The following is a 288,358-nucleotide window of genomic DNA, read 5'->3' on the forward strand; positions in this document are numbered from 1 at the left end:
TACATAGAGGAAAGAGTAAAAAGATGATAAAGGTAGAAAGGCAACAACTGTTTTAAAAGTCATAGAGATGATTTTATATTTGGTCCTTGTAACAAGGAAGCACTGGATTATATTGAGTAGGGGAATCAGACTTAGGTTTAGGAAGATCAGTTTGGGAAGTCCACCAGAAAGCTAATGAAATTCATGGGACAGGCAGTTCAAGGGGATCTTGAGACAGTTCATGATGTGAGACCAGAATACAAGAGAGAAGTAGGACTGCTGGGCTAAAGGTTATAAACAGTTTGGTAACCTCAACACTCTCCTCTCATTCTCCCCTCTGGCCCCCTTCATACTGGTACTTACTTCATAGGACTAAGTGGGAGTGCTGGGCCTGGAGTCAGAAAGACTTATCTTTCTGAGTTTAAATCTGTTCAGAGACACTGAGTAGCTATGTGACACTAGGGAAAGTCACTTAATCCTGTTTGCCTCAATTCCTCATCTGTAAAATAAGTTGGAGAAGGAAACGGCAAACTGTTCCAGGACCTTTTTGCTAAGAAAATCCTATGTGGGGTCATGAAGTATTGGACACAGCTGAACAGCTCCTGTATAGAAAAGTAACTTTCCTTAAAAGCTTTTTTTTTTTTGGAATGATTATTTTTCAAAGTAATACCTGTTCAAGAACTAGAAAACTTGGCTTGAAGAACTATAATTGAGTAATATCCATTTAAAATCATGTTTATTCTCTTCCTACCTAAAATAAACTGAAGAGAGTTACTGTTAATACTAAACATAATATTAAAAGCAGAACAGATCTTAAGTACAAAGCAAGCATAAAAAAAAAATAATGGTAGGCAGCCCAAAAAGTAAAAACTGATAGTTTTAACAGTGGAGCCCTAATACAGTAGTTCCCCATTTAAAGTACAGGAAGTTTAAAAGTTTCATGACTTGAATCATCATTATAATAATAGTTCACATTTAAATAGGGTAAAGTTCTTTCCTCATAATAACTTCATGAAGTAGTTAGAGCAAGTATTATCACTACTTTAAGGACAAAAAAGCTGAGGCTCAGATGGATTGACTTTCTCATAATCTCATAGTTAAGAAGCTTCAGATTTTAGTCTTTTGCTTTTTTTCCCCCCACTGCTATGCGGGCTCTTATAGAATTATAGCCCGTAAAACCTCAGAGGTCATTTGTCCCACTCCCTCTTATTATAGAAGAAGAAACTAGGCCCAGAGTGATTAATTGAATTTGCAACTTGTTAGCATCCAATGGGGACAGGTAGACTTTTAGTCTAGCTCTTAAAAGGAGAAATTTTATCTTAAAAGAAGAAATTGTATCTTTTAGGTGCTAGCAAAGGCCATACAGTGGACAAGTAATAAATATTTTTTATTGTTTTCCTGCTTAGGCTAGCAAGTGGTGTGGCCAAAATTTTAGTAAAGAAAGATGAATGAATATAAATGAAATTTTGAGTTCTGCATTGTATTTTTGTAACTATTCAGCTCTAAGAGGAATAATTAACCTTTACCAAAAGTTTGTCAGTGAACACGAATTTTAAAACCTTTTTACAATTGTGGGAAAAGGACTCTAGAGATTAGAATAAACATTATCCAGGAAAAAAAAGGGAGTTAAGTTTGGTTATATGGAATGATTTTGTAAAATTCAGCTTCAAGGAGATTGTATGCTAGTAACGTATGTAGCTAAAAGGCCCAATGCTGAGCTGGCTTGCATAGGAGTATGTGGTGAGGAGGTACAGACGTTATACTATTTTTTAAATGCTCTTGGGTTTTCTGTTACAACAGATGGGCCAGGTCCCAAGTTTCATCTCTTTATTTGGTGACCCCTGGTGCTCTGAGTTGGTATAACTTCAAGTAAGAGCATGGACCAATGGGGCCCGGAGACTCCAGAGGATGCTCGCAAGTTAAAACGTTTCCTGTTTCAACTTTGTCAGTAACTAGTATTAGAAAAGAGAACAACATCCAAAACCAACAACCCCACCAAAAGAAACAATCAAAAACACAAAGTAAAACATATGACTCTTAAGTCATATGCACCCATGGAAAGAAAGAAGAGCAATGAAGGCCAAGGTAGATCCAAAGATTCCGTATTAGTGAAAACAGTTTTCTCTCTCCTTCCCTAACAATCCTCCTTCTCTGCCCCCAATGTCAGGTTTCAATGCGCTTAATTTGTTTTACTCTTTAATTAGGGGAAACTTAGATAGTCTCACCCCAGGCTCTCAGAAAGTTGTTTTTTTTTTGTATCTGAGATCTAGAGAAAAAGCTGAGAAAATGGCCTTACACTGGAACTGGGAGGGAGGGGGATAGGTTCTTCCCTTAATCCTTTCTTAGCACTCATGGGCGACCTTCCCGGCCTCCTCACTTGTGGTCCCGCTGGCGTTTGTGCCCTCACGCCCCTACAGTCACTGCTCTCTCCGTCGAGGCTGAACAACAGACCGTTTTCCATTGCACGGCAGCCCCAAGAGGGCTCTAGGCTCGGCGGAGCATGATGGGAGTCTCCCGGCTCTCACTCCTTCCTTTCTCCCTGCCCTCATTTTCCCCCCTTTCCTTCCTCCAGACGTAGCTCCTTGGCAGCGCGGCGTTCTGGACCGAGAGGAGAATCCACGGAGTCCAGCCAGCCCTCCCGAAGCATAAAGCGGGGCGACTTCTGGGCCGAACTACAACTCCTAGGAGACACCGGGTTTCGGGGCGCCGCGGAGCGCTTCGGGCATCGTAGGCCGCTGGCCCCAGTTCCCTCCGGGGCGCGGGCGGCGGCCAACTACGATTCCCAGGAAGGCGCGGGGCGTGCGCGCCTGCGCAGGGGCCGGAGGGAGGGAGGGGCAGTCAGGGGGCGGGGCGGGGCCGCCCCGGGTGGGGGGCGGGGCCGCGGGGCTGAGTGGAGGCTTCTGGCTCCCGGCGCCATTTAGCGCGGAGTTTCTCGGGCGGACGGGCCGCTTCTCTTCCCTCCGCCCAGCCCCACCTTTCCCCGTGACTGAAGGCGCCAGGTGGGGGGGTGACGACGCCCTCCCCCCCCCCCCCGCGCCCCTTCGCCCGATCCTCCTCGCCTCCCCTGCAGCCCGAGCCCGGGGAGCGGCGGCGCGGGAAGACCCTCCCCCCCCTGCCCCCGAGGCGCCCGGCAGCGGCCCGGGCAGCCAGGGCGCTTCTGCTGGGCCGCAGGCCGGCGGGCCCGATGGACGCCCAGTGAGCCCCCACCCCCCCGGCGGGGGCGCGTGTGGCCGCCGCCAGCCTCGCCGGGCCCCTCCCCGCGCCTTGGGGCGAGCCGCCCCCGGGGGGGGCCGCCGCATCCGCTTCCCTCGGAGCCGCCGGCCCGCCGCGTCCGATGACTGCGCCGCCTCGGCCCCTGCTTCCCGCCCGCTCGCCCCCAGCCGCAGGATGGATGCGGAGCGTGAGGCGCTGACGCCCTCGGACCAGCGCCCGGAGCCCCCAGCGACGAGCCCAGCCCCGCCGCGGCCGCCGCGCCGCCGCGCCCCCCAGCCGGGCCCCGCGGCCCGCGCCGCCGCCGGCCAGGCTCGGTGCTGAGCCGCAGCGGCCTCGCTCCCATCTTGCGTCCGCCTCCCGCGGCCGCGCCGCCCCTCCCCCACCCCGCGCCACTCTCCGCGCCGGCCCGCCCGCCTCCCGCCCGCGGTTCGGCCATGTCCGGCGGCCCGGCGGACAAGCACAGCGGCCCTGCGGGGCCCCGCTTCCTCTCGCCGCCGGCCGCGCCCCCGAAAAACGGCTCGAGCTCGGACACTTCCGTCGGGGAGAAGCTGGGGGCGGCCGCGGCCGAGCCCGGCGCCGGCCGGACGGAGGAGTACCGGCGGCGCCGCCACACGATGGACAAGGACAGCCGGGGGGCGGCCGCGACCACCACCACCACGGAGCACCGCTTCTTCCGGCGGAGCGTCATCTGCGACTCCAACGCCACGGCGCTGGAGCTGCCCGGCCTGCCCCAGCCGCTGCCCGGGGCCGCCGCCGCCGCCGCCGGCGCCGCCGTCTCCGGGGCCGCCGCCGCCGCCGCCGCTGCCCCGCCCGGCCCGGCCCCGCCGCCTCGGCGGGACGAGCACGCGGCCCCCGCCGCCCCGCCGGCCCCCCGGGCCCCGGCCCCCGCCGCCCCGGCGGAGCCTCCCAACGGCGGCCCGGCCGCCGCCGCCAGCGCCGGCCGCGACCCCGCCGGCAAGCCCGCCCCTCCCACCGCCGCCTCCGACCATGTGGGCAGCCGGGAGGAGCCCGCGGCCGCGGGCAGCGGCGGCGCCCGGGAGCCGGAGGAGCGCGGCCAGCCGCAGGACGACAACGAGGAGCTGGAGACCAAGGCCGTGGCCTTCTCCAACGACGGCCGCTTCCTCAAGTTCGACATCGAGATCGGCCGAGGGTCCTTCAAGACGGTCTACAAAGGCCTGGACACGGAAACCACCGTGGAGGTGGCCTGGTGCGAACTGCAGGTAAGGGCCGGGGGCTGGGCCCGGGGCGGGCCGGGGCGGGAGGCGCGGGCCCAGCCCGGCTGGCCGCGGCGGGGTGGGGGGGGGCTGGGCAGCTGCGGAGGGGGCGGCGCCTCCCCGCCGACTTCGGGCTCTGGCCTTGAGGGCCCGGGGCTTGCTTTCCGAGTCAGCGCCGCGGCCCAGGTTTTGAGGAAGAAAAGGATGCACCGACTGGAAGGGACAGGCAGGCTCTTCCTTCAAAACCTTATACTTCCCTCAGAGGTGTGCCAGGCGGATCTTCCCATCCCCGAGAGAAAAGTCTAAATTCCAAAGGCGTAAAACTCACCGCGCCTTTCTGTGTGGATTTGCACGCCGCGTCCTGGACGTGAATGTCACTTAATGGCTGCACACGTCCTTCCTTACGGCCCCTTATTACAAAAGTAGTCATTAGATTGAAAAATTTCCTCCTTTATCTATCGCTCCCCTCTCCCAGTTGAGGACCCTCAATCAGCATGAGGCACAAGAATGTGCATTTAATAAGTTTAAACCATATAGTTGCTAGCATTAATCTGATGCTATTATTTAAAAAGGTAAGCATTCAGTACACATTGTCAGGTGTACAGCTGCCCCCCCCCCCCCAAAAAAGTGCTTTTAGAATTGAAGAGTTTTGATTAGAAAAGTTCATTGGGCCACACTCCCCTAGAATCTAAAACATCATTATTAAACCCTTTTAAAAGCTCTTCTGAGATGATCACCATCATAGACAAAACTGTCTGTTCACACCTTCGTTGGCTACTACTGTCTTTTCCCGGTAAAAAAATGCTAGAAGTTTTGAGGCTTTATTGGATCATATTATCCAGACTATTTTTGAAAGGGCCCTATAAGGCCTTCAAATCTTAATGAAGTAGTAAAGAAATGGGCCAAATAACATTAGAATATGGAAACAGCTTAAATAGCTTTTAGTTAATAGCAGTTTGTGGATGAAATTCTTCTAATTAAAAGTTTAAACACTACTCTTGGCAAATGTTAAACTTTAAGCTGCAAAATAAAATTGTAAGTGAAAAATTGACATATAGTAGTTCAAAATAAATTCCTAACTGTAGAAACCCTTACCAGTTTCTGAAACTAATATTTCAACAGGATAAACTTAAGACCTAAATTGAATTTATTATAAATGATCAACTATCCAATAAATCAGTGCAGATTGAATGAACCCTGTCTGTAATTTATAGACAGTTGCTTGAAGCTCAGGTGATATCAAAACTTACTCCTGTATGTATACATATTTATGTATGTCTCAGAGTTGGAATTTTCAGCTACTCTCTGATGCTGGGCCCAGCATTCTATCAGTTATCCTGCACTAGGAAAAAAAAATTCTCCTTCTATAAACTGACAAATTGCTATCTGTTTTCTGCTTGAAGATCTAGTGAGAGAATAGCCAATAATTCCATTGGCAGCTCATTCTATTTTTTTTTTATTCTCAAAATATTCCATAATTTTCCCTAAATTAAGCCTGAATTTCTCTCTGCAACTTTGATCTGTTGCTGGTTGTATACAGAAGAAATACAAACCCTTTTCTACCTGAGAGCTCTTTAAATACACAATTGTTATAGTGTTCCATCCCTTAACCCAACATCTTTTTGTTCCATAGGCTTTTTCCCCAGTTCTTTAAACTGATATTCATATGGCATGCTCTCAGTTGAGGTCCTTAACTTCAACTACTCTCTCCAACTTATCAGTGTCCTTTGTAAAAATGTACATAGAAGTGAACATAGTCCTTCAGAGACAGTAATGACTACACACAGTAGGACTATCACCTTCCTAGCACTGGATTCTATGCCTCTCTTGAAAATTTAGTTTGCTTTTAACTCCTTCTTTTGATTGTCATACAACACACTTGACTTATTGAGCTTCCCCCCCCCCACTACTGCCTATTCCAAGTAGTACATCTATGAAGTTCAGATTTTTTCTTTTTAACTCGAGTGGGATCTTACATACACTTTGGATCTTCAATCTGATAGATGAGAAAGATTCTCAAAGCTTGGGAAATTTTATCATTTTTATCCCTATTCATTTTTTGATCTTAGATTCTGAGCACAAGATCTTTTTATATTCTTACTCTCGCCCAGTATATTAACTATCCCTCTGACCTTTATATTATCTTCATAGTTTGATAAACATGCCATCATTGTCTTTGTCCAAGACATTGCTTAAAATGTTAAACCATATAAGGCCAAACCCAGATCCCTGGGGTACTCAGCTAGAGACCTAATTTCAAAAGGGCATCAATAAATCTTTTAAGCACTTATGAAGAACTATGTGTTTGATGTCTTATCATTACTGATGACCATTTCTCTGTTGCTTAAAGCAGATCTTTAATTCGTCTCACCATGATATCTAGCTACATAGGAATAATATGAGAGACTGTTACTTAAATCTGTGTAAGCTGTCTCATTAGCATTCCTTTGATTTACTAATTAATCTTGTCAGAAAAAGATGTGAATTTAGTTTATTGATCTGTTTTTGATGAAGCAGTACTCACTCTTTGTGATTGTTCTTTGCTTTCCTAGATGTTCCCTAATCATCCCTTTTGGTAATGTTTTAAACTATTCTCCCAGAAATTAAAGTTCAGTTCTCTGAATTTTCAGGCTCTATTTTTTAAAATTATTTTTCACTGTAATACTTGCCCTGCATTAGTCTTTCTGTGACCCTTTAGGGCTTCTGCTCAGAAATGGTCAGTTCTTAGAGCAGAACATTTATGTTTGATTCAACTACAATCTAATAAACTCTAAATATTTTACTGTATGTCAGATATTGTGCTGAAGATTATGAAAGTGAAATAAGTTTCTGCCTCGTAGGAGTTTCTTTTCTAGTTGGGGGAAATCAATGTGTTCATAAATAAATATTGGAGATACATGTAGTGATTTTATTTTATTTTATTTTATTTTTTTAGGTTTTTTGCAAGGCAAATGGGGTTAAGTGGCTTGCCCAGAGCCACACAGCTAGGTAATTATTAAGTGTCTGAGACTGGATTTGAACCCAGGTACTCCTGACTCCAGGGCCGGTACTTTATCCACTGCGCCACCTAGCTGCCCCTACATGTAGTGATTTGATGGGAGAGGGCAGTAATGACAGTACAGTCAGGAAAGATTGTCTGAAGGAGATGGGACTTGAGCTAAGCTTTGATAGACTCTTGGCATTCATTCCTAGAGGTCAAGGTGCTTGTACAAAGGCTATATGCAGGAAATAGCAGGTAGGACAGTTTGGGGTGAATAGGGGGAGTAATGATAATATTCAGCCTGCTAGGATAGGTTGGAATTATTTGGTAATGAATTTTAATTTTATTTTGTTCTAAAGACTATAGATAGTCACTAAAACCCCTTCAGCAAAAGAGTGGCATTGTCAGACTTGTGCTTTAGGACTGTCAATTTGACAGGTATGTGTAAAGGATTAATTGTAGACAGCCATTGACTGGAGTTAGAAAGAGACCTTTTAGGGGTTGTCCATGAAGGCTGGACTTAATGATAATTAAGGAAGATGTGAATAAATATGAAAATTCAGAAATGAAAATGAATAGGAGATGTTGAAGAGGTGTAATCCGAAATAATGATTGGATGGAAATCAGTAGGAAGTAACTGTAAAGGAGAATGAAGAATGGAGGATTCCTGGGTCTGCAAACTTGAGTGAATGAAGTCATGAAATTAGGAGGAAGGGTGGGTTTATAGGGAAAGTTTTTAATTTTAAATGATTTAAATTTTAAATGATTTTAATTGATTTTGAGATATAGATGTAGTGTCTTTGTGAACAGTTGTAGTTTTTAATAGTATTGGTGCTCCCCAGACAAAGACAGGCCTCATTTTATGAGAGTTTCATTGATAGGTGCTTTCTTTATTTAACTTCTCCCTTATCTAGGATTTCAACTGCCTTGTTAGCCTTTTTTTGTTTTATCTTTGCATTTGGAAAATGAATTACTGGTTAAGAAAGCAAAATAAAATTAAGTAGTTCTACCTTCACTGCTGTCTGTGATTCTTGTCTCACTTATTCCTAGCAACAGAGCTATACTTTTGGGTTTGTTTTTAGAATTCCATGTAAAGCCCATCTCATTCCGAGCGGTATTGCAAGTGATCTTTTAGGGCAGTTCTGTGCTTTTACATTCTTCCTCTGTTACCTACTCTTGCTTTCATCTCTTTGCACATTTATTATTACAATTTTAAATTAGTTTTTGTGTGGCCACATTAGTCTCTTTAAATAGCTTTTCTTTATTGGAATTATTTTTATCTTCAGAATTTCACTCTTGAATTTTCCATTCCTTCTCAGCTGATTCCCAATTTATAATTTATGAACTTGGGCTCCTGATTATCCTTTCTCTTTGAAATGTTTCTCCACACTGCAGCCCACTTCACTCAGTTGCCAAATTGATCTTCCTAACGGGTAGGTAAACTCTTTCCCACCTTCCAATTTAGTTAACTCTGGTGGATATAGGTTAGAGAACATTGACCCCCAATATGAAATCCTCTGTTGGATATTCAAAGCCTGTCATAACCTGACCCCCTGCCTACCTTTTTAGTTTTTCTTTACCTATTCAGTGACCCATTGACATTGGCCTCCTCAGTCTTTTAAACAAGATATACATGTCCTGACTTATTTTACTGGTATTTTTACTAGCCATCTGGAAGTCTTAGATGACAAGTCTCAGTTAAAGTCCCTTTCCTTATCTCCCTTTAATTCTAGTGCTTTTCTACAGATTATCTCTAATTTATCATATGTATGTGATATATGTTTGGACATGTTTGTCTATTTTCTCCTTCAGTAGACTGAGCTCTTTTAACCCAGGAACCATTTTTCTTTTTCTTTGTAACCCTGAGAGCTTAGCTTATTACTTGGCACTTTAGGAGCTTCATAAATGCTGCTGTTGTTCTTTTTTTTTTTTGTTTGTTTATTATCTCTTCCTTATTTATTTGTTTGTTTCCCAACTACATGAAACTTTGATCTTTTTTCAAGCTTTTGAGTTCCACATTTTTCCATCACTCTCTTGACACCCACCTCCATTTCTTTGTGGCAGAAAACATTCTGATATAGGTAGTACATGTATAAAATCTGCATTTTAACATATTTCTATATTGGTCAAGCTGTGACTAGAACTAAGAACTAGAACTACGGAGGGGAAAACATGATAAAAAACAAAAGAAATTTTAAAAAGTGAACATGTTATGTTTTGCTTTGCATTCAAAAAAATGGATGTAGATGGTTTAATAAATCGTGACTTAACTCAAATCTAGGGTATATAAGACTGTGCTCAGCATATATTGTTTATCACAATTTACAAGTTGGAATGGTTACTTCCATCCCAACAACACCCACCTACATTTGTACTCAAGAACAAGTTTTTCCTTGTTTATGAGAACTGAGTCTAGTATAGCATTTCTCCCAGTGCTTCCTCCAGGTTTTGAAGGATGCTGCTTTTGACAGCAGCAACAGACAGCTAGAGTCTCCCATCACTACTATTTATTTATTTTATTTTTTTGTACTAAACTTGTGATCTGTTTCTTTAAATTCTTCATCTCCTTCCTCTTTTTGTTCAGGTGGTCTCTAGCATATATTCCCTTGACAATCTAGCTTGTTTCAGGCTTATTTCTTAGAAGAAAAAGTTGCTTCTTTTTCTTTATTTCTTTTAATCACAGCTATACTATTCATTTTTATAAAAACTTGAGGTTATCAGATAGTCTTATTGATGACTACCTTAGATTTTCATCTCGAGAATTTCTGCTCATCACTATTGCAGTTTTTCTTCCCACATTTTAACTATTCTTTGTCATCTGGCTGGAAAGGGCATACAGGTAGGCATTTTTCTCCCTCCCTGCTTTTCATTTAAAATACTTTCACCCAAAGTCTAGAAATCTAATCAAATAAATTTTTATTAACCAGTCCTAGCCAGGGACTCATTAATCCTATCATTTAAGTTGTGATGTGGAATTTCAAACAGACAAAATCTTTTTAACAATTTATTCACGACTAATTCATTCATTTACTAATTTTTCCTTTTCTCGTATGAAAGAGACTTTTGACTGACAGGACTTCAGGTTCTTGCCCTAATTCCTGGAGTCTTTTTTTAAAAAGTATCTTTTGTGGCATTAAAATACCAGGAGTGTAGTATAGGAATCTTTAGATTTGGCAAGTACTGAAAGGGTCTCAGATGTGATTCAGTTCTGTTTTTATAGTGTCAAGTAGTATTAGCTGGGTATCACCAATCAACACTACTTGTCTCTTCCTTCCTGGCTATTTTTTTCACCTATTGCTACCTGTGGATTCAAAATTATTGAAGGTGTTTTATGTCCTCTTGTGGTAGTACCTTATAAGGCATAATGATATTGTTGTTAAAGATACAGTTGGAAGGGACCTTAAAAGCCATTTTAATCCAACCTCCCCCCTCCCCTCTCATTTTACAAGTAAGCAAAGGGGAAGTTAAGAAACTCCTCAAAAGTCCTAAGAGGAGTTTCCAGCATTTTAACTTTTCCCAACAAAATTTTGTCAAGGTGGCCCTTGACTAAAAGGGTGGGACACTCCTGGAGGGTATTGTGAGAAGTAGTAAAATCTAGATTGTCTTGATTCCAGAGTTGGGTGTTCTTTCCACTCTACCATGCTGCTTCCATGCTTTTTGACTCATGGTAATATTATCTTAATTAAGTCTTCCAGTAGAGATTTCTTTTTTGGAGAAGACCAAAGTTATTTGCTATATTTCTTGGGGCTGTATTTTGCCCCTGATTAATACTGTCATTTATTTTATCAGTAATGTTTCCAGTTTGGGAAGGCTTGGTTATTTTATTTGATTTTTACATTAAGATTGTAGCTTGAAGGCAAGATGTAGAACTCTTAGGAATTATGAATAATTTAAATTTTTTTTTTTTTGCAAGGCAAACGGGGTTAAGTGGCTTGCCCAAGGCCACATAGCTAGGTAATTATTAAGTGTCTGAAACCGGATTTGAACCTAGGTACTCCTGACTCCAGGGCTGGTGCTTTATCCACTACCTCACCTAGCCACCCCTTTCTTTTATTTTTTTGAATAATTTTTTCTAAATGATTAGAGATTAGGAAGAAGGGAATCATCTCAAATTTTTTTAACAAAGTTTGAAGTGAGGTCCTGTGCTAAGGAGGAGGGTGGAGAAAGGAATTGTGAGTACCTTAAGGAAAGATAAGGTTGGAAATAAGTCTCTGGACCATGGGACAACCAGGCTATTAGATAGGAATGGAATGTTTAGTAGGAAAACCCAGGTCATTTTATACTATATCAGTGTATGAAATTATAAGCTGTGTTTGAAAATTCAAGTTTACATCAAAGAAATACTTATTCATTTATTTTATTTTTGGGGGGGTAAGGTTATGGGGTTAAGTGGCTTACCCAAGGTCACACAGCTAGGTGATTATTAAGTGTCTGAATGCAGATTTGAACTCAGATCCTCCTGACTCCAGGGCTGGTGCTCTATCCACTGTACCATCTAGCTGCCCCTAGTTTTAACTTTTTACCCTTATACTTCCTTGTACAGAAAGGTTGCTGTGTCGAAAATTTTGCTGTATGTTTATTCAGATGCAAAGATGCAGAATCCTACCTAACAAAACACTTAGTTGAGCTCTTTCAGCAAAAGACTATTTATTAAAAAAATAAGTTCATAAATCAAAATAATTCTGAAGTTTCACCTCATATCCAACAACAACCTGGAAAATATGGAAGAAGACAGGAATATCAATTGTAGGGATGCAACAGGCCAAATGACTGTTGAGTCGACCATTCTGGAAAGCAATTTGGAATTATGCTTTAAAAAAAAATGACTAATGGCCATACCCTTTGACCAAATGGTCTCACTGCTTTGCGTGTATATATATATATATATATATATATATATATATATATATATATACATACATATATATATCTTAATACAATTAGAAATAGAAATAGAGTCCTTTATAAATAAATCGAAGCATTTTTTTTCCTGGTAGTAAAGTACTATTGGAAAAAAAAATATATGTTCATTAATTAGAGAATGGACCCCCCCCCTCCAAAAAGGCACTCTTATTTTACCAAAAGAACTGACTAAAATGAAGAATTCCGAGAATTAATGAAAGACTTAGGTGAACTGACAATGTACTCAGTTAAATTTTAATTTAAAACAATTTTTTAAAAACTCAAGTAAACTGAATGCTATGTAATAATAATAATAACTACACTTAACCCTGGGAAAAAGATGGAAAATTCTAAAATTTCTTCTTTCAGAGATTGGAGATTATGGGGGTACAAAACTATATACATTGCTTCCAAAAATGTTTTTAAAAGATTAAGTAATTTTTAGAGGTCAAATTGAAGTTAATGAAAAATAATTACATTTTTTAAAAAAGACCTAAACAAAGGCCAGAATAACAGGCTTCAGTAGTTTTGTCAACCTCCCTCTGCCCACCCCACCCTTAAAATTTGTTGTTGTGAAGAGTCTGGACATGACGAGCCATTAGCAGTATCTACTAAATTGGTTCATCACCTGGTGCCTTTGATGGGCATTTAACTTACATTTCAGTTGCTTGAAAAAAAAAGCTGGGTAGTAGGGAAAACATAGTCCAATTTCATCTATTACAAAGACCTGGACAAAGCTTTCAAGTTTGCTTGATATTAAATCTCTTCTCTTTCTACTCTGTACCATGTTAGCAAGCAAACAGAACTTGACATGACTGAATCTTGGTGATACTATTAGAGGAGTCTTAGTTGGAATCCATTAGTAAATGTATTTATTGATTTAAACTGTATGACAATGCATAGGCACTTAATATCTCATTCTGTTTTCTCTGTCAAATTAAGTTTCTGTATATGAACAAAATTATAAGGACAGACAAGTGGAATAATAAGCGGAAATTAAAACGAGGAAAGACAAGACTGTCCTTTGTGTGCTTTGACTTGACCTGTTGGTGAAAAATCTTTGCTTCCTTTTTTTTTTTTCCTTTTTCAAGGTGTGAAAGGAAAGGATAAGTAGAAATAGTTATGGTAAGAATTGGAATCAGCTTTCTGGAGAAATGTTTATCTGGCAGTTTGACAACTGGAAATCTTAGATTTTGTTTTGTAATAAGAATCTCCCCAAATTTCAATGCAAGTGAATGCATTATTCTCCTTTTTAATAATCCTCTTTTCTTCCATATTTTCTGCAATATGTATGTCTTCCTCATCTTTAAAAAAAACTCACCTAAATTATCTGCTGGTTTTCATCCTAAAATTCTCTTCTCCTTTGACTAAATTCCTAGATAAAACTCACTCACTTTCTTTTTAAACCCTATGCAGTTAAGAGTTTTGACCTTATCTTTCAGCTAAAACTTCTTCAGCGTTACCAATGGCCTCTTAATTGAATCTTTGCTCAATTTTGATCTGTCTTGACTTTGCAGCATTTGACAATTATCTCTAGTATTCAGTCTATTTTTTTCTCTAAACTTTTTCTCTTTTCATTCTCTTCTCAATTTCACTGTTACTTTTCAGTTTCCTTTGTTGGTTCATCATCATTGTTATATTTCTAATTGTGGATGTCTCCAAGACACTGTCCTGGGTCCTCATCTTTCTATGTAGTATTCCTAGAGATAGATTTTGTATTCTGTATTGTCTCCTTGAACTCCAGTCCTTCACCAATCCAAGTTGAATGTGATGAGAGAGAAACCATAGATATCTCAAACTGGTTATCTCATCTCAAATTCAGCATATCTAAAGCAGAAGTCATCATTGACCTGAATTTTCCCACTACAATTTTTTTTTGGTGAGGCATTGCGGTTAAGTGACTTGCCCAAGGTCATATAGGTAGGTAATTATTAACTGTCTGAGACTAGATTTGAACTCAGGTCTTTTTTTTTTTGCAGGGCAAATGGGGTTAAGTGGCTTGCCCAAGGCCACACAGCTAGGTAATTACTAAGTGTCTGAGACCGGATTTGAACCCAGGTACTCCTGACTTCAAGGCCGGTGCTTTATCCACTATGCCGCCTAGCTGCCCCAGACTCAGGTCTTTCTTACTCCAGGGTCAGTGCTTTATCCATCTAGCTGTTGTTATCTTCTACTTTTCACTGTTACCCCACATATATAGCAAAATCTTATCTTTTCTACCACTACAATCTCTGTCATATATGAGATGTATTCTCTTCACCTTACAGACAGCTAGGTAATACATTGAATAGAGTTCCGGGCCTACTATTTGCCATCACCCCTGTAATAAAGTAGGTTTGACAGTAGATTTCTATGGAGATAGAGCTTTAATTGAAGCATTTAAATCTTTCCCTTCTAGTCAACTTATACTGTTCCATAAATGTTTCTTCAGACTGCCCCTTTTAAAATAGGTTTTTTTTGTGCACAGTACATATTTGCAAATAAGGAAATCAGTCACAAGAGCTAAACTATAGTCTTGTTTTAAGGAGTTTAAAAATCTTGAAATTTGAGACCATTTTTTTGTCTTAGTGCACTGGACATATAGAAAACAGATTTTAAAAGAGTTCATTCTGTTTACACCTGCCAAATTTTCATAGGAATTTTCTCTGTCATTAATGTAGCATTTGGGGAGACTTCTGTTAACTAAATGCTGTTAAAAGGAGTTGATATTGTAATAAACTTGATTTCCTTATTTCTTATTATTTAATCAATTTAGCCTTTTGACTTTTGAAGCTTGAAATTGCCTTTTGTCCTTTTTTTTATTATTTATAAAATTTGTTATTGTATGATAAAACCCACTAGGTTTCTTTTCATCTCTGACAATTTTATTTGAGAAAATATCCTTTCTTGTTTTAATCAAGATGAATATGTCATTCCTTCTAAATTTAAATAAAATTTTTATTTTTAATTTTTTACAATTTTTCCCCTAATCCTAATCCCCCCCCCCCCCAGAAGGCAGTCTGCTAGTCCCCACATTGTTTCCCTGGTATACATTGATCCAAGTTGAATGTGATAAGAGAGAAACCATATCATTAAGGAAGAAAAATAAAGTATTTGTGCCTGATTGTTGCACTAATAGAATGAGCAAGTCCATCAAGATTGATCATCACCCCCATGTTGCTGCACAGTGTTCCTCTGGTCCTGCTCAGCATCAGTCCATGCAAATTTCTCCAGGCTTCCCTGAACTACTATATCTCCTGGCCTTCAATAGAACAACAGTGTTCCATCACATACATATACCACACTTCTCTGAGCCATTCCCCATTTGAAGGACATCTACTTAACTTCCAATTCTTTGCCACCATGAACAGTGCTGCTATAAATATTTTTGTACAAGTGATGTTTTTTTTTAATACATTACTAGAATATTCCTTTTTAAGAGCAAACACAATACCCCCTCCCCACCCAAAATATAGAACCACATGAAAAATAAAGTAAAAGAAAGAGGAAAAAAAAACGTGTTTCAGTATCATCAACTCTGTCTCGGGTGGATCACATTCTTTATCATAACTCTATCATAGAAATTACTTACATATTTTTTCCACACTTGCTGTTGCTGATTGTAATTCCCTCTCCATCCATTCTTCTCCATTATCATATATTATATTTTCTCTCTCCTTTCACTCTGTCCCTCTTCTAAAATGTGCTGCAGGGGTAGCTGAGTGGCTCAGCAGACTGATCACCAGCCCCGGGGCCAAGAGGCCCCAAGTCCACATACCATCCCTGAGGCCCAGCAACCACCTGGCCCCATGGTCCTGGACAGGTCACTGGGATTCAGCCCCTTGCCAAAAGTAAAAAAGAAAGTATTTTATATCTGACTATTCTTTCCTATGATCTATCCTCTCCTCTATCACCCACATCCCCCCCAATTCCCCCTTGCCCATCTCTCTTTTTTACTTTAGATGTCTATAACCTATTGAGTGCATATGCTGTTTCCTCTCATTTCTGATGAGAGTGAAGGTTCCCTTGTTCCCCCTTGCCTTCCCCCCCATATCATTGCAAAAGCTCATTGCAAAAAAAAATAATATATCTTTATATGAATTATCTTAGCCTGTTCCTCCTCTCCTTTCTTACTCCCAGTACATTTCCCTTTTAGCCATTGACTCTAATACCTTCTCTCCTGTGCTTCATCTATAAAAGCTCCTTCTATCTGCTGTATTAAATGAGAAGTTTCCTGAGTATTATCAATATCATTTTTCTATGCAGGAATACATGCAGTTCATCATCATTAAGTCCCACATATTTCACCCTTCTCCTTAGCTCTCTAGGCTTCACCTGAGTCCTGTATTTGAAGGTCAAACTTTCTGTTCAGCTCTGGTCGTTTCAACAGGAACATTTGAAATTGCCGTTTCATTGAAAGTCCCATCTTTTCCCCTGGAAGAGGATGTTCAGTTTTGCTGGGTAGTGGATTCTTGGTTGCATTCCAAGCTCTTTTGCCTTCTGCGGAATATTATATTCCAAGCCCTATGAGCCCTTAATGTAGTTGCTGTTAAGTCCTGTGTGATCCTGACTGCAGCTCCACGATAATTTGAATTGTGTCCTTCTGGGGAAGCCTTAATTCTTAAATTTTACATGGTCTTTATTAAAATTCTAGGGTAGGTGTATACCTCATAGTTCTGTTAATAAAGCTATTTAAAGCTGTTGATGTAATACACATTTTAGAAGAATTCTAGTGAAGATACACTTTTTATCTTGAAATATGAATTGTTTTCTTCATTCTAGATGTAATTATACCTATTAAAGATAAAAATTTAATTTTTCCCCTTTTAACTTAAGAGTTCTTTTTTTTAACCTGCCAAATTATTTGGTAGTCATAATTGTGACTAGTGATAGGTTATGAGGGAAGTAAATAACAAAATAAATTCTTTTATTTAGGTGACTTTTTATACAAAATGCTTTTTGCAAGTCTATCTTTTGCTGTGTCAACTACCAAAATAATTGTTTTTATGATAAATACAATATTATACAAAATTTTTTAGTGATATTGTACAATATTTTAGTAATAGAATAGTGCTTGATCTGAATATAGAAAAAATTTTAAGATTACTGTTTTAATTTAGACAGGATACCAAGTTGATATTTCAGCTCCATGTACTAATTGTAATTATAAATTCTTTAAAATCTCTTTTTTTTCATGTAAAAAGACCTTTGACAACAGAATTGCTTTTACCAGTACTTACTTAAGATAGAAGAATGTTATCTGAGTCATGAACTTTATAGTTATGTACCACACCTTATTTATTCCTCTAGGTTCTCAGGCAATTCTAACTGTTCTTAGGTTGAGATTCCTATAGATCATGAGAAAAAAATCTATTGTTCTCACCTTACTACTTTTAGTGTAGCCTGTTCCTGCAAATGAGATAGAATATCATTAGTTTTAGTAACATTTATTTGAGAATGAAAAGGAATGTCCAGTAATAGTTAATTCGCTGACCATCTACAAATTTAAAAAAGAGAACACAAAGTACAATTTTATGTAGGAATAACCTTTGAATTTTGCTTATTTTTAAACTTGTAAAAGTTAGGGGTTAAATATTATAGAAAATCTTTAGAATTTTTTTTTGTTTGTTTTTCTGCAAGGCAGTGGGGTTAGGTGATTTGCCCTGGGTCACACAGCTAAACAAGTATTAAGTATTGGAGGTCAAATTTGAACTCAGGTACTCCCTGACTCCAGGGCTGGTACTCTATTCACTGTTCTACCCCCAAAATTTTTAAAATTTGACAGTCAGGCCAAATGAAATAAAAAAGCCAAAAAAATGTTTTTGTTCTATGTCCTCTTTCAAACTTCTCCGAAGTTCTACTTTTTTAGTTTTGCTCTGTCTATACAATTTTAATCAATATGTACACTTGTGTTTTTTTTTTTTATTTTGTTCATTTTGTATTACTTTGCATAGGTCTTTGCTTGCATGCTTTATCTTGCCTTTTTAAAGGCATAAAATTACATTTGTCAGTTCTTGAAGACATTAAATATTATAGTTAACTAGTATTAGCTTCTTTTCTTGCTTATAGATATTAGGATTAGTTATGTCAGCTCTTAGTCTGTATTTCTATTGCATTCTGAAAACCTAAAGATCTTCTCTTCTAGGAAGGTTGCAGAGTGTTTTAACTCCATATAGTTTCAGATGTTTGTAATAGCTGTCAGAAAACATATTAGCAGCATAATATGTGTGCATGCATATGTATGCATAGATGTAAGAGCTCTGAATTTGTAGTCAAAGGCTTTTCTGAACTTAACATTTCTGAACCATGTCTTTTTCATGTGTAAAATAGGAAACAATCAGTAATTTATTAAGTGTTTAGAGTGTGCAGAGCTTTGGGAATTCCAGGACAAAAATAAGTCTTTGCCTTCCTTATATTCTGTAGGGGGATGACAAGAGGAATTATATTCATATACTACCTACCTCTTAAGATTTGTTGTAAAGAAAGTGTTGGATGTTCCACATGTTGCACATTCACCCCTACAATAAATATTAAGTGCATATTAAACACTGTGAATCACGTAGATATTAAGAGAGATGTGGATAGAGCACTGTTCTTAGAGAACATTCAACCTAATTCAGACAAGAAATTATTTTCTAATAATTAATAGAGGAGAGAATTGTGCAAAAACATAAGCAAAATGCCACATGTTAAATGAATACAACAACATTCTGTCTCGATTAGATGAAATATAATAGCTAACTCAATTTGTTCTATTTTTGTATTCCCCACAGCAAATGCTGAACACATAGGTGTTCGACAAATAGTTATTGATTGATAAATTTGACTGACGATATGCTTCTGATCACTTCTTGAGTTGATTTTTAGAGGGATTTAAGGAAGCAAAATATTCAGATTCTTCTGTTCTCTTGTGGAATCATGGTAATGCTGACTTGGTTCCTAGGCCTGGAATTTCAGTCAGATTATATGTCACATACCTAGTCCAAAAGGCCCTGAGAAGGGTAGATTGATCTTGACCTGGATTGTTTTGAACTGGAGTTTCAAGCTCCCACTTTGGTGGAAAGTACTGAACAATTTTCAGTAACCTTGGAAATCATATCCACCTTGTTCCTTTTGATTGATCTTGGTATTGTCCTGAACTTTGACTATAATTCCCTAATGGCAAAGATTGCATTTGTGTATTGTAATTTCCTTAGTTATAATGTCATTGTTTCAAAATACTTGGTATATAGTAAGTACCTAATATATTATCACATAAGTGATTGAATAAGCACTTGCATGCTCTTTGCCAATCATGGTGATGGTTTGGTGCTTCTCATCAAATTCATGGTCTTATATTGAGAGGTTAAAAAACACTATGTGCTAGTTGATATGCAGATTAAGCTGAAGGGGCATAGTGAGAAGGTCATTTGGATTAAGTTTGTATGTTTAGCCCAGAGAAGAACTGATTGCTTGAGGATGGGAGAGGACCATCATGTGAAAACTTAATTGTTTAACCTTAGAAGGTAGATAAAACAGAAAAATGACAAATATATCTACTTGATTTGAAGGAGGGGAAAAAACCTACTTCTAACAGTTAAGATCTGTTCTAAAGCGAATTGAGCTACTTTGGGAGGTGATAAGACTCGTAGGAGGTTTTTTTAATTTAAGTTTTTTTTTTGAGGCAGTCAGGATTAGGTAATTTGCCCAGGTTCACACAACTTGCTAGCCAGGTGTCTTTGAGTATAGATTTGAACTCAGATCCTTCTGACTCTTAATACTGGTGCTCTATCCACTGTGCCACTTGATTCTCCCACAGGAGGATTTTTAAAGTAGATGGCTGGATTTCCACTTGTTGGTGATTTAGGACCAAGTTAGATTAGTGTACCTCATGTGTGTGTCAATTTCATGATTCTATTGTTTGGTTATTGAAAGGATTAGTTTAATTGATCTGAGGGCCAGTATGCCATAGTGAATATCCTAGATTCAAAACCTGCCTCTGACACATTGAGTGATTGAGGTCACATCACCTCACCTCTCAAGAGATGTAGACAACTCTTAAGACTTGTAGAGTAAGTACCAACCTGAACAGGTAAAAGGAAGTTGAGACTGCGACAAAGTTAGAAATACTGGGGAGGGGGCAGTATACTTTTTCAGACACTTATACTAATTTAAAGAAAATCTAGACTATATCAAAAACATGCTGAAATATAATTACATTTAGAGCAAAATTTTCCTAATTTTGATCTTAAGATCTTTAAAAAAATGAATTTTTTTTTTAAAAATCATGGTCATCTATGCTGCATTAAATGTAAATTTTAACTTCTCATATTTGGTAGGTCTCAATGATTTCACATCTACTTGTAGAGGCTCCTTTTTTAGTTCATGGGACAAGAATTTTTCAAAAATGGTGTGATACAGCAGAAGACTTAAGAATTGAAGGTCATGGTTTGCTTAAATAAAATTTTAGTTGTTAATATGCCATTTACTTTAGGGGATTCTTGCAGGGGATTCTTTTGACATTGAAAAGACTGTTCAAGATACTTGATTTTAAGAATGAAAGTTTAAAATTTTTTTTTAAATGTATATTCAAATCAGAAGTTGTTCTATTTTGATCATAGTTTTTTACTTTCACCCATAGTAAGCTAGATTTTTTTATCTTTTTCAGAGCCCCCTCAGTAATGCAAATAAGCAGTTATTCTATAACTTAGAGGAATGGTTCTTAATATTTTTTATCATTATTTTAGTGAAGCCTCTATATTTTATTTTGTGCTTTTAGAGGCTGATTAGAGGCTCATAAACTTCATCAAATTGCTCAAAGGGGTCCTTGACACAGAACTGGTTAAAAACCTCTGTCTTACAGGATCCACTAGGGTTCTGAGTGGTTATGTTAGCTAGAATGTGTCAGAGGTTAAACCAAACTTGAACCTAGGTATGACTTCTGAGGCTGAGATCAGCTTGCTTTCTACTGTGCCCAATGCTCCCTCTCTACTAAGTTGATGAAGCAACAAGCATTTAAGTGGTTATTATGTACCAGACACTATCCTGACTCTAGATAAAATGCTATAAAACTTTTTCTATTTTTCAGCTTCATTTAATTTTACTCAAGTCATTTCAGAGCCTAGGATTTGAAGAGATAAATGTTATTTTATGTGGAACTAAGAAGTTTTCTGCCTGAAAGATATTATGTTTTCTAGGGACTAAGAGGTAGGGAAGAAGGCAGTGAAAACCTGGGGTGGAGGGGAGAGAAGAAATTGATTTCAGATAAATAATATCAACTTGTAGAGTAGAATTTTGTCTTAACCTACAGGCAGAGAACCGAGCATAAGATTTTTTTGTTGTAGCACTGTTACATGTGACAGTCTTCGTATTAAAAGTATTGCTTGAGGAGTGTTTTGAAGTCAAGAATGTGAGAGCTGGAGGTAGTTGGGAATGCTTGGAAGGCATTGGGGAGAGTCATATAAAAGTTGTGGAGTCAATGAAACCAATTTAACCCAAAGCACAAAGTCAAAGTCTCAGAAGGGGGAATGACGAATAATGTTGGAGGGATAGTTTGAAGTTTGGTTGTAAGAAACTGAACCAATGGAGCTTACCCTCGATCGCAGAGACAAAGGAACCACTGGAATTTAATAAATAGCAGATGAGTAGCATGGTCAGACCTGCATTTTAGGAAAATCACTTTGACAGCTGTGTGAAGGATGGAATAGAGAAAACTATAAGGCAGGAATGAATTACATTATTGTAGTAGTCTTTGGGAGAAATGATGAGTAACAGGATAATGTTTATGTACATAGAAAGTAATAGATGCAAGAGGTACTGTGTAAGGTAGACACTAAGATTTGTCATCTGATTCAATATGTGAGGTAAAGGAGAATAAGAAGTTAAAAATGAAACTGATCTTACAAATCTGACTGATTGATAGTGGTGCCCCCTTAGAGAAAGAGAGAAGTTTTTGAAATTGTGAGGGTTTGGGGAGAAAGATAATTAGTTCAGTTTTGGATAAAATATTAAAAGTTGTTGAATAGTTTTGATTTGGTTCCTAAGAGAAACCATTTTTTAGGATTTAAAAAGAACTCACTTTAAAATGTTGAAAGGTTTCTTGTGTAGATACAATATAGTGAAGACATGTCAACTTCATATCTAAGAGAAAATAGAGCTCTTGTTTGGACATCAGACTTATTATACCCTAGAGAATAGTCAATTTTTTTTCTTTTTGTTTTCCCCTTTTCTGCAAGGCAGTCCTTGTTAAGTGACTTGCCCAGGGTCACGAAGGCAATAAAATACTTGACACTGTAGCTGATTCAAACTCAGGATCTCCTGACTCCAGGTCCAGTGCTGTATCCATCACCACTCAGGTGTTCCAAGAATAGTCATTCTTAGAGATAACTGTCATTCTTAATAATAATTGAATCTTAAAAAAGTTATAAATTGGGGGTGGCTAGGTGGTGCAGTGGATAAAGAACTGGCCCTGGAGTCAGGAGTACCTGGGTTCAAATCTGGTCTCAGACACTTAATAATTACCTAGCTGTGTGGCCTTTGGGCAAGCCACTTAACCCCATTCGCCTTGCAAAAAAACCAAAAAAAAGGTATAAATTGTGTTAAATTTCAAGTTCTAGTAATAGGTGAACTTAATCTTGGTAATCTTTGTGTTATATATTCCATACAAATTTCCAATTTTTAAAAAAAGTTTTTAATAATAATCTTTATAAAATTAAGTACATTTTTGTTTGCCACCTTAAGCAGAGAATTCATTTTAAGTTTTTTCCCCTTTTTTCTTTTATTAAAGATTTTATTTGAGTTTTACAATTTTTCCTCCAATGTTACCCCCCCCCACAGAAAGCAATCTGTCAGTCTTTACTTTGTTTCCATGTTATACATTGATCCAAATTGAGTGTGATGAGATAAATCATATCCTTAAGGAAGAAATAAAAAGTATTAAGAGATAACAAGATCAGAGAATAAAATATCTGTTTTTTTCCTAAAATAAAGGGAATAGTCCTTGAACTTTGTTCAAACTCCATGGCTCTTTATCTGGATACAGATGGCATTCTCCATTGCGGACAGCCCAAAATTGTTCCTGATTGTTGCACTGCTCCTTTGCAGACAGCCCAAAATTGTTCCTGATTGTTGCACTGATGGAATGAGCAAGTCCATCAAGGTTGATCATTGTCCCCCATGTTGCTGTTAGGGTGTACAGTGTTTTTCTGGTTCTGCTCATCTCACTCAGCATCAGTTCATGCAAATCCCTCCAGGCCTCCCTGAATTCCCTGGTTTCTAATAGAACAGTAGGGCTCCATGACATACACATACCACAGTTTGCTAAGCCATTCCCCAATTGAAGGACATTACTTGATTTCCAGTTCTTTGCCACCACAAACAGGGCTACTATGAATATCTTTGTACATGTGATGTTTTTACCCTTTTTCATCATCTCTTCAGGGTATAGACCTAGTAGTGGTATTGCTGGATCAGAGGGTAATGCATGTTTTTGTTACCTTTTGGGGGTAGATCCAAATTTCTCTCCAGAAAGGATGGATGAGTTCACAGCTCCACCAACAGTGTAATAGTGTCCCAGATTTCCCATAACCTTTCCAACAATGATCATTATCCTTTCTGGTCATATTGGCCAGTCTGAGAGGTGTGAGGTGTTACCTCAGAGAAGCTTTAATTTGCATTTGTCTAATAAGTCATGATTTAGAGCAGTTTTTCATATGACTGTGGATTGCTTTATCTCCTCATCTGTAAATTGCTTTTGCATACCCTTTGACCATTTGTCAATTGGGGAATGGCTTTTTATTTTTAAAATCATGACTCAGTTCTCTGTATATTTTAGAAATGAGTCCTTTGTCAGAAACATTAGTTGTAAAGATTGTTTCTTGGTTTACTACATTTCTTTTGACCTTGGTTACAGTGGTTTTTATCTGTGCAAAAGCTTTTTAATTTAATGTAATTGAAAATATCTAATTGGTTTTTGGTGGTGTTCTCCAACTCTTCCTTCGTCATAAACTGCTCCCCTTTCCATACATCTGACAGGGTAAACTAGTCCTTGATCTTCTAATTTGCTTATAGTATTGTTTTTTATGTCTGAATCCTGTATCCATTTGGATCTTATTTTGGTAAAGGGTGTGAGGTGTTGGTCTTAATCTAAGTTTTTTCCACACTAACTTCCAATTTTCCCAGCAGTTTTTATCAGAGAGTTTTTATCCCACTAGTTGGACTCTTTGGGTTTATCAAACAGCAGATTACTATAACTGTTTCCTGCTATTACACCTAGTCTATTCCAGTGGTCCACCACTCTGTTTTATAGCCAATACCAAACAGTTTTGATCATTTTAACTTTTTTCTGGTCTTTGTTGTATAATCTGTTTAAATAACTTTTGAAATATGTTGAAGAATTGAATTTATTTTCTTTATTTAAAATTTTTTGAACCTATTTTTATTTTACATAAAAAATGTGCCTACCAAAAAAATGAGAATTTATAATATAAAACAAATTTTGATTTCAAGAATGCAATAAATATTATACATTGTGCTCAAAACTATCTCTATTCTTTGCTTTCTTGTAGGTTTTCTTCTGTTCTCTGCTGTGCACTTTTTATTTTTTCCTTCCACCTTCCCTCAGGAGAGCTATAATTAAGCATTGCATATACATAAATTATATTTTCATAGACCTATGCACTTATATACATATTCTCATAAACATATATACCCATATATACGTAGACATTTTCATAAATTATGTATACATATACATATATCCACATACATTTACCTAGACATACAGATACACATGCATATTCATAGATACTTGTTTTGTGTATAGCTCTCATTTTTATAATATTTCTTGGAAGCACCAACACCTCCTCATTCTTCTTCTCTTACTACTTTCTACTTGCTACTTTGCCCTCCTATTCCTTGAAAGGTGGTTACCGTTCAAAGAGTCCTTTCTTCACACTTCTGAACTGTTGATTAAGCGACACACCCTTGTGTATATTCTCTTATCTTAATCCCTTACCTTCTAACTCCATTTCTCTCTATCCCTTCCTCTTATTTCTGTCTGAATTTAGAAGACAGTCATATACATACATGCACACACATGTATTTATATGTATATATGCATATATGTCTTTAATCCATTCCTGATGTAAGTAGGTTTCCAGAGCCACCAGCAATCCTCCATCTAATTTCTCTGCATTAATTCTTCTTACACCTCATTTGTATAGATGGTAACTTTTTTTTATATATTTTCTTAGACCGTCTTACTTTTAAGAATTCTATTCTACTCAGTTATACCCCTCCATTTTTCCTTTTAACTACCCAGTTACTAATAGCAGTCTTGGACATGGTTTACATTTCTATGTATAGGTAGAAAACAATTTGTCTTCATTGAGTCCTTTAGTCTTTGATATTTACCTTATATTTCCTTTAGTTCTTGTATGTCAAATTTTCTATTAAATTCCTGAAAAAATCTGGCAGTTCATTGAATGTCCATTTTTTTTCCCATTCAGGATTATGATGTTTAACTTTGCTAGGTATGATATTTTTGCTGCAAACCCAGTCATTTTCTCTTTGTGTTGTGTTCCAAGACTTGTGGTCTTTTAAAGTGGCTACAGCTAGGTTGTACCTTGTTTGAATTGCTTTTTCTTGTTGCTCTTAATATTTTCTCCTTAATCAGGGGTTTTGGAATTTAGTTATGATATTTCTGTCAGTTTTCCTGCTAGGATCCCATTCAGGTAGTGGTCAGTGAATTTTTTCTGTTTCTACTTTCCCCTCTTGTTTTAATATTTTAGGACAATTTAATACTTTGAAGCTTTCAGTTAGTTCAATTATTATGTTTTCTCTTCTTGATCTGTTCTCTAAATCATTTTTTTTTGTGAGGTGTTTTTGTTTTATCATTTCTTTGTTTCTTTTAACTTCATTGATTTCCACTTGTTCAATTTTGATTTTTCAAAGTCATTTTCTTTATTAAGATTCTATATCTTCCTTTCTAGTTGGTTACTTTCTTTTCATAATTTTCTTTTTTCCTCAATCTCTTTTATTTGATTTTAAAAATCTTTTCCTGAGTTCCTTTTTATGAATTCTTTTTGAGCAGAGAACTAGTCATTTTGATACTACTCCTTAGAGTAGAAAAGACTTTTTTTTTTTTTTTGCTTTAGTGTCTTCCTCTGAAGATGAATCTGATCTTCTCTATTCCCATAGTAATTGTCTATGGTTGGGTTCTTTCTCCTTAGCAGCTTATTGTTGACTTCTACTCCTGCTAGGTGGGGGGTGGTGCCTCTGGTCTCAGGAACTTTGTCCAAGGTCCAGTCTATGCATTCTTTTCCCCCTCTCAAATCACAACTGGGGCCTCTCAGCACACTGCTGGAAATGGTCTTACTGCCTGAGAACCCTCCAGTAGCTATAGACATCTGGCCTGGAACCCACACCAAGAACTCTGTTCTCCTCTAAGTGTTAAAAAGCCAGTAGTATCCCATGTCCTTCTTGTCCTTGTGTCTCACCTGCACAGCTGGTCCTATTTGTTACCAAACAGAGGTTCCCCTACTCAGATGCCTGACTCCTCATGCTATTCAGAGATGAAAATTCCTGTGGCTGTGGCAGAGGCTGCCTCTTGGGCTCACCCCTTGCTGTGTCAGGGAGCTATCCTGGAGGTGTTTACATTTTACTCAGCTAGCAGGATCATGATCTTTCTTTGCATCTTCTCCCATCTACCCAGAAGGAGCACTGTCCTGCTAAAAAAAAAAAAAGCCTCTCTACTTTTACTTTGAGGTATTTTTTTGACTTGTTATTGGAGGTAATTTGAAGAGCTTGGAATTTTCTGACCTACTCTACCATCTTTCCAGACTCTCCCTAACAATTGAATTATGAGTATTATGATGTGTTTTGACAGCATCAGAAAAAATGGCATTGTCAGTACAGAAATTCTTGTGGATATGTTATTTCATTGATTTGGGAATTCCTTCTGTTTATGAAGATTGCAATTCATCAGTGCCTGGTTCTCTTCTGACTTTTGTCCTTCCATAAAGTTGTTAAAAGAGTTTGTTTAACTTGCTGGAGATTTTCCTCAATTACTTCTGAGATTTTTGAGGGTACTGGTAGAAAACTCTTAACTCTCCATCTGACATCTCTCACCAAGGACCAGCCTATCTATTATTTATATTATTGTTTTCTTGATGGCATTTTTTCCAGTTTTTGTTCAGGGATCCTCATTGTTGTATTCCATATATCACAGTCATATAGAAAACTTGTAGAATAATAGTAGTAAAAAGATGGGGCCTTTTCATGGGGTCTTTAAAGAAGCCCTGTAATTTCCTAATGGCAGTCAAGACTAGTCATTTCCTTTTTAACTTGGGGTCCAATTTGTTCACTTATTGTCAGCTCAGATATAAATTCTGATTGACTAATATATAAGCTCTGTAGATTTCCATCCAAATTCTTGTTGTAATCTGTGCGATAGCCTATTTTTACTGACTTGACCAAAAATTGATGCTTTCTGCCACATTTTTTTTAATCCCTGTCCCACTCTTACCATCCCAGGCAGCACTCTGAAATCTGAGGTCTGGAGCACTCTGCCTTGTCTCCCTCAAGCCCACCTTTGTCCCTTCCCCCTGAGACCACCTGTTTCTCCCTACTTGTCTAACTGGTGACCAAACTCAAAATTTCTGATATTTTGGAGCTGAAGCCCAGATGTCTTCCTCTTCTCAAAAATCTTTAGCAAAGGCTCATTTTTGGTCAGAAAAGTGTTGGATTTGGAATCAGGAGAACTTTGTCCAAATTACACCCCATCACCTAGTAATTGTATGTGTTTTTCAGTAGCTGTGTGTGTGGTGTATTTTAGTTCTTCGACTGAGAAGACAGTGATGTTATAATTAAGATTTTTTTATTTTTTCTTCTTAAAATCAAACAAGCAAGTTATTGAGTTTAGCAGAAATTGATTAAGCAACTCCTAAGTGGAAAAATCCTGTCATATATGTTAAGTATATGAAGATTGAACCCAGACCTTGTTCTCAAGGAGTTTATCTTCAAATTGAGTTTACATGCAGTTTTATTACAGCCTTAAGTAACCATTCAACCCCTTTTGAAATATGGATATGGTAACTTATTTAAATAAAGGGAAAATTGCATAGAAATGTTGTAGCATTTTAATGTTAATTTTGTAAAAATGATTAACAAGGACAATTTGTATTTGACAAGGTGAAATAAGACTACAGATATCTCAGTCTTTTTTGAAGTCTTACAACATGTACAAATTGATATAATAGGGTAGTAGAAGAGGCATAATTTCATGAAATCTTAAGTCATTTTTATGTCTCCATTATGTATTCTGTACTTTTTTTTTAAGGTTTTTGTAAGGCAAATGGGGTTAAGTGACTTGCCCAAGGCCACACAACTAGGTAATTATTAAGTGTTTGAGGCAGGATTTGAACTCTGGTACTCCTGACTCCAGGGCTGGTGCTCTATCCATTGTGCCACCTAGCTGCCCCTATTCTGTACTTTTAACCAGAGGGAACAACAAAAAATACCTGCTTCCATTATTAGTCAGTACTCTTTAGTTCAGGGAAGCTTAAAAAAAAATTTTTTTTTAATTAAAGATTTTATTTGAGTTTCACAATTTCCCTTCCAATCTTACTCCCCTTCCCCACCACGGAAAGCAATCTGTTAGTCTTTACCTTGTTTCCATGTTGTACATTGATCCAAATTGAGTGCGCTTATCCATACTCTTAAACCCTCTTTTAAATAAGATTGAGATTATCTTGCACAAATTTCCATTTTTTTGCGTCTCAAAATTTTTCAATCTTTTCTGTCTTTCCTTTTTTCTGTTTATAGGCAGGTGAGGTTGCATTCCTTACATAGACACACACACAAACACACAAACACACACACCCCAACATACCCATATGCCCACCCCCACTCCACTCCCACTTACAAAGTTATGAAGTAGCTGTATCTATTTTGATTGAATGAACAACAACAAAAATTTTTTTTTAACTTTTGCTATATTCCAGGCACTCTGCTATGCACTGAGGGTACAGGCAAAAAGGAAGCTTGATAATTTCTTTATTCTAGTTGCTTACATTCTAACAGGAAGGTCACATAAAGGAGGGACAAAATTGTAAAATAGGTGCAAATCATGATCTGGACATGACCTTGAAGTGGAGTGGTAGCCTGATTCTAGGAAGACTAGCTAAAAGCTCACCTATCAGACCTCAAGGTCCCAGGGCCAGAACCTACTTTCTTTTTAGAGAGTAATAAAAGGATTGGGGTCTAGGCAGCTTTTGAAAATTACTGGGAAGAATCATTATTTTGTATCTTAGTCTTTTGCTTATTTTTCTACTTATTTTCTCTCTTCACCAGGAGAGGCTTGCCCAAGGCCACCCGGCTAAGCAATTATTAAGTGTCTGAGGTTGGATTTGAACCCAGGTATCCCTGACTCCAAGTCTGGTGCTCTATCCACTGCGCCACCTAGCTGCCCCTAGATGTCACTTTTCAAATACTGTGTAATATAGCTCATCCTACTGCCTAAGTTCTTGGAGACAGCTGACTTGGTCACTAGAGATTGTCCTGGGGCGCAAGAGATGGGATGCTTTTCCTAAAGGTGAATTTAACTTCTTTAGAGTACATATGAGTTTTATAATAATTATTTGCCAGGGGTCCTTTTAATTTCTACTTTCTACATGGTGTTAGAACTAGTTAGAATTTATGGAAGACTATCCTCAAGTAGTGGTTCATTTTGTATATGTCTGTGTTATATGTTGACAATTGCTTTAGAGTTAGATACCAAGTACATGAAAATAACATCAATGAATTTTTAAATTTTGAGAATGTAATATGTGTTAGAATTGATCCAGTTGTTCTGGGTGATATTTTAATAAAACTTTTGTGGGACATGAGACTTGTATGCATGAAACAACTAGAAAACAAGAGAGTCTAAAGTAGTACTAGAGTGTCTGATAGACACTGAATGTAATAAAGTTAGAGGGAAAAGAGGTGGGTGGAAAAGGGAACAAGTGTTTACTATATGCCTGGAACTGCACTAATACGGGCTTTACATATATTTTATTTGATCCTCATCACAGCCTTCTGAGGTGGGTGAGGAAAAATGTGTACAGGAATCATAAAAAATTTTCAAATATAAAGGCATTGAACTCTACCTTGAAGGCTTGGAGAGGTAGAGTGGAATAGTTGAGTTGCCTTTTTCCTTTATCAACTGTTGCCAGATGTTGCTTTGACCAGAATATCTCTCCTTCCTTAGTCAACTGGGAAGCAAACTTAGTCTCGGACCTTTTTTTCCCCTATTAGATCCATATACTTAGAACTAGAAGAGATCTTGGAGGCCATCATTTAATTCAATTTTTTTTGTTTACAGACAAGGAAACATAAACCTAAGAAGCCAAATGATTTGTTCCGTTTTAGACTGGTAGGTAGTAAGTGGCAGAGTTGGGGCTAGGAACCCATGTCCTGTGAATCCAGACTGTCTCTTACGTATCTGAACTGGTTATTGCATGAGTATCTCAATCTAAATGTGTTTAAAACAAAACTCATACTCTTTACCCTCAAATTCACCCCTATTTTCAAATTCCCTATACTGTTGAGGATTATACCATCCTCTTAGTCATGGCTTACAACATAATTTTATCTTTAATTTCTCACTCTCAGCCCATATATTCAATCCAGTTGACAAATCCTTTTTTCCTTAACATTTCTTTTTTATACAATCTTTACAATCTTAAATACCTCTTACCCCCCCCCCCCCCATCCTTCCCCATTCCAATCCATCTTTACTCAACTGCCAAAATGATTTTTTTGTAGAAATAAGTGCAGGTCTGACCCTGTTACTATCTTCTTGCTCAGTAAATTCTAGTGTCTCCTAGTTTACATCCAGGATCAAATGTAAAGTCATTTAAACTCGCTTTCCAGTCTTAGAAATTTACTCCCCTCCAAAGTATCTATGATGTAGCTACACTGATGGAGTTGCTGTTTTGGTCACATACAAAATTCTTTTCTCCAATGATTTTGCCTTTGTACTGGCTTCCCATACCTCACCCCTCTTAGATTCCCTGACTTTTTTCAAGACCTAGATTCTCAGTTTCTGTAAGGGACCTTTCATCCACTTGCAGGAAGGTCATCTACCCTCAGCTGCTACTGCTTTGCTCTCTAAAATTATCTTCCATCTGATCTCTGTATCCTCTCGGTGTATCTACTTTACCTGTTTGGAGACACGAATACATGGATAGAGTGCCAGCCCTTGAATGAGGAAGATTGATCTTTTTGAGTTCAAAGCTGACCTCAGACACTTACTAGTTATGTGACCCTGGCAAGTCACTTAAGTCCATTTCCTTCAGTTTCCATGACTATAAAATAATCTGGAGAAGGAAATGGCAAGCCACTCTTTGCCAAGAAAACCCCAAATGGAGTTAGGAAGAGCCAGACATTCGACTGGCCAAATTCCTCACTTTTTTCCTCCTGTTTCTGAAACCAGGGTAATAATCCTTTTGGCCTTCTAAGAATTTTTAAAATTCGGTCTAGGGAATATTTTATTTTTTATTTTTTTATTCTTTTTTCATTTGGACCAAAGAAGGGAATAGAAGCCTGCAAGTGAGAATAGATCTAGTAGTAGAAAGCTAGAATAAGATTTATCTGTATCTCAGAGGCTTATATAAGTTTATTGTATTTTATAACATTATCTCTTTAGAGCTGGCTAGAGGTTTGTAGTTGGGGAAGAGAGATTAAGTGTCAGTAGGGTTGGTATTTTTTTTTTTCCTGAAACTTTCCCAGAGGTATCAAATATGGACCCCTCAACTCTTGAATGTGATCCAGATATTGGAAATTATTTAATAAAATAAATAAAAACCAACAAAACAGATGATACTAATGTAGTTTTCTAAGTCAATATGTGACTCACAGAAATCCTTGTATATAATTCAGTGCTCCCCCATTTCTCCTAGTGTGTGACACAAAACCAATATTTAGGCCCCGTCCTATAATGGTACTGGAATGAAAGCAGAAACTGGGACTAGAGTGTGGTGTCAGTAGTAAAAGAGTTTTTAGTTTACTTTATTGGACAACTGGAAATTGGGTAATTAAGTCAGTCTGTCTATAATCAAATTTATGTAGTTGTGAATCCCCCCCCCAAGTTTATTCTCATTGAATTTACTAGAAATAAAAACTGACCACTGGGTAGAAATATTTCATATTGTCATATTTATAAGTAAGAAAGAACTGTGAGAAATTTCCCTTCATTTGTATAATTATGTATAAATATACTCTTTGGCAGGATCCTTTTCCTCTCCTTTGGGTTTTTTCTGAACGTGACATTTTATTTTACTAAGGGCAAAAGTGGTGAAACCTGCAATTTTACTTTTCTCATTGCTTTTTATTTCCAAATTTTGTTTTCAAATATTAAAAGCAACATTTTAATGTAAATAATCACCATGTTTACTAGAAAATGATTTGAAGAAACTTATAGTTTGAAATCTTAACAAATTATACTAGAGTAATTCCTAATGATTAAATCTGAACTTTTTTAAAAGATGAGATTTTTTTTTAAAATCTTAATTTTCATTTTAAAGCCTGAAAATGTTCTCCTCAGTTACTTTTGGATTTAAGAATCCAAATATTAAACCATTTTTGCATGCCTGGTCACTTCGATTTTTAAATCTTAGAGTGCTTATTGTTAATTTTGTGACTTGAACTTAGTTTTTTGCTATAGGGAGCAAAATTTAGTAAATTAATGCAGAATATATTTATGAAGCTAATTTCCTTTTTAAAAAGTTAATAACATATTTAAATCCAGACAAATAGTTATAAAAAGCCTAATCAGAATGTGACCTAATCAGAATGTTCATTCCCTAATGCAGTGTTGCATGCACTGCTGAGCATAATGTGAAAAAAAAAGTGCCATAAAAAGTTAAGTACCAAGTAACTAGCTGGAAAAAGACCTTAATGGGAGAGCAGCCATAGTCATTAATCTGGCAGAATAGTTCTTGTGGAGATATTTATGTGTGTTAAGCCATACCAGCCCTTTGGTAAGTGAAATAGGCCACTCAGAATTAAATAATTTATGAATGATAAAATATCAGATTTCTTACGGTAGCTCTTAAATACGTAGTGTTCCATTTTTTTCAAAGTATACTACTATTTACTTCTGTTTTAGAACTCTTGACAACACAAATCACATTTTGGTCTTCTTATCATTACTGTGATGGCTGATTATTAGATTGGATAGTTTTGTAATTATGAATGTCCCTACAAATGTTCTATATGAAAGTAAGTAAATTACAAATTCTTTGCTAATGCTAGCAATATCTTTTTGTTTTAGGTTTTTGCAAGGTAATGGGGTTAAGTGGCTTGCCCAAGGCCACACAGCTGGGTAATCATTGTCTGAGGCTGGACTTGAACTCAGGTACTCCTGACTCCAAGGCAGGTGCTCTATCCACTGCGCCACCTAGCTGCCCCATAGCAGTATCTTTTGTATTTTATTTTGTTATTTAATATAAATAGTATTTTTTCCAGGTACATATATATTTTTTTTCTTTTGCAAGGCAAACTGGGTTAAGTGGCTTGCCCAAGGCCAAATAGCTAGGTAATTATTAAGTGTCTGAGACCGGATTTGAACCCAGGTACTCCTGACTCCAGGGCCGATGCTGTATACACTGTGCCACCTAGCTGCCCCCCATATAATATTTTTAACATGAATTTTCTAAATAAAATTTTTAAATTCCAAATTTTCTCCCTCCTTAAAATGACAAGCAGTCTTATGTAGGTTTTTCTACACACACACGCGCGCGCACACACACACACACACACACACACAATCATATTTAAACATTTTCGTCTTTGACAGTCATGTGGAAAAAAAGTAAACAGTTGAAGTCTGAATGCAAATGAAAGTTATTTGGAAGTGGATAACATTTTTTATCATGAGTCTTTTGAAATTGTCTTGGATTATTGTAATGCTGAGAAGAGAAAGTCTATTATAATCAATTATCACATAATGTTGCTGTGAACAATGTTTTCCTGATACTGCTCACTTTACTCAGAATTAGTTCAGGCAAATCTTGTCAGGTTTTTCTGAAATCTGCCTGTTCATCATTTCATCAATAGTTTTCTATTAAATGCATATATCACTCCCCAATTGATGGCCATCCCCTTGAGATTTCTAGTTCTTTGCCACCATAGAAAGCTGCATTTTTTGTTTTGCATTTTTGTACCTGTAGGTCCTTTTTTCCCCCTTTGTTTAGATCTCTTTGGGATATGGACATGGAGAGCAGTATTTCTGGGTCAAAATATATGTTCAGGTTGATTGATCTTTGGGCAGTTTCGGTTGTTTTTTTTTTTTTTTTTTTGCAAGGCAATGGGGTTTAAGTGGCTTGTCCAAGGCCACACAGCTAGGTAATTATTAAGTGCCTGAGGCCAGATTTGTACTCCTGACTCCAAGGCTAGTGCTCTGTCCACTGTGCCACTTAGCATCCCCATCTTTGGGCAGTTTCAAATTGCTCTTTGGGGGGGGCAAGGTAGTGGGGTTAAGTGACTTATCCAAGGTCACACAGCTGAGTCAGAAGTAAGTGTCTGAGACTACATTTGAACTCAGGTCCTCCTGACTCCAGGTCCAGTCCTCTATCTACTGTGCCAGCTAACTGCCTCCAGAGCAGATAATCTTAATGTTAAAATATTTGAGAAATATTCGGATTTTTGGGTGGCTCACATTTATATAACACATTATATATAGAATAAGTTCCCTTGCATGTTGTGTGGTTCCTCTGAGAAATCCATAAGACAGGAATAGGATGAAAAAACATAGATGGTGTTGTATGCCTGCTGTTATAATAATTATGCATCCTTTGAAATACTAGATTAGCATACTAAAAGTATACTGATAAGCTGAAATTTATTATTATAATACAATGCTTGTATTATAAAAATTTTAATATTCTACTGTAGTATAGTACATGAATTTTAAAAGAGAATTTAAAAGTTATTAAAGTTTTCATTGAGACTTAATATTCATTTTAAAAATTCACTCAGTTCATACAAGTCTTACCAGGTTTTTCTGAAACTATCTTGCTCCTCATTTCATGAACAAGTTATGTATATAATTGTGATGGAATACTATTGTGCCATAACTTGTTCGGTCATTTGCCAGTTGATCATCACCTCAATTTCCACTTCATTGCCATCACAAAAAAATGGTGCTTTAAATTTTTTTGTATTCATAGGCCCTTTCCCCTTTTCTTTGATCTATTTGGAATAGAGACAGAAAGCATATACAGATTTATGGCCTTTTGACTATAGTTCCAAATTCTTCAGAAGTATTGGACCATTTCACAACTCCACCAGTAGTGCAGAATGAGTCATCCTTTTTCTGTGATGTTAGACATCTGATGGGTGGTACTTTAGGGTTTTAATTTGCATTTCTCTCAATTGCATTTCCTTTTCTTCTTCTGAAAGCTCTTTTGGAAACTAGGATTTTCCCAAAACAGTTTGTGCCTGAAGTAGGTGGGACACCGTGTTGTGTAGGATTGGGTAGGAGAGAATATGTAATTTTTAAATGCCATGTACTTGTTTTTTTTTTTGGCTAAAATGTATATTCTGCTACTTGCTGTAAATTCTTCATCTCCCCCCCTTCATTTGGGCTGCATTGGTTTTGTTTATGGGAAACTTTAATTTTGTGTGATTAAAATTATACATTTTATTTCCTGTGATCCTCTCTATTTCTTGTTTGGTTATAAACTCTTCCCTTACTCTTAGATCTTACAACTATATGTTTTCCATTCTTTTTTATTTAAGGTATCATTCTTTATGTCTAAATTATATACCTGTTTTGACCATATCTTGGTATATGGTGTGAGATAATTGACCCTTGCCTAGTTTCTGCTGAACTGCTTTACAGTTTTCTCAATGATTTTTACAAAATGGTAAATTTTTATTCCAAAAACTTGATCTTTGCATTTATCAAACACTATATTAGTATGGTCATTTACTATGCTGTATTGTTTACCTGATCTATTCCAGTGATTTATTGCTCTATTTCTTAGCCATTTCTAGATTGTTTGATCATTACTGCTTTGTAATATAATTTGAAATTTGATAGCACTAGCACTCCTTCCTTCTTCATGTTTTTTATTGATCCCCTCGAATATTCTAATGATCTTTTACCAAAATAAATGTTGGTATTTTTTTTTCTAATTTCATAAAATTATTCTTTGATAGTTTGGCATAGCACTGAATAAGTAAATTATTTGGTAAAATTGTAATTTTTGTTATATTGGCGTAGCCTACTTATGAGCACTCAATATTTTATTTTATTTTTTATTTTTTTATTTTTGCAAGGCAAATGGGATTAAGTGGCTTGCCCAAGGCCACACAGCTAGGTAATTAGTAAGTGTCTGAGACCGGATTTGAACCCAGGTACTCCTGACTCCAGGGCCGGTGCTCTATCCATTGCGCCACCTAGCCACCCCCACTCAATATCTTTCTAATCTGTATTTGTGTGAAAAATGTTTTGTATTTGTGCTTATATATTCTGGATTTTTTTCTCAGGTATTTTGTCTACAATTATTTTTACATGAAATTTATCTGTTCCTTTTGGATTTTGTTAGTAGTCTATAGTATGTTGATGATCTATGAGTTTATTTTATATCTTGCAACTTTACTAAAATTGTTAATTGTGGGGGCGGCTAGGTGGCGCAGTGAATAGAGCACCGGCCATGCAGTCAGGAGTACCTGAGTTCAATTTTGACCTCAGACACTTAATAATTATCTAGCTGTGTGGCCTTGGGCAAGCCACTTAACCCCATTGCCTTGCTAAAACCTAAAATTGTTAATTGTGTCAACTATCTTTTTTTAGTTGATTCTCTTGAATTCTCTAAGTATACTTTCATAACTTCTACAGAAAGTGAGTTTTTTTCTCATTGCGTATTCTAATTCCTTAAATTTTCTTGTCTTTTGTTGCTACAACTAACATATCTAGTACTACAACTGAATAATAGTGACGATAATGGTTATTCTTGTTCAATCTTCCTGGGATGACTTCTATCTTATTCCTGTTACAGGTAATATTGACAATTTTAGAGATATTATTTATTTTAATAAAGTGTTTATTCCTATGATTTTTTAGTATTTTAATAGGGATGAATGTTGAATAATTTGTAATAATGTTTCAATTTTGAAAACTTGTAATTATTACTTTCTTGTAAACATGTAAAATTAGACTAAAGCTTACCTAGAGCATTTACATAGCTCAAAGAATATTCATCACTGAATTACTTGATTAGTGACAATATAATCAAAATAAAAGTACTGTCAAAATTAATTTACACATTAAGTGTTCAAAACCAAACTATGAAAAAGACACAACCAAATTCTTTTGGAAGAACAAAAAAAAGTCTAGATTTTCCTGGGAAATAATTTGAAAAGGCAGAAATGTAGGAGGAATAGTATTTCTAGTCCTCCAATTATATTTTAAAGTGGTTATTGTCAAAAACATTTGTTATGCTGTTTAAAAAAAATTGATAAGTATAGACCAGTGGAATATAGAAGTTAACTGGAGTTCAGTTAGTATTAGGGAAGATATTTGAATATTTGTCAAGAAGTTTTGAGAAAGCTAGGAAATAGTCCACTATAAATTGAGACCAACAAGTTATGCCATATACTACAATATTTTCAAAATGGATATGTGAGGTGAATACAATTTTAAAAAAATCAGGAGAGAAGTACATGATATACAGTTCACAATTATGACTTTTTTAACCAAAGAAAGATAATTACAAAAAATATGATTTTAGTTAAGAATTAAAAGGTGTTTTTTTTTTTTTGTGAACAAAATTAACTCAACTAGGAGAAGATAGGAAGTAATCAAATTGGGAGGAAAGTTTTCTTCAAGTTATCTCTGATATGCATATCCATGACATAGTTCTTTCTCTGAATGTGGAGGGTTTTTTTCCATTCCAAGTCTTGGAATTGTCTTGGATCACTTAGAAGAGCTAAGTTTGTCTTAGTTGGCATCACAGAGTGTTGCTGTTACTGCATACAATATTCTCCTGGTTCTGTTCTACTTTATTCATTATCAGTTTCTTTCCAGATTTTTTTGAAATCTACCTGTTCATTAGTTCTTATAACACAGTAATATTCCATTTCATTCGTATACCACAACTCATTCAGCCACTCCCTAATTGATGAGCATCCTCTCACTTTCCAATTCTTTGCCACCCTGAATATTTTTATGCTTGTAGATTCTGTTCTCTATTTTGAGATCCAGACCCAGGAGTGTGATACTGCTGGATCAAAGTATGTGCACAGTTTGATTGCCCTTTGGGCATAGTTCCAAATTGCTCTCCAGAATGATTGGATTGGTTCATAACTACACCATAGTCATTAGTGTTTCAGTTTTCCCACATTCCCTCCAGTATGTCATTTTCCTTTCTTTTCATCTGATAGAGGTGTGAGGTGGTATTTCAGAGTTGTTCTAATTTGCTTTTCTTTAATCAGTATTGATTTAGAGCATTTTTTTTATGTGACTAGATAGCTTTACTTTTCTTTTGATCATTTATCAATTAGAGAGTGACTGGTATTATAAATTTGACTTGGTTTTCTGTATGTTTTAGCAATGAGGCCCTTATCAGAAACACTGACTGTAAAAATTATTTCCCAGCTTTCTGCTTTCTTTCTAATCTTGGTTGCATTGGTTTTGTTTGTGCAAAACCTTTTTGATTTAATTGTAATCGAAATGATCTATTTTATATTTTATAATGTTCTCTTTCTCTTGTGTGATCATTACCCTCTCCATAGATCTTACAGAAAAAACCTATTTCTTACTCTCTTAATTGGCATGTGGTATATCCCTTTATATCTAAATCATGTATCTATTTTGACTTTATCTTGGTTAGGGTGTGAGCTGTTACCTCTTGTTTTAACTGAGTTCTATGTGATCTCATTCCTTTGACACTGTTTCCATATTCTTAGAATTTCTGTCATAATGGTTCTTAACTTGGGGCCTGAAACTTAATTTTAAATATTTTGATGACTATATTTCAATATATTTTACGCATTTAAAAATGGAATTCTGAGAATGGATTCTTATGCCTTCACCAGAGTGCCAAAGGGGTGACACAAGACACCAAAAAAACCTTTTCAACTTTTGAGATAGCTAACTGGGTTTCTCTGGCAATGACTTATTTTTTCAGAGAACTATATACCTTAATTCACTCTCAGAGAAGTGTTCTTGAAGCGTAACAAAGGTGATTACTTTTAAGTAGGGTAGGATAAATCTTTGTAGCCATATCCTTTAATATTGACATAATCATCATTCTTATCACCTAGGCATAAGTTATTTTCAACTTTTTCCTCCAGAATCAAAAGAGAAACTGTGCCAGATAGAAAAACGCTAGGAATAGTGTGATCTGTTTTGGATAACTACATCTAGCATTTAGTTTTTATTTAAGGCAGTGGGGTTAAGTGACTTGCCCAAGGTCACACAGCTAGGTGTCTAAGTGTCTGAGGCCCCATTTGAACTTCCGGTCCTTCTGATTCCAGAGTTGGTGCTCTACCCACTGCGCTACCTAGCTACCCCATATTCAGTTTTATTATAGACATTGGTAACTTGAAGAACATTCAGAGCCCAGAGTGACTAAGATGATGAATAACTTCTAGGTTATTTCCCTAACTCTATAACCTTTTTTTTTTTTTAGAGAGTCACTTCATACCACTTTACCTACTATTGGATTGGGTCTCAACTCCCCAGTCCTAAAAATTATGGATCTCAAGGTTTTAACACAATAGGTCCACGATACTGTTTTGCTTTTTAGTCTTTCTATACCTTATTGATCCCCATACACTCTAGTAAAATGACCTTGTTCTCCTTGCTGGCTGCATACATTTTCACTGACTCTTTATCCCACCTCCTCTGTTTCAGCCTGACTTCTCTCAAATCCCAGCTAAAATCCCACCTTTCTTTATTGATAGTGCTTTCCCTCTGTTAATTGACACTTAGCACAATGCCTGGTACAAAAGTAGGTACTTAATATATGTTTATTAATTCAGTTGTGTGGGTGCTGTCTCTCCTTTGACTGTGAGCTCCTTTAGCACAGGGTCTATCTTTTGTCTGTCTTTGTCTGCCTAGCACTTAGCACAGTGACTGGCATGTAGGCACTTAATAAATGTTTACAGTCAGAAGTGGTCATTTTAGGCTGAAATTGTCATAAGATTTTAATGAAGTCTGGGGCAATGGGCCTAGAGACAGAAGGACCTGAGTTCAAATCTGCCCTTAGATACTTAATAATTACCTAGATGTATGACCTTGGGCAAGTCACTTAACCCCATTGCTTTGCAAAAATTAAAAAAGAATTTGGCAAATGATAGAAAAAGACATTCCAGTCAGGTGAGAGAGATTATGAGGAAAGGCAAGGGGATCTGAATGCCAAATATGTCTTATACATGGGTCATTCAATTACTTGGGACAGAGAAGTATGTGGAGGCATTAGAGTTAGACCTGATTTGACCAGGTTTGATTAATGATACAAGTGACATACTGAAATGCAACAAAAACTATAAATACAAATTTAACAATTGAAATATTATATATATATTATGTGAGCTTATTTTTCTGACCTCTTCTCCAGTTTCACTAGGTTGAGTTTCACAGAGATTCAGACTTTCTACTATAAAAATAGTGATAGATGTTTTCTCAATTCATATCTTAGTGAAGAGAGAAAATTTAAGGCTCAACTCAAACATTGTCTCTCTTGAACCTTTCATGGGTTCTTCTTATTTCCATAAATCTATTAAGTGAAAAGGAGAGATTCCTCTGTGTGTGTGTGTGTGTGTGTGTGTGTGTGTGTGTGTGGTGTTCGTTCCAACACCACCAGTTCTGTCGCAGGTGGATCACATTCTTTATTATATGTTCATCACAGAAGTTACTTCCATATTTTTCACTGTTGCCATTGCTGATTGCAGCTCCCTCCATTTGTACTTCTCTACTACCATGAACTATATTTTCTCTCAAAAGGAGAGATTCCATTCAGAATTCCTGTATGTAATACTTTGTTTCTATTTAAATAGTGATACTTAATCACATTCTAGTTTGTATTAGTTGCCTGTGTTGTATGTGTCTCTCTTTAGTACTACTTACCACCCCCACCCCCACCACTGCCACTATCACCACTATCCCCAGCCTACAAACTTATGGCTGTTCTTCACACATGACATTCATATCTCCCATCTCCATGTTTTTGTAATGACTATTCCCATATCAAGAATGTACCTGCTTACCTCAGCTTCATAGAATTCTCTTGATCCTTAAGACCCAGCTCATGTACTCACATTTTCAGCATGAAACTTTTACCTAACTTTCTAACTGCCAATGCCTACTTTGTATTTAATTACTTGGTAATAATAATAGTGATGATAACAGAATTACCATGCATATTAAGCTTTGAGGTTTGCAAAGTATTACACATGCTATCTCATTTGATCCTCCATCTTTTGGTTGATTTTAAACTCAGCACATGCCAGCATATTAAAAATTATAACACATACTTATAATAAGTGGAGTAAAGTTACAAACTAACTAAATACAGTGTAAAAGCTAAAAAAGAAAATTGAGTATTTTGTTTAATTGAACATCCTGATGAAACTTGAATAAAGGTGACTGCTCAAAAAGGTTGTATAACTGCCCAAAAAGGTGGTATAATTTTGTCATAATTAAAAGAAGTTTGCTTCAGACCTTGAAAATAATACTCACTGATGATCTTGAGTATTCAAGTCCAGACCCTTATTTTATAGATGAGGATACTGAGGATCTAGAGGGTAAAGTGTTTTATTCAGTGACATATAAGTAGTAAGTTGTTAAGCTGAGTTTTGAATGCAGGTTATTTTATTCCAGATCCATTCGTTCCTTTTACTACTTCACAAAACATGGAGACGTGGTCTAAGAAAATAGTGGGTATTTAGTTTTCAGAAGAGATTTATAATGGACTATTATGGTAGGTGTCTTTAAATACTTTAATGACAGAAAATAGACTTTTCCCTGTCTTTTCCTCCCCACCCATAGGAAAAGTTTAACAAAGAAGGTAATTTATTACATATTAAAATAACTGTATGGAAACTTTGCTACAGAGTTCTCCCAGGGTTAAACTGAACAACTAGTTTTAAGGCATTTCTGTTTATTAAAAACAAATAAACAGATAAAAGAAAGCATGAATGATTGAAAATCTTTTTTGTTATTGTTAAGTCACTTCAATCAAGTCCAATTCTTTATGACCTCATGTCGGATTTCCTTGGCAGAAGTACTGGAGTGGTTTGCTATTTCTTCTCGAGCTCATTTTACAGATGAGGAACTGAGAGAAACTGACTTAACCAGCATCACTTAACAAATATGTGTCTGAAGGCAGATTTGAACTATTGAGGGATGAGTATTGCTTGTTCTGTTATGTCACGATGATGAGTTAAAGTCTGAACAATCCAGTAATTGATTTAGGATTTGCCTCAAAGTCATCTGTTTTAGTGTTCTTTCTGTTCCTTTAAGGACCTAAATATAAGAGTTCAAATTAAGATATCTTAGGAATCTAGTTCTTTCACATATACTCAAGCAACATGCAAGAGAATACCAGATTGAGCATGGAGTGAAAAAAGACTTGTAGAGGGGCAGCTAGGTGGTCCAGTGGATAGAGCACTGGCCCTGGAGTCAGGAGGACCTGAGTTCAAATGGCCGCCTCAGATAATTAGCTAACTGTGTGACCTTGGGCAAATCATTTAACCCTATTGCCTTGCAAAAAAGCCAAAAAATAAAAATAAAAAGACTTGTAGAAATAGTTCTTAATGCAGATAATGTAAAAAAATTCTTTATTGGTATATAATAAGACATTTAGGAAAATTAATCCCCAACAGTTGAGAGATTGACTTAAATCCTGACAAATAATAGAGTTTGCTAGTTAAACTAGCAGAAGTTGTTGGTTGTCTTGACAAACTGGGTTTTGCCAGGGTGGGAGTGGGATAAAGTGTAAATCTTTGGGAGAGAGAGAGAAAGAAGAGTGTGTGTGTGTTTGTGTGTGTGTTGTAAGCCATAAAGAAGTGATTAAACACCTAAAAGCCAGTTTAAACTGATGACTAATTTTGGTTTGTAGGCAAATGACTGGGGACAACCAGACAAATTTTTATGGTTTTGAGCTGGAAGAATCTCCTCCTGGTCTAACTATTTTAGTAGCAATACTTTATTATGCAGATTTTTACTCATTTGTTGACAGGTTTGGGGTTTAAAAATGTTTTTGTTGTATTTTAGTGACTTAAAAATCATGTGTTCTGCAAAATCTGGTACTGGTGTGAATGAAGAAATGATTGAAAATAATACATTTCTCTGAAATTGATACAAATATATAACAAAAAACAATTTCTCCAATAAGTAAGTGTTCAAAGATTTTGAAGTTTTCAAAAGAAATGCAAATAAAAGATTAATAAATAAACATGGAGGAAAAACACTCTGAGTAACTGATATTAAGAAAAATACACATCAAAACAACTGAGGTTTTACCTCACTATGCAAAGTGACAAAATGATAAAAGACAGAAATGATCAGTATTATTGTAACTGGTGATAGTGTTATTTACTTTCATTTAATGCCAACTATGATAAAAGTGGGGATTGAGGGAGGTACAAATCCAAAATGGTTTCTGTCCTGAAAGAATTTGCATTCTATACTGATTGAATACAGCATATAAACAGGTGAATAAAGTTGGGAAAGAATATCAGATTTCTACTTTTTTTTCATAAAAGAAAACTGAGCATTTTCAGATACCCATTTAGGTTAGTGGATTCTTTGTTCAAATCTAGTTTTCTCTAGCATATACCACATTTCCTTCTCTGTGGTGCTAGATTCTTACAAGATGAGAACACTGACTTATAAAGATTCACTGTCATTGACAAACTCCTTTTGAATTTTTGAACTCTGTCTTCTGGCCTCTCCCTTGGTGACCCCTCATTAACCCAGCTAGAAAAACCTTGGAAAGATTTTCTCTTATCTACTATATACAAGCACACACAGAGCAGCGATTGTCTGTCAGTAGTATAAAATTTCTTCTTTCAAATAACAGACAAGAGAATCCCTTACTTTCCCCTTCAATACCTACTAGTCTTTTGCTAGTCTTAGATGCCTTAGATTTTTTGTTTAAATTTTCTTAGACCCCATTACATTTATCTTCTTTGATGGCATTCTGATAAATCTTTTTTGCTTAAAACTTTTTATTATTAATTACCAAAGGACAATTTTTTTTGTTAATATGCTATTTTCACTTTTTTTTTAGTTTTTTTTGCAAGGCAAATAGGGTTAAGTGGCTTGCCCAAGGCCACACAGCTATGTAATTATTAAGTGTCTGAGGCAATATTTGAACTCAGGTACTCCTGACTTCAGGGCCGGTGCTCTATCCATTGTGCCACCTATCCGCCTCTTTTCACATGATTGTTCATTTCTTCTTTCCTCTTAAATAAAAACTTGAAAGTTTTGCAGAATTACTAATCCTCAGTTTTCTAACTGAAAGTAGAATTCTTTAGTGTTATACAATGGTCATTAAAATTTGAGCTTCACTGGGACCACTTATCTCTTTAGTTTAAGTAGTAAATTTGACTCCCACAAAAACAATTCCTCTAAATTTGAGGAATAAGAACTGACTAAAGAATGGGTAATTTAAGTTGACATCCAATGTAGTTCATAACAGATGTGGATTTCTCTTTCATCCTCAAAAGTTTCTCACTTCATCTTTTCATCTCCACTGACTCATTCTATATCTGTTTTTGTGCTTAAATTTCTTGAAAAGATGATCTACAACTTGTTAGTCCTCTATAATCCAACTTGTGATTCTTATCGTTCTACTGAAGCTGCTTTCTTCCACATTACTAATGATCACTTAGATACAAATCCAATGAATAGCCTTTTTCCTTAATCCTCATTCTGCCTGATCTTTCTGATCAACCTCTTCCTTGATTCTCATTCTCTCTCTCCCTCCCTCCCTCCCTCCCTCCTATCAAACCACTCCGTCTCAGTATCCTTTGCTGGATCCTCATCCACAATACACCATCTAATCATAGGTTTTCCTCATAACTTAGTCCTTAGGCCCTCTTCTTTTTTTCTTTCTCTGCTTCTTTACTTGGTGATCTTATTAGCTCTCATAGATCAGTTAATCATTTCTATGCTGATGATTTTCAATTTACCTTTCCTGCCTCAATCTCTCTGTTGACCTCTCTTTTTCATATCTCTTGACTCCTTGATATATCAATTTGCCCCAAAATGAATTCATTTTCTTTGCAAAGAGAGGGTTTTTTCCAAACTTTGTTGTTGCTATCAAGGTCATTTTCTCCATTCATTTTCCTAAGAAAGTGGGTCACTTTCCTCACTCATTCCCTACCCGCTCAATAAACTCCAGTGACTTTCTGTCATCTCCAGGATAAAATACATTTTTCTCTGGTTGTGCTTGTAATTCTTTCAATTCTCATCTTTATTTCTTAGCTTTCTTTATTGACTTTCTAAATTCCTTCTACAGGTAGCCTTTCTAGCTCATTATTTTCCCCACTTTCCATCTGTTAATCATTGCTTATTAGATTTGAAAGCTACTTGAATGCTTCTTTTGCTTCTCTTTCTATCCCCAGGGCTTATCACAGTGTCTGACCCATAGTAGATGCTCAATAATTGTTGTTGTTTGTCATTTGTTCTCAGAGAAGCCCATGATATCAGGAAGGTGACAACATTTGATAAGCATGTGAATTGGATTTGAGTGAGGGGGTACTGCTCACCAACCTCACTTTTCCTCTTGAGCCATCTGGGATGCTTTGGCAGTCAGGGTTAGGTGATTTGCTTAAGGTCACACAGGTAGTGTCTGAGGACAGATTTGAACTCAGTTCCTCCTGACTTCATTGTCAATACTCTACTGACTAGATTATTCTCTAGATTTTTATTTTGTCTTCTTACTGGTCAAATTTTTCCTTTATAGATTTATCTCCCCTTGATGTATTTTCCAGGTCAGTTTTTATTTTCTTATTAGATTTGACATCTTTTCTTGATGAATCATGAGGTCATTAGCTTCTGTTGGACCAATAAGTAATTTTTTTTAAGGTTTTTATTTTTACAAGGCAATGGGGTTACTTTAAGTGGCCTGCCCAAGGCCACACAGCTAGGTAATTATTAAGTGTCTGAGGTCTTATTTGAACTCAGGTACTCCTGATTCCAGGGCCGGTGCTCTATCCACTGCGCCACCTAGCTGCTCCAGCCAGTAGTAGTTTTGGAGGAGTATTTTCTTCAGTTTATACTTTTATAAATCTCCTAATTCTCTTTTTATAACTTTATTGCATAGCTCTCATTCTTTTTACTGTTTTTAAAATTTTTTTTTGCTTTAAAAATTGTCTTGGGCTTAAATATTTTCAAGTCATTTTCTTTTTTCTTTGCTTGTATTTTGAACTTTCTAGTCTGATTCTTTTTTGTTGTTTGATTGCTCATTCTTTCCAGAGTATTTTTTTTTTTAGGTTTTTGCAAGGCAAATGGGGTTAAGTGGCTTGCCCAAGGCCACACAGCTAGGTAATTATTAAGTGTCTGAGGTCGGATTTGAACTCAGGTACTCCTGACTCCTGGGCCGGTGCACACCGCACCACTTAGCTGCCCCAGAGTATTTCTTGACCATGAATTCTGTGTCAGTCTTGGACATGCTCACTTCTGAGAGGAAATTTTGAATCTTTTGCTAATTTGACAACTGTCTAAAAGTCAGTATGTTGTTTCTAAGGTGGTTTGTTCTATGACCTAGGTTTGAGTCTACTGGATTGCATAAGGTTGAATTTCATTAGGTTATTGCTGGACTCAGTAGCTCTTTGGGAGGTTCTGCAAGTTTAGAATGACTAAATCTCTAACTCACTTTGGTCTTACTCTCTTGCCTTGGTTATTCCACTGCAGGCTCTATGCAGGGTAAGAAGTTAGACGTCAGTCTCCCTTCTGCTCTTGAGATCAGCGCCTCATAGCTAAATTTTTGAAACTTTTTCCCTTACTCTCAGTGCTCAGTTAGGTCCTCTCGCTCATGACTGCAGCTGCTTCTCTCTGCACTGTTACTGTGACTCAAATTGGGTAATGGGTGACAGAGCTGCCAAGCTGGCAGCCATTTCTAATCTCAGTACTGTTTCAAGGGTGCTTTTGTTTCTGCTCTGGTGCTTCTAGCCCTGAATTCCTGGACTTTAGAATGCTCCTTATCTTTGCTGCTACTACCCTGTCTCCCCCAAATGTCCAGACTTCTCTATCTTTCTAAGCTGTCCTTATCTTGAAAAATGACTAATATTTTCTAGACTTTTTTGATCAGAATTTTCTAGAGCTGGTTTTGCAGATGGTTGTGGAGGAGTAATGCTGGGTGAGCAAAAATGCTGAGCCTTGCTCCATCACCTTGACTCTCTCTGATTAGATAATTCTCATTAAGAACTAGAACATAGAAGAATTGAACTTGTGAAAATTAGATGGAGCTAAGTTGGAAAGAAATGAGCAAGGTAACTGAGGACAGACAGTAGTGATCACGAAATTCTTTCATAATCTCTGCTTCTCTTTTTTATTGTTGGAATATTTCAGGGAGACTTGATGTGAGAGGAATGCCCCTAATAGTATATTAAATATTACCTAAATGCTGGAAGAATCCAGTTATATAACTTTTTTGTACGTAGACCTTTCTCCACTTGGTATATTACAACTTCTAGATCTTCTTTTGACTTTGCTATTTAAAGACCAGTTTGTTTTCTTTTGAGGTACTATTTAAATATTCAATTTTTAGTATAAAGAATAATTAATTTTTAGTATAAAGAGTAATCATAGAAACCTCGGCTTGGAGCTGGAAAGGTCCTTAGAGGCCAATGAGTTCAACTCCTTCATCCTCCATTTTGCAAATGAGAAAGCTGCAAAATAAAGAGGTTAAGTGACTTAACCTAACATTTCCCTACTGAAAATGTCTGATAATAGGATTCAAATTCATGTATTCTTAAGATTTGAAGCCCAGGGCCCTTGTGATTTCTGTTGTGGTGGACTGTTTAAATAGAACCTGAGTTCTCTCATTTCCTGCAATGCAGATGACAGGGTAACAACGCTGACTGGCCTTGAAACTTGATTGTTGTGCACCTTCCTGCACATCCTAGAAAATAAAAATCCTACTTATGTGGCATAAGGACCCATCCAGTTTTATTAATTTCTGAAAACCACACAATTCCTGTATCCTTTCATGATGACCAGATTCCATCTAGAGACAGGGTGGGTCTGAATCCAGAGTCGCTAAGGGCCACTAAATTCTTATCATATATCACATATCCTTGCTTTATTAGGGCAAATTAAGATCTTGTTTTGCTAGTACCTCATTTCATCCCAGTGTGAAATCTAAGGATGGTGTGAGTGGTAAACCCATTGCTAACAGATGTCATATACTCTTCTCTTGAATCAGTAAGGTTAGGAATTGTAAAAGTATAGATGCTCTGTTAGATTAAAAACTATGCCAATTCTTCATTGTTACTTGAAATTCCAGATACTGTACTTTGCCCAAATGCCTCCAATGTAAAGGTTCACTTAGGTCTTGAGTTTTAGCAGCAGAATTTAATATTACCAAAAATGAATGACTTCACCATAAAAATAACTGAAAGTACTTAAATTCTTGCTTTTTTTGCTTTTAGCCTTTTTTTTTTGCAAGCAATGGGTTAAATGACTTGCCCAAGGTCAAACAGCTAAGTTAAATATCTGAGGCCAGAATTTTACTCAGGTCCTCTTGACTTCAGGGCCAGTATTCTTATCCACTGCCCCTACCCACTTGCCCTGTACTTAAATTCTTTAAGTGAATCTTGTAACAGAAGGTAAAGGAAAGAATGATGTAAAGGAATGGGGCTATTTCTAGGACCATACCATAACATAATATGGGGGGAAGGGGAAAGAATGTAATGAAACAGTGTAAGTAAATCATGTTTGTAGTCTAGGAAATGACACCATAAAGCTTATGTTTCAAACCATAAACATTCTTGTTCCAACAGGAAGAAATCACACCATAAAAAATAGCTCAGTTATTTGGGTAATACTTATGTGAACAAATGTTTCAATTGTTTATTCAGACTCCTAAGTCTGTTAGTGTGTTAGTAATGGAAGCCATGTGTGGTAAGCCTACTTACTAGCTTGTTACTCTGACTTATCAAAGCAATGTAGGTAGGGGGAAAAAATCAGTGAAACGGGTAATGTTGCTACATCTTAAGTATATTTTAAAGGTAAATCAAATTGAAATGACAGCAATTCCTTTGGATTAGCCATCCTTTTTTATGGATTCAATAATAAAAAATGTGTGAATCATCTCACTGTTACAAACTCAGTTTCTTAAGGTACCCTTGGCATTTCTAATATATTGGAATTTAGGAAATTCCTTATTTTTCATACTAATATTACTAATAGATATGATGCTTACCTTGGAAAAACGTTTGAAGTTTGCTTGTGAAAGAGGGTATCAGAATGGTTTTGCTTATGAGTTACTTTGAAATGGTACAATTTTCTGTGTTCTTAATACTTCTTGTGGACTAAGTTGCAAATAATGATATAATCATGTTGGAACATTTTTGTTTTATAACAATTTGTAGAACTTATAACAGCTGCTTAGATATGATATAATTTTCTGGGAGAAAATTTTTAAAATTCATAAATTTTCTTTACCAACCTTTTATTATTGTAATCTTTTTTTATTGGTCTTTGTGCTTATGGTAATTTTAGTGATATTTTTTCCTTTGCCAGTTTAAGTAGTTTATCTGGTAGTTATTATTTAAGATTCTTCTTTGCTTTATAACCTTCTACATTCTCAAAAAATATTTCAAAACTAAAATTTTTACTTCAGATCTTTAATCCCAAGTTTTTCTTTCAGTTAATACTAATTAAACCTACTGTCATCTAGAAACAAGACTCAGTGTTAAATGTACAAGAATTTATAAGGAGCTGTGGAGTTTGAACAAAGTACAAGGACTATTCCCTTTAATTCGGGGAAAAAAAAAACCCAGATGTCTTATGGTTTGATCTGGTTACCTCTGAGAATTCTGTTCTCTTTAAGGATATGATTTCTCTCTCATCACACCCAATTTGGAAACAAAGTAAAGACTGACGGAGTGCTATCTGTGGGTGGGGTGGGGGGAGGGAAGCAAGATTGGGGGAAAACTGTAAAACTCAAATAATATCTTGAATAAAAATAAAAAATTAAAAAAATGTACAAGAATTTGTTAAGTGGCCATTATTATTGAAATACTAGGTCTCTACCAAATCAGGTGGTATTGGCTTGTATTGTAATGTCATTGTGAAACAAAGAAATCTAGGAGAGAGCATAATGCAGTAGTATGCAACTGAAAACTTCATAAAAAGTAAGGATTGGTTAGCAGACCAATTGGTCTGAGTTAGCAGACTTGTGTTTTTTTTCCTTCTACTGTTGACTACTCATAGGACCTCAGGCCATCCATTTTGTCTCTTTGGATACCTTCAATTTCATAATTTTGAATGCTTTTCAGATTCCTCCATTGTGAAATGCAATTTGAGTCAATATCCCCATCCAGCAAAATTGGCAATATGACAGAAGATAGAACTTTTAAATCCTAGATGGGCTATGAAAAGACTGATACATTACTATTGGAAATATGAATTGGTTCTGGAAAATAAATGAAAATTTTGCCAAGAAAGTTATCAAAACTGTCTATAACCTGTTGATTCAGGGGATCCCTCTGCTAGATCAAAAATAAAAAAGGTCCCTCACACCTCTCAGATTGGCCAATATGACCAGGACCGATAATGATCATTTTTGGAAGGGTTGTGGAAAATCTGGGACACTACTACACTGTTGGTGGAGCTTTGAACTCATCCAACCCTTCTGGAGAGCTATTTGGAACTATGCCCAAAGGGCAACAAAAAATGTGTATACCCTTTGACCCAGCAATACCACTACTGGGTCTATACCATGAAGAGATGAGGAAAAAGGGTAAAAACATTACTTGTACAAAAATATTTATAGCAGCCGTGTTTGTGGTGGCAAAGAATTGGAAATCCAGTAAATGTCCTTCAATTGGGGAATGGCTTAGCAAACTGTGGTACATATGTATGACATGGAACACTATTGTTCTATTAGAAAGCAGGAGGGATGGGATTTCAGGGAAGCCTGGAGGGATTTGCATGAACTCTGATGCTGAGTGAGATGAGCAGAACCAGAAAAACACTGTACAAACTAACAGCAACATGGGAATGATGTTCAACCTTGAAGGACTTGCTCATTCCATCAGTGCAATGATTGGGAACAATATTGGGCTGTCTTTAAAGGATAGTGCCATCCGTATCCAGATAAGGAGCTGTGGAATTTGAACAAAGATTAAGGACTATTCCCTTTAATTTAGGAAAAAACCCCAGATATTTTATTGTGTGATCTTGTTACCTCTGAGACTTCTCTTCTTAATTTCTCTCTCATCACACCCAATTTGAATCAAGGTACAACATGGAAACAAAGTAAAGACTGACAGATAGCTTTCCGTCAGGGGTGGTGTTGGGAGGGAAGAAAGATTGGGGGGAAAATTGTAAAACTCAAATAATACCATTTTTTTTTTTTTGCAAGGCAAATGGGGTTAAGCGGCTTGCCCAAGGCCACACAGCTAGATAATTACTGAGTGTTTGAGACCGGATTTGAACCCAGGTACTCCTGACTCCAGGGCTGGTGCTTATCCACTGTGCCACCTAGCTGCCCCAATAATGTCTTTAATAAAAATAAATTAAAAAAAATAAAAAAGGTTTAATATATATATATATATATATATATATATATATTTATATATACACACACACACACACACACACACACACACATACCAGAATAATTTACCCACCAGCACTTTTTTCTGGTGATTTAAGAAAATGAAACAAAGTAAATGCACATTGATTTGAGGAATGGCTAAAAATATTGTGGGATATTCATGTAATGGAAAAATTAATAACTGTCTTAAACATTTAATATAAAGAATACAGAGAAGCATTCAAAGAGATTCAATTGTTGAAAAGTGAAGTGGAATTAATAAAACATAATACACAGTGAAAACCATAAAGTAAGTGTAAAGAACAACTTTGAAAGAAAAACTATTTTTCCATTAATCATAATGACCAAACTAATCTCTAAGGAATCCACAGAAAAAATTATCTCCCTTTTTGCTGAAGTATGAGAGTAAAGGGTGTGCAAAATTGTAAATACTTGTACCCTGTTGATTTATTGGTTGAATCTTTCTGAAATCCTCTTCAAAAAAAATTCTGTTAAAGTATATGGCTTTCTGTGTAGGAGAATGTATATGAGGAAGTGAATGTGATGATAAAGTAAAAAATGAAAGTTACAGGTTGCATGAGAAACCCTACCAGTTCAAGGGTTTGTTGTTACTAAGTTAAATGTAAAATCATGAATTTTATAAAATTATCAATTGATGGTTGATAACTTTGTTTTTATTTCTACTTTTATCTTCTAGTATATATCCCCTGTCCTTCCCCAGTTACCCTTCTACAGCAAAAAAAGGGGGAAAAAAAGGAAAAAAAATTGGGGGAAGAGCTCCAGCAAAACAAATGACTGTTTAAAAAAGATATCTAATAGTGTTCTATACCCATAGCCTCCCACATGTGAAAAAAATGTGAGAAATATTTTTCTCATCAGTGCCACCTTTTGTCTGTTCTCTGCCACTCTTTGTCTCCAATACATGATAGAGCCTGGTATTCAAGAGGTAGTTTTCATGTTCTAAGTTTGGGAAATCATTGTATCTTACACTGTAGCCTAAAAAGTATAGAAACCTAACTAATGTCCTATTTTATTTAGATCCCTATGCCAAAATTAAATATCATGAGATAAGCCTATATTTTCTTTAACCTAATTATTTTTACCTGTTTCAGATTTGACCATGAATGGGGCTGAATTATGCAGATTGCTTAGCATTTTAAATACTATGAAAACAACTTTCTGCTTAGAATTTTTTTTTTTGCTTTGTTTTTTAGGTTTTTTGCAAGGCAAATGGGGTTAAGTGGATCGCCCAAGGTCACACAGCTAGGCAATTATTAAGTGTCTGAGACCGGATTTGAACCCAGGTACTCCTGACTCCAGGGCTGGTACTTTATCCACTGCGCCACCTAGCCACCCCCCGCTTAGAATTTTTCAAGAAATGCTGATCATATGTCAGACTATAGATTATTTTAGAAAAATTATTTCTTTCATCTAGTCTTCTTAGTCACAACTTTATTTTTTTCTGTTGGTGTTACCACTAACCTTTTCAATTACATTCATAACTTCTATGTTATTCTTGATATATTCTCTCATGTTTCCATTCCATTTGGTTGCTAAGTCTTGCCAACTTTTAAAATATACATACAACTCCTTATCTTTTCTTCTTTTTTTTTTTTTACTCATGCTAGCACTACCATAGTTTGGCATCTCATCATTTTTCACCTGAGCTATATTTTTATAGCATTCTGATTGGCCTTCCTACCCCAGGACCTCTTCTCCATATATGGGATGAATTTGAAATAATCCACAGAAGGTACTAGAATTAAGGAAGATTTTGCATAAGGTAGACTTTTAGGTGACTTAAAGATAAGCCAGGGAAGTTAGAAGATGTGGAAGGAGAGTATTCTGGGCATAGGGGAGGGCAAGTGTGAAAATGTCTGGAATTGGGAGATGGATTATCTAGTTAGAGGAAAAGGAAGGAGGCCATTGTCATTGTTGCAGAGTAGATGGGATGAAAGAGCAGTGTGAGGGAAAGGTAGGGAGTGGCCAGGTAATGGAGGACTTCAAAAGTTAAACCTGGGATTTTACATTTGAACCTGAAGGCAATAGGAAGCCAGTGAAATTGATTGAATAGAGGAGGTGACATGGGCAGACTTGTGCTTTATGAAGATCAGTTTGACAACTGAATGGAGAAGGGACTGTAGGGAAGAGTAACTCACAGCTTGTTATTGTTGTCTAGGCATGAGGTGATAAGGGCCTATTTCAAGTGTCAGAAGAGAGAAGGCAGTGCATGCAGGATATGTTAAAAGGTAAAATCGACAAGCCTTGCCATTGGATAGAGGAGTAAAAAGTAGTAAGGAGCTGTGAATGACACATAAGTTTCAAATCTGGGAGACCTGAGAAGATGTTAACAAGAAAGTTACAAAAGAAGAGAAGGTTTGGAGTAAGATTAAAGTCTGGATAAATAAGTCTGAGAATCATTTGTATAAAAATGATGCAGATATTGAACCTTTCAGTGGACAATTTTTTTATAATATAAATTTGACAGCAGACATGTCCTTATGAAGGGAAGGGGATCTGGAGCAGAGCTTGGAGTATAAGGGAAGGGACCAGGGCGCCAGCCAAGGGGGCCAGGGAGAGGCCTGTCGAGAAAAAGGGCATGAAGGGAGCCAGACTCAAACACAAATAGGAGAAGATGGGAGACAAATGAGGGTTTAGGGACAGCCTCTACCCAGGCATAGATGAATTTAAGACAGATACATGGGAGCTGGACATGTGGACATAGGGGCATGTGAGCAGAGTGGGGTAAAAGTTTCTTCTCCCTGTTGAAGAAGATTCAAGTAAGCCCCAGATCTTGCTGCCAAACTCAAGCTACCAGGTGGTGGCAGCAGCAGTATCTCCACAGATCTGTCCTTTTGCTTTAATTTGGAGGACTTCTGTTTGTTTTTTTAAGTTTCCCTAGGGAAAGGGGCCTTTAGTGTAAGAAGACACAGAGAGCTGACCTGAGGGATTGGAGAGGAAAGAAGAGAGGAAGCACGGTATTATACAGTAAATATAGGTGGTTTTTGTTTGTTTGTTTTTTAATATGGTTTTCTTTCAGAATTCACTACATAAAGTTGAATTTGCATAAAGCAAATTTATGTAAAGTGAGACCTGTTTATAGTTGGATCCATAGAAATGATGAGATCTTCAAGTGAAATTATATAAAAGGAGAAGAGGAGGATACAGGACAGAGCCTTGGTAGATTATACCACAGCTAACAAGTGTATTCTGTATGAAGAACCAGCAAAGGAGCCTCAGATTTTTGAAATGGTAAAAAAGTAGGAGAATCAGGAGAGAGTAGTTTGAGAGCCTAGAAAGAAGAGAGTAAAGACTGCAAATAGGTGAAGGGTTAGGAGTGAGAAAAGGTAATTACATTGATTTGATATAGAAACTGTTAGTAATTTTGGAGAGAACAGTTTCTAATTGAGTTAGAAGCCAGATTGTAGATATTTAAAAAGAGTTCAGTGGTGGTTCAGTGGATAGAGCACTGGCCCTGGAGTTAGGAGGACCTGAGTTCAAATCCAGCTTCAAACACTTAATAATTACCCAGCTGTATGACCTTGGGCAAGTCACTTAACCCCATTGCCTTAAATAAATGAAATTTTTTTAAAAATGTGAGAAAATGAAACGGGCTCACCTCAGAAGGTAGGAGAATTATTAGATGATAGCAGGGTTGGATCGATCAAGTGAGGATTTTTTTTAAAGTGTGGGTGTGTTTATCTGTCATTTTTAAGCACTTCATGTCAGGTACTTTGTGCTAAGTCCTGGGGATTCAAAAAGAGGTACCAACCTGTCCTGTCTGTCACAAGGTCTCGCTCTAATGGAGGGAGACAGTGAGCAAACAGATACACAAATAAGCTATATACAGGATTAATAGGAAATAATTAAAAGAGGAAAGGCATCAAAATTGAGGGTTTGAAAAAAACTAATAAAATGTGAGATTTTAGTTAGCGTTTAAACGATGCCAGAGAAGCCATGAAGGAGAACATTCCAGGAATGAGTGATAGCCAAAGAAAGTGCTTATAGCTAAAAGATAATATGTCTTGTTTAATGGGACAGCAAGTGGGCCAGTGTTATTGAATTGGAATATATGGTGTGGAATAAGCAGAAAGAAGACTGAAAATAGTCAAAGGGTGGGGGTAGGTTTTGGAAGGATTTTGAATGCCAATGTTACCTTGTAGGTGATAGAAAAATTGGAGGGTGACATGTTCAGACCTGCACTTTAGAAAAATTACTTTGGTGCTTTGCTGAAGGCTGGATTGGAGTGGGGAAGACTGAGGCAGGCAAAATCACCATTAGGTTAGATAAGATTGTTGAAATAGGTGATTAGGGCCTATTGGCCACCTCCAGGGTGATGGAAGTACTAGAGAAGCTATATTTGAGAGATGTTGCAAAAGTACAATTGACTGACTTTGGCAATAGCTTGAATGTGGGAAGGAGGAGTCAGATAATGAGATAACTGAGGATGGATTGATGTTGGTGGCAGTAATCATTAGACACGAAGAGAGTAATAATAAGTGAAAGAATAGAGATAATGGGGGAGGAGAAGAAAGGCTGAAATGAATTCATTTTTGTATGAAGAGGTATTTGGCCATGGCTAGAAGACCCACCTCATTATGTTAGATGATCATGAATGTGAAGAGTATGGGAGATGTGTGTTTAAAGGGATGGAAGAAGAGAAAGCACTTCGTCTCCATTTTTTTCAGTAAAGTATGGGGCCAGGTTTTCATCTGATTGGGTAAGTGACTTTTGAAACCGGGTGAAGTTGAAGGAGGGACATTTGGAAGAGATGCTGTGTTCTTTGGGACAAGTGAGTTATTTAGGGAATTGTAAAAGGCATATCTATCACCTTTGAACAGTGAGGACTCAGTTGTAATTATGTAAAATAAAATTGTAATGAATCCAGTGGACATCATAGTTTTTTTTCTTTTTAATTTCTAACTTTGTTTAGCAACACTAGTGTGTAAGAAGTAAAAGAAAATCCCTCAAGATATTCAGTCAGATAAAGGGTCACAGGTCTACAGAGAGGGTGATAGTAGAGTCTTAACTGGTTCACCAAGCTCTCTATGAACTTAGTCTTCATTGTCATTGTCTTTATCTAATATGTAATTATGTAATGTATAATTATATTATACATAATAATATAATAGCATTTTGTATAGCACTTGAAGGTTTGCAAAATACTGTACAAATATCCCATTTGATCTTCAAATCAACCCTGCAAAGTAGATGCTATTTTTATCTTGTTTTACAGATGAGGAAACTAAAGTTAAATGATTTGCCTGGAATAGAAGTGGTCTTTCTGGCTCCAGGCACAGCAGCCTCTCCACTCCTTAACACCTAGCCTTTCTCAATTGAACGGTGAAAACTCACAATGATACGAAGACTAGGTTTTGGCCCCAAATTGATAAATGGACAAAGTATATGATCAGGTAGTTTTGGAAGAAGAAATTGAAGCAAAATAAAGTAATATAAAAATACCTTTAATTATTATTGATTAGAGAAATCCAAATGAAAACAACTTTGCTATTTAATCTCACACCTGTGAGATAGGCATGTTTTTTGGAAAAAATTGGAATACTAATACAAAATAGGTGGAACTGTGAACTCATCCTGCCATTTTGGAGAACAATTTGGAATTATCCAAAGAGTTACAAAACTGAGTGTACTCTTTGATAATCACTATGGTCTGTTTCCAAAGGTAATTGGGGAAAAATGAAAGTTCTCTTTGTGGTGACAAAGAATTGGAAATTGAGAAGGGATGCCCATCAATTGGAGAATGACTGAAAATGTTGTGATTGAGATGGAGTTACTACTGTGTTATAAGAAATGATGAGGTGTGTATGAAATAATAAAAAAAAATGAAATAAGCAGAACAAAAGAACATTATATAGAATAATAGCCACATTTGGAGAAACAGGTGTGAATGACCAAGTTATTCTGAGTATTATAGAAAATTGGATCAGTTACAAAGTACATGAAGGTAGATACTATCTGCCTGCAGAGAAAGAACTGATAAATTGAAGAATGCCTAGTATGATTTAACATTTATAAACTTGCATCATAGTGACCAATTTCATTTTTGTGAAATTTTTATTTCAAATTTTTCTCCTTTCCCTCCTCTTTCCCCAAGTCAACAAGTAATCTGATATAAGTTATGCATACACAATCATGTTACACGTTTCCATATTAGTCATAAAAGAAGATTCAGAACCAAATGGAAAATGTGGGGAAAAACATTTTTTAAAAAAAGTGGGGGCGGCTAGGTGGCGTAGTAGATAAAGCACAGGCCCTGGAGTCAGGAGTACCTGGGTTCAAATCCAGTCTCAGACACTTAATAATTACCTAGCTGTGTGGCCTTGGGCAAGCCACTTAACCCCGTTTGCCTTGCAAAAACCTAAAAACAAAATTAAAAAAAAGTGAAAATAGTATGTTTCAATCTGCATTCAGACTCAGTAGTTCTTTCTCTGGATGTGGATAACATTTTCCATCTCAAGTCTTCTGGAATTGTTTTGGTTCATTGTATTGCTGAGAGGAGACATTTGATAGTTATACAATGTTGCTGTTAATGGTGTACAGTGTTCTCCAGGTTCTGTTTACTTCGCTCAACTTCAGTTCATGTAAATATTTCCAGGTTTTTCTGAAATGATTTTATTATCTTTCATAGCACAATATTTCTTTACATTCATATACCACAAAAAAGAGTTGCTATAATGGTTTTTGGACATATGAAAGAGGGAGACAGTTTGACATTTAAGGGAAATGGAAAAATAAAGAATAGTTTTGGATTTAGTATTACAAGACAGAAGATGGAAAAGACAACATTATCCATAAAAGGAGTTCATGATTGTTAAAGTGATGCATTTTCCGGTGTTCACAAGATCAAAGTATTACTATATATATAGGTGAGCTAGAATAAAGTAGTAGGATATGAGAATTGAAATTGTAAATTGAAGAACTGGAAAATGATAGAGGATCACTATATATGGTGAAATCCTCTGAGAAGAGGGCAAGAGTTGGTGAGGAGAGAATCTGTTAGCCAGGCATGAATTTATTGATGAAAGTGTCCTAGAGGTCAATTACTAATATAACTATTAGCATCTTAATTTTTGTATGTTTTTTCCCTGATATTGATATTCCCTTGTTTACTCTAGCATAAATCTTGCTTGTCATAATTAATAATTTTTAAAAATGTATTTACTGTATTCTTTTAGGCATCATACATTTGGCAGTTTATATTCCTTGAGGAAATTGATTTCAGAATTTTTTTCATATTCTTTTCTCTTTCATGTTTTCCAGGTTTTTTAAGAAAAGTCTTGCCTCCTACCCCCAAATTACATGTCAAAACAATTTTTAACAATTGGTTTTTGAAATTTTTTTCTAATTCTGATTTTTCTAATTTTTTTCTAATTTTTTCTAATTTAAATTTATTTTTATTAAAGATATTATTTGAGTTTTACATTTTTTCCCCCCAATCTTGCTTCCCTCCCCCCTCCCCCCCACAGAATTCATTCTGTCAGTCTTTACTTTGTTTCCATGTTGTACCTTGATCCAAATTGGGTGTGATGAGAGAGAAATCATATCCTTAAAGAGAAGTCTAAGAGGTAACAAGATCAGACAATAAGCTATCTGTTTTTTTTCCCCTAAATTAAAGGGAAAATAGTCCTTGCACTTTGTTCAAACTCCACAGCTCCTTATCTGGATACAGATGGCATTCTTCTTTGCAGACAGCCCAAAATTGGGAGAAGTGACAGATTCCAGACAAATCTCTGTACTAACACTGGGTTCTGGATTGAGAGAACCATTTGAGGGCGCACACGACGAATCTCTGTACTAACACTGGGTTCTGGATTGAGAGAACCATTTGAGGGCTCACTTGCCCAGTTTTGGTTGCAGTTCCAGAAGGGAAAGGAGTAGTTGGTGGGATCCTACCTGGGTAAGGACTGGAGTTCAGAGAGCCATAACAGACCACACCCAGATCATACTAATTTGGAAGCATCAAAAATTTACAGGCCCTCAGAAATCTAGCTTTGAAAGCAGTAGTATACACAAAGCTAAAGCTCAGGCTAGTCGTCCCTCTCCTTCTAGAGGTCAGCAGATTCTAATTCTAGCATAAAGTCAAGGATCAGTCTGGGAGAAAAAAATGAACAAACAACAAAAGGGAACCTGACCAACTATAATGAAAGGAAAACAACACATAATCTCTGAAGAAGGCCTTGACTTGAACATATTTATAAGCAGAGCCCCAAAGAAAAATGCAAATTGAACACATGTCCAACAAGAATTTCCAGAAGAACTAAAGAAGTATTTAAAAAAAAACATGAGAGAAACTTGAGAAATCAAATGAGATAGAGGAAACATTGGAAAAATGCAAGAAAATTATGAAAAGAGAATTAATAATAAAATAATAAAATTATAATAATAAAATAATAAAAGAGATATAGAGCATATTGAAGAAAATTGCCCAAATGACAAAAGAAGGTACTGTCTGAAGAAATAACTCCTTAAAAATTAGAATTTGAGAAGTGGAAGATGACTCCATGAGATATTAAGAAACCATAAAAACAAAGGCAAAAGAATGAAAAAAATGTGAAATAAATAAATAAAATGTGAAATAATCTCATTGGAAAATGAAATCAGGGAGATAATTTAAGAATCAATGGATTACTTGAAAGCCATGATCAAAAAAGAACTTAGGCACCATATGTCAAGAAATCATCAAAGAAAACTGCAGAGATATCTTAGAACCAGAAGACAAAGTAGAAATTGAAAAAAACTTACCTTTTACCTCTTGAGATTGAGAAATGAAAACTCCAAGTAATATTCAAATTATAGAGCTTTCAGTTCAAGGAGTAAATATGAAAGGATATAGAAAAAAGGAATTCATATACCATTAGAGCCACAAGATTTAGAATCACACCAGTTTTAGCAGCTGCTACTGTAAAGGAGCACAAGAATTGAAATATGATATTCAAAATGGCAAAGGGGCTAGGATTACAATCCAGAATAACCTATCCAGTAAAACAGCATAATCCTACAGAAGTTTTATCGACCATCAGGAAATGAAAAGCATACTTTTCCTTGGGTTTTCAGGTATTGTTGGTCAATTCTTAAGTCTTTCAAATTTGTTTTGTTTTACAATGTTATTAGTATTCCTAATTCTTCTCATTTTCTCTGTATCAGTTCATAAATGCCTATCCTTTCTCATTTCTCATATGTTTATTTACTGTAATTTGTTCAGCCATTCCTCAATTGATAAGCATTTTCTTGTTTCCAGTTTTTTGATAATATAAAAAGCGCTGCTATAAATATAAACAGTCTCATTGTGATCCTAGTCTACTAATTGTTGGATCCCTAGTTCCAAATCATTCAAGATCAATGATTCTTGGGAGACAAGTTTCTTTTTTACGTAGAGGGCAAAAAATATTACCTTAAAAATAGTTTCCAATACAAAAAGTGAGAGACATTTTCCAAAATCCAAGACTGTTATATTCCCCTTATGATTTTTCCCCTTCCTTAAGTACATCTTAATCTTCTGCCAGTTTTTCCCATCCACCCCCTCTCTGAAGATTAATCAGTTTTCTTCTGAGTACGGCATTTCTCAACTATCTACAGTGGATACGACCCCCTCCCATTGTCAGATTCTTGGAATTTTTGATTTTCCTCTCCCCAAGATCTCTAAGAATAAGATCACTCCACAAAAGCCATTGCTTTGGAGGGTTCCATGCCTTACCCACTTGTACCTGTAAGAAGCGAGAAACTATTTTTAATGTAAATCTTTTTGTATAGTATAACTTTTCTTTGCAGCTTCATGTATAGCAATGTAAACTAAGCCTGGTAGGTAGTATTACTTAAAAGAAGTGGATTCCTCAACATTACTAATGAAAAAATAACTTATTTTCTGCAGCCATCACTGGATAACATCCTGGCCTTGGGAAAATAACACAGACCATGAACCATCCCTTCCCAACCTTACCCTGGGGATGGAGTGGGGCTTTTTTGAATTGTCTCAATTTAAATGCTACCCTCTTTTTATGTGATTGTATTGCTTTGGGAAGTTGAATTTGACAATAAATGACCTTTTTTTTTTTCCTGATTGTACCCTTCCTACATTCTCTGTCTTACTGTTCTTTACTCTGGGGAGGCAGGGCAGCTTGTTCAGACTTTTGGAGTTTGTTCTTTTGAGTTATGTGAACTCCAGTTTTCTTTCCACTGAAAGTTGTTTTAGCCACAAACTGCTTTACTTCACTGTTTTCCATTTTAAAATAAAGAGAAACTTGCCCCGACAAAAAAAAATAATTATTAGTTCAGTTCATATCTTCATCCATAGTGTATTATCTTTCTTCCCTTCCTTTAAATTATGTTTTAATTGGCCCTTCAGTGCCCTCTGGATCAGTTGTCTCCATCACAGATTTCTTTTTTATGTACTTGTATTACTGATGACTTGTCCTATTTTTTTAATTTAATTTTTGCAAGGCAATCGGAGTTATTAAGTGACTTGCCCAAGGTGACACAGCTAGGTAAGTGTCTGAGGCCGGTTTTGAATTCAGATCCTCTTGACTCGAGGTTCAGCGTTATATTCACTCAGCCACCTAGCTTGCCCCTCTTAAAGTTTTACCTTTTTTCCTCTCTAGTGTCATTTCAACCTTCCCTGTAAGCATGAAGGGTGGATCCTAGTGTGATGATTCTGCTAACTTTAATGGAGAAAAAACTAGTTTGTGAAAACAATATTTGTAAGCCTTTTTCAATTTTCTTATGTTTGTGATTGTCTTTTTTTTTTCATCCTGGGATGAGTTTGTTAGCTTTATTTTTATTCTTTGCTATTTTTTTTTTTGCTTCATGATGATATTGTTCTATTATAATTCTTTAAAAGGTTTTTATAGAGGAGCGGCTGGGTGGTACAGTGGATAGAGCAACGGTCCTGGAGTCAGGAGTACCTGAGCTCAATTCTGACCTCAGACACTTAATAATTACCAAGTTACTTAACCCCATTGCCTTGCAAAAAGACCCCAAACAAACCTAAAAAAAAAGATTTTATAGATAAATTTTCCTTCTAACCTGGCTTTGCCTGTGGTAGTTATTTCTCTCTTTGCCAAGTAAGTCAAACATTTGCTGACTAAGGTCTTGGATTATTTGGTTTCCTTGTTTTAGGAAATAATTTACATTGATTTAATTTCTGAGGGAAATTATATAGAGTTTGTCATTTCTGTGGTTATTTTCCCATTTCAAAATTTTTTTAAATACAGATTTAAATCTTATGAAAGTTATAACTTTCTCATTACTATTTTATTATAAAATTTTAAATTAACAATCAATTATATAAGAAAGCATAGAGACATCACATTTAGGGATAACACCTACAATTAAATGAGCCTTTTATTTAATCTCTTTCAATGACTGAGGCATTATGTGGAACTTGCCATATCCAATGCATGCCTACCTTTCATTTTTCGAATATTCGTTCATGTTAGTGAGATAGGTATGAGGTTTCTATATAATCTGCAAATCTTTGATCCCTCCAGTTTCTTTTTTCCCCCATATATTTCACCCCATCCTTACCTTTTTCCATCGTGGCATAAAAGCTTGGCATAGGACTTACCAAGTTCTGTACTGAATTTCTTGATTACTTTGTTCTCAGCAACTAATATTGGTACATGAAGCATAATTATTTTGCTTGGTCCTTCTGCAAATTACTTTTATTACTATAATACATTACACTTAAGTGGTTGATGAAATAATTTTTGGGGGGTAACCCTCTCCACGAATTTTTTTTTTTAATCTCTTTAAGGAGAATCTCTGAACCTTCCTTTCTTTTAACTGCAACTTGCTTTTTTCTTCAGATTTCATTTATAGTAAGAATATTGAGATTGGTATGATTTAGTTCTTCCAGAAATTAGAATCTTTAGATCTTTAGTTGATTGTTGGACAAAAATTTCATATTTTATGTATCAATAGTCAAATATTTTAGTTTGATGGCACTGTAAAAACTCTTCTTGGAACCATCTTTCTTTTCCCTTTTGCTAAAGTGGAAAGGGATGTCAGAAGTCTGAGGAAAATAATTCACTTTTATTTATATTTTGACTTGGAGTAACTAAAAAATATTTATCACTAGATCGCAAGTCTGTTGGTGATAGGCCCTCTCCATAATTCACTGGACTCTTTTTTTTTTTTTTTGCAACTGGACTCTTTCTTGGAAAAGACTTGGTCTATTCCTCGGCCCATATCCTAAGTCTTTCCAGCCTGATAGAATCTGGTACAAAGATCTGTCCTGCTGCCACCTCATTTTCAGTCTTAGGTGAGAATTCTGTCACCTCAGATCATGTTTGTGGTAGTGCTCTGAGCCTTTCATCACTTGGCTGCAGTATGAGGAAAAGCTGTTGGGGGTCCAGCATCTTCCTTCCATCTTACCACCAACCATTTTCCATCTCCAGCACAAAGCATCTTTCATCTCCTTCTGCCAACTCAGTATCTAACATAGGATTAGGTTATCTATTATTATCTATTATTTTTCTTCCCCCCCCCCCCCCCCCCCCCCAGTGCATAGAACAGCTCTCCCTTGATTTCAGGCCTTCCATCTCTTGCTATACGCTATGCCTGTCCTTTGATGATAGAACAGTGGCACCCTCCACTCAGTGATGAACACTCATACCTAGTCATACCCTTCATGTAGCAGTGACTCAGAATTCCAATAGATTATCATCCAAATCTTATTCTACACCCAATTCCTCACTTCCATCCCCCTTACCCCCAATTTCTATTGCCCTCTGAAATGCCTATTTGTCTTAAATCTTACTTTCTTACATTCCTTCCATCTACTAGTTCTTACTGAACTAGCTTCCTCTGAGCGTTTTTTTCATATGGCTATAGATCCTTTGACCATTTATCAATCATGAGTGGGCGAACTTTAGGAAAACCTGAAAAAGACTTGTATGAACTAATGCTGATCAGCTATGGTTGGCACTCTTCTCAGCAGTTCAGAACAATTGTCAAGGACAATTCTGAGAGACCTGTTATGGAAAATACCATCCTCATTCAGAGAAAAAGTGGAGTTTGAATCACTGCCATAGGGAGGGAGAAGGGAAGAAGGAATCTTAGAAAAATGTGGAACTCCAAAGCTTGAAAAAGGATAAATATTGAAATTTTATAGATGCATGTAATTGGCAAAAAAGACAAATTTAAATTTAAAAATGCTTATTAATTGATTAATGTCTCATTATGGCATAGAGGTGACCCTGGATCCTTGAAGATTATGTCAGTGGCATATAAGTTCCATGCTATGTACTTTTTATAGAAAAGCTTTCTTTTGTGAATTTAACTGTTGAATTGTTTGGTGTGTGTACATCAAGTATCATTCGATATTTATTGTTCCTTATTCCTGTTAGGTAATGAGCTTCATTCATATCTCCATAAATATATTCTAATTTAAATTGTACTGAAAAGTTTCTGAATAACAAAATTAATACATCTAGGACAAGATGGGGGGGCGGAGAAGTACCAATCTCCAAAATACCAATCAAACAACCAAATAACTACCAAGCTAGAAAAAAAATAGTAACAATTCATCGGGAGCAACAAAAGGGCAAGAATAACAGGGGAACTGATAAAAAAAAAATGTAAAGGAAGGTGGCCTAGCTCTATCAGATCTCAAACTATACAATAAAGCAGCAGTCATCAAAACTGCCTGGTCCTGATTAAGGAAGAGAGTAGTGGATCAGTGGATTAGGATAGGTTCAAAAGAATGCAGTAAATGACTACAGCAATCTACTATTTGACAAACCCAAAGACTGATTATCAGCCTCTGGGATAAGAACTCGCTATTTCACAAAAATTTTTGGGAAAATTGGAAAATAGTATGGCAAACCTATACCAAAGTAAGGTCAAAATGGGTACAGGATTTAGATATAAAGAGCGATACCATAGTTAAATTAATAGACAAGAAATACTCAGACCAAAAAATAGTCTATCTGATCTATGGAAAAGGGATAAGTTTATGCCCAAACAAGAATTAGAGCACATTATAAATTGCAAAATGAATGATTTTGACTATATTAAATTAAGAAATTTTTGCACTAATAAAATCAATGCTGCCGAAATTAGGAGGAAAGCAAAAGTTTATAAAGTATGGAGAGAATTGCATCAAATTTATAAGATCACAAGTCATCCCATAATTGATAAATTATGGATGGATATGAATTTTCAAATGAAGAAATTAAAGCTATACATATGATTTGTAAAAATGCTCCAAATCTCTATTGATTAGAGAAATGCAAATTAAAACAACAATGAAGTATCATTTCATACCTATTAGATTAGCCAAGATGAGTAAAGTTTGAAGATGTTGTGGGAGAATTGGGACATTGATGCATTGCTGATGGAGTTGTGAATGGATGCAACCTTTCTGGAGAGCAATATGGAACTTTGCCCAAAGAACAATAATAAAGCTGTTCATACCCTTTGATCCAGCAATCCAATTCTAGATTTATGTCCGGAAGAAATTATTAAAAATGGGAAAAGTCCTACATGTTCCAAAATACTCATAGAAGCTCTTGTTGTAGTGGCAAAGTATTGGAAATTGAGGGGATGCCTATCAATTGTGGGATGACCAAACAAATTATAGTACATGAATACAATTGTTCTATAAGAAACCCTACATGGTCAGACTCTAGAGGATATAATGCTGAACAAAAGGAGTAGAGCCAAGGGAACAATATACATATCAACAACAGCATTGAACAACCTTGATCAAAACAGCTCCTCTTGTCTTTTTCCCCTTAATCCTAATTCTTCATTATTATTATTATTATTATTATTATTATTATTATTATTATTATTAATTTGTAAACATGTTTAACAAAATATGTATGTAAAATGCTAACCTGACTGTTACCTGCTGGGGGGGGGGAGTGGGAAGGAAGAATGGAGAGAAATTTTATAACTTGGAAATGCACATATACATACTGATGAAAAGAAATTAATTAAAAAAAGATACAGGGAAAAAATCTCTCAAGTTTCTTAGATTATGGTTTGGTTTTCGAAATATATACTTTTACTCAATAGATAGATGATAGAAAAGGCATGACAAAAAGTTTTCAAAAGATGGTGCAAGGTGTTAATAAGCATATGAAACATGCCACAAATCACTATTAAAAGATTTGCAAATCAATATACAACCCTTAATTTTCACATCAAACCTTGCAAATTGACAAAAACTAGTGTATTCACTGTTGAAAGAGTTATAGGAAGAAAAGTATTACTAGTGCATTGCTGGAGGAGCCACTGAATCAGTACAACTATTCTGAAAAAGTAATATAGAGTTAAATGAGTAAATAACCATATCCGTTGACTTATAGATATCATTTCTAGCTGGACATATACTTCAAGGAGTAAGGTAGGTAAAGAACTTCCTATCCCTATGTTTATAGCAGAAATTATAGAAATGGAAACATTTGGGAATGCTAAATAAATTGTGGTATATGTCATTTTTGCTGTGAGAAAAACACATTATAAACATAGAAAAGCCCAGAAAGATTAAAAATTTGAATAATTTAGAGGGAAGTAAGCAGAGTTAAGACTGACCACAATGTAACTATTTTCCCAATTCCTCAAAAATAGTGATGGTTACAAAATTATAAAGGAAAGGCATGGCTTTAAAAGAAGAGAGAATTGAATTCCTTGAATTTAGGACATTGCCTGGGACCTAGTAGATGCCTGAGAAAGGTTACCTGATTGATATTCATCTCTTTGCACCTTTGACTGTATTTGTATGTGCATGTTTATATAACTTTTGCCAAAAATAGCTTATCCTTTATTTTAATACTTGACTTATTTATCTTTGACAGTGAAGTATTTTTTCCATAATTATCAAATTGAACAATTTTTTGCCTTAAGAGCTTTTTAGATAATTTTTTTCCCTTAAAATTACCTGGAATTTTTCCTTTCTAGAGCTCTCTAACCACTCTTTCTTTTTATTATTGTTTTCTAAAGTAACTAAGATTTCTATTACTCACTGTAGTTTTCAAATCGATTACTGGGTCCTACATAATGTTTGAATTTTTTTTTTCAAGTTTTTGCATTTTTGTTTTATTTTTTCAGCTATCGATCTTTGTTCAACTGCAATTATTTTGTTATTACTTTTATTATTATCATCATTATTTCAATTATTAAGCATTATTTTCTATTTTCCTAATTATATTCCAAATTTTTTTTTTTGTGTTTGCTTGACCCCAAGGCTCTATCTTAAGTTCCTTTTTCTTCACCCTCTACTTTCTTTTCTTGGTGATCTTCTCAGTTCTTACAGGCTTAATTTTCATTTTAATTATTGCCAAATCTTTATATTCCACTCTACTTTTCTTGGATTCTAGTCATATTAGGTATTTCAAAATGAATATAGAAGGATCATCTCAAATTCAACCTGTATGAAGCAGGACTTTCCCCCAAAATCTTCTCTTTTGAATTTCTTTACTTCTCCCACAGACATTGTCCTTTTTCTATTTTCTTAAGAGTCACAATACTAGTGTTATTATGTTATATTCAAATCTTCTTCATTAGTGTGTCCCATCACTTGCCAAGTCATATCAATTCTGTCTTCACACAGTCTTTCATATCCATCTCTTTCTCTTTGTTCATATAGTCATTGTTCTAGTCTTTCTTAAAACTTCTAACCTGGACAGTAGCCTCATAATTGATTAACTTGCCTCCAGTCTCTCTCCACCCCCTCTACCCTCCCAATCCATCATTTATGCAAATTTTTGAAGTAACATTCCTAAAGAACGTCTCTAACTCTGGAACTCACTCTTCCCTGCTTAGAAAGCTCCAGTAATTCTCTGTTGCCTCTAGGATTAAATCTAGACTCTTCCTGATACATTTAAAAACCCTTATAATCTGACTTCAACCTGCACCTTCCTGTTTGAATATAATGTCTTCACACATTTTATTGCTCAGAAACTTATTATGTCTTATTATATTTCCCATCTTTGTGTACAGGCCCTCTCCTCATCACTGTAGTCCCCACTCTATGGCTCCTTAGAATCATGCTACTATTCCTGAAGTTTCCAGTTCATTCATATTTTATTATGTCCTTATTTTGTGCACATTTCTTCCCAATAGTATATAAATTTCTTGATCACAAGGACTGTTTTATTTTTAATCTTTGCTGTCTGGTTAAGGGTCTAGGTCTTATTGACTTGACAATGTAGGAAATAATACTATACTAGTATTGAATTATTTAGACATAGATCTTAAGAAAAACCTAAATTACCATTTAGTTGATTCTTTAAATATTTCTATGTAATAAACTAGGTGGATTTCCTAGATGAGGTTAATTTTTTTAATGTTATATGTATTTCACATATCGTTTGTATGTAACTACACTCTAGAAACTAAATGTTTGAATTGTAAACATTAAAAATAATCATGAGTTTATTTTACTTGGATGCTTTTGGCTTGTAGAGGGAAGAATAAATTGATTAAAGTATTTTGGGTGCTTAGGAAAAAGAAGTATCTGTGCTCTTTTTATTTTTTAAAATTTTATTAAAGACATTATTTGAGTTACAATTTTCCCCCAATCTTACTTCCCTCTTCTCCCCCCCCCCGCCCCCAGAAAGCAATTTGTCAGTCTTTACTTTGTTTCCATGTTGTACCTTGATCTAAATTGGGTGTGATGAGAGAGAAATCATATCCTTAAAGAAGAGAAGAGAAGTCTAAGAGGTAACAAGATCAGACAATAAGATACCTGTTTTTTCCCCTAAATTAAAGGGAATAGTCCTTGCACTTTGTTCAAACTCCACAGCTCCTTATCTGGATACAGATGGCACTCTCCTTTGCAGACAGCCCAAAATTGCTCCCAATTGTTGCACTGATGGAATGAGTGAGTCCTTCAAGGTTGATCATCACTCCCATGTTGCTGTTAGGGTATACAGTGTTTTTCTGGTTCTGCTCATCTCACTCAGCATCAGTTCATGCAAATCCCTCCAGGCTTCCCTGAAATCCCGTCCCTCCTGGTTTCTAATAGAACAGTAGTGTTCCATGACGTACATATACCACAGTTTGCTAAGCCATTCCCCAATTCCCAATTGAAGGACATTTACTTGATTTCTAATTCTTTGCCACCACAAACACGGCTGCTATAAATATTTTTGTACAAGTAATATTTTTACCCTTTTTCTTCTCTTCAGGATATAGACCCAAGTAGTGGTATTGCTGGGTCAAAAGATATGCACATTTTTGTTGCCCTTTGGGTGTAGTTCCAGATAGCTCTCCAGAATGGTTGGATGAGTTCACAGCTCCACCAACAGTGTAATATTGTTCCGGATTTCCCACAACCCTTCCAACAATAATCATTATCCTTTCTGGTCATATTGGCCAATCTGAGAGGTGTGAGGTGGTACCTCAGAGAAGCTTTAATTTGCATTTCTCTAATAATTAATGATTTAGAGCATTTTTTCATATGGCTATGGATTGCTTTGATATCCTCATCTGCAAATTGCCTTTGCGTATCCTTTGACCATTTGTCAATTGGGGAATGGCTTTTTGTTTTAAAAATATGACTCAGTTCTTTGTATATTTTAGAAATGAGTCCTTTGTCAGAATCATTAGTTGTAAAGATTGTTTCCCAATTTACTGAAGTATCTGTGCTCTTTTTGGGAAGTATTGGTCATGATCACTAAATGTGGGGTAAAAAATAAGCTATAAAACTTGATTTTGAAAACCTTAAAAGTTAATATAAAAATTTGAGTTGAATTGAAACTCAGTCTTTTTAGTGAAAAATGTCTTTTTAACAGACATAGAGTCTTTCGGGAAAAAATGTTCTGGATAAGGTCCATTGTTTTTTAACTGAAGTGGTTTTTCATTACTAAGATTCAACACCATGGTTTACATTTTATGCTTTGAAAGCATAATTCATTTTAATCTCATTTTATTTACTTACTTTTCAGGATAGAAAATTGACAAAGTCTGAACGGCAAAGATTTAAAGAGGAAGCTGAAATGTTGAAGGGCCTTCAACACCCAAATATTGTTCGTTTCTATGATTCTTGGGAGTCTACAGTAAAGGGAAAAAAATGTATTGTTCTGGTCACTGAACTAATGACATCTGGAACCCTTAAAACGTAAGTAGGAGAACATAAAGGAATAATGCAAATCATAATATTTTACTCATAAGAGTTCAAAAGTATTTGGATTTCATTGCCTACATCCATAACTCACATGGAATCCCCATTATAATATACTTGATATATGCTCATTCAGCTTCTGTTTGTAGGCCTGAGATGGCGAGGAATCCATCAAAATCAGTCAGTAAATAACTAAATACTAAGTAAACATCACTCACTGTGTGCCACTTAACTGTGGCAGATACAAAGACAAAAGTGAAACAGGCTAGGAGTTGGGAAGACTCATCTTCTTTCTTTCTTTCTTTTTTTTTTTTTGCAAGGGAAATGGGGTTAAGTGGCTTGCTCAAGGCCACACAGCTAGGTAATTATCAGGTGTCTGAGACCGGATTTGAAACCAGGTACTCCTGACTCCAGGGCCAGTGCTCTATCCACTGTGCCACCTAGCCGCCTCTTAAGACTCATTTTCTTGAATTAAAATCTAATCTTTAACATTTAATAACTTTGTGACATTGGGGCCAGTCATCTAATTTTGTTTGCCTTAGTTTCTTAATTATAAAATGAGCTGGAGAAGGAAAGGATAAGAACTCACTCCCACCATCTTATTTTTAGGCATTGTAATGAAGGATTGTAATTTTATATTTTTTTAGCTATTTTATAGTGAGTTTGCAATCCCCACTAGGTCTTTTTATACACACACACACACACACACACACACACACACACACACACAGAGTCTAACTAACTTTATTTCCCTATCTTGTACTGATCAAATAAGTTTTCTAGAACTCAAGCGTAGAACTAGTGTTTCTCTATTCAGTTTGAATAGATTCAGTTATCTTGGATTTTTACGTTTATCATTTAGCTATATCATCTGCTGACTTAATGAGCATGCTCGTTTTACCTTTATCCAAAAAATTAACACGTTAAATATTTCAGGTTCCACATTTTATTTGACCCTTGAACTTCTGCCAATTTGATGTTAGTCTTTAAATATTCAGTTTTAAATACATATAATGGGCTACATTTTTATCTCTTTTCCACTAAAATTATATTAGGTGCTTTCCTAAAATGTTAAGTAAACCATATTACATTCTCCCGATTTGTCATTTTAGTTTCACTCTCAAAAAGTGAAGTAAAATTAGTATGATTTTTCCTGTCCTTGATGACATTTGCCTCTTTGTCATCACTACTTTCTGTTAGAAATTCCCTAGGGATAAGGATAGGGCTGGGATTTCATTGCTATAAGGAAGTTTTGGGAAAGGGTGGGGGGACTTTTCTACCAATTCAGGTTATTACCCTTGTGTCTTATAGACTGAAAACTTCTTATAGCCCTAAGAAATTATGACTGACCCAGGATGCCACAACCAGTTTGTGTTAGAAGTAGGATTTGAACCTAGGTCTTCCTGGCTTCTAAGACCTGCTCCCTGTACACAATGCCACATGGCCTCTAACTAAGGATTAATAGTGTGCTAAGTATACAATGTGGATACAAATAGTGAAGCATGCCATTGATCTTAAATGCTCAGTAAACCTTCACTCTAGGGCATTCCTAGGAATCAAAAGTCATACTCATTGTCATAAAGTTTACCAGACTATCGATTTCTCTTTTGTTTTTGAAATTTATGACTGTTTTCTACCAATCCTGTGGTTCTTTCCTATTTTCTATGATTTTTTCCTTAAAAACAATTTCAAAATTTCTTTTTTTACCCACAAATTCTTTTATTTGTTTGTTTATTTATTTATTTATTAAAGGTTTTATTTGAATTTTACAATTTTTCCAAATCTTATTTCCCTCCCCCCACCCCCCATGGATAGTAATCTGTAAGTCTAATATCTATTCTTATTTTGTACAAATAATGGTTTTTTGTACATTACTAAAATATTCTTGTTCAAGAATAAACATAATACCCCCTCCCCCCAAGAAAATATAGACCCGCATATGCGATAAAGTAAAGGGGAGAGAAAAATTAAAATTTAAATTAAAAAAAATAATAATTGTAGGTATGGCCAGGTGGCTCGGTGGACGGAGCACCAGCCCTGGAGCCAGGAACACCCAAGCCCAAATCCAGCCCCAGACACCCAGCAATCACCCAGCTATGTGACCTCATGCAAGCCACCCCAACCCCATTGTCCTACAAAAAAAAAAGACCCAAAATAAAATATAATAATAATAGCAGGGGTCGCTACCCAGCCAGACAGATCACTGGCCCTTGAGCCAGGAGCACCGTGGTCCAAATCCAGCCTCAGACACCCAGCAATCACCCAGCTGTGCGGCCCCAGGCAGGTCACCCAGTCCCATTTGCCCTGCAACACCCCCTCAGAAAATAATAACAATAAAAAATGTGCTTCATTCTGTGTTCCAACACCACTAGCTCTGTGTCAGGTGGATCATGTTCTTTAGGATAAGTCCATCACAAAAGTTAACTTACATATTTTTTTCACAGTTGCCATTGCTGATCACAACTCCCTCCATTCATACTTCTCTACTACCATGATCTATATTTTCTCCTTTCACTCTGTCTCTGCAGTAGGGTAGTTGAGTGGCACAGCAGACAGATCCCCAGCCCTGGGGCCAAGGGGCCCTGAACTCACATACCACCCCTTACCCAGCATCCACTCAACCCTATGGTCCTGGACAGGCCATCCAATCCCAGCCCCTTGCAAGAAGTAAAAAGGAAAATGTTATATCTGACCACTCTTCCCCCATGGCCCATCCTCTCCTCCATCACTCACATTCCCCCCCTTCGCCCTGTCCCCCTTCTCTCCTTCTTACTCTAGATGTCTATACCCCATTGAGTATATATGCTGTTTTCTCTCCTAGCCACCTCTGATAAGAGCAAAGATTCCCTCATTCCTCCTCGCCTTCCCCCCTTCCATATCATTGCAGTAGCTCATTGTAATAAAGAAAAATCTCATTATATGAAATAGTTTAGCCTATTCCTCCTCTCCTTTTTCTTTCTCCCATTACATTTCCCTTTTATCTATTGACTCCATGTTTACACCACAATATATCAGCTCTCTCCTGTGCTTCATCCATAAAAGCTCCTTCTACCTGAGAAGGTTCATATGAGTATTTTCAGTATCATTTTTCTATGCAGGAATACATGTAGTTCATCATCATTAAGTCCCTCATATTTTTCTCTTCTCCTCCCTGTCTATGCTTCACCTGCGTCCTGTATTTGAAGATCAAACCTTCTGTTCAGCTCTGGCCATTTCAACAGAAACATTTTAAATTCCCCTGCTTCATTGAAGGTCCATCTTTTTCCCTGGAAGAGGACATTCAGTTTTGCTGGGTAGTTGATGCTCGGTTACATTCTAAGCTAGTTTGCTTTCTGGAATATTATTTTCCAAGCCCTATGAGCTTTTAATGTAGTTGCTGCTAAATCCTGTGTGATCCTGATTGCAGCTCCACGATATTTGAATTGTGTCCTTCTGGCTTCTTGTAATGTTTTCTCTTTGACTTGGGAGTTCTGGAACTTGGCTATAATATTCCTAGGGGTTGGTTTTTTGGGAATCTCTTGGGGACATCGGTGGATTCTCTCCATTTCTATCTTGCTCTTTGCTTCTAGGATATCAGGGCAATTTTCCTGTAGTAATTCTTTGAAAATGATGTCAAGGCTCTTTTCCTGATCATGACTTTCAGGTATTCCAATATTTTTTTTTTATTTTTTAATTTATTTTTTAATTTATTTTTTATTCTCATTTTGTACAAATGTTTTTCTTTACATTATAAAATATACTTGTTTACAAGTAAACAAAATACCCCTCCCCCCATGAATATAGATAGACTTGCTTGGGCAAAAAAGTAAAGGGGGAGAAAAAAAATTAAAATAAAAAAAATAATAGTAATAATTGTAGGTATGGCCAGGTGGTGCAATGGATGAAGCACCAGCCCTGGAGCCACGAGCACCCGAGCCCATATCCAGCATCGTAAAGCCAACCATCACCCAGCTGTGTGACATGCAAGCCACCCGATCCCCACTGCCCTGCAAAAACCAAAAAGAAGAAGAAAGAAAAAAAAGACCCAAAATAAAATAAAATAGTAATAATAGTAGGGGTGGCTGGGTGGCAGACAGAGCATTGGCCCTTGAGCCAATTGGTCCGAATCCGGCCCCAGACAGCCAATGATCACCCTGCTATGTGGCCCCAGGCAGGCCACCCAGCCCCATTTGCCCTGCACCTTCCCCCAAATAATAATAACAAAAAATGTGTTTCAGTCTTTGTTCCAACACCATCAACTCTGTCGTGAGTGGATCACATTCTTTATGATAAGTCCATCACAAAAGTTAATTCCATATTTTTCCAACATTGCCATTGCTGATCACAACTCCCTCCTTTTGTATTTCTCCACTACCATGTACTATATTTTCTCTCTCCTTTCACTCTGACTCTGCTGTAGGGTTGCTGAGTGGCACAGCAGACAGATCCCTGGTCTTGGGGCCAAGAGGCCCTGAGCCCCCATACCACCCCTTAGGCCCAGAATCCACCTGGCCCTATGGTCCTGGGCAGGCCATCCAATCCCAGCCCCTTGCAAGAAGTAAAAAAAGAAAATGTGTTATATCTGACCACTGTCCTCCCATGGTCCATCCTCTCCTCCTTTATTCACATCCCCACCCCTTCCCCCTGCTCCCCCCTCCTTCTTACTCCAGTTGTCTATACCCCATTGAGTATATTTGCTGTTTCCTCTCCTATCCATCTCTGATGAGAGCAAAAGTTCCCTCATTCCCCCCTTGCCTCCCCCCTTCCATATCATTGGCAATAGCTCATTGTAATAAAAAAAAAATCTCATTATGTGAAATAGCTTGGACTGTTCCCCCTCTCCTTTTTCTTTCTCCCATTCCATTTCCCTTTTTTTCTTATTGACTCTATTTTTACACCATATTTTATCTTCGAATTCAGCTTTCTCCTGTGCTTCAACTATAAAAGCTCCCTCTACCTGCTCTATTAACTGAGATGGTTCATATGAATATTATCAGTATCATTTTTCTATACATGCAGTTCATCCTCATTAAGTCCCTCATATTTCCCCCCTCTCCTCCAATCTCCATGCTTCACCTACATCCTGTATCTGAAGATCAAACCTTCTGTTCAGCTCTGCCCATTCCAAAAGGAACCTTTGAAATTCCCCTGGTTCATTGAAAGTCCATCTTTTTCCCCTGGAAGAGGACATTCAGCCTTGCTGGGTAGTTCATTCTTGGCTGCATTCTAAGCTCTTTTGCCTTCCAGTATATTGTATTCCAAGCCCTATGAGCTTCCAATGTAGCTGCTGCTAAGTCCTGTGTGATCCTGACTGCAGCTCCACGATATTTGAACTGTGTCCTTCTGGCTGCTTGTAATATTTTCTCTTTGACTTGGGAGTTCTGGAATTTGGCTATAATATTCCTGGGGGGTTGGTTTTTTTGGGATCTCTTTCTTGGGGGGGTTCAGTGGATTCTCTCCATTTCTATTTTGCCCTCTGCTTCTAGAATATCAGGGCAATTTTCCTGTAGTAATTCTTTGAAAATGATGTCAAGGCTCTTTTCCTGATCATTACTTTCAGGTATTCCAATAATTTTCAAATTATCTTTCCTAAGTCTGTTTTCCATGTCAGTTGTTTTTTCAATGAGATATTTCACATTTTCTTTTAAGTTTTCATTTTTTTGGTTTTGAAGTATTGATTCCTGATTTCTGGTAAATTCATCAATTTCCCTGAATTCTATTCTTTGTCTGAAGGATTTATTCTCCTCAGAGAGTTTTCTTAACTCTTTTTCCATCTGGCCAATTTTGCTTTTTAAAGCATTCTTCTCCTCAATAACTTTTTGAACTGTTTTATCCATTTGACCTAAGCTGGTTTTTAGCATGCTATTTTCTTCAGCATTTTTTTTTTGGATTTCCTTGACTAAGCTGCTGACTTCATTTTCATATTTTTCCTGCATCTCCTTTCTTTTCTCAGTTTTTCTTCTAACTCCCTCATTTGATCTTCAAAGTCTTTTTTGAGCTCTATCATAGCCTGAGCCTAATTTCTGTTTTTTCTTGGAGTCTTTAGATGCAGGAGCTTGTGCTTCCTCATCTTCAGACTGAGTATTTTGATCCTTCTTGGGCTCATTTGCAAAATATTTCCCAATGGTCTTCCTCTTGTTTCTTTGTTTCTTCATTTTCCCAGCCTAAGCCTGTTTTTGGGGGGTGCTTCCTGAGCTTTTGGGACACTCCCACAAGGGTCTCAGTGTGTGAGGTTCTGTCCTCCCTCCTGGTCTGTGAATGACCATAAGCGCCCCCCTCTGCCACACGGCTGAGGTGGGGGGGGCACTGCTGTTCTATGAGGGGGCCTAGACTGCGATCAGGATCTGAATGTGGTCAGAGCCCCAGAGTCCTGTTCCAGGGGCAGAGGACAGAGCTCTGCAGTCTCTCTTCACTCCCCTCCCTCAACTCAATGGGCTCATGCCCTGGGGCTCCTGCTTACAGGCTCCACCTGCTTCTGTTTCCTGGATCAGGGCTTCGGAAAGAAGATGCTACTTGCTGTGTTCCCTGAGGGCTGGGCTCCATGTGCTTTTTCTGGCAGAGGTCCCCCGCTGTTCCCCCACTTTTTGTGCTGGTGCTCCGCAGGGTGCAGCTCAGGAGACTCCCCTGCTGCTGTGAGCTCAGGCTCCCAGCGCCCTGATGCTGCCTCCGGGAGGCTGAAGTTCTTTGGCTCTGGCGGGCTACCCCTCTGGTGGGCCGCCCCTCTGCCCCGGGGAGCAGAGCCTTTCTGCTCTTTTCAAGGTTACCTTGAGTAGGAGAACTGCCTCACTGGGTCCATTTGTGGGTTCTGTCTCTCGAAAGTTTAGTTAGAGTCCTTAGTTCATGAGTTTTTATCAGAGCGCTCCTAAGACTCGATCCCTTCATGTCGTCTTCTTGGTTCCACCCCCCATTCCAATAATTTTTAAATTAGCTTTCCTAAATCTGTTTTCCATATCAGTTGTTTTTTCAATGAGATGTTTCACATTTTCTTCTAAGTTTTCATTTTTTTGTTTTTGAATTATTGAGTCCTGATTTCTTGTAAATTCATCAATCTCCCCGAGTTCTATTCTTTGTCTGAGGGATTTGTTGCCCACGACTGAATAAAGGACTCCACATAAGGATATCTGAAAAGGTCAGAGTACGTAGTATTATCACTTCTCTGTTCTTGAAAGTCAAGTCCATCACTGAAACCTAGGATCACATTAGTTATTTTGTCTTCCATATCAACATTATTCATGTTGAGCTTACAGTTCACCAAAACTTCTGGATTTTTTTTTTCAGAACCCCTTCTATGCATGTCTCTCACGTCAAATAAAGTCTGAAATTCCCTTATCTGGTCACACCTTTCCTCCTCTGTCTTTCCACTGCAGTGTCTCTTCTTCATGCACTATGACTTCCAGTCCCTTAGTCCTTTCTGAGATCATTCCCTTGCACAGACTACACCCTCCTCCCTTCTTCATATTTACTCCTTAACAAGACAGTTCAATGCTATATGCTCCTTTATTCTTGAGTCTCTTGCCCATTATTATACCACTGATATGAATTGAATCTATTCTACCCTATCTTCTCTAGGAAATTTCCCCCTTTCTCACTTTAATATCTCCAGCTCTACTGGTTACTTCCATGTTGTTACAAACATGTCCTTGTCTCCCTTATCCTCAAAGACTTTGTTGCCAACTAGCTATCATGCTGTTTCTTTCTCCCTTTTTTGGCAAACCTCCTTAAGAAGGTTTCTGTAATAGCTGTCTCCAGTTCCTTTCCTCTCCCTTTTAAGTGTCTGCTTCTAACTTCATTCCTTAAAGAAAGTGATTTCTTTTTCAAAGTTATTGACAAAATCTTAATTGGTAAATTGCTGCTTTTTTTAATTTTACAAGGAAGTGGAGTTAATGACTTGACCAAGGTAACACCGCTAGGTAATTATTAAGTGTCTGAGTGCAGATTTGAACTTGGGTCTTCCTGACTTGAGGGCCAGTGCTCTGTCCACTGTTCACCTATCCACTGTTCACCTATCCCCAATAATGATCTCATCCTTATTGCCTTCTCTGTAGATTTTTTCTTCTTTTGAAAGATTTTATATATTTTCAATTTTACAATTTTCCCCCCAATCTTGAGGCCCCCCCAGAAGGCAGATTGTTAGTCTTTACATTTTTCCATGCTATGCATTGATCCAAGTTGAATTGTGATTAGAGAGAAATCATATCCTTAAGGAAGAGACATGAAATATGAGATATAGCAGAACTACATAATAAGATAACTTTTTTTTTTTAAAAAAATTAAAGGTAATACTCTTTGGTCTCTGTTCAAACTCCACAATTCTTTATCAGGATACAGATGGCATTCTCTGTCACAGATATCCCAAAATTGTGCCTGATTGCTGCCCTGTTGTTATGAGCAAATCCATTAAGGTTGATCATCACTCCATGTTGCTGTTAGGGTGTATAATGTTCTTCTGGTTCTGCTCATCTCGCTCAGCATCACATCATGCAGATACTTCCAGGCTTCCTTGAATTCCCATCCCTTCTGGTTTCTAATTGAACAATATCACATACATATACCACAGTTTTCCATTTGACCAATTGAGGTTTTGAGAGAATTATTTTCTTTGCATTTGTCCAATTGTATTTTCCAAGGATTTGTTTTCTTGTTGCAAAGTGTTAACCTTCTCTTGGGTTTCTTTCCCCAAGTTTTTCAATTGATTTTTAAGCTCTTTACTGATTTCTTCAAGGAAGTCTTTCTGTGCTGGAGACCAAATAATTTTCTCTTCAGAGGTTCTATGTCTCTCTGGGTTAGGGTCTTTTTGGAATTTTTCTATGGACCTCTTTTCTGCTGGCCTTTCTTCATTTTCCTAAGATCCTGTGTTGCGGGAGGGGTTGGTTTACAGAGGTTTGGTACTGGGATCCCTAAAAGCTTTACTCACTGGGTTTAGTAACTCTATGGGGGCCTGCAAGTAGGGAGTTCTAGAGGCTTTGCTCACTGAATGTAATAACTCCACCTGATCAGTAGGTGGTACTTTGAGGCTGGAACTTACCCTTCAGCCCTTCTGCTAAGTCCCACAGGTCAGTCCCACAGCCAGTACCTCTGCTCCCTAGTTGTGGAGCTGATCTTAAGTTAGTCCAGTTCTTACCCTTTCCCCACTCGCTGTCCTCTGTTCCCGGGTTCACCCAGGATCCCTGAAGACAGAACTTGAGGTAGGTGTTTTTCTCTTAGATTCTCTTTTTGGGTTTTGTCAATCAGATTTCCATTAAGAAATTTGTTTCATATTATAAATCAGGGAAGATCAGGAGACCTTAGCACAGTGCCTGCCTTCTCGCCACCATCTGGGCTGGAAGTCTTCTCTGTAGATTTTGACACACTTGATTATCTTCTAGATATCTCTTCTCTCTAGTTTTCTGTGATACCTCTGAATCCTGGTTCTTCTCTTACCTATCTGATCCTTCCTCCTCAGTCTCCTTTGTTGGATTTTCACCTAGGTCATGCCCACTAACTGTGATGTCCTGGACCATCTTCTGCTTCTACAATTTCCTTTGGTGATCTCATCTGTTCCCATGATATCTTTATGTAAATAGTCTCAGATTTATTTGTCCAGCCCAAACCTCTCCTGACCTCCAGACATCTCAAACTGGATGTCCTGTAGATACTTTAAACTCTTCACAGTCAATACCGAACTCGTTATTTTTCCACTAAATCTTCCCCTCCTCTTCTCTCCAGATTTCCCCATTACTGTCATGGGCATCATGATCTTACTTCCTTGGTTCTCTGAGAAGTATAACCTGGGTGTCATTTCATTCTTTATATTCAATTCATTGAGAAAGCCTATCAATTTCACATTTATAACAGCTTTTGCATATACTTCCTTCTGTCTCTCGAGAATTCCAGCACTCTGTATACACTCTCATATCTTCTGATAGCTAGACTATTAGAATAGCTTAATAATTGGTCCCCCTGCCTTAAGTTTCTTCCCATTCCAGTCTATCTTCCATTCAAGTTATCAGTGTTTTTCCTAAAGCATGGGTATATCCTTATACTCAATAAACTTCATTGACTTTCTTATCTCTAGGATCAAATATAGTATTCTGTTTGACATTGAAAATTCTTCATAATTAATCCTCCACTCACTTTTCATCATTTTTTCACTATTACTTTTTCACCTTTCACCTTTCACCATCCCCATATCCTGTAGTCCAGTGATACTAGCCTTCCTGTGTTATTATTTAAATCAGACAATTCCCAACATTGCACATTTTCAGTCTGCCTCCCCCCATTCTTTGAATGCTCTCTTTTTTCATCTTTGCCATCTGGTTTTCCTGGTTTCCTTCAAATCCCAGCTAAAATTATACCTTCTGTAGGAAGCCTTTTCTACTTCCTGTACTTGATTATTTAATATTTTTCTTGTATGTAGTTAATTTGTACATAGTCCTCTACATTAGACTGTGGGCTTCTTGAGACCAGAGACAATCTTTTCTCTTCTTTTTTTGTAGCCCTACTGTGGCAAATGTATAATGTTGGGAATTGTCTGATTTAAATAAGGAAGGCTAGTATCACTGGACTATAGGATATGGGGGATGGTAGCATATTGTGCCTAACTCATATTAGGTACCTCAAAAATGTTCTTTGATATATCTCAATTGAATTTCAGCTTGTTAGATTCATCCCAATACTTTATCAGTATCCTTTTCAATTCTGGCTGACATTCACCACTGCCAAGCACTGTATTAAGTAATCTTCAGATATTATCTCATTTGATCCTTATGACAACCCTCATGAAGTAGATACTTTTATACATGAGTAAACTGAGGCAGACCAAGTTAAGTGACTTGCCCAGATTTACACAGGTACCTATTTTATGAGGCTTGATTTTTTTTTTTTTTCCACTCAGTTCTTCTTGATTCCAGACCTGGCAACCTATCCATTTTTACCACCCATAGTAATCACATTATAGAAATATATATAATATATTATATAAAGTATTATATAAATACTTTTGAAATACAAAAACTTGGATTTAGAGATTTGTTTGCTCTCAGTTGAATTTTAATTTCTTAGAATAGTAAGAAGAGAATTGGTGTAGTAATACCTCAGCTGCATTTGATTGTGAATTGAAAGAAAGTACAAGGCAACTAAAATTATATAGCAAGATGGCCCTCTAGTGGCTGGAACAAGTTCAACATTATTTAGCTGAGGCTAAATTTCATTTTTGTCCTTGTGCTCTCACACGTTTTCTCTAAATCTGTCTAGAAAACATCTTCCACGGGTATCTTCTTCAGTATTAGAGGCTAGGCTTAAAACAGAATTTGTACAGAGCCTTAAGGGTAGAAAACCATAGTTAAAGTAATCCCTTGATAGAAATTTCTCCTGAAATTGTCCTCTATCCAACTTGTGAGCCCTATACAGGAAATGGCAATGGGAACATCAAATATGCAAATAATAGTCGAGTTAAGGCTGAAAAATTGGTTGGAACCAGCTTATGTAAGGGTTCTTGAAAATTAGAGGTTATAGAAAGATTTGGTAAAAAACTGTACATTGAGCATCATTCTGTGGAGTGGATGGAAGAATAACATAATGCCAAAGACTACATCAAATAATATTTTAATGTTATGTGAAAATTGTAAATGATTTTATCAATGTCATGTTGGGATTTATTAGATTTGTTAGAAAAAAATTTAACTTTTATTTGAACAAAATAAAAAGAACAGTTATTGTGGCCCTGAATTAGAGTGGTCACAGTGGAAATAGTAAGGAGTGAGGAGAGGGTATAAATTGATGATAAAAGAATCAAAAAACAATTGGATTTGGACGTTTCACAGGAAAGAGTAAAACAGCGGCTCTGTTTATGAGCCTATTTATGTGGAACCTGGTTGTACTATTTATAGAAATTTGACAATTGGGATAATTTAGCAGAGAGATTTTTGTCTTAGACATGTGGAATATGAGGTACTGATAAAATATCCACATTCATATGATGTGTTTAGTTGATTTTTTTAAGTCTGTGGTAAAAATGGAGTTTTCAAGGACAAAATCCAAGTCATATGAAAAAATGCTTTAATAGAGAAAGACCAATTAAAAAAGAACTTTGAAGTTCCATCTCACATCATTAGAGTAACAAATTTTACAGAAGAAAATGACACGTGTTTTAAGTCATTGGTAATACTTATTGTTGGTAGAGCTGTGAATTATGCTAGTCATTTTGGAAAAAAATTGGAGTTATTTCCAAGATGATTAAACTGTATTTCCTTCTGACTTAATACCACAATAAACTCACAGAGATAAAAACAAAAGGATCCCAAATGTACAGAAGTATTTTTAGAAGTTCTTTTTGTATTGCGAAAGAATTGGACCTTAAAGGAGTAAACCATCAGTTGAGAAGTGTCTGAATAATTCTGTACTATGGTAATGGAATCGTATAATAAATGATGAAAGGAATAATTTCAGAGAAATCTGGTAATTTCTTATAAAGTGATGTAGATTTAAGGGAAAAGAAACAGGAAAGCATTATAGAATAATAACATCATAAACAACCTTGAGAATTCTAATCAATGCTATGACCATCTGTGATTCCATGATTAAACATGGTACCTACCACCTGAGGAAGAATTAACAGACCCATGTTGCACATGCATATGTATATACTTGCACACAGATGTCATAGCCAATGCAGGAATTAATTTTGCTTTATTATGTATATTTGTTATAAAAGTTTTGTTTGTCTTTCTCCTTTTACCCCCAACCCAGTCTTTCTGGCAGAGGAGGTTGGTAGGAGAGAAAGTAGACTTTCTTTCACTTGAAAAAAAATATTTTTTAATGAGTCTACCTAACCATCGTTGAAAGACTTTTCTTTGATCCTCTCTCTGACTTACCACAGTAAGGATAAAACACCTTCGAGTGCAATTGAAGCTTATTTTTCCCCCTTATTTGAGTGTGTTTGTGTGTGTGTGTGTGTGTGTGTGTGTGTGTGTAGGGGGGAGGAGATAAAACATGAGTAATAGGGAGTTTTGTTTTGTATAAGTTTACAGATTTGTAATAGGAAATGTATAAGGAAAGAGAGAACAATTAGAACTTTAATTCTGTGAGATCTTGTCAGGACCAAATGAGATTATGTTTGTAAAGTGTTTATCATATAGCCTGGAACATAGTAGGGACTCTCTCTATAAAGACTCTTACTGTTTTTGTTATTTTTTTTAAAGAGTCATGAACCAGTACATTAAATAAATCAATGTATTTCTTTACAGAGTCCACCTGTCTTTAGGATAATCCTTCCAGTATTTATTATGGTTATTTTTCATTATCTCTGCCAATTTGGATATGAAGTGACATCTCAGTCTCATTAGTTTTTGGAGGACCTTTTTTCACCTTTTGAAAATTGTTATTTGACTATGTTTTTGACTGTCTTATGTTTATGCCAAATAGGAGCTACTTGATGCTAACATAGCCCCGCCCCAAGCCTTAGCTTCATATCATATTTCATCTTCTTTGACTTTGTTCATGCAAAAGATTTTTTAAATGTATGTAATTGAAAATGTTGTTTATCTTTTGTGGTTACCTCTATTCTTTAAGAATTTTTTCCCCCAACCATAGTTCTGAAAGAATTTTCTTTCCTTAGCTATATGAAACACTAGGCTCAAAGATGTTTTCTTCTTTAATTTAGAATTGAAAGGGGCATTATACATCATCTCTACTCTCCTATCATTGTATTTTTTTAATTTTTGGAGGCAATCAGTGACTTTCCCAGGATTACACAGGTAAGTATCTCAGCTTGGATTTGAACTCCACTGCTCCACTTAGCCACCCTGATTTCAGTTAATCAAGTCTTTCTTTAATCTAAGAGGGTGAGTCTTGATAGTCCATTAGTCTCCTTCTGAGATGAGCAGTTGATGAGTTAAGTCTGTCTTGATAATTCACTTGTTGTTTGGGGCATAGTTTCTAAAAGGAAGTTTGTAGGAATAGAGAACATGACCTACTTTACATTTAAAGAATTGGAAATTTTTTAATTTAAAAAATTGGGGAAATATGAACATCAGAATTGTTCTATAAATTATTGAATAGATCTAATTTATGTGATTGGACAAAAGATGGAATTTGGTTGGTAACCATAAACAAAGATAAAGTCTTTGACATAAGACTAACTAAGAAGATTAGGAAGGAGATAAGAGATTGGTACTAAAAAGATTATGGCGCAAAGATGTTTCAGAGAGAATTGTAACTTGCTTGACCATTCAGAGTTTGAGTGCTCTCTGCTGCCACCTGCTGCTGAGGAAAAGAAAAGATACAAAGAATATATTCTGCTTTTGAGCTGCTGCTAAGGACAATCTAATAAGACATTTTTCTTAGACTTTATATTTCTTAACTTCTCCATAGTCTTTGCCATTGTGGTTTACATACAACCCTCTGAATATTCCATTTTAATTTTTTTGTGCCAGTGCTTTTATCATGTTGTTCTCACTAGACTTTTCTTGGGCCTTTTCTTTTTTCCCCTCTGATCACTTGTTTATCTTATCAGCATCCATGAATTTAGAAGGTCAACTTGTTCAGCTCTAGTTTTCATCTTATATCTTTTGGATATTTTAACTGGATATCCCATAATACTTTCAAACTCTGCCTTCCCAATTCTATTACTGTCATAGAAGCTACCATTCTCTGTCACTCAGGTTCTCAACTTCTCTTTTCTTTAACTCTTTTTTTTAATCACCTGTCAAGTCTAGTGGGTTTTTTTTTCTCTACAGCATATCTTCCATATTCTTACTTTCCAGTCAAATGTCCACAATCCAAAGGTCATATCCTTATCGCTTCATCTGGACTTCTGCAATAGTCTTTTAACTATAGCCTCCTTGACTCCAGTTTTTTCCCACACCACTCTATCCTCCACTTAGTTAAGTTTTTCAGAAATATGGGTCTAACCATGGTTCTCCCCACCCCCACTTAGAACTTCAGTGTTCCCTATTCTAGGATCAAGTGTGAAGTCTTTTGGCATTCCCTCAACCTCTTCAGCACATTGCTCCTACCACCTTTTATCTAGGACATCTAGTTGATGAGTTCTGGGCCTGAAGTCAGGAAAATCCAAGTATAAATCTGGCCTCAGACACTTAACTAGCTGTGTTACTCTGGGCAAGTCACTTCACAGTTTCTTCATTTTATTTATTTGTAAAATGATCTGAAGAAGAGAATGACAAACTGTTCTAGTATCTCTGCCAAGAATATCCCTCCAAAAGAAAGTTGGACACAACTGAAACAACAAAACAACAGCAACAACAACAACAAAAATCTTCATTCATTATTTTGACTTATTCCCTGATACCTCCAAACATTTCTGCATCTCCCCTACCTTTTTTTTTTTTTTAGGGTTTTGCAAAGCAAATGGGGTTAAGTGGCTTGCCCAAGGCCACACAGCTAGGTAATTAAGTGTCTGAGGCCAGATTTGAACTCAGGTACTCCTGACTCCAGGGCTGGTGCCCTATCCACTGTGCCACCTAGCCTCCCCTTATCTCCCCTATCCTTAAAATTTTTTTTATTTCTTCTGAGTTGCCTTGTATATCTAATCCCCTTCATGGCCTAACCTTAACAAAATCTAGATTCTGTATGAACAGAATTGTTTTTTTCCCTGTCACTCTTCTAAAGTTTGGTTTATGACCTCAGCATTCAACTGGAATTGCCATTTCAACAGGTAACAGTGTTACTGTTACTGTTAACTTCCAAATCTGTCTTGATTTCTCTTCAATATTTGATATTTTAGATCTGTTTCTTCCCTGAACATGTTCTCCTTTTGAGATTTTTGGTTTTTTTCCTGATTTTCCTGATGCAGAAACTATCATACTCTTAACCATTGTTATTCCCTTCTCATTTTTTCTTATTTAGTGATCTCCTCAGTTATCTCCAGATTTATATATGCAGCCCAAGCCTCTTTCTTGGTGTTCCAGTTCCACATTACCAACTGCTTATTAGACATCTTTATAAATTTTATTTATTTAAGGAAATGGAGTTAAATGACTTGCCCAAGGTCACACAACTAGGCAATTATTAAGTGTCTGAGGCTGACTCCAGTGTGCCACCTAACTGCCCCTTATTAGACATTTTCAACTGGGGGTCCTGTAGATGATTCAAATTCATCATATTTAAAAGAAGTCATTATCTTTCTTTTCCATCCTGCTTTTCTTTTTTACCTTTTCTTATTATGGGGAAGGGGGGAAGTTGGGGAATGGAGTTCCCATCTTCACTTGACTTTTTTCACTCAGCCCAGTATTGTATTTTTCCCCTGCAACTTCTCTCTCATATGTCCCCTTTTTTCTAGTCAGACAAGCCATGATTCTAATTCATTTTCTCAACATTTAGTACAATAGCCCTCCTTATTACAGTCCATCCTCAATTCAGCTGCCAAGGCAATTTTTCTTGAGTCTGACAATGTCAGTTCCCTGCTCAATAAGCTACAGTGGCCCCCTAGGAGTAATTTTTTTGGCCTCTTTCGATCTCTTCCTGCTTTAGCAGTCTTCTATGTACTCTGGGATCTAGCTACACCATCTTTCTTTTACTCCTTCTCCATCTGTGCCTGTGGAACACTGACTGTTCCCTATGTCTGGAATGCTCTGATCCTTACTTACAACTCATAGTTTCCTTATCATCCTTCAAGATTCAACTGACCTTTTGCCAGAGACCTTTCCTGATATCTCTAGATTCTGATGGACCATCCTCCCTTTTCTTTATATATTTTATATCTACTACCTAGTTATTTCCCCCATTAGAATATATGTCTTTTGAGAGATGAAATCACTTTTTGCCTTGCTTTGCAATCTAGCATCTTGTACAATTCCTGGCATATATTAAATCCTGATTTGAACATTTGTAATATAGTGGCGAGTTAGGATATCTCAATGAATGTTGCTCTTTCTACCTGACAAAGGTAGGTTGAGCCAACCAGGAAAGCCCCAACCAAGGCATTGGGGAGGGGTATGCTGTGGAGCAGCTCCAGGAACTGGAATGGGCAGCTGTGGGAGAGATGTAGCTGCCATAGAGGCAGCCACTGAGTACAACCAGCAGCTGTGGAAGCCAGAGACTGGTGAAGGGAGTCACCTGAAAGCCCCTTCATTATCTGAAGGATTCTTTGTAATCCACAACCCAAAGGAAAGGCTTCATTTGTTAAGTTGTTAGGCATAGCATTAATAAGATCTTGGTGTACTATCCAGGATCAATTTTTTTTTCTTTTGTGAAAGATTTTATTTAATTTGACTTTTACAATTTTCTCCCCAATCTTGCTTCTCTCCCCCCTAATCTTGCTTCTCCCACTCCCACATAAGGTGCTAGTTAGTCTTTACATTGTTTCCATGCTATTCATTGATCTAAATTGAATGTGTTGAGTGAGAAATCATTTCCTTAAGAAAAAAATATAAGAGCAAGATTATATAAGATAACTTTTTAAAAAAAATTCAAGGTAATAGTCTTTGGTCCTTTTTTGAACTCTACAATTCTTTCTCTAGATACAGATGGTATTCTCTATTGCAGATATCCCAAAATTGTCCCTGATTATTGCACTGACAGAATGAGTAAGTCCATTAAGGTTCATCATCACCCCCATGTACAGTGTTTTTCTGGTTCTGTTCATCTCACTCAGCATCAGTTCATGCAAATCCCTCCAGGCTTCCTTGAATTCCCATCCCTTCTGGTTTCTAATAGAACAATAGTGTTCCATGACATACCATATACCACAGTTTGCTAAGCCATTCCCCAGCTGAAGAACATTTGCTTGATTTCCAGTTTTTTGCTACCATCAACAGGGCTGCTATGAATATTTTTGTACAAGTGATGTTTTTACCCTTTTTCGTAATCTCTTCATTGTAAAGACCCAGTGGTGGCATTACTGGATCAAAGTGTATACACATTTTTGTTGCCCTTTGGGTGTAGTTCCAGACTGCTCTCCAGAAAGGTTGGATGAGTTCACAGCTCCACCAACAATGCATTAGCATCCCAGATTTCCCACATCCCTTCCATTCTCCTTCTGGTCATATTGGCCATCCTGAGAGGTGTGAGGCAGTACCTCAGAGATGCTTTAATTTGCATTTCTCTAATAAGTAATGATTTAGAGCAATTTTTCATATGACTGGATCGCTTTGATTTCCTCATCTGTAAATTGCCTTTGCATATCCTTTGACCTTTGTCAATTGGGGCAGGATCAACTTTTTTGGAGCACCAACAGAAAAGACTGTTTCCATCTTTAGGATTATATGGTAAAGGTTAAGGAGGAATAACTTTAAGGTGGCATTGTAGAATGATGATGACTAGAAAAGGGCAGTAGCTGTTTTGCAATATTTTGGTTAATTAATACTGTAAGACTTTAATTTAAAAACATTTTTCCTGTTTGCTTGTTCTAAAACTTGACAGAATTATATTGGCCAGAATACAGCATATATGTACTTGTTATCTTCTGAATCTGTTCCAAGAAGTCCTCTCCAGCTCAGGTGACTTGTTGAGACCTATTGACATACAATAAACCCATAAATGTTTCACTGCATGAGTAAACTCCAATGAGAATTACCACATAAACTTAAGGTTGTAACATGCACATTTAACAGCTATCTTAGTACAAAGAATACAGCGTATTGTTTAAAAATAAAAGTAATCTTAACTTTTTGCTCTCATTACAATAATGACTCAACATTCTTAACCAAAATGAATTTATTCCCCCCAAATATGCCATAGATTTTCCATTTCTTGATGTATTTATCTGACTCCCATTCCTTCCTTAAACCTTGAAATTCTAATTATCCTAAAAATTTCCCATTCTTCTTCTTACATAAATATTCCCTCTAACATAAAAATTCCTATCTAAACATGTAGCTGACAGTAAGTGTCAGAGATACACACCTAATCTAACTGCCTATTAAATCTAATTGACCTAAAACTTCTTACTATAAAGATCCAGGACATCAAAGGGAAATTCCTTTATTGATAGAATTTTTGAATGTCAGTGACCAAGCAGAGGTCATATGGGTAGCTAAACGTCTTAAGGCGAGATTTATTTTGCCAGGTGAGACATTATCCAAATGTCACTTTTGGGGAAATCAAATAAAAAGGGTCTAACCTTAGGCTGCACTGAAAATTCAGCCTCTTCAACTGTATCCCTGTCACCTGAAATCTTCAGTCTGTTGGCTTCCTTGGCTCCAAGAACACATTGACCCAGTCACACTTCCTTCTTGTTGGCCATTCTGGTATCAGACATAAAAAGAGAAAACTGAAGATCTAATGTAGTAATTCTAGATAATTAGAACTTTGGGGAAGTCCAATTCACTAAATTCCCCATTGTAGAATTTTTAAAAAATTATTTTACTTAAGGCAATGGGGTTAAATGAAATGCCCAAAGTCACACAGTTATTTAATTAGTTATTTAATTTAAATTAGTTATTTAATTAGTTATTTAATTCCTGACTCCAGGGCAAGTGCTCTATCCACTTCACCACCTAGCTGCCCCTAAATTCCATATTATAATCTTAATGGGGTCCCAATTTATGAATCCCCTTCCTAAAGCTCTGAGTGTCCTTCCTGAGTCCTTGCTCTATTTCTGGGCCTGTATGCCTCATCTCTTACCTTTTACTCAAGGTGTCTAATCTCCAGACCCACATCCCTATCTTCCCTATATGTATTTAAAGATAATGTATTAGATTCTCCTTGGCTAGAGACCCCTCCTTTTTAGCTTGTAGTATTATACAATAACTAAATACATCCTTTGGCTAGTAGATTGCCAAGGCAATCTATGCCTCACATAACAATCAGCTAAATCTCAAATTATCTTTCTTGTGTTTATCTTTCTCATATTACATAGGTGCTTTTACTCCAAAGCATGTTTTGGATCTATATCTATATCGATATATCTATATAGATATAGGTATAGATATAGATATATATCTCCAAAATAGTCACAATTTTCCTATGTGGCTTACAAACTTCCATAAAGAAAACTTCATATTAATCCTGTTCAACTACTAGCTCTATTCAAAATACAAATTACTAGTGTCAAAATTCTTTAAATTAGAACATCTTAGTGACAAAATTGCAGTAAGAATTACTAAATTTTACAAGACAATTTTTCCACTGTTCGATTGTACATGAACTGACAGATTCCCAGAAGGGATAATAATTTTTTATATTTCCCTTAATACCCCTTCAAAGAAATCACATATTAATTCCAGACTTTAATATAATAATAATAATAACATAATAATAATAGGCTTTAAGAGAGAACCAAATAATTATAAATTTACAAAATATATAAAATTACAAAATCACATAACTGATAAAGATTTTTCCATATCCTAGTTACAGACCCCCCACCCTACCCACTTCACCTGTCCGCAGTTATCATGAGAAAAGTCCATATTCTTGATTTATTTTAAATTAAACATTTTTTTTACCCAAATCCTCCAAGAGAGTCCAATCTCATATACATGATAAATTAAAAACCCCAATGTAATTCTTAGTTATGCCATGGTTAATCCAATGGCAAAGGACTGAATCATTAGATGAAACATCAGTTCATTGGGTTTGTTCTCAATTATATAATTTTCACTTCCCAACAGTTTAGTTTGGTAAAAGCTATCTCCCTGGGTAGCTCAATTTCATTTTTGTAAGAGCTATAGCAGTGTTATTGTTTTTTCCTTTTATCAAGACTAAATCTTCTTTTCTGAAACTATTACCTATCATTTCTACTGACTTCTCAGCACATTTTCCTCCTCTTTCCCCATAAATTTAACCCCTCTTTCACATAGAAGACCTTTACTTACTTGATGACAGCCATAGTGTTACACCCAAACTGAGTCATCTCTTCTTTTGTCTCCTTATTTCTTTCAACCAATCCTCATATAACATGAACTTAAGACCCTTCCCTATAGGGCTGATAACCAAAGACAGGGTTCTTCAACTGTGGTCTGACTAACACAAAGTTCAACCAGGAATTTTACCGCTCTTTTTCTGGATATTATATCTCTTTGCAAAAAAAGAAAATACAAAAAGTTTTGATGCTTTTATTGATGTCTTTTTTTATTGATGTCCTTTAAAAAGAACTTCAAGAAATATTAATTCCCTTTAAAATAATTGAACTTTATAACAAAAATATGTTTAAGTAAAACAAATTGAAATATTAGCCTTGTCTAAACATGTACCTCATTCTGCATCTTTAATATACCTCCTCTATTGAGAGCAGGGAAGTCTGTCTTAGTTCTTCTTAAACATGATTGATTATTTTCATCCATCAGCAAGCATTTATTAAATACCAGCCAGGTACTCTTGCTTAATTCTGGAGATACTAAGATAAAAGTAAGGTAGGCCCTGCTGTCAAGGAGCTTACTTGGGGAGGGGAGACTTAAAAAGCTCCACTGAGGAAAAAATACAGGAAATGTACAATTGATGTAAATTTGGAATGACTAGAAGAAAAGGAAGTGAGGAATAGGCATTAACAGTGAATTGTTTTTGTTTTTTATGGTGCAATGGGGTTATGTGACTTGTCCAAAGTCACACAACTAGTAATTATCAAGTATCTGAGGCTGGATTTGAATTCAAGTTCTCCTGACTTCAGTGCTGCTGTTCTATCCACTGACCTAGCTTCCCTCAATGGGTTGCTTTTTTATAGACAACTTAAATCTCCTTTGTGACCCCCTTCTTTCTGTTTATATCACTGATAAAAGTTCTCATTTGTAATTAGTCTCTCTGCATTCAACTCTTCCCTTTCCAGTACATTTTGAAATCTGACAATATTAGCTGCCCTAGTCAAGAAATTCTAGTCCTTATTGATTCTAAAATAAACCCTCTCTTATCCTTCCAGTTTGATTATACGTTATTTTTCTTTACTGACTCTTCACTTAAGACAAACTGGCTTACTTGCTTCTCTCCATTCTTGGCATTCTGTATGCCTTTGAAGTAGCATATCTGGAATATTCTCCCACTCTCTTATCTCTCTTTAATCCCTTTTAAGTCTCCTCTTAAATGGAGGTCTTCTTTCATTTCCTTAGTTGTCAGTTTCCTCCTCAATGAATTTGTATTAATTCTTTCTTGACTTTAAATTACTCAAGTGTGAGAATATTTTTGAGCTGACTGAATTAGCCATGGGTTCTGATTCTTGGCCTTTCATTTCTATGCAGAATTATATCAGATAGGCTAGGGCAACATTTCATAAAATTGTGGTCTGCAGATCCTAGGGAACCCCCCAAGATGTTTTATATAGGGGTCCATGAGTTATTATTTTTTTATTTTTGCCCAAGGTCACATATCTAAATATTAAGTATCTGAGGCTGAATTTGAACTAGTTCCTCCTGGCTCAAGGAATGATATTCTATCTACTTGGCAACTTAGCTGCCCCTAAAATTATTATTTTTTTTCTTTTTCTGTTGTCATGTTACAGTGGATAGCAGAATCCTGCTTAATTTATTGTCAGACATTAAAGAGATCTACCAAAAAAATACAAAATACAAAACAGCAGCAAAACAGAAAAACAAATACAGAATACAGTCAATCCCACTGAATACCGTTATATAATGATCAAATGCTATATTCATTTCTGAGAATCACAATTTAAGAACACAGACAAAATGTATTATGTCCACAAGGGACAGACTAAAGATATTCAAACCTAGATTCCTCTTGACTGCATATATGGCCTTCTTTTCAATAACCACATTGAGAAACTCAGTTGCTTCCTTTCACAGTAATAATTTTGATTTCTAAGCCATGGTTGCCTTTCATCATTACCTTGTTGTCACATAATGAAATTGTGCTTTCCTGAGCTGTGGGTTTATGGATTTTACCTTTTTATGTAATCCAGCTAAATATGATCTCATTAAAACCTTGTTGATGACTTTTTTTTTGTTTTTTAATTTAATTTATTTTCAGTTTATGGAACAAAGTAAGCAGTTCCATAACACATTACATGAAAATAGCTGATGAAACTGTAAATCCACTATGTTCAACTTGCTATTTATTATTCCCTCCAAATACACAAGTTCTCTTTTTCTTTTTTTAATAGTTGAATTTCTTATTAATACATACATTTATTTGTCTTCTAGCTTGTTGAAGCAGTGGGTTAGACAAAAGTTGCCACAAATTTAATGTCTGTCAAAATGGCTAGCCATAAAGACTCTAGCACCTCATTAATCAGAAGGGCATTCCTGTTGAAGGCGGGTAATCTTGCCATTCTCATAAACTATCAACTTCAGAATAGCAAGCTTCTTTCTCTTATATATGTTCTTTTTGGGATTGGTATAAGACTTGTTCTTTCTCTTCCTGGCTCTACCCCGAAGCCTCAGAACAAGATGAAGGGTAGATTCCTTCTGAATGTTGTAGTCATACAAAGTATGTCCATCTTCCAGTTGTTCGTCAACAAAAATCAATCTTTTTTGTTCAGGGGGAATACCTTTCTCATCTTATATCTTGGCCATGACATTTTCAGTAGTATTAGATGGTTTGATGTCAAGGGTGATGTACTTTACCCACCAAAGTTTTCGTAAAAATTTGCATCATGGTGCTGGGTCCAACCCATTGATGGGAGGATTCAAAAGAGAGACCCTAGACAACAGTTTTCAAGTAAATTATTCCCTTCTCCCAGATAGCTACCTGGCATGTGTGGAATACTTTATAAATTGGTTCAGAACCGAAGTTCTTGATTTATATGCAAATATAGATCTGTCACGTATATCTAGATATCTGTAGCCATTCATCTAAATTTCACGAATTCTGGAAGGCACCTTTATTTCTTTTATTTTTTTATTAAAGATTTTATTTCTTTTGGGTTTTAACAACCCCCCCCCCCCCACAGAAAGCAATTTGTCAGTCTTTACATTGTTTCCATGTTGTACATTGATCCAAATTGAGTGTCATGAGAGAGAAAAATCATATCCTTAAGGAAGAAACATAAAGTATAAGAGAGAACAAGATCAGACAATAACATATCAGTTTTTTTTTCCTAAGTAAAGGGAATAGTCCTTGAACTTTGTTCAAACTCCATAATTCTTTCTCTGGATACAGATGGTATTCTCCATTGTAGACAGCCCCAAATTATCCATGATTGTTGCACTGATAGAATGAGCAAGTCCATCAAGGTTGAACATCACCTCCATGTGGCTGTTAGTGTGTACAGTGTTTTTCTGGTTCTGCTCATCTCACTCAGCTTCAGTTCATGCATATCCCTTCAGGCTTCTCTGAATTCCCATCCCTCCTGGTTTCTAATAGAACAATAGTGTTCCATGAGGTACATATACCACAGTTTGCTAAGAAAGGTTGGATGAGTTCACAGCTCCATCAACAACAGATTTCCCACAACCCTTCCAACAATGATCATTATCCTTTCTGGTACTGGCCAGTCTGAGAGGTGTGAGGTGGCACCTCAGAGAAGCTTTAATTTGCATTTCTCTAATAAGTAATGATTTAGAGCAATTTTTCATATGACTATGGATTGCTTTGATCTCCTCATCTGTAAATTGCCTTTGTATATCCTTTGACTATTTGTCAACTGGGGAATGGCTTTTTTAAAAAAACAAAATAACTCGGTTCTCTGTATATTTTAAGAATGAGTCCTTTGTCAGAAATATTAGTTGTAAAGATTGTTTCTTGGTTTACTACATTTCTTTTGATCTTGGTTTCAGTGGTTTTATTTGTGCAAAAGCTTTTTAATTTAATGTAATCGAAATCATTTAGTTTGTTATTAGTAATATTCTCCATCTCTTCCTTAGTCATAAACTGCTGGAAGGCACCTTTCTAAGACTACTTCTCTGTTAATCTCATTTTCATGTTTTCTGTGACTGAGATCTGCTTTAGAAAAATGTTGGTTTTGATTTTTTTTTCCTCTTAGAAGAAAGAAAATAACATTTAGTATAGGGACAAATGAATTTAACTTTGTTTTTGATTCTATTATTGTGGATGAGTGAACTCATCCTATAACTGGTAAATTAATTGCAGCAGTACAGAATAATGAGTAATTATAAAGCATTTGTTAACTACTTAGGCATGCACTATGCTGTGTTCAAGGAATATTAAGAAAAAAGTAAGCCTGTACCATCTCTTAATGAATTCATTCTAAAGGAGGGAGACATCATGTATTGATTTCCACTTAAGGTTAGATAGAATAGAAGGCAGATAATAATATATCTTTTATGTCATGTCTAGTAATGATATCTTATTGGCTCCTAATGGTGAACCATTTGACAGTGCTCTAATAGTGAGAACTTTCTTTTGGAATCCTTTATTAAATACTGCTGCTGAGGAGGCAGACAGTGCATTTTTGCAGAGGATATTTCTCCTTCACAAAGATTGCTCCTTTGCCCTATTTCTTAAGAGTCTTGGCTAGAAGCAGGGGTCTATTCTTCCTTGGAGAGTTGGTCAGCTGACTTTTCACTGATAATTTTAAAAAATTGCTTTTTTAATTTTGCAAAATAAAAAACCTTTCCTATGTGCATGTCAAAACACAAGAGGAGGGGTCGGCTAGGAGGCTGGATAGATAGAGCACTGGCCCTGGAGTCAGGAGTACTTGAGTTAAAACCTGGCCTCAGACACTTAATAATTACCTAGCTATGTGGCCTTGGGCAAGCCACTTAACCCCATTTGCCTTGCAAAAACCTAAAAACAAAATGCAAAAGGATTTATTATTAATTATTAATATTAATATTTAATTTAATATTTAATTAAATATTCAAAATTATATTTTTGGGGTATTTTTTTTAAATTGCTTTCCCCCAATTACTTTATTATTTTTTTAAAAAAGATTTTTCTGCACCACTTCTTTGCAAGATTAGCTATTATCAGTGAGGGACACTTGTTCTTGAGACTCTTTTCTCAGTGTTCTGAACTGTTTCTCCTAAGGTCTAAGGTTTGGTTGAAACCAAGGTGGTTTCGCTGGCCTAGCATATGCTAACTCCTGTCATGTTCATGCCAGAGAATTCATTACATATGTGAATTGATAGCTTTGCAGTTGGGAATTGTTTCAGAACTATCATTAACTATTCATCCTTTTCATTTGAAATATTGTTGGTTTTTTGAAGTAGTTATCTACTGAGCATCTGATTCTTTTAAGAGTCTTTTGTCAACTTGATATTATACTTACTTGTAAGAGTAAAGAAATCAGACTTTTTCTTTACCTGTAGTGAAAATAAATTTTAAGCTATCAGTGTCTTATATTTTTCATTAAAGTCACAGTTTTAAAACCACTGTATCTTAGCAATATTATATTCAAAATATCTCTGTTATGTTAGAATTTAATGGAATACTTCAAAGCAACAAACTTTTATCTTGAACAACTCTTTGGTATATGCTTTTTCTTCCAGGTACCTGAAAAGGTTTAAGGTGATGAAGATCAAAGTTCTGAGAAGCTGGTGCCGTCAGATTCTGAAAGGGCTTCAGTTTCTTCATACCCGAACACCACCTATTATTCACCGGGACCTTAAATGTGACAACATCTTTATCACTGGCCCAACAGGATCAGTCAAGATTGGAGACCTGGGTCTGGCAACTCTGAAGCGGGCTTCTTTTGCCAAGAGTGTGATAGGTATGTTTCCTTTGTACCTTGGACCCTAGCTGGCCTGGCAGTCATTAATCTGGAGGCTTGGCGATTTTTCACTACATAAAGCCAATTTAAAAACAAATTGATTTGAGCATCAAAGTGATTATTTCTGCTTATGAGGAATGGATCTCTTGGTAATTGTGGCTTCTAGAAGCTTTTATATAATGATATAAAACATCTTGGATAATGTTGATATTTCAGAGATTTCTCTGGTGATGATGATGATGTACATTGAACTTTTTTGGCTCTTATTTTTGTCGAGCAGTACTTGTATTCTGAGAAAGTATAAAGTGGTATTAACAAAATGGAACTTGAATTCTGATCTTTTTGCTATGCATTGAAATAGCCCATTTTATATTGTTCAGCAATTGCTGTGACTGCAACTTGGTTGAAAAATATTAAAATCACTGACTTGTGGTTTTATTGATTAGTTTTACTCCTGATCTCCCAGAGTTAAGAGTCTGAAAAAGAAACTAAATTGTACTTTATCTTTTGGAGCAAGAAAAAGGAGAAAGCACTGTACTGGCTATTATCATTCTCTCCTAAAGGCAGAATCTCAGAGGTTGCCCTAGATTTTTGAAATGTCTTCAGACTAGACAACTGGTTCCTAAGTAGACCAAATTTGTATCTGTTCTTGGAAAAGGACAAGTAGATAATATTTTACAATTGTAGTTTGTCGTCATTGAAATCTTGGATTGTAGTTGTCATGCATTCATTTTATGGCTAATAATAGGAGAGTCTCAAACTGAATTTTTCTAAAATTGGCCAGAAGAAATATTTTCATTGACATCCTCAAATCTTTGTCTTGATTCATATAGTGTACAATTCCCTGTGGGAATTCACTATAAAGTCTAGGATTAACCTTCCTTAAACTCTTTGCTTGTAACTCAATCTTTCTGTATTTCTGAGTATTTTTTTTGCCTGTAGGATGCCCTTCACTATATTTCCTGTATCTGCAGTAGGCTTAAAATGTGTACTGCAGGTGTGATGGTAAGTATGAAGAAAAGGGCTCTGGTGAGTGGCCTTTGTGGACAAATACATTTTAATTTATTCCTTGCAAATCTTTACTGAACACTGGGCTTTTCATTGCAAGGCCTTTAAAAAGTGGAACTGAACAGATGGAATATATAAATTTTAGTTATAGGTTAGCTGGGAATTTTAAACAGTACTACTGCTTGGCAGTAGAGGGCAGTAGGTATTTAGGAATGTTCACTGCATCATCTTTCACTTACAGGTAGGTGTAATGCTTCTAGTCCCTGACTTTTTTCTTTCATTTGTTATTAATCTGAGTGATAGTAAATATTCATTTATAGCCATGGGGTGTATTTTGATTTTTTTTTTTGTTCAGTAAACTCTATTATGAGGCAGTAAATCAATAAATTTTTTTCCAATCTGTTCTTATTTCTCATAAAGGCCTTGCAGTAGAAGACACCTTTTAGTTACATTGATGCAGCAGACTTAAGTAGGGTTCCTCCCTCATTTTTTGCTTCTACTTTCTCTCTTCTCTCACAGGTGGCTCCCTCTGCTTCTCCCTGCGGTGAGTAACGCCTGCTGGCTCTGCTCGAATTGAGACTGAATCGTTCTTTTAATTTAAGGTACCCCAGAGTTCATGGCCCCTGAGATGTACGAGGAAAAATATGATGAATCCGTTGACGTGTATGCTTTTGGAATGTGCATGCTTGAGATGGCTACATCTGAATACCCTTATTCTGAATGCCAAAATGCTGCGCAGATCTACCGTCGAGTAACCAGTGTAAGTTTTCCCCTTTTGACAGATTCTTGAGCGATTGCTATGTGAAACCCAGAATATCATTATGGATAATATAGCTTAGTACAATAAGGAAAATAGTGAAAGGCATGCTGAAAAGTTTAGGGGAAAAATAAGCTTTTGTTTCTAGAATAGCATAAGTTACAGTGTGTGAATGATTTCCCTCTCACCAGTTCCCTATTCCCTCCCCCAAAAAAGCCCCAGCTTCTACTGAATTCTTACTTTGCCCCTTTTATGCTGAGCCTTGCTTGTATTCATTTGGAAAACAAAAAAAATTACAGAAATAGCACTTTTCAAATTGTTTAAAAATGTTCCTATGCAAATATCTTGAATCTTTTAAATCCCATTTCCACCATGAGAAATACATTTGGAGAATTTTTAAAAATCTATAAATCTTTTGAAAAAGAGCACATTTTTAAGTTTAAATTCAGGATGTTATACCCACGATTTGTTTGTCTGGTTTATCCTTAGGGATTTAATTCAGTCAACAAACATTATTGAGCTAGGTGCTAGTCTTAGTGATCATAAGTTAATAGCTGACTAGTGTTTAAATTACCCTTGACTATAATAGTCTGTTGGCAAAGCTTTCCAGTGCTGTCCAATTGAAACATTTAACAAAATCTTTAGGTAAATAATTACAAAACAAGTGACATAGTATTAAAAAGAAGTACCATAATAAATCCATGACTAAGTATCAAAATTAATCCAAGTGATTATATTAAATTTTTTAACATACTAAAAAATGATAACTGTGTGGTAATGATCAACATATATATTTTCTGGCTAGAGAGAGTGATATTCTTAAACATCTTAATGAGAAAGAAAAAAATTTGACATATATATGGGGTGCATTGTTAATTCTTGCCTAAATGGTTAACCACGAGGCTCAATATTAAAATATCTTCTCTTAATAGGGTAGGATATCTCCTCAGTTTGAACCCTGACATTCAGATCTTTATCCATAAGTTTTAATTTCTTATTTCTAAGTAAAATCAAATATATCATTAATAAATCTTTTTAAAAATGTCTCTTTTTCCAATGATAACACCATTCTCTTGGTCTTATAATCTAAGAAAGAAGTTTGAAATATAATACTCAAACATCTTTCTTATATTTAACATCTTTTATAGGTTTTTTAAAAAAATTTCTTCATTGGCTAATTCTGTTATTAATTCATAATATTAAATGAGCAGTTAGTTCCTCATTAAATGAGCAAATAGATTCAAATCTGAAAGAAGACAACTTGCTTTACATGTTTTCATGTAGAAATGTGGATAGAAATTTTCCAGGTTTATTAGAAAATGTTTTGCCATTAATAATCTTTCTGTGAATATGAGTATTAGTTCTGCAGGCATTTCCCTATTTCTTAGATGCATAGAAGCACAGAAGTTACAGAGACCTTAAAGGTCATCCAAACCAACCTGTACTTGAACAAGAAACTCCTCAAGAACCTCTCTGACAAGTGTTTATCCCCAGGCTTTGTTCAACTTTGTTCTAACTCATCAAGGGTTTTTTGGATCCTAACTGACAGCTACAGTTTCTAACTTGTGTCTAATCAAATTTGGTATGACATCTTTGCCTTCGTCTAAATCATTGTTGTTGTTTTTTTTTTTTTAAAAAAAGATTTTTAAACAACACAGGGCCAGAACAACACTGGAGACATCCTTTCCAAGTTTCCCTCAATGTTCTACTTCATTGTTTTTGCCCAGGTAATTCATTATGTCTAGAATTCTGACCTTTCAGAATCCTTGACAATCCTTCAAGGTTTAGTTCAAATGCTCTACTTTTTCATATTCTCTTGAAGGTATAAGATTTAGGTCTTTTTTTTTTTTTGTATTTGTGTCCCCAGTGTCTGTCATCATGCCTTGAACTTAGTTGTTTTTTTGATTCATAAGTGTAATTTCATTAATTTGAACTCAGTATAACATCTTCTCAACTGATTTTAGATCAGCAATATATACTTTGATTTTACAAAGTTGCTTATGGGATTACAACTAAGTGATTAGACTTTTCATACAGCTAGTATATGTCAAAGACAGAACTTGAATCTAGATATTCATAACTATAGGGTCAATTCCCTCTTCAATCAGTAGATGCTTAATTGAGTTAGAGGTACCTTAATATGGATCTTTTTTTCATGATTGTTGGTTTACAGGTGAAGGAGATGTCACTCTTTCAATCAGTAGCACAATAGTGATATAGAAGAAATAAAAGCAAATTTTAAATCATGTATTTAAACAACCTTTTTCAAAACTTTAATGAAGGGAAAAAAATACAGCTAGTTCAGTGTAAATACTACTATGAACTTAATGACCTACATTAGTTAGATATATAGATTTGCTATCAGGCAATCAGTCATCTGTTTCTTACATCTGAGTCTTTGTTAGCATTCATTCATTTTGCTATAAAGAATAGAAGCCTTCACTTTTTGTTTTTATAATAAGCAGAATTAAGGTATGATTTTAATGGATTGTTTTTGTTTTTAGCATAGTCATCTATTCATGCATTTAATAGAAATTACCTTTTTTCAAGCAAACTCAACTACACAGCATAAGACAAGGCCTATTTCAGTGGTTTCTGCTTAATAGAAAAGAGTTTGGGGGTGGCTAGGTGGCACAGTGGATAGAGCACCGGTCCTGGAAGTCAGGAGTACCTGAGTTCAAATCTAGCCTCAGACACTTAGTAATTACTTAGCCATGTGGCCTTGGGCAAGCCACTTAACCCCGTTGCCTTGAAAAATCTAAAAGAAAAAGAAAAAAAGAATAGAGTTTGTGAACCAGTATCTCTATTCATTTCTGATTTTGTTCCAGGGTGTTCAAATACCAAACAGACAGGGAAAATGGACTGTGCCTGTGGGAGCTATATACTGAGACATAGCGTGCTATCTCTTTTGATCGCTAACCACTTTTGATGTTGCAATATTCTTATTTTGAAACTGGTGTGGATTTCATTAAACATCACAGACAATAGTGCTGCTGTTTTTCAGACTGCTATTAGAGATTCTTTACCTGGACTATCTCTTTTAGTTCTAAATGTTTCCAGTTAATCTTAAGGAATCAAATTTCTGATTATTTTTCTTCCTAAATAACACCTGCCCCATAATATCTCAAAGAAACATGCAGTTGGTTTATTTTTATTAATATGAACTAAAAAAATAATTCTACTTAAATTCTTCTGAATTAAAGGTATATTTTAAAACTTCCTCTTTATAAATGAGATTTTCTTGGCCTGGTAGAATGCAGGATCGAGAATGTCCTTTGTAAAATTTATAAAAGAATAGTTATCCTTAACTATCGCACACAGCTTTGTTTTTATGTAAAGCTCTAACAGTATAACCTGCAGGGTCTTTGGTTTCCTCCTCTTTTAGTGTCATTAGTAAAGAGGGAAGGTGTGGTACACTTGTTAGTTGTGGAGTATCTCGATCCATTTGAACCTGAAAGCTATTGGTAGTTTCAAAGAAAATACAAAGCATGGAACTTTTTATTTTATAAAAATGGGTATTTCTGTAGATTTTGTAATTTTTTTTAATTTAGTCATTAGAAAAACATTTGAGGAATCTTGCCTCCCTTCCATTGTTAATCTTTTCATAAAGTGAATAATCATTGCTTTGTTTATTTTTATGTGTAAATATGATTTTCATACTAAAATCGATTTATAGTAGTTTATCACTGGTAGTTCACATTTACATATTGTTTTGCAAAGCACTTACATCCCTGTGAAATAGGTCTTGCAAACATGTTGCATCCTCACTTTACTAATAAAGAAACTGAAGATCACAAGGGTGAAATTACTTGTCTTTTGCTTACATAATCATTAGGACAGGCATCAAAACCTAGGTCTTTTTCTACTCACTTTACCCATTACTTATGATTGCTTCCTCTCCTTTCTAAATCTACATGTTTGTTAGCTGTGTTCAATGGTGAGTCATTTCATTTTTTTTTATTATTCTTGTTGATTGAAGTCATTTGTCACAAGATGACTGTTTTCCTCACTTGAAATATACTTTCCATTTTTCCAAGTCTGAGTTGTTCAGTTGATATTCTGAATTGTGTATAGTTCGGCTCAAGAAATGTTTATGTAACATCTGTTTTGCACTAGCCCTAAAGAAAAATAACCAGAGTGATTAGAACATCTCTGCCTTCAGAAGTTACAGTTCAACAGGAGAGATTGACATTTTCACAAATAAATAAAAAATTATAGAATCAAGTCTGACATATAATATAGAATGGGAGAACCCTTAGACACCTAATCCAACCTCCTCATTGTTTTATAGGTTGTAGCTGAAGGTCTTACCAATGCAGGTGCAGAATTCACACCTGGGTATGCTGAATTCAAAGCTGAAGCTTTTGTCTACCCTGCTTATTATATTAGAAAAGCAAATAACAGGCTATGAGAGCTCATAAAATTGTCATCATTGCTGTACTTGTATGAAATCTTGTCTTTACTCAAAAAAGACCCTGAAGCTCAGTGCCTACTTAGAATCACCTCTGTGTCCTTAGAAAGTCACTTAACCTCCTTACTTTTATCTATATATGTGTGTGTGTGTGTGTGTGTGTGTGTGTGTGTGTGTGTGTATATATATATATATATATATATATATATATGGAGAGAGTGCTGTCTTCGTCTATAAAAAGGGGGCTAGGTGGTGCAGTGGATAGAGCATGGCCCTGGAGTCAGGAATACCTGAGTTCAAATGTGATCTCAGACACTTAATAATTACCTAGCTGTGTGGCCTTGGGCAAGCCATTTTATCTCATTGCCTTGCAAAAAAAAAAAAACCCTAAAAAAAAGGAAAAAGGGGGAGTGGGTCCCCCCCATTCTACATATCTGTGATACTATTTTCCTTTTCAACTTCATAAATAAGTAAAGCAAATAAAATTTTGGGAAAAATTTTTTTTAAAGATTTTATTTAAGGCAATGGGGTTAAGTGATTTGCTCAAGTTCACACAGCTAGGTAATTATTTGAACTCAGGTCCTCTTGACTCCAGGGCCATGCTCTATCTACTGCACCATCTAGCTGCCCTGATTATTGAACACTAATCCAAAGGACATACATTGTTCTTTCTACTTATATTCTATCATAAAATGATCATGCCACTCTTATGTACAGCATATATGAAGTTATATTAGAGTACAGTTGAAATTATTAGAATTAGGATGACAACTGACTCATTCAAGTAATTCAAATTATTAAGCATCTGCTGTATATGAGGCAGTATGCTAAGTACCACAGCAAAGATGCAAAATAAAAATAGCCTCTAGGAACTTCTTTGGGGGATGGGGTTATAGATATAAATGTAAATTTACATGTTAATATAGAACTATTTGAGAGCTAAGGGGAATAAAAGACAAATTAATCTTACTTTAATCTGATTTTTTTTTTTTTTTTGTTAAGTCATTGGGGTTAAGTGACTTGCCCAAGTCACTTACCCAGCTGGGTAATTATTAAATGTTTGAGGCTGGATTTGAACTCAGGTCCTCCAGACTCCAGGACTAGTGCTCTATCTAGCTGCCCGATTATTTTCATTTATCCAGAAGTTCAAAAGAGAAAGAATATAAAAGAACTGATATTCATATGAATTAGTCTTGTACTTATTTTCAAATATAAAAATTATTTTTGGGGTAAAGGTAATGCATTTATTAATTCTAAAACTTCACTGAAATTAAAATGCCTTCTGTTTCTCAATTCTGTGAATAAAATATAAATCATTAAGCCAGAAGGAATCTAGTAAGGATCAGAAGGACCCTTCTGGAAGGTAAAGATCTCTATTAATTCAGGGAAAATGACCAGCTGTCAATTTTCTTCTTGAATAAACTAAAATGTAGAAATGCTGTAACCTTCCTCAAGAGGTATGCTGTATTTTATTAGTGATGGTGAAGTTATTTATACACAACAAAATTCACTTTCTCAACTGAATTCCACTTCTTGTTTGACTTTTTAAATAGCAACAATGAGTGACTCTTTCATGAAACTATAAATACTTTGCCCATACTGTTATGATACTAAATTTTGAATTACATTGAAAAATGTGAAACAGCTTCAATTTCAGTCCTGAGTCTTTAGCAAAAAACTAAAAATGATAATGTATGTTAAAAAACCCAGATTTGACAAATCATCACTACTACTACCTCATTTATTTAGTGTTTCAAGATTTTAAAATCATTTTCCTGACAACCATCCTATTAATCCTTATTTTACAAAATACAAGTTTTTTACAAATAATTTATTATTGCCAGGTACCAAAGGTACATTAGGTGGTGGAGTTTAAATCCAATCTCAGACATTTCTAATTGGGTGAGTCTGAATAAGTCATTCAACTTTGTTTCCTCACATTTTAAAAAAAAGCCTAATAATAGTACCCTCCTCCCAGGGTTGTTGTAAAGATAAAATTCTTGTAAAGTACTTTGCAAACCTTCAAGAGTCATATAAATGTTAGCTTCAGTTAATTCCATGCACATGCAGGACCTGACAAATGTGGGAGTTTGATTAAAAGAAAGACCCTCATCTCAGAAACTCCAGTTCCATAGATAATTCTCTAGTTGAGATCTGTGAGTTCATATTCAAGAATCATCCTAAAACAGGTACCTTCAGTCACTTGGGGAGCCACTAGTTCTGCTCTTCATATTCGTGTGAATATAGCTCTTTTGTGTCAGGGGTCCAAGAATTCTGACAGGCAAGTGGCTCTATTTAAAAGCTAGAGGCAGATCAATTAGGTAGCCCTTCCTTTTACAGCATGTATTATATATATAGAGGTTACTACATAGTGTACTTTTTTGGAGGGGCATAATTTACTTGTCCAACCTTGTTTTGTTCTCAGTGTAACCAGTTTTTACATAACTAAGTGTATAATTCACCTGTTCTTTTACAGAAACATTGAATCTGATCTCTGATTAGATAGGGTTTTAAAGAGTTTAGTGAAAATGTACATGTTTTTTTTAATAGCCTTGAATTATTTATACTGTCTAAGATTTAGCAAGCTGTTATTAAAAAATTACTGAAATCAGTTACTGAATACCGTAAGCAAGTAAAAAAAATAAGTTAAAAATGTTATTAATCTAATAGTGATAGGACAAAGCAAGGACTTGGGGTAGGAGAGACATTACCTTTTTTATTGCTATCTTTTGCATTTATTTCCAGATCTCATCTCATTTCTTCTGGTAATAAGACTCAGGCACCTGGCTCAGTTTTTGGCAGAAAAACTTTTAGCCCATAATAGTGACTTAAACTGAGTATAAGCCAATCAGTTTTGTACAAAGAAAAAATTATTTATAATTAATGTACTTTATTTTAGCTCTTGAGCTGCCTGCCTTACCAGCAATAACATTGCAGGACAATTCAGTAAGAGTTATAGGGAAATGTTTTCTGTGCAACCCAGTGTTGTTTCCATAAGAATCCCTTAAATACATTACAGTAATCAGTCACATTACTTTTATATATGGACAGCTTTTTTTTATGTCCAGAGAGTAATGAGCCTTGTACATTATGGGAATCATGAGACCAACTAATTTCCTCTAACAGTATTACTTAGCAGGGTTTGGTAAGGAAATTGGAGGAGGCTTGTTTTCCATCAGGATCATAGGATCTCTTCAAATTCCTGTAAACTAATGGTTCATACCAGTAAGTATCTGGCTGAATCCAGCTCCTTAACAACCAAGCAAGAAATGTAGAGATCTTAATTACTTTGTTTGTGTAATTTGACTTTGTTACTAATTCCATTAGTCCTTAGATTTCAAGGTCTGAATGTTCTCTCTGAGGGGGAAAAAAGATTAAAGCAGTTAGGGTAAAATTCCTTTTAGTTTTTACATAGCTAGGTGTATAATTCACCTGTTCTTTTGCAGAAACATTGAATCTGATCTCTGATTAGATAGGGCTTTTAAAGAGTAAGTGAAAATGTACCTGATTTTTTTAATAGCCTTAAATTATTCATACTGTTTCAGATCCATTGGAACAAGCTACAGTATTCACTTGATAAAGGAATAAACTATAAGTATGCCTGTCATAGATGATAGAGACTTAAAAACATTTATTCAGAAGAAATCATTCCATTTCTAATTTTTAACCTTTAATTTTTGTAATATGGGGTACCTTTTTCCCCCAAACCCTATATTGGTGAATTTGGATGCCAGCTTGCATAAGTCTTTGAAGATTCCCCTTGTCTGTATAATATGTATTCAGGTGTTTCCAGTAGTGATAATGACCTCTTTTGAATCATTATAACAATTTTACTCATTTTCCTATTGTTTAGATTGAACTTTTTAAGTAAAAGAAAATCATTATGGGTAGCCTACAAGCCTTTCTGAGAGGTATTTCATTGTGGGTTCCTTTTAAAGGTATTTATAGAACTCTATTAATTTAGTAAACATAAAATTATTAAAGTTAGAGTTGCTTCATAAAACTCATGGAATTGTGAATTATTTTTAGTAAGTCCAATTTTTAGAGATAACTCTAAGACATTAAATTGTGGAGTAAGTGATAATCTACATTGGTAGAGAAATCTCATTGAGTTTCTTATTCAGTGAAATAATTGCTTTGGTTAAAAACAAAAAATCCTTGATTTTACTTTGGGCTCATTCCATATTTCATTAAGTAACATTAAATAGGGATATAGACTTGGACCTGTGGTGTAGGGAACTTCTAGGTGAAGAAGCTCCCTTCTCTCTCTGGATGCAAATTATCATTTGCTCTTTATCATATAGTCTTATAAAGTTACTTAGAACACTGAAAGTGCCTTGCCTGAGTTGCAGGACTTGAAATTAGGTCTTTTTGTCCTCAAAGCCACTCAATGCCATTGCTCCTGCGTGCTCAATTGTCTGTTTCAGCAATAAAGGGAAGGAGGAAATTATAACAGATATGTGATACTCATTTCTTATGTCTGTCATAATTCTTTTAATTCACCATTGGGTAAGACTTTTCTACTGTACCAGGTTTACTAATACTGTTTTTTTAAAAAAAAGAGTAGCATTCTGAGTGTTGTGCAGTTGACATTGTCTTATCTTTTTCACAATATACATTTAATAATACCTGTGGGAGCATTCTAAATGCTGATGATAGGGAGAAACAAAAAGCATCATTCATGCTTGGGGGAATCTAGTTGGAGGAGATAATAAAGTAATTCATTGTAAATGCCAGAATGAGTTCTGTGAAATTGTAAATCAAATAGAAGTTCAAAGGAGTAAGCAGTCACTTAAAACTAGGGAAGTAGAAGGTGATCTCATAGTGTCTGTATGACTTGATTTAAGCCTTAAAGAAAACATGGGACCAGGATAAAAAAGGTAGAAAATGGGATATATGAATATTATGTTTGAAGTGAATTGAATAGTCTTGTTTATCTGAAATACTCTTGTTTAAGAATTCTTATTGCCAGACCCTAGAGAGTTAGGTAGGTATCAAATTGTAGAGGGTCTGAATTCAGGTAAGCAAATAAGATAACATGAAATGGACTACTTCACTGCTCATCCTCTGATAGGGTGCTCCCTTTTCCTGACTCTTAACATACTGACCCTGGCCACCTTTCTAGTCGCTCTTGGCTGCATTTCTTTTTCCTCTATCATCTCTACCTCCTAAAATTCCACAGTTTTTGAGAAAGCCTTTCTTGATTCCCCTTAGGGAGGCTAGTGCCATCCCTCTGTTGAATATCTCCAGTTTATATTATATGTAATCTTATTTGTACATAGCTGTTTGAATGTTTCTCCTTGGAGCCAAGGGTATTGTCTTTTAAATTTCTTCATAGAAATTAAGTTCACTTAATGCAGTATCTGGCACATCATAGACCTTTATTGACCTGACCAGTTTTTTTTTAATGCTTGTTTTTTGCTTCACTGAATGTTTTTAAAAACTAGTTTACTAAGTTTGTAGGGTTTGTAGTAGAAAAGGGATGGATACAATATGCAGAGGTCATTCCTAGTTCTGTTTGCCTTGGTTTTTTCATCTATAAAATTGGAGTTATAACACATTTACCTACCCAAGTTGTTGTCTGGATTATGCCTGGGACATAGTATGAGCTATATACTCTATAAAAATGTTAGCTGCTGTTATTATCATCATCATTGTTGTTATTGTTACTTTTTTACCACTAAATTCTGCCTTTTTTGTCTTTTCAGACTAAGTAGTTAAAGAATTTCTAATTTTATATACATACTAGCCTTTGAGGTAATTACTTTTGAGAAGAGGGTGCTGATCCCCATGGATTAGGGGGTGGAGCTTGAGTAAATAAAAATCTCATTTTACCTGCCCTTGGGAACTTTTGCTATTGGAGGAGGATCAGTGAAGCAGAGTAGTTTATTTGTTGCTTAGCATGTAATACTGTTCTTGGGGTTAAAAGAGAACAACCAGATTCCAAAGCAGAGCAAACTGTGATGCCTAAGAGTTGGGGAAGCATGGCTAATGTTAAACAGGAAACTATGCTTTATTCCAACTTGGAAATTTGCTTTCCTTATGCTGTGGGTTAATTTAGTCTTTTAATAAACCACTAGCCCACTCTTTATCCATTCTTCCCTACCCTATTCCTTTCTGTAAGGACAAGGTAGCTTACATACCTTGTCTTTTCTGATGGATTTTACAAAGAGAGATTTTTGCTCGGTGTTGGTCATCTTTAATTCCCATTGCTGCTGCTGCTCTCAAAAGGATTGTGCAAATGAGGTGGGTAAAGGCTAGTGTGCTTCCTCTTGGGCATAAAATACTGTTGAATTGGGTTTTGCATATTTATAAAATAAGCTAATCCAGTTTGGTTAAACTTTAGTTTAAACCACTTGATTCCTATTTAAAAATTTCTCATTGTTGTTTATAAATAGGAAAATTTCCTTGGGATAACTAGTTGACCAAAAAATCAAAACAAAACAAAGTTAAGCAAATATTTGAAGTAGTTGTATTTTTTGAGGGAGGAAGGGTTTCCTCTATTCTGAATGGTCAAGAAAAAGTGTTTGTTTTTTTCCCATCAAGATAAAAGTTAAAACTGTTGGGAAAACAGATTTGAGCTTGAAGCTTAACGTAAATGGGGCTGAAAATTCTAGGAATTAGTAGATTGAACCATTGGATATTATCCATTAGGAAGCACTTTTATTTTTCTACTTGATCATTTTGCAGCTGCTTGGGATGCTTTGGCCAAAGGGCCGTAAGTACTTGGGATGCAAAGCAAAGTGAGTCAATTTTTATCCAAATAAAGTTTTATTTTTGTATATATATTAAATATGTTTTATTCACATATCAACTCTTGATTTTATTTACTTGCAAACCCTTGAGCAGCTGAAATTGCTCAAATTTGTTCTGAATGATACTTAGTGTGTCATTTTTCTTGAGAGAATCCAGAATGCCTATATTAAAACAGTAACCTATTCATCTTAAAATGTGAGATTTAACTAAAATATATAAAATAGTGTGTGTGTGTGTATGTACATATATGTATAATATATATATATATATAATATAATAATATGATTAATGCAGAAAATTCTCAATTGTTACCTAAATTTTAATACAAAGGAATCTAGATAAGGTAAATTAGACCAAGAGTAAAAAGGATAAAAAAAAAGATTAGGACCCTTAGCAAAGATTCAAAGGTTGGGAGGTTTGTAACTAAGTGCAGGCCATTTTACGAAGTTTGGTAAAAGTGCTCTCTTAATCCAACTTGGATTCTATTCGCTTTTTATGAGAATGCTTGCATTTCTTTAAGAACAGATCTTCTTGTTGCCTATACTAGCCTCTGAATACAATAAAATTAGGGAGTTGGGGAAAGGGGTATGAAGCATTCTAGTTAAAGATAATTCTTAATTTGTCATTAAATTAGTTGATTGAAAACTGTTAGTCAGAGTCCTTTTTTTAGTTTTAGTGATTACTAGTAGATTGATGTAGACAATTTGCTTTTGAAAATGGGGTGAAAAAACCCTATTATTGTATGTCTAGAACTAGAATCCTGTGATTTTTGTGATTACTTCAGTAGAATTTATGTCAAATCACCTGACAACTTACTTTTTTTGTAACAATTTAGATATGTCACAACCAGAAAATGTCAGATATCAAATTTGCTGAAAAGGTCAGCTTACTTATAGTTGACATGAAATTCAGTGGGTTCTTTCCATATTGTCGTTGCTTTTTTTTTTTAGTATCATGATCTTCAATAAACAGACTGTATATTTTTGCTGCTCAATAAATGATTAGATCACTGTATTAAATATCCTAATATTGACTTGCCAGTAAATTTTCTTGTGATACCATTTATTTCAGTTATTAAATCCTTTAATTAAATCCATTCACTTTAAAGTGTATTGTTGTAAGTAGTCTTAATCTCTTCAGATTTGCTTATAATCATCTGACTATTTGGCTGGTAAGTTATGTCTTAAAAATTTGGCTTGATAGAATATCTTAAGTAGAACCATATGCTATGGGATTGTATGAATAAAATTTTTATTTCTAAAAGGAAAGTAGTACAGCATAAGTTGTAGTTTCTGATTCAGTCACCAAGTTCATATGTGACCCTGAATATATTACATTGTTTGCCTATTTTAAAAGTTGAGGTGTTCTTAACCTGATTTGAAAATAAAAGGATTGCTGGCAGCAGCTTGGCAGTGCAGTGGATAGAGCATTGGCCCTCAAGTGAGGAGGGCTGGAGTTCAAATCTGGTCTCACACACATTATAATTATCTAGCTGTGTGACCTTGCACAAGTCACTTAGTCCCATTGCCTTGCAAAAACTTAAAATAGGATTGAGTAAAGTTGTTTTATATTTGAATGGCACATGATTTTGTCAGTATGGGTGCTCTTCACCATTATAAACTGCATTCCCTCTCTGACTTGGTATATGATTGTCAGTAGTTGTTTTGGGTAGTAGTTGTCACACTAGGGACATACAGGTGACATCCCTAGGTGACAGTTATCAAGTTCTATTATTTTTTTTTTAAGGTTTTTGTAAGGCACTGGGATTAAGTGGCTTGCCCAGGGCCACACAGCTACGTAATTATTAAGTGTCTGAGGCCAGATTTGAACTCCGGTACTCCTGACTCCAGGGCTGGTGCTCTGTCTGCTGCGCCACCTACCCACCCCAAGTTCTATTATTTCCAAATGAGATTAAGACCACTTTAACTTGAATACATGAAAATTTTGGTGTAGATCCTTTAAGAGTTTGTGCTCTGATAGAAATTTTGAGAACTCATGATGTGCCTCCAAGCTGTCCCAAAGATAATAGCAATGTAGGTTGTTAATTATGACTGGGAGAACATAAATTCCCTTACTCATACAGTCTGTGTAGCTACTTTATTGGGTTTGCTATATTTGGTTTCACTTTTTGTATTGTCAGTTATGCTACCTTAATCTCTAGTTAAAGTTAATTTTTCTTTTGATTTGTCAGAAGTAGAAATGGTTAAGGGTCCTTTTGGCGTGCGATAACAATATTGTTAACAATATTAAAATGAAGCATTTTCTATTACTCAGATGTCAAGATAACAATTTTAGGTGGCCTTTGGCTTAGAGAGAGAGAGAGAGAGAGAGAGAGAGAGAGAGAGAGAGCTGATTTAGGCTATCTAGGAAAGCAGAATTTTCTGTGAGATTTAGATATAGTCACAACCAGAAAATGTCAGATGTCAAATTTGCTGAAAAATTGAGCCAGTGATTAATGAGAATCAATTTAATATGTATTTATCTGACTTTTATACCAGTTTTTTAAAGTGCTGTTTCAATATTAGTTATACATTATGTAAATAAGTAGTAATTATTCAGTTTTAAGTTTATTCTCATACAGAGACAAACTGAAGTCTAAATTCTTTTAAATTTTTTTTTATTTCTAAGCATGTTCTCATTTCACATTTAAGACATAATCATATAGCTGAGACATGATTTGGGCCATCATTCTAATTCAATTATTCGGCAAGATCATTTTATTGAAAAGCAGCTTGCTTAGAGTCAAGAACACTTAAATTCAAGTCCTATCTTTTTTTAAAATTTTATTTATTTAAGGCAGTGGGTTAAAGTGAGTCAGGCAATTATTAAGTGTCTGAGGCCGGATTTGAACTCAGGTTCTCCTGACTCCGGGGCAGTACTCTATCCACTCTGCCACCAAATTCTATTTTTTAACATATAATAGCTGTGTGACCATAGACAAGTCATTTAACCTCTCAGGTGACTTAGGTTTCTCTTAAGACCTTACAGATCCATTGCTGTTATTATTAATTTAGAGATTAACAGTTAATAACAGTTAATTACAGATCTGTGCTTCCAAATCAGATAACTTCAGTAAGAGGAAGTAGACAAACAGTAGATTTCCTAACTACCCTAACCCCCCCCCCCCAATTCCATAATATATACTACAATAACTTCCAAATGATACAGAACCTAGATAGAAAAGGTTACATTAAAAGCCAGTTTGAGAGGAGAGAACTCTTAGAAAAGTGGATAGGTGGGATGTGAAGGCAATCTGACTATGACATCTATATGTCACCCCATTCATTGCCAGGGTTGAATGGACTTATCTTTCTGGCTTAGATGACTGCCCCCTTCCTCACTACTCTATATGCATCCCTCCAGAAGCTGCACACTAGTTCGAAGAATACTACCTTCCCCAACAGAGGCATGTGCTGTTCTTTGTTCTCCATTCTGCAGTTCCCAAAAGTGGATAGGTGAAAAGTTCCTTAAGCCATAGGAGGTAAAAATGGTTAATCTTGATTAAATACTATTAGAATAAAGATTTTACCATAAGTTTCTTTATTAAAAGCCTAATTTGAATATTTAAAAATAAGAACAATTCTATAAATAATGAAAGAGATGAATATGTAAAAAAGAAAAAACTATCAAGAACCATATTAAAAAATTTCTCCAAATTATAAGACATTCAAGTTAAAACAAGTCATATGGTTTCCCTTATTCAGATTGTTAAAATTAAGGGAATAAAGGAAAATAACAGTTCTTGGAGGTGGCAAACAGGCATACCTGATGGGTAATGAAACTATGAATTTATCCAAAAGGAAAAAGTTTATTAGCATATACTCCTAAAGTCCTTAGCATATACTTTCAAGATACCCTATTTTAAAAAGGGGAAGTAGATGGTACAGAATAAAGAATGTCAGGCCTAAAATCGGGAAAACTCATCTTTGTGAGTTCAAATGTGATATCAGACACTTAATTTTGTGTGACCCTGAACAAGTCACTTCATTCTGTTTGCCTAAGGTTCCTGAGCAGGACCGGGCAATAGAAAATTATTTCTGTATCTTATCAAAGTAAACTCTAAATGAAGTTAAATGAAGAGTTAGGTACAGGGGCAGCTAGGTGGCATGGGGTGGCTAGACGGCACAGTGAATAGAGCACCATCCCTGGAGTCAGGAATACCTGAGTTCAAATCTGGCCTCAGACACTAGCTGTGTGACTTTGGACAAGTCACATAACCCCATTTGTCTTGCAGAAACCTTAAATAAAAAGTTAGGCACAACTGAACAACCACATTTCATATTACATGAAATGAAAAAGGCCTCATAGCATTGTAAACAACTAACAAATTTGAAGGATTAACAATCATGATTCCAGAAGACCAATAATGAAGAATGTTTCCCAATTTTAACAGAAGGAATGTCCAATGTGTTGATTTGTTTTGCTTGTCTATGCTTTCTTGTTATAAATTAGGATGTGTGTTTTGTTTTAAGTGAGGGAGAGATATGAGAAGAGAGAGGATGGGTAGTCATAGTGATGTCCAAAAAAGAAAAAATCAGTAGACTTAAATTCACAGAACTGAATGAAATTTAGAAGGGAACATAAGCAAGATACTTTTATAATAAACATGTAGAATTTAGTTTTCTTTATATATGGAAATGTTTATATTTATTTGTCAATTTCAGAATACTAAAAATTCTGAATATCAGAACTTTGCTGCATATGGTATATTGCAGAGATGATTCTTGTTCACGTATGGGTTGGATTAAATGACTTTTCCATTTCTACTCTTAAGTCTTAATTTTCTTTTCATTTTTGTTGCCCACTTGGTCACTTTTTGTGACCACATTTTGGGTTTTCTGTCACTTGCCCAGGTCCACCTAAATCTCTGAAGTCAAATTTAAATTCAAGATGAATCTTCTTGACTTTAGGCCTGCACCACCTAGTTCCCTTTAAAAACATTATTGAAAGACTTTCTGTGGAAATTGTACATTGCCACCACTGAATTATTCAAATAACTAGATGCTTTTTCTCTTAAAACAAGTTAAATAATTTACCACTTTTAGGTTTGTATTTTACCCACACTAAATTTTTTAAATTCTGCAATCATCAGCTTTAACCTAAACTATTTAGCCTGTTATGTGTTACTAAGTTTTATAATAGAATCCCCTTACTGTGTCTGCAAAATTGAACATGTAACTTCATGCTGATGAATGGGTTAGCTATTCAAAAGTAAATTCTCTGGTGACTAATGTACTAGTAAACAAGGGTTGTACAAAAGATGTTCCAGCCAATGAAATCTTTGTATTCTTCTTCCCAACCACTTCCTTTGTGGAAAGCACAAAAGATATTGTTATACAACTAGTCTTGACTTCTTCTATTGTCACATAGTGAGGATAGTGACAAGAGCCACATGGAGGTAGGTAACCCTATTATCTAATTCTTGAAGATTGTTCTTTAGGGAGGAGCTGGAGTTGGAGCTACCCAACTCTGACCCTGCATGGCTTAACCCCTGCAGGCATATCAGAAAAAAAGCCAGGAAGGTAGCTTGTATTTTCTTCTTGCAACACTGTAATTTGCTTCTGAAGTAGATTTTTCTAGAGAAGGCATGACAGGTTCTTAGGAGGAAACCAAAAACTGCTGTGTTTTTTTGCATGAAAAAAACCAAATTGATAATATCTGAAAAGTTTGTTTTGGTTTTCCACTTTGTTATCTGAATTTAAATCTATTCATATATTCTTATGAATTTCAGGGGGTGAAGCCAGCTAGTTTTGATAAAGTAGCAATTCCTGAAGTAAAAGAAATTATTGAAGGATGCATACGCCAAAACAAAGATGAAAGGTAAGTGATTTTCTTTGGGACCTAGTTGTTTGTATTATAGACCCTCTTCTCCCCCCCCCCCCCCCCCCCCAAATGTATTGAACATACTGTTGGGTGGGTGGGGGGGATACCACAGGCTAGATTATACCACCTGCTTTCCTCCACGCCATCTTCTCCCACTCTTTGATCCCCACATCCAACTATATGAAAAACTTTGGAGATAAAACAAAAATGGTTATCACTTTCCCAAATAAAATATGCAAGAGGTGCTTTATTTGTTAAATTTAAGACTGAATGCTTTACAACATTTTAAAAATTTCATTCAGATACTAAATTATGATGGCTTTTTAAACTGAAATTTACAAGTCTTGAATCATTATTGCCTTTGTGCCAGAACCTAAAGGAACAAAACATCCAGTTTCTTTTCATTTTAAAAAAAAGGGGGTGGGGGAAGGATTCCGCCTAAGGCTTAGGAGGAGATTTAGCTTAGTCACTTGTACTAAGGGAGGACTTTTCTCAGAGGAGTGGCAAATATCTACCATATGACTGACTCATCATCATTTGGACTCTGGCTAAGATCCAATATCTGTTTTTTGAGTCAGTTAAAATTATTTGTGCATTGGTCTTGATTGACCTAAGTCTACAGTGATCCCAGACACGACAAATTAAAGTTTTTATTTTTTCTTTAAAAAATACCTTTTTATTAATAACTTCTATTGCATCAGTAGTATCCTTCTCTCCCTCCCATTCTCATAAACTCTTATGTGTAGAAATTCTTTTTTAAAAAGTTAGTTTCCAATTTTTGAAAGAGCTTCTTATAGATAGAAGAGAGCTGCAAGAAGAATGAATTTTTAATTTAAGGATTTTTTTTATTCCAAACTGAAATGTTAATGTGATACTGTAATATAGGGCTGGAAAGTTATAGGACAGTTTGTTTGAAACCAGGGTTTACAGGTTTCATTCAACAGTGATATGAAATTGGACTAAACATATGTAGGAGGCAACTAGGTGGCACAAATGGACAGAGTTTTGGACCTGGAGTGAGGTAAAACTGAGTTCAAATCCAACCTGAGTCTTTATTGACTCTGTGATTTTAGACAAATCATTTAATGCTCTGTCTGCCTCTTAATTCCCTCATTTATGGAATGGGGATAATAACAGCAACTACTTTCTAGGTTTGTTATGAGGATTAATGGGATAAAATGTTAAATGCTTTGCAAATCTTGAAGCCCTTAAATTCTAACTATAAATATAGGTGTACATATATATTTAGTAATTGAAATTAAATTATAATTTCTATACAGTTTGAGAGTTACATTGCATTTTACTAGTCAAACTTCATATTAATAAATTGGTAAAATAATCTGTCTTATGTTTGGAGAAAATTCAAGGGAAACTATATTAATAAAATGTAGGATTCTTTGAAGGCAAATCCTGTCATTTTTATCTTGGTATTACCAGCTCCCTTGAACTAATAGGAACTTATTTGGAAATAAGATGAATTGCTATATTTAGTAGAAAGAATGAAGGATTCTGCCACGTTGAAAGATTGTTTTGCTTTTAATGCTATTATTTCCTTTCTTTTCTCTAGATATGCTATCAAAGACCTTTTGAACCATGCCTTCTTCCAGGAGGAAACAGGGGTACGAGTTGAACTAGCTGAAGAAGATGATGGTGAAAAAATAGCAATTAAGCTATGGTTACGAATTGAAGACATAAAGAAATTGAAGGGGAAATACAAGGACAATGAAGCTATTGAATTTTCCTTTGATTTGGAGAGAGATGTTCCAGAAGATGTAGCTCAAGAAATGGTAAATAGTGTTGTGTAAGATTGTGCAAATGACACAAAGGTGAGAGGTGTGACTAATATACTAAATTTCAAGTTTCAAAAAGATCCTGATAGGCAAGAAGCTTAGAGTAATGAAATTTATAAGAATAAAAGTAAAGTCAAGCACAATATGAAATCATGACTAAACAATAATTCATTTAAAAAGTTTTTGGCAGGTTAATTAGCTTGCAAGCTCAGTTTGAATCAGCAATGTGATAAAATAGTTAAGAAAGTTAATACAATTTTAGATTGCTTTGAGAGGCATATTCTCCAAATGAGGGAAGTGAAATTACTATTATACTCTGTCTTCATCAGACCTTGTCTGGAATGTTGGGTTCCAGTTCTGCGTGCCACATTTTAGAAGGATCTTTGATAAGTTCAAGTGTATTCAAAGCAGGGCAACCAGAATGGTACAAGGTCTCAACAACATGCCATATTAATGTCAGTTGAAGAAATTGGGTATATTTAATAAGGAAAAGTGAAGATTTACATGACCTGGGAGTAGTCCTTCAGTATATGGGAAACACTTAGCCTCAGGAAGTAGAAGTAGGGATAATTGTTGTAAGGTGCACAACCAGATTTAGACTTGACATAAGAAAAATCTTCCTAACAAATACAGTCAGCTAGAAATGAAATGAACTATCTCAGAATTTAGTTAATTCTTTCTCAAAAGAAGTCTTGGGCAAAGGCTCAATGGCTACATTTTCTAGAGTGTTAAAGGAATTTCCTTTTGAAAAGTTTTTTTTTTTCATTCAGTGAATAAATATGTAAAACTAAGAATAGAAATACTTAAGTACTCTTAAGGACTATCACAAATAAAGGAACACTAACCTTTGATCAGAAAGACTAGGGCCAATTTTATACATTCACACTTAAAATCATACATATCATTGCAATTATATGTATGATTTTAACATTTATTTAGAATCACAAGATTTTTGAGCTGAGAGAAACCTTGAGATTACTCAGTTAACTAAATAGATTTGAATGATACCAAAAAATCATTTGTTCAGAAAACACCTTACCAAGCAACAGTGCTTGGAATTCATGGTGCTTGAAATTGCCTCTTGAAATTGAAGTCCCCCTTTTAGACTAAGGACCCTAGTGAGATGAACATTGAAGCAATCACTCATTAGCCCTCCTAATAATACTTAGTATATTTCTCTTGGTTAGTAGTTTGTAAGTCAGATTGGTCTTGCCTCTGGACCTTATACAACTCTCCATTTCTAGTCATAATCTTGTATAAATTTTGTATAAGCAGGCTTACATATATGGGGTTTCCCCCTCAAAGAACGTAAGCCCCTTAATGTCAGGAATAGTTGGATCTTCAGTCATTGTTATCTTTAGCACCTAGCCTGGTGTCTGGCATGGAGTCAGCTGATTTAGTGCTTGCTTGCTTAATAAGTATTTTTCAAAGAGACCATTTCCAATGGCATGAGGCCCAGTGCAGGCTATTTTTAATAAGGGAGGAGTGTGAAGGAAAAATCTAAGGCACTATGTTCCTGAAGGGAAACTTTAGGTGTGGCAGTTCAAGGCCCTTGCAAGTATTTTGTATTTACTTCTGAAAAGTGAATTGAGGGAACCTTTAAGCTCTACTAAATTCACTGTGCTCCCTACAAACTAGTGTTTAGAACTGTTTCTTTCCAGGCCCAAATCTTGATACTTTATAATGTACTGTATTGTCCTGTAGGTAGAGTCAGGATATGTCTGTGAAGGAGATCATAAGACCATGGCCAAAGCCATCAAAGACAGAGTATCCCTGATAAAGAGAAAACGAGAGCAGCGGCAGTTGGTAAGGGAAGAACAGGAGAAGAGAAAACAAGAAGAGATCAGTCTAAAGGAACAAGTTGAACAACCAACAACCATTTCTCAGGCTGGGACCAAACCAATTCCTTCCACCACTGTCTCTACTACTTCAGCCTCAGTTTCCACCCAAGTGGAGCCAGAAGAACCAGAGGCAGATCAACATCAACAACTGCAATATCAACAACCTAGTATATCTGTCCTGTGTAAGTAATTCTGACAGTAACATAGTACAATACTATTTTTTTGTTCCTTCTTTAGTAATCTTTTAATTTCAAATGGATTTAAAAGAATCAGCTTCTAATTCTAAGTTAAAAGTTGAAATGAGTTAGATCTGGCTTCCCTTTCCTACATTTATGATCATGAAATTAAAACCATTAATCTGCTAATGTTCCATTTAATGACCTAGATAGACTCAATTTGTTTGCTGAATGTAATTGGTCATGAAGAAGTAACAGCACAAGTTTTTAATTGAGGTACTAGTAAACCATGTACTCCTTAACCATCAGTTCCTGGAAGATTTTGAAAATTATATAAGTTTGATAGCAGCATGGACTGATGGATTAAGAGCCAGTCCCAGAGTCACAGAGATTTGTGACTCTTACACATACTAACAGTATAAAACAATATCATTTAACTTAGTAGTATCCCAAATAGCTATAAGACTCAGTGTGGCAAAAAGGGTGCAGAGCTCAAGTAGTAGAAGAATGTTCTTTGCCAAGATTCAACCTAAATAAAATAAAAATAACCTAACAAATGCTATTTGTTCTTATTACCTAATAAACACACATACACAAGGTAATTGGAATGAAAATTTTGCTTTTTTTCCATATAGCTGACTTAAAGAGGATTAGTCATTATAGGAAATTTTTATTTAATTAAAGTCAGTGTTAATAACTCTTTGCTGATCATAATAATACATTTTTATGGTGCTTTGAGGTGTACTAAGTATTTTCCTCCCCGTTCTGTGAGGTCTATATAGATGCAGAAACTGAATCTGACATAGAAAGTAATTTTTCACTAGTTGTTCAGGTAGAAAGTGTGAGTGCCAGCCCTCAAGACTTCAAAATGATTTTTCACACTCTCGCCACGACGTCGTTTTTTTGAACACTTTTTTTTTTTTAGTTTTTTGTAAGGCAAACAGGGTTAAGTGGCTTGCCCAAGGCCACAGCTAGGTAATTATTAAGTGTCTGAGACTGGATTTGAACCCAGGTACTCCTGACTCCAGGGCCAGCGCTTTATCCACTACACCACCTAGCCGCCCCCAGCTAAAAACTAGCCACCCCTTTTTGAACACTCTTATTGGTATTTATAGCTTTCTAGATGAGGTTGGCTTTGAAAACCTTAATTTGCTAAGTAAATATGTGAGTTTTCATAATTAACACCTTTATAACATTCTTATAAATTCAGGAGTATAACATTGTACTTGGATTATAGACCAAAGAGCAGAAGTACAGAGGGTTTAAGTGACTTGTTTGGGCATAATTTGTTTTAGAACCAGTATTCATACCTGGGTTTTTTGACTCCAGTCAGTCCACTTTATTAAGTTGCCTCTTTTTGTGGTAAAAGCTGATTATTGACATAAAACAGGGTAAAATTAAATTAGTAATTTCAGAAATTTTCTGAACTTTTGTGAAATTTCTTGTTATTTCCCTTAAGCTGATGGAACAGTTGACAGTGGTCAGGGGTCTTCAGTCTTCACAGAATCTCGAGTGAGCAGCCAGCAGACTGTCTCATATGGATCTCAACATGAGCAGGCACTTTCAACAGGCACGATCCCAAGCTATACAGCTTCTGTTGTTCAAGCACAATCCCAGCCCCATGGTGTATATCCTTCCTCCACAGTGGTAAGTAACAGCATAAGAAGTTATATATTTACAGTGGAAAAAGTTTTCAGGGTCAATCTGCCCTATTGTCAAGATACCAACATCTATTAAGCAAGAAAAAAGGATATCAAGTTTTTTGGTGCTAATACTCTCCACTTATAGTGACATGCCTGAGAAAATATAAGCCTGAATTTTAATCACAGTAATATACTGCTTTTTACTGCTTTTATACAGTAATATACTGCTTTTGCTGGTAAGGAACAGTCAAATCAAAATGGTTTTAAGAATCAGGAACTGTGAAAACAGTTGATTTGAAAATAATAGATCTTTTTTCAGAAGTGTTATTTGTTAAGCATTTTTTTGGTAGATTTCTGATTGTGGAAGTCACAGGTAAGTGACTTATATAGAATGCTGCATGTGAGTACTCCAGAATGATCAGATCCCCTGTTTGCATTTCCATTTTATTTAGTGCTTGTATTTAGTTTATCATAAACTGCTGTGCATATACCTTCCTTGGAAAGTGTGTTGGGCACAAATTCCTTCCCTACTCTATATTTGCCTCCTCACCCCCTTTATTTGTTATTGTTTTTAATTACTTGTTTATTTTCAGAATTGATTTATGGGGGCTATTTTCTAAAATATTGTATGTATCTACATATATGCGCATTTATTTCTTGTAGATATTACTATCCTTGGGATCACTATTTAGTCTCTTCCTTTTAATATGGAGAACATTTTGAGATGTTTTTTACAGTAATAGCACATTTCATGAGTCTCTAAGGTTCTTAGGCTTTTTCTGTGGATCTTTGTAGTAGTATCTTATCATCTATCCTAAAAGAACTATTGATTACAAAATCTTTTATTTACATCTATAAGCAAATAGCCAGTCTTTCCAATTTTTTTCCAAAGGCTATTAATGTTGAAGTTTGTGGTATTCTTCACTTTTATTAAATGTTTTTTTATTAAGTTGTAGAAGTTCTTTTGTTTGCCATAGCTTATTGTTCCAAAGTGTGCGGGGTAGGGGGATGTAGCTTATATCATAATCTTTCCAAATAGTCTTGACTCAATTGATTTGCAGGTTTTATGACCACAATAATACAAAGCAAATACTTCTGGTTTTGAACTGTTCAATTTCACACATGGGGTGGAGTTGGAAAGAAAGTAAATTAATTGGAAGAGCTCCAGAAAAGCTGTTTCAAAATTGCTCTCATACCCTTGAAAACATTTCTAGTTTCCATAGTATGCATTTAACAGTTTTTGTCTGAACTTTTTTTGATGTTAAACATCTTATAGAATGTAAGCTCCTTGAGGGCAGGAACCATTTAATTTTTGTATTTGTATCCCAAGTATTTATCTCAGTAAATTGATATAGTTCTGTTGAGTAAGGGAGAGGTTAGTCTTCATAGAAAAAAGTAATTTGAAAACATCAAATGGCTTATTTATTTAAGGTTTCCAATTTTATTCTAATTCATTTTCCTAAAATAAGTTTCTAACCTACTGGCTTCATTTGCCACAGGGTTGTGAACATTGGGAATTGAGTTTATAATCTTAAACTAAACTTTTGATTCATAGATATAGCTGTGGTAGCTCTGATTATTAGGCAGGAATCTCTTTGCTATCTAACAGTTTATAGTAATATAGTAGGAACTCGATATCTCTTATTTTTAAAAAATGAGCTTCACAGTCTTTGACTCTTACTTTAGATTTATATAGTACCTTTTCTCCTAAAAAAGCTCAAATCATTTAAATTGTATTGTTTCTTACAACTTAACCTGGGTAGCTTGAAAAAAGACAAACATTATTTCAATTTGAAGATGAATAGAGTCCATTTTATTAAATCAATAAAACAATTATTTTGTTTTAGCTGTGTGTCACTTCCTAAAGCTAAAATTTTCCCTAGTATGAGATAGTTTTCTTTCTATTCCAACATATATATATAGTAAAAATAGTATATTTGTAAGTCTGATGCTTCCTGTTAAAGAAACATAAGCTTCTCCCAATGTATCCATCATCATTGGAGACTTGGTCCCTATGGAATATGAAGTGCAGGTGTCTTTTTCTTATATGCTCTTGAAACAAATTTGTGGACCTTTCAAATGCATACAAATACACTATATTCCCATCCTTCTGTCAGTTAAAATCATTCCTATGCATTCGCAAGCAATAGGATAGTAGAGGCTAATTGGGTTATATGCCTAGAAAACATATGAGGCAACAGACTTTATGGATCTACCTGGATGGAAAGGGAGCAGCAGTGAGTTGTTAGCCCAGTGACTTATTGTCAAGTGAATTTACCTAGGCTGCTTCATGAGTAGTTCAAGCAAAACTGACTTGATGGGAATTGTAACTGTTTCATCCCAACTATGCCACATTTCTGTTAAACAGCCCCCCCCCCCCCCCAGAGTATTATATTTATCTTCATTTTTTTTTTTCTATTTAGCCTCATCGTGATCGTAGCATGTTGGTTTGTGTTCCCCATCTTTCTGCTGTTCCTTTTATGTCCCGCATCTCTCCCAGTGTTCCTTCTACCCCACCACCAGTGCTGTCTGCACCTCTTTCTCCTTCCCACCTTCGGACTGCCCCTGAAGAAACATTTGCTGAAAAACTTTCTAAGGCATTGGAGGATATCCTACCTATGCACTCTGCTTCTCTACGCAAGCATCGACGCTCCAGTCTGCCCTCCCTTTTTGTCAGTCCTGAATATTTACTATACTTATTGGAAAAATGAAGATAAGTCACTATTAAATACATCCAGGCTTTTAGAATTTTAATAAAAATGGAACAGAGACTTGAGTAGACAGAAATATATCATTCTATTTCTGGAGTGTCTTTTGCTTTTATTTTGTTTATTTCTGGGGTCACAATATAGTTGCAGTGAAACTTTGAAGACTTAATAACTTGACTAAAGATGGAGATCATATTTATCTTCCATACTAAGTTAAAAGGGAAAAACAAATCTATTCAGTCTTAGAGATTTAAGATCCGCCAAAAAGGCTCACTTAACCAAAAGTATTCACCTTCTATCAGTTTAAGGCATGCTACAATGAATGAAATTGTCACTTTTGGGGTTCCTTCTTAAGAAGGTCTCTATTAAAATTCAAGTACTAACACAGGCTTCTTCATACCCGCACAGAAATTGATCAGTTTCACTTTTTTTAAGAGAAAATAGGATGTTCTCCCTAAGGACCATTCCCTTTTGGCTAAATAGGATCGTAAATAGGATAGTAGAATTATTTGGGTATTTCAGTAAAACAAAAATGCATATACTATTGTTTGCTTATAGAAATATCTCTCTTTGACTTGAAGAGGAATTGGAGTTTGATCCCCATGAAATTGGCTTCCAGAGTGCTTGACATTTGTGGCTCACTTCTATCTCTATGAAGGGGCTGCTACTTTTCTAGGGAGGGAATGAAAAGAGGCACCATAAGATTTTTCAGTCAGAACTATGACTGTATTTGTCTCATCATCTCTTTTTTTACAGTTAGCACCATACAGTAAATTATATAATTTCTAAAAGATGATCTCGACTTTTCAGAAGCTGACATTGTAGATGTTTCTACACTGCTTTTGAAGTGTTATTCCAATCAAGGAACATAGGATGACTTTTTTTTTGTATGGTATATAATATACAAATGACTTGCAGTTTGTTTTGATCATTTTGCTTGCTTGAGTTTAGTCACTGAACCTAGAGTTGGAAGTTATCTTAAAGATACTTGACCCAATTCCCTCATTTTATATAAAACGCAGAAGAGGGATGAAATTGTTAAGAATTGGACTCCAAATTCAATTATCTTTACAATTGGTTAGATCACACATTTTACATTTCTCAGAGCTGAAATGAAAGAATTCTTACTTCCTTATTAGAAGTTCTATTCAACTAGTATGTTATACCTTTCAGCTGTTATTGTATATGCCTATGATTGGGTACCAAATACTACAATCATAAAATTCTTAGATAATTTTGTTTTTGTTTAAGGTTTTAAAAGTACTCTAGTGTTTAGACATTAGTACTATTTCATTACAAATCTTCTGACTTGCACTTTGAGCAGTGTAATGAAAGGTACATCTTATCCAAATTTAGTATGCTAAGAATTTTGCTCCTTTAATGGATGTTAGAATTTGAATGCCTTGAGTAGGCGCTGCCTTGTCTATTTGTATCCTCAGCTCTTCGTGTAGTGCTTTACAATTAGTAAATGCTCAAAATGCTATTTTTCATTCATTCATTCATATATAATAATACAGACAGCAGACATAGGAAAACCAATTCATATGATATTTCAGTTATTTTCGGGAGATACAACTTTACCCTCACAGGTTTCCTTATAATCTATATCAGACTCCATTTCCTGCAAATCAATTAGTATATATTCCATTGATTTATGAGATAATAAATACAGTAACTAGAATTGAAGGATACTTTCCATTTTATTGAAATGATTTTTGAGCCTTTGTTCTGTAATTTCTTCTCCATTGGCAATATTCTTGCTCTAATTATTTTTAATTTAATTATTAAAGCATAGCTATCACTGAATAGTGAACAAAATAAGCATTTATTATAAAACTCTAAAGCTATGATCCAACAATCTCCATAATTGGACATGTTTTTGGGGGATATATTCTCTGTTGATAAGGAAAAGAGGTTGTAATTGAAAAAGCATTATCTTAGAAAAGCAAAGACATTTGTCCATTTTGCTCTGGATGTATTTAATAGATATTTACATCTTTTCTATAACTTTCAAAAATATATTATATGTATGTCTTGCTAATCTTAATTTGTAGTAGTGATCTCATAAGGTTATGCAAAATTTCTCTTAAGCAAGCTATTCATGTTTAATGTAATTTCACATCTAAATGTATGAATTACTTGTCTTATTCATGTTGATACAGCCTCAGTCCATCGTGCATCCGTGTGGGGGGACCCCAACATTCTCAGAACCACAGATATTTTTCCCATCTATTCATGAGCGTCCTGTCTCTTTTTCACCTCCTCCTACCTGCCCACCCAAGGTGGCCATTTCTCAGCGTCGCAAGAGCACTTCCTTCCTGGAATCCCAAACACGACAGTGCCAACCCCTGCTGAGGACTCTTGGCCAAAACCTTCGCTCTGCCAGTAATAGCCCAATTAATTGGACAACAGAGGCAGTGCTCATGTTGGGTACTACAACCACTAGGGTTACTGGAGAGCCACATGAAGTACAAGTTCATCCTGTATTTGAACCAACTCAAATTTATAGTGACTGTAGACCTGGACTAGCACCTCCAGAAGAAGCTCACTATTTGATGCCTCAGGAAACAATATATCTAGCAGGGATACCTTACCACCCCCAGGGAGTAGAACATCATGATGGCATAGTTTACAATTCCCCGGTGTTGTCAAATATTGCGCAGCAGATTCCTGAACAGAAGCTAATACAAAATGTTCCTCCCTCAAGCTCTGTCTTTGAATTCCCACCTGGTCAGGCTTTCCTGGTAGGACACCTTCAAAATCTGAGGCTAGATTCTGGAATAGGTACAGCTTCTACACTGTCAAGTGTCTCTGCTCCTATCAGTGCAGATGCTACATGTTTGAAATTTCACCCAGTTTTTGTTCCTCATTCTGCTCCTGCTGTGTTAACTCATAGCAATGAGGGCAGAACTGGCTGTGTATTTGAATTTCATGTACATACACCAAGCTCCTCTTCAGGAGAAGGAAAAGATGCTTTATCTCAGCGTTTTTATCGTGGTCTTCAGGGGACCATTGACTTAAATCAGGAAGTGTTGCCTCCTCAACCGACTGGATTGCATGGTCGCCTTCAGCCTGTAACTGAAGAACAGAGTAAATTCCATGGTCCAGAATTGACTGTTCCCACTATGGAGCCTAGCAGACAGAATTGGCCAATCGGAAGCCCAGAGTACTCCAGTGATTCATCACAATTTACATCTTCTGATACAGGAGATTTCCAGTCACCTCCCCCTATAGGGGGAACATCTGCATCTTTTGGCTCTGACTTCTCATTACCCTATATCCATTTGCCTCAGACAGTATTACAAGAGTCCCCACTTTTACTCTGCTTTCCCCAGGGTGCCACAACTCAGCAAGCCTTATCAGCTTCATTCTCTTCAGGAGGATCTACACTCTATGCTCAGGTTATAGGAGAAACTGTTGCAGAATATTTTTGTTAATAATGTTTTACTACTCTATTAGGTAGCACATTATCATTCTCAAAGTTTCTTTTGTTCAGGGAATGTTGAATCCTGGAGCTGAGAAAACTCACTTTTTTTGTATGTGTTGGAATAAATTCAGTAGGTTTTAAGGCAAAACCTTCACTCCCACACCACCCCATGTAAGAATGAAGCATAAAAAAACTGCTAAATATACCCCTAATACATAACCAATCTTTGGAGATGTAAATACATAAACTGAACAGTAGAGTTAACTTTTTTTCTAGTGATCCACTTAGTCAAAGCCATTATCTTATATCTGCCCACTGGAAAATCTTGTTTAGAGTGGACAAATGTAGGTTGCATTAATTAAGAATTGAAATACTGGGGCGGCTAGGTGGCACAGTGGATAGAGCACTGGCCCTGGAGTCAGGAGTACCTGAGTTCAAATCTGGCCTCAGACACTTAATAATTACCTAGTTGTGTGGCCTTGGGCAAACCACTTAACCCCATTGCCTTGCAAAAACCTTAAAAAAAAAACGAAAAAGAATTGAAATACCTCCTGGAAAAATTGGTTGGGAAGCATTAGACCTGTCTTATCATGAAATATTTCTTACAGTACCCCTATAATGGAGAATTTTGGATTAAGAAAAAACCCACACTAATTATTACTTTACACTTTCTGGTGCATATACTTTATTAGGCACCCCCCCCCCCCCCCCCCGAAGAGAGGTTAAGAAATAATCATTCTTTATGTGGTCTGAAAACCTTAATTGGATTAAAACTGCCTATAAAATGTGCAAGGCAAATATAGAAATTTTAAATGTTACAACAGACTGATAAACAAACATTTTTAAAATCATCTATGAAACAAGCCCCAGTATAATACATCTACAGGGATACTTCATAATTAAAGGGTGTTGTTAGCATTGATGCCTATGCCAGTACTTGGTACTGAGTTATGAAGAATTTGTGAGCTATAAATAGTATGATTGAACCCAGTTAAATGAGACAGATGAGGTTACATTTTTCATAAATTTAACAATTAAATTATGATTCATATGCAGTACTCTTCCATATAAGACCAAGGCAATTAAAATAAAGGGAAGCTTGTTAGTATTGAATAGTCCATAGATTTGATAAAACATATTACATCATATGACACCTCTTGGATTTTCTTTTAAATACTATCCTTTTAAAGAATCTAATCCATGGTTCTTTTATTTCTTTAAATTCCTTCAAATCTAGTAACATAGGGTGATTTCAGTGAGTTAATCCAAGGAAACTTCTGCAGCCATATGACCTAGAACTCTATTAAAAGGCAAAAAAAAATTAAGAAAATCTGAAAATGAGATTCCTAAAACAGTTTTTAGTTTATTTTGGCTTGGAAAATATGTACATGAAAAAACACATAAGAATGTCTTGGCATTTATGAAAACTCTACATGTGTCAGATGACTCAGGAGAGCTAATGTAAAAACTGATGTTTTCTGTTTCATCATTTTCTTATCAGTTCTCAATAATCTTCAGGATTACCATTTTGAAGTTAGAAGGGTTATAATATTTAGTACTTATATTGCAAAGAGTCATATAGTCAAGAGGAATACCAAAAAAAATGCAAATAGAATTGACATCCTAAAAGTGATGAATGTCATTACCTTTCCTTATTGCCTTTGTTTAGTCATGCATTCATCGCTTGCCTACTTATTCAAACTTCTCATCCTTATTTTAGCTTGAGACTTTTTCCATGTCAGCTGATTACATTGTTACTTAATGATATCTTTGATTTAATGCCTTTGCACTTATCATCCTAAATAGCAAAAAGAACAAGCTTAATGGTTCTACCCACTCTGTTTTTTCTTGATCTGGTTTCTGAAATATAGAAGTAATTCATGATATTAATCTTATCTTTCAGTTTTCTTGTTTTTTTTAAAGCTGTCCAATATTTTTTAATAGGAATTGTGTTTAATATTTCTATTGCTGTTACTTGATAGGAGTTTAAGGTAATAGAAAATATTGGTAGGTTAATTTTTCAACCATCGGTCACTTATATATTCCAAAATATATTCCAAAAGGTAATAAACCTCTATCTTCACACTTTCTTTACCCTACAAAAAATGATCCAGTCTCTGTATACCTTAAATAAGTCATTATAGAAATATTCCATTCTCTTTAGCTACCCCTACAAACTTAGATATTTGTTACAAAAGCAGTTTCTTATGGTTTTTCTCATTTCGGTTTTTATCCATTTTCTCTAGACACAGGCACAAAGTCAAAGTCAACTGGCTTCAAGTAACTTAACTGGGATTCCATCTTCCCAAGCAGCACAACATGCTCAGCAGGTACAAATTTTTTTTTTAATAAGTGATTTGTTCAAATCAAAAAGGTGGCTACCTGCAGCAGCACATTTAGGCCCTAAAAATTATCAAATAGGAGATTTTGGAGGATCAGCAGACCCAGGAATGGCAGACTTTGAGGGGTGAGTAAGACTCAGGCTCACAGGTTAAAGTCATCCACTTTGGAATCATTTTAGCGGAAGTACACAGGAAGAGCTTTTGGCAGTATTTTGCTTTAACTTTAAACAAGATGAATACATGCAGATATATTCAGGATAATATTCCAATACTAGTTTTCCAGGAGCTGAAGTCCTTTAGACCAACATTAGGAAATTAAGCCAGAGTCAGGGCTAGGGCTGTCTCTAAAGAAATTAATTCTGCCTCCTATAATAAATAACTCCTGGGTTGGTGTTGTTTTCTTTTTCAGTTTATTAGGACCCCATGCAATAATAACGGGAGTCAAAGAAGTTCTGTTGTCATATGCCAGTATATTTTTCAAGAAATGTTATTTTTTAAAATGCTATAATATTTAGTATGATTTTGAATGTTTAAGTTTTCTTGTCTCCTTTTCTTTGTTACCGCATAGGCTTCTTTCGACTACCTCCTCCCTCCTTTTTTTTCCTAATGATGATATAAAGTTAAATAAGGCCAATATCAGGGCTTTCCAATCTTATTTTAAAATGGTTTATTTTGGGGGGCAGCTAGGTGTCTCAGTGGATAGAGCCCCTGGCCCTGGAGTCAGGAGTACCTGAGTTCAAATCTGGCCTCAGACACTTAATAATTATCTAGCTGTGTGGCCTTGGGCAAGCCACTGAACCCCATTGCCTTGTATATAAAAAAAAGTTAAAAAAATAAAATAGTATATTTTGATTTGCTATTTTGGTGAGAGTTCTGAGGTAGATTGACTTTGTTTATTAATAAAGCATTTAGTAAACCCACAGAGGGTCACATAAAATCGCACTTACATGCCGTTTTTGAACAGAAAACTTCTGGTCATGTATTCATTTCCAAGTCATTCTTGATTTTTAAAGAGAATTGAAATTATCTTTTATGCATTAAACTTGTAAAGGCTTTAGTGAGCACATTTCTTTTAAAATAAATAAATAATGAATGGCTAGATGATGCTGTGGATAGAGCACTTGCCCTTGAGTCAAGACGACTTGAGTTCAAATTTGACTTCAGACACTTAAGAATTACCTAGCCGTATGACCTTGGGCAAGTAACTTAACCTCTTTGCCTTGCAAAAAGCCTAAATAAATAAATGTGAATGATGGCCTCGAATAAGGCTCTTTTATTAAACCTTTTCAACAATAGGGTATACAACAAGCAGCTCCTCCTCCACAGACTGGGCAGTATCTTCCTCAGTCAGCAGCATCTGGAGTGGTTACAACTGCACAGCCAGTTACTCAGCCTCAGCTTCCACAGGTCTTGCCAATGTCTCAAGTTTCAGTTGGGAAACAGGTAAGTCATTAAATTCTGATTTGTAAGTAGTTATCTGCATGTATCTTCTTTCTTCACAATGAAGTACCAGCCAAAGAAAGTGTTTTCAACCCAATGTGGAATTTGCTTCCTTTGTGCATCATTCATGTTGGTCAAAATGTGCTGATATTAAGAGCAAAGGAGACTTCTTGGACTTTTTGAAGTCTTCGTAAAATGAAGTGATATCCTGTTGGTAAAGAAGGAAATAGGATGGTGGAACTTCTATAAGATTGACAATATTTTTATTGATCTGAATCAAGAATTCATTTGTAATATTACATTTGGAGAAAATTTCTAGTACTCTAGTTTGTAGACTATTTGGAAATATTCCTATCTAGAAATTAATCTAATTCCTTTCTGATACTCCATTTCCAGGACCATAATCTGCATATACTGCATTTGTCTTGCTTTTTTCCTAATTGCTTCTGTGCATGCTATCTTAAGGATCACATTAAAGAAGCTGAAGTTAATGTTTGTTGCATGTTCTTTTTTTTTTCAAATTTCATTAATGTTTGCTCTGCTTTATGTGACAATTCCTTTTACTATATGTTGGCACAGTGGTTTGTCACTAGGTTTTGTCAGTCAGCAGATGTGCAAAAAACAGTGCAAGGCACTCACTATTCAGTATTAGTTCAGCAATCCCAAAAGCAATGTGAACTAATAAGTGAGTGATTCCTCACTAGAGACAAAAGAATATTTTGCTAAGAATATTTTGATTTGGAACATATATACATTTTTTCCATGATCAATCTGATTGTATTTACAAGTATGGTCAACTATTTGTGAAATAGTCCTATTTTTAGTGCTTATTAAGAAAACAATAATAAAATTCCCTGCATATTTGGAGCAATAGTCACTCTGCCAGCTATTTTTCTAACAGCACTCCCCATCCTGTTCTTGAGTGTCATTGGTGCTAGGGTTTTTTAAGTGATTTTCTTCTTTTGGCTTATAAGTAAATCTTGCTTTTGGCTACTTTGCTTCCTTTAAAAAAAGTTCTATCTATTTTTTCTTTACTTTCCCAGCTTCCTGTTTCCCAGCCAGTATCGACCATCCAAGGCGAACCTCAGATACCAGTTGCAGCACCTTCCCTTCCACAGCCCTCAGTTACCCCATCTCTCTCTGGTGCTCACTTTCTTCCCATGGGCCAGCCACTTCCAGCATCCTTACTCCCTCAGTTCTCAGTTTCTCAGATTCCCATATCAACTCCTCATGTCTCTGTGGCTCAGACAGGTTTTGCATCCCTGCCAAATTCTATGGTATCTGGCATTAACCAGCCTCTGCTCACCGTGGCCTCGTCTGCTGCAGTGACTGCTGTCCCTGTGGGAGCAACTGTGGTCCCTAGTCAGCTCCCCTCCCATTTGCAGCCTGTGACTCAGCTGCCAAGTCAGGTTCACCCACAGCTACTTCAGCCAGCAATTCAGTCCGTAGGAATACCAGCTGGACAAGCTGGACAAGCTGCTGAGGCTTCACTTCTCTCTGGAGATTCTCTATATCAGGTATTGTGCTAGACTAAGTAGAAATCCATGGTCAACTCTAATAAGAGCCCAGACCTGACCTCAGGATCATAGTTACATGTGGAGATCCACCAACAGGAAAAGATATTCGTGAATCCTTTAAAGAACTAAAAGCAGTGGTACGAGGGTTTGGCTGCAAAAATCAAAACACCAGAAAATTTTAACTATTGTTTCATGGAATGTAACAAGTCAGCAAACATTATTAAATTCCAATAGAAGAGTTCAGCAGTATTTAACAACATAGCCATTCTGTGCAGAAGAGAGAGCAATGAATATTTCTAGTAATGTATTTGAACTGCAGCTTTTAAAGAAAACAAAGCAATCACTTCAGTGTTCAGTTTAGATTGTTTATTTGGATAAATGAAGAAATGGATAAATTAGTATTCTGAATCTGAGAATACACTAGATTTTACTATCAGGTTTTATAACTATACTAAGTGGAATAGTCATCATGATAATAAGATAAAACATTTAATCTTGTGTCTACCTAGTGTATTAGCTAAAACTGAATTTGTTTTTTTAAATGAAATAGTATCTGAGTAGATAATGATTACCCTAATATAATAGCATATCGTAACTTAATACTGTATCCAAAGCCCATATCCAAAATTAATAAGAAAATTCCCAGGGATTGTAGGGAAGCTACCATGATAACCTGGATGATGTCCTATTTAAGATCAGCAAAAGATGAACCAATGTTGATTTTCTGTAAAGAATATGAAAAACTATTGTTTCTCTTTCAAAAATCCATGTTTGTCCAGTCACCTAACAGTCTCAAAAATGGTCTTTGGATGTGGTAAAAATAGAACCAAAAGATTGTGCTTTAACTCCTCCCTGCATTGTGTAATTGTTTTATGTCTGTTGCTGGTTTGCTTATTTGATGACCCAGGCTGCACTAACTCAGCTCCCTCATTTCTGTCGCAGGGGTTCCCACCTCGACTGCCACCTCCATACCCAGGAGACTCAAATATTATTCCCTCTTCCACCGTGGCTTCTGTTTGCGTCCCTTCTACAGTTCTGTCCCCTCCCTTACCCACGGAAGCATTGGCTCCACCAGGGTACCTTCCTGCAGTTGTGCACATGGAGCCAAGTGTTTTAGTTCCTGTGGGTGGTCTAGGCGGACAGGTTCAAGCATCCCATTCAGCAGTGAGCTTAGCACAGCAGGCCCCTTCTGCACCCTCCCAGCAAGCAGCTCTGGAGGTAAATGAAATCTCTGCATGTGTGTATGGGAACCATAAATCTGAAGGGATACAAATTATAGAAAAGAGTAAATTTGGGTTCCCCCTTTTCTTGTAATTTATTTGGACACCATTACCAACTAACTCCTGAATAACTTTCTCTTACAGCAGAATGACATACCAATGTGGGGGCCTTGTTGCCACTGGCTGTTCTGTTGGGAAGTGAGTGTGCCTCTGAGAGGCTTAGCCCTGTTAGCACTTCACTTCTGGCTAGTTCTATAGATCTTATTCTTGTCTTCTCACCAACTCTTGCCATTGGCAGTCCTGAGAGTATCTCATCCTGCTGTGCTCCCAGCAGCCCTTTTGCCCTGCTGGGAGAGAGATCTAAATCATCTTGGCACTTTGCTTTGCCTGCCCTGTTGTACGTTCTTCTGGTAAGATGCTGGCTGCATGGCAAGTTGTAGTGTCACACTGACTAGGACAAGAGGGCTGATCTCACTGGGTAGTCTATACCAGAGACTGGCCAATAGAATTCTTCTTTGGGGTTGTAAGACACTATCTAGATGCTGATTATCCCAGACTTGCCTAATAATGTGTTTCCAGGTCTTATGGGAAGAAGTCTTAAGGTTAGTTTAGTGGGTGATTAAAGAGAAACAAATCTTTGACTTGTGATGCTCTGATCAATTATTCTTTTCGCAGAGTACACAAGGTGTTTCCCAGTCCAGCCCTCCAGAGTCTGTGCCATCAGCACAGCCACAGACCACCACATTGGTCTCCTCTATAGATAGGTAAGTATAGGATTAGATACTTTCCTTTCTTGAACTATGGCTGGGAACATCTCAGACCTATGACACTATTTTTAATCTTAAAATTACATAATTGCGGGGTGGCTAGGTGGCTCAGTGGATGGAGCACCGGCCCTGGAGTCAGGAGTACCTGAGTTCAAATCCGGTCTCAGACATTTAATAATTACCTAGCTGTGTGGCCTTGGGCAAGCCACTTAACCCCATTGATTTGCAAAAAAATTACATCATTGGTACGACTTAAACATCTAAGCTAAATTTTTCATTCCTTTTTTAGTGCACATTCAGATGTTGCTTCAGGTATGAGTGATGGAAATGAGAATGTTCCATCATCCAGCGGGAGACATGAAGGGAGAACTACAAAACGACATTATCGAAAGTCTGTGCGGAGTCGTTCTCGTCATGAGAAGACTAATCGTCCCAAATTGAGGATTCTTAATGTAAGTGTGATTCTATCAGATATCATTTTACATTATGAAAGCTTAGGGCAGAAAAAAAGAAGAAATTTTGACTAGAAGGAACTTTACAGATTATCTAACACGATATTATAGTTGAGAAACTAGGCTCGGAGATATTAAATGGTTTGCCCTGAGGTCATATATGTATTTAAAAACAGAGGTCAAAGTAGAATCTTGATTCCTAGTACAACGTTCTTTTCACTATGCCATGCTACCTCTTGAATTTTTTAGAAATAATTTGTTTCCCCCCCTGCTCCTTGTCTATAGGCTGTCCTGAATTAGTGATATTTTTGAGCATGCTGAATTATATGACTGTGTAAGTTTCATGGGTTAAATTTATCCTTTTATTATAGCTATGCTTTTAGTATTATTTAAAGTATTTCAAAAATAGTACAATACCAATGATTCCTTCCTAGACTGTCTTTTTTGGTTTTTCATCTATAAAGAAAAGAATATACAATGAAGTACTGAGATCATTTACAGACAGAAAGTTAAAATGTATTTATGAAAAGTTCATCACCAAGTTAACCACAAAATTTTTTTGGACATAGTAACTGTTAGGAGCTAGGCAGTTAGTTGGTACAATGGATTGAGTGCTGGAGTCAAGACGACTTCACTTTTGTGAGTTCAAATGAGAGCTCAAACTTAAGCAGGATTACTACTAGTGTGACCTGGGCAATTCTTTTAACCCTATTTGTTCCAGCTCCTCATCTGGAACATGAGCTAGAGAAGCAAATGATAAAAACCACGTCAGTATCTTTGCCTAGAAAATCTCAAATTGGGGAAAAGTCAGACTGACACAAAAACTCTCACAAACTACCTGCTTAAGATGGAGAGGGTCTGTCATCTTCATCAGTGTGAATTAACCCACATTAGTGAAATTAGAGCTCTTTTAAATATCAGAATAAGAACTTAAAATCCCTTATTTTTGGCCAAATAATTTTTCTTTCAACCGCATTTCTAGAACAAAGTACTTTTTTTTAACAGTATGTACAGAAAAATAGCTCAAAGCATTCCTTTTTATTTTATTTTTTTCCATTTCATGTAAAGGTAGTTTTTAACATTCATTTATTATAAGTTTTTGTACTTCACATTTTTTTCTACTTCTCTTCCTTACTCTCTCCTCTTGACAGCAAGTAAAGTGATAGAGATCACATGTACCTTATCATCATTAGTCATGTTGTGAAAGAAAAGTCAGAACAAAGGAGAAAAAATTCCATGAATAAGAAAAAATATAAAACAAAATTTTGAACAGTGAAAATACTGTGCTTTGGTCTGTTTTCAGACTCCATTGTTCTCTTTTTGAATGTGGATGACATTTTCCATCCCAAGTCTATTAGAATTATCTTAGATCACTGTACTCTGAGAATAGTTCATCATCACATAATATTGTTGTTACTTTTTTTTTAAAGGTTTTTTGCAAGGCAAATGGGGTTAAGTGGCTTGCCCAAGGCCACACAGCTAGGTAATTATTAAGTGTCTGAGACTGGATTTGAACCTAAGTACTCCTGACTCCAAGGCCGGTGCTTTATCCACTATGCCACCTAGCCGCCCCTATTGTTGTTACTTTGAACAATGTTTTCCTGCTTCTATTCACTCATTCAGCATCATTCATGTTGGTGTTTCCAGATTTTTCTGAAATCTGCTCATGATTTCTTACAGAACAATAGTATTTCATTACATTCATACACTACAATTTGTTAAGCTACTCCCCAATTGATGAACATCTCCTCAGTTTTCAATTCTTTACCACTACAAAAAGAGTTGCTCTGAATATTTTTGTATAAGTGAGTCTTTTCTCCTTTCTTATCTCTTTGAGATACAGACCTAGTAGTGATTTTTCTGGAGCCATGGGTGTTTACAGTTTTATAACCCTTTGGACAATGTTCCAAATTGCTCTACAGAATAGTTGATGAATCAGTTCACAATAACACCATTAGTGTTCCAGTTTTCCCGCATTCCCTCCAAGATCAATCATTTTCCTTTTTTTGTCTTATTAACCAATCTGATAGTTTTCATTTCTCTAAAGCATTTATTTTAAAAAGAGCTATTGAAATCATTCAGCGGATTACTAGTGAGTAGTTTGAAGATCAGTATAATAATCATGAAGGAGGTCATACTGCTGCTCACTCCACAAATAAAGGAATATAAAAAGTATCTGCTTTTTGAATAGTGGCAGCACTATACTTGAATTTTGAAGTGGTAATCTGTATTATTTAACCCCATCTTACACATTAATATCAGAGCAATGTTCCGACTAAATTTTTCCTGCTTCGATCATCTATTATTTGACCACATATTCTTGCTTTAAAACTTCAGTTATTTCCTCTAGTTGGGATTACAAATTATTTGACCATATAAGCAGTGTCTCTCTGAAATCTCCCTCTTTTCCAGTCTATTTAACATTACTTCTTCTCACCAAATTGAAGCAATATTTATTCCCCTGAAAGCATTCTTTCCTCTACTGTCTAATACTTGTGTGATCTTAGGCAAAATGCCTCATTTTCTGTAACTGTAAAACATTGGTTTGGAGTTGATTACCTTAAAACCCCAAGTTCTGAAAACAATATAGTACATGATCCCATTAAATTGTTCTTGTTCTTTCAGGTGTCAAACAAAGGAGACAGAGTAGTGGAATGCCAGTTAGAGACTCATAACCGGAAAATGGTTACATTCAAATTTGACCTGGATGGTGACAATCCTGAGGAGATAGCATCAATTATGGTATAATGACACTGATTGATATTCATATCTTTATCTTGTTAGTTAAACCCTAATATAAACTCTCTCTGGAGAAAAAAACAAATAGAAATGAAATCAGTCACCAGTCAGAGATTTTTGTCTCTGCTTCAGTATCATGATTATCAAGAATGGAATTAAAGACCTTCCTCCATTTATGTGCTCTTTGCATTCTTTAGAACCTTAATTTGATCTTTTACATTGTCTTATGTAGACTTGTATGCTGCTAATTTGGAAATACTTTAACATTAAAATGGATTAAGCATTAATTTCTTTCGGGTGAGAGTGAAATTGTGATTTTTGTTTTCCTAGACAGAATTTGAAGTTCTTTGTTTTAACAAATTGGAATTTGTCTTCTTTCGAAATTCTTTGTTGTAACTTGTTCCAATGATTCAAACTTGGTAGTCAGGATTCTCACTTTTATACTTTCCTAAGCCTATAATTTTCATCTCAGTGGAAATGAAGAAAAGATAAAATTATAGTGTTACCTTAGTTGTCAGTTACTAACTTATTACCTGCTATTGTACCATTATGTCATAGTGAAATTCTGTGACACAATGAATTCAAAGACTCTATTAAAAACAAATTTTCATAGATAATAAATTAAGAATTTAAACCTTATTTCTTCCCCTTTCCCTGTCTCCCCCCATTGAAATTGGAATTTATATCTCACTTAAATGACTTGAAGCTGTGTTTGCTGTCTTTTTCACCTATTAATGATGAGTCTTCTTGCTCTCACTTCTTTACACTTATAGATGGGAAGTTCTTAAATCCATGAATTTAAAATGCATCTTTTTAAAGATAAGGTTTGTTTGGTTAGATTTACAAGAATCATTGGCCCCATTCACCAAGAAAATTCAGAAACTGTTTCTTTTATAGGTGAACAACGATTTTATTCTAGCAACAGAGAGAGACTCATTTGTGGACCAAGTTCGAGAAATCATAGAAAAGGCTGATGAAATGCTCAGCGAGGATGTTAGTGTGGAACCAGAAGGTGACCAAGGATCAGAGATCTTACAAGCAAAAGATGACTATGGCTTTTCTGGATCCCAGGTTAGGTCAATCTATGAGGGTTCTCAAAACTTTTTAAAATATTACAGGTATAGCTACTTGGTGTCATCAATAGTTAATCTTTGATAACCTAGGAATGGCAATATAAATCCAGGAATTGATCTTTTTGTTTCATACTGTGAGATTATTGCTTGTGTCAACTGGGCTAGCAAGGTAGTCCTTTTTTACCACAGCAACTTTTATTGACCTTTTTGTCCTTTCTGAAACCTGCTATGGCTCTTTTTCCCTTTTAACACCCCCTGTCTCTCCTGATGACCCTGTCTTATATTTCACTCAAAAAATGAGTAGCCTTTTGCTCTTTTTTTCTCTTTCACCTCTGTCTCACATGAAGAGGAACTTATTGCCAACATAGATTATTCTATATGCACAAAATGATCTCGTTGTATCCCATCTTCACTGTTCTCATCTCCATGAGCCCTCCCACAGCCCCCACTCTCTTTCTTCTTAATCTTTACTTGTCTAATGGCTATTTCCCTCTTGCCTATAAACATCCCTTCTCCCTCACAAGACCCACACTTGGTCTATTCTTCTTTTCTAGCTGCCATCCTATAGCTCTTCTCCCTTTTCCAGCCAAACTCCTGGAGAACGCCATTTACAATTTGATGTCTCCATTTCCTTTCTTCTTAACTCTGTATTCTGACTTTTGAGATCATCACCCCACCACAATTATTCTCTCCAAAATTACTAGATCTCTCTTTTGTTTTTGACAGTCAACAAATATTTCTTTCTAAGTGTCTGCCAGTGTGTAAGGTGCTGGGGATACAAAGAAGCACCAAAAAAACACTTGTTCTCAGTGAATCCTCATTCTAATCAGGGGTAGAAAACACGACTATAATTATAAGTGGATGCCTCTATTGGATGTAAAATGAGTGGGTTGGATTCATTGGCTTCTTTAACCCAGTCTTTTTTTTTTTAACCTAAATTGTAGGCTTTGCCCTCCCACTCCTTTAATGATTTCATCTTTGACTTGCTTTTACTTTTAACATGTTTTACTTTTGATATATTCAGCTACTCAATCTTTGTCTTCTTCAGACACCTAGACACTTCAGTTTGGACAGATGAATCTCTTAAGGCACTGAGCTCAGGTTACCATACTCTGCTGGCTCATCATTGTTCCTGTGGGCATCTCTTGCATGCCTACATATGTTACTTTCCAGTTAAATTGGATCACTTGCCATCCCACATTCATATAACTTCTTTTTCCACCTCCATAGCCTTTGACAGTTTCTAGTTCTGGAATGCCATTCATTCTCTAGCCCTATTAACCCAATCTCTGGCTCTCAAAATCCTCCTTGCCTTTTAAATGTCACCTTATCCCTGAAACCTTTTTTGATTTCTTCAGAAATGATCTTTCATGGGGCGGCTAGGTGCACAGTGGATAGAGCACCGCCCCTGGAGTCAGGAGTACCTGAGTTCAAATCTGGCCTAAGACATTTAATAATTACCTAGCTGTGCGGTCTTGGGCAAGCCACTTAACCCCATTGCCTTGCCAAAAAAAAAAAAAAAAAGAAATGATCTTTTTCTTCTATATTTTTATTTATTTGTTTTTCCAACTACATGCAGTGGTAGTTGTTACCATTCAACTTTTCTTCCTTCCTCCTCCTTCGCCCAACAGAAAGCAATTTAATGTAAGCTCTTTTAAAAGTCTACCAAATATAGATTGTTGTTGAATATGTTGTGAGAGTAGATCCAAACATTACAGAGAAAAAAAAATGACATAATACATTGGTATGGGTGGTATTTTCCAACACAAGTCTTTTAAAATTTTCTTTGATTATTGTACTGTTGAAATGAACAAGTCCCTCATGGTTAATGTTGTTAATGTTCTTCTGCTGTTCTTTCTCTTCTTTAATCTCACAAATTACCTGTGCCTTCTATGTCTTTTTTCACTTTATTATTTTGCAATTATATGTCGTTTTTACAATCATTATTCTGTTGTGCCTAAAATCTCATCTTCAAGAAACCTTTTCCTTTTGCTCCTGTAACTTGTATGTATTGATTGTTTCCATTTTATTCTGGGTGTATCTTCTGAGAGCAGGTTCTGGTCTTTGACTGTTTTTTTTCCCCCAGCATCTAGCAGAGCATCTGGCACCTATATGACCAGTTGAATCTCATGCTAGTTGTAGTTTTCTCTGCCAGATCTTGCTAAAGATCTAACTGGATTTAATGAATACAGTCATGAGGTTCGATTTGAGAGTGTGTTACACAGGAGATTACCAAATTGTTGTTTGTTGCAGAAATTGGAGGAGGAGTTCAAGCAACCAAATCCTGCATCTTCTATACCTCAGAGAGCAGGTAACCAATCTTCCTTTCAGTTTTCCACACTGTCTTGTCTTAGCATTTGATTTCCAGGAAAACAAATAGTAGTCAGTTTTTTATCTGTTCTTTCTGTATAATACAGTTTATAAACTTCTTTTGATCAGACCAAGCCAAATGAATAATAATGCACAATTTCTTTTCTAATTTAGGTGTTCCCTCCAGTTCCTTAACTCAAGTGGTACATTCAGCTGGACGTCGATTTATAGTGAGTCCTGTACCAGAAAGTCGGTTGCGAGAATCGATATTTTTCACTGCTACATCCAGTGAAATAACAGATACAGGTGAGTTTTTCCCAAAAAGCTTCTTCTTTCTTTTTTAGAATTTGGCTCAAATTCAGTAGATGGAAAACTCTAAGAATAGAAGATAAACATGAGGCAGAAGTAAAAAGGATAAGTATAGGAGGCTGAAACAGAACAAGGAAGAGTCTCTTTGATGAGAATTGGGAGTAGATCAAGTGTTTTCATATGGTGCTAGATGTTATAACCTGATCCTCTATCCTTATTTAGGCTTGTCTGCCCAGGTCACTCTCACTCTCAACTATTTAAAATGTCCCCTTAGCAGAGTGCTATTTTAATGTTTGTATTGGTGAACTTTTAATAAAGTTTTAGGCCATGTTGTATTGCTAACCTTTAGAAATAATGAACTAACTTCATTTTTTTGTTGTTGTTGTTGTTTTTCTTTGCAGCCACTGTTGCTCCATCCCATGGCCCTATGAATCTGTCTCATTCTGCTTCATCCCTTAGTTTGCAACAGGCATTCTCAGAACTCAGGCATGCTCAAATGGCAGAAGGACCCAGTACAGCTCCCCCAAACTTCAGCCATGCAGGACCAACCTTCCCATCTGTCCCTCCCACCATGACTAGCATGACTGTAGTTTTTCCTCCAACAGCAACAGCTGTGTCTTCAGTCTCAGTCCCTGCAACAAGTAGTCCTTTTAACAGCATATCTGCACCAGTCATTCAGTCTGTGGTCACCATGCCTACCGAAAAGATCATTGCCGGAGTGGCCTCCAGTGCAGGTGTACTAACTTCAAGCTCTTTTCTTGGACCACAAGTGTCTGGACCATCATTAATGACGAGTGTGGTTTCCAGCACGAATATTCCTCCAGCTGTGACATTGTCCACTTCAGCTGAATCAGCTCAGGTTCCACCGCTGGGGGGAGTAGTGTCTAATGCTGGCCCTTTTCCTCCTGCAGCAGTATCAGGAGTTCCTGTTCCTGGCCTAGGCAGTGCTGCTCCTCCAGGGGCTCTCCTCACTGCTGGGTCTTCTCAGCCTGCCCAGATGGCAGCAAGTACAGCCCTAGCAGCACCCCTGGCTACCACACCCACCACCACTCCATTCCCGAACATGGCTTCACAGCCACCTCTCCAGCTCAGTAGCAGCAGTTCAGCCCCTACTCTGGCTGACACAGTGGTGGTCAGTGCACTCCATCCCAAGCACAATGGCTCCCATTTACCAGATAAGCCATCCCTACCCCTCTCTGTAGCTGTGTCTTCCTCTGCAGCTGGGACATTGGATTCCACTAGTCAGCCTGGCGCAGTGCATCCTTTACAAGTCCCATCTGCTGTTGCTTCTCTTCCTGGCCTTTCACAGGCAGCAGGGGCCATCTCCACCCCAGTATTGTCCCAGGTACCTTTGCCGGGGGTCCTGCCCCTAGCACAGCCTGTCACCAATGTGCCTGCCGTACAGCAGACATTGATCCATAGTCAACCTCAACCAGCATCACTTCCCAACCAGCCCCACACCCACTGTTCAGAAATAGATACTGATACACAACCCAAAGCCCCTGGTATTGATGATATAAAGACTCTGGAAGAAAAATTGCGGTCTCTCTTCAGTGAACACAGTTCTGTTGGAGCCCAGCATGCCCCTGTCTCACTGGAGACATCATTGGTAGTGGAGACCACAGTCATGCCAGGCGTCCCAACCACTGCTGTCGCACAAAGCAAGCTTATGACTTCCACCACAAGTACTTGCTTACCACCGAGCAGTTTGCCTCTAGGAACAACTAGTGGTTTGTCAGTTGTTACACCAGTAGTCACACCTGGGCAAGCTTCCACCCCAGTCAGCTATGTTCCAGCCCCAGCCAACATTGCAGCAGGGGTGAAACCTGGAACCCCTCCCTCAAAGCCACCTCTTACCAGGGTACCGGTAAGATTCTTAGGGATTCTTTTTACATAGTTTTTTCTCTTATTCCACTGAAATAATGACTTGTTTTTCAAGTGTAGAGTTAAAAAATTTTACACATAATAACCCTAGATCTCAAGAAAGTAGAAATATGGTTATGAAAACAAATTCAGAGGCTAATGTAGACATTCTGTTAACAGACTGAACTTAGTTTATATGTTTGGATTTCATTAAAAGTGTGTGTCTATTTGTTTATACACACACATATTTCATTTGTTTGAAATTCTATAAAAAACTTCTAGGAATTCTACTTTTATGTTTTCTTACATTTAAATAAATAAACTTAGTTTATACAAAATATTAATGTTAGATACCATACAAATATTTTTTCCATTTTATTCAAATAAAAGTAAATTTACCCCACAAAAAAAAAAAGGAATTTTTCTCTTATTAGTCTATAGTATAGAGAAAGGGTACATCACTATTCTGGTGAAGCCAGCTTTTAAAGCAGCACATTATTTTACCTACAGAGTCAAGATTTAAGATTTAGAGTGTTAAAGTAAATGAGTGTTGATGATCAGATTTGTTTGAGTCAGATTCTCAAGTACCAGTGACAAAATTACTAACCGGAATATACTTTCTGATTCTGCTGTGATGGGTTTTCCTAATTCTGGCATTTACAATCTTTCATATATCTCCAATTTTTATAAAACTTGGCTGGACTTTTTCTAACATTGCATGTTCCAGTTATCTTTTTTGGTTAAAATGACAGGCAGAGACGACCCAGAATATCTTGTTCCTAATAGAAAAGAACTAATCTTCTCATTGTCAAATTAGGGTCTTTCACTAGTTTAGGACCAATCAGAGACAGTTTAGCTGTCTTAAAGGTCCTCTGTCTTAAAGTTGTCTAAGATTGCTGCCTCATCTCAGCACTCCTGGATTAGATCCTGGTCATTTGTTCTTTTCCAAAAGAGGAAATTACTGCATACCATGCTTTACTTTTTGTCAAAAGTCCTACCTGCCTTCAATCCTAACAAGAACTAATAGCATGAAGTCATTTACCAGATACACAAGAATAATCTTAATTCCCATGGATCTTTCCTTTGATAAATACTTTACAGCAAATTGTACAGTTTCTGGCAAGGCTCAAACTTTTTGTTTTGTTCTGTAACCTTGTGTCAAATTAGATTTGTTATTCCTTAATATGTAGTAGTTGCAACTTCTTCTGAGCCTTCTTCTATTCATGTCTGTAGGTACTGCCAGTAGGTACTGATCTTCCATCTGGTACCCCACCCAGTGAGCAGTTGCCACCTTTTCCAGGACCTTCACTAACACAGGTGCTATATAACTTGGCAGAATTCTTTCTGTTTCTTCTCTTTGTTTGGCTCTCAAAATGCATGGTTAAATTCTTCATTGCATGGTATTAGCTTTTCCAAGTTTCTTTCTCTCTCAATTGAGGTAAACCCCTACTGTAAATTTTTAGAATAGTGTTTGAACCCATCTAAACTGAGGATTCTATTTGGAATATTTGGATTCTAGATACAAAGAGAAATCTGAGGTATTTATTTCAAAGTAGTTTTGAGGCTCTTCTGAAAAACTGTTTCTCAAAGCCCCAAATTTTACCCGCAAGGTTATTATTCATTCTTTGAGAAGTTATTGATAATTTTGAAAACATGATTTCTTCAAAGTTTTATGATGTTCATTCAATATAATACAGGGATTAGCAAACTTAAACAGGGCAGATTCAGCCCTCCTCCTGGTTCTTATATGGCCTGAGAGCTAAAAACAACTTTTTATAATATACAATAAATATTTTAAAAATAATGATTAACTTCAAGATAGGAATTGGAACACCCTTGCAGTTTTGTAGCAATACTACAAAACTGTCATACAAAACTGTCAGGGCTGTCATATTAGAAAGAACCTTGAAACTATTGAATATTATTAAACGATGATTTAAATTCTAAAATGTATTTGGGATATTGCTGCATTTATCCCATGGATCATATAGAAAATTACGTGTATTTATGTAGTCTAGAATAACTTTTTTTAAATACCAATCTCACCTTTATCAGTACTTATGAATAAACAAGTTCATAAATATTTAAATCAGATTAAATTAGCACTTTACCTCTACAGTGAAGATATGTAAGCTTTATTTGATACATCGGTTATTTGTAGTTAAAGATCTTTTAAACTTAATAACCTTGTTGCTCTAATTCAGATTTTGAAATGAATATTATGAAATGTTGAACTACAAAACAAGAGAAAATCTACTAGTTGAGGATAGGAGAGGGATAATTAGGAACAAGATCTGGGGACTCTTGGAAGAACATAATGAGGCAGAAAGCTGAGGGCAATTAGGCATAAAGTTAAAGGGTCTGAGGCACCTTATGCTTAATGAAGGGATGCTTTAATGTAGGGACTGGATTAAGAGTGGGAAGAAAAAGTAGTGAGAAAAGACAAGGTTTGGGAGATTTTTCCCTTTGTTCCTTTTTTCCTTTTTTATTGATAGGATTGCATCAGAATTGAGACTTTCTTTTGAATTTTTTTTTTGTTTTGTTTTTCCAATTACATGCAACTGTAGGTTTTAGGTTTTTGCAAGGCAAATGGGGTTAAGTGGCTTGCCCAAGGCCACACAGCTAGCTAATTATTAAGTGTCTGAGACCAGATTTGAACTCAGAAACTCCTGACTCCAGGGCTGGTGCTCTATCCACTGTGCCACCTAGCCACCCCTCAACAGTAAGTTTTGAACCAGTTTTTTTTGCCCCACAAGGTTTTTACATTTTCCAATTTTTCCTCTTCCCTCCTTCCCCAACAGAAAGCAATCTGATATGGGCTCTATATTTACCACTGTGCTAAACATAGATGAACATGTTGTGAGAAAAGAATCAGGTCCAAACAAAAGAAAGAAACATTAGAAAAAAATGACATAATACATAAGACAGCTTTTAAAAGTTGAAGTTAATTAGCTTTGGTCTTCATTTAAACCCCACAATTCCTTCTCTGGATATGGATGGTATTTTCCATTTCAAGTCTAAAAATTGTCCCTGATTATTGTACTGCTGAAATAAACAAGTGCATCACGGTTCATCATCATCCCAAGTTGCTGTTCTTCTGGTTCTGCTCATCTCACTCAGCAGCAATTCATGCAAGTCTTTCTAGGCTTTTCTCAAATCCATTCCTCATGGTTTCTTATAGAATGAGTACTCCATAATAGTCATATAAATCATAACTTGTTCAATCACTCCCCTGGCTTCCCCTCAAATTTCCAATTTTTTGCCACTGCAAAAAACTGGTTTGAATATTTTGTACATGTATAAGGATTTTTACCCTTCTTCATGATCTCTTCAGGATTCAGACCCAGTAGTGGTATTGCTGGATCTAAGGATCATTTTTATTGTTCTTTGGGCATAGAATTGAAACTCTATTATTTGAAAGGTGATAGAACTGAGCAACTAGCTAAAAAAGAGCAGAGGAGTTCCAAGATGAATGGGTTTCTATTATCCAGGGGAAAGAAGAAAATTCCTTAAGTTTGACTTTTTTGTGGGGCTGGGGGTGTGAGGCAATTTCATATAGCAAGTGTCTGATTTCAACTTGGGTCCTCCTGACTCCAGGACTAGTGCTGTATCCACTTCCATCTAGCTGTCCCTTGGCATTCATTATTTGGTTACTGCCTAGTCTGTGATACATTTCTGGTTTCAGTTGCACTTATATCTAAGATTTCCCAACCTACTCCAGTCTTTTTGAAGCAAATCCTCTTTGGCGATGATAATAATGATAGTAGTTCACATTTCAATAGTGCTTTCCCCCAACAACATGAGTTAAGTAGCACAGGTGTTATCTTCGTTTAAAATGTGAGGAATTTATGTCTCAGAGTTTGTGATTCCATAGGTAATAAAAGTAAAAACTAGATTTTGAAGCTGCTTTCATGTTTGCAAGTATATAGCATTCCTATAAAAATGGTCTTTAAGTTAGCTTTCTTACACCAAATATTATACATCAAAGCTCCCCCTCTTGTTGGGGGAGAGAGAATGGTTTTTTTCCACCTTAAGTCATCGAGGATGACCTTCTGAATAATGTGTTACTCATATTCAACTTTAGAGGATTAATAAGACAAAAGTAATTCTCTCCTCAGAAGAGAAGTGGCCTACCACAGATATATGATAAAAGTATCAAAGAATCATTTTTCAGAGATGATGTGTAGCTGACAGTGCTTTCACCCTGGAGTTAGGGTTTTTATAAAACTGAAGAAAAAAGTAAATGAAAATAGATAAGATATAATAAAGATAGGCTAACTGCAGTTCTGTGTGCATTTCATTAAGTATCCTAGACAGGGGAAGAATATGAAATCCATCTTCTGGTTGCAGAAGAAAGAAGATGATAGAACAGAAAAAAAAATCAGGCACATAAGGTGATAACCTTACAATATGAAGATATAGGTTACTACAATATGAAGATATAGGTTACATCTCATTTCCAAAACCTGTATTAAATCTAGATTATAAAGTGCTTATGTTAGTCTTGCAAACTAAATACACCTTATAAATTGCCTTAAGACATTCTTATTAGTGGGTATTTTTGCTTCAGTCTCAGCAACCTCTAGAAGATCTTGATGCTCAGTTAAGAAGAGCCCTTAGTCCAGAGACTGTCCCAGTCACATCTTCAGTTGCTGTAAGTTGAAAGAGCTCCAAAATAAACCTGTCTCCTTCCTTTCCGGGATACTCTGCTCCCAGAAAATGTAACTCAGACAGGTAGAAATTCTCTTGAGAAGATTTTAGCTATATATAAGTGGTCATGCTGCTGTTGGGGCAAATGGGTGCTAATCTATGATGTTTACCACATTGTACTATTTATTCAGTTTACCTGTGTTTTCATTGGCTAGTTCCAAAAGAAGAACTCAGGTTTGAGAGTGATCTTTGGATCCATTTAATTTCTCTGATTTTATATTATTTGAATGTAAGGGACATTGTCATCTATTTTTTTTTAATACAAGATATCTTAATTTAAAGTTTTTGACTGCTATTTGCTTATATTTGAAGATTAAAAGGTTTTAAAAGAAAATAATTCCCTTTGAATTTCTGTGGTACTTTCTGAAACAGACTAAGGGTATCATAAAAAAAGTTTTAAAAGCTCACCTACAAGTTAAATTTAGATAATTTAATAGGAAAATATATTTGCCTTATAGGCTGAATTAATGTCAAGATCAGATTTTCTGTTACATTTGAATCTTTCGGCATGCATACCAGAATGACTGAATCTACTAGATCAAAAAAAATTTTTTTAAGTCATCTTGTCTTTTATAATGACAAAACTTAACTGTGCCGCATGGTCATATTATATACTTCTTTTAAGTTGAGATAAAAGTATTTAAAAAACTGAAGTTTTTTTTTTTTCTTTTAAATTTTGTCTTGCAGCCCACATCAGTTGTGACTCCAACATCAGTTGCTGGAGCAGTGCCAGTTATGGTGCCAGCTCAGAGAGGTAGAGTATGACACCTTGGGCACATTGCAGTTCAAAAGCAGTTTTTGATCCTTAACACTCCAGTGGGATTAGGTAGTAAATAAGGAATTCTTGAAAGAGTTGTGGAAATTGGAGTTAGCAAAACTACAAAAGGATCAGAGTAGTCTTATCTCCAACAAAATGATCTTTGTGATTGCTCCCCAGAAGTAATAAAATTCTTTGAATTCATCCAGTTTTAAGCCTATGCCATGTTTCATGTACTGTTGTGTTTGTTTTATAAACACCTTTGGGTTCCCAAAACTGGACTTAGTCAAATGACACAAGGAAATAAACTTCAAATCTTGTCTAGAAGAAAACTCTTGCTTCATGAATACTATACTTTTTCAAAACTCAGGGATAGAGCATTGCAAAAAAATTAAAATTAGACTATTTAAATTCATCCTCTTAGTTATGATTAGAGAAAAATATAATTTAAACTTCTTTGTCAGCTTCATTTCTCTACTTCTTTTAGCACCTCAAAGCCTAGAAGATAATACCATAATGACCAGTTCAGAAGCCAGTGTTCTTAAGATGGGCAGATTTCAGGTAAGATGTTCACTTCTCAAGAACTTAATCCTTTGTTTCTCAGGTTGTATATGATTGCCAGTTTATATTTGAATAAATTGATATGAAAGCTTCGCTGGTCTAATTTTCAAGAACACAGAGTTGACTCTGTACCATTTATCGGGAGTGTTCTTGAATCTTTACCAGTGGAATACAATGACTAACAAATTCCTAAAGAATCATTTCTCTAATTAGATACAGAACCAGGACTAGAAACATTTTGCCCTTCACAATCTGGCTTTTGAATGCCCTTCTAAACTTTTCATATCTCCTTTAGACACCCAATTTATTTTATCCAAGCTGGCCTTTTTGCTTTCTCCCAGTCTTTTATTCTGTCTCCCATCCTTGAACAGACTTCTGTGCTTGGAGTAAACTCTCTCTTCACCTTTGCCTCTGAAGGAGGCATCTTTGTCTTCCTTCAAGGCTCAACTCTCAGGCACCACTTCCTATGGGAATCATTTCTTCATCTGCCTGGTTATGATCCCTTTTGCCTAAAATTATCTTATACTTCTGAGCACATGTTATATTTCTCTATTTCAGCATTTCTTACTCAGTAGGCTCCAGTATCCAGTGGAGTGCATTATGCTAGCACATTGTTTAATAAATCATTTATGTATTTAGTTGAATTCCTAATAAGTACTGTCTTAAATCTTAACTTAAAATTTCCCTGCTGCACTGTCTATTTTTCCTTTTATAAAACCAAAACAAAACCATTTCACTTCAGATAGTAAGAGGAAGGATTAGGATGGAAATATGGGAGGAGGCAATTTGAATCCTTTCTTTTCCCAAAATGAAGGGATTGGATACAGTTGACAGGGAAATGGAATTTCCTATTATTTAGGAGTATGCAGCTTTAGTTTGTATTTTTTGTTTGTTTTAGTCTATCCTTAAGGTTAGTATTTTTTTTTAAACTACTAGGTATCAGTTGCACCAGATGATTCATTGAAGGAGAGCAGAATTAAGTCAGAAGAAGTAAAATCTGTCCATTTTGAGTCAAGCACTTCAGAGTCCTCAGTGTTGTCAAGCAGCAGCCCAGAGAACACTCTGGTGAAGCAGAAGCCTGGTGGAATTGCCCCAGCTCTATGTGGCAGCTCCTTGGATATGGTTGATGGTGTTCCTTCTCAGAAAACTTCTGCTACACAGACAAAGCCAGAAGTTGAGCAGCCCACAACAGTTGGCCGTTTTCAGGTGACAACTACAGCAGACAAAGTTGGCCGATTCTCTGTGTCAAGAACCGATGACAAGGTCACCACTGTGGTAGAGAAAGAGCCATCTGTGACCCAACCTTCAATAGATTCTGAACAGGCTATTCCTTCTGCTGCAGTACCAAAGAAAGAAATGCCTGAATTGTTACCAAGTCATCTTAATGGGCCATCTTGTGACCTGGAAGCTGCCTTCCTAAATCAGAATATGGATGATGGTTCAGGCAGCCCACATTCTACTCAACATTTGGGCTCAAAAGGCAGCCTTCCTATCCAGAGCCTTAGCCAGAGCCTTAGTAATTCATTCAACTCCTCTTACATGAGCAGTGACAATGAATCAGACATTGAAGATGAGGACTTGAAGTCTGAACTACGTCGGCTACGAGAAAAGTAAGACTATTTTCTTTCCTTATGAAAGAAAAGGGAAGAACTTTAGAAATACCCCAGGGAAGTTTAGTGATCTTGTCATCAGTTAACTATGAAGTAGTAAGATTAATATTTCAGATTACAGATCCATAGCTCTCTCTACTACATATATCATAAGTGTAGGGAATGTCTTTTCTATTAAAAGATATAGATTTTCTTTGCAAGTAGTTGGAAAAATAAATGAAGTTATAAAAAAGACTTATTTAAAGTTATTTATTTAAAGTTGTCTGAGGGTTTTTTCATTAAATTCTCTTTTTTTTAAGTAGCTATGCTGCTATGCCACTGTGCCACAATTGCTCACTTGTATGCCTTTTTGAGACTAAATACCGTTACTTTGGCCCCTAAATATATACTTAAACATGCACACAATAGAAGGAATGAGTACAAGTCATTTATTTAAACAGTTGCTTTGTAGCCAGACACTATGCTTAGTGTTTTACAATTCTTATCCATACCCAGGAAGGTAGTTCCTCATTTTACAGTTGGGGAAACCGAGGCAGACAGGTTGAATGACTTGTTCATTGCATGAAGCCAGGTTTGAACTCAGGTGAACTCCATGTTCCTGACTCCATCCTCTGAGCCACATAAGTGCCAGTATAATAATAGCTAGCCTCCCTTAAATTTACTTTAAGGTGACAAAATGCTTTACAAAATCTCTTTTCATTTGATCCTCACAGTAACCACAGGTGCCCTTATTAACACTATTTTTCAGTTGAGGAAACTGAGACAAGCAGAGGCTAACTAATAAAGGCCCAGGATCACATACCAGGATTTGAGTTCGGGTCTTCCTGATTCTAGCTTACATATTTTATCAAACATTCTAAAATTGCCTTCTATGGATAAATGTCTGCTGTGAGGTCTGTCTAGGTAATAATTGATCTATATTTGCCCTCATTGTTCTCAAGCTACAGAAAAAAACAAAAAAATTTCAAAGGGGTGGTGGAAGACAGGAAGAAAAATTGGAGTTTCATCATAGTGAAAATTATTTGGTTTTAGGGAAAGGGTGAGTAGTGTTTTATAAGTTTTGAGAACAAGTTAACTACATTCAGGATAATTGTATGGGTCTTGATTCATAACTATTAATGAAATTTTAAGGAAATAATGAAATTAATGAAATATTAATGACTTGTCAAATTGATGTTATATAGTAATGGGTTGGGATGGAGTACATTCTTAAGTCTGTCTTTCACCCTTAGGCACCTTAAAGAGATCCAGGACCTGCAGAGTCGCCAGAAACATGAAATTGAATGTTTATATACCAAATTGGGCAAAGTTCCCCCTGCGGTTATCATTCCCCCAGCTGCTCCACTCTCAGGGAGAAGAAGGAGACCCACTAAAAGCAAAGGCAGCAAGTCTAGCCGCAGTAGTTCTTTAGGAAATAAGAGCCCCCAACTTTCAGGTAAGGAGCTATGGACAGGGTAAAAAATGTCTTCTCCCTTATATTTTTCCTCTTTTTTTTCTAGTATGGAAGCTGTTTAACCTTTTTTTTCTAGTATGGAAGCTGTTTAACCTATCTAGCATTTCAAAACTTATGCTTAGTTTTCAGAGGCTGATTTTCTAAAATAATTTACACATCTTATTCTCAACTTTCCCTTTCCTGCCTTCATTTTACCCTCGGAAATGGTCTTAGTGAATGGTCTTTTTAGCGTAATTCACATGTGAAACCACTTCACAATCTCTAGTGAAAGGTATAATTGAGAGCAATTCTCAGCTTTGCCACCAACTGAAATGTTACTAGTGTTTACCCAATCCTTTCTTTCAAAGGGGTTTAAAAAAATTAAAAGGAAAAAAAAGCCTTTTTTGAGCAGTAATTCTAATATGATTCCATAAAAGGGAAACTTGATTGATGTGTTACAGAGGACTCCTTTGGGAGTCTTGTAAGTATCTTATTTGGGACATCTGAAGTGACCTTCTGATGACATTATTCAAAAGAAATATATCTTGAGAATGGGTTCTATTAATATTTAGATTTAGATATGTGTGTAGAAGATAACATATTAAAATACCACATAAATAATAAAATATATAACATAAAACAATGTATGTCAAGCCACTTAGTAGCATAGCTTTTTTTCCTTCTGAGTAGTTTTTGCTTTACACGGAGTGTGATGGTTAGTTGTACGTGCTCTGGAAATGGCCATTGGTGAAGAATTGGCCATTCTTTGTCTCATTAGTGTTGATGATGATCCCCGATAATGAGAATTCATCTTAGTAAAATTCTGAAAAGGATTATCTAATTTTAAAGGATTATTTTGGTAAAACAGTTCTGTTTCATTTCCACCTTTCTTATGGACATATTCTCCCTTAGAGAGAGCTACCCTTCAGGCCTAGTGTTTTGTGACCTTTAGCTCTAATTCCTTTCCTCAACATCACAGGGAGCGCTCATAGTACTTACTGATAGAAAAATGCTTAAGTGGTATCATCTGCTAACCTTACCTGCTCCAAAAAAACCAGCAAGGGGTTGACAAACTTGTTAAACAGGAGATATATATCCAGGAATGAGAAATCAGGATACTGGACTAAGATACTGTCACTGGTGTGACATTTACCAAGAAGTAGGGTGCAAAAACTCTCTTGGTGTTCAGTGGCCACTCACACCATTTACCAGTTTTACTGACTTGGCAAGTGCTTCCTTAGAAGGAAAGCTAGGTAGAGCTTGGAAAACTAATTGTATCATATTTCAATGTCTTTCTCAATAGGGAAATTGGAACATTCTTTTCAACCTGATCGGAGTCAGAATTATCAGTTAGAAAATTGCATGTTCCCCTTGTCCTGCAGCTACTTCTTACTTGACTCAGACTTAACTACTCTGGGCAATCTATCTTAAAAACCTTCTTAAGTAGTTTATAAAGGGAACCTCCTGATTTACTATCAGGTTTGAGGGGAGGGCATTGGCTTACTTTGCACTCCACTCCTATATTTCCAGTCTATAAAGTTCTTTCTTTTTCTACAATATCTCTCATCCCCATCTCTCCCTGATTCCCACCTCCATCCCTCCCCAGTCAAAATATAAGATTTCTTATTTTTTTTCTACTGCTTAGTTTACTATTTCATGCAATCCATTCAAATTTGCCTTTTTTTGTAGCCTTACCTATCACTATCTATGAAGTGCAGTGGGAAGACTGAACTACTAAGAAACTTCCCCTTGTTCCTGATGCCACTCTGTCTTTTCACAGGCAACCTGTCTGCTCAGAGTGCAACTTCAGTTTTGAACCCCCAGCAGACCCTCCATCCTCCTGGCAGTATCCCAGAGACTGGACAGAACCAGCTGTTACAGCCCCTTAAACCATCTCCCTCCAGTGAGAACCTCTATTCAGCTTTTACCAGTGATGGTGCCATTTCAGTACCAAGTCTTTCTGCTCCTGGCCAAGGTAAGAAATCTATTGGCAACCACCATCTTTTGATAGCACTAAGGTGGAAAAATTGCCAAAGCCTTGGTGATGGATCAAATGCTCCTGAAGACTTCAGGGTAACAGCTTGGACTGAGGAATCTGAAAGCAAAAGACTTACCAACCAATAGATAATATATACACAACCTGCTCAGAAGTCTTAATCTTAAGACAGTTGGAGGTGATCAGCAGATGATAAGGTGGGTTTATTACAGAGAGATCAGTCAGTATGGGAGTTGGGCTACTATCTGGTCAAAGAGCCTCTTCAGGGAAAGCCATGTAGCGACCAAAATGAAAATGTACATGTCTGAGACCTTTATGAGGAGGTATCACTGCAGTCACTGATGGACTGGGGGCCCTTGAAAACATATCAGAAAGAAGATTGGGAAAGTGATGATATTCCCCCCCCCAAAAAAAAAAAAAAATAAGGCAGTAGTCAATACTAGGGGATAGTGCACAGATTGCCAGGGCAGATTTTTTTTTTCCTTCTGCTGGGATAGGGTCATTCTGTTTTCATTTAAACTCACTTTGCCACTTGTTTTACTAAACAAAACATTCCCATCAAAATGTTCTCCATTAATAATAGAAATAAAAAAAAATAGGAAATTTAGTTGTGGGATATCCAAGGAGGAAGAAAGGGTCTAAAGATAGATAACAGACTTGCTTCCAAAGAACTCAGAAGCAAGTATCACCATACCCTTTCTCCTCTAAGAACATTTTCAGGAGAATTGAAAGAAATTTTTGAACGAGTACCAAATCTTAGCAAGATGAATGTACTCTGTTATGAAGGGGCAAAATAAACTAGCATTATTCCAGTGAAGAGCTTTGAATTTTTACAGGTGGAGAGAATGGAATGGAACTCCTGGTTCCTACTCTTATCTGGGTGCCCTTCTCCTGAAGCTTGTTCTTCTTTGTGTCATCTTAGTACATTTCACCTCTCCAACCTCAAGTTTCTAACATCTTGTAGTTGTGTTCTATGTTTCTCTTCCTTTCTCTGTTCTTCCCTCTTTTCCCCCCACCTTCTCACAGGCTGTGCGAAGTTTAACTGTGCATCTGAGCGGGTGACGTTCAAACCTGGTGGCAGGAGGACCCGATTTCTGAGTACGCCCTGCTTGGCTCTTTGTGTGTAACACCTTTACTCCTTCCTTGTTTTTGTTTTTCTGCTGCTTGGATTTGATATTTCATGCAGCCCATTCTCATTTGTCTCTTGTAGTCCATGTTCTTAAGTGGCTTGGCTGAACTATTATTACACTCAGAAGTTTGGGTCCATTTGGTCTTATAACATAAAACTCTAGAAATAGAGCATATTTCTTGAACTTGTAGATGATCTTAATGGGATGCTGAAGATTTCTTCACATTACATTTAGCCAGTATATAGAGGGTTGTTCCAGCAGAACACAAGAACACACAAGTGTCTAGAGATAATGAACCTTGGACTTTTAAAGGTTATAACTTTAGGGTCCATGGTCTTGGCATTAAAGGTGCCAGAAAGATAGAATGGTTCTAGCAGCACATGGAAATAAAATTAGGTTGAAATATGTTGTAGGAACATGATGAAGTTTTTCTTGTTTATTCTGACTTCTATTTCATGGTAATTGAAGTACTCATAACAAGCCTTAATTTCAGTCCAGATTAAATAACCACAGAGTACTAGAATCTCCAAAAAACATAAAAACCTTATTTGCATTGCACCTGGATCCCATTTAATTCTTCCAGTAGCTCTCTAGTTAACTACTTTACTTTTCACCCCCAAATACAATAATTCATAGATTTTCTAATTATAAAACTTTCTTTAAAGGAAAACTAAAATACACTTATCTTTGTTATAGCTCCTTTAGTAAAAGCATTTCATTAGTTGGAAACTTGATTGCCCAGCAAAGATAGGATCTCTTCATTCACAAATGGCAAGTGAACTACAATATTTAGAAATTGCCTTATTATAATAGGCTTTTAAAATATTATCTGACTGTTCCTTATAAGGAAACTCAAAAGATAGTCTTTTGCAGAGTTTAAGGAAAAATCTTGTCTCTGAAGACCTCAAACTTCTGATGTAGTTATTGAGGTGTTTTTAAATGCATGTACTAATTATAAGTAAGGCTGCCAATATAATGCTTCTGAGTGTGCTTCAAGGGTGGTCAGACTTTCCTTGATGGAAATATTTCTGCCCCTCTGTTCTCTGTATTGACAGGGTCTGTAAGGGATGTGCTTTGATTCATCTTCATGGATCACATTTAACTTCATTCCCCTGCATCCTTCCCCTTTACCCATTTAACTTCATCCCCTTGCATCTTGTAGCCTGTCTCCTCCTACTCTTCCCCCGCAGCCCCCCCCCCCCCCCCCATTTTCCTTTTACTTTAGCAATAGGATGATCAGTATGGTAGGGGGTTCTCTAGACTTCTGCAACAGAGGGTGATTCCAAAATTATTTGACTTCTGGGACAGAATATTGTAACTGTTCTTTTCTAAAAGGACTTTGATTTAGTTACAGTCTCAGCAGTAATTTCAATGGACAAGTTTAAATTAGTGTAGCACTTTAAGAGTTACAAAGCACTTTTTTTTAGGGTTTTTTGGCAAGGAAATGGGGTTAAGTAATTTGCTCAAGGCCACACAGCTAGGCAATTAGTAAATATCTGAGGTCAGATTTGAACTCAGGTACTCCTGACTCCAGGGCTGGTACTCTGTCCACTGCGCCACCTAGCAGCCCCTAAAAGCACTTTTTAAGTGTTTTAACTTGATCATCACAAAAGCTTTCTGAGCTTAGGTCTTATAGTATTATTTGTATTTTATTATTGATGGAAACTTGAGTATCTACTGAAGTTAAGTGATTTGATAGAATTTGAATGAGATTTCTCCTAGCTCCAAATCAAGCACTTTATTTTACATCACCTTTCATATCCAACAATACCCATATAACTTGTTTCTATCTATAGAGAGGTATAAAGACCTAAAGTCGTGGAATTTGGGGGGAAATAGAGAAAAGATTCACATATCCTAATATGTCAGAAGTCTGGGGAGAGGATCCATTTCTGTTATTTTGGGATCGTTTTTAATACATTTCATTCTTAGCACTTCCTATGGAAGATAAAGGAATGGGCCCTAAGATGCATCATTATGCATGAAATAACTGCTCATGAGCCAGTTTCCAAGGGGCAGGGAAGCTAAATTATAGGAAAGGTGAGGTGTAGCTACGGTAGTGCATGGGTTCTTTGCATCATTTTTATCCTGTAAGAATAGTTTATTGAAAGCACGGCTTGGCTTGGAACATAGATTGCTGGTCTGCCAGAATCCTCTAACCTTCCCTTACAGCATAATCTTAAAGATTGCAATAGTGAGGGTGGGAGGAAACAAGTGAAAGTGAATAAATTATGAAACTGGGACTGTAATGCTGCTATGAAAGGCTTTGCAGATTCTTGATTGCTAATACATTTAATTGCCTACATTTTAACTACTCAGCAGGAGAAACAGAGTGGGAAATGGATCAGTGGGGAAAACTCTCTGCTTTGGGTATTTGAACAACCTTAAGCAAATAGGGCTTTGATAAATTCCCATATCTTAATCCCCAAACAGTTTGTCTTCTCCTTAACCAAGGATTTCAAATCCATTTGATAGACACTCATGAGAAGCCTTTCTGGGGGTGGGTAACTCAGATTAATTTGATTGGGTACAATCAGCAATAAACAGGTTTTTTGATTTCCAGATGCTATAGTTTTACAACTTTTTAAGGTTTGCTCTATTCCCCTGTAAATATCAAGGATCACTGGGTTCTACTACCCCCCTTCTCTACTCATGATTTCTCTTGCTGGGCCTTTTAATGCTATGTGCAGATACTAAATATTTTGCACTGATGTTTCTTTTAACACATTGCTCTTTCTTTGTGCTTCAGGGAAGATGGTGAAAAAAGTCTGTCCTTGCAACCAGCTCTGTAGTAATTATCTCTTTTCTGCTATTTTTGGTCGTTGATTGTTATACTGTTATCCATTAATTTTCCAGACCCCAAAGTCTTTATCTCTCAATCTGACTTCAGTCTTGCATTTGTTTGTCTCTTTCTGTCTCCTCTTATGATGTTTATTAATATTCCTAAATGTTATCAGGTAAATTAATTTTTCAGACTGAAAACACCTCAAGCTAAACTGTCAAGACTTTTGTCAATCCCCTTCAGAGCCAATTCCAAGGCAAATGATGAATTGACAACAGTCAGGAAGTTGTACAGGAGGATAAGAGATATCTGATTGTTTGGGGAAAGATAACTGCCACACTGGGAAGGGTTTGATTCAGTAAGATTGTATGTGGATTTAATTATTCCACTGCTACTTCTATTTAGGTTTAAAGATCAGGAATGATATTCATTAAAATCATGGAACACATTATGGTTATTTGGATTTAGTAAGGAGGTACACAGAGAATGGATAGAAAGACTAATGAGATTAAGTGAACTCTATTCCCCTTTCCTCCTTCTCCCCTAGCCCTCCCTCCCCCCACCCCCCAGGGAATACCCACAAATAGTAAGTTATCTGTCTCCAACAAGAAATAGGCTGGAATTTGAATCATAATGGAAAAAAAAAATCTACATGGCCTACATGGTCCCCAGTGGTCAGAATTGGGACTGTAACAGCTGGTTCTTAGTAAAGGGAGTTACTGTGTCTGATTCTTCCCCATGTCACAAGCCAGTATTCTATATATCCCAACATAGATACAGAGTGAAAGAAGATGAAATTAACCTTCTGTAGAGATAACTTGTTTTTAAGGGTTATAGCCTCCAGAATAAATGAAGAGGTATCACACCTAGCATGTGTAAATAAGAAGTTTCTTAATGTGAATAAGATTCTTCTTTCTGTAATTGAGCTTCCCTGTTAAAATACTTTGGCTTTTGATAGTTCCCTTATGTCTAACTGAACTTTTATCTGTTTTGTGCTTGCCTTATTTAATGACCAGGACCAAACATTTTCCCTTTAAATATTTCAACCATCATGCATGTGACCTCTTGAATTTCCATATTACCATGTCCACTCATCCTCACTGCATATGACTCCCACTCTAGCCCTATCTTCCGTTTGCTTTTCTAAAGTTCCCTGAAATTCTACTCTTCCTGTTCAGGTGCTTTGCACTAAAAAACAAAAATACCACTTTTAGGGTATATAGTCTTTATGAGGGCAAAGAGTCCTCCATTATTCTCCCCAGGTTGCCACAGCACTAAGAAAAACATGATGCCTTCCTCAGGAGCTTCCCTGAAAGGCTAGTCTAATCCTCTCTCAGCAGTGCTTGTGGGTCTAATTTCCTGTATCAGTCTTAGATTTGGTTCATGGCCAGTCTCTGATTAGAAAGGCCCTTTTTCTGGAAAGCTCCAGATAGTGGCTTTCAGTGTTTGTTGTCATGCAGCAGTTGCATGTACTTACTGCTGCCCATGACAAGGAAGCAAAGGCTAGAAGACTGGCTCCTAGCAGTTGAGTATCTTGACAGCCTGCTGGCTTGGAATCACATCCCAGTATGTTACACAGCTTTTATTTATCCTGCAGTGCAAATGTGAGATCTGATGAGAGTGAGTATGAGACAGTGACTCTTCTTTCCCTTTTCCCTAATACTTGCCTCTTCGAATAATCTTCAGTGTGCCCTCCAGCAGAGCAGAAATCAGGCAGGACACAGACTCCTTCTTTTCTCATCAACCATATAAATGAAATTACCTTCTCCATAGCCTCAAAGCTTTCCTATCCCTTGTGCACCTCTACCCCAAGCTGAATGTTCCTGCTGCTTCTATGTTAAAGTGCTTGCTGCTCTGGTTTGGAGAAGAAGTAGAAGGCCTTTAACAACCTCAGAATAGTTCTTTCTTTATGAGCCAAATGACCCAAGTCCATGATACTTTCAAGTTGTAAATGAACCTGCCTTGGCTCATCACATCAGGAAAGACAAATGCTCATTCTCTTCCAACAGTGGTGTCTACAAATTCATTTTTAATGGACTCAAGTTGTATTTGATAATAAACCACTACTTAATTTAGCCTCTTAGTTCAACTCTGGGATGTTCCTATGAGCCTAATGTTGAAGAAGTGAATCAGTGTCTACATGGGATTGTAGATCCTCTTTGAGATCAAGTCATTTCCTCCTTCCTCCTCCAACTTTGCCCTTGACATGAAAAGTCCTCCTGCTCTCCCCACTTCAAGGTGATTTGGAAACCAGAGCAGCTGGCCCCATGGACTGTAGCATTCCTTTCTGTCTTCCACAGCATGGGGGCTAGGAGCAGAGTAGTCACTGGCCCTTGGATGATATGTAAAATGAAAACCTGTTCCATTTGCCTGTTGTGCCCTTTAATGCTCTGAGGCCTGGCCTAGGCAAACCCTCATCTAGAATCATTCCAGGTACCTTGATAGCTCCTGAGAAAATCCTTCCTCATAATTCTGTTTAGCTAAAGCATATGGCTTACATAAAACCCAGGAATCTTAACTATTTGCTTTTCTTTCTGCATGGCTTCTTCCTTTTCCTATGCCCTCCATTTCATCATTTTGTGATCTTTAATCATCTCCTGAAAGTGAAACCCCTCCAAAACTTTTGTAACGCCTGTATTCTTTCCCTTCTAACTCTAGGGACCAGCAGTACCAACACAGTTGGGGGAGCAGTCAATAGCCAAGCTCCACAGGCCCAGCCACCCAGCCGAAAGGGAACATTCACTGACGATCTGCACAAGTTGGTAGACAACTGGGCCCGAGATGCTATGAATCTCTCAGGCAGGAGAGGAAGCAAGGGGCACATGAACTATGAGGTGAGACTTTTCTCCTAAACTATCTCAATCATTGAGACCCTCCTTACTAAATATTCAACTTATACCTGAATTAGCAGCAGTTCTAACAAGGACATTTTTATCTTCCACTTAATCTTGCCACTTTTTTTAAAGGACCAGTAAAATAGCTCCCAATTTTTTTCCCCCTTGGTTTTTCTTCTTTATCCCTCCATTAGTCCAACCTAACTTTTGCCTGATAGATTCAAGTCTATAAATCCTGAAGCATTCACTACTTTAGAGAATAGTAAAAGAAAAATCTCTTATGATAAACAAAATCTCTTATTAATAAAATAACTTTCTAAATATTACCTCTTGGGCTTTATTTTAGGGCCCTGGAATGGCAAGGAAATTTTCAGCACCTGGACAGCTCTGCATCTCCATGACCTCTAACCTGGGTGGCTCTGCCCCCATATCTGCAGCATCAGCTACCTCTCTAGGTCACTTCACCAAGGCTATGTGTCCCCCACAGCAGTACAGTTTCCCAGCTGCCCCCTTCAGCACTCAGTGGAGTGGGACTAGTGGCCCAGCACCGCCACCCCTCAGCCAGTTTCAGCCTGTAGGGGCTACATCCTTACAGAGTTTCAACATCAGCAATTTGCAGAAATCCATCAGCAATCCCCCAGGTTCAAACCTGAGGACAACTTAGCCAGACTTATAGATAGGACTGGGTAGACTGTGGGGGGAGGGGAGATAGCCTATATACTAACTACTATGCTGCATATAACTGGTTGTTTCTTGCCAGAAGAATGTTTCTAACCACCATACTTAACCCTCAGGATGGAGGTCAGCTTCTTATTAAGTTTTCCTGCTTCTCTGTATCCAACAACTAGGGAAGTCACTGGGACAGCCACTGGAAATAATATTATCAAAACAAGCCCACCTGTGCTCTGAGGGTCAAAGTCCTAGCATGAGGCTTAATAGCACATTTGAGTCTTGCCCTAAATTCCTTGCCTACCACCCCCAAGAGTCCAGGCCACAGATTAAAAATTTGTTGGGATCTTTCTTTCCCATCTTTTCCCTTTCAACTCACTTTCCTTGGAGCCCTGGAAACCCACTGGGGAGCTCAAGCAGAATGGAGTTGCAGCTCTGTTGCTTTAAAATAGGTCATACTGCTTTTAAGTAAACAATATTGATAGCTTTTGGCTGCAGCATTAGCCATTTAAATTGTTTTTTTAAAGTTCCCTGCGGACATGTAACTTTACCATCAGTTTTGATGTGGAAACACTGTGATATATAAATGTTGTTGGACAACAGTAGTTAAGAGTGGAATATAGAGGGTTAAAAAAAGTTCAAAAAAAGCTAGCTATAACCATATACTTATTGGAGACACTTTAACTTTTCCTTTGTATTTCCATTGTAATTAGCTAAATAAATGTGAATGTAAAATTGTAAAATTACTGTACTTGAATACTTGTCTGTTCTCCCAGTATTGCTTGCTGGATATTTTAGTGCCTTGGACTTCTATTGCTTCTGCAGTTAGCATCATCTTCCCAGCAGACCCTAGCCAGAGGATAGTTTGAAAGAGCCTTTAAAGTCCATTAGGTATACTACAGGGCAAACCAATTCAAAGGATGCAATTAAATCATCTAGGAAACTTTGCCCAAAGCATGTCTTGAAAGAGGGTGGGAAGGGTTATGTTGGTTAAGTTGGTTGGAGGCAGAAGTTTTAGGGGGAAAAGTGATTTTTAACTGTATTGAGCAGTTAGGTTGAGGTCCTAGGGAATGATATTTATGTAGTAGAAGGAAAAGATTGAAGGATGAAGAGGAAGCTTGTTTACAGATAGTAACATCTGCTAGCTAAGCTCATTACTTCAGGGTGTCTTATTTATTATTCCAGAGAAGGCATCAGATGGAGTGTATTATCTGGAAAAAGCTGAACTTGAAGGTTGGCTTGGTTTTTAAACTATCAAGTGGTCCTGAGGCAGAGATGTTTACTTGGGGGATATCTGCTGGGGTTGTTTTCCTTTCCTGTATAACAGGGGCCTTTTCAACCTGGAACAATAACCATTGCTGCCATTGGAGGCCCTGAAACCACTGGCATCTAAGCCACCTCTACTTAGGAAAGAAAAGACTGATGTTTCCCTTTCTTCCTTTCTCTGAGATGCCCAAGTGCTATCAAAAACATAACTTATTGTGCCACCTTTTATATATTTCTACATATACTTGCAATTTCCTCTAATCTTTTCATTCAGAAATAAGAATTCCCTGAATACTGCAACCAACCAGTATTAATCAGTGCTGCATCCAGCTATGCTGGGGTTGAGTCACATGTCCTGATCTTTTGCAACTCCAGAACATTCAAGGCTCCAAGGAAAAAAAGACTTGCCTGAGTAGATATTTCTGCTGTTATAGAAATATGAAAGGTATCTGGACTTCTATTTCTATGGGGTGCTTCTCTTCCCATAATAAAGGGAAGAGAAATATTTCCAATCCCTGATCCAATTTTGATTTACAGCAGAGGACACATAAACAAAAAACTTGCTCAAAGGTATCTGGACTTCTATTTCTCTGGGGTGCTTCTCTTCCCATAATAAAGGGAAGAGAAATATTTCCAATCCCTGATCCAATTTTGATTTACAGCAGAGGACACAAAAACAAGAGAACTTGATCAAATATGATGGCAAGGGAAGCTATCCTTCATGTTCTTTGAATGGTCTATTTTCTGCGTTAAATGGTAGACGCTACAAATCTTCCAACAAAAGTGATTTAGAAAAACAGAAAAGGGGGGGGAAGGGATGGTGAACCTTGATAACCATATGTGAAAACCATTTTGCCTTTTTTTTCCTTCAAATTTTGACAAAAAGGCCTTGCTTAAAACGGAGGATGGGGAGCAGGGGGAGATGGAGGGTTAAAGATGGAATAAAAAAAGATCCCAATAATTAATGAGCCATTTAATAGGACATTCTGCCAGAAGAACTGGGCAGCCAAATGCAGCACATAGTTATTTAGCTATTTTGATTTAAAAGTTTGAGGGGCTTTTCACTTACAAAAAAAAAAAACATTTATGAAGAACTGGTTTTTATTTTCTATTGATTTTTTTTTTCCACCTGTGGATGAAATAACTGAAACCTAGAGGAATAAACTAATGCTACTGAACTGTTTAAATTATTTTGTGTTAATAGTACACTTTGAGTATCTTTTTCCACATTAAAAAAACTGTTTCTTAATTACAAATGTTTTCTTTACATTATTTAACAATGTACACTGTAAAAAAAATAAAATGAATTCAAACCTTGGGGGTTTCTGAGCAGCCGTTAATTGTACATTTTGCACTAACTGGCCGTTGCGCTTCTTGTAAGATTGCGCTTTGCGCTGCAGTTTGTTACCTTTGTAGACTTATTTAATGAAACCATTCAAATAAACCGAACTTGCTTTTGTTGAGCTGTGGGGTTTCTTTTGCAGCTTCTTTTCATGTTTGCTAGTGCCCTGGTGTGCTGAGTCCTAAGGCCTTAACCCTAGGCTAATAGAAATCTCTTGGCTAAGAATACATTAGAGAATTAAGATTTCCCTTTTTTTCTTTTCAAGCAGATTGTCAGAGGGTAAAGAGTGTAAAGAGAGAGAAACAAGAAGAAAGTTTATGGAGAAAGAGAAACAAGAAAGTTTATTTTTGGAGAAAAAAGTCAAAGAGTAATAGGACAATGCTTCATCAATATGCTGCCAAATGGATGGGGCAGAGAAGAGGAGCAGCAATGATTAGGACATCTATGCCCTAAGCTCTCAAAAAAAAAGTATATATATGTATATAGAACCGTAAGCATTTACAGCTAAATAGGGAATACAACCCAAGAATCTTGGCAATTGCTGTCACATTCCTGCATACAGAAGGGGGTCTTGCTCTGTTAATCGAGCAAGCCTACAATCTATTGTAGAAGAATAAAAACATCAAAACAGCTTTTACACACTATTGCATAAGTATGTTTTAAAAAAGCACTTGCAGGTTCAAGTTCTCTTCCATAGCAACAATTATATATACACTAGGCACTGGATGTTAAAAATAACACCTTCAAGGAACTCCCAAGAGTTGGGGGGGAGGGAACACCAAATGTGTACAAAAGTTTGAGACAGAAAAGCCAATCATGATCATTTGTGTATTATAGTATGAGGTCTCCCAGTGGGGTTTTAGTGGCAGTTGCAGACATATCTGTCTGTATACTTTTTGCACAGATTATACTTATTTATTTAACCTTCATTCAAGGCATTATAGGAAATAATTGAAAGCTGTAGGTGCCTAAAAAGGGTGATCATCTCAAATGGGGAAAAATGGCTTAAGGAAGGCGATATTAATGGGTTATCTTTACTCACAATTTGTTTTACCTAGTTTTACCAGTGGGAAACAGGCACTGCTGGACACTACCAGCTAACAACTCATAAAAACTGCATTTTATTAATAAATCTGTAGTGTTCAAGAAAGGCAAAGATTCACAGACTACCAGCAAAAGGAGAATTGTGGGTGGCTCTGCTGCTTTTAAGCAAGCAAGCATGGCTCCATATACAAGCTGCCCAAAGCTGTCTACCCTCTAGCCTTCCTTCCATAGCACTTGCAGTCTATTTAAAAGAAAGGCACTGCAACTTGCTTGAGTAAAACATATATCAAGTAAAAAAAAAGACTTGTGTCCCTAGTAGAGTTGTAGGGAACTGAATTGATTTTAATTCCAAATTCAGGGCTATGAAGGTGTTCAAGGGTTCTTCTGCAAGGCCACCACGTAGTATTTTCCTAGGTCCTTAGGCCCAGTATATTAAGGGTTTGGGGCCCCAGTTAATGGGAATCCAATTTTCTTTTCTTCAGGCCCGGGCTTTTCCTGTAAGGGTTATGGCTCTCTGTGGAAAATTAAAAGAAAGATCAAATGTTGTGGTCTGAAAATAATGTTATCTATATTCAGACTGTAAACTAAATTAACAGAATTCTATACATAACCATAGTTATTCTTGGATAACTTAAGTCTAACAGTGACTACGCAGAACCCTGTGTTGGAGAAGATCCAAAGTTTAGATAAAAGTTTAAAGGAACCCAAGGTAGTGGAATAAGATGCCAATTCAATTAAGCATCATCTGCTTTCATCTAAAGCATTTAAAAAGGTATTTGGGATACAGCCCCCCAAAAATGATACTAAATGCTATATATGTATCAGGGACACAAAAACAAGTGAAACATTCCCTGCCATACAATGCAGAATAAACATGTTGGCTGCACCTTGTTCCCTGAGGAAGAGTAGATCTGCCCCAAACCAGAACCCTAGTCAATTAAGAGCAACATTCTTTTCCCTTCATCTTTGCTAAACTCAGGACTGAATCCTGGACTTTCCTTCTCTTGTATGCTCTTATGTACCTGACAAAGAGGACCTCTGGTGGTTCAGCTTTGGAGGCATCACACCCCAGGCTGACATGTGATTCGCTGAGCCAGGGGTGGCAGAGGCATGGGATGAACTGGGACCTGAGCCCAGCACAGGCTTGACAGCATTGATGTCTGCTGCATCCAAAGGAAGATCCCATATTTCGGGGTCATCTATAGACACACAAAGATCGAAACAAAATACATCTACAAGAAAGTTTTACACATCTAGCACTCAGAAACTAAACTCTTAGCTGCTGGTCCTTCTGATAATTTGGTACTCCCCCCCCAAAATTAAAACTCTAAGCAAAAATGACAATAGAGAGAAAAGTAATGATCGTGCAGATGAAGTATCTGCTTTTCTTAATGTAAATGTCAGATGATAGAAAGCAATTTATCTGGGTATCTCTATGATCACTTTTAGGAACCAGAGCTGTCCTACCTCTTTATTTTTTTTCAAGTTTTTTTTTTTGCAAGGCAAGTGGCTTGCCCAAGGCCACACAGGTAATTATTAAGTGTTTGAGATGGAATTTGAACCCAGGTACGCCTGACTCTAGGGTCTATGCTTTATCCACTGTGCCACCTAGTTGCCCCCATCCTACTTCTTTAAAAGAAAATTTTTTTTAACATTCTTTTTTTGTTTCTTAGGTTTTTGCAAGGCAATGGGATCAAGTGGCTTGCCCAAGGCCACACAGCTAGGTAATTATTAAGTGTCTGAGACCAGAGTTGAACATTCTTAACATTCATTTTTAAATTTTGAGTTTCAAATTCTCACTTCTCACCCACTGAGAATACATACAATATGACACCCATTACACATGTGAAGTTATGCAAAATTATAGTTCCATATTAGCCATGTTGCAAAATAATAAAATAATAAAGTGAAAAATATATACCTTCACTTCATCAGGTCTCTCTTTGTTTTCATGAGTCTTTTGGATCATTGTATTGATCAGAGTAGCTAAGATAGCTGATCATTCTTACTATTGCTTTGTGTTTGTGTCTGCGTCTGCGTGTGTGTGTGTGTGTGTGTGTGTGTGTGTGTGTGTTTGCTGTTACTGTGTACAATGGTCTCCTGGTTCTCACTTCACTCAGCATCAGTTCATTTAAGGATTTCTAGGTTTTCCCAGGAGAACATTATATATCAACATTGTGGGATGATCAACTGTAGGACTCAGCTCCTCTCAACAGTTCAATGATCATGGACAATCCTGAAGGATTTATTATGGAAAATGCCATCCACATCCAGAGAAAAACTATGCTGCCTGAAAGCAGACCAAAGTATACCATGTTCACTTTTTGAAACTTGTTTTTTTTTCCTTTTTCTTATGTTTTTTCCCTTTGGTTCTGATTCTTCTTTCACAACATGACCAATAAGGAAATTTGTTAAACATGATTGTACATGTATAACAAAGCAGATTACTTGGTATCTTGGGGAGGAGGGGAGGGAAGGAAGGTAGAAAAATGAAACTCAGAAAATATTGAAAACTATCTTTGCATGTAACTGAAAAATAAAATTAAAAAAGTTTCTCATATTTTTCTGAAACCATCCTTTTCATTTCTTACAGCACAATTATATCCTATCACAATCATATACCACAATTGGTTCAGCCATTCCCCAAATGATGGGTAACTTCAATTTCCAGTTCTTTGCCATCACCAAAAGAAGTGCTTCATATATTTTTTGAAGATATGAGTCCTTTTCCTCTTTAAAATCTTTTTTAACACACCTAGTAGTGATATTGGTGGGTCAAAAAGCATGCAGTTTTATAGTTTTATGGGCCTAGTTCCAAATTGTTCTCCAGAATGGTTGAATCATTTAACAACTCCAAGTGTGCCATTTATGTCCCTATTTTTCCACTTCCCCCTCCTGCATTTATTTTTGTCATGGTACCCAATCTGACCAGGGTGAGGCTACTGCCCCTCTATATCATATGCTCATTTATCAATTGAAAAAAGGCTCTCAGTTTTATCCGTTTGGCTCAGTTACTTCTATATTTGAGAAAAATTTTTTTTAATGTAATATACTTAAGATTTCCCATTTTTACCTCTTGTTATCCTCTATTATCTGGTCATTAAAATTCTCCCTTATCCACAGGTCTATCATTTTTTTCTGATTCCCCTAAAATTATTTTTTCATGTTTGTGATAACAAACATATATCACTCTTATTTTGACCTTAATTTGGTCTATGCCTCTTTCCTGCCAGCTTTTTCCTTTTCTATCTAAACCAATTTCTATTCTTATTTCTTCTCTTTCTTTAGTTTTAACAAGAGTTGCTATTTCACTGGTATAGAGAATCCTCCAGGAGAAAACTCTTAACCAATGAAAAGCTGAGATGGCACACTTGTCTATGTCAGAGTTAGAATTTGAATTCTGATTGTGGTCTTCCAGATTCTAAGGTCTAGTTTCTCTCTCCCCGATATAAATCTATAAGCTAACCCTTATATTACATGGTGAATATATGAATGTTTCCTTTGTTTCCCACTTTTCCTCTCTTCCAAGGCATTTTCAAAAGCCACTAAAAACAAAATGATTTTTGAAAGTCTTTAGAGGAACAGTCTTTATCAAATGTCCAGGTAAAATAATTTGAATATTATTCCTTAATAACTATGTACTGATTACTAATGCATTCCACCCGCCCATCCACACAGAAAACTGCTATGACTCTTCACAACAGGACTTAGCTACTGACCTTCAAGGAATTCATCCTCAGTGAGTGGCCCTGCAATAGCAGCCATGGGAGTACTGTGCTTTAAGGGAGGCACTCCAAGTCCTTTAGTTTGAACAAAAGAAAATGTCCAGCAAAGAATCAGAACTGGAAAGAATCTTGGCAATTTAGTATCCTACCTTTAATCTAGTAGTCTGACTAAAAAACAGGTTCAGAGAAGTTAGTGATTATGTTTTAGGTTACAAGTCTAATTTTTTTTAGGGTGTTTTTTTGCAAGGCAGTGGGATTAAGTGACTTACCCAAGGCCACACAGCTAAGTAATAATTAAGTGTCTGAGGCGGGATTTGAACTCAGGTCCTCCTGACTCAAGGGCTCTATCCACTGTGCCACCTAGCTGCCCCCTAGTCTAATTCTTTTGATTCCCTGTCTATTCTTTCTGCTTTACTCACCTCAGGTCTACAGTTAATAGACTTGTTTTTTCCCCCCTTACAAAAGGGAAAAAAATCAAGTTAGAAAAACAAATTTTTAGAGCAGAGACTTTGGAAAGTTTCTTCTGCTTCCTAATTACCTGAAAATTTGAGATTTAAGAGGAAAATCCAAATATGGAGCTCATCTATAAATCTTAACTATAAACAACTCAAAAAAACTGGAAGGGGAAGCTGACTGATGAAATGAGCACTGGCCCTGGAGTCAGAAGGATCTGAGTTCAAACCCAGTCATTTAATATTTGCCTAGCTGTGTGATCCTGGACAAGTCACTTAACCTCATCACCTTGCAAAAACAATAAAACAATAAAAAAAAACTGAGTTAAGGATCAGCTGATATGGGGCAAGTTGGCTCATCCTTGACTCTTGTCCCAACTTTACTTATATTCAAATTAATTGCTAAATCCTTATACATTTTACCTCCATATGCTTTTTACCTTTCCTCTTCTCTCATGAATACAATCATCAATCACCCTAGCAGTTCAAGTTTTCATTACCTCTCACTTGGACTACTTATAATAGCAATAAATATATAAATAGTGTAGCTAATGGATAGAACACTGACCCTGGAGTCAGAAGTATCTGAGTTCAAATCCAGCCTCACACTTATGAGCTGTGTGACCCTAGACAAGTCACTTAATCCTGACTGCCTCGAATTGAGGGGCATCTCCAGTCGTCCTGATTCATATCTGGTCACTGGACCCAGATGGCTCTGGAGGAAAAAGTGAAATTGGTAATTGGTGACTTAGCACAGCCCCCCCCCCCCCCCAATCTAATACACATGCTCATCATGGCATCACCTCCCTGATATGGTGTTTTTTCAAGAGTGAAGAACAAACAAGAACAAATATATAAATACAGTCTACTTTGCTTTCCAACTCCCTTTAATTCATCTTCCATAAAGCTACTAAAATATTTTATAAGACATAGATCTGATGTCACTCACTGTGGTCTCCTTAGCTTTCCATTTTAAAGCCCTCCATAGCCTATTTCCAAATACTTTAGTTTTTCTCCATATTTTCCAGCCAAATAGAATTACTAGTTATTCCACAAGCCAGATATTCCATCTCCCATGTCTATATTTGTATAGGCCATCCTCAAAGCCTAGAATGTATACCTTCAGGAATTTATCCTTTCAGAATCCTTAGCTGCCTTCAAGGTTCATCTTAGGTTGGCTTCTCTTTTCAAGCCTCCCACAATTCCTTCCTTACTTTTTCAGCTGAGGACCTTGCAGAAATGTAAGCTATTAAATACCAGATCCATCTTCTCCCCATCTCTTGATATTATCCAGCTCTGTTCCTTTCCTCCAGTCTCTGATGAGGCAGTCCTTCTCCTTGCCAAGGCCAACACCTCAATATCTTGATTCTATTCATTTCTGTTCCAACAGAAATCATCATCTACCATTCTTTCTCTCTTATCCTCAACCTCTTCCTACTTACTGGCTCCTTCTCTCCTTCCTTCTCATAAGGACTTCCTTAAAAAATCCTTGAATAGATCCTATACCCCTCAAGTTGTCAGTCACCAAAGTGATTTTCCAAAGCACAAATTCCATGACACCTTATCACCTCCAGGATTAAATATAAAATGCTCTGCCATTCAAAGCCCTCTCCAGTCTTCTTATACCCTCAGTCTTACATGCCTTCAATCTTGTGACAGTGGCCTCATGGCTGTTCTACAAACAAGACACTCCATCTCTCAGTTATGAACATTTTCTCTGGCTGCCCTCTCTCCTCTGCCTCAAACTACTGACTACTTTGGCTTCCTTTTAAGTCCCAACTAAAATCCCACCTTCTATAGGAAACTGTCCCCAAACTCTTGATTCCAATGCCTTTTCCTCTGTTATTTCCTATTTTTCATGTAGATAGGTTGTTTACATGTTGTCTACCCCATTCAACTGTGAGCTCCTTGTGGGAAGGGATTGTCTTTTTACCTTTTTGTAATCCTAGTACTTAATTATCTTCCTTTCTCAGTTAAAGTACTAGAAAAAGCTATCACTGTTCCCTGCCCTCTCTTCTTCCTTTAATCAACTCTTTGAAATCAAATCTCTTTTCCAACCTTCTCACTCAAAACTATCCTCTTCAGTATTACCAATCATCTCTTAAAAGTCAAGTCTGATGATATTTTCTTAGTCTCCTCTTTTGTTGTATATTCCCAAATATTCATTCCACTCTGAATGTTTGTGACACTGCTCTCCTGGTTCTTCACCTAAACTACCTGACCATTCATAAGGCTCCTTTGCTGGTCATCCACCTCATCCCCCCTGGTTGTAGATATTTCCCAAGGTTCTACTCTTCTCACACAGCACTGTGTCCATGCCTTTGCAGAATCTCTTCCCCATGCCTGGAATAAACTCTGCTTTTTCACCTCTGCCTCAGAGTATCTCCCTCCTTTCTTTCAAGATAACTCAAGTACAACTTTAAACATGAAATCTTTCCTTATCCCTCCAACTGTTAGTTTCTCTCATGTTTTAAATCCGTATTTATTCTTTTTATATTTATCCTGCACATATTTACATATGTGCTCTTTGCTTCCTCATAAAAATGTAAAACTATTCCTCAGGAGTAGTAATTGTTTGCTCCTTAGTTTTTGTACCCCCTAGTAAAGGGGCTGGGGTACAGCAGTGACTTCAGAGACATGGCCTCCCATCTGCACCTCCTTTCTTTGTCCTCAAGAGTTCTGTGGCTGGCTTTTCTGATCTGCTGTGACTCTGAAATTCTCCTGGAGGAGCTGCTGTCTGATACTGATCCTGCTGCTGCTGCTGCTGCTGCTGCTGCTGCTGCTGCTGCTTCTCCATCTGTTCCCGGAACTCCTGCTGCAACTGCTTTTGCCGAAGCTTCCTCTGATATGTAGCATCCCCCTCCAAGGATAAGATGTTTCTGCTTTAGATAGATGAGACAGAAGGTACAAGTATGCTTCTCTGATACATGGAGACTACAAGTGTTCTGGTGAGAAGAGCTAGAAGCTCCCTAGTATGAGTAAGAGGAAGGGAAAGGGACAGAGGAAGAAAGATGAGGCAACTGAAGGTCTCTTACCAGGAGTCACTTCCTGACTCACTCTCTGTCAGCATGGTAGGAATCTCTGGTAAATCTGGTCCACAAGGGGCCATCACCTCCTTTGTCTGTGGTTGGGCAGGAACCATGTTCTTTAGGCAGTTATATCTTGTCTGCTCTACAGAAGGTTCAAAGTCGTGTCTTTTAATATTTGCTAAATCTAGCTCAGATGGGAGCTATTAAAAAAAGCAAAAACACATCAATTTAAATTTTACTATCCTCTGTACTATAGTCCCTCTAATTCCTGAGAAAGTTGAAGCAACTCAAAGGTTACATCATATATTTTATTAAGGATCTGACATGTTTCCTTTCAAGATACAGGATGTGTTCCTCTACAACCAATAACAAAGGACCTACTAATAAAACACTCTGTCTGAACTCTCTGTCACCACCCTCACCACCTTCTCTGCTTTTATTGATATCTGATCAAGTCCCATGCCACTCCTATCTCCTAGCTCTCAAAAAAATGACTCTATCCCCTATTTTATTAAGAAAAACAAGGCCTCCAGGCAGGAGATCTCTCATATACACCCCATAAACCTTTTTCATCTTCAATAATCCCCTTTTCAAGTCTCTCAAGAAAAGGACTCTCTTTACCAAAGGTAACCCTTTATTTGAACATTTGATCCAAATGCTCCCCTATCTTCTGACAACTTGTTTCAATATTGATTCACTCTCCTTTCACCTTCACCTGACTCTGTGATCCTCTCAAGGTTAACCCTTTAACTGAGAAAATTTCTACTAGAAAGAGTGGTCTACTTTCTCCCTTTATTTCTTCCCTACCTAATCAGTCCTTAAACTCTTGCAATCTGGCCTCTGATCCCCACCACTCCATTAAAACGGTTCCCTGAAAGATTATCAATAATCTCTCAGTTGCTTTGTCTTCTATTACCTTTTCTCAATCTGCATCCTCCTTGCCTTTCTGTAGCTTTTGACAATGACAAGTACTTCTTTCTCCTGGATACTGTCTCCTTTCTCTTGGCTTACATAATATTTCCCCAAAATCTCCTCCCTGTCAGGCCATTCTTTTCCTGTTTCTCTTGCAAAGTCATTATCATCTGATCTCTAAGTATGAGTGGCATCAGCTCAATCTTCCTCTCTCTAGGTGATCTCATTTGTTTCCATAGGTTCAATTATCATCTCAATGCAAATAACTTCTAAATCTATATAATCAAACTTAGTCTCTCTCCTGATTCCAATCCTACAAGTATATTTTTGGATATGTGTCAAACTTATTTCTTTCCTCCTAAAATCACACAGACACCTCTCTAAACTTCCCTATTTTTTTTCCAAGGTTCACAGAAACAGTTACAAGTTATCCAAGTTTACAACCCGAGTCAACCTTGACTCTTCCTTCTCTCATTCTCCACTATATCCAATCCAATGCCAATTTTTGTCAATTCAACCTAGATAACATTTCTCCAATCTCTTCTCTTTACTTAGTTATCACACTAATTCCATCATTAAAAAAAAATTATATAAATATTTTGTTTTCCAATTACATGCAATGGTAGTTTCTACCAATCATTTGGTAAAGGGGGATTGAATTTTACAATTTTTTTTTTCCTCCCTCCCTCCCTTCCTCCTTATTACTTCTTACCTGAACAAATAAAGTAGCCTCAGAACTGGTCTCCTTGTTTTTTGTTACTCTCTAATCCATCCTATGTCAAAATATTTTAGAGATACCCTGCTTCCTGGAGCTAAGGCCCAACAAGTAGGCTATGTCCTTGGCATAATAATGATTCTTTGCCCTCTGGGTAATCCCACCCTCTGGCAAAGTGTATTGCTTTGACCAGTACCAGGTGTTCACTGAGGGATTTATGACTTTAGGTCCCCCTATTTCCCAGGAACCTGATGTTCCCAGGAACGTCTATCACATTCTTGACATGTTCACAATCACTGGTCCTTTTTGTAACTGCCAGGTACTACACCCCTGTTCCCATCACAGAACTCTGGTTCTGTGCCCCACAGAGTAAGTCCCCACTCCAGGTTTGAGACATGTGACTTCTCACAGGACCAAGAATGCCTGGACTGTCCCAAGTAATGCCAACCACGAGAAATGATTATGTTATGATCCAACCCAATATGTACATAAATTATGCCTCTAAGATAATCCTTCCTTCTTAGGAGGAGCTTCCTTTTACAAATATCTTTTCCTCTTTCTGAAATTAAATTTCTGTTTATGTCCTGACTCTTCTGTTTGCTTTGGGTATTCCTTTAACTTTTCTTCTTAAGTATAGGTTGGACTAGATAGGTGCTGCCTCAGATTATATGAGTCCTATTGCTATTCATAGTCTTACATGTAGTCACCCATACTTCAAATGTACTTCCTCCTCATATCTACTTTTGACAATCAATCTTCTTTCAAAGTTTAGCTCAGGTGCCACCTCCTCAAATTCTGTATACTTACTTGCCTGTGTATATTTTATCTGTCCTAGTATATAAATAGAATATTTAGTAGAATGGATTCAAAAGGGCAGAGGTTATCTCATTTTTAGTCTTTCTTTTTTCTTTTTCTTTTTGCAAGGCAAATGGGGTTAAGTGGCTTGCCCAAGGCCACACAGCTAGGTAATCATTATTAAGTGTCTGAGGCCAGATTTGAACTCGTGTACTCCTGACTCCAGGGCTGGTGCTCTATCCACTGCGTCACCTTAGCTGCCCCTTTTCTGTATTTTTTGATAGCACCTAGTATTACAAATAGTTGTTGAATGTGTTTCTTAATAGAAACAGTAGGCCAAATAATTACAGGTCCTTACTAGTCTGGCTAACTCTTCAATTTTGTATTGTAACCTGAAGAATATTCATTCTGCAATGGAACAGGATTAATTTCCTAGTGCTATCCTTGTCTGTTGTTCATTAAACACTATTCATTAAACCATTGCATATAAAATGTCCTGTCAAGGAATTATTTTAACTACATGACAGGAAAACCCTCTTTTCCACTTCAACAGTGTTTCGAGTTAGTGTGCAACAAAATTCAAACTGGTCATCCTAAAAAATTTAGTTTTCCTATTAGCTACTCTGTGGTACAAATTATAATCAGGGATATTGATGACCATGGATCCTACTGTCTACTCCTCTCCTCCTTCCTGCTTCTCAATATCCAATATCTGTCCCTTTACATATCAATCAAGAAGGAAAGGGGGCTTTTCTCTGTTTAAGACAATCTATTAAAAGTAATATCCGGGATTACTGAAATATTCCTTTGAGTTTCCTCTTCCTTCACCATTACCATGGCTAAGAATGATCTTTGTAAGGGCAGCTAAGTGGTGCAGTGGATAGAGGACTAGTCCGGAAGTCTGGAGGACTAGAGTTCAAATCCAGCCTCAGGCACTTAATAATAACCTAGATATGTGAAGTTGGGCTCATTGCCTTTCAAAAACGAACAAAAGAAATGTTCTTTGTAAAGATACCTCCTTAGTTTTCTCAACAATTGGCTTTGGAAATTCCCCAATAATACAAAGACTGGGTCATGAATTTGAAATTGCCACAACAGGTCAAATTATATCCATTTTCCCCTTTCCCATTCATATGTAATTTCTCACACACCTGTCGTGGAAGCTTGTTTAAAGATTTCAGATAGTCTTTGTCCAAGATACAATTTCCAAGAGCATTCCCAAAACACCTGGAAATACAAAGAGAAATGGAGCATGTAAACCTGCAGGACAAGAACACCAATTTTGAATAGTTATAATAACAATAGTGTTTTTTTCTCACAACCACACTTTGAGGAAGGTAACGCAAGAATTCATAATTCTGTTTATAGATAAGTGATCCTGAATTCCAGGAAATTTAAGATTTAATCCCCAGAAACTCTACTGCCAGGACCTACTATACATTTTATAACACTGGGATCCAGGATGTAGAGAAGTCCTCTAATTAAAATTGTTGTTTTGTGGAATTCAAAAGGCCAACCTTTGAAGGCAGGTGATAGAACTATGATCCAAACCACCTAGCATACCTGAGTGCTCGTTTCAGTCCATCTGTCACTGCCTCCTTTCTTGCCTTCTCCAAAGACAAGGCCTTTGACTTCAGGCCTTCGCTAACACCATAACCCACATCTTCATGGTATGAACCATCCTGGGTTAGAGGAGTTAAAACATAAGAGACTGCATCATACCCTTTGGGTCACAAAGGTTTCCTTGTCTTAAGGAACACTAGCCTGGATGCAACCCCCAAACTTCAGGATTAGACTGTTGTCATATAAACAGGGCCAGTCTGGAAGCTCTGGAAGATGCTATGGGATCTTACTCGTGTGCAAAAATCCAGACATCTTTCCACCCACAAAGTTCATGCAGATATCATTTCCTTCACTTTTATTTTTAAATGGTTGATATTGACATTACACTTTAAGGTTTTCAAAACATTTTACTTATTTCATTTGATTTAACAACCCTATGAGGTAAAAAGGATTACCCCCATTTTGTGGAAGACACTAAAACTGAGAGAGGTTAAGTAACTCACCCATCATCACAAAATTTCCCTCACCTTTAACTGGACCCTCACAAACGCACAAACCCCCACGTAGAATTTGCCATTATTGAGGTCAACAAAATCTAAGAATAAGAAATAGACAGTTACACAGAACTTCAGACAGACTTTCACTTCAATCCCATGTTACATCCACACTCAGCTACTCTAGAAGTTAGCCAACTCCAGAATAAGAAGTATGAACTGGAGGCCTTCAATATCAAGAAGCACACTCACCCACATTTTGCTGTGTGATAGAATGAGCCCAGCCATTGTAACCAAACATTTCGTTGGCCAGACTGATGACCCTATGACCTTCAATGTAACAGACCTGAGGGCAAAAAAACCGGAAGAAAATCCATTGCCATACTTCAATATGAACAAATTATACCCCAAAAGCTAAATGAACTTAAAGAATTCAGATAGTCTAGCTTAAGGACTACCTTCAGTCAGAATTAATGGACTGCCAGGTGACAGTAACAATACTTAACAACCTCCCTAAAAGTGGTACATCATGGTAAGGAGATTGCCTTTGCTTTGTATATATGTCACCTAAGGGTAAATCTAATTAAGTCTGGAAATATCTATTCTGAGGATACTGTTAAATAGTTTTAGCCACACCAACTCATGAGGACTATCTTTTTTTTAATTTAAATTTATTTATTATTTCAACTGCATGCAAAGATAGTTTTCAACATTCTTTTTTTGATAAGATTCTGAATTCTACATTTTTCTCCCTTCTTTTTCCTCTCCCCTCCCTTTGACATCAAGTAATCTGATATAGGTTATACATATATAACTACATTTAACCTATTTCTGTATTAGTCACGGTTTGAAAGAATCAGAACAAAAGGGAACAAAAAAACCATATGAGAGGGTTAAAAAAAACCATAAGGCATAAAACAAAATTTGAAAATGGAAAATAGTATACTTTGATCTGCATTCAGATTCCATAGATCTTTCTCTGGGTGTGGATGGTATTTTTCATCACAGGTCCTTTAGATTTGACTTTGATTACTGTCCTGCTGGGAAGAGCCAAGTCCATCATATTGATCATCACACAATGTTGCTGTTAATGTGTACAATGTTCTCCTGGTCCTGCTCATTCACTCAGCATTAGTTCATTCAAGTTTTTCCAGACCCATTCATGCTTTTTCTTATAGAACAATACTCCATCACATTCCTATACCACAATTTGTTCAGCCACATCTCCATTTCCCAACTGATGAGCATTTCCTCAATTTCTAGGGTCATCTTCTAAGCTGCAGAAGGATAATAATCTGAATATCCACTATTGATGAAAATTCACATCTTTCTAAAGTCCTGCTTTGTGCTGCGGCTTCAAAACTGCTGTGGTCAAGGAAAATCATGTCTGATACAACCTTCTTGTAATGAATGTCCAAATTTAGCTAGATGACATATTCAGATGACTGATATATTCAAAGCCTCTTTAGCCTATTAGTCTTCAAAATCAACAAGGACACTACCCTTGTGTATCTGAGTAAGCCATCAGAATAACCAAATGATCTGTGATGTTGATTTAGCTACTCCTTTCCATAGCACAAACTGAAACCCTTCTGTGGGTTTCAATGGTCTTCAGAAGGTACTACAGCTTCTTTCCAATTCAGCTAGGTTGCCCTCAAAGGACAGACAAAGCTATTGTCAGGTTGGCACCAAAAATCTTTCCCAATTGGCAGAATATACCACAGTTCATTCTTCTTTGAGAACAAGGATTACATCCTCGCCATAATAAGGCATTTCATGACCATTAAAAGGACTTTCATGTAAGACACTGGTAAAGGATATGGATGTGTATATTTTAAATAAAGGTATACCAAGTAGAAGTCAAATTTGATACTTATAAATAACCTTGTAGAGTAAGCTGGGAGAGGAGAAGTAAGAAAATAAAGAGATCACATATTCTTCAACTGCCAGTACAGCATATCTTCCAAAAGAAGTACTAATCTAGACAGAAGACAGATTAAATATCAGAAGTAAAAATAGATAACAAATAGTGAAAAGAGATGAAACAGGAAAAAATTAAGAAATATCCAGTCAGGTCTCAGAAATCACAAGCACCTTTCCCTGAGGGCCTAGAAAAACTATGATCAGAAGAGAAGTGATCATCTGGTTTGCTGACCACAGAAAGCACTAGAAAAGCAAGAGAAGTTTCTGAAAGCTCCATGTTCTTGCTGCTTAAGCCACAGAAATGACAGCTTTAGAGACATGACTTTTTTAAATTTCTTTTTTCATTCAATTTTCTTTCCAAATTAAATGTAAAGATAATTTTTAATATCCATTTTTTGTAAGATTTGAGTTGCACATATTTCTTCCTCCCTCCCCTCCCAAGACAACTAATCTGATCTAAGTTAAACATATAAAGTCATGTTACACATATTTCCATTAGTCATTTTGTAAAAGAAGAATAAGAAAAAAAAAGAAAAAAACATGAGCAAAAAAAAAAACAAAAAACAAATTTAAAAAAGTAAAAATGGTATGCTTTGGCATGTTTTTCTTTTACCTTCTGGCCACCTCCAGCTTGTCGGCTACTGATGTATTTGGGGCCCAGATTTTGTCTCAGTGCGTTCTGGATAGCCTGGTACTCATCTGCTGTGTACTGGTACTGAAAATGGAAACAGGTACATTAAATTAACTTTTTCTGTATTCCTACCATTTTTCATTATCCCTAATGCTTTGCTTTTAAGCAAAAAGAAAAGAACTAAAACCTCAAACTTCAGAGATGGAAAAAAAAATACATTCTAAAGAATCAAGGAGAAATCTGGAATTCTTCCTTTCCACTGCACACAACTTTTTCTTTCCCTGAGGACACTTTTCATCCAAAAACTTCATTAAATTCATTCATCAATCCTAAATTCCTTGAACAGTGCAAGCTCCTGAAAGGCAGTAAGAAAGAAATAAAGATAAATGAAGTATGGCATTTGTCTGTAAGAAAACAGCAACAGCCACTAATGTTTAAACAGGACTTCCTATGTGCCTGGCACTTTGCCACAGCTTTTTAAAAATATCATCTCCTCTGACCCTCACAATAACTCTGGAAGGTAGGAGTTATTATTATTACGCCCATTTTACAGACGAGGAAACTGAGGCAGACAAGCTCAGTAACTTGGCCAGGGTCAAATAGCTAGAAAATGCTGAGGTTGGTTTTGAACAAAGTTTTCCTGCCTCCAGGTCTGGAGCTCTATCTACTACTAAATATTTCATAAAATATTTTAAATATCATGAGAGATACAAAAAGAAAAAGCATGAAGGGAATTCAGAGAAGGAAGAGATGATTTCCAACAGAAAGACAAGGCTTTCTAGAGGCAATACTAATAACTGACCTAAGTGCTGAAAGACAGAAAGAATTTGGGAAATATAAGGAATAGAATGAATCAAGTGACAGGAATAGGAAAGAGAGGAAAGTCTGAAGAATAGAATAATCCAGTATGGCTAAGATATGCAGACTTAAAAAATAGTGCTACAACATAACCATTAGGGAAATAAATTCAACATATTTCAGATTATGTGGCTGTCTTGGAGAAGGAAGGGAGGCAATAAAACGTGGAACTCTAAAATTTACAAAAAGGTGGATATTGAAAATTGTCTTTACATGTAATTGGAAAAAATAAAGCAAAATAATACTTAAATAAAAAGAACAGTGCTATATGTGAGCCAGATCATTAACATACTTGTTTACAATGTGGATGTTTTTCCACAAGCAGTTAGAAATCACTCAAAATGTTAAGACAAGGGAATAAAAAAATCAGAGCCATAGCAAAAAAAAAAAAATTGAGGAAGTAAAGTTCCATTTTATTATTTCTATACCTCTTCCCATATCATTTGCAATCCACAGTATTCAAACAGAATAGCTGCTCACAGATTCTAACTATGGCAATGAGAAAAACAAGTCAGTGAGAGGCTGAGAAAATGACTTTTTATCTCCCTTCTTGACATAATGCCATCTTTAAATTAGGTTCATCTTCAGAATAAATGAAGCAGGAGCATTATCTTCCCTTTCTCAAGCCCTCACTTAGACCTTCATAATACATTCTAATTACTAGATTTTTCACTAACACAAAGCTGTAAGATGTTATAAACTCATACTTAAAATTATATACTCTTCCCTTTTCTCTCCTTATACAATTATTTCACTGTACTCTGAAAGTTTGAAGTGAAATGGAACTACCCTTTCTTTTTAGGAGCACAGACACACAGAGATACACACCCAGACAGCCCTCCCAACACACACACACACACACACACACACACACACACACACACACACTTATGTACTGGGAATCCTCTACATTCAGAGTTCATTTAACTGACATATTTTCTCTGTGAGCTAACTGAGATTTCCTACCTTAGGCTATAATTTCAATAAAATTTTACTGAATTACTAAAGTTTTTACTAAATCTTATTATGAATGTGAGGTTCTTTCACAACACAAGTGATGACAGCTCTGAAGCCACATAATTACTAGTCTTGGTCACTATAAAGTTCTATTTCCAACCAGTCTCAATGATGCATAGAAGCCCAAGTAGAAAGAACTTGAAGACTTACTTGCCCAAAACACAACAAAGAACTTCCATCGGGGGAGGTAGGAAGGCTCTTATGATTTTTAAAGCTTGCTCCCTGATTCTCAGGCATCCTGATGCTGGTTTTTCACTAGGGAGCAAAGGGATAATACAAAGATCTCAACAAAAATGGAAGTGAAAAAGAAAATTATAATACCAAGCAAAATGTCTTCCTGTCCTAAATTTCAGTTGTTTTCATCACCCATTCATCTATCAGTTCTCTTCCAATCCATAGTTCCTAATTCTGAGAATACTTCAGAAGTCAGGTTCCACCAATCAAGGAGTCAAGGGTCCTCTGGATTTGCTTCTACTTTTCACTTTAAAAATTATAATATGTATGCTTAAAGGAAAGAAGAGGTATCTGGAGGAAGTAAGATTTGCACCAGATTCAGATCTGAAGAACAAATATTAAATGTTTTTTAATACCTTCTGAAATAAAACTAGTCCTTTAAATAACATTCTTAACTGTCTGACACAGTGCCTCAAGGCAACATACAACTGATGACCACTCTCCTATTCTTGATTTCAAACTATAAAAGGGATGTCATCCCTGAGTCCCATTATAATATCTGCTTTCTTGGTAGACAGGACTACTAACCACTAATATGGGATGCTAATCATTGCTCTATCCAATGACTTTATTTTACTTTTTATCTTTATTAATCAAGTCTTGCATTAAGATTGCATGAATTGCATGAAGTACAATGCAATTTCCACATACACTACAAAAATACAATGACTAGAAAAATAAAGAGAGAAGCTACAGTATACATCTTTATTCTATCTAGGAGGTCAAAGGGAGGTATCTGGAAGCCTGCAGGAACTACAGGAGATGGGACAAAGGAGCCAAGAGAAGAAATTTGGCATTCTAAGTAAACTGTTTTAATATTGCAGCCAGGAAGCTAGAAGGCAGTCAAGAACTTGACAGGACCCAAAGGGAAAAACTAAGAGTTCTCCATTAAGGAGCCTCTAAGAAGGTTAAACAACCTCTGGACTTTGGGCTTCACATTTAGGAAGCTGAAAACTAGTACCTAAAAAGTGGCTAAGTTCTTACCTAGAAGTCAGTGATAAGTTTGATTATCTCCACAACTTAATATGAACTTCACCCGAGAGCCTTGAAGAATTCAGTCCTTGGTAAAGGAGAATCAGGGCCTCACTTAGTGCAGAGCAGACCACAGAGGAAAGAGCTAGCGGGAGACCCCCAAAGCCAAAAAGAGGCCCACCTAGTCATTTGAGTGTGGTTTCAATGAATCACAAAATCTTTGAATGAGAGTCTTACAGATCATTTAGTTTGATTTCTATCTTTAGTAATCTACCCTAGCTCCAAAAACATCTCATTTTTGCACAGAACTAATTATTAAGCAAGTTCTTCCTTACTAAATACTAAATACCAACATTTGATTTAAGTAAGAGCACTATGCATTTTCTCAAATATAATCCAGCCTGGTATGTTCCTGTTCAAATCTGGTCCCAGTTCATAGTCCATCAGCAATAGCTATTCAAGATTAGTCCTTCTCTAATCCATGCTAACCAATATGGGCAGCATATGTTTTTTAATTACTTAGTTTTTTCTGGGAGATTACCAGGACAGTCTCATTTTTGTGACTGTGGATCTCATTGAAGAGGGCTCCATGGTTCCAAGTAATCAACATCAGGTTGTCCACAAAAAAAAACATCTCTAAAGGACCTACTCTTTACATAGGACATTTTTCAGGCCAGTTGTCAATACTTTTAGCAAACATATTTCCCCACTTTTAACTCAAATGACATTGGTAATCAGAGGTTCACTAAATTAACTTTCTGGTTGCAAGTCCTAAGAAATTTTGTGTGGTCTTAACATATAAATGGAAGACAACTTGTTATATGCTCATGTGTTATTTTTTTTTACTATCAAGTCAAAAACTTTTTTTGTTATCAAACATTAACTAAAGTGGGATCATGAAGTCTTGACACCACTCAAATAAATTGCAATGGAAAATGTGATTTGATATAGGTCATTTGTATATGCAAGGACAATAACCATGAAACATGTGAAACTAACTCTCATACAGATTTTATAGAGCCAAGAAATTAGGCATTTGAATTAGTAATTAATGATGTCACTTCAATTACCTTTTTTTTAGTAATAATCTATTCTTTGGAAATCTTCCCCTTCTTTGAGATTTGTTTCATTCTTTGTATCATTATTCCCAGCACTCACTTAGCATAGTCCTTGGTATATAATAAAAGCTTTTAAAATGCTCATTGGCTGATTATTAGATATCTTGAAAATAAAACACTGAATTCAGACTGAGAAATATTTTTGTTGGGTCAATCCAAAAACTATACTTATTTATTATAAGGGATCTCAAACTAATTAATTGTTGGCTTTCTCCCAGAGGGCCAACTCACCTTTCTTCCAAACTTCCTTATTTCTGCTAAAGGTACTAGCATTTTTTCAGTCTACCAGATTGCTAACCTTGGTGTTTATTCTCAACTTCTTACTCTCCCCCACCCCACATCAGTTGTCAAATCTTGTCATTTCTTCCTCATTAACATTCCCTCTCATCTCCTTTCGACTCAATTTTATTTTCAACACCTTTTGCCTAAATAGCTTCCTAATTGTTCTTCCTCAGTCAAGTCTCTCCCTATTCCAACCCATCCTCCATCCGGCTATCAAAGTGATTTTCCTTAAACACAGGTCTGCTCATGTCAAATCCCTATTCAATAAAGTCTAGTGGCTTCCTATTGTCCAAAGAAAAACAATTTGGAATTATGACAGGAAAGTGAACTCCTTTCATCAAGTGGTCCCACTATTGGGTCTATAATCAAAGTAGGAAATGAAAGAAAGGTCTCAAGAGTTACAAAATGTTTACAGCAGCATTTTTTTATGATAACAAAACTAGAAACAAAGTGTGTGCCCTTCCTCTGTTAATTTATCACTGATCTCTATGTAGGAATTTTGTCACTTCTCAGGTTCTCACCTTCAGCTCCCCCTACATGAAGCCCAGAGGGTGCTTAACTTGATAAAATCTGTAAAAGAATTAATTCCATATATATCATGGTTATTGTCCTTGAAAACAGAGAAGGGAACTTTCTTGCCCCGTTAAGAAAATGATAGAACAAACAATAGGTTATAAGAACCATACAGTAAGAAATGATGAAACTGAATTTTCATGAATGTGAAAAAACAGATAAACTCTTGCTGAGTGAAATAAGCAGAACCAGAACATTATGTACAATCATTACCAGAACCTAGACAAAAAGATCTGTGTATAATCTTGGTCCTAGAGAACAAACAATGAAAGAGAGAGTCCTACTCCTGAGACAAAGGTGGAAGACACAGGGGCAGAACGTTACATACTGTTGGATATAATCAAAATATTTGGTTGTTTTTATGTAACTATTTTTCTCTTGCAAGTGAGTTTCCTTAGACTCGTGAAAGCTAAATCCACCATTTGAAACTCTGTCCCACGAATAACTTTCATGAAATTTCCTGCTCGATTCAATTTCTGATTTCTTTCACACTGGTTTTTAATTTTAGATCTATTTTAAAAATCACACAATGGTCATCGTTGCAGGCTGAGGTCCTCTAAGTGAAGCCCCTGCTCCGGGCCCCTGTGAGCGTCCGTCCGAGGTGGCTCCGGAGCCCCCCGGCCGGCGCCCGGGCCTCTGCCGCCGGCAGCGTCAGCCCAGCCGGGCCCCGCGCGCTGCAACTACGGTCATTAAACCCGGCTCCGCGCGGCTCCGGACGCCGGGGGCAAGGACGGTCAGGGACCCCCTAACTCCCTGTCCCCCACGGACCATCCCCTCCTCCCGCCCACCGGGCCTGCGGACGGGCCGTTTGGCCGGACTCACTTACCCGCCTCCGAGAGCACCCCCGCCCCCTGGCCAATAGCGACTGCCCAGGCGCCCAGCGTCGGCGCGGAGAACGGATCCGGGTTAATCGGAAGCGAGGCAGCTGGGGAGGGCGGAAGCTGCAAGGTCAGCTGGGAAGAGGGGCTGGCGCTGGGCTGCTTCCGGAAGAAGGTCCGACTTGAGGGAGGAAGAAGCTAGTGCCGGGGGCGGGGGGTGTGGGGGGGGAGTCGCCCAGACCGGTGGGAGCGGTGTATTGGGGCGGGATAGGAGGAGGGAATTAAAAAAAAACAAAACAAAAAAACAACTTTTCAGCGTCGCGGTGTGTTTCTGCTGCCCCCTGCAGGATTGGGCGGACTCGCCCAAGCTAGCCGGCTCTCCCCACCCTCCCACCCATTCTGCTACCCTGCGTTCTGTCAGCCCTTCCTTGATGAGAATCGGGATACTCTTATTAGTGTCTCAAAAGCACCGTATTTGTGTGGTCTTTTTCGAGCCTCCCCAAACCTCTGGGCAGGCAGGTGCTGAAATTATCCTCATATTTCGGTTATAGTGACTGAGTCAGAATTCCAACTCGGCTAATCTACCCGCTGAGCCACTTATTTATGAAGACGATTATGGGGGTCTAATGGGACAATGGATATAAAGCCCTTGTTAGCCATAGGGTGTTTATTATCATCATCCTCATCCTCACTTGGGCTCTGGAACACTTTTCGGTTCTACTTCCGGTCAGATGAGGGAGGATCAGGAAGAGGAACGAGAGCCCCGCGGGATCCGGGCGGAAGGCCTGGGGCGGGTCCCGGAAGTGAGCCTCGGGCGGGTCCTGCCTGCCCTCTCTAAGTCACGTGGTCCTGCGTCTCCTCCCGCCCCAATTGCCCAGTTCTGCCGATGGCACCCCTATGCAAGCTCTCTCCCCGCTGTCCCCCCAGCCCTCTCCTCCGAGCAGAGCCGGTCCTTATCCGTGGGACAATTCCTCAGAATCTTGAAGACTGAACGGGACCCCAGAAATCCCCCTTTCTTAATATTGATAATGCCTTTGATTTGCATGAACTGAAGCTGAGTGAGATGAGCAGAACCAGAAAAACACTGTGCACCCTAACAGCAACATGGAGGTGATGATCAACCTTGAAGCACTCGCTCATTCCATCAGTGCAACAACCAGGGATGATTTGGGGCTGTCTGCAATAGAGAATACCATCTGTATCCAGAGAAACAACTGTGGAGTTTGAACAAAGTTCAAGGACTATTCCCTTTAATTTAGAAAAAAAAAACCTGATATCTTATTGTCTGATCTTGCTATCTCTTATACTTTATGTCCCTTCTTTAAGGATATGATTTCTCTCTCATCACACTCAATTTGGATCAATTGTATACCATGGAAATAACGTAAAGACTGGCAAATTGCCTTCTGTGGGGGGGGGGAGGGAAGTAAGATTGGGAAAAAAATTGTAAAACTCAAAATAAATAAAATCTTAATATTAAAACTCCCTTTAAATAATTTGTTCTCTAAGCTTTCCAATAGTCAAAGCATGGCTTACTTATATATAGTTTGCAGATTCTATCCTACTTTTTCGAAAATTGAAACTTTTGTGTTACTCCAGTGCCAATGATTGCAGTGCCTTGAGATGTGGTCATCTGTGGCTTGGCAACTTGCCTTTATCAAGGACTAGAGAGCTCTCTGCTTACAATGGACTTCTACTCCCTTTTATCCATTTAACCTTTATACTTTACAAACCAAAGGTTATACTGTTTGGCAGAGAAAATAGTTGTTAAATTGGGAATTGAATCATTCTACCTTCTCTCCATCTTCCATTGTTATTAACTGCAAGCAGTTATCCTGATTTTTTACCCAACAGAATTTAAGACAAACCCTTGTTATCTTTAGCAGTCTTTTCCAGTCTCAGTGCCTCTTATACCATTTGTTCTTGTTTTTGTTTTTTTTTTTTGGCAAGGCAATGGGGTTAAGTGACTTGCCCAAGGCCACACAGCTAGGTAATTATTATTAAGTATCTGGGGTTGGATTTGAACTCAGGTCCTCCTGACTCCAGGAATGGTGCTCTATCATCTGAGTCACCTAGCTGCCCCTACCATTTTTTTTAAACTGATATGTCCCAATAAACATTTATACTCCCAGCTAAGTATTAAGTAAAAAAACAGTTAAATAATTTAATGGTGTGACTGCTATTTATAGGGTTTGTACTGACACTTCAATCATACCTGTCAGCAACAAATGTAAACATTAATGGAAAGTCAGGTTCACTAATACTCTTCTAGTGGGATATGAATTGACACAAATACTCTAGAAAACAATTTTTCTCTCTCATAATTCCAAAAGTATTCATATTATTTGACCTAGAAATCTAACTCCTGATCACGAGCTACAGTATGCTACTATGTATGTCAGATATTTCAATGTAACTTTCTGGGGTCCATCATCAGTTGTCTTGTCACTGAACTCCCATGAATCTGGAGGTGAGACTGGAGGCTGTTGAGTTTGAACAGCTCCACCTCACTTAAACCCAATTCATTCACAAGTCAAGATATCACCCTCCTGATATCATTGGGCCTCTTTGAGAACACAGGACAAACACCTTACCTTCCCAGGTTTACCATATATAACTTACTATGCTCTACACACTAGCCAAACTAGTCTTCACAGTTGATATTGCATTTCCCATCTTTGTACCCTTATACATTTATTCCCTTCTCATCGCTACCTCTCAGATTTTTGAATTTCCTACAAAGTCACTTAAAATACTTTCTCCTATATGGACTTTTCCTGTTTCCCTAAACTGCTGGTGACTACCCCTGTAGACCACACACACACACACACACACACAAACACACACACATTTATATATGTTGTCTCTGCTGAAACAAGCTTCATGTGGGCAGAAAACATTTCACATTTTTATTTGATAAAATCACAGGTCTAGTTAAAATTTAAAATGTAAAATTGAAATCTTTAGAATGTTGCTTGTTTGTTGATTTTTGTGGTAATAAAAAGTGTACATATTCTGAAATAGTTGTGCCTTAAAAATATAAAGCAAAGACAAATGAAACATAAAGAAATTTTAAAATCCTGGGAAAATTTGCATGAATCAGTGCTGATTGAAATAAGCAAAATATCCACAGTGACTTTGATAATTTAAAAAAAACACACTAAAAGGCAGTTGAACTCTTTATTGAAATAGTTAATCTTGGTCCTTTAAAACAAGTTATGAAACAGACCTTCTCCCTTCCCTTAGTAGAGAAGTGGAAATCTATGCATTTAGTAAATTACACATGCTCTGTTTTCTTTGGTTCTATTTAGCTGCTTTTTTTTATTTCATGGAAGGGAAGAGAAGAAAATGATCAGTAACTGATACTTTTTTTTTAGGTTTTTGCAAGGAAAACGGGGATAAGTGGCTTGTCCAAGGCCACACAGCTAGGTAATTATTAAATGTCTGAGACCGGATTTGAACCCAGGTACTCCGGACTTCAGGGCCAGTGCTTTATCCACTAGGCCACCTAGCCGCCCCAACTGATATTTTTTTTAATGGTGTAAATAACAAAAAACCCACTAAATTTAAGTTGAATTCAGACTGCATCCAATGCTTCCATGTTACAAATTCTAAGTTTCATCAACTGTTCCGTCCCTTCCTCTTTTTGGTTTCTACCATTTTTACTCTAGAAACTCTTTAAGAAAATATGATCTAGGGGCGGCTAGGTGGCACAGTGGATAGAGCACTAGTCCTGGAGTTCAGGAGTCCCTGAGTTTAAATCCAGCCTCAGACTTAGCTGTGTGGCCTCGGGCAAGCCACTTAACCACATTTGCCTTGTGAAAAAAAAAAAGAAAGAAAATATGATCTAGAAAAGAAGTTTGCCTTATGAATTCTTTTACTTTCAGAAGGACAAAATTTTCATTAAGGCAAGTGAAATTATTGGCTACTCTATTTGGAACAACTTCAGTGGACATATAGATGTGTGGGATAAAAATCCACTTTAAAAAATATAGAGACTCCTCTGAGCAAAAAGAAAAGTTTATTTTGACTTTTCTTCAGAAAAGGGCACACTTCAAGTATCATAAAGTTAGTGAAGATCAAGGAGTGGCCCCAAACTGACATTCAAGAAATATTATATGGCCAAATGCCATCTCCTCCTCCTCCTCCTCCTCCTTCTTAACATCCTTCTCTGTCAACTCATTTGTTAGTCTTCCGAGTTACATTCTACTTGTGAAAATCTACCCAGCAACAAAGAAAAGAATGAAAGGTTTTCATAAAATATTACCTTACCATTAATGGTGAGAATAACTTTCAGGATTATAACTACCTTATTGAAGTAACGTAACTTGTCTTGGAATGCAAGGTCTAGGAACAGTCTACTTATCATCAAACAAGAGGAGGCTTATGAGCTTCTTTGGAATGCAAGGTTTTTCTCATGGGAAAAAGTCTACTATCCTTCTAGTAGTCAGTAAAAGTAGTCCTATCAAAAGTTAGGAGAGTGAGCCACCTGGGGCTTTCTTCTGGAAATAGTTTAAGAATAATAGTTTGTTCTTTCTTTAATATTTCTTAACCCTGAGAGGACTTCACTAGGAATATTAACCCTAAAATGGTTTTATTTGGAGTGTTCCACTCATAGAGAATCAGTCTTCTATTACCAAGCTATCATGTTTCATTTCTCTGTGCAAAGTTTCTGATCTGCTTCCCAAATTCTTTCACTATTTACTTTCTATCCAGGTGATCTGTGGTAATATTAGTGATGAAATGAGGTTAAGGGGAGGAGGAGTACATGAATTCACCAGAGTCTCAAATCATTTATGAGGAACATATAATTCTTATTACACTATTACACTAAGCTACATTGCCAGCTACTCCCTAGAGAATTAGCAGCTTGGGGGGATATGTGGAGACTTTTATTGGGAAACAGGCATGGTGTACATTCTGAGAGGGATACGGTTCTGTGCAAGTATATTTTAATGGATGCTCAAGGATAATTATTTCATGATTGGATAGTAGTTTGGTATCTTAGCATTCTTTATGGGCCTCTGCCTAGTTGAAAAGATGCAGAGTACCTAAGATAGCCTTGATCACCCCAAGGTCAGTAGAGGGAGGCACAGGGCAGCAGATTTTTCCAGGGATGGCGCAAGACAGTTTTTTCTAATATAATATTTCTCAGAATACACAAGATGGTCTTTTTGTTAGCACAAGGTCAGATCAGCAAGACACAAGTTTATCTTTGTTAGCATAACACTTTTCTCTGCCTAGCACTTCCTCTGCAACATTACTGCTAATAATTAGTAATTTTTGATGTAGTAATTTGTGATAATAGTTTGTTTTTTTAAAAAATGTTTCTCTTTATCTTCACATAGATCCTCTCTTCTTTCTTCTGGCACCTGGTTTTACTCACATGAATATATATTCTTAACATTCAATCCTGCTCTACTTCATTCACAACTTCCCTTAATTATCTTGTTCCTTTTAAATAAAATATTCTCAAGTCATATTCTACTCATGAGCTTCATCTCAAATCTCAGTGATGCATATGAAGTTAAATATTTCTCCTTACTTATTACATATTTCTATAAAGACAACTTAGAATTGCAGGAGATATACTTTTTCAGAAGAGCAAATGGGTCATGATTTTTTAAAAAGTTAACTATTGAAAAATTGTTTCACCTCTAAATTGTCCCCTTCTTCCCAATCTTTTTCCCACTCATTGAGAAGGCAAATATATTTTCATATCAGCAAAAATTTAAAAAGCCAGAAAAATAAAGAAAATGAAAAAATATGCTTCAATCTGCACTTAGAGTTCATCACTTCTCTCTCTCTGGAGGTTGATGACATTTTTTTCATCAAGACTTGGGAGTCTTGGCTCATTGTATTGAGCAGTCTTTCACTGTTGACCATTGTTACTATATTGTCGTTATTATGTACAATGTTCTCCTGATACAATTCACTTCATTTTGTATCATGTGTAAATCTTTACAGGTTTTTCTGAAACCCATCCCCCTTGTGATTTCTTAGAACATAATAGTATTCCATCCAATCAACTACAGCAAATCGTTTACTCATTTCCCAATTGAGGAGCATACCTGATTTTTAGTGCTTTGCTACCACAAAAGAATTGCTCTGGCTATTTTTGTGCATATACATACAGACCTAGTAGCAGAATTGCTGGGACAAAAGGTATGAACAGTTTTATAGCCCTTTCGATGTAGATTCAAATGGTTCTCCAGAAAGGTTGTACCAGGTCAGCATATCTATTTTTTTCACATCCCCTCAAAATTTATGATTTTCCTTTTATTTTTGTCAATAGTCAATTTGTTAGGTATGAGGAGGTTCTCAGAGCTATTTTCATTTGCACTTCTCTAATTATTAGAGATTTGGAATATTTTTTCATAAGTCTATTGATAGCTTTGATTTTTTTTCTTCTGAAAACTGTTAAAAAGATCAAAATTAATATTATCTCAAGTTTCTACCATATTGGTCCATATTCCTTACCTTTTCAGTGAGTTGTAAAAAGGTGGACTGGAGGAAGAGAATTTAGAACTCAAAATTTTAAAAATAAATATTTTTGAAAAAAGAAATAATAAAATGAATAGGTTCAGAGAAACAGAAAGATTTGTATAACTTGATATAAAGTTAAATGAGCAAAACCAAGAAAAAACTTCTTATACCAAAGCAACATAATAAATATAAACAATCTTAAAAAATTTCAGAGCTCTTAAGTTCATCACAATTACCAACCAATATTACAGAGAACTGACAATCAAGTATGCTACCTAGTTCCTGATGAACTCAAGATACAGAATAAGAAATATACTTTTAGATATGACAAAATTTGTTTTGCTTTACAATATTTATTTGATACCAGAATTTTTTTCTGTTTTCTTCTTCTTTTTCAGTTGGGCATAGGGGGGAAAGAGAAATAAGTGCAGGATAATTCTGGAGCCAACTCCTCTAGGTTCCGGGGTTTACCAGGGCCAATTGTTAAATTTTCACTGGGTGCATTTACTCCTTGAAAACTGGAAAATGCTATAAATCAAGATTTTGTAATAGAGAAATTGTTAATAATGCACATTAAACATAAAAGTATGTTGTACTTACATTTATTATTTAGATTGAACTTTTTTTGCATGAAAAGTATTTTGTAATTTTATTCATATAGTTCCTGGATTTATCTCAACAGGTAGACTCTCAAGTATTTTATATTGTTACAATTATTTTAAATGGAATTTCTCTTTTTATCTCTTGTTGTTGGGCTATGTTGGTCATATAAAGAAATGCTGATGATTTATGTGGGGTTTATCTTATATCCTATAACTTTGCTAATGTTGTTAATTATTTCAAGTAATTTTTAAGTTGACCATTCTCAAAAAGATGTTATAGTGATGAAAAATGTAATTTTATTAATGAGTTTTGATTCTTTTTTGTCCCCTTTTCTTGAACTGTGCCATCTGAAATGATTTCAGTTTCTTTGGAATCTTCTTTTCTTAGCAATATCTTTAAAAATCAATCCTTGTGTGCCTTTAAAATTGCATCACCTTCAGCACACATGTATTTTGTTTGTTTTTGGTTAAAACCAATCCATCTTCCCCTGTGCATCTTCTTAAATGTCACTCATATTTCTTCAATTTTCCTTACACAGCATTTTGGATGTTGAAGTGGTAGAGTCTAAATGTAGGGTTTTACTATCAATAATGATGAGAATAGATTCCTACAAAAATTTGTAAATATTTTACATTTTGAAATTTTTATTGTCCTTCCAGTTTCATCTCTTTGTTTTGGTCAAAATTTTGTCAGATTCCTTTTTCCCTTCACTGCTTTTCAACAGTTTTTGAGGTGACATTATTTTAGTTCCTTGTAATCCTATTCCATAATATTTTACATATAAACTGTAATCTAAACAAATGTTATTTTTTAGCTGCCATGACACTTAATTTTGAAAAGAGACAAGTATTTTTGCAATGAGCCAGTTTCAGATAACTTTTGACCATATCACTGTGGTGACTGCTTTACTAAGACTAAACTTCCCTAAGAAATGACCATATATTAGAGCTGACCTTTTATCCATTTTCCATACTTTTATAAACTTTTATCCATTTTTCAAAATTAACATGGATTGAGAGGACTTCCAGGGTGGAGCCAAGATGGTGGTATGAAGTTAACAAGCTCCTGGAGCATTCCCCTACCAAAGATAAACGAAGCTTTTGTTCTGACATTCAAGGTACAGATCCCACCAAGAAAAAAAGAAGATTCAAAGAAGTTTTCAACTGCAGACATCATGGAGGATCTTCAGTGAAGGGGGGGAAAGGGGAAGTAAAGTCCAGGAGGTGGGAGATAGGGAAAGCCAGCAGGAGGCTCTTCATCATAGTGCAATCCAGGTCCTGACAGCTTAACAACAGCAGAGGTCTTGGCAGTTGGATAGCAAACCAGCAGGGAGGATCCCAACCCTAAACAAAGTCTGAACCTGGGAACACTGGGTGAAAGACAGGACTGAGTCAGAACAAATCACTGCCAAGTCAGAACCTGGGCATAAAAGTGGAAACAAACCTCTGCAGCAAATCCTGGACTGCATAGGCAGCATCTTGGCCAAGGATAAGCCAAGGATCAGACCCCAGCCTCAGGGGGAAAAAAGCTTGGATCTATACTCCTTAAACCCCAGGAGCAGAGCTAAAATAACAAAGATGAACAAAAAAGCTGAAAGAGCACCCACTATAGAAAACTACTTTACAGTGAAAGATGATAACAATGCCATGTCAGAAGAAGAAACTAGTGAAAAATCACTCACAGGGGATGTATCAAAACTATCTATAAATTGTACTCAAAAAACTAATGCTCATTGAAGAGCTTAAAAAGAATTTAAAAACCAAAGAAGAGAGGAAGAAAAAAATGGAAAAAAGAAACGAGAGTAATTCAGGAAAATTATGACAAATTGACTAGAGAATTTAATACCTTTAAAAAGGAAACTCAAAAGGTAATTGAAGAAAAAAAAAAACAAAACCCTAAAATTAGAATTGATCTTTTAGACTTCAAGATTCCATCAAACAAAACAAAAAAGCTGACAAAATGGAAAGTACCTTTTAGGGAAAATGACCTGGAAAATAGATCCAGGAGAGACAATCTATGAATCATCAGACTTCCAGAAAACCTAGATCAAAAAAAAAAGAACTTGGAAAACATCATGGAGGAAATTTTAAGAAAATTGTCTAAATATACTAGAACAAGAAAACAATATTTTCATTGAAAGAATACATAGAAACTCTCCAGAAAGAGACTCCAGGATAAAAAACTCCAAGGGCTGTCATAGCCAAATTCCAGAACTCTCAAATGAAGGAGAGATTATTGCAAGCAGCAAAAAGAAAACAATTCAAATACAAGAAAACATAATCAGACTCAAACAGGACCCATCAGCACCAACACTGAAAGATTGGAAGACCTCGAATATCATATAATAGAGAGCTAAGGACTTGGAATTACAACCCAGAATGCACTATCCTGAAAAATTCAGCATACACTGTCAGGGGAAAAAGATGGATATCCATTCAACAAAATGGAGGTCTCCCAGAATTTCCTGACACAAAGAGCAGAACTGAACAGAGAATTCAATTGCCAAATACATGATTCAAGAGCTGCATAAAAAGGTAAATGAAAAGGGAAAGGAAAAAAACAAAACAGAACAAATGTTGGTCAAGACCATCAAATTGTATATGACCTTTAAAGGGAAGGTATGACACTTCTAATTATTGAGAAATTTACTTTTCTTAGGATAATTAAAGGGTCGACTATAATCGAAGAGAATAGACTTAAAGGATATGGGTATGGTTGGGTCTTGTCTTTACAATGAAGAGATCCAAGATGACATCACTGTTTGAGACAAAAAGCCCTGATGAAAAAGGATCAAGTCATTGCTATTGTAATTGGATGCAATGCCTTCTCATCTATCCTTTCTTCTTGAGAGTTAATAATTTGATATAGATATATAGCAGATTCTGAAAAAAAAAATTCCCACAATGATAGCCAAATAATTCCACTACTTAAGAGTAAATTTTATTTTTATGATGTTGTTTGATGCTAGTCACATCTAGTTTCTCTCACCTTTCTTCTTCATGGCATGTAGGCGTGAGGCTTGTGAATAATTCATAATTTATAAAACTTTCATAAATTTATAAATTTATTAATATTTCATTTTAAAATTCTGAACCATATTTTCAATGTATTTTTCATCATTCTTCCCTGTGGTGAAGATATTATCAACCATTAAAATAAATATCATTGACTTGGGATCATGAGATTTAGATTTAGCATTGGAAAGTGATTTATAGATCATCTCCTCTAACTCCTTCATTTTGCAGCAGGGTTTTTTAGCATGATGTTTTCAGTCACGTAGTCAAATACCTCCAATAAGGATGAACAACAGAATCAAGATCAGTTAATGCAGTGGTGGTAAGTTCTTCAACTTGAAAAGGCTACCTGCTAAGACTAAAGTGAAGGGAGTATTGGTGCATGATGTTTTGCTTGTAGATGATTGTGAACTCAATGCAACTGAAGCTGAGATGCAACAATGTAGGGATCAATTTTCTGCTGCTTGTACTAATGTTGGCCTAACAATTAGCACCAAGCAAACACAGTTGCTCCATCAGCCAGCACCGCACCATCCACATATGGCAGCATTGATTACAGCAAATGAAGTTTTGAGTACTGTGGATGAGTTCACTTACCTTGGTAGTGTCTTTTCCAGGGAGGTACATATTGACAATGAAGTTGACACACTCATTGCCAGAGCTAGTTCAGTTTTTGGCAGCTCCAAAGGAGTATGTTGGAGGGAAGTGGTATAAGAGGGAGCAGTTAGGTAGAGCACCAGCCTTGGAGTCAGGAGGACCTGAGTTAAAACAGGGCTCAGGCACTTAATAGCTGGGCAATCATGATTACCTCACAATTTAAGAAAAGAAAGAGAGAAAGAAGTGACATTGGATTGATTACCAAATTGGAGGTCTACTTTGCTGGTATGTTGGATATATACCTGTAAAATCTGGACCTTATACCAGCGCCATGCCAGGAAAGAGAATATCTTCCATTTGAATTGTCCTAGGAAGATTCTGAAGATCACTTGTCAGGCTAAGACAACAGATACTGAGGTTCTTTCTTGAATTAAACTACCAAGCATTCAAGCTTTATTATGAGAGTGCAATTCCAATGGACTGGCCATGTTGTTCAGAGGCCAAGTATATGCTTGCCCAGAAGACTATATTATGGAGAACTCATAAAGGGGAAAGAGCTCAGAGGATGGTCAGAAAAAGCAAAAATATAAGGATCTATTCAAGACCCCTCTTAGGAACTCTGCAATTGATTATGTGATATGGGAAGTACTGGCACAGGGCTACCTAGCATGGTGTGCCCTCATTAGAGAAGGTGCAGAGCTCTATGAGCAAAATAGAATTAAAGTAGCTTAAAAGAAACCTGAGAGGTGCAAATTTAGAGAATCTACCCCAAATGTTTGGCAGAGCATTTCAAGTTCATATTGGTCTGATTAACCACAGTAGTACATACCGTAACTTGACTCCAACATAGTGATGTCATTTTGATCCACATCAAGGACAAAGACAACAACCATTTGTAAGAGAAACTAAAGTATTCCCAATTTCCTGACCCTTCACCTCTTTATCTTTAGTCATATATCCTTTTTCACATGGAATGCACTTGGTGTTTATCTCCTCCTCTTTCCATTCTTATCTCTGCCTATTGAAATCCATTCCATATTTCAAGGCCCATCTCTGTGAAGCCTTCCCTGATTTTGAATCTAGCTCTAAATTATGTAATCCTAAGGAATGTAAGATGGAGCTTTAGAATGTCATTTGAAAGTGGGAAGTTGAGAGGGAGTTGATAAAGATCATAGTTTATAATAACAATTGGGAGTAGGTGATTAGAAATGCAAGTCACTATCTGAAGAAAGGCAGTTGCCAACTGAGTTATTTCAGCCATGACCTTGCAAGCTTTTGGTTTTGTTATTTCCTTTATTTATCACCATGTGTGAAGGAAGTTCCTTATGCTTTTCTTTTTTCATCTTAACTAAAATGACAACCCATCCCTTGAAATAACTCATACATTTATCACTGTATCTAATAGCTCTCCAAAAAGAAAAATAATCATAGGTAATTTGTACTAGATATAAAAACACATGTAGAAAACAGGTTTGCACAAAGCATCAGTGTGTATTATTTGCTTATTAGTTCAATATATTTGGACAATGAACTTGTAAATAAAAATCATCTAATGCCATAAATTAGTTTTACAAAAATATGTTACTAGGTCAAATGATTTTATAACAGCAATAAAGTATTGAAGAACTGGATGAGACCTTTGAGATCTAGTCTAACCCTTTTTTTCTTTTTCTTTTTTTTTTCTTTTAGGTTTTTGCCAGGCAAATGGGGTTAAGTGGCTTGCCCAAGGCCACACAGCTAGGTAATTATTAAGTGTCTGAGACCGGATTTGAACCCAGGTACTCCTGACTCCAGGGCCGGTGCTTTATCCACTGCGCCACCTAGCTGCCCCCCTTTTTTTCTTAAAAAAATTATTTACTTATTTTCATTGATATGCACATGCATATTTCCAAGTTACAAAATTTTCTTCCACCCTCCCTTCCCACCCTCCTCCCCTCAGCAGTGAACAGTCAGGTTAGTACATATTCTGATATGCTTGTTTTCAGATTAGTAATTTTTGGTATGAAGAATTAGGATTAAGGGAAAGAGAAACATAAAAGATAATTTTTATAAAATGTTCATCAGATTCTGAAAGGTGTGTGTGTGTGTGTGTGTGTGTTTTATTTTGTTTTATTTTTCTTCCTCTGGATAGGAATAATATAGTCTATATCCTTCCAAATACAGTCAATCTAGCTCTCTGGACTGCTGAGAGGAGCTGCTTTCATCAAGGTTGTTCATTTCACAATGTTGTTGATGTGTACATTGTTCTCTTGGCTCTGCTCCTTTCACTCAGCATCAGATCCTGTAAATCATTCTATGCTTCTCTAGAGTCTGACCATTTATGGTTTCTTGCAGTACAATAATATTCCATAGTATTTATGTACCATAACTTATTTAGCCTTTCCCCAATTGACAGGCATCCCTTTAGTTTTCAATTCTTTGCCATTACAAAAGAGCTTCTATGACTATTTTGGAATATGTAGGCCTTTCCCCTTTTTCTATAATTTCTTCTGCATATAGACCTAGAATTGAAATTGCTGGGTCAAAGGGTAGGAATAGTTTTATTGCTTTTTAGGCATATTTCCATATCGCTCTCCAAAAAGTTTGGATCCATTCACAACTCCACCAGCAATGAATCAATATCCAATCCTCCCACAACCTCTCCAAAATTAACCATTTTCCCTTTTTTTCTCATCTTGGCCAATCTGATAGGTGTGAGGTGATACCTTGTTGTTGCTTTAATTTACCTTTCTCTAATCAATAGTGATCTGGAGCATTTTTCATATGCTTATATATAGCTTTGATTTCTTCATTTGAAAACTGTTCATTTCCTTTGACCATTTATCATTTGAGGAATAACTTGTGACCTTATAAATTTGATGAAATTCTCTATATATTTTAGAAATAAGACCTTTATCAGAACTCCTAGTTGTGAAGATTGTTTCCCAGCTTTCTACTTTCCTTCTAATTTTTTATTAGTGCAAAACCTTTTTAATTTAATATAGTCAAAATCATTCATCTTCCCATTTGTAATGTGCTTTAATTCTTGTTTGGTCATATATTTTATTCCCTTTTCATAGATCAGATAGAGTATTTCTTGTTCTATTAATTTATCTAAGGTAGCGCTCTTTATGTCTAGATCCTGTACATTTTGACCTTATTTTTGTACAGGGTGTGAGATGTGGATCTATACCTAGTTTTTACCTTACTATTTTCTATTTTCCCAATAATTTTTGTCAAATAGTGACTTCTTATTCCAGAAACTGATGTCTTTGGGTTTGTTAAATAGGAGATTGCTGTAGTCATTTACTGCAGTTTCTTTTGCACCTATTCTAATCCACTGATCCATTACTCTCTTTCTTAACCAATACCAGGCAGTTGTGATGGCTGCTTTATACTATAGTTTGAGATCTGGGCTACCTTCCTTTATGTTTTTTTTTTTTTTTAGTTTTTGCAAGGCAAATGGGGTTAAGTGGCTTGCCCAAGGCCACACAGCTAGGTAATTATTAAGTGTCTGAGGCCGGATTTGAACTCAGGTACTCCTGACTCCAGGGCCAGTACTCTATCCACTGCACCACCTAGCCACCCCTAGAATTGTCATTTTTATTACATTAAGCTCGACCTGTCGAGCATTTGACATTTTTCCAATTATTTAGATCCGACTTTATCTGGGTGAGAAATGCTTTATAATTGTATTCATACAGTATCTGGGTTTGTCTTGGGAGGTAGATTCCCAAGTATTAAATGTTGTCTACAATTATTTTAATGGAATTTCTTTTTCTATCTCTTGGTCTTGGGCTTTGTTGTTCATATATATATATATATATATATATATATATATATATATATATATATATATATAAATGCTGATGATTTATGTGGATTTATTTTCTATCTTGTTACTTTGCTGAATTTGTTAATTGTTTCAAGGAGTTTTTAAGATGATTTTCTTGGTTTCTCTAGGTGTACCATCATATCATCTGCAAAGAGTGAAAGTTTTGCTTCCTTACTGCCAATTCTGATTCCTTCAATTTCTTTTTCTTCTCTTATTGCTACTGCTAGCATTTTTATTACTATATTGAATAGTAATGGTAATAATGGGCATCTTTGTTTCACCCCTGATCTTATTGGGAATGCCTCTAGCCTATCCCCATTGCCTATAATGCTTGTTGATGGTTTTATTTATTTTACTTATTATACTATTTATTATTATAAGGAAAACTCCATTTATTCCTATACTTTCTAGTGTTTTTAAATAGGAATGGATGTTATATTTTAACAAAGACTTTTTCAGCATCTATTGAGATAATCATATGATTTCTTTTGGTTTTGCTATTGATATGTGTAGTTATGTTGAGTGTTTTCCTAATGTTGAACCATCCCTGCATACCTGGTATAAATCCTACCTGATCATGATGTATCATCCTAGTAATAACTTGCTGTAATCTCATTGTTAAAATTTTATTTAAGATTTTTGCATCAATATTCATTAGGGAAATTGGTCCATGATTTTCTTTTTCTGTTTTGGTTCTTCCTGGTGTAGATATCAGCACCATGTTTAATCCTGTCATTTGTAAACTGAAGTTCAGAGAAGTTACTTGCTCAAGGTCACATAGTAAGTGGCAGGGCTGGGAATGGAATACAGATACAAGAGCTCCAAATCAGGTGTTCTTTTTATTAGACTATCCTTTTCCTATTGAAATAATCTTATAAGTGATTTCTTACCATTATGGAGGGTTTATCATTGACTGTACCAAAAAGGTGTTTATCTGGACAATGTTATGTGGAATATGCCACAAATATTTGTAACAGTAGACATCCACCTGCCAAGGCAAGCTGAGAAACTATGTGAAAACAATAAAACACTATTCCAACAAATATAATCAGTGTCAGGGTACACATGGGAAAGAGCACATGTATCTTTTATTTATATATCATGTAACATATCTTGAATCTAAAATGTCAAAGATTGGGCTGAGTTAATAATAACAATAATTTAATAAATTCTTCAGAGTATTTTCCATTTATTACATGCTTTAATCCTTTTAATAACTCTGTAAAGAAATTTATGAGTATTATTCTCATTTTACAAATAAGAAAATGGCCCCAGGAAGTAAATTGATACATTTGTGGTCACCCAGCTGATAAGTTACAGAGCTAAGATTTGAACTTGAGTATTTTGACTACCTTTCTAGTAGCATTTCATGATTATTTTAGCTATGACTCTGTTGGAAATTGCCTCTAACTCACTATTTTTATTCACAAAAAACCCACTTTTATTTTAAAAAATACATATACCAATAAAGCACTAATTTCTACTTAGAAACAAAGTGAGACATAAATTGCAACAAGGTGTATATAACACACACTTAGGTATGCTTTAAGAATTCTTGTTATCAAATTGTTTTAAATAACTTTGTAAGAAGATTCAGTATAGGAAAGTAGGGAAAATAACCCGGGAAATGATGATGATTGCAAAATAAAAGAAAAAATTTCTTTAAAAAGATAAAGTTTAAAAAAAAATGCTAAACTAGCAGCCAATCAAGAACCAGTTATGTCCTAATAAGTGTTGAAATGAATCCCAAATATCATGGATGAGATTAAAATTCAGATAATGTAAGATGTTTGTTATTCAGAATTTTTTTCAGTTACAACTGATCTTTGTAACCTCTTTTAGAGTTTTCTTGGCAGAGATACCATAGTGTGTTTGCCATTCCTTCTCTAGCTCATTTTACAGATGAGTAGCCAGAGGCAAATGGGTTAAATGATTTGCCCCAGGATTGCATAGTTAGTAAGTCTCTAATGCCAGATTTGAACTCAGGGCAATGAGTCTCTCTGACTCCAGGCCCAGGACTCTAACCACTGTACCACGTAGTTCCTCCTAAGGTAAGATAAATTGTGACCTAATTAATTTTCTTTTGCAAGGCAATAGGGTTAAGTGACTTGCCCAAGGCCACACAGCTAGGTAATTATTAAGTTTCTGAGGTCGGATTTGAACTCAGGTACTCCTGAATCCAGAGCTGGTGCTCTATCCACTGCGCCACCTAGTAGCTCCAACCTAATTAATTTTAATATGCTAATTGTAATAATGTTGTTGTAAGAGAATGATGAGGATTTGTGTAGAGCAAGAAGAGGAGAATTTTATCTAGATGAAAAAAAATCCCCTGACTATTCACACAAATAAATATTGCAGTCTGTTTGGCAGGTTTGTGCATGTGTGTGTGTGTGTGTGTGTGTGTGTGTGTGTGTGTGTGTGTGTGTGTGTTGTGAACTAAAGCAAAAGGAAGCCCCTTAAGCTTGATGGCATCTTTGTCATCTGCTACCTAGTCTTGAGTGACAGATCCAGAGCAACTGAGGAGAATAGACATGCCCAAAGGTCCTGTTCCAGACTCAGGAGTGGTTGCAGGCTCTATATGATATACCAATAGAAGAGCAAGCAACAGTTTTGTGACTCAGATCCCCGGAGCATAGTGGCATCTCATTTTCAGCTTCTAGTTCAGTCAGGTCTGGTCTGAAGAAGGTTAGCTAAGGCACTCTGGCATCTCTGAGGAGCCTACAGACTCAGCATTCTTAACTTACAGAGCTTCAAGGCTGGCTGATAGTTGTTGAGTCCAAATATTAATATAGTATTCCTCAGACCCAAAGAAATCAGGAATTTGCAGATCTCAAGTTCAAAGGCCATCAATTAGACTTTGCCAGGATTAGATAACTTTGGGAGCACTGAAAGTTTGCTGGTACCCCAGCATGAGTTTTCTTTGAGATCCCAGAATAACACAATACTCAACCCACCAAGAGAACAGCCCAGACTTCAATTCTAGAAGAGTGGCCCAGATCAACACTAACATCAAGACCTTAGTTTGGTGGTAGATAGGAAGAATGATCAAACAAATATACAAACAAATCCCACCATAAGAAGATAATATGGTGCCATGGATACTCAAGACACTAGTCCAGAAGAGAATGATTTCAAACAAATACAAACAAAGCTTCTAGAAAATCCAATTAGTGTTTTATTTTTCTTTTGTATCAAATGAGAGATGGAAGGTTGAGAAGGGAGGGAGGGAAAGAAGGAAGATTTTTGATGATTAAAACATAAAATTATTATTTTCTATCCAACATTTTTCTTTTTTTAAAAAAAATTATTTATGTTTGAATTTTACAATTTCCCCTCTAATCACGCTTCCCTCCCTCACCTCCTACAGAAGGCAGTCCCTAGCTCTTTGTAGTCTCTGTCCTTTACTATCATTCACTCATTATGCGATATACACAATCATTGATTTGAATCTGAGTGTTCTTGATCCCACTGCCCAGTAGTGGTAGTAGGATGAAAGCTTTTTTTTTTTTTTGGAAGGTAATGGAGTAAAATGATTTACCCAAGGTCACACAGCTAAGTAATTATTAAGTATCTGCGGCTGGATTTGAACTCCTGACTGTCTCAGGATGAAAGTTTCTAATTCCATGGGCAGAATTATTGCCAAGAATATAGCAAGGGTAGACAAACTCATGATACCCTTAATTAGAGTTGTGAACACATATTCTCAGAAAAATATTGTTATACATGATGGTTATATTCTATAATATTATTAGAGCCACATTTTGGGTACAAGTTTAATATGATTTGTAGTCTAGTCTGAATGAATGAATAAAAACATTTATTAAATATTTATGTGCAAAGCAGTATGCTAAGCTTTACGGATAAAAAAATAGAGAACATTGTGTTAACAAGGAGCTCACATTTTAATGGGAAAAATACCACATATCAGGGGATTTCAGTTTCAAGATAAAAGGAAAGGTCCTGTGATCCCTAAGGTATAGCAGCAAAGTAGATGGTAATACACCTTTTGCTGTTGAAAACATACGCTTATGGTTTTGAAACATCTGACAATTCCAAGGACTTTGTTATTGAGAACCTTCTTTTCTGATCATCAGTAGCTGTGGTTCTGGCCTAGTCATTTCTCCATAACAGTTGCTTCCTAGGATGATGTCTCCAAGCATTGATCTGGAAATAAGGTGGCCCTGGTGGATTCTAGCAGAGAGCTCTGGGACTTATCTGATGTTGCTGGTGGTGATGGGTCAGTGGTAATTTGTTGGAAGAGGGGCCCCAAAGGAACTATTTCTCTCCTCTGGGAAATGAGGGTGGAATCAGGACTATCTGTTTAGGACACTACTATTATCTAGATTTTTTGGGTTTAGGATCTTAAGTTTTCCATCAGTCTAAGGGGAAATAGAAGTCAAAGTAATAATGATGACTTGCCTGATACATGGAGTGCCTTGCTGCTTCCTCTCAGTTGTCTTTAGATTATTGTATAATAATATTATGCATAAAATGTAACTATTTTAATTTAAAAAACATTATTGCTAAAAATGCTAGCAGTTTAGACTTCACTGAGTTGCTGGTTGGAGTCTTGTTTTGATGCTGATGGCTGCTGACTGACCAAGGTGGTGATTGCTGAAGAGAGGGGTAGTTATGACAGTTTCTTGAAATAAGACAACAATGAATTTTGCTGTACTGATTTGACTTTTCCTTTCATGAAAAATTTCTCTATAACATGAGATGCTGTTTAATAGTATTTTATCCAAAGTAGAAGTTCTTTGAAAATTCAAGTCAATACTTGCAAACACTGTTACTGCTTTACCAAGTGAGTTTAATGTAATTTTCTTCAATATCTCACTGTTAGATAAAATGTAGCTTTAACTGTATGGACCTTTAACAACAAGATGCTGTCTCTGCTTTTTAGTATGCTATCCAGATTTGCTGCTGTTTTCCTTCCAAGGAGCAAGCATCTTTTAATTATATGGCCACAGTTGCTTTCTGCAATGAACTTTGAGCCCAAGAATATAATATCTGATCCTACTTCCATTTCTCCCTCCTTTTGTTAGGAGGTAATGTGACCAATTGCCAAGATTTTGTGTTTTGTTTTTTTTTTTGTGGTTTGTTTTGGATATTAAGCTTCAAGTCAGTTTTTATGTTCTTGTCTTTCACTCTCATCAAGAGGCTTCTTAATTCTTCTTTACATTCTGCCATTAGGTTGGTATTGTCTGCATATCTGAGATTATTGCTATTTCTTCTGATTCCAACTTTTGATGTATCCAGACTAACATTTTGTATCTCTGCCATTTAAACCTTTTCTAATCTTAAACTAGACTTGTCTGGGCATAATCACTAATATAAGGAATTAGGGATCCAAGAGAGAAGGATAAGAGAGGGTTGAATTGATTCACAAATCTTAAACCAAAGTTTTTGATGTAGCCAGACTGACATTTTTGTAACTGCCATATAAGCCTTTTCTAATTTTAAGCCAGTTACTCCATATTTGATGCTAACTGTTGCTTCTTGGAATGCATATAGGGTCCTTAGGAGTCAAGTAAGAAATACTTCCATCTTTGTGGTCTTGCAACATTCTGTTGTGATCCACACAGTCAAGAGCTTTAGTGTAGTCAATCATGGAAAAGTAGATTATTTTTCTGGAACTCTTTTGCTTTTTCCACAATCCAGCAAATGTTGACCATTTTTTTTTTTTGCTTCTTCAAAAACCAGCCTGCTCTTTTGGTAATTTCTGTTTCACATATTGCTGAAGTCTAGCTTGCAGAATCTTAAGCATAACCTTACTGGCATGTGAAATGAGTACAATTGTTTGGTAATTTGCACATTTCTTGGCATTGCCCTTATTTAAGATTGGAACGTAAACTGATCTTTTCTAATCCAGTTGCTATTGTTGAATTTTCCACATTTATTGACATGTTGAGAGCAATACTTTAATAATATCATCTTTTAAAATTTTAGATAGCCCGACTGAAATTCCATTCTACTAGCCTTAATTGTTAGCAATGCTTCTTAAGACCCACCTAACTTCATTCTCTAAAATGTCTGACTACAGATCAATAACCATACCATTGTGATCATCAGGGAGAAATAGGCTTGTTTAGAGACAGTTGGGAATGAGATTAAAAATAAGTGATAGAATGGGGATGATGGAGTGGGGCAATGTAAATAGCATTTATTTCTGTTTGGGCCAGAAACCTTGAGGGTCCTCCCCTCTCAGAATGATTTTGACTTTTTTTTTGGTATGCAAAAGAGGTCATTCTTTGCTTCATTTCTTTCTTACTAGCTTTAATCAATCACAGCATGGGCATACTTCAGTCAAACTGAAACCTGTTAAAAGATTTTAGTTTAAAAGGATCAAGGTCTTCCACTGGCTTCAGAGCCATCTCCAAGTGTTTTGATCCATATCTGGCCACTGGATCCAGATGGGTCTGGAGTAACTATGACTGATGACTTTGCACAGACCTTCCTCACTTAAATCCAATTCATTTGCATGCCATAGCATCACCTCCCTGAGGTCATGGTCCTCTTCAAGAATGAAGGACAAACAACCTGGGTCAACTTGTGGTTGTGAACACTGGCCTTTGCTCTTTGTATTGGTTCTTATTCATGGATGGAGTATTAGACCAGATTCCAACCTTGTGAACTTCAAAACATGGGGGAGGGAGTTGCCAAAGGTCCAGCAACCAGATTTTGTCAACAGATGAGCCCCATGAGGAACAAAGTCCTAAGCACCAGCCTGACCCAGCATGGCAGTAAATGAAAGGCAGTCAAAAGGGAGTACCAGCACCTTAATCAATGGCTATGCCATAATTGGAAATGAACTTTGTTGAGTGAATGCCTTGTAGCACCTACCATGGTATAAGAAAGAGTAAACATCACATGGTATTATGAGGTTTTGCTTTGGAACATCCAATCTTGCTACATTTTTATCAGTATATCTCCTTTTGTAAAAGCTAATTGAAGTAATATGATTAAATGATAGTGGGGAACTGATCACTGGAGGTTTTCAATAATGTAAATGAGATTTAATTATAATTAGTTATTCATACTGGGGAAAGTACACCAAAACAGGGACTTCAGTTAATAGCCTTAAAGAATCATCCCAACCCTTACAAATGTTACTAAAACCTGGTGAAAATGGAATCTTACTCTCACTGATTAGAATTTGGATAAGGACCCCCCCACTAGTTTCTTCAAAGCCTACCCTTCACAATTTTGAATGGGATGTCTTCTTCTAGAATCAAAGGTATGTATATTTGTTCCTGAGGAATCCTAGGTGAAAGGGGAAGTGAAATAAACCATTGGTGATTCCCCCATTGCAAAGAAAGGCAATGACCAAAGAATAAACTCAGGTAAACTGTAAGTGACGGGAAAGGACAAACATTTGAGCAGGTCACCAGACCTGCGGCTTCAGTCAAGTGATGTTTTCATTAGCCACTGTGCTCTATAAGCTTTTGTACTGGTCATCTCTTATACTTGGTATGTGTTCTTTCTCTGGATGTAGATGGTATTTTCCTTCACAAGTCTTTTATAATTGTCTTTGATCACTGTATTGTTTGTTTGTTTTTTGCAAGGCAATAGGGTTAAGTGGTTTGCCCAAGGCCACACACAACTAGGTAATTATTATGTATCTGAGGCTGGATTTGAACTCAGGCACTCCTGACTTCAGGGCCGGTGCTCTATCCACTGTGCCACCTAACTGCCCTGACCACTGTATCGTTGAGAAGTTTATCCTAGTCGATGACTATACAGTGTTGCAATTAATGTGTACAATGTTCTCCTGCTTCTGTATGCTTCAATAAGCATCGGTTCATATAAGTTTCTTTTCAGGCTTTTCTGAAATCTGCCTCTTCATCATTTTTATAAACAATAATATTCCATTATATTTATATACCACAACTTGATCAATAGTAGGTCCCAGACTAAACCCCTCTTGGTCATTGTTTGGGTCCTGATTGTCTCAGAGTGAATGTAAATAACAACTATTTCTGTTTTGACCAGACACCCTTAGTGTCTTTTCCTCTCATAATGATTTTTTTTAGTTAGGTAAAAGAGGCCATTCTTTACTTCATTTCTTTCTTACCTAGCCTGGATCACTGAATGGGCATTGCCTCAGTCAAACTGAGATCTTAGCTTAAAAAGGCCTTTACCTGCATCCAAGGCCTACTCCAAGTCATCTTGATCCATATTTGACCACTGGACCCAGATGTTTCTGGAGGAATGAGATTGGTGACTTTAGACAGCCCTTCTTCACTTAAATCCAATTTACTTGCATATCATGGCACCACCTACCTGATGTCATGGTCCTCTTTGGGAATGAAGGACAAACAACAACAAACCTACCCTATGAGGCTTTGGGCAGTAGGGATTACATTCTAAAGAAGACTTAATTGTACTAGATGTGGGATTTTTGAGCAGTAAACAGCAAAAACAAACAAACCCTATCTATGTCCTGTACTGGCCTGTTAAGTTAGTCCAGAAGTCCTCTGGTAAATAGGTTAAGTATAACTATTAGAGGATGCCTGTACTCTGTAGGGAAAGAACAGAGCTCATCAGCATAAAGCAGATATGAGAATGACCATTCTCTGTAGAAAGAAAATTAGAGAGGTCAGATGAGCAGCAGAGAATAAAATGCTTGGGGAGGGAGACATCATCTGTTAGAAGGCAATGAAAAAAAAAGAAGGCAATAGAAGGAGGGCAGCTAGGAGATGCAGTATAGATAGAGTGGATAGAGCACCTGGAGTCAGGAGGACCTGAATTCAAGTCCAGCCTCAGACACTTAATAATTGCCTAGTTGTATGACCTTGGGCAAGTCACTTTTTTTAAAGTTTTTTTTTGCAAGGCAACTGGGATTAAGTGAATGGCAAATCACTCCTAACCCCATTGCCTTAAATAAATAAAATTTTAAAAAGGCAATGGAAGAAAGGCAGCTTGGTACAATTGACTTTGGTATCAGAGGACTTGAGATTCAAATTTTGTCTTTTTACTACTGAATTTAGGCAAGTCATTTAACCTCTCTGGTTTTGTCTCATGTGAAAATGAGGAGGTTGGACTCATTGGTCTCTAAACTCTATGATCATAATAGCCTATGTGGAAAGCATCAAAACAAAGCTAAGTGGCAAGACATTAAACTACTATGGAGGCCAGACTTGGCAGAAGAAAGCTACAAGAGAATAATAAAGGATGATTGTAGGTAGGAATGCTACTGGAGGAGGGGAAAGTGATGAGCAGGGGAGTGCTGCAGGAGGAAAGCTTAGAGAAACTATGGAGTTAAACACTAATTCAGGTAACCAAATTCTATCAGAAGTCCTATTGATTGTAGTGGTCCTGAGACAATACATCTTTTTGGGGAAGGTTATTCATTGATTTTCCTTTTTTTTAATTATAAAAGTTATTCTGTTTAAACACGAAAACCCCAGCATTTCTATACACACAACAGAACATATGATAAAGATTCTGTAGGAAATAGCAAATCCATTTTACCCTGCTGACCTTTTTTTTTTTTTTTGCAAGGCAATGGGGTTAGGTCCAAACCTCTAGGTCAACCTTGGCTGGTTGGGGAAAGGTTCCTTCTTATCTTGGGTCAGTCATCTTTGGATGAGAATTAGATCTTTCCTAGTTCTGTGATTGGTTAGGGTTACTCTCCTTTTGTAATGAATTTCCAAGGCCACACAGGTAATTATTAAGTGTCTGAGGCTGGATTTGAACTCAGGTACTCCTGATTTCAAGGCCAGTGCTCTATCCATTGTGACACCTAGCCACCCCACCCTGCTGGCTTTTTAAAAAAAAGCATATATAACAAATTCCACTTGTCACTTTCAAAATGGTCACATTTCTCTGTGTTTCTGTTTGAACGACCAGCTTATTTTTGGCATTACTTCTGGCAGCCCTTCCATCCTCATCTCTTATTTAGCAATAAATTTGTGACCACTTTAAAATGGATTTTGCAGGGCAACTAGGTGGCACAAAAAGCCTTGCCAAAAAAAAAATGGATTTTGCTCTTTGGACCATGTAGATAGTGAAAGCATACAAAAGAGTCTAAAGGCAGTACAAGTTGGATTGAAAACTGACAGGGAAAAAAATCCCCTTGTAATATATAAGCATAGACAAGCAAAATGGTCATAGTTGTTATGTCTGAAAATATGTGTCTATCATCTCTGTCAGAAAGAGGGTGGCATGCTTCATCATTTGTCCTCTGAAATCACAAGTAAGCTTTGAATTGATCAGTTTTTAGTCTTTTGTTTTTCTTTATAATGTTGCTTTCTTTGTATAAATCATTCTCTTGATATTCTTCCAATTCATTCTGCATCATTCTTGATTTTCTGAAATCATGTCACTTATTACACAGTAATTTGTTCAATTATTTGTTTGTAGCTATTCTGTTCTTGTTAGTCTTTCCTCTTATTCCTTCCCTGTGCCCCAATTAAGCTTACTTCCTTCTTGAGACTAATATATTTCCTTAAAAAAAAAACCAAATTTATTTATAAGACTACATGTAAAGATAGTTTTCAACAATAATTTATTTTGGTAAGGTTTTGAATTCCACATTTTTCTCCCTCCTTACTCTGGACAGAGTAATCTAATTACATATTTCCATATTAATCATTGTGATTTGTGAAAGAAGAATCAGAATAAAAATGAAAAAGATTTAGAAGGAAAAAACAAAACAAGCTTCAAAAATTGAAAATAGCAAGCTTTAGTCTACATTCAGACTCCTTAGTTTCATCTCTGATGTTGATGGTATTTTCTATCACAAGTCCTTTAGAACTGTCTTTGATTATTGGTACTCTAAGCAAGTCCATCATAGTTGATCATCATACAATGTTGTTGTCAATTTATACAATGCTTCTGTTCACTTCACTCAGCATTGATTCATACAAGTCTTTCTTTGCTGTTAGTTGCTGAATTGGGGTTTTGTGCCAGGGTTAGACTTTGCCCGCTACTGCTGCTTTTGGGTTAGGTGGTCCATCCTGCATGGTCTAACCTTGAGTAGTTATTTTTTAAACTGACTTTTTACTTCCTAGGGTTAGACATTTTTGGATCTTTTGAGGTTCAGAGCACAGGATATTCAGGGCCCTCTTTGGTGTCTCATGATAAATTGTTAGGAGTAAGAGGGGGGCAGCTAGGTGGTGCAATGGATAGAGCACCAGCCCTGGAGTCAGGAGGACTTGAGTTCAAATCTAGCCTCAGACACTTAATAATCACCTAATTGTGTGACCTTGGACAAGTCACTTAACCCCATGCCTTTCCAAAAAAAAGAAGTAAGGGTATCCTGTTAATTGTTTTAAGAACCAACTCTCTAGGAAAAAAAAATAGAATACATTTTAAAATTTAATTTGCATTATTAACATTTTCTCTCTCATTTAAGTATAGACTATTAACAATATAAATCAAGTAAGCTGATTTCTGAGGTGGAAATACACTGAAACTTTAAAAATCAACTCGAGAGTGGATTGCAGTTGATCCCAGAAAATCTGTGGTTAGGGTCCTGAGCCCTTGGATCTGGACTATCCTGGTTTGAAAGCCAGCAATGGCAGGAGATCCCTTGTACTTTTTCAAGGTCCCCATCTTGGAACTTTCTCAGAGGAACTAAGCCTGTTAAGCTATGTGAGGAATGTGGAGTGTTGTTGGTCTCTACAAAGTGGAGACTGTCTAAGAATTCATTACAGAGGGCGAGTAACTAACCAATCACAGAACTAGGAAAGATCTAATTCTCATCCAAAGATGACTAAGCCAAGATAAGAAGGAAGCTTTCCCCAACCAGCCAAGGTTGACCTAGAGGTTTGGACCTAACATAACTGAGTTTGCACAATTAAGGTTCGTGCACAGTAACCTGCATGCCCCCTGTAACAATTGGGGGTCAACAATATAACATATGTGGTATGATCAAGGTGGGTAACATATTAGAGACATGTCAAAAGATGGGCCACTCTCTTAGATTGTAACTCAAATAATGAGAGCCTATGAAAACTTAGGTGGGAAGGGAAATAATTTTTCAAAGCTATATAATACCAGATATAATTGTACCTCAGTGTACCTTACACTAGAGGGGGCACCCCTATCTTGCAATATCCATTAGTTTAAAAAGCTTAATTTGTTTCTCACTCCAGGAGAATTATTTTTCATATTGATAATAGTTTGGGGGCTGTGTCCAAGATCTACAGGACCCTGAGGAAACCCCAGAAGAGACCAAGGAAGGAACGTTTATGACTTGATTTCAAGCAGATCTCATTTCTTTTCCAGAGTTCTCTCCAGTGGATCTGTGAATGACCTGGTATTGACTGAGAGAGGGAGTGATAGAACACTTGGGGGATCAGTTGTGAAATCGATCCAGAAAGATAAGAAAGAAGTGACTGTAGACCTGATTTTTGTGGTTTAGAAGTCCCCATTTTAGATAACCCCAAGGGGGGAATCCTAGATGGGGATCGAAAGAGACACCTGGGAGGGGCAGGAGGAGATTCTCTTTTGGATACCCCAAAAAAGTCCACTGGGGGAAAAGTTAGCTAGCTGGGATAGTGAGGATGCTATGGGGTAAAGAAAAGAGTAAATTAATTAAGTACTGCTGTTTTGAATGGCTTTAAAGTCCTATTCAGGGACATTCTGTGTGGTGGTCAAAGTTCAGATTCAATGAGGATTGGATATGCCAAATTTTGAATGTTTTTATGATGAACAAGGTTCCTTTAAACAAAGGGGAGGTAGAATATGAAGCATGCTGAATAATTGGGGATACCAGATTATTTTTAAATAAGCCAGAAAGGGACAAGAAGCATAGGTCGGATTCCTTGGCAGTATTACCTGCATCTTATGTTCCATTCCCTGACCCTGAGTCTGCTCTAAGTCCTCCCACTGCTCCTAGAGAGGAGGAAACTGACCATTAAAACCCCCAGAAAGGGGAAGGGTGGAGAAGGAAGATTAAAAAATCTCTCTAGGTTAAGAAAGGAACTGGAACAATACAACAGGCATATAGAGAATCTTCCCTTTTTTTTAACTAATCAAGCATCTTTGATTCCATTAGGGGAGGTGCCATTGGGAGGATGGGAGGTGGGGATAGGTTATGAATACCCCTTTAAGTATGTCAGGAGTCTGGGTGGTCTTAGGGCCCAGCTTCTTCATCTGAGGAGAATTAATGCTAATCTTGAATGTCCTCTTCATGGGGGAAGAGAAGGGAATGAAAAAGGTAATGGTTTAAAGACCCTCTTGGCATCTTGTTGTTTTGCAAGCATACTGGTTTCTCAGGAGACCAGTATGACCCAAACCCCTTTGCTTTTCCATAAGATCAGGACGACCCAGCTCCTTTGTATCTCCCGACATTGATCAAGAATCACATTATAGTAAGAGCAATGAAGTATGCATAAGAATGTGTAACTGTTTAACCGATATGTAATGATCAATGTGTAATTTTATTTTAGGTTTTTTTCAAGGCAAATGGGGTCAAGTGGCTTGCCCAAGGCTACACAGCTAGGTCATTATTAAGTGTCTGAGGTCGGATTTGAACTCAGGTACTCCTGACTCTGGGTCTGGTGCTCTATCCACTGTGCAACCTAGCCACCCCTCAATGTGTAATCTTTAATATGATTGGTACTTAAGATGGTAGCATGAGTTGTCCACAAGTATGGAAGTAGACTAGGATATAAGCTGCTGTGTGACCCTAATAAAATATGGAGTGCTTTACCATTTCTGCCTCCTGTCTCATCACTGCAGCTGAGATGGTCCTTGCTGGCCAAGGACACTCAAAGTAGCCAGTGCACCTATTAAATAATGACCCAGATCATAGAAGACACATACAGTATTTGAGGGGACCTCATTATCTCAGGAATCAAGGAAGCTGTCCTGAAATCCTAAAATTTGAACAGAGTTTTTGAAGTATTCCAGGAGAAGGAAATTTTTGGGAGAATGAGGGAGAATGTGTGAGAATATTCAGGGTTGCATCTCCAGGATTCTTTTATAGAAGTCATGTTGAGGGTAAATTTTGTCACCAATGCCTGGCCAGATATTAATAAGAAATTGCAGAAATTAGAAAGATGAAATGGGAAAACACTTGGGGAACTTTTAAGGGAGGTACAGAGTTTTTATGTTAGGAGAGAAGATGAGAAGCAGAAAAAGAAAGCCAGGATGATAGTCTAGGCTATTAGGGAGGTAACTAAAAGAGAATCTGCCCATACTGGGGCACGGGGAAGGGGATCAGAGGAAAAAGAAGGATGGGGAGAATGAAGGAAAGGGAAAGAAAGTGAAACAGAGTGGAAGGAATGAATAGTTTAGCTGCTGAAGAGTGGAACATTTTAAGAGAGAATGCCATAAGTTGGAAAAGGAGGCATGAGTAGTACTCCTCATGTCTTTTGAGGAAGAGAACTAGGGAATTCAGGGGCTCTTGTTTCTCAAACTCAACCAAGAACCCCTGGTAAACCTGAGGGTTGGGGACTCCAGAGAAAAGATCATGTTTCCTGTGGACACAGGAGCTGAGAGATCATCATTGACCTCTTTGCTGAAAGGGATGAGACTAGGAGAAGACCCTCTGAGTGTTTTTGGAGTTAAGGGAGAAAATTTTTTTTTTTTACCAATTTTTTAGGAAGTAGAGGTGAATATGGAGAAAGAAAGGTGAAGGCAAAGTTTCTGTTCATTCTTGAAGAATTAACAAACTTAGGTAGAGATTTAATAATTATACTAAATCTAGGAATCAGGTCATGGATAAGCAATTAAAGGCCCTGAAGTGCCCCCAGTGGCAGAGGAAGAAAGACAGGTTGGGTCAGGAAGGGGAACAGGATGTATCTAAAAATAGAACCTCTAAAAATCACCTTAAGGGATCCCCAGTTACTGTCATGTGTTAGACAAAACCCTCTCCCATTCAAAGGGAGGAAAGGACTGCAGTAAATTATTGAGCAGCTCCTTCAGGATGGGCTCCTGGTGTCATCATGCATGTTGAGATTTAATACTCTGATTCTGCCTGTTAGAAAGGCTGATGTAGTTCCAATGTTACGTGATTTAAGGGAAGTTAATCAACTTTGTTAGGATGCCCCACAGTGTTGCCCAACCCCCATACCTTCATGAGTTAGATACCCTAAAGCATATATGGTTCAGTGTGATTGATTTAAAGGATGCCTTCTGGGCTTGCCTCTTGATCCAAGGAGCAGGGACCTCTTGCATTTTACTTGGGAGAATCCAAAAATGGGGAGAAAACAGCAGCCTAGATGGACAGTATTACTCCAAGGGTATGCAGAATTCCCCAATTTATTCAGGCAAGCACTGGAGAAAATTCTAAAAATGTTTCCCTCTCCACCTAGAGTAATGCTTCTTCAGTATGTTGAAGACTTGTTGCTCTCAGAGAGGAAAAGAGCTGAGGTGTTAAACTACTTAGGGAAACAGAGTTTGAGGGTCTCCCTGAAGAAATTACAATTTGCTGAGAAGGAGATCAGATATTTGGGTTATCTGATCAATGAAGGGAGTAGGAAGATTAACCCAGCCCACATCTAGGGTATCTTAGACCTACACATCCCTCTTACAAAAAGAGAATTTAGGGATTGTGGATTAATCTTATGCTTTAAAAACTAAAAGGTTGCATAAGAAACTGTTAGCTGAGCAACCTGAGACCTTAGAGTGGGAAGGTGAAGAAAAGGAATCTTTAGTTCCAGCTCCAATCATAGCTTTGCCCACCCTGGACAAACTGTTTCATCTGTTTGTCTCAGTATACTAGGGCACAGCCCTGGGTGTGCTAACTCAGTCCCAACCAGGGCAATGCCAACCAGTGACCTTTTTATCCAGGCTACTAGATCCAGGATCCCAGCAGTGGCCTGAATATATACAGGCGATGGCAGCTACTGCAGTATTAGTGGAGGAGAGCAGGAAGTTGACTTTTGGAGATGTGCCAGTGGTTAGTGCTCAACACCAGGTTTGGGTTATCTTAAGCTAAAAAACTGGGAGATGGCTGACAGACTCTTGGGTTCTAAAGTATGAAGCTACTAAAGGAAAGGGATGATCTTATTTTAACTGCAGATTGTCATTTGAACCCAGCATCTTTCCTGTGGAAAGGAGAGGGTGATAGCCTTGGGGTCTTGGAACATGACTACCTTGATTTAGTAAATTATCAGACCAAAATATGACTGGGTTTAAGGGAAGTCCACTTTGAAACAGGGAGAAGGGTGTTTATTGATGAGTCCACAAGGATGGTAGAGGGTAAATGCCAAAATGGGTTTGCTATTATAGACAGGGAAGGCTGACATGTAATAAAAGCTGGACCCCTCCCTAAGCAGTGGTCTGCACAAACCAGTGAGCTGTATGCCTTGAATTAGCCTCTTAGGATTTTGGATAGATATTCTGGGAACACCTACACTGACTCCAAGTATGCATTTGGAGTTGTACACACCTTTGGGAAAATCTGGGAAGAGAGAGAGAGCTTATTAACAGCAGGGGAAGGGAGTTGATCAAACAGATATTAGAAAATCTCCTCTTCCCCTCAGAGATAGTTGTACAAGTGAGGTCATCAAAAGGGAAACTCCCCTGAAGTGATAGGGAAGAGATTAGCTGAAAAGAAGGCAAAATAGGCTTCCCTAGAGGAAGTAGGGACCAAGATGTTGGTCCTTATCCCAGAAGTTCCATCCCCCAGAATCAATTCTGATTTTCAATGAGGAGGAGAAAGAATTAACAAAAACTGGGGATACTAAGACAGAAAAAAATTGGTGGATACTTCTTGATGGAAGAAAGGTGTTGAATAAAGAAATAGCTAGAGAAATATTAGGAGTCCAACATCAAGGAAGTTAATAGGTATTCAAGCAATGTGTGATACATTCTTAAGGTTCTATGGGTGTGTAGGAATATTCACAGTTGCTAAACAAATTGCTGGAAGGTACCTAATATGTTAAAGGCAATGAGAAAACTGGTGTCAGGTGAAAGGGAGATCATTTTAAGGCCCTTCCAGAATATTCAGGTGTATTACACTGAGATGCCACTAGTGGGGAGATTAAAATATTTATTAGTCATAGTAGATAACTTTATTGGCTTACCTCTTAAGTTCAGCCACTGCTTCCAGAGTCAGTGAGGCAAGATGTTGTTTGTTTGTTTGTTTTTTAATTTTTGCAGGGCATTGGGGTTAAGTGACTTGCCCAAGGTCACACAGCTAGGTAATTATTAAGGGTCTGAGGCTGAATTTGAACTCAGATCCTCCTGACTCCTATCCACTGCACCACCTAATTGCCTTCAATAAGGCAATCTTAGAGCAAATTGTTCCTCAGTTCAGGTTGGTTGAAAGGATTGACTCTGACAACCCAACATTTTACATCAAAGGTTTTTCAGAATATTATAAGCTGTATGGACATACAATGGAAATTTCATGTCTCATGGCATCCTTCTTCAGGAAAGGTAGAAAGGATGATACAACATTAAAGAATTAATTATTGAAGTTGAGACTTGAGATCAGGTTATCTTGGACCAAGTGCCTTCCAATTGCCCTGTTAAGAATTAGAACAGCCCCATACTGGATTGGTCTATATGAAATGTTGTTTGAGTTACCTTATATGGGAAGGGGAACTGAGCTCCCCACTATTAATTCTAAAGAAAAATTTTTAAGAAATTATATTCTGTCAGTTTCATCCTTCCTAACAGATCTTTGGCAGATCAATGGTCTTTTGGTTCAGGCCATTGGAGTTTCCAGTACATCCCTTCAAGCCTGGTGATTAGGTGTTTATAAAGATGTGGGGAGAGTTGAAACTTCATCCAAGCTGGGATGGATCTTTCCTGATCCTTTTAACTACAGAAACTGGTGTACATATGACAGACTCATTGTACTAAGGTGAAAGGACCATTGGAGAAATCCCAAGACCGGGAGGTACACAAGAATTCAGAGCCCTGAAGATTGTTCTTTGTTGGAAGACATTGAGGACTGGCAAAAATGGACTGACTTACTGTTGGGTAGTGTTTTTATTTTGGAATTGTTCTTCTATATCTACTTTGTACTAATAGAAAGGGAAGGTGGGGGTGGAAGACATACTCCTTTGAGAGAAAGAGAGGTTGGGATTGTTGTGTGCCAGAATTATTTTGTGCATGAGTCTGTGTATCTTATCTAGGAAGAGTCTTATCTCTGATGTAGAGAATGGAGTTCTAGAAATGGTGGGAGGACTTGCTGAAGGATGCTGCTGTGTCTACTTCTTTCATACTAGTCCTTACTGGCTTGGTGATTGCTACATATACAACCCCAGTTCCTTCCCACTGGAGTGAGGAGAATAAGGACATCCAGCTGATGGAAGTCATTGCCCAGTCCTTTGGTGTAACTAACCTGGATTTGCGGTGGTTCTCAATAACTCAAGAACTGACCTTGGGTGCCAGTACCCTCGAGTCTGGGTTGGATTCTCAATTCCCAGTTAGAGGTGCACCATTGCACAGGATTCTGGTCCAGAGAAGAGAAACATCAGAGGCATTTGACAGTCAGTTCAGGGTGACTATTGTTATACCAGCCTGGACAGGACAATTTCTTGTCTGTGGACTTAAATCTGGAAGTAGGGTGCATATACTCTGGATTGTACAATTTACAGAGATGGGTGGACCAAGACTCATGTGTGACGTAATAATGGTACCTGAATCCTTTGTAAGGATGCACAAGCTTGGGGACTTGTTAAGGGAAATTGTGATTATAAATTAATGTGGACTTGCAAGGGAAGTGCTGAAATGGCCTTTTGCAAGAAAAAGTAATTTGAGGAATGACACTAGATTTGTTGCCTATTCCTGGGGCTGGTACAAGGGCCCAAAATCAGGGATGTATTTTAATCAATTTTGGAGCCAGAAAGACCCATCTAATGACATTGGTATAAAAATTTGCCAGTGGGAGAAGGAACAGCAGCTTGGAAATGTACCTATTATCATGATGATTATATGGCTTATCAAAGAGGGCCTCTCAGAAGTAAAAATGAACTGTATTATCCATTTGTTGGGAACCAGGAAATTACATTCCTGGAAGATCAACCAACACTAAAGGGACATTATTGGATTTGAGGGACCACTGCATACACCCATTTGTCCAAGGGTTGGTCAAAGAATTGTTATATAGGGTTGATAAGCCAAAATTTTTTCTTTCTGCCTGGGCAGAGAGGGGACAGTTGAGAGTAAGGTTATATGATGATGTAAACCTAGAGAAAAAGAGTATAGATACCTCACTACCTGAGACTGGGAATGCTAATGTTTGAGGAGGTACATGGTCCCCAGAAAGAATTATCCAGACTTATGGGTCTGCTACCTGGGCACAGGATGGGAGTTGGGGCTATAGAACCCCAATTTATATCCTGAATAGACTCATAAGACTCCAAGCCATAGTAGAAATAATTACCAATAAGACATCTAGGGTCTTGGACTTGCTGACTGACCAAGCCATGCAAATGAAAGAGGCAGTTATCCAGCACAGATGACTATCTGTTGGCAGAGAAAGGAGGAGTCTGTAGTAAATTGAACCTATTAAGTTGCTGCCTAAAAATAGATGACAATGGTCAGGTGGTAAAGGAAATAACTAGGAAATAGAAGAAAGTTGGCACATGTTCCAGTCCAAACCTTGGGCAAACTCATTTGGTACCTCTTGGATCAATTGGTTTACTGGTTTATGTAAGAAACAGTTGTTGGGTAACTCTGAATGGGATAATATTATTAACCTGTGCCTGGTTCATGTGTGAGAGGCACAAGTTAATATTATTATCCCACTCAGTAAAATAGAATGAGTATATGTTTCTGATAATGAGGAAGTAAAAATCTTTATAGAAAAAGTCAGTAGTCCTGTCAAGGATGAGGATTCTGAACTGTTGTTACAAAAATCTGAAGAATATACTGCTGGTAAAATGTGAAGGTCTAAGGTCTTATTAAAAAGAAAAAGGGTGGGGTTGGGGAATGTGGGGTGTTGTTGGTCTCCACAAGGTGGAGGTTATCAAAAAATATATTTCAAAGGGGTAGTAACCTCAGTCAATCACAGAACTAGGAAAGATCTTCTAATCTTATTCAAAGATTATGGACCCAAGATTAGAAGGAAATTGACCCCAAGTGGCATAGGTTGACCTAGAGGTTTTGACCTAACACCACTGAGTTTGTGCAATTAGGTTCATTCATGATAACCTGCACTCCTCCTGTGACGACTGGGGTTCAACAACATAACATGCATGGCATGATCAAGGAGGGGAACATATTGGAGATGTCATGGGATGTGTGGATCTCTTAGATTGTAACTGAAATGTTAAGAGCCTATGAAAATTCAGGAGGGAAGGGAAAGAGTTTTTCAAACTATAAAATATCACACATTACTGTACCTTGGTGAGCCTCACACTAGGGGGCACTCCTGTCTTGCAAAATCTGTTAATAAAAAACTTTATTTCTCTCACTCCAGCAGATTTGTTTTTCACATTGATAACCTGCCTGACACTTGTCACCCTGGGAAGTTATGCTGAGGATAACCCCTAATCCCATGGCTCTTGGTCTTCTGGCTTTATTCTGTGTAGTTCCTAGGTGGAAGAAGTCAGCTATAGTTTCTATTGGATTGTCATGCAATTTGATGCAAAGTACAGAGTTTTGCTGGGGTAGTTATATGGGAGTTGGCTGCTTTGTCTCTGTGATCCTAGCAAGAAGTTGGTATTGTTACTTTTATTTTTGGCACAACAAATACTTTATTCTAAATTCTACAATTTTTCCATTTGAAGTTCATATTAAATTTCAAGCCCTGCACCTCCCCTTACTCTCTATTATGAAAAGTTATTTCTGGTGGATTTAAATCTCAGAAGACTTCATAACACAAGCACATTAAATGCTTTCTTGAAAATGATGGTTAAACAAAGTTACCAGCAAAGAGAAGTGATATTCAGAAAGCATAAAAGGCTAATTTAAAAATCAGCCTCTGAGGAGGAATTGTACTAATTATTACATAAAAGGCAAAGATGCATGACTACATTCAAGGACATAGCTAGAACCACAGTATTTCAACTAATAGAAAGACACACAATGCTTTAAGACAGAACAGTAAATGTTAAATATAGCCAAAAATGGGTCATGAATAGAGCTAAAGAACAAATTTTAAATGGAGAGGACTGTGTAAATACCGCATTCTTCCTTTAGTCTAGCAACCTTGAATCACATTGTTCTTGTTTTCAAAATCTTCTAAAACTGTAGTATTCTTGAAAAATTAAGTGAGGGTTATCATATGATTAGGATTCAGAATTTCAATCCAGTAGCCATCAGGATCTTGAATAAATGCCAGTCCTTTCATTTTGCCTTCATCAGGTTTCTTCAAAAATTTTACTCCTAATTCCTCAAATCTTTTACAAGCATCTTGTACATCAGGAACAGCAATTCCTACATGGCCAAATCCCCGAGGGTCTGAATTGCCATTATGATAGGCCTGTTTCTCATCATTTTCAGTGCCCCAGTTGTGGGTTAACTCAAGAGTTCCTTTCCTGGAAAAGGTCCAAGCTGTTCTTTCATTTCTGTCTTTTAGGATGTCATTTTTGTCTTCAAAGGCCAAGAAGTCGAGTGAAAATTTCATAGTGGGAAAATCATACTTTTGGAGTAGTGTCATTCCAAGAATCCTTGTGTAGAAATCCAGTAACTTTTTTGGATCCTTTATTCTTAACATTGTTTGTTGCAACAGGAAATCCTTGGTGCTGGGGTCTGGGTCGGAGCAGAAACTCAGGGCCGCCTCGTCGCTCAGTCCCTCGGGAGCCTGCAGAGACTCAGCCATGACTGGAGAAGCGAAGATGCCGAAAGATGGAGCTCCTGGCCTCCCCCTAGTCCTCACATTACCCGCAGTCCCGGGGGCCAGTTTAGCTGCCTGTTACTTTCTTTTGGCTCAGATGTGTGTCCTATCTATTTCCATCAATTTGCAAATAAAACTGCTCATATTTTGAACCTAGTGAATGAACCTGTATAATTGTAAAGGGAACAGAGGTTACCTTTGTGGAATTCTAGAAACCAATACTTGCGGATCATTTGGATGGGGGACACAAAAATAGAGGAATGAAGGGTCTGCAAAGGAGAACCTCTGCCAAAGTTTTGCACACACTCCTTTATTTGATATACCATTTTACAATTGCCTTTCTTCCATCAACGTCAGATGTCACGACAAACTTGTAAAACCATTTGGGGTATACTTGGTAAAGACACTGCGTGGTTTGCCATTTCCTTCTCTGGTGGATCCATTTTGTCAGACAGTCAGAGCTTAGGGGACTTGCAGGCCAGACCTGTCTGAGTCTGGATTTGTGTCCCTTATCCACTGAGCCACCAGTGGTGTCCTAAAAATAAGAACACCACCATCTATCACACTTTCCTTCCACCGGGCCTCAGATATCATCATAAACTTGGTGTATTAGGATTATGATTATATGGTTAGTAATGACTTATTCCAAGTGCTACAGGAAAAAGTTAGCGCTGAGATCAGGTCAGGCAATGGGTACAGATATAGAGTCAAACTCTACAGGAGAATGATCACAGAAAGTGTGGAAACACGTCAGCCGGGGAACCCTGGGCTTGTTCTTGGTCCCCCCTCCCCCCGACTTCCTGGGGCTCTTTGGACAGTTTTATTTTCTTCCTCATAACAGTCAGTGAAGGGTGGGAAGAGGGAGATGGGTGCGTGTATGTGTGTGGGGGTGGTCAGGCTGGGGATTGGGCAGAACAAATTCAATCTTACTAAAGGCTGCGTGGAGGCACCACATGAAGAATTCCTTCCAAGTCCGCTCCCTTTATTTGAAAGATGAGCTCCGGGGCCGCTACTCCGTGACTTGTCGCGGGTCCACGGTGGCCCCGGGGGAAGCGGCGGGGCGGAGGGAGGAGGGGTCTCCCGGCCCCGGCCCGGCCCCGACCCCCAGCGCTTGCCCCTGGGAGGCTCCGGCCCCGGGAAGCCGCGGGGACCCAGGGCCCCGAAGGGAGACGCGAGGCGCCCCCAGGGGAAGCCGGCGGGGTCCCCGCGGGTCCCACTCCGTGTTCGGAAGAGAGGGGCGGCCGAGGCGCGAGGCCTTGGGGCCGGGGGCGCCGCGCCCCCCGAGACGCTGCGGGACGAAACTTCACCGGGAGTGTCGGAGAGCGGGGGCCGCCTGCGCTCGCCTCCAGCTTCCCTGGGAGGGGGCATCCGAAACATGGCCAGAATGCAACCTGACGGGCTGTGGCGAAGCCTCGTGTCTGGCAGCGCCTTAGACATGGGATTGTTCTCCAAGAGCAGAAGAAAGCGTTTGTCTCACGGGCCTTCGGCTCCTGAGGAGTTTCTGGCGCCCTTAGATTTACTGCGCCGGGCAATGTGCATTGCTCTCCAGTAAGAGTGATAATTCCGTTTTCCAGGAAAATGTGAAAAGGGAGACACTACCAGAGATGCTGCCTAATAAAACGTGGCCGCTACCCTGGATTAGCCTCCTATTTACAGTTCATGATGAATCGACCTGACCCTGCTACCTGTAGTGGATGAAAGTAGGTGTGACCGATACCTCTTCCAGCAGCTCTCTTATACAAGATGAGAAACAGTTCCTAAAAGAAATGTGGAGAATGTTTTTTTTTTTTTTTGCTAAATTTTTCTAAGTTTGGGAAATAAAATCACTGGGAACAAAATAACAGGGAAGTTCTTTCAGAAAGCATGTCAGTTTTGGTAAAATAGGTATAGCTCATTATTTTTTCCCACTTAGTACTAATCTGAGCAAGCTAGTTCATATCTTATAAATAAGAGGATTGCTTATAGCATAAACTGGTAGAAATAAGAGAATGCAATAAGAATAAATTAAGAAATGGCTCCAATTGTAGCTATAAAGACATAGTTTAACCATTTTTAGAGAAATCAAGTATGGAAATGGAATTATACAATAACTTGATTTACTTTTGAGGTAGCAGGGAAATTAAAATTTATCTCTCTAGTTTAGAGTTTGAGATTTTTAACAATATTATTCACTGAGGGAATACAAAATGTGAATAAGTTGTTAAATGAAATTCTCTGAAGTTGTGCTAATAGAATGATACCAGCAATGTTAGTGAGACATCTTTATTTTCAGTTCATAAACTTAAATATCTGTAATGTCCTAGGTTTTGGGGATATAGAGGGGAAAAAAAACCCCAATCCCCTGAAAGATTACTTGCTTTTGAGAAGCTTGCATTAAGATTCAGATTTTAAGTGTGAAGTAGACAAAAGATGAAGGCCACTTATTTCTGTTGAATGGTTTATGACAGAAGGAAATTGTATATCATGCTTTTCCAACAGTACTATTTGTTGCTCAACATGCCTTTTTTTAATGTAGATATTAAAGTGTCTTTTCTGTTGTTTAGTGGAATCAGAGAGATGTTAATCTTTTCATTCATTCTTAAAACTGCTACTGAGAGACAGTAAATGGAGAGCTCTCTTGATGAAGCCAAGTCCTGGCTCTGACATGACCTTGAGCAATTCATTTAATTTCTCAGTAGTCTAGGCCAGTCAGTCTCTTTAAGATTTCAAATTGCAGAGATCTACCTCCCTTGGTAGAGGAAGTTTCTAGGTTCTGGAATTTGCCAAGCCAATGAAATCTTATTTCTATTTCCCTTTCCTTACTATAAAAATATAAAATCCTTTTGCTTGATTCAAAGCCTTTCATTGTCTGCCCCCTGTCCTTTTAGTCTTATACCTTATACCCCCCTCTACATTTAACCCCAATCAGTGACACTGGTCTCTATGAACAAGACACTCATCTCCCTACTTCAGACATTTCATAATGTATCTGTGGAAGGAGAAGTCTCTTCAGGCTCCCATCCTACCCCCTATCCCTAGCATTTTCAAATAGGTGGCTCCTATGCTGAAGAAAGATGCAGGGATGAAGGGATCTGAAGTGAAAAGTGAGGTGAGAGCCTAGGCTGGGGGATTGGGCTGGGAGCTGGGAGCTGTGAGCCTGGGAGTGTCAGACTTTCCAGAAGGGACCCCTGAATCTGCATGGAATGTTTTCCTTCTTCATCTTTGTCTTATGACTATTCAAAGTCCCACCTTCTACAGCTAGACTTTTCATGATCTCTCAACATTAGAACTTTCTCTTTGGTGATCATTTCCATTTTATTTTCTATATAACTTGTTTGAAGATGGTTATTGGCATTTAATCTCCCCCATTAGATTGTTAGCTCATAAGAGCAAGGACTACCCCTTATTTTTCTTTGTATTCCTAGAGCTTACACATGCCTGAGCAAGCTACATCTTAGGAACTTCATACATGCTTTTTGGCTGCATGACCCTATTAACTCTTTACACCTAAAATAAAATGGAAAGTTCTCATAGCCATAGTTGAATTTTTTCAAACCATCCTCATGCTTTGTAGATAGCTCTTTTAAGAAGATAAGTTTTGGAAGTTACTGATCTGCTTTGGTAGAGGGAGTTTCCCTGCCCTAATAAAATTGCAACTCTTCAAAGAGACAGCTAAGGGAGTTTTTTGGGTCTCACTGGGTACTGTCGGTCTTGGAGACCTGAATTCTCTTAGTTCACCCCTTGTGTAAAGCCCTGCAAGCATCAGAATCTTGACTCTCTTAGCCTGCCTGAAGAATAGTTGTAAGCCTTTCTCTGAGGTCTCTGACCTAGGTTTTCCTAATTATTCTCTTCCTTTGGTGCTGTTTGCAATAGAAAAGAAAGGGGATGCAGTAGACAGGTGAGCTATTATAGAAAACACCTGGATGCCATAGCCAGAGTCTGCCATCTTGCTTAAGGAATGCTCTGGGCATAGCTGAGGTTCTTAAACACATGGAGGACATCATAGTGGACTCCCAGTGACATGCGTCCCAAGCAGTTGAGGCACTCCTCAATGCCCATCACACCCAACACCTGTAAAGTAGTCATCTGGAAAAAATTTAAACCCAGTTACTGAATTGCCCCCATGTCACCATCAAATGACTTAATGCTCTTAACCCTGCTGAGTGTCTAAGAAATTGTCCCTAGTCTAGAAAGTGACCAGTCTGTGAGCAGTGACCACAAATCTGATCCTGCTGACCATGACTACATCAAGATTCTGGACCACCTGTTAACTCCATGAATGGACCTCACAGAGACCCCCATCCCCAATGCTGACGTCTCTGGGTTCACAGATGGTTCCTGTCTTAGGAGTCTGAGGGACAAGTGGTTTCAGGTTATGGTATCACCATGGTGAAGGAGGAACTACTCTCTAGTCAGCTGCCTTTTGCTCACTCAACCCAGCTGGCCACGTTGAAAGTAGTGTGAAGGGCCTGTGACCTAGGGAAAGACTGAAAATTAACATCTCCATGTATAGCTGTTATGCCTTTAGAGGTGTATGTGACTTTGGGATGTTGTAGAAGCAAAGAAGATTTTTAAACTCCACTGGACAGTCCATTAAAAGTAGTAAACAAGTTTCCAGATTGCTGGTATGCTTGATCCTGCCTAAAGAAGTGTTTGATGTTAAAACTGCTGGCCATTCTTGTGATTCTACCCCTGAAGCTCAAGGGAATCAACTAGCTCATTAGGTGGCAAAGGAGGCAGCTCTTTCTTTCCCAGTTGCTATTATCTCTTATGCCATACTCACTGTACTTCCACCACTCAAACTAGTGACTTAATAAAAAGCACCAACTTCAATCTCCCCAGACACAGTACAACAGTGGACATTAAAAAGGTGTTCTCAAGACCTAGAAGCAGGACTTTGGAAACATGAACTGTGAATTGTCTTCCCCTGCCAGCTACATCAGCCTTTACTAACTCATTTGCACCATTTGAGTCATTAGGTGTTGATAAGCAATGGTGGAGAATGTCAGCGCACATGAGGAAGTGGTATTTGGATTCTAACTTGTCCTCTGTATAATCCTTTCAAACCTCTCATATCTTCCTTAGGAATTTCCCAGTTCCTTCCTCTCCATTTGACATCTGGCAGATTGATTTCATTCTGCTGTCCCCATGCAAGGGGCACAAGTATACATTACTTATGGTCTGTATGTTTTCTAGTTGGGTAGAAGATTTTCCATATAAAACAACAACCACTGGAATGGTAGGAAAAAATTTATGTGAACAGACCATTCCTTATTTGGGGAAATTCATGGTGCTTGGTATACTCATTTTAGAGGTCAGAGACTTAAAGTGATCTTGGAAACTTGGGGACTTCATAAGCACTTAGGTGCGCCTGTCATGCCTAGTCCTCAGGGCATGTGGAGAGAATGAATGGGTTGTTGAAAGAATTGTAAGGGAAAGTAACCCCTGATTTCAAAGCATCCTGGATTATCACCAAAGCACTTGCCCTCTGATCTTAGACAGTGGGAAAACCATACTGTCCCTAAACCTTGTCTCTGTTGAAATCTCTCCTTTAGCATCTCATCTCCAAGAATACTGAATCTTAGTCAGCAGATTCAACAGGTCTAGGATTTTGTCTCAATCTGGTTGCTTCCGGAGACTAGCCCTTTTTTATCTCCCCTGGTAAATGGACTTCCTGGAAGGACCATGAGAAATTATAAAACCTGCAGGTATGATTGTAATTCTCAAAATCCAGAACCTAAGCTGGATAAGATTCTTTTCAGCACTGATTATATGTCTCTATATGTATATGGGTATGTATTTGTGTATGGATGGCCAGCCCCCCCCCCCCTTTCCCAGATTTCTTCTCACTGCTTCCTTTTCACTGCTCTACAGCTTGGGGATAGGGGGATCAGTCTTGTCCTCCTGAATCTGCTGCTCCTCCCCTTTTCAGAAGTTTTTCTCATAAATAGTATGGAGTATAGGATGAAAGACATCAAAAGAATGAAAGAAATCAGTGGAGAAATGTTTTTAAATGAGATTTTTATTTATTTGCTTAGTAACTACTTGAATTTTTAGTAACTACTTGAATTTTTCTATTTTTGCATAAAGTTAAGTGGAAGTTATATCTATAACAATTTGTTCTCACTTATGAAAATTCAAATTATTTGAAGTTATTGTTACACTGGTGAAACTTAAAGGGCAAAGAGTATAACCCTCTATCAGATGGTGGACAGGCAGGTTTAGTCTGGGCAAGGTCATCTAGTCATGGGAAATATGTCAATTTTAAGCCATGGAATTTCTAAACAGTGAACTTGGCCTGTTGTATATCTACAAGATTCTGTATTATTACAGTAATGACTTTATTTTTAGGTTTTTGCAAGGCAAATGGGGTTAAGTGGCTTGCCCAAGGCCACACAGCTAGGTAATTATTAAGTGTCTGAGACCGGATTTGAACCCAGGTACTCCTGACTCCAAGGCCGGTACTTTATTCACTACACCACCTAGCCGCCCCACAGTAATGACTTCTAATGATTTTGTTATTACACCACAACAAATTTAAACTTGAAGAAAACCAGATGAAGGATATTAAGTGAAATCTTTTATGTATGTTTGAATACTAGTAAACTTGTACTGCTGATTGCAGCCCATGAGAGAAATATAATTGTATCTAGCCTTAAGCTGTATGTGGTAGAATTTATTTGGGGTGAAAGTCTTTGGGAATATAATTGCTTTTTTGTGTTTGACTTCAGGTATTGTTGTCTGATGGATCATTAAGTCTGTAATCCATTATTTGGAAGAACTACTAAAGCTAATACCCAAGTTACTTAGAGGAAATGTGATTCTAAATGGGCACAGGTGGAGGTCAACTCTGGGAAAAGGCCAGAGGGATGATTTTTGGTCTCAGTCCAAGAGAAGTCTTTCTTCTGGTTCAGTTTCCTCATTGAAAAGAGATGGTGCCCATCTGACTATTCCTGAGTATGGCTATTAGACAGAGTGGTTGATTGTCACACTTATGTGAATTCAAATGGTTGCATGAATTCAAATGGAGCTAAGGATTCTACTGTTTATATCTTGAGTTACCAATGACTAATTTGATTTTGTTTTAATTGTGTCCCTGCTTTTTCTCTCTTTAGCAGATTTTCCACAATCAGAGCTGTAAACAGTTACATGGGTGCAAGCACAATATGTCTTACCATGTTCCCCTACATACTGGTAAGATCAATGCTGCCTGAATTGGTCAAATATCACATGATATAGGTAGATAATACTGATTCAGCTATCAACTTTGAAAGTCATGGAATTTTGTTATCCACACTTGGTTGTATTTTTGTTTTTATTCTTCCTTTTTTTTTTATTTATTGCTGCATGCCTATTAACAACTCCCCAAAGTTTGGACTCTAGACTAAGTGTGCCATGGAAAAGACCACATGGATGCAGAAGTTGCATGAGAATTTTGTCTCCCCAGGATCCTCCCCAAGTGGGATTCCAGGTTCTTCTCCTTATTGAACCTGATACTCACTCCAATCTTGATTCTTTTTTTAAAAAAATTAAATATTTTATTCATTTATTTTTCCAAGTACATGGAATGGTAGTTTTCAACAATCATTTTCTTGCAAGGTTTTAAGTTTTGCATTTTTATCCCTCCCTCCCTCTTTTCCTTCCATCCTCCCCCTCATACTAAAGGACACATGTATGTACATATATATATGTATACTGTGTATTGCATGAATGTATGTACACATATATACATACCATAGTGCATATAAATATATGTTCATATACATAAATATAACACACATACACAGATGCATATATACACATTTATATTCATGTATGTATGTGTTGTAATGTACATGGAAATGTATGTATTGACTCTTCCTCAAATACCCTAATCACACATTGCCCAACCTCCTCATTTCCATGAGCATGAGTTCTAGGAGCCTGAAGAAAACAGCTACTTTGATTTTTATTGACTATAGATATGAATAGCATGAACTTCAAAGGAAGTGAGATTAGACAACTCCCCTGCATTGCCCAGTGAGCTAAGGAGAATGAGTGAAAATGTAACTAGTGTGTAATGATCTGGTTCTTCTCACTTTACTTTCTTTAACTCAGTTCATCTAAGACTTGTGATTTCATGAGCTTGGGAAGGGTCTTTAGAAAATATTTAATCTGGAAATAAATCCTCATATTTTAAAGATGAGTAAAAGACCAGAGAAGCAAAATGACTTGTTTCACCCTTCTGTGAAAACTTCCCATCAAGAAGCCTTGTTTTCCATAAGAGTTAATTGATGGAATACATGGAGAGAGAGATTTAAGGTAGAGAAGTCTATGGAACAGATATTCCAGAGGACAAAATACTTTGAAGTACTGAATAGAGTTAGGTTGAAATTTTGGGGAAGGAGAGATAAAAGAAATCAAAATAAGTAATCAGGTGGTAGGGTTAAGGAGTGAGGTAGTTTATAAATTCATGTAAACAAGTCTCATGGTAGTTTTCTTTAGAATAGATTCTAATGAAGGTGAAGTTTAATATGGCAATGAAGAAGAGAGAACCTAGATGAGGGGGGAACACCTTCTACTGATGCAGTCAGGTACCTTCTCTGCCATTTATAGTAGGAGAGTTGTCTAGAATTCTGGAAGGCTAATTGATTTGCTCACAGCTGTACAGTTTTTTAAAATTTATTCTTGATTTATTTATTTATACATTTCTAAAATCATCTTGTTGTAAGAGTAAGCATAATCAGGCTCCCCCCCCATAGAAAAATCTCATGAAAAATAGAGAGGAAAAAGAAAAAAAATTGTATTTCAGTCTGTGTTCAGATCATAAGTCTATCAGATAAGTTGCTTCCATATTTTTTTCCACAGTTGCTATTGCTAATTGTATTTCCCTCCATCCATTCCACTCTCATTTAGTCTATTCTCTCTCTCCTTTCACTTTGTCCCTCCTCAAAAGTATTATGTGACAACTGAGTGGTGCAGAGGACAGGGCCCAGCCCTGGGGCCAGGAGGACCCAAACCTAAATCTTGCCCCAGACAGTGTTAATAACCACCCAGATGCATGGTTCCAGGCAAGCCACCCATCCCCATCACCTTGCAAAAAAGCAAAAAAAAAGTGTATTATATCTGACCACCCTTTCCCATGATCTTCCTTCTCTGTTACCTACATTCCCCCTCCCTTCCCCTGTCCTCTTTCTCCCATCCCCTTCCTCTAGAGAAAGATAAGATTTCTGTACCCTATTAAGTGTGTATATTATTTCCTCTCTGAGCCATTTCTGATGAGAATGATGGCTCACTTATTCCCCCAGACTTTCCCCCCCTTCCACTCCATTGCAAAAGCTTTTTCTGGACTCTTTTATGTGAAATATCATGGCCCCTTCTACCTCTCTTTTCCTTTTTCTCCAGTATATTCCTTTTCACCCATTCACTCCATCTTTATATTATATTTACTTTCATATTCATCTTTCTCCTGTGCCTTGTCTAAATATATTCCTTTTAACTACTCTTTTAATTGAGATGGTTCATATGAGTTATCAGTATCATTTTCCTATGCAGGAATACAAGCAGTTCAATACAACATTAAATCTCTCATAATTTGCCCTTCTCATTCACCCTCTCTATGCTTCGTCTGACTCCTATACTTGGAGATTAAACTTTCTGTTCATCTCTGGTCATTTCAACAGGAAATTTTGAAACCCCCCCTATTTCATTGAAAATCCATCTTTTTCCTTGGAAGAGGATGTTCGATTTTGCTGGGTAGTTGATTCTGGGTTGTAATCCAAGCTCTTTTACTTTTGGGAGTATCATATTCCAAGCCCTATGAGCCCTAGACATAGTTAAGTCTTTTTCTTTTGACTTAGGAGTTCTTAAATTTGGCTATAATTTTCCTGGGAGTTAATTTTCTTGGATTTCTTTTAGGAGGTGATCTGTGGATTCCTTCCATTTCTATTTTTACCCTCTGCTTCTAGACTATCAGGGTAGTTTTCCTGTAGAAATTCTTTAAAAACATAGTAAAGGGACTTCCGGCCAAGATGGCGGAGGGAAGACAGGCACAGTTCTAAAGTCTCCTGATCTCTTCCCTATCTACCACATGAAACAAACCTCTTAAAAGAAATTCGACTCAAAAAAACCCAGAAAGAAAAGCCAGAAGAAAGAACATCTACCTAGGGATTTGTCTCCAGCAGGAGCTGTGGCTGAATTCCAGTGGGTGAGTCTGGGCCCAGAGGGAAGATCAGCCCCGATCAACCAGACTAGCAGCTGAATTGGAACCGGGAGTCTGAGGGCCCGAGAGCCGAACCTGCTGGATCAGAGGTGGGGCTGGACCACAGGTGGGCATGAGTCTGTGGGGGAGCAGAGGTGCTGGTGTTGGAGCTGTCCCCCTGGAGATCCCAGACAGGGCTGGGGGGAGAATTCTGGAGCAGGGGTGCAGCGGACACCATCCCTGGGCTCCTCTGGTCTGAGTGCCATTACAACTCAGACTTCTCCCCTAACAAACAAATGCAAACTACTTCTGCCTCAGGCCCAGGTGTGTGAGCAGAAGAACCAGCCCAGCTGAGGAATGACCTCAGGTCAGGGGAAAGCCCACCATTGATTGAAGGCAAAAGAATTCAATACCTCCAACTCCTCCCTTCAAGGAAAAGGAGAGGGCCTCAAACCAAGGTCACAGATACTCCAGAGAACGCAATCAGCACCTCCTACTGGCCAGCCAGAGAAACTGCACTCAGTGAGTAAAGACTTTAGCGATCCCAAGCCCCTGTGAACCAGCCCCTCCAAAACTCAGGTCTCAGCAAAATGAAGAAGGGTCAGCGGAAAGGTGGATCCATAGAAAATTTCTTGGAAGGGAAAGACACTAACTCAGAGAGACCTGGAACCTCTGAGGAGAATAAAATCTGGTCTTCAGCACAGAAAGACTTCCTTGAAGAAATAAGGAAGGAGTTTAAAAATCAACTAGAAAATTTGGGGGGAGACAATTAATACCTTGCAACAAGAAAACAAATCTCTCAGATCTTCAAATGGGTAAATCCAAAAAGAAATTAATTCTCTCAAAACCTCAGTTGGTCAAATGGAAAGCTCTTTCAAAAGTAGAATTGACCAATTAGAAAAGGAGTTGCAAAAGGTTAACGAAGAAAACTCCTCCCCCCAAAAAAAGAATGGAGTCTACAGAAACTAATGACTCCATGAGACAGCAAGAGTCAGTTAAACAAATTCAAAAAATAGAAAAAATAGAAGCAAATGTAAAATACCTCATCAACAAAACCACTGACCTCGAGAATAGATCGAGGAGGGGCAACCTGAAAATTCTAGGACTTCCTGAAAACATTGAAGAGCAAAAAAAAGCCTGGACTTAATATTACAGGATCTAGTGATGGAAAACTGCCCTGATATCATGGAATCAGAGAGCAAAATAGTTATTGAAAGAGTACGTCGATCCCCACCAGAAAAAGATCCTAAAATGAAAACACCAAGGAATGTTGTGGCCAAACTGCAGAACTATCAGATAAAAGAGAAAATCCTGCAAGCAGCCAGAAAGAAACAATTTAAATATTAAGGAGCCACAGTAAGGATCACGCAGGACCTGACTGCAACAACATTAAGGGATCGAAGGGCCTGGGATGAGATATTTCGAAGAGCAAGGGAGCTTGGAATGCAGCCAAGAATCTACTTTCCTGCAAAGCTGAGCCTTCTCTTCCAGGGAAAAAGATGGACATTTAACGAAATGGAAGAATTCCAAAAATTTCTGATGTAAAGACCAGAGCAAAACAGAAAATTTGGGCATCAAACAGGAGGTTCAAGAGACACATGAAAAGGTAAAAAAAAGGGGGGGCAGTAAAAGAAAAAAATGCAATCCAGTAAGTTGAAACTGGCTATATCCCAGCATGGGGATTAAAAAAAAAAGATTCTCATAAACCTTGAGAAATGTAACTCTAAAAGAGAGAATACACCTAGCCAGAAATGATGGACATTCATGACCTATCCATGACAGTACTATCTAATGGGAGGTACCTGGCTTTAACCCCAATTGGGAGAAAGACTCTAATAACTCTCAGGAATTTTGACTCTATTCGATAGAATATACAGAACTAAAAGGGACAGACACTTAGAATTTTCTATGACTTAGATAGAATGATCTAAAAAAACACTACTGCCCTAAAAAGGGGGACAGGAAAGAGATGGGAGGAGGGAGGGGATAGATTGGGGTTAATCTCATTACATTAAGAGGTACAAAAAACCCTATGGTAATAGTGGGGAAGAAGGGAGCAGAAGAGAAACACCTGAATCTTCTTCTTATCAGACTTGGCTTAAAGTCAACCTACACATACTCAGTTAACTTATAAAACATCGAACCTTTCAAGTATTAAAAGGGGAAAAGGTGAGGGGGGTGGAGAAAGGGAAGGGGAGTGGGGGAAATAAGGGGAAATAACAAAAGTAAGGGAAGGGAAAAGGGAAAAAGGGAAAGGGGAAAGAAAGGGGAGGGTGTGATAAAGGAGGGCAAATACACTAAAGGGGGTGGTTTTCAGAAACAAAAGACTGGGGAATATGGATAAAAGGGGGGGAAAGGGGGAAAATACAAACAGAGGGAAGATAGCATGGAGGGCAATAAAGAATTAGTAATCATAACCTTGAATGTGAATGGGATGAACTCTCCCTTAAAACGTAAGCAAATAGCAGAGTGGATTAAAAACCAGAATCCTACAATATGCTGCTTACAAGAAACTCATTTGAAGCAGAGAGATACATATAGAATAAAGGTAAAAGGCTGGAGCAAAATATATTTTGCTTCAGCTGAAGTAAAAAAAGCAGGGGTAGCAATCCTTATCTCAGACAAAGCAGCAGCAAAAATAGATAGCGTTAAAAGAGATAAGGAAGGAAACTTTATCCTCCTAAAAGGTACCATAGACAATAAAGTCATCTCAATATTGAATATAAATGCACCCAGTGGGACAACATCCAAATTCTTAGAGGAGAAGCTGAAAGAATTACAGGAAGACATAGACAGCAAAACTCTACTAGTGGGAGACTTCAACCTCCCGCTATCAGATCTAGATAAATCGAATCATAAAACAAACAAGAAAGAAATTAGGGAGGTAAATAGACTGTTAGAAAAATTAGATATGGTAGACTTATGGAGGAAACTGAATGTGGATAGAAAGGAATATACCTTTTTCTCTGCAGTACATGGAACTTATACAAAAATTGACCATGTACTAGGACATAAAAACCTAATGATCAACTGCAGAAAGCCAGAAATAGTGAATACATGTTTCTCAGATCACAATGCAATAAAAGTCATATGTAATATTGGGCCAAGGAGATACAGACCCAGAACAAATTGGAAACTGAATAACCTTATTTTAAAAAATGAGTGGACCAAAAAACAAATTATAGAATGAATTAACCATTTTATCCTAGATAATGATAATTATGAAACAACATACCAAAACCTATGGGATTCATTCAAAGCAACTCTCAGGGGATATATTATAGCTCTAAATGCTTATATGAATAAATTGGAGAAAGAGGAAATCAATGAACTAAACATGCAACTAAAAAAATTAGAGAAAGAACAAATAAAAAATCCCCAATTAAGTACCAAATTAGAAATTCTAAAAATTAAAGGAGAAATTAATAAAATTGAAAGCAAAAAAATTATTGAATTAATAAATAAAACCAAAAGTTGGTATTATGAAAAAAACAATAAAATTGATAAACCTCTGGTCAATTTGATTAGAAAAAAGAAAGAAGAGAACCAAATTGCTAGTATCATAAATGAAAAAAGGTGAACTCACCACCAATGAGGAGGAGATTAAAGTAATAATTCAAAATTATTTTGCCCAACTCTATGCCAATAAATTTGATAATCTAAGTGAAATGGATGAATATTTACAAAAATATAAGTTGCCCAGGTTAAATGAAGAAGAGATTAAATACCTAAACAACCCTATCTCAGAAAAAGAAATTCAACAAGCCATTACTGAACTCCCTAAAAAAAAATCTCCAGGGCCTGATGGATTCACAAGTGAATTCTAGCAAACATTTAAGGAACAATTGGTTCCAATCCTATATAAACTCTTTGGAAAAATAGGGAAAGATGGAACTCTGCCTAACTCTTTCTATGATACCAATATAGTACTGTTACCTAAACCAGGAAGAGTTAAAACAGAGAAAGAAAATTATAGACCTATCTCCCTGATGAATATAGATGCAAAAATCCTAAATAAAACCTTAGCAAAATGATTACAACAAGTTATCAGTAGGATAATACATTATGATCAAGTAAGATTTATTCCAGGAATGCAGGTTGATTCAATATTAGGAAAACTGTTAGTATAATCAATTATATCAACAACAAACCTATCAGAAATCATATGATCATATCAATAGATGCTGAAAAAGTTTTGACAAAATACAGCATCCATTCCTATTAGAAACATTAGAGAATGTAGGAATAAATGGACTGTTCCTTAAAATAATTAGCAGTATCTATCTGAAACCATCAACAAGCATTATATTCAATGGGGTGAGGCTAGAGGCATTCCCAATAAGATCAGGGGTGAAACAAGGGTGCCCATTATCACCACTACTATTCAATATTGTATTAGAAATGCTAGCATCAGCAATCAGAGAAGAAAAAGAAATTGAAGGAATTAGAATTGGGAAGGAAGAGACAAAACTCTCACTCTTTGCAGATGACATGATGGTCTACCTAGAGAATCCCAAGAAATCATCTAAAAAACTACTGGAAACAATTAGCAATTTTAGCAAAGTTGCAGGTTATAAAATAAACCCTCATAAATCCTCAGCTTTTCTATATATGTCTAGCAAGAAACAGCAGGAAGAGCTAGAAAGAGAAATCCCATTTAAAGTAACCTTAGACAATATAAAATATTTGGGAGTCTATTTGCCAAGACAGACTCAGAATCTTTTTGAAAACAATTATAAAACACTTCTCACACAAATTAAATCAGATTTAAATAACTGGGCAAATATCAACTGCTCATGGATAGGTAGAGCCAGTATATTAAAAATGCCAATTCTACCAAAACTAAACTATCTGTTTAGTGCCCTACCAATCAAAATTCCAAAAATTTACTTTAACAAGTTAGAAAAAATTGTAAATAAATTCATATGGAGAAATAAAAAGTCAAGAATTGCCAGGAGCTTAATGAAAAAAAGTGCAAAAGGTGGCTTAGCCCTACCCGATCTAAAATTATATTATAAAGCATCAGTCATCAAAACTCTTTGGTATTGGCTAAAAAATAGAGTGGTGGAGCAGTGGAATAGACTAGGTGTAAAATCAGGAGATGATTATAGTAATCTGATGTTTGATAAACCCAAAGAGTCTGGCCATTGGGATAAAAACTCCCTCTTTGATAAAAATTGCTGGGAAAATTGGAAGTTAGTATGGAAGAAACTTAGATTAGATCAACACCTCACATCCTTTACCAAGGTAAGATCCAAATGGTTACAGGACATAGACATAAAAAACAATACTATAAGCAAATTAGAAGATCAAGGACTAGTCTACCTGTCAGATCTATGGAAAGGGGAACAGTTTATGACTAAGGAAGAGTTGGAGAACATCACCAAAAACCAATTAGATGTTTTCAATTACATTAAATTAAAAAGCTTTTGCACAGATAAAACCAATGTAACCAAGATCAAAAGAAATGTGGTAAATTGGCAAACAATTTTTACAACTAATGATTCTGACAAAGGACTCATTTCTAAAATATACAGAGAACTGAATCATATTTTTAAAACAAAAAGCCATTCCCCAATTGACAAATGGTCAAAGGATATGCAAAGGCAATTTACAGATGAGGAGATCAAAGTAATCCATATCCATATGAAAAAATGCTCTAAATCATTAATTATTAGAGAAATGCAAATTAAAGCTTCTCTGAGGTACCACCTCACACCTCTCAGATTGGCCAGTATGACCAGGAAGGATAATGATCATTGTTGGAAGGGATGTGGGAAATCTGGGACACTATTACACTGTTGGTGAACTCATCCAACCCTTCTGGAGAGCTATTTGGAACTATGCCCAAAGGGCAACAAAAATGTACATACCCTTTGACCCAGCAATACCACTACTGGGTCTATACCCTGAAGAGATGAGGAAAAAGGGTAAAAAACATTACTTGTACAAAAATATTTATAGCAGCCCTGTTTGTGGTGGCAAAGAATTGGAAATCCAGTAAATGTCCTTCAATTGGGGAATGGCTTAGCAAACTATGGTATATGTATGTCATGGAACACTATTGTTCTATTAGAAATCAGGAAGGACAGGATTTCAGGGAAACCTGGAGGGATTTGCATGAACTGATGCTGAGTGAGATGAGCAGAACCAGAAAAACACTGTACACCCTAACAGCAATATGGGAGTGATGTTCAACCTTGAAGGACTTGCTCATTCCATCAGTGCAACAATCAGGAACAATTTCGGGCTGTCTGCAAAGGAGAGTACCATCTATATCCAGATAAGGAGCTATGGAGTTTGAACAAAGTACAAGGACTATTCCCTTTAATTTAGAAACAAAACAGCTTATTGTCTGATCTTGTTACCTCTTAGACTTCTCTTTAAGGATATGATTTCTCTTTTATCACACCCAATTTGGATCAAGGTACAACATGAAAACAAAGTAAAGACTGACAGAGTGCATTCTGTGGGGATTGGGGGAAAAATGTAAAACTCAAATAATATCTTTAATAAAAAATTAATTAAAAAAAGTAAAGGCTGTTTTCCTGGGCATGACTTTCAGGTAGACCAATAATAGTACCATGATTTCATGGATGTGCAAAATTTTCATGGAACAGAGGCCTTCTACCAACAGAAATTAGCAAATACACTTTAGCTTAGGGCTTGAGGGAGTTTTCTGAAATCCTGAAGGGTCCTATTATCCATAAGTATTAAATCAAGATCTTCCTAGGAATAGCTGGGTGGTACAGTGGATAGAGACTGGAATCAGAAGATTTCTCTTTCTAAGTTCAAATCTGCCCTCATACATTTATTAGCTCTGTGCCTCTGGACAAGTCACTTAATCCTGTGTGCCTTAGTTTCTTCATCTGTCAAATGACATAGAAAAATGAAACGACAAACTGTTCCAGAATCTCTGCTCAAAAAACCTCCAATAAGGTCATGAAGGGATTAAGTGATTCTGTTCTCTATGGACAATGAGCAAAATTTATAAATTGGTTCTTGTTGTGAGGATTAGATTTTTGCGTGGTTACTATGTGCAATGATCTGGTTCTTCTCACTTCACTGTATCTAAGTTCACCTGTGATTTCATGAGCTTGGGAAGGGTCTTTAGAAAATTTTTAACCTGGAAATAAATCTTCATATTTTAAAGATGAGTAAAAGCCCAGAGAAATAAAATGATTTGTCCCACCCTTCTGTGAAACCTTCCTTTGATGGTCAAGGGGACAATCAATCCATCACCCAGTTGCCAAAGTGTCTTTCCCAAAATGTACGTCTCAACCACATTATCCTCTCATTAGAAATTTTATTGCTGTTAAGTCATGTCACAATTTTAATTAGTTCTAGGGTTTTCATGACAAAGTTAATGGAGATTACCATATTCTCCAACTCATTTTACAGACAAGGATACTCAGGGTCAAATAACTTGCCTAGGGACACAAGCAAGAAGTGTCTGAGGTCAGATTTGAACTCGTCTTAGTGGTCTAGTCCTTATCTAGAGTACCATTTGCTAACCCTAATTTAATTATACTAAAAAGAAAAAAATACATATTTTATTCTCTAAGATATTACCTAGATACCTATAGGTGGATGACATCATTAAAAATATCAACCTTGATACAAAACTGTGAGGACATATTTATACAGAAAGGACACAGAGGCATAAAACTGAGTGAGGCATCACTGAGATTTCAAAGTGTTAAGAGTTAAAGCATTATGGTTCTCTCAAATTCCTATTGATAAGAATCCCATTTAAGCTGGAGAGGAAATGTTTACAAATAGAGGATTTCTATCTCCACAGCTGAGATTCTAGTCTGTGATTTGTTGATCCAGGTTAAGAAATTTATTGGTGCCATTACAAAGTTGAGTAGGTAATATTGATGTCAGGTTATGAAGAGGTAGCCTTGACATAGCAAATTGACCTTTTCTCTACTGGACATGCAGATTTATAACTTAGATAACACAGAAACCAGGTTTTTTCTTATCAGAAATAAAAAGTCCTAGAAACTTGTTAAACTTAGACAATTTCTCCCATTTGGATCAAGGAGACACTGTAGAGTCATCTGTAGATCAATCAGATAAATATGTAAGGAAATGATGGGTATATTGAAGGGAGAATGACATATCTTTGTGATCTAGGGTTGACAAGAGATATGAGCAGGCAACTGCAAGGTCTATCCCAGTACATAAAGATGGGCAATGCATCGTCAGTATCAAAATAGACATCCCAAGGGGACAGTCCCCTCTGGTTAAAATAACTTGTACAGATAAATGCAATCAGCTAAATTCAGGTTCATTTTTTTTTTTTGGAGCCCTGTGATTGTAGTTCTGTGACTTCAGATGGTCCAGAGATCCTCTTTTTTTTTTAAGGTTTTTGCAAGGCAAATGGGGTTAAGTGGCTTGCCCAAGGCCACACAGCTAGGTAATTATTAAGTGTCTGAGACCGGATTTGAACCCAAGTACTCCTGACTCCAGGGCTGGTGCTTTATCCGCTATGCCACCTAGCTGCCCCGAGATCCTCTTCTAATCCAGGTTTCTTATATCTTCCTTTCTAGTAAAAGAACTTTTCATCATAAATTTCTTTTTTTAAAATTTTAATATTTATTTATTCTCTTTTTGTACAAATAATGTTTTTTATACATTAATAAAATATTCTTGTTTAAGAGTAAACAGAATAACCTGTCCCCTCACAAAATATAGACTCGCTTGAGCAATAAAGGGGAGAGAAAAAATTAAAATTAAAAAAAATAATAGTAATAATTGTAGGTATGGCCAGGTGGTGCAATGGATGGAGCCCCAGCCCTGGCCAGGAGTACCCAAGCCCATATCCCGCCCCATACACCCAACAATCACCCAGCCATGTGACATGTAAGCCACCCCAACCCCACTGCCCTGCAAAAACCAAAAAAAGAAAAAAAAGACTCAAAATAAAATAAAATAGTAATAATAGTAGGGGTGGCTAGGTGGTGGACAGAGCACTGGCCCTTGAGCCAGGAGCACCTGGGTCCAAATCTGGCCTCAGACACCCAAAGATCACCCTGCTATGCAGCTCCAGGCAGGCCACCCAGCCCCATTTGCCCTGCACCCCCGCAAATAATAATAATAATAAAAAATGTGCTTCAGTCTTTGTTCCAACACCAACAACTCTGTCATGGGTGGATCTCATTCTTTATGGTAAGTCCATCACAAAAGTTACTTTCATATTTTTCCACTGTTGCCATTGCTGATTGCAACTCCCTCCTTTCATATTTCTCCACTACTGTGTACTATATTTTCTCTCTCCTTTTACTCTGACTCTGCTGTAGGGTATCTGAGTGGTGCAGCAGACAGATCCCTGGTCCTGGGGCCAAGAGCCCCCAAGCCCCCCTACCACCCCTGAGGCCCAGCATCCACCTGGCCCTATGGTCCCAGACAGGCCATCCAATGCCATCTCCTTGCAAGAAGTAAAAAGGAAAATGTGTTATACCTGGCCACTCTCCCCCCATGGTCCATCCTCTCCTCCATCATTCACATCCCCCCTTCCCCCTGTCCTCCCCTTCTTATTCCAGAGGTCTATACACTATTGAGTATATATGCTGTTTCCTCTCCTAGTCACCTCTGATGAGAGCGAAGATTCCCTCATTCCCCCTTGCCTTCCCCCTTCCATATCATTGCAATAGCTCATTGTAATAAAGAAAAAACTCATTATATGAGATATCTTGGCCTATTCCTCCTCTCCTTTTTCTTTCTACCATTACATTTCCCTTTTTTTTTCTATTGACTCCATTTTTTTAGGTTTTTTTTTTTTTTGCAAGGCAAATGGGGTTAAGTGGCTTGCCCAAGGCCACACAGCTAGGTAATTATTAAGAGTCTGAGACCAGATTTGAACCCAGGTATGACTCCAGAGCTGGTGCTTTATCCACTAGGCCACCTAGCCGCCCCCTATTGACTCCATTTTTACACCATATTTTATCTTCAAATTCAGCTTTCTCCTGTGCTTCAACTATAAAAGCTCCCTCTACCTGCTCTATTAACTGAGATGGTTCATATGAATATTATCAGTATCATTTTTCTATATGTAGTTCATCCTCATTAAGTCCCTCATATTTCCCCCCTCTCCTCCAATCTCCATGCTTCACCTGAGTCCTGTATCTGAAGATCAAACCTTCTGTTCAGCTCTGGCCATTCCAAAAGGAAGCTTTGAATTTCCCCTGGTTCATTGAAAGTCCATCTTTTTCCCCTGGAAGAGGACATTCAGCCTTGCTGGGTAGTTGACTCTTGGCTGAATTCTAAGCTCTTTTGCCTTCCAGTATATTATATTCCAAGTCCTATGAGCTTCCAATGTAGTTGCTAAGTCCTGTGTGATCCTGATTGCAGCTCCACAATATTTGAACTGTGTCCTTCTGGCTGCTTGTAATATTTTCTCTTTGACTTTGGCTATAATATTCCTAGGGGTTGGTTTTATGGGATCTCTTTCTCAGGGGCAATCAGTGGATTCTCTCCATTTCTATTTTTCCCTCTGTTTCTAGAATATCAGGGCTATTTTCCTGTAGTGATTCTTTGAAAATCATGTCAAGGCTCTTTTCCTGATTATGACTTTCAGGTATTCCAATAATTTTTAAATTATCTTTCCTAAGTTTGTTTTCCATATCAGTTGTTTTTTCAATGAGATTTTTCACATTTTCTTCTAATTTTTCATTTTTTTTTTTGGTTTTGAAGTAATGAATCCTGGTTTCTCATAAATTCATCAATCTCCCTGAGTTCTATTCTGTCTGAAGGATTTGTTCTCCTCAGAAAGTTTTCTTATCTCTTTTTCCATCTGGCCAATTTTGCTTTTTAAAGCATTCTTCTCCTCAATAACTTTTTGAACTGTTTTATCCATTTGACCTAAGCTAGTTTTTAGCATGCTGTTTTCTTCAGCATCTTTTTAGATTTCCTTGACTAGGTTGCTGACTTCATTTTCATGTTTTTCCTGCATCTCTCTCATTTCTGTTCCCAGTTTTTCTTCCAACTCCCTCATTTGATTTTCAAAGTCTTTTTTGAGCTCTATCATAGTCTGAGCCCAATTTCTGTTTTTCTTGGAGTCTTTAGGTGCAGGAGCTTGTGCTTCCTCATCTTCAGCCTGAGTATTTTGATCCTTCTTGGGCTCATATGAAAAATATTTCTCAATGGTGTTCCTCTTATTTCTCTGCTTGCTCATTTTCCCAGCCTGAGCCTGGTTTTGGGGTGCTTCCTGAGCTTTTGGGACACTCTCACAAGGGTCTCAGTGTGTGAGGCTCTGTCCGCCCTCCTGTTCTGTGAATGACCATATATGCCCCCCTCTGCCATGGGGCTGAGGTGGGGGGGGGTCCCTGCTGTTCTGGGGTGGGGCTAGACTGTGATCAGGATCTGAATGCGGTCAGAGCCTCAGAGTCCTATTCCAGGGGCAGAGGACAGAACTCTTGCAGTCTCTCTTCACTCCCCTCCCTAGGTTCAATGGGCTCATGCCCTGGGGGCTCCTGCTTACTTACTGGCTCCGCCTGTTTCTGTTTCCTGGATCTGGGCTGTGGTGGCCAGGCTGTTTGCTGTGTGCCCTGAGGGCTGGGCTTCATGTGGTCACTCTGGCAGAGGTCCCCCGCTGTTCCCCCACTTTGTGCCCAGTGCTCCCCAGGGTGTAGCTCAGGAGACCCCCCCCCTGCTGTGCCCCTGGCTCCCAGCACCCTGGGGCTGCCTCAGGGAGGCTGAAGTTCTTTTGCTCTGGCGGGCCACCCCTCCTACCCCGGGGAGCAGAGCCTTTCTGCTCTTTTCCAGGTTACCTTGAGTAGGAGAACTGCCTCACTGGGTCCCTCTGTGGGTTCTGTCTCTGGAAAGTTTAGTTAGAGTCCTTAGCTTATGAGTTTTATGAGAAAGCGCCTAAGACACGATCTGTTCTTATTGCCATCTTGACTCTGCCCCCTCGTCATAAATTTCTAAACAGGTTAAAATTTACATTTTCATGATTAGGCAAGGAAATTCTGGAATTTCAGTCATGAAGACTTATAATTTGATTTGTCAAATTATAATTGTTCATATATACAGAAAATTCAGTTACAAATAGAAATTAAAAACCTATTTTTACACTAGGCATTTTTCATTTATTTACCCCATTTGGAAAATTTAGATTCCATTAATACTTCAACAATATCAGAACATGAATTCCAATACAAAGGTGAATTCACTAAAAATTGCCAAATTAATTTGATCTTGTAACATAGATATTGATAATCATTTTGGAACAGTCTAATATTTAAAAGTTAATCAAAATTCCTTAGCTGAAAATGGATTTTCTCTTTAAAATATTTTAAAAATAGACCACAGGAAATTGTGATATACTTAGCTGACCAACATTCCTTTCTATTAAATAGAAACTAAGAGTTATAATAGTTTCTTATCTTCATGGCACAAAATGATCATTTCACTTAAATACCCCTTTAACATCATAGAAAAAAAAGTTGAAGGATCTTAATTTACCAGAGGAAACAGATGAGTGATAAGAAATGTCCAAGCAAAGACTACCTGTCTATTAGAATTTAGATAAGTCTAAACAAAAATAACTTATATTTCTATACCTGACTTGTCAGTATTTCAGCAATTTATCATAAATTCCAAGGACAAAAGAAAAGGAAATTTGTTTATTTTGATGTCACTTTCCTGGTAAGGCTTTGTGGATGACCAAATGCCTTGAGTCAGATTTTAAATCTATCTGGTAATATATTTCCAAATGTCATATTTGGGCAATTGAGATAGGGAAAAAACAGCCATTTTCCAAACATTTACTAGTGAGCCTTTCTTCTGCAGTGTGCATGTCCAAAACCCCACTGAATTACTGGCATCAGTGGAACATTGGTCCAACAACATTTCTTTGCTGACCTATCCAGGAGTAAGACATAGAGTAAAATCAATTAAATAGTTCTATAAGATCCAAAAAACCAAATTCTAAATGATCAATATTTCAGGTGAATTCAGCTGTTTACAAGCATCAAATAGGGATTATAATCTCACATTGGCAGCAGCAGATTATCACCAAAAAAAAAATCACAAATCATTTTATGCACCACTGATTTTGCTTCAAAGAAATCAATAAAAAGGTGTGGGAGAATAAACACAACAATCTTAAATTGCAAATAAAAGCAGTTTTTATAAAAAATATTTCTATTGGGCCAGCTAGGTGGTGCATAGATAGAGCACCGGCCCTGGAGTCAGGAGGACCTGAGTTCAAATTCAGACTCAGACTCTTAGTAATTACCTAGCTGTGTGACCTTGGCCAAGTCACTTTAACCCCTTTGCCTTGCAACCCCCCCAATTCTATTAATATGTTTATATTTTATCCACATTCCAATGAACATAAAATCAAAGCATTTCTTCCAGAGACCTTTCAAAGCAATTAGAAGATTATTGGGTGACTTTTAAATAATTTGCACGTGTATTTTAACAACTGTTCTACATTCAGATGAAATAAACAAACATAAAACACACAAAATTTTCAGGTGAAGTGACAAATGAATGATTATTTCTCACTAAACATAATGTTTCCCTGTTGAAATCTTTTTTAGAATAAAACAAAGCAACAAAGAAGTTTCTTATCTTTTACTTTATCTTGATGGATTTTACATGTTGTTTCCTAAGTGTAAGTTTCCACACCTTTACCCAATATGCTCATAATCATTCTCAAAAAAAAAAAATGAAATTCTTGTGGAATTTAATGTGATACATGTGATCATTTCAAAACCCTATCTTAACTCATATTTATGCCAAGGAATGGCAGCAAATTTAGGTTAAAAGACCAAGAATTTTTCTACTTGTAATAATTATGATAATTTTAATTGCATTTAATATTAATCTAGCAACTAATTGTTTTAGTATTATAATGATAATCTTCGAGTTTAAAAAGAGAAATTTTGCTGTGAGAGCTTTAACCACTAACATGATGTTACTGCAATGAATTGGCTTACAGATTTGAAAATTTGGTAGACCCTACCACATAAAATGGTTGTATAATATTCTTTTTTTTTTCTGAGAGTGACTCCCTCTCTTAAAACTGTCAATAAATATTCCTGACATAAAAAGGACAATCAAAAAACCATTATGTAATGTATTTCATGTGATCTGGCAAAGTGATAGTTATCTCTTTCTTATTCAATCTTAATGCAAAAATAAATCAGAAAAATTAGGATTTTATCAAATCTAAGGTTGCATAAATTATCTTTATCGTAAATTCTAAAAGTTCTTCATGTGCATTAGCCCTCTAATTATCCTAAAGTTTCTAAGGACCACTTTTCTGGAGTCAAAAATTGTTTACATAAGATAAAGTGTCTGTTTAAGACAAGGACATATATAATTAAATTGTTCTTATCACAAATATACTTATATAACAAAGCCTTAAGATATCTATCTATCTATCTATCCATCTATCTAACTAACTATATGTATTTATATAAAGATACACACACACATACATCTCTCTCTCTCTAGCTATATCTTTTGGGTAAAACATGCTTGTGGATTATGCCCTATTCTCATGCAAATCTTTATTCTAGAAATTCTGCAACACAGAAAATTCTTGATAAAATTCATAACCAGATAGTTCTAAAAATCCCCTTTTTAGGATTATAAGAGTTTAGTTGTATGGGGCGGCTAGGTAGCACAGTAGATAGAGCAGCAGCTCTGGAGTCAGGAGTACCTAAATTCAAATCCGGCCTCAGACACTTAATAATTGCCTAGCTGTGTGGCCTTGGGCAAGCCACTTAACCCCATTTGTCTTTTTTTTTTTTTTTTTGCAAGGCAATGGGGTTAAGTGGCTTGCCCAAGGCCACACGGCTAGGCAATTATTAAGTGACTAAGGCCGGATTTGAACTCAGGTACTCCTGACTCCAGGGCCGTTGCTCTATCCACTGTGCCACCTGGCTGCCCCAACCCCATTTGTCTTGCAAAAATCTAAAAAAAAGAGTTTAGTTGTACTTAATAATCTTATGAAATTCATAAATCATAGCCAAAATCTTTAGTTACAGTAAGTGATAATTCATAAGATTTATTTTACTTAAATTTTCTTCATTCATTCTGTTAACAGCAGAATTTTAAATTTCAATGTTTTGTTTCTAAGAGCCTTTATCCTCACTAGGAGCCATAGAGATATGATTATTGACCAATATTTCTAATATTAGAACATTTAATAACATCACAATATCATAATCGCAATTATTCATTTAAAAACTTGAAAACTTCTTTAAGTTTTTTCAGATTGCCTTACACAGATGATCAGTACAGATATTGAAAGTTATTAATGAAGCAATAATAAAGAAATTAACATTTGCTTTCTTGCCAAATATTTTATAACCATATGACCTAACAATTTGGGTCCTTTTTTCTTCCTTTAAGAATAATAAAGTCAAGTAGAAATTTTTTGGTATAGTTTTAAATTTCTTAATGTCAAGTACCAAATCATTTGCTAGCCCTATTTTCCCCCTCAGAAGTAAAATTTGCATTACATCAAACTAAAATTCATACAGCGAAAAGTACAGAAACTATTTTCCAGTTTTGAAAATCATTCCTATCACTGATCAGCTAGCAAACATTCCTTATATTTTGTATCACAGATCTACTAAAATTGTTTTCTCTATCTCTGTACTTTCCTGCTGAAATTAATGGGCTAGGCCCTGCAATTTCAAGATTTATATAACAATCAACTTTGATTATCAATTCCACATTAGTCTTTTAAAAACCTGAAAATAGAAAAGGAGAGTTTACTGAGCATTCAGTGTTTCTGGGGTACATTATTTCCTAGGCAAAAACACAGTAAGAGATTTACAAAAGTAGAAGTCAAATGTTAGGGTTTAATTTTACCTCAGTTATCACATTTGCTAATCACTCAATTCAGTTCAAATCTGGATTCCACAATCCCAGAAGGAAAGAATAACAATTTTTGATTTCTAGTGCTCCTTTAATTCTTAAAATATGTTAATGTTTTCTTCAACATACTTATGACTATCTCAGGTTAAATACAACTCTCTTTTGGTTCAGAAAAACCAAATCTGTTACAATTTCCTTTTTTTTTCCTTTTAACTCTTTCTATTCTCTTCCCAAGACTTCAAAATCCATTTTACAAATGTCCTTTATAATCACTTTTCATATGCTGTTTAGCTATATTTCAGACTATTCTGTTTTTTCTTCATTTAATCTTTTTCATTCTATTCCCCCCCATCCACAGCGCCCTGTTACATATAGAGACAATTTTAACCTCCACTTCCAAAAGCTTGAGTTCCAAATTTTCTTCATTCCTCTCAACAGACTCCAACTAATTTAGAAAGCAAGTTACTTGCTTGATAAAGGTTAAAAATCTGCAATCATGAAAACCATTTGCACAATAGAGATGTAAAAGTAAACATAATGACCCCCCCAAAGAGAAACTTCATGAAAAATTTTTTAAAAAGTGTGTTTGATTGTGTAGGAATACAGGGGATGAAGAGTATTCTTTGTAGTAAATCCTTTAGAGATCACTTGGATCACAGCATTGCTGACAAAAGCCAAGTCATTTACAGCTGATCATCCTACAATATTACTATTACTTGGTATACAATATATTTCTTTTTTTTTAAATTTTTTTTGCAAGGCAAACGGGGTTAAGTGGCTTGCCCAAGGCCACACAGCTAGGTAATTATTAAGTGTCTGAGACAGGATTTGAACCCAGGTACTCCTGACTCCAGGGCCGGTGCTTTATCCACTACGCCACCTAGCTGGCCCTTATACAATATATTTCTCATGCATCTGATCATGGAAGTTTTTGCTGAGAGCATCCTGTTCATCATTTCCCATAACTGAACAGCATTTCATCTCAAACTAAGACCATGATTTGTTCAGTCATTCCACTAACTATGGATATCCCCTCAATTTCCAGCTTCCCTCCACCAGCAAATAAATGCTATCAATATCCCTATACATATAGGTTCTTTTTTCCCCAGATTTCATCACTTCTGGAATATAAATCTAGTCATGACATCACTAAGTCAAAGGGTAGACATAGATTTGAACTCCTTTGGGCATTGTTCCTAAGTGTTCTACAGAATTGATGAATCAGCTATCAATTCTGCTAACAGTATATCAATATCCCTTCCATTATTGGTCATTTTCTCCTTTCCTATTAGGCAAAAAGAGATTGCATTGATAACCTAATCTGAAAACTGGTCACATCTCTTGCTCAATTGAGAAATGACTTTTTTAAAATAAATTGTTTCAGAATAGAGATCTTTAACAGAGAAACTTGCTTCAATATTATTTCCTCACAGTTACTATTGCTAACTGTATTTCCTTTCATCCTATTTCCCCCATCCCCATTTAATCTCTTCTCTCTCTCCTCACCCTGTCCCTCTTCAAATGTGTTTATAGGTGAATAACATTCAAAACAGACTACCCTCCCCCTTCCACAATCTAGGGTAAGTTAGATTTCCATCCACAATTAAGTCAGACTATTCTTTCTAATGAGCATTTCTTTTTATTTGTGTTTAGCACATATGGTTATTAACAGATCCTACTCTGTTAACAATAATTAAATCTTCAAACTTAATTTGTATCACACTAATTTTTGTTACTTTGTAACAACTTAGATATCCCTTCAAAGATAAAAACATCAACCAAATTCTCTCTTAAAAATATTTTTACATTATATACACTTTGATATTCACTTGCATGAGCTTAGAAAAATCCACTCCAGAATTCCTGCCCATTTGGGTAATAGGACATCTTCAGTAACAAGAATGAGGAGGAGCTGGTTAATGCTGAACTCTGCAAACATTAGAATTTGATACTCACAGGGAAAGAGAAAGGGAGCAAGCTTCCCAACCAAGGGAAGGAAGGAGAAAAGAGGTATTTACAGAGTGAAGGAAAGGAGTGAAGAGAGAAATAGGGTGATAATGATGAAAAGCCCAAAGATGCTAGCTGGACACTCAGAGAGAGAGAGAGAGAGATTTAAAAAGAAGGAACTTATATCTCTTCTCTTCTGGATTGGTTGGGAGTCACTTTGGTGTCTCTGCAAAGTCGCAAAGAGCATTTAAAACTTAAACTGTTTTTTATAGATGAATTTTATCTTAGAAAAAATGACCAGCTAAGGGAAAGATAGAGTTCCCCTATTCCTTTGGAATGTGTGTGGACTTGAGTTGGAAAACTTTGGAAATAAAATTGACAAATTAGAAAACAAGGGAAATATAAAAGGCAGCCAGGAATAGCTAATCAAGATATGGAAAATGAGAAGGAAGGAAGGATTAAAATTTCCCATGCCATGTCTGTGGAATGCCAGGCCAGAACATAAAAGAAAGTAAGGAAAAAACAGGATACTTTTTTCCATCCAAAAACAAAAGGACTTTCAAGAGAAAATGTCCTGTGATGCCAAGTTAAGACTTTTTGGAAATGAAACAAAAATTCAACTTCCCCTATTTATCAACTGAGGCACTGAGAGAAGGGGCAAAGGAAGGAAGCGAGATGTTTACCTAGCAGGGGAGAAGAGTGCAAAAAGGGAGTAAAATCAGTCAGTCAGGGTAGAGAGGCATGACAGCAACCAGCCCAGACAGAGGTGGCAGAGACTTTGATTCTGCCTTTATCACATAGAAGACACAACTTAAACTAATAGCTGCACTCTGGAAACAGTACTCTGGAAATAATTCTCTTGCCAGAGGAGATCCAGAAGGAAAAATAAACTTTATTCTCATACTAGGGCATCCCAGATACCCAACACCCAATACACCATACATCCATACACTATAGTGGCATACAAGGGGTGCCAGAATAGGATCCCCTAACTAGGAAATAGAGACACTCAACTAATCTGAGTGTCAGAACAAAGTTTCCCTACTAGAGGACAACAGACACCCATAGAGCACACCATAACAATTCTCACTAGAGGGCACCAGAGGACAAAGAACACAATGTCAGGGGAAATTTGTCACTGAAAGGGAGAATTTCTATCAAACCAAAGCTAAAATCCAATGGAAATCTCAACTTCAAACAAAACAGAAGTTCAAACTAAAACAATTGAGTTCAAAAGTGGCTGACTCACACCCCTTTCTCAGTCTAACAAAAAATTTGCCAAGGTTAAAATCATTGCCCATTAAGATTCCAACCATCTGCCCATCACATCTAGGAAACTAGGAAACAAAAGATCAGTTTGAAATAGAGCAAAGAGTTGAAAACTTTTTTCCTTCCAATGAGGGGAAAAAAGCTTAGTGCTCTTCAAATTGCCATCCATAGCATCTGAGTCTGCAAGACACAATTATTGTTTTTTTTCACTTAAAACCACTTCTGGACTTCTATTAAGCATTTGAAAAAGACCCAGGAATATAGGACTGAAAACAGAGAGGGGCAGCAGAAGGCAGAGAAAACTTGGGTGGGGATGGGAGCCTTGTATGGGGTGGCCAGAGAGGTCAGCCCAAGCTTTGTAGCTGCCCCTCTGCCAGCCACCCCAATTCCTAGAGCAGCCAAAGGGAAAAGCAGATAAGGGGGGGGGAGCAGAGAGACACCAGAGTCAAGTTAAAATGGATTTAAAGAATCTACTGGGGAAGAGATCATTGGAGAAGGGACATTTTGTAGTAGATAAGTTACAGGCAAGGAAGCAGGGGGGTGGGGCTCCCCTTCTTCAAAATTAAAGCAGTGAACATCCAGGATGAGGGCATCTGAGCTCTGAGATTCAGTGGTGGAACAACTGGCAGCACCTTCTTGTATTTTCCATGTCTGGTGGCCACAAACTTATACCGTTTTCCATAGTGGGTGCTCTTGACAGTGGATGGAGTCTTGTTGCCTCCATTGTGCTCCCAGAAACTTTTCTTGCTTGTGTCTCCCTCCAGTCACAATATTCTTGCTTGGGGGGGTCTTGACTGAGGACTGAGTCAAAGTCTCCCATGGGTTTTTGGAGTTGGTCACGGTCATGCTGATCATTTCAATGGAAGGCTGTCAGGTCAGCTTTGGGGTCTTGCTGGCAGTCTCAATGGCCTGAGTGTACTGTTCCAGCCAGCCATCTATCTTGGACACAGGCAGGGCAGGCTGGGACTTCTTCACACTGTTACTCTTCTTTATGAAATGGTACTCAGTCCTGTCGATGAGCTTGGTGGTGGGGCTGAGGGGGAGCAGGTCCTTTGAGTCCCAGGGACTGGGGGCCTCAGGTTGCCTTTCCATTTCCTCCACATCAGCTGCCCTTAGTGATACCTTCCTATCCTTGGTCTCTTCCTGCACCTGCAGAAGCCCCATCTCTTCTGGGATGTCTTTTATAGCCTTCACCTCCTCAGGACTCCTAGCAGTAGATCACAGAGGGTCCCTACAGAGCTGGTTTAGTCTGGCATGGGTTTGGTTCAGGTGAGGATCCTCCTTTTCTTCCTCCTCTTCTTCATAGGAATGATGGGAAGACCCTTCAGTTGGGTCCTCATATTCCAGACTTTCTTCTTGAGGGGTCTCTCCATCCTCCAGGCTCCCATTTGGATCCCACCTCTGCTTCCTCTGCTCCAGCTGCTGGGACCAGTCACTGAAACCCTCATCTTCCAACTCCATGGGCTTCAGGGAAATTTAGGGGTATCTTCAATGGAGAATGTCATCTGTATCCTGAGAAAGAATTGTGGAGTTTGAACAAAGACCAAAGACCTTTAATTTTTTTTAAATGTTATCTTATTATGTAATTTTGCTATATCTCAGACTGGTTGCTCTGGCTCCACCTCAGAGCAGGAGCTGGTCCCACTACCAAATCTATCCTCACTCTGGGACTGGAGCTCTTTCCCACTCCTTCCTGCATGCTCCCTTGCCACCTCTTCTTCATCCTCCACACTCTATTGGGCAGTGAGTCTCAGCAGGTTCTGTAAGCCCAGTTTACTGGAGTGCCTCCTCAGGAGTGCTCTGCTACTGCTGCCACTGCCCTTCAGAGTAGCCCCTGGCACGGTGGGGCTGCCAACCCTCTGAGCTGAAGCTGTGGCCTGCCTGGCTCCACTCTTCCTTTCCTTCCTCTCCCTCTCTTTGCGTCTCTCCCTGTCCCTGTCCCTGTCTATCTCTGTCTCTCTCCAAAATTATTACTTTTTAAATTTTATTTATGGCAATGGGGTTAAGAGACTTGTCCAAGGTCATTCAGCTAGGCAATTACTAAGTGTCTGAGGCTGAATTTGAACTCCTGATTCCAGGGCCAGTGCTCTATGCAGTGTGCCACCTAGCTGACCCTACACAATTATTGTTAACCTTACTTTTCTAAGATGAAAAATGAAAAAGTTAATTTAAACATGAAATTTTCTTTTCATAGATATTACCTAGAAATTACAGGTGGATAACATTCAAAATATCAGCCCTGGTACAAATCTTAGGGGACATGTTTATAAAGAAAGGACAAAGAGTCATAAATTTGAGTTAGATAACCAATGAGGTTTCCTCTAGATCACATGGCTACATAAAATCATCCTTTTGTAAGCTATAATATTTGCTTCACATTGCTTTTGAGGAGTCCACATAGGCTAGAGAGGGAATGTTTACAGAGAGGATTTCTTCCTCCTCATGAAAGATGTCTCTTATTTTGTGGTTTGTTGACCAGGTAAAGGGATTTATTTCTTTATTTATGTTTTAGAAAGATTTTATTTATTTTGAATTTTACAGTTTTTTCCCCAATTTTGCTTCCCTCTCCTCAGAAGGCAATCTGTTAGTCTTTACATTGTTTACATGGTATGCATTGATCTAAGTTGAATGTGATGAGAGATAAATCATATCCTTAAGGAAGAAACATAAAGTATGAGATACAGCAAAATTACATAATAAGATAACTTTTTTAAAATAATTAAAGGTCTTTGGTCTTTGTTCAAACTCCACAATTCTTTCTCAGGATACAGGTGGCATTCTCTATTGAAGATACCCCTAAATTGTGCCTGATTGTTGTGCTGTTGGAATGAGCAAGTCCATTAAGGTTGATCATCACTCCCATGTTGCTATTAGGGTGTTCAATGCTCTTCTGGTTCTGCTCATCTTGCTCAGCATCAGTTCACGCAAATCCTTCCAGGCTTCCCTGAATATTCCTATTCCTCCTAGTTTCTAATAGAACAATAGTGTTCCAGTACATACATATGCCACAGTTTATTAAACCATTCCCCAATTGATGGACATTCACTCAATTGCCAATTCTTTGCCACCACAAACAGGGCTGCTATGAATATTTTTGTACAAGTGATGTTTTTACCCTTTTTCATAATCTCTTTAGGGTATATACCCAGTAGTGTTATTGCTAGATCAAAGGGTATGCACATTTTTTATTGCCTTTCTGGCATAATTCCAAATTGCTCTCCAGAGAGGTTGGGTGACTTCACAGCTCCACCAGCAGTGTATTAGTGTCCCAGATTTCCCACATTCCTTCCATCCTTCCAACATTGATCACTGTCCATTCTGGTCATATTGGCCAGTCTGAGAGCTATGAGGTGGTACCTCAGAGATACTTTGATTTGAATTTCTCTAATAATTAGTGATTTAGAGAAGTTTCTCATAAGACTCTGAATTGCTTTGATTTCCTCATCTGTAAATTGCCTTTGCATATCCTTTGACCATTTGTCAATTGTCTTTTATTTTTTAAGAATTTGACTCTGTTCTCTGTGTATTTTAGAAATGAGTCCTTTGTCAGAAATACTAGTCATTAAAATTGCTTCTCAATTTATTTATTACATTTCTTTTGATCTTGGCTCAAATCACAGAACCTGGTGGTCAGGATTGGGAGTAAATGTTGGTATAGACTGTCTGATGGTAAAATAAGTTTGTTTTAATTTTTTTTTTTGCAAAAGCCACAAAAATGCATTTTTGACCTGGGTACAAAGCCCTGATTTTTTGATGTCTGTTCTTTAGGCTCATTTTTACTTAATTTATCTGTCACATAAGCCTAGGAATGGATAGGAGGCAGTGTGGAAAAAGCATCGGAAATGGAACAGGACTGGTGAAAGGGATGCTTTGAGGGCGGTTTGGAATTAGTTCTCCAGAAAGTTTCATATTACCCACTTGTTGATATTCTATGTGGTGGATATTGAAAATACACCAGCAGAGACTGATCACATACATCTCATTTAATTTTGACCAGTTCTGTAGATGAATAAGAGATGAAAATTATTTCCCTAAGCATCTCAAATTATGAACAAGTCATAAGTACATATTAATATTAAGGAAATGCAACAAAGAAAGAATAATATTAGAGGCCCAAGGGACATGATCCATTCCGTGCCTATACTTAGACAGTATCTTTAAATAAATTCCTTAGACTAGGTAGGACTTCTTGTCAAGATGGTGGAGAGAAGACAGACCCTGTGCTAAGGTCTCCTGATCTTCCCTCATTTATAATATGAAACAAACCTCTTAAAAAATACAATAAAAAACCCAGAAAGAGAAGCTAGGAGAACACCTACTTCAAGTTCTGTCTTTGGGGAATAGTGAGTGAGCCAGGCACAGAAAGCAGACAGCCAGTGGGGGTGAGGAGAGAGCCAGACTAACATAAAATCAGCCCTGGAGGCCTTCACTGTGGGAACCGCTCTGAGAAATAACTGGAGAGTGGAGTCTTTGACGGTGGAACTGATAGTCTTGGGTTTACTGGAAGATCTGAAGGGGGAGTTCCAGCTTCTATCACACCCTACTGATTAGGTGGAGTTATTACACTCAATGAGTAAAGCATCTGGCACCCCCTATGGGCCAGGTGGAAATATTACACTCAGTGAGCAAAGCCTCTAGCACTTTCTACTGGATGGCCCACTTGGAGTTACTAAACCCAGTGAGTAAAGCCTCTAGGGATTCCAACACTAAACCTCTGTGAACCAACCTCTTCCCCAACACAAGATCTTAGAAAAATTTGAAAAAAAGGCCAATGGAAAGGGGGTTCCATAGAAAAATTCCTAGAAGGAAAAGACCCTAACTCAGAGAGACATAACCTTTGAGGGGAATATGATTTGGTCTCCAGCACAAAAATACTTCCATGAAGGAATTAGGAAGGAGTTTAAAAATCAATTGGAAAATTTGGGAAAAGAAGTAGAAGAGAAAATTAACACCTTGCAAAAAGAAAATAAATCCTTGGAAAATACAATTGGACAAATGCAAAAAGAAAAAATTCTGTCAAAACCTCAATTGGTCAAATGGAAAACTCTTACAAGAATAGAATTGACAAAATGAAAAGTTGTTGCAAAAGGTAAATGAAAAAAATTCTTCTCTAAAAAAAAGAATGGAGTCTGTGGAAACCAATGACTTCATGAGACAACAAGAATCTGTTCAACAAAACCAAAAAATTGAAAAAATAGAAGAAAATGTAAAATACCTTATCAGCAAAATGACTGACCTCAAGAACAGATTGAGAAGAGATAACCTAAGAATTATTAGTCTTCCTGAAAACACTGAAGAGAAAAAAAGCCTGGACTCAATATTACAGGATTTAGTAATACAAAACTGCCCTGATATTATGGAACCAGAAGGCAAAATAGTTATTGAAAGAATACATTGATCCCCTCCAGAAAGGGATCCTAAAATTAGAATGCCAAGGAATATTGTGGTCAAATTCCAGAACTATCAGATAAAAGAGAAAACCCTGCAAGTAGCCAGAAAGAAACAATTTAAATACTAAAGAGCCACAGTAAGGATTACACAGGACCTGGCAGCATCAACATTAAAGGTAGAAGAATATAGAATGCAATATTCTGAAAAGCAAGGGAGCTTGGAATGTAGCCAAGAATTCGTTATCTGGCAAAACTGAGCCTTCTCTTCCAAGGCAAAAGATAGACATTTAATGAAATAGGAGATTTCAAACTTTTCCTGATGAAAAGACCAGAGCTTAATAGAAAATTTGGACTTCAATCAGGAGACTCAAGAGACACATGCAAAGGTTAAAAAAATGGGGGGGGGGTAAAAAAGGGAAAAAAAAGAAAAAAACTGTTATATAATAAGATGAAAATAGCTATATCCCTACCTAGTGTTAAACCAGGTAAGACAGAGACTGGATTTGATAAGTCTGGAGATCTTTATTTCCCAGGGACTGCCTGTGGATAAAGAGTACCCAAATCAGACAGTACCTGAGTATTTAAGGGATAGGGTTTTTATAGCATTTTGGGGGAGGGGGGAGAATACTGAGAGCAGGCAGTATACAGAAGCAAAGATCATCTTATCATATGTAAATATGGGGTTCCATATAGACAGAAAGGGTCAGGGTCTTTGTTTGAAAAATATTTCCTGAGATGGAGGGAGTCATATATTCATGAGCTTCCCACAGGTTCAAGGAATTTGCTATCTTATTGTTCCAGCAATACCTGGGGAAGGGGGAGGGCAGTCCTGGAATTTAACAGATACAGCAAGATAATTAGGCTGATGAGGGTGCTTTGTGATTCTTCAAACAATTTTTCTTAGTTTTTTTTGCAAGGCAAATGGGGTTAAGTGGCTTGCCCAAGGCCACAGAGCTAGGTAATTATTGAGTATCTGAGACCAGATTTGAACCCAGGTACTCCTGACTCCAGGGCTGGTGCTTTATCCAGTGCACCACCTAGCCACCCCTTCTTCAAACAATTTTATAGTATCTCCTGGACCCCCAGGGTTAAGTACTTGGATCTTATCAATTATTTTCAGACCTGAAGGCACCTGGCCAAATTTGTATTTCTAAGGAATTTCTCAGGGCCCAGAAGGATGTCGGGGACCCCTTTCTATACAGGAATTTCACAAACATTGATATTGTACTTCATTCCCCACTTTTTTTTCAAAATAACCCAAACCCTTGAGTTATCATCTTCATAACCTGGAAAAGCATGAACTACAAGCATCTTTACAAAGGATCCAGGTATCATCATTACATCTCAATCTACCTATCTCTTTAAGTTGTATAGGCCAGCTAAATCAGAGATAAGACTCTCCTTAGATAGGATATAAACATACCACCTAATAGTCTCCCTCCTTTTTTTTTCAATGGAGAATATCTGCACCTTGACTCTCCTCCTTTTCATAAGGAGAAGGGCATAAGTTGGGGGTGTCACACTTACAGAATCAAGGCGGGGCGCACATTATAAAAACAGATCCCTTGACTATACAATATATACATAGTTGAGAAATGGTAGAGATGAACTGGTCTAGTGTCTCTCCTTTCTTCTCTTCTCTCCTGGAGACCTCTGATGTCCTTCTGCATCTTCTGAATCTGTTCCCAAAAGTCCTCTTCAGCTCAGATGACTAGTTGAGACTTTGTCTTCAGGTAAAGAATCTGCTTAACATTTTACTCATATAAAAACACATGTTTTCTTCACAAGACAATGAGATTTTGGAACTTATTGTAATTTACATTTTGCCTTATTGCAATATTGATGAACACACTCCACTTTATTTATTTATTTTCTTAGTTTTTTTTTTTTGCAAGGCAAATGGGGTTAAGTGGCTTGCCCAAAGCCACACAGCTAGGTAATTATTAAGTGTCTGAGACCGGATTTGAACCCAGGTATTAAGCACTATGACACCTAGCCGCCCCCACATACTCCACTTTAACACATTAAACCTTCATTAATGTTTTACTATATGAGCAAACTCCCAATGAGAATTGTCATTCTGTCTTAAGCTTGTAACATACATTCAACAATCATTTTAGTTCAGAGTATCCAGCATATGGTTTAAAATAAAACAATCTTAGCCTTTGCTCTTATTACAATAATGGCTCAAACATCCTTAACCAAAATGAAAAATTTCAAAATATTCTCAAATATACCATTGATTTTCCTTTTCCTGATATACTTATCTGACTCACATTCCTTTCCTTAAGCTAGGCCTTAAAACTATAACTATCATAAGAACTTCCCATTATTCTTACCTAAATACCCCTTCTAAAAATTAAAGAAACTTTATTCCTATCTTAACATATAGCTGTTAGCAGGTGTCAGAGCCACACACCTAACACACCTAACCTGTCTCTGGCTATTGGATCCAATTCACCTAAAATTTCTTTTTCTAGTTTGCTTAGTAACTGTAAAGATCTAGGACATTAAAGGAAAATTCCTTTACAGATATAAGTATTGATGTCAGTGTCCAGGTAGAGTTCACGTGGGTAAGTCAAATGTCTTAGGCCAGATTTATTCTTCCAGGTGAGATATTATCCAAATGTCATTTTGGGGAAATCAAGTCAAAGCTGTCCAACCTCAGCCATACTGAGAAGCTGCCCCTTCAGCTGCCCATCCCAGTCACCTGACATCTTGGCTTCCTTGGCTGCAAGAACATGACATTTACCCAGTAGCATTTACCTTTTGCTGACCATCCTGGTATCTGATATAAAAAGAAAACTGATTAAAAGTCCTGTGATCTAAAAATAGTTGTTTTACCTAATTAGATCTCCAAATGAATCCACTTTACAATTTAGGTTGGGGGGGTGGTCATAATCAATCAGCTCCCTTCCTTATACATATATATCACATATATGTAATCTGAGTGTCCCTGTCTAGAACACATTAAATAGGGTTACTTTCTAAACATTCAAAAAGCAGTCAGGTTCTCCCAGCAGCTAGAGTATTCCTCAAGAGATTTTAGTTGTAAAGGCAGGGCCACTGTCTGACCTGATTCCCAGCAGGAGGTCAAATAGGGGAGGGGCTCATTTAAAATTTTCAAACTACTTCCAAGGCTGTTTTATTAGCTTCTACCCATTCTGAAAATGTGTCAACAAAAACCAAGAGATACTCAAAACTTGCTGCAAGAGGAGTTTTTACTGTCTCTTTCTACTGTTTTTGAGATAAGATTTTTTTCTGCCAATTCCCCACCATCCTCCTGCTATCTTCTTCTCCCCTTTTTATTCAGTGAAGGAACCTTCCAAGGTGGGGAGTAGGCTAGTTCAGGGGGAAGGGGAGACAGGTCTAGGAATGTTCATTACCTTCCCTGCTCTTGTATTACACCCCCTTTTGATCTAGTGAAGGAATCTTCTAAGGGGGAACAGATGGGACCTGGTGACAGGGGTGGGGGGGATGGGGTTTGGAAATTCAGGGGCTGAGGTCTCTAAATTTAACAAAACAGTAATAAGTGTAACACATTAAGAACTAGATTTCACAAAATAATCTTTCCATTATTACAGTTATACCTGTACCTACAGATCCTGAGCAAGGTCCAACACATCATTTCAGGGAACCCAGGGGGTCATGCTTTGATAATTTCCCTCATTAACAATCATTAATTCCAGCTTGACATCATTACAGTAAAATAGTTTACATTTTCAAAAACAGATCACATGCCTGACACCACCCTTTAATCTTACTTATTGATAAAGTCATCTAATTAGGGTTGCATAATTTTCAATTTCCTAATCATTTTCCGAAACCCTTCAAGTTTATTCAATATCATTGGAAAAGGTATCTTGCAGTTAAGAAAAATGAAAACATTAAATCCTTAACCTACATGAAACATAACATGCTGACATCTCATTCTCTTAAAGCAACATAAAACAACAGGTTCTCTTAAGTATCTTTTACACACACAAACTTCTGAATTTTTTGCTTTATAATCTTATTTTATCTCTTCTTCCATATACATTTCTATTTTTTTTTTAGTTTTTGCAGGGCAAATGGGGTTAAGTGGCTTGCCCAAGGTCACACAGCTAGGTAATTATTAAGTGTCTGAGACCAGATTTGAACCCAGGTACTCCTGACTTCAGGGCCAGTGCTCTATTCACTGTGCCACCTAGCCACCCCTACACTTCTGTTTTCAAAGAAAATAAGATCCTCTATCAATGTTAGTTTTATACAATAATTTCAAAAGCCCAATGTACACTTATTACCCATGACCGTGTTACAGTTATATGTATAATTTCCTCTTTTTAACAGATAATAAACTACATTGATCTCACATATCAATATTACCTTTCATAAACATGAGGTAAAAAAACAAAGCCTTTCACAAATTTTCTGGGCCAAAAAGACCTTTGAGAACTATAACCCATTGGCAAGGTATTCTTTTAGTTTTCTTTCTCATAACAAATCCTTACAAATGTGATAGATGAAACTTCAATTCATTCATAATTTTTTATTACAAAATAATTTTAAAGTCTCAAAAAGTGTAGCTTAAGTTGTTCTTATACAAAGTTTACTAATTGTACACAGCATATTTCAATTGCATATATGTTCTCTTTACTCCCTAAAACTTTATGATATAAAAAATTTTTAAGACCAATTGTTGCTAAAAAATCCCTTCTTATGGCTACAAGATTTTCTTCATACTTCTCTTAAATTCCAAAAGTCATATTCAAATTAGCCTTAAATCATTTTCTTTTCAAAAGCCTAAAAAGTTTGCAAATTCTTTTTATCTTTATCAGTGGAATTCTAACTTCTCAAGCCTTCATTTATAAGAGCTTTCTGTCCTCACTGATCAATATTTCTTAATATCAGAACATTCTATGTTTTGGGAACTGGAGATTCCCCATAGTATGAGATAACAAATTAATATGTACTAATTCTTTACCTTTACTCTTCATTATTACTTACTCCAGATTTTTACCAAATACATGAACTACATTCCAATCAGTATTACCTTCCTCTTGTTTAGTTATTCTAAAGCTAACTCACAAGTCTGTCCTGACTCCCACGACTCTGGAGGGCCATAAAACATCAGAATCCAAATTCAAACATATTTTTTACAAACCCCTTAATTCAATTTACATGTATCTTTAGATGAACACATTATAGGTACAATAATAACATAATAAAATTAACATTTACCTAACAATTGCTTTCATATCAAACTTTTCACTTTATGGGGTTTATTACTTTTCCAATAAATTAATTGTCAAACATTGCAAAAAGTACCAATTTAATGCAATTTTAAAATCACCCCAACCTCATATAAACACACATCTCCCTATAGACCTATTGTTCTATACTTCCTTCTTTTCTTACAATGATTTGTAAACCATTTTCCCAGTTCCCAAAATCCATCTCTGGTGTACAGTCAACCCTGCTCAAACCTTCTGTCTACATGCTTTTGCCACTTTCCATACTTAATAAATGGTTCAAAAGAAATCCCAGTTGTCTCTTTGTCTGGAATCCCAATTGTCTCTTTGTCTGGATTTTCTTTCCAGTACTTTCAGAATCTCTTACTCAAACTATACAACTCACATTTTCCACCATTCTTTTTCATTAGCTCTTCTTGACTTTAATTCATACTATTCTGAACTAGAATCACATAGCTTGTACAGCTATATAAACCAGAGATGTGATTCAACTTTTCACAGTACATTTTCCATTCCAAGGTTTTAATATTTAACATTTCTTGATTATAACTGCTAAAATCCTGGAGAAGGCAAACAGTCATTCAAAAATCCCCTAGCCTAATTAGAATAGTCCCTGTCCCCCTTCTTTAAATAGAGTAAACTGAATAACTTTTATAGAGAGACCATCCTAGATTCTTTCTGGGGGGGGATTGATCTTCTGTTCTTCAACCCTTACATGTCCCATAATTTTCTGTAATAACCAACAACATCTGAATCTATATTGATCTCCAATGATGCCATATCATTCTGGAAAAAAGATTAACCATTTAGTTTCCTCTGCACAGGCATATCTTGGTAACCACACTATACACTTCAGGATTAACCTCTCATCTTTCTGAAATTCACTTTCCCTATTTTCAAATTAAATAGAATTTATTTCCATGATTTCTTTGTTTTACATATTTGATAATACTACTTCAAAATAAGGTCCCTTTTAATTACTTACTTTACTAATTCTTCCTGAAGTAACTCTCTCTCTCTCCTGAAAAGGGGAAGGAGGGGCTCTGGCAGCATAGAATCAAGGAGACCAGGAAAGAGAAGGGAGCATAAACAAGGAATGGTATGGCCCTTCTCATAATAGTAAAATAATAGGGTGACTAGTTTGGCCTCAGTCAATTTAACACCAAAATCCATTCCTTTTTTAAAATAAAAAATAAAAAATAAAAAAATCCCTCTTGGAAGTGCTCAAGAGACAGGGGGAGGAGGGAGGGATCATATTACCCACTGTAATGCAGGCAGAAAACAGGCTCAAGGGGAGAGCTAGTGAGGGCATGAGATGCCTAAACATCTAGGTGCCTGAAATAACAAAGAGCAGCAATTTAAATGAGGCAATCCAAGGAAATTTTTAGGGGAACTTTTCTCCCCATTTAACAAATCAATAGAAGAACCCAAACATATAAAGACTGATGAGACACAAACACAGATCACACGCAACAGAATTTTCCAAACTGACAATCTCAACATATATCCACAAACACAGGCCAATGGCAAATTCCTGAAGTCTCAGGAATGCCATGAAGGGAGATTTCAGCATTGTGTTTGACAATCTCTCACTCCCAAAGGCTGACCAAATGTGTTCCTTGCTGTTGAAAGGAGCACCCAAAAGAGGGGACCTGGACATCACGTCTGATATGGAATTCCCCTGCTACCAAATGTCTAGACCCAGAACCAGAACAAGCTTACCTCCGTAGGTGGAACAGGATCTCCACTTAGTCTGAATGGGGAATTGCAGTCGAGGAGAGGTTCATACTAAGACTATGTCTACCTGGTTCTGGGGCCCTGGAACATCCTCAGAGGCCAGCTCCCCTAGGAAAGGGAGAGAGACAGTCCATTTGAACCTAAACTTGAGGCTCCTGTGGTCTCCTTTGGTGACACAAAACACCAAGATCTTGTTGGGGCTTCCAAATGTTGAACCCAAAGAGAGAGAGAGAGAGAGAGAGAGAGAGAGAGAGAGAGAGAGAGATATGGAGACTGGAATTTGATGAGTCTGGAGATCTTTATTTCCTGGGGACTGCCTGAGGATAAAGAGTACCCAAATCAGAGAGTACCTGAGTGTTTATAGCATTTGGGGGGGGTACTGAGAGCAGGAAGGATACAGAAGCAAAGATTGTCTTATCATATGTAAATATGGGGTTCTGTATAGACATAAAGGGTCAGGATCTTTGTTTGAACATATTTCCTGAGATGGAGGTAGTCACATATTCATGAACTTCCCACAGGTTCAAGAAATTTGCTATCTTATTGTTCCAGTCATACCTGAGGAAAGGGGAGGCAGTCCTGGAATTTAACAGATATAGCAAGATAATTAGGCTGATGAGGGTGCTTTGTGATTCTTAAAACAATTTTATGGTATATCCTGGACCCCCAGGGCTAAGCACTTGGGTCTTATCGATTATTTTCAGACCTGAAAGGCACCTGGCCAAATTTTTATTTCTAAGGAATTTCTCAGGGCCCAGAAGGGTGTCGGGGACCCCTTTCTATACAGGAATTTCACAAACATTGATATTGTACTTCACTGGGAGAAAGACTTTAATAACTCTCGAGAATTGTAACTCTTATTAGAGAGAATTTAATGAGCCAGAAGAGATAGACACTCGTGACTTATTTGAGAAACTGCTATCCAATAAGATGAAACTGGCTATATCCTTACCTGGGAGAAAGACTCTAATAACTCACAATAATTGAAATTCTATTGGAGAGAATATACTTAACCAGAAGTGATGGACACTCATGACCTTTCTGTGACTCGGAAAGAATTATTTAAAAACAATACCTATTTAAAAAGGAGGACTGAATGAGGTAAATTTCATTACATTCAGAGGTACAAAAAACTTATTGCAATAGAAGGGAAGAAGGGAGGAGGTGAGAACCACCTTAATCTTACTATCATCAATTGGCTTAAAATTAACATGCATAAATGTATGTCATGGAACACTACTGTTATATTAGAAACCAGGATGGGAATTCAGGGAAGCCTGGAAGGATTTGCATGAACTGATGCTGAGTGAGATGAGCAGAACCAGAAAAACAATGTATAACCTAGCAGTAACATAGGGGTGATGATCAACCTTGATGGACTTGCTCATTCCTTCAGTGAAACAATCAGGGACAATTTTGGGCTATCTACAATGGAAAATGCCATCTGTATCCAGAGAAAGAATTGTGGAGTTTGAACAAAAACCAAAGACTATTACCTTCAATTTAGAAAAAAACATTATCTTATTATGTAATTTTGCTATCTCTTACACTTTATTTTTCATCCTTAAGGATATGATTTCTCTATCATCACAGTAAACTGAGATCAATGTATACCATGGAAGCAATGTAAAGACTAACAGAATGCCTTCTGTGGGGAGTGGGAGGGGGAAGCAAGAATGGGGGAAAAATTGTAAAACTCAAAAAAATTAACATACATGCAGTCAATTAAGTTAAGAAACTTATCCCTATTCATTCAGTCCTCGACCACAACTATACTTGGATTAGCACTTTCTATTTTCTAAGATTTGGCACATACTACCAAGCACAACTTCATGCAATTCTTAGCACAATATTGAAAAAGTTACAAACCCTAATTCTCAGAAATTTCTCCCCTCTAGAGCACAGATAGCCAAGCAACAATTCTACTCACATTTGAATCATTGTACCACATTACTCCCCCTACCTGAATTTCAGATTGAAGCTATTATGTAACTGGAATATACAGTTTTTACTTCAACTAGAACTAAAACACCATAAAAGAAGGCATCATATACTAGAACAGCATTCTATAATTCCAACAGGCCAAAGTCAAGGGGCAAATGGAAATGCAAATGACAAGAAAACAACACTACATGGTGCTAACCAAAAGGAGACAGTGTTCAGGGTGCTTTCCATGCTTGAAAAACCAGAGCACAGGGAACCAGTGCCATCAAAATTAGAAATCTGAACCCCAACTCTTAAAAGACCCGGATTTCACTTTGAGTATTTTCATAGTCCTTATTCAACCAAGACGTAACCCTGTCCATCTCCAAAAACCAAATAACTCTAGTCAACTCTTCCCACCATGTTAAGTATATCCTGGGGAACTCTGAGGCCCAGGTCTTCCTTAAGGAAGAACTCAATGTGAATTGATTTCAAATGCAACCAACCAGAAGACCCTAAATGCCACTGATGATGGCAAAGGGGCAACACTTCCTCTGGGCACTGATAACAAGGAAACATCTTTGCCTGACTGAGCACTGTGCTACATCCCCAGCCAGTGCTGACCACCAGAATCAGGAATATTCCAGACTCAAATGACTGGGATAAACAGCAGTTTGAACATGGTGAAACTATATAAGTGGCATCAGAAAAACATATCATAGGGGAGGGTCTTGGGGCACCCTTGTCTTGCTTAAGCAAAGATAAACAGAAAACAACTCTTGGTGGACCTGATCACCAGGATATGTCCCATCTTTGACAAGACTATCAAACTAAGGCTATGCAGGATGTCAAAGAGATGTCTGCGACCAGATGCAGATGGTGTGTCTTTGATGACCAAGTCATAGAATATCACCAATTGGTAATGGACCTTTTTGGATATCCCAGTACAAGCCAGTATCAGTGGTTTACCACATTCCGTCACTCAACTTGTCCATTTCCAATGCCTTCTCTTACTTCCTCCCATCTCACTGACCAAGCCTGCTGGGACAGATACATTAAAAAAAGAACCTAAGGAAGATTCAACAAAACCATTAGGGTTTGGACACAGGTCAAAAATGTCTTTTTGTGGTTATTTAAAAAAATGGTAATGGTAATTTTCCCCTCAGATTCTTCAGTATTCACAGTTCCTCCCAGTCCTGACTACTAGACTCTGTTACTTGGAGTTTGATTTAGCTCCAAGCCACAAGTATAATTGGAAAAATACGTGTAATTTTATAAGATGTGTCATCGTACTGCCAACCACAACAAAACTCAACTCTGGGAAAATTATGAACCCTAACTCTCAGCTGACAGAACTTAAGGAAGCAAAGACAGAGAAAAGGGACTACTAGAACATAAATCCCAGGCATAAATAGCCAGACACCAATTCCACCTATGTTGGATCATTGGGGTATACCACTCCCCCAAGCTGAATTTCAGACTGAAGCTATATTTGACTGGAATATAGAGTTTTTACTTCAACTAGATCTTAAACACTATGAAACAAGGTAACCTAGACTAGACCAGCATTCTACAATTCTAACAGACCAAAATCAAGGGTCAACTTGTAAAACCTGTAAGTTCAGATGACAAAAAAACCCAAACAAAACTACCTGATGCTAACCAAAATGTGACTGTGGTCAGGGTGCCTTCCATATCTGAACATCAGCAGATTCATCTGCACAGGTCTTGCTTTAGCCTGAAAAAGATCATAGGGAATCAATGCCATCAAAAATGCCATCAAAATTAAAAATCTGGGCCCCAGCTCTGAGAGACTAGGATCTCACTTTAGTATCTTCACTGGGCTTAGACAAGGAAGACTCAAATCTACCCATCTCCAAATGCCAAGTAACACTTCAAAGTCAACCCTTTCCACCAGCCTGAGGATATCCTGGGGAACCCTGAGGTCCACAGCTCATCTCAGGAAGAATTCCATATGAGATCATATCAAGTACAACTGACCTGCAGACCCCAAATCCCACTTATGATAATCAAGGGGCAACACTCCCTCTAGGTGCTGATGACAAGGAAACAACTTAGCCTGAGCCTGAGCCCTGTGCTGCATCCCCAGCTAGCCTTGACTATCAGACTGAGAATATTCCAGACCCTAATGACCAGGATTCAAAGTAACTCAATTTTGAACACAGTGAAACAATTCAGCCTGCTGCAAAGCATCATTCCATAGGGGAGGGTCATGGGGCACCGTTGTCTTTCTAAAGGAAAACAACTCTCAGTGGGACTTATCACCAAGACATGTCCCTTCTTGGACCAGATTATCAAACTGAGACTGTATAAAACCTTAGTGATCAGAATTCAGTTCAATCAGAAGAACAATACTGGCAAATGATCCAACCTAGAGAAGATCAATAGATCACACATCCCACTGACCAAAATGACAATGAAATAGTCCTGGGCACAGAGACCCAGGAAATTATTCAGTTTGTTTAACTTTCTTCTTCCCATTTCCATATTGTAGACATTCTGTATATTGTTCTTCCCTTTTTCTTTTTTTACTTTATACAAGTCCAAAAAATATTTCTTACATTCAATGAAAAATTTCAGTTGCCAGTTAATTGATATTATAATTAAGTTGGAGGGAGCTAATACATCGAGAAGTGACAGATTGGAGAGAAGCAAGTGGAACTAGGATAGTCTTGGGGAACATCTACAGTTGGGGGCATATTAGGAAAAATGAATTGGCAAAGAATAGGAAAGAGCAGGATTACAGGTAGGAAGAGAAATGGGAGAGTACTTTTCTAAAAACTTAGTGGGGAGGAAGTGTCTAGGAAGAGAGGGAAGAGAGAATGATCATGATAGTTTGTAGTGCAATGGTTATGAGTACTGCATGTGGAATCAAATATTTGTGTCAAAATCTCAACTGAGACACTAATTAGCAGTATTATTCTGGGCAAGTCACTAGACCTCATTTAGTATGTTTCCTTATTTATAAAATTGGGATAATAAAAACACCAATCACAGAATTATTGTGAAGCAAGGTGAAATAACATTTGAAATGCTTTACATGAATGAAACATTATAAATGCAGTAACATGGTCAAGAAGTCTAGAAATCGAGTAAAATTGAGCAGATATATCCAGAAAATGAACATTTATAACTTTCTGAGAAAACAGTTTTAGTTGAGCAATGAGATTAATCAGGTTGAAAATGACTGAAAGATGAGTCAGAGAGAAATAGCAGGCAATAAATACATTTTTTTGGGGGGGCGTTGGATGTGAAAATACACATAGCCTGGATAATTGGAGAACATGATAGGATCTGGTGAAGACTTTTCCAGAATGGGAAGGCTAGGAACATTTTGTTAATGTTAATTTTCTTCGGTGTTTTTATTTTTGTTTGTTTTTGCAAGGCAATGGTTTAAGTGATTTGCCCAAGGTCACACAGCTAGGTAATTACTGTCTGAGGCCAGATTGAACTCAGGTCCCCTCCTGAATCCAGGGCCAATGCTCTATCCACTGCACCATCTAGACATCCCTAAATAATCTCTTTAATGTTAATTTTCTTTAGTGTTTTTATTTTTGAAGTCTAGGAACATTTTGAAGAATAGTATATGAACTAATAGATTGAGAGAAACTATAGAACTAAAATAGGGGAATTCTAGTGGGAAAAATCTACTGAAGAAGTTAGAAGATGGGATCAAGAACACATGCAAAATCTCTTGATTTATCTGAGAAGATTAAAAAGGAAAGGAGACCATAAAAATATCTTTGCTTCACAATAAATGGTGTTCACTACACTGGGTTTATGTCTCCTGGGGCATTCTAGTCATTGTGATTGTTTCTACTGTGTGATCTTTATATTTACCAAAATATGCTTTGTTATTCTGAAAGCTTCTTACCTTGGCAAAGTCTTGATGGAGGTCACTCATAGCACTATCAAGGTAGTCACTGCCAGAGACCACATTTTTTGGGAATGGCAATGATAGTTTTTTCTAACTATAAATTTTATTGAGAAAAATAGAATGTGGGGTCCTTTACTTCATGAGATATGAGATATTTCTAGGAGGAAGTGAGCAATTTGTGTCTCCCAAGACAATCTTTATGTGTGAGTAGCAGGAAGGTTTCAAACAGCAGGATAGTTTGGTATAATTTTCTGTTGAAAGGAGCACATTGGAACTTTTTTCTTTTGTTTCTTTTGTAATTATGAACTTGACAACCATCAACAACTACAAAGACCAAGACATACGAATATGATCAAAGAAGTTAATATATAAAACTCAAAGCTAATTAATAATTTGGGATCTATCATATTTGAGAATGTTCTGCAGATCTAATATGGAAGCCACTTCCAAAGAAGTTAATCCAAAGTTCTTTTTACAAAGAATCGATTAGTTAAAAATGGAGACAAGAAGCAAGCAACAGAGGGAAGGGCAAGCTAAGTTAAAAAAAAACCATGAACAAAAGAACCATAAGGGAATAAATTAGAAATCACGGATGCAGTCAATTCTATAATTGAATAATATACAAGACAGAGATATCATCAGGACAAGAGGATTAAGTTAGAGTGGTTCTGCTGTTGATTAGAAATGAACAAAATTATATTTTAATTGGTACATTGACTGCTGGCTATTTTTGAATGTTGCCAAGGACTGGTGGTCCAAGAAACTCAGAAATGTATGAGAATACTGATATTAGAATTCAGTATAAGGTCCCCAAAGAAAACTTGTTGCTTGCCTCTCTTTAAGCAATGACAATCTGGTTACCATATTATATGGGCAAAGTTACTCAGAGTAGTTTGAAAAAGGGATGAAGGGAAGGAGAATGGAGGAGAAGTGTTGAAGGGTGAAGGAGAGGAGAGGGAGAAAAATTTATTCCTGGGTTGCTACATTTATCATTCCATATTCATGATCTCCAATGGCAAAAGTATAGAGTCAGTATGCTACAAAACAAGTAATTCCATCCATCCTTGGATCAACTTTTCCTTTTACACTTATCAGGGATTCAAAAACTCATGGAACCTATGAAATGTTCTTTTAGAAGGGACAGGGACAGAAATTGAAAATACAAATCTCAGGAATTTAGATAATGTGAAAAAAATCCTCTGTTGACAAAAAACTATTGAAATTGGAAAGGAAGGCATCTTATTGGTGAAGCCCAACAGGAAATTTAATGCTGGATATAGCTCTCGGTAAGGCAGCAGTTCAGTATACATAGTTTATCACTCTGAGTATCCCCTACCTACAATGAGTAATTCCCTAGATATGGGTGGAACAACCCTTGCAGGTGGTCAAAATTAATTGGTATGATGATGTCATGGCCAATATAGATTTCCTGTCTGGCTAAAGGACCAAAAATTCAATTAGATTATAGCTGTCCAATGATGATTATTTATTATTTTCTCTGCATTCCACATCACAGACCTCTCAGGTAAGAGTTCTCTTTTTCTGAACAGACTGGTTTTTATTTTTGACTGCAATATTTTTATTGGGCTTTCAGTTCCTTTGTCTTCCACTCATAGAGAAGCATCACTAAGAAACACAAAGCTGGAAGTAGATGAGCTGAGACTCTTAATCCCCAAAGGATTTGAGACTGTAACTATTTTTTTCCATCCTAGTTTGGATTGTTTAGAAATTTTGACCTTAATCCCTTCTTGTATTGTCATAAGATTTAGGTCTGGGGATCTTGATCTTAAAAGACTGTAGCTTATAAAATCTCTATTTGAAAATCATTGTTAGAAGATTAGACCTGATGATTTTGAAGCCATTATGACAGTAATGAAAGATTTGATCTTGATGATCACATCTAATGTAAGAAATTATAGAGATTTCTATTTTAAGCATGACTAAAAGAGCAATATCCCCCAAAATTCAAATTCCCCCCACAAACAAATTATTTTGAGTAGTGTTTTTCAAATGTCTGGTATGTTAGCATCATCTGTATTTTATGTCTTGCAGATCCAATTTTTTCCCTTACAGTTTAATTGGAGTGAAAATGTTACTGTAGAACCTTAGAAACCTCCACAAGAAAGTCTCAGTTTCTCTCTCTCTCTCTCTCTCTCTCTTTCTCTCTCTTTTAAAGAATGGTTAAGTTGTGGAGGCAAACAAAGCATAAAGAATGTCAATAATCTTTTATTCTCAAACTGCAGAAATTTATAACATTGTAAACAAATTAGAAACTACATTTGTAACTGAAATTTCCCTACTGTGAATTTCCAAATTGTGGTTTGGAATCTTTATGAAAATATTTTCATGAGTTTTTAGGTACCACTCTGTAGAATTTCTTAAAGGAAAAATGAAAATAAAAAGTTTTTGTAAGTTATATGGCAATGGCACTTAGAACTTTTTATTAGCTGGAGAGTGATAGATTTATTTAGTGCAAAACAAGAGAGTCATTTGATTTATTAAAAAATGAAGGAACTGAAGGTAGAGTTTAAGAATTAGCAGTGAGGTTCAAAAGATTTTTTTAAATGCATTGGCAGTCTATAAGTATTATCTGGTACTTACAATTTCCTATTATTAAATTTTCTCTTTGGCATGAACAAATCGAAGCTTATTTAAATCTGGAAGTAAATTGAAAGTGACCAAACTCTAATCTGGTAGAGTTCTCTATGATGCCATTGTATTTTCTTCTGAGAATGATATCCTAGAATTTAACTTTATAGAAACTGAAAATAAAAAACACCAAAAGAAATCGAAATAAGATTGTGTATTTGTAATTTTTCTTTACCAAAATGTAAAAATATTTCAAGGAATTGATTATTTAATAAAAATTTGTGTAAACTTATAATGGAGAATATCAGTGAAGTGAAGATAGCTCTTTAGGTGGTCTGGAATATGATTGAGAAATAAAAAAATTATGGAACTGAGAACATGGAGGAAACTAGTCAAATTTCTGAACAGAATGTGAAACAAAGCAGTGATATGATTTGGAAGAGTTTTTGTGGAAGTTTTATCAGAGACATAAAAAAAGGAGAGAAATTTTGAGGAAGCACAGATGACAGTGTGAATAGATTCTTTGAAAATAAAGAATTTGGAGATTTAGGAAAGAAGTTTGAAAAGAGGTTTGAGCTCACTGATTTAAAAATATGAACAAATTTGTTATACTTTATGATATGGAAAATAAAATAATAAATTGCAGCATGTTATTTGAAGATAGCATACCACTCATCTGCCCATATAGGACCAATACATAGTTATATTTTATTTATATTTATTTATTTTATATTTTATTTATGTATGTTTTATATTTATATTTTCTTTATATATTATAATATATTTTACCTATCTATATCTATTCATTTATATATAGGATCAATATATAGATATATTCTTTATATAAGGAATATAAGGAATTATATATATATATACATTCCTTATATAAGGAATTATATGTATATATATATATATATATATATATGGAATATAAAGTCATACTACTACATAAGACAACTTATCTTTGGAATTTTCATGTTCCAGAAAATCCTCATAAATACTAAAGGAGGACTGAAAGAACAAAGACTTACTCTTACAGTTTTTGGCAATATACTAACTAAAAGTAATAGACCCAGTATTTTGAAGTGCTAGCTGGTATTTGGTTTTACACCTCCAAAATACTGGAGTTCAGTGTTGGATGTCTGAGAAAGAATTCAAAAGATGTGTGCTCTCTTCCAAGCAAGTTTGTATTTTATTGGGCACTATGATTACACAGTGGCCAAAAAGTACAAGATACTCTAGCAAAATGGGATCTTGTCAATTCTCATTTTTAAAGGGAGAGAATAAAGAAGAGAAGAAAAAGCTTTCAGATAATTACATCTGTTTGAATTGAGGTTAGATGTCAGAAGCTGGCACTTCCAGGGGACAGTGAGAAAGGACAGAACTTATAATAACGTTATAAACTACTTGTTAAAAAGCACTTGGTATAGATAATGAATGTGACTCTAGGCAGACCAGACCACAATTTTCTCTCTAAAGAGTTAAAGGGAGGGGCAGAGCCAAGATGGCAGCATGAAGGCACTATTTCCCCGGAAACTCCTTCCCCCCAAAACTTCAAAAGCCATAAAATTATGACTCTAGCCAAAATTTAGAGGGGCAGAACCTATAGAAAGACTGAGTGATACAAACTTCAAGTCTAAGATAATTTACACATTCTGTGGGAAAGGTGTGTTTCACCAGGACCAGAGGTTTGGGAAAAACCAAGGCTGAAGTGCAGCACAGCCCAGGGATCACTGGAAACAGCTTGAAGGGGCAGTGAGAGAACTCTGCTGCTCCAGAATGAGTGTGGAGTCAGGAGCACCGACCTCAAAGAAGGTGAGAACCTGCAGCAGGAATCAGGAAACTAGCCTGCACCTTCAGAGCACAGCCTACAGATGGTAAGGGAATTGAGGGGAGACTACAGAAATCCTTGAGGCAGGACTCTGTTGTTTGCCCACACTTAGATCCGGGTTGCAGTTTGGCCTTCCATACTAAGATAGCAAGGACTCTTCTCATAGCTCCAGGGCAGAGGGGAGTGCCTGTGGTCATCTGCATATCAAAGGACAGTCAAGAGAGCATAAAACCGTGGAGGAATAAAGGTCCCAGTGGGGTGTCCTCCCAAAACCCCAAAGCCTTGGAAGTGCTGTAAATTAGTCTTGGGCTGAGGAAATGAGCAACAACAGAAAAAGAAGAATCTGACCATAGAAAGTTACTTTGGTCCCATGGAAGATCAAAACACATACTCAGATGATGACAAAATAGAAGCTTCTGGATCCAAAACCTCCAAGATAAATAGAAAATGGGCTCAAACTATGGATGAGCTCAAAAAAGACTTTGAAAAGCAATTATGGGAGGTGGAGGAAAAATTTGGAGGAGAAATGAGAGCAATGCAGAAAAATCATAAAAACCAAATCAAAAGCTTGGTGAAAGATATACAAAAAATTACTGAAGAAAATAATATGTTAAAAACCAGTTTAGGCCTAATGGAAAAAGCAAAACAAAAGGCAAATGAGGAGAAGAATGCCATAAAAAGCAGAATTGGTCAGCTGGAAGGAGATAAAAAAGCTCTCTGAAGAAAATAATTCCTTCAAAAGCAGAATGGAACTAAACAAAACTGATGACTTTGCAAGAAATCAGGAAGAAATAAAACTGCCAACCCCCCCCCCCAAATTAGAAGAAAATGTGAAATCTCTTATTGGATAAACAACCAACCTTGAAAACAGATCCAGGAGGATTAATTTAAAAATTATTGAGCTATCTGAAAGCCACAACCAGGAGAAGAACCTAGACTTCATTTTTTCAAGAAATAATACAGCAAAATTGCTCTGAGATCCTAGAAGTAGAAGGTAAAATAGAAATTGAGAGAATTCACCTATCACCTCCTGAAAGAGATCCCAACAGAGAAACTTTCAGGAATATTATAACCAAATTCCAAAACTTCCAAATTGAAGAGAAAATTATAAAAGCTGACAGAAACAAAGAATTCAACTATTGAGGCTCCATAGTCAGGATTACACAGCATCTGGCAGCATCTACATTAAGGACTCGTAGGGATTGGAATATGATATTCCAGAAGGCAAAAGATCTTGGTTTACAACCGAGAATCAACTATCCAGCAAAACAGGACATCCTCTTTCAGGAGAAAAGATGGACTTTCAATAAAACGGGACTTTCAAACTTTCCTATTGAAACAGTCAGAGCTGAACAGAAAGTTTGATGTCCAAGCACAGGACTCTGGTGAACCATAGTGGTGGTGGAAGAGAGGGACTAACTATAAGGAACTTAATGATTTTGAATTGTTTGTATTCCTGCATGGAAAGAAGATGTTGATATGAACTTCCTCATTTATAAGAGCTGTTGGAAGGAGCATATATAGACAGGACATAGGAAGGAGTGGAATATAATGGTATAATATAGTAAAAAGATGGAGTCAATGGGTTATAAAGGAAAGTCTTGGGATGAAGGAAAAGGAGATGAACAAGAAGCTAAGAAATTTCACATAAGATTCAAGAAAAAAACTTTTTCAATGAAGTGGAAAGGGAGAAGGCAAGGAGGAATGAGTGAGCCTTCATTCTCATCAGAAATGGCTCAGAGAGGAAATAACATACACATTTAATAGGGTGAAGAAATCTGTCTTACCCTAGAAAAAAATAAGGAGAAAAGGATGGGAGAAGGGGGAATGGGGGGAGGGAAGGGGGAATAGGTGATAGAAGAGAGGGAAGATTGAGGGAGAGGGTACTCAGACTCAACACACTTTTGGACAGGGCCAGGATGAAAGGAGAGAGAGAGTAGAATAAATGAGAGTGGGGAGGAAATAGAGTAGATATACAGCTAGTAATAGCAACTGAGGGAAAAATATTGAAGCAACTTCTCTGGTGGACTTATGATAAAGAAAGCAACTCACCCCAGAGACAGAACTAATAAAATCTGAACACAGACTGAAGAACAATTTTTTCTCTCTATTCTTGAGGTTTCTCATCTTCTTGGGTGGGGAGTTATGTTTACTCTTATAACATTCTATTTACATCAATGTATGGCATGGAAACAATTTAGAGACTATCAGCCTTCTGGGGAGGGGAGGGAAGGGAGGGGGGGGAAACTGTGGAATTCAGAGCTTTGCAAAAAGTGATGGGTACATATTACTATTGTATATAATTGAAAAACAAATAAAATGTTAAAAATAAATAAAAAATTATTGGGATATCTGAAAGTCACATCAGGAAAAGAGCCTTGACTTCATTTTTAAAGAATTCCTACCTCAAAATTGCCCTGATACCCTAGAATGAAGCAGAGGGCAAAATAGAAATTGAGAGAATCCACCAATATCCCCTGGAAAGAGATCCAAAAAACAATCCCTAGGAATATTATAGCCAAGTTCCAGAACTCTCAAGTCAAAGAGAAAATATTACAAGCAGCCAGAAGAACACAATTCAAATATCATGGAGCTGAAGTAAGGATCACACAGGAGTTAGCAACAGCTACATTAAGGGCTTGTAGGGCTTGGAATTTAATATTCTGGAAGGCAAAAGAGCTTGGAATGCAACTGAGAATCAACTGCCCAGCAAAACTGAACATCCTCTTCCAGGGAGAAAGATGGACTTTCAATAAATGGGGGAATTTCAAATGTTTCTGTTGAAACGACCAGAGCTGAACAGAAAAGTTGACCTTCAAATACAGGACTCAGGTGAAGAATAGAGAGTGGAGGAGAAGGGTAAATTATGAGGGACTTAATGATGATGATGAACTGCATGCATTCCTGCATAGAAAAATGATACTGATAATACTCATGAACCTCATTTAATAGAGCAGGTAGAAGGAGCTTTTATAGATGCAGCACAGGAGAGAGCTAAATTTGAAGATATAATATATTGTAAAAATGGAGTCTATGGCTAAAAGGGATATGTAATGGGGTTAAGAGAAAGGAGAGGTGGAATAGGCTAAGATACTTCATAAAAAGGTTTTGTTTTTTTTTGCAATGATATGGAAGGGGGGAAGGTGAGGAGAAACGAGGAAACCTTTCACTCATCAGAAATGGCTCAGAGAGGAAACAGCATATATACTTAATAGGGCATAGACATCTAGAGTAAAAAGGAGAGAAGGGGGACAAGGGGAAGCAGGGAGATGTGGGTGATAGAGGAGAGGGCAGATCATAGGAGAGAAAAGTCAGATATTATACATCTTCTTTTTTACTTTTTGCAAGGGGCTGGGATTGGGTGGTCTGTCTGGGACCATGTGGTTTGGTCTTTGCTGGATTTCTGGGGTGGTATGTGGGCTTGGGGCCTCCTGGCCACAAGGTTGGTGCTCTGTCCACTGCTTAGCTACCTACCCTACAGCACATTTTAGAAGGGGGACAGAGTGAAAGGAGAGAGAAAATATAATATATGGTAGTGGGGCAGAATGGATGGAGGGAATTACAATCAGCAACAGCAACTGTGAAAAAATATGGAAGTAACTTCTATGATGGACTTATGGTAAAGAATGTAATCCACCTGAGACAGAGCTGATGGTACCAGAACACAGACTGAAACACATTTTTTTCTCTTTCTTTTATTTTATTTCTCATGAGGTTCTATATTTTTATGGGGGAAGGAGTAATATGTTTACTCTTAAACAAGAATATTTTAGTAATGTATAAATAAAGTCATATCAACCCCCCCCATAAAGAAAAGAAACCAGGAGGGATGGGAATTCAGGGAATCATGAAAGGATTTCCACAAACTGATGCTGAGCCAGATGAGCAGAGCCAGAAAGACATTGTACACCCTAAAAGCAACATGGGGGTGATCATCATCCTTGATGGACTTGCTCATTCCATCAGTGCAACAACTGGGGACAATTTAGGGCTATCTGTGATGGAGAATGTCATCTGTATGCAGAGAAAGAATTGTTAAGTTTGAACAAAGACCTAAGACTATATTACCTTCAATTTAGAAAAAACCGTTATCTTTTTATATCATTTTGCTATCTCTTATACTTTATTTCTCTTCCTTAATGATATGATTTCTCTCTCATCACATTCAACTTAGATCAATGCATACTATGGAAACAATGTAAAAACTAACAGACTACCTTCTGTGGGGGGTGGGTGGAGGGAAGAAAGAATGGGGTAAATTTGTAAAACTCAAAATAAATAAAAACTTTCATTGAAAAAAGTGAAAAAAAGACAAAAGTCAACATCTTAGGGGACTTTTATTTCAGCAGGTGTTATAATTTCATATGAAAGAAACAGAAGATAAATAAGTTTTCATCTGAGGTAACCCTAACTCTTCCATTCTCTACTTGAAGACAAAACCAGAGAAAAGAAAACAAGAAGACACCGTTTCCCCTCAGAAGGGAGGAAAGGTAGGGCAGGAGTTGGACTGATCAACCAAAACACAGACATATATATAGAGTAATTCAAAAAGGCCTGGGAAAAATCTAATGTCAGCTTCTGCTAGCTGATTGAAAAATCTCCTGCATAGTACTGAAATCAGTAAAAAGAGCTTAGGTGATCTGAGATCGGATTGTTTCAATATTCAGCTCTTTAGTTGCCACCCCTGTCAGGAGATGCCTGATTAATAGAATAATGTCATGAAAAGCAGTAGTGTCCCTGTCTATCTGTGACTCTTCTCAGGTTTTACAGGTGGAGAGTTCCCTAATTTAGGGGATGGGGAAGGAGGGCTTCCTTGTCCAGAGACAAACTGACCCTGGACCACTGGCTCTGCCATCGATGTCTGCAATGGGAGTGGAAAGAAGAGACTACTGGACAAAGAATCAAGAAAATTGTCTGCCCGACTTAGTGAGGCTAGTTCCTGCATTGATTACCTAGTAACCCAGAAGACCTTGGGCTGCTTTGGAGTTTACTTAGGCCTCCAGAAGGTCCACTCTTGAATCATCCTAGGCTTCTGCTGGCCAAGTCAGGGCTGACCATAGGTTAGGAGAGAGTCCAGTCTTCAGCAGATTCCCATTTGAAGAACATGGTACCAAGAGCAGTTGTCACTTCTTTTACTGCCTGTTAGATTATAGATAACCTGTAGAGGAAAAGGTTTAACCTTCATTCCTGACCTAAGGACGTATTTATACTAACCACCTTTCAGCTTCCAGACAAGATTCTATAGTTGGCCAGATGCATTGAGCCAAACATTAGGTCTGCCAGGTGAGACATTGCAAGTGTCCTGGTAGGGAAATCAAGTTGGGGAAAACCACCTCAAACACTTACTACACCATCATTCCTTTGGGAACATCACCTCTAGTAGGCACGTAAAAAAAACTCATAGGACTCCTGGCATCAATGAGCATCTATCCAAAGAGCATTCCTGGCCAACCATACTGGGAACCAGACTCAGAAAGCCCCTTTACATTCCCATAAGGTCTTTTTATGGCAAAAGGAGAGTTCGACTTTTAAAGATCAAACACTGTCAATAATCTTTCAGTAGATTAGAAGAGATTATCAAGGGGAAATCACAACTCATGCTATCACTGTTCTACTGCTTCAAAGTGCTTTATAGCAACAAAGGATTTGGAATGTATCAAGGCAATAATCCCTAACTGCACATAGGAGCAGATTCCATAAAACTTTGACTGTAGGAAAACATGATCCTTATTATCCATGTTCATAAAAAACTATTGTTTTTAGAGTTCTTTTACACTATGAGAATTTCTTAGGTGACTTTTATTTCAACAGATATGATGATTTCATTTTTTAGGTATTTTCAAGGCAATGGGATTAAGTGACTTGCTCAAGGTCACACAGCTAATAATTATTAAGTGTCTTAGGTCAAATTTGGACTGAGTTCCTTCTGACTCCAGGGTGGATGCTCTATTCACAGTGCCCCTTAGCTGACCTTTAGCTGTTATGATTTCAAATGAAACACACAAAATAAATCAGATTTCCAAGAGCTGACAAATGAATTGTTCTTCACAAAATATCGTGAATATAATATTTTGATATAGAAACCTTATTTCTTAGAACAAAATCAGATTGGCTGAGTGCATTTGGTCATCTACATCACCTTGCCTGGAAATTGACTTTCAAATAAATAAGGAAACTTCTTCCATATGTCCCAGATCTTTACAGTAAATTATAATAATTATTGACAGGTGACCAAAAATCTTATTAGTGCAGAAACAGAATTTACACCTTTTTGACCTAAAATTATCTAAAATTGTTTTGCCCCCAAAGCCCCCTAATTATAGATGTTCCCCAAGTATTTCCTAGTTCCACTTGTTTCTCTCCAGTCTGTCACTTGTCTATTTCATTAGTTCCCTGCACCTAAATTATAATATCAATTAACTGGAAATTGAAATTTTTCATTGAATGTAGAAAATACAAAGAGATATTTTGAGGACATGAAAAAAGAAAAAATGGGAAAACAACAAAAAGAATGTCGATAATGTGGAAATAGAAAAAAGAAAACTAAACTAAATCAATTGTTTCTTGCTTCTCTGTGTGCAGGATCAGAGCTATTTCAGTGTGATCTTGGTGAGTGGGATTTGTTATCTGTTGACCTGTTCCAGGCTTTTTCCAGTGTTTTTCTTCTGGTTGAACTTAATCCTGATTATTAGGGTCTGATACCTTCTCATTTTGATAGTCTGGTCCAAGAAGGGATCAGTCCCACTGAGAGTTGTTTTCTTTTCTTTTTTTTTTTTTTTTAGGTTTTTTTTTTTTTGCAAGGCAAATGGGGTTAAGTGACTTGCCCAAGGCTGCACAGCTAGGTAATTATTAAGTGTCTGAGACCGGATTTGAACCCAGGTACTCCTGACTCCAGGGCTGGTGCTCTATCCACTGCACCACCTAGCTGCCCCCGCCCATAATTCTGTCAACTGAGAATTAGGGTCTGTAAATATCCCAGTCTTGTACTCAGAGGTGGGTGAACTTGTGGTTGAGAGTATGGTGCCAAATCTTAGAAAATGGAAGGTGGTGTTCCAAGTATAGTTGTGGCCTTGGGCTGAATGAAGGTTCAAACTACATAACTTGGTGTTCAGGATTGGGAGGGGGGTGTGGGTTGAAAAAGCCACAAAAATGCATTTTTTTGGCCCGGATGCAATGCCTGCAGTCTTTTGATGTCTGCCTTTGGTTCATTCTATCTCAATTAAGTGATACAGTAGGCATAGAGGATGGGATGGGAGGCAATATGGAGAGGTATTAGGAATGGACCAGGCTTGGTGGATGGAATATTTTAAGGGCACTGTTATGAGTTTGGAACTGGTTCTCCAAAAGTGTTCATCACCCATTGTTAATATTCTATGTGGTGGTAATTAAAAATAAACCACCAGTGCTCACTTCGGCAGCACATATACTAAAAATAAACCACTAGAGACTAGTCACATACGTCTCATTTAGTTTCCACCAATTCTGTAGATGAATAAGAGATTTGAATTATTTCCCTTAGTATCTCCAATTACAAACAAGTCTTAAGGACATAAGGAAATGCAACCAAGAAGGAATAATAGTGGGCATGATCTACTCCTTGCCTATGGTTGGTAGTTTAGACAGTATCTTATAGTAAATTCCTTTACCTGGTCAACAAATCACAAAATAAGAGAAATCATGGCTGGGGAGAGAGAAATCCTCTGTCTATTTATCATTATTTCCTTTCTAGCCTATGTGGGATTATTATCAATAGCAATTTGAAGCAAATATTATGCCTTACAAGAGGATAATTATGGACAGTCATGTCATCGAGATGAAATCTTATTGGTTACCTAACTCAGTTTTTTGACTCTGTCTTTTCTTTAGAAATATAAGCCCTACATTTTGTATCAGGGTTGATATTTTGAATATTAACCATCTATAATTTTCTATATAAGATCTTAGAAAAGAAAACAATGTTTAAATTAACTTTTTGTCATTTTATCTTTTATCTTAAAAAATTAAGGTTAACAATAATTGTGCCTTACAGACTCAGGAAGCACCAGACTTCCCCCCCCCCTTGGAAGAAGAGTTTTCCATCTTTGCTCTATCTGGAACTGAGCTTTTATTTTCTAGTTGACATGGAAATCACAGATGGTGTTCCTAAATGCAACACAATTGGGATTCCAGTGATACCACAGATTTTAAGTATGGCAAAAATTTTTCTTAGATTGTGAAGTGGGTGTGAGCCAGCCACTCAATTGCTTCTGTTTTGGTTGAAGTTGAGATTTCTGTTGGATTTTACCTTGGGCTTGATGGAAATTCTCCCCTTTGTTGACAAGTTTCCTGTTTCTGATTGTGAGTACTTTGTCCTCTGGTGCCCTCTAGTTCCCTCTGTGGATGTCTCTGCTTTTCTCTAGTAGGGGAACTTTGTTCTGGCACTCTCTAATTTGTGGGTGTTTCTGTTGCCTAGTTGGAAGATCTTGTTCTGACACTCCTTGTCTGGCATCGTACTGTCTGTTTGAATGGTGTGCTATGTGTTGGGTGTCTGGGACCCTCCAGCATGAGAACAAAGTTGTCGTTCCTTGAACTAGATTTCTTGTGGTGAGGAAATTGGTTTTAGGGTGCCCTGACTCTGTTTATGTGTTTTGTAGCTGTCATTTTAAATTGTGTGTTCTATGTGATATAGGCATAATCAAAGTCTCTGCTGCTTCTGTCTGGTCTGCTTGCTGTCATGTCTCTCCATGGTTATGGCCATGGCTATAAAGAATGGAGTGCTTTAACTGCAGCAAGAAAGTGCAGAAAGAAAATGTTTTTTGGTAGCCAATCTGTGATACAAATATAATGAATGTTTGCCAGTAGCTCAGTGACAGGAATGATTTTCACAACTGGAAAAATTGCTTCTGTAGTTCTATTTTGCTTATAAAGAAAATTCAAATGCTGTCTGAATTTTGCTTTGATGTAATACAAATTTTAGTTTTGAAATGAAGAATAAGGATACCTAATAATTTGCTACTTGGCATTAAGAAATTTAAAACCTATACCTCTCCAAATCTCTACTTGATTTTATTATTCTGAAAGAAGAAAATGACTATTCATATTTTTTGATTATATGGCAATAAAATATTTGGAATGAAAGCAAATATTAATTTCTTTATGGTCGCTTCATTGATAACTTTCAATATATAGAGTGATTGTCGGTGTAAGGTAATCTGAGAAAACTTCGAGGAGTTTTCAAGTTTTTAAAATGCATAATTGTCATTGTGATATTGTGCTGTTCCTAAATGTTCTAATGTTAGAAATACTGGTCAATAATTACATCTGCTATGATTTCTATTAAAGATTAAGGCTCTCAAAAACTAAATATTTAACTTTTAAAATTTTGCTTTTAACAAACAGAATGAATAAATTTAGAAAATTTAAGCAAAATGAATCTTACTTATTATCTTTTATTGTAACTAAAGATATTGACTGTGACTTATGAATTTCATAAGAATATTAAGTACAACCAAACTTGTAATCCTAGAAAGGGAATTTTTAGAACCATTTGGTTATAAATTTTTTCACGAATTTTCTGTGTTGCAGAATTTCTATGAACAAAGATTTGCATGAGAATAGGGTATAATCTACAAGCATGTTTCTGCCAAATATATTTATAAAAATAAATATACATACAAAGATTCATGTATATACATATAAATATACTATATATACACATATGTATGTATGTATGTATGTATGTATGTATAAAGTAAGGTTTCAATAGGCTTTGTTATTTGTGAGAAGAACAATTTAATTATGTGTCCTTGTCCTAAACAAACAGATCCTTTTCCTTACATAAAACAGCATTTGGTCCCAGGAAAGTGGTACTTAGTAATTTTGTGATAATTAGAGGGTCAATGTGCACGAAGAACTTTTGGGATTTATGATACTCAAAAATACTTGTATGTGACCTTATTTGAGGAATTCCAATTTTACCGATTTATTTTCACATTAAGATTGAATAAGAAAGTGATTTATCACTTTTCAAGTTCACATTGAGCATTGAAACAAATAGTATTCTCTGACAACCATATTGGGAGTTGGACTCAACTAGAAGGCCTATTTACATTCTGATGTGGTCTTTCAATAGCATATTCTAATATCCAAAATTTCAGGCATGTTCAGCTTATAAACGTCTAAAATTAGCTATAATCTTGAGATAACAGCAAGTAATTATCAAGCAAGAATTAGAATTCCTTGTATCACTCTTCTACTGGTTCACAGTGTCTTATAACAAACAACACAAGATTTGGGTTATATCAATACAATAATCCCAAAACCAATAAGAAAGAGATTCTATAAAACTATAAATCTTTGTCAATAGCAAAATGTGGTCCATTATTAGGCACTTTCATAAACAAACCATTGCTTTCAGAATCCTTTAAGACAAATGAGAACATCTTAGGTGACTTTTATTTCAACAGGTATTATACTTTCAAATGAATCAAACAGAAGTCAAATCAGATTTCATGTGAGGGAAATGTAATTCTCCAATTCTCAAATTGAAGACAAGAGAAAAGGAACCAAGAAGGCACCCGTTCCTCTTGCAGAGGAGGAAAGGTAGAAGAGGGGTTGTTCTGATCAGCCAAAATATAAAGAATGGTCTTAAATAGAGGAATTAATAAAAGAGTGGTAAATAATCTAATGCTTGCCTACGATGACTACTTACATAACCAACTGCATGTTTGAGAATTTCTCCTGGTCTTCTGGAAAGTATTGTGATCAGTAAAAAAAGTTTAGGTGGTCTGCGATCAGATTGTTTTAATACACAGGGTCTTCAGTTGCTGTCCTTATCAGGAGATGCTTGGCTAATAGAATAAACACCATGAAAAGCAGAAATGTCCCTGTCTGTCTGTGACTCTCCTCAGGTCTTACAGGAGGAGAGTTCCCTAATTTAGAGGATGAGGAAGGAGGGATGCCTTGTCCATAGCAAAACTGATCCTTGTCCACTGGCTCTGCCAAGAATCAGGAACACTTTTCACTAGTCTGAGAAGCTGCTTCCTTAGTGAGGACAGTAGCAGTTTTGGTTGCCTAGTAACCCAAGGGACATGGGCTGCTTTGGAGTATACCCAGGCCTGCAGAGGGCCAAGTCTCAGATTGTTTGAGGCATCTGAGGTCCTGTCAGGGGACTCAAGGTCTTACCTTGGCTAGAAGATAGTACATTGTTTATGTGATTTCCATAAGTGTGGCCAAAAATTGTTGTAGTTTGTAACTCCAAAATATTGAGGTCTGGAATTAGATGTCTGTGAATGAATTTCCAAGTTATAAGTTCTCTCTCTCAGGCAAATTGTTGGCAATTTATTGGACACTGTGATAGCACAGTGAGTAGAGAGTGGAACTGCAGATATTTGAGGAAAGAAGCATCTGACATGTTCTTGTTTATACAGGGCCAGAAGAAGGAAGAAGACAAATTGATCTCAGAAAAATAATTCAGTCTAGTTGAAATGGGGCTGGATGTCAGAAGTAGGTGCCACCAAGGACAATTAGGTGGGATAGAACTTATAGTCATAAATGTCGTGATTAAGGAATGCTTTTCCATAAAAGATGCCAGGTATTAAAATTAAATGATTATGTCTCTAGGGGGCCCAGACTCCCATCTTCACAGAAAAGGCTAAAGGGTAAGGATGACCCTAAGTAGTAAGCACTGATAATTGGTAAGCAGAAGACAAATATGTTTCGGGAAAAGGGCAGAGGTAGGAATAGGAGGCCCAGAGGCAGAGTTAGAAGGACACACACAGAAGATCTGAAGATTGGGGAATGGCTAATTAATTGGGCGCCCTCATCACTGGCACGGTGGAAAGAACACTGGACTTGGACTGAGGATTGTTCATCGTTATTATTTTTCCCTCTTTGTAAACACACGATTTTGTTTCTTCTGTTACTTGCCCCCCTTTTCCTCCTGTTTCCTTTCATGTCTTGAATTTTCTTCCTATATTCTTTTTCTTTACAGGTGTTATCTGGATATTAATTCCACTATTTTTTCTTCCCAGTTAGTCAAATGCAAAACTCTTTTCTCTCTTTCCTTCCAACTTGTCCTGTTTGCTATTTTTTAAGTTTCATTTTCTGGGGCGGCTAGGTGGCACAATGGATAAAGCATGGGCCCTGGAGTCAGGAGTACCTGGGTTCAAATCCTGTCTCAGACAGGTAATAATTACCTAGCCATGTGGCCTTGGTCAAGCCACTTAATCCCATTTGCCTTGAAAAAACCTAAAATTTCATTTTCTGTACCCCTTTTCAGAGGATTTTTCCCTCATACTTTTCACTATCCGTCATTGTTTTCTGTCTACTCTAGACCATCATTCTCTCTTTCATGCTTCCCTTTATCATTGGTTTCACTGTCCCTTACTTTATGTTGTAGTGAAAATAAATTATACATGTACTCCTTTATAGAGGGGGTGTGTGTGTGCATACACAGTGATGGGTGTGAAATTTTTGCTTCAGAAAAGCAAAAACAAAATTGGTGAATTAAGAGTTGTAGAATAAGACATTTTTAGACATTGTTAATGTCTGACTCATTTTGTTGGTGTTTTTTCACAAATATTTTATTTATTCATTGTTCAGCTATATGCATCAACCGATTTCAACAATCATTTTTTGTAAGCTGAGAGTTTTACATTTTTCTCTCTCCCTCCCTTCCTATTCACCTCCCCCGTACAGAAAGTAATCTAATATGGGTTCTACTTGTATAATCAGATTAAACTAGATTCATGTAAGTAATGAAGTGAATCAAATCAAGTCACAATGAAATCAAAATGGAAATTAAACAAATAGAGAGAAAAAATAATGAAACACTTTTAATAATTAAAGATAGTAAATTTTGGTTTTCATTTAAACTCCACAGATCCTTTTCTGGATATGGATGATATTTTCTATCCCAAGTCTTTTAGAATTGTCTTTGAAGAAGGTCTCCTTAATTGACTATCACTCAGTGTTGGTGTTAATACCTTTATGCTTTCTTCTGTTCAGGTCACTTTATTCAGCATCCAGATGATTCTGAATTTCCATCTTTCTTGATTTCTTATAGAGCAATAGAGTTTCATCACATTCATGTGCCACAATTTGGTCAGCCATTCTCCAGTTGATGGGCATCCCCTCAATTTCCAATTCATTTCCAATACTAAAAGAATTGCAAATAGTATTGCTTTACACATGGGTTTTTTACCCTTTCTTCTGATCTCTCACTGATATTGCTGGAACAAAGGGCTTGCACAATTTTATTGCCTTTTGAGCATTATTCCAAATTGGTCTCTAGAAAGGTTGGATCAATTCACAACTCCACCAACAGTACATCACTAACTCAGTTTTCCCAAATCCCCTCCAAGATTGATTGTTTTCCTTTTTAGTTATATTGACCAATCTAATTGCAAAATGCATTTCTTTTACCAATAGTTCTTTAAAGAAGTTTTTCATACTGCTATTGAAAGTTTTAATTTCTTCTTCTGAGAATTACCTTTTCGTATCCTATGACCATTTATCAATTGGGGAATGACTTGTGCTCTTGCCAGTTTAACTCAGTTCTCTATTTATTTTAGAAAGAAGACACAAATGTGAGATATAAAAAAGGATGGACTTTTTCACTTCACAAATACAGTAATTAAAAATCAATCTTGGTTTCATTGAATACTTTTCAATTTAATGTAAAGTATCTATTTTGTTTTTTATGCTGTCCTCTATCTCTTCTTTGATCATAAACAGCTCTTCTTTCCATAGATCTGATAGGTAAAGGATTCCTTGTCTTAATTGGCTTAAGATATCACCTGTTTTTTGTCTAAATTCAGTATCCAATTATTGGTGTAGGCCTAGTTTCTGACATGCTATCTTTCAGTTTTTCTGGCAGTGTTATCAAAGAATGAGCTCTTGTGCCAGAAGCTGGAATCTTTGGAGTTATAAAACAGTAGATTATTTTAATCATTTATAACCATTTCTTTTGCACCTGTGTGACCACTGATGCTCAATAATTTGAGATTCCATAAGTCTAGATCACCTTCCTTAGATTTTTTCATAAATTCTCTTGATATTTTTGACCATTTACTGCATAATGAATTATTAATATTGTGTATAGTTTGATTAAGAATCTTTAGGGAGGTTTGTTT

At 37.0% G+C, this 288,358-nt stretch overlaps 2 protein-coding genes and 3 pseudogenes across 14 annotated transcripts; 1 reads left to right on the forward strand and 4 right to left on the reverse strand.

Annotated features, from left to right (window-relative positions):
• Window positions 1-3,598: 3,598 nt before the first annotated feature.
• On the forward strand, window positions 3,599-165,185 carry WNK1 (WNK lysine deficient protein kinase 1). 11 transcript variants are annotated; one of them, XM_074194710.1, is made up of 28 exons: window positions 3,599-4,412; window positions 70,952-71,124; window positions 97,383-97,603; window positions 99,214-99,371; window positions 116,267-116,355; window positions 117,926-118,145; window positions 119,853-120,171; window positions 121,625-121,812; window positions 126,679-127,917; window positions 130,190-130,273; window positions 131,582-131,728; window positions 134,185-134,460; window positions 135,138-135,226; window positions 135,519-135,681; window positions 138,307-138,423; window positions 139,318-139,491; window positions 141,747-141,804; window positions 141,978-142,109; window positions 142,514-143,979; window positions 145,209-145,292; window positions 148,546-148,629; window positions 149,373-149,439; window positions 149,930-150,003; window positions 150,940-151,613; window positions 152,846-153,048; window positions 154,826-155,020; window positions 161,612-161,787; window positions 162,134-165,185. In XM_074194710.1, the coding sequence occupies exons 1-28, from the start codon at window positions 3,627-3,629 to the stop codon at window positions 162,449-162,451; spliced, it is 7,974 nt and encodes a 2,657-aa protein (XP_074050811.1). In that variant the 5' UTR covers window positions 3,599-3,626; the 3' UTR covers window positions 162,452-165,185. The 11 variants fall into 11 exon arrangements, with proteins under 11 accessions (XP_074050811.1, XP_074050802.1, XP_074050803.1 ...); XM_074194700.1 differs by lacking the exon at window positions 126,679-127,917 and adding an exon at window positions 132,769-133,242 and having other exon boundaries at window positions 3,603-4,412; XM_074194701.1 differs by lacking the exons at window positions 126,679-127,917; window positions 148,546-148,629 and adding an exon at window positions 132,769-133,242 and having other exon boundaries at window positions 3,602-4,412.
• LOC141493406 (ubiquitin-ribosomal protein eS31 fusion protein-like) lies at window positions 92,522-94,587 on the reverse strand (annotated as a pseudogene).
• On the reverse strand, window positions 164,942-186,329 carry RAD52 (RAD52 homolog, DNA repair protein). Of its 3 annotated transcripts, XM_074194712.1 has the most exons (12): window positions 186,228-186,329; window positions 182,373-182,477; window positions 180,330-180,431; window positions 178,046-178,139; window positions 177,827-177,894; window positions 177,300-177,418; window positions 176,888-176,963; window positions 173,321-173,514; window positions 172,941-173,167; window positions 169,828-169,908; window positions 167,131-167,307; window positions 164,942-166,622 (listed from the first exon to the last, which is right to left on the reverse strand). In XM_074194712.1, exons 2-12 carry the CDS (start codon window positions 182,457-182,459, stop codon window positions 166,561-166,563), a joined length of 1,287 nt encoding a protein of 428 aa, XP_074050813.1. In that variant the 5' UTR covers window positions 182,460-182,477; window positions 186,228-186,329; the 3' UTR covers window positions 164,942-166,560. The 3 variants fall into 3 exon arrangements, with proteins under 3 accessions (XP_074050813.1, XP_074050814.1, XP_074050815.1); XM_074194713.1 differs by lacking the exon at window positions 169,828-169,908; XM_074194714.1 differs by lacking the exons at window positions 177,827-177,894; window positions 178,046-178,139.
• Window positions 186,330-221,611: 35,282 nt separating this feature from the next.
• On the reverse strand, window positions 221,612-222,429 carry LOC141493983 (lactoylglutathione lyase pseudogene; annotated as a pseudogene).
• Window positions 222,430-252,163: 29,734 nt separating this feature from the next.
• On the reverse strand, window positions 252,164-263,926 carry LOC141494262 (lymphocyte-specific protein 1 pseudogene; annotated as a pseudogene).
• Window positions 263,927-288,358: the final 24,432 nt, after the last annotated feature.

The sequence above is a fragment of the Macrotis lagotis genome, chromosome 7 (genome assembly GCF_037893015.1).
Source record: "Macrotis lagotis isolate mMagLag1 chromosome 7, bilby.v1.9.chrom.fasta, whole genome shotgun sequence".
Lineage (NCBI taxonomy): Eukaryota > Metazoa > Chordata > Mammalia > Peramelemorphia > Peramelidae > Macrotis > Macrotis lagotis.

What these genes read in the sequence shown, in the direction of transcription:
- WNK1 (XM_074194710.1), top strand. Translation starts at nt 3,627, where the DNA reads ATGTCCGGCGGCCCGGCGGACAAGCACAGCGGCCCTGCGGGGCCCCGC. An exon ending in TATATCCTTCCTCCACAGTG is followed by an intron (nt 121,813 to 126,678) that starts GTAAGTAACAGC and finishes ATGTTGATACAG; the next exon opens with CCTCAGTCCATCGTGCATCC. An exon ending in CAGCACAACATGCTCAGCAG is followed by an intron (nt 130,274 to 131,581) that starts GTACAAATTTTT and finishes TTTCAACAATAG; the next exon opens with GGTATACAACAAGCAGCTCC.
- RAD52 (XM_074194712.1), bottom strand. Translation starts at nt 182,459, where the DNA reads ATGCCTGAGAATCAGGGAGCAAGCTTTAAAAATCATAAGAGCCTTCCT. An exon ending in CTTTGTTGTGTTTTGGGCAA is followed by an intron (nt 180,432 to 182,372) that starts GTAAGTCTTCAA and finishes TTCCATTTTCAG; the next exon opens with TACCAGTACACAGCAGATGA. An exon ending in TGAGGATGAATTCCTTGAAG is followed by an intron (nt 167,308 to 169,827) that starts GTCAGTAGCTAA and finishes GTGTGTCTATAG; the next exon opens with ATGACCCCGAAATATGGGAT.